This window comes from Podarcis filfolensis (assembly GCF_964270895.1).
Source record: "Podarcis filfolensis genome assembly, chromosome: 7".
Taxonomy (NCBI): domain Eukaryota; kingdom Metazoa; phylum Chordata; class Lepidosauria; order Squamata; family Lacertidae; genus Podarcis; species Podarcis filfolensis.
Genome location: NC_139603.1, coordinates 36,721,150 through 36,995,139, shown reverse-complemented (window position 1 = coordinate 36,995,139; position 273,990 = coordinate 36,721,150). Strand labels below are relative to the sequence as shown.

Here is a 273,990-nt window from a genome sequence, read left to right as displayed (position 1 = left end):
CTGACCTCCCACCACCTGCACCTCCCCTCTGACTCCTCAGTAGGCAACAGCAAACCTAGTAGCTCCACTTTTCTTCAGACACAGAGTGGCACTGGGGAAGGGAGAGTAGGAACTGACCCACTTTTCCCCTGAATACAATTGAATGGGGGGATGAACAGCTGAATAGGCCACAAATGGATCCCATAAGTGATGCTTTTCATCCACATGACCCCCCTTCCCACTCCTGCCGCCACTGCCAAATTATCTTGCCACAGTTCAACAGAATTCTACATTGGCATACCTGATGTGAAATGATTTTCATTATGAAATGAAAATTCAATAAAATCCAAACCTAGGACATCACAAAATTATCACATAGAGCGTTTAACCTAGTTACTATGGATTCTTGCTGAAGTATGACACTAGAACAATGTGAAAATATTCAACACCACTGTGAAGAAATCCTGTTTCTTTAAAATGCATTTTAATAGACATTATACACTGTATTATGTCATTTGTTGCATACCACCTGAATCTCCAAGTGATGTAAGATTCCAGGGGTTCCAGCCACTCACCCAAGGTTTGTGTTTCTTTTTGGCAATGAGGCACAGCAGAGACTGAGGTGTCTTTATAATACAGTGGTACCTCTAGTTACGAACTTAATTCATTCCGGAGGTCCGTTCTTAACCTGAAACTGTTTTTAACTAGAGGCATGCTTTCGCTAATGGGGCCTCTTGCTGCCGCTGCGCTGCCTGCACACGATTTCCGTTCTCATCCTGGGGCAAAATTCTCAACTCAAGGTAACTCTTCCAGGTTAGCGGAGTTTGTGACCTGCAGCGTTTGTAACCTGAGGCGTTTGTAACTCGAGGTACCACTGTATATGTTTTATTTACACACACGTATAACCTGAGCCTATGACAGAGGGGTTCACAGCTATATCTGACTGGGGATGTACCACATCATCCCACAGTTACCAAGGCTATTGGGTGCAAAGAATATAAGTGATATTAAACGGTGTCAGTGGTATGTGCTTAGAAAGCTCATTGAAGTGGAAGTTGGGTTTTATTAATAAAATAAGGAAATACCCCCCTTTCAAATACCCCCACCATCAAACAAGCTTTTTCACTTTGGAACACTCTTCTTATTGAAATCAGACGGGCACCTGCAATTTTGTCACCTGCTGAAAATGTTTCCATCTTGCCAAGCATTTTTAGTGTTTGGTCATTTCTTCTATATTTATGTTTTTTATAATGTTATGATGTTTTAAAGATTTGATTGTACATCACCATGACTTTTTAATGAGCTGGCAGTTTAGAAATACTCATAAAAAATAAAACTGTGCTAGTGCTGCTCACATGTCATTCTTCAACCTATGTACTTGCATAGTGATGATAAATAATTTTGTATCAGTATGAGATTGGTCCTTAGTCCTGGTCTTCAGGATCACCACCCCTATGTGTTCATTACTTCCTCCCTGCTATAGCTCCACTCCAAAAAGACAGACTGTCCAGTAGCCTACAAAGTCTACTTAGCGACCCTGGTGGGGAGCCATCGCGGCTGCCCCCCTGCCCACGCTGGGCACCACGCCACGCTCCCAGGACAAGTTGACAATGGCTACAATCTAAACAACTGAGTGTGAGCTGGGGCTAGAAATAAGGTTGCAACCATGTCATACACAGAGTGGACTCATTGAAATCAGTGGACTTAAGTTAGCAATGATCGACATCAGTCTATTGATTTCAGTGAGTCTACTCTGAGTGTGGCTTAGTTGGATCCAACCCTAAGTATCTGCCACTTCTCCATTTCCACCAGACACGGATTGGTAGAACTGCAGCTTATTTGACAAGGCAATTTATGTGCAGCCTTGATGATTGTATCATCACAACTGCATTATGGTCCCTACTTTTCTTGTTAAAAGACAAAAGTAAAAAAGTCATCTCTCAACATACAGAGCTTCCTGATATACAAAGTCAGACCATTGCTCCATCTAGCTCACTCTTGTCTGAACTCATAGAGGGTCTATGAAGTATCAGACCAGAATATTTTTCATCTCTGGCTAGAAATGCTAGAGATTGACTCTGGGGCCTGTTACATGCATAGTTTGTGCCCCACCACTAAGCTATGGATTGTTCCCCATCTATGGAATTAAAGCAATGTGTCTGTTGAGCTTTGCAAAAGTTTTAGTACTCACTTTGAAATACAGAAGAAATATTATACATTGTTGTATGACTTAAGCTTTAATCATACTACTTTATATCTATACTGTCCAATGACATAGGTGAAGGAGACACCTATGGTGAATGCATATCTTGTTGATGACAATTCCTGTCAAGCATAGGTTATATTTGGAAGATTTAATTTAGAAGAGTTTTCCATGCTGTTCTTGCCACATGTCCGGCGGTATACAAAAGCAGTGGCCCCTGGCTAATACTTTGGGGATCTGTTGTAATACGAGCAACACATCACTATAGCAAGTTCTCCTATATTGTGTATTGGCTTCCATTGAAAAACACAGTTATAAATGATGTTGAATAGGGGAAGCCTCCCAAACTAAGGCGATATAATTGAGATTATTTAAGCTAACTAACTTCCGTTCTGTTCGTGAGGGGTGTTGGAATGAGACTATTGTAGAAATCTACAAGAGGGCTAAAGTTTGACATTTGATTTGCCCTGTTCTAGGATTTTAAACTGTGATGTAAATTAGTTGGAAACAGGTCTTTCTTCCATTTTCTCCTTTCAAAATGTAATACAGTTAAATGACAGAGATTAATTACTGAAGTAATTACTGCTGGAAAGCAAGAGGACAGTTGGATGAGACATGATGATCTCTCTCATGATGACCAAGTCTTTCTTGACAATTGTGCTTTAATTCCCACAATGATTATTCTTTGTGGCAAAATCTATCTGAAGAAGGGCACCCTTGCATTGACACATTCTTGCTCAATAAGGAATATTAGAATGAGGTAATTATATTTGACTAAGACTTTCAAGCTTTCCTTCTGGGTCCATCACTAGGTTATTTTTGTAGGGATATAATGCCCCTTAAATCTGGCACTCTGGTTTGTATCCACTTTTGTTATAATTTCTGGCACTTCTTATCTTTCCCCCCTCTTCTTATGGTTTCTTCCTTTCCTTCTGTTATTCACCACCAGCATGCATGCGCTAAAGTTCACATTCATGTGACCACAGCCCAAACCGTGCTGATTGGTGGTGACAGCAAGCCTCCCTTGCCAATGAGCAATCAGAAGCTCGCCTTAAGATCCCTTGATTGCCCCTGCTTTACTTCCTCCACACATGAAATCACATATGATGTTAAGTGTGCAACAGTTGCACATGGTTTGGGGGAAATTGCCTTGCGGGTCAAATTGGGACCTGGGCCAGGCTTAATTAGTAGGGCTCTATCCAGCCCTCATCCGCCAATCGGTGGCCTCCTGGATCATGCCTATCAACTTTGTGCTACCCCAGGGACCAGCCATCCCACTGTGGACCCATGCCTGAAATAATTTTAAATGGTGTTTTGTACATCATTTGCAAAGGAGCAGCAATTGGCATTACATAGGATTGGATCTTCTCACTTACAACCTGGTAAGCACCTGCATGGTGCTGCTTCAGGGGGCATATAAGAATAAGGAGATGCCAGGCACCCCCACCTTCTTCTGCAAAGATGCAGTCACCTGATAGGTGTTTACTTTTCATGGTTTCTCTGCCTGCTTCTCCTTCTTCGATGACTTCCCAAGATCACTCAACCTGACCTGTAGCAATCCGGGGCTGTCTCAGCCCAACTCAGCCAAGGCCTGGATCCCTCTGAATATGCCTGATTTGGCTTGACCAATGTGGCCAGTGGCATGGAGGTTCCTCACCCCTTGTTTGTGTGTAGTGGTCTGGGTCAACCCAAAATGTTTTGGCACCTGAGGTGAACCCACAAAAGGGCACCCAACTCCCCACCAGGGAAGAAGGGGTGAGTGAAGATCTGCATCAGGAACGGACCCTGCCAATGTAGATAAAGATCTACATTGAAATCTGCTGCCCCTGGGGAACCTGCCACCTAAGGCAGTTGCCTCACCTTGCCTTATGGGTGTGTAGTGGTTCTCAAAGCTAGCTTTGGGCACAGGAGTTTTTGCTAAAAATATATATGAAGCCCTGCTTGTGAGAGGCTCCAATGATTCTGGTTAGCAGGGTTACAACAGGAATTTTAGTAGACCAGCTAGGTATGCTGGACAGTTTCATTTGGTCCGCATTTTTCAAGTGAATGAGAACACTGGAGTGCACTTATTCTTTGGATTATATACACTGTGGTTGTTGCCTGAAAAATACCAAAATACACATTTTAAGGGGAAATGGGTCAAAACTGGTACTTTAGGGGAAGACTATCACAAAATGCTTTTTAAGGGGAAATGCATACATTTTAAATACAAGTTGTGTGTGTTTTAAAGAAATTTGCAGAAAAATCAAGCTGCAATAGATATAGGATTGAACACATGCAAAACTGAAACAGAACAGAAACAGCCTGACCCATTCATCTCTATCAGTGACACTTTAAGCGTTTCAGGAAATCGGGTTTACTAAATGCACTTTCTGCTGAGAAGTTCTTTAAGACCTTAACATCTTCATGACACAGACACTGAAGAACCTGAAATGTTGGTTGTAGAACTCAGATCACACCTTACAATATTTGGCTTCTCATTGTGTGCTATTAATATTGTATTTAATTTTCAGGATATTCTTCCTTATTTACCTTACGCATGTATATGATTGGATGTGTTTCTTGAAAAATCTAGGCTTTCTTTTTCTTGTGGAAGACTCTGACTTTAGATGCATCGGTTAGGAAGTTCAAAAATCTAGGCTCAACCTGAGACCTGCCAGTTTCCTATTTGGTAATCTGGCACTGAGCACAAGCATGCAGAAAGACAGAAGTGAGCTTTTTTCATCTTCTCTCTCTTTCTCTCTCTGACTTGAAACTGCTTTTTAAAGCTGTTCTCTCTCTCTAAAAACAACACAATTTTAAAAGAGCAGTTAGCAAAGTGATAGGTGTGAGGAAAGAGTCACGTTAGTTCTCTTGCCATCCATCGCTGCCACGATAATGGCCACATAATTTTATGTAAACAGATCAACTGTTTATCTCCTTTCTTTACCACTTGGATTAGAAACTGAGCCAAAATTCCCAAAAAGATATCTTTTCTTTTTCTCACCACTCCCTGTGTCCCTTGAATATCCCATCATTTGTGTGCATGCATGGCAGACACCATTTTCCTCTCATGATACTCTGGAATAATGCACATTTGGAGGCTCTGTGGAAGAGTACTTATGGTGTCAACACAATTGCTGTTGCTATCACTTTAGTGACAACCCCCCCGCCCCCCCAAACCACCCTTGGTGGGTGGGAAGACACTGTGCTACTGGTACCACTGTTGAAGGTGAGGCCCACCTCCTGAAAAACTGCTGAGGAATTTCAGTGAAATGGTTCCCTCAGGTTTTGTGCCCAGAAACAAGGTGCAGAATTTTGAGAGCCCGTTTGCACATACCACTCACTCAGGTATTTCGGTATTCCTTTAGCGCTCCTATAAGAAAGCTAGTTGATGCCGTCTCCTAGTGACCTGAAAAAGCTAACAGCACCTGTGTGTGCTTACTAGTGTGCTCACACACAAGAGATTCTCTCTCTCTCCCCTTCTCACTCTGTCTTCAGGCTCTAGTGCTTCCTTCCAGGTGTCTTCGCCTGCATGATTTCATCTGTGAACCATAATCAACTTCCTTAATGAAATACGTAATTAACATATTATAATTGTGGTAAAGATGATTTTGACAGAAATCATTTTCCATATCTAATACTATGCTAATTTAATCTGTTCCTCGCTCCCCAACATGACCTTTAGTGATTAAGTTTCATGGCAGGTTTTTTTCCCCTTGCATGTGTGATGGATTGATTTATCCACAGTAGTGAGACCCTTTTCTAGACATGGCTGTCATCCCCCCCCCTCTCCTCTCTTTTATATGAAAGAAGAACAGAATGGCAAATAAGCATATGGCAAGAAGAAGGGGGCGGGCGGGCGGATTCAGGCCTACTGTATGTGCCTCTCTCTGTGTGAGATCCAGAATCGGTTGAAAATATAAGAAAAACAAATATTAAAGCTGATCTGAGACTGTATGCTGTTGACTTGATAATGACAGGCATGTGTCCTACTTGACAGAAGACAATCCTCTATTTTGAAGCACCGCCGGAAGAGAGTCCTCTATTTGAGGGCTAGCCATTCCAAGTATGATTTAAAGATAAGGAATCATAAAACGGGAGAGCAGCAGCCTTGAAGTGCCCCATCAACAGTCAGCAGACTGAGCAAGCACACAAGTCACCCGGTGTCTTCCCCGCTGTAGCGAGTTGCATTGTATTTCTCTTTAAATTATAGTAATTATTTTTAAATTTGTGTCTATGCATATGAATTATCACGTGCAAATCTGATGCAAATTGAGGGCCCTCTTTTGTCTTCTTTCTTGGTGATGCAAACCTCCTGTTTTTTAAAATATTTTTTATTTAATTTTAATGCATAACTGGCATCTTAGGTCCAATCCATAAGTAACCTGTAGATCAGCTTTTACAGGCTAATGGATACAGGTAGAGGACTGTGCAGTGATAGCTGGAGTTGCATGATAGGCAAGGCAGTTGGTACAGAGCCAAACAGTACAGAACTATTCCCTAGATGCCTTAAAAAAAAAGACTGTGACAATACCTTGCTGTGGGAGTTCTGCTGGTGCAGTATGGGAACATAATTGGGAGAATGAGTCTGCTCAGTGGCTGTAGGATGCTGTTCAAGATAGTTTTAATGTCTCATCTCCTTCTCAATAAAGCCTCTTAAGGGAGGTCAGATGCAGAAGGAGGAAACTGGGAGGAGGAGGCGTCAGCAGCAGGAGAGGTGACAGGGTTTAGTGAACAAGAAGAGTCTGCGGCAGAGTGCATTTCAGACTCTGAGACTGAAGCAGAGGCTGGAGAGGAGGGGGTGTCAACAGGCTGTTGAAGAATCCAGGGAGTCTCCCTCTCCTGCTGCAATAGGATCCCCTCCCCCCTGGTCTCTGAGACTATGCAGAGAAATGAAAAGAGCAGAATGGAGATGAGTTGTGCACAGACACAGCTTGAGACTAGAGCTTGTGGGCAGGACTCTTCCTCACCCAGGCACCTCATGCCTTTGCTCTGTTCCCAGTAAAGTGGCACATTTCCTTCCCTCCCTCAGCAGCGACAGCCCTAACTGCAAAACCACGAGCAAGGCCAAGGTGGGGACGAGCATTTGGAGTTTGCAAGGGGTCACGCCGGAGGGTGGAGCTTGTGGAATCTATTGTTTAATCCAGTCAGTTTTGAAAATCTCCCTAATTTCATTGGAGGAACGTTGGAGGGTATGCAGTGCCGTATTTATGTATAAGCTAAACAAGCTATAGCTTAGGCCCCTACTCTCTTGGGGCCCCCCCAAAAAAATTAAAGAAAAGAAACCCTGGGTGTACATTTCCAAAATATAAGATAAAAAAATAAAAATAAAACCTACATGCAGCAACAGTGTTTTGTGTTATGTGCAAATGGCTTTAGATACCTATTAGGTACATAAATTACCATATAGCCTATATTCAACACAAAAACAGTGACAATTTGTTGTTGACAAAGGACAGCTGGACATATAAAGGGCCCCATTACCTTCAGTAGCTTAGGGCCTCATCAAACCTAAATCTGGCCCTGAGGGTATGGAAAGGCTTTCTGGTCCAACAACTCTAACTTAAGCATGAAGCACCACAAGGAAGGAGAGGAGAGGCCTTGACTTTGCCTTTGAACAGTTGCTCTCTGCCAGGTGGTCTGCATGTTTTCTTGGTCACAGTCTTCACACTACAGTCAGATGTATTGTATTTCTGCTTACATTGTAATAATTATTTCTAAATTTTGGGCTATATGTATTAACAAGAATATACATGTTTTATGCAAAGCTGGGTCCTCTGTTGACCTTGATCCTTTGGGGCTACGCATAAGCAGCCACTCTGTACAGTAAGGTCTGAGTCATTTCTCCATCAAAGGGCTTCATTCCCTCATGGACAACTTTTTGGAGGCCGTGTGCCAGTGATAGGTGTAACCAGAGGCGAAAGTGCAAACACAAATCCACAGGTTTCTGCAGACACACCCACATTTCTCTCCATCCTCCATCTTGATAAGCAAAAGACTTCATCACAGCTCAAGGAAATATTCCAGCCAGGTCAAAAGCACTCGAGGAAGGTGTAGAGGAGGGCTGCAAAGATTGGGGCAGGCTGGGGAGCTGTCATGAGCCAGTCAGACTTCAAATGACCAGACAGAAAGAATCCTTGTTGTTGTTTAGTTGTTTAGTCGTGTCCGACTCTTCGTGACCCCATGGACCAGAGCACGCCAGCACTTCTGTCTTCCACTGCCTCCCGCAGTTTGGTCAAACTCATGCTGGTAGCTATCTGTCCAACCATCTCATCCTCTCTCGTCCCCTTCTCCTTGTGCCCTCCATCTTTCCCAACATCAGGGTCTTTTCCAGGGAGTCTTCTCTTCTCATGAGGTGGCCAAAGTATTGGAGCCTCAGCTTCACGATCTGTCCTTCCAGTCAGCACTCAGGGCTGATTTCCTTAAGAATGGATAGGTTTGATCTTCTTGCAGTCCATGGGACTCTCAAGAGTCTCCTCCTGCACCATTAGTAAGAATCCTAGATGGCTGCATTTCAGCCCCAGGACAGAGTTTCCTGCTACGCGGCACTAGTGCACTTCTGCTGCTGCTTACTTCCGATTTGTTCCCCCATAACAAAGGGAGAAAAGTTATTTTGCCCTAGCACTGGGAATCTAGGACCAATACATATGTTCTGATGTCTCTGTGGCACAACTTATTACTCAACTTAGCAGTATGTCATTTGCTTGATTGAAGTCAAAAGACTTAATCAAATATTTAATGTTCAAGTACTTAACTGGCTTGTACACTAACCATCACTTGAGCGCCGCTGCCCCCATCCCCCGCTTTTTAAAAACACACTCAATTACTAACTTTCCAAACACAGGGAAAGAAATTACTGCTGAATAGTCCCACTGACTTGTGGAACTTCAGTTCTCTGGTGTGAGTAAAACAGCCTGTGATTCTGAATGAATAGGAATGCACTTCTAAGTTTTCAACTACCTCAGCAAGCAAGACTAAAAAGTTTTAAATAGGTTTTCCTTTGCCAAATCGACAAAAAATGGTGGTCAGGTTCAGATCCTTATCAGTTTTGGCCACAGACCCCAAGAGTTAGATAATTCTTTCCTCTGTACTCTGTTTTAATATAAAACATCCCTGGAAGACTGTGAGTTCTAATGAGTGAAAAAAGTAAAGAGAGGAGAATGTCTCTTTAATTCTTTTCTTTTGGTTATCCCCCCCCCCAAAAAAGTCAGAATTGCTCTCTTTTCACTAGGATAGGGCAAAATAGAAGTTCCTGTAGCTTTCCTTGAATTTCTCCCTTCCTGATGAAAAAGTAGTTTGGGGAAAGGGATTTCAGCTGAAAAATGACCAGAAGGGACAGAGTTAGGGTGCTTCTAGATGAGAGGGTCATAAGAATGCAATTCGGCTGTCATTCAGGTCTCCACTCTCAAAGCCTTAATTTATTTTATACATTTATTTGCATTTTTAACCAGCAATTAACCATTTCAGTCTCAGAAACAAGGCACTTCATCATTTCAGTAAAACAAAGTCACTCACAAGCGAATCCTCTTGAACATCCTCGGTCACAAGATGCCTGCTTAAATAAAACAGATCTTAGATTGTAAGACTGGGGTGAATCATCCCTGAATTGCTGTTTCACCTAAATTGGGGGAGGCACTTCATGTGTCAGGTTGGGGCCAAGTTATGACTCATAATGGGAAATGGTTCACAGGAGGATGGGGGTTAGCATATGAGCATATACATCAAATTTGTTTCGATCTAAATTTTCTCCTGCTTACTGTTTAAATCAGTAGGACTTAGTCACAACTTAGATCCCCTTGATTTCAATGGGTCTACTCAAAGCATGAGTAAATCTGGGTGAGTAACCTTCAGTTCGTGGACCAGTTCATTGGGTCCCCTCAGTTTTCTGAAACTGTACCCAACTGCCCCACACTTGATATATATGATATCAGGTGTACAGCAGGTAGAGATGTGGCTGCAGAAAGCAAGACTGAACTTCATGAAACCAGCTCATTTGTGCAGAATTCCATCCTGCTTGGTTTGGATGCGTGAATTGAATCTGCATGATGGGGTGAGCTCCCATTGCTCTGCCCCAGCTTCTGCCAACCTAGCAGTTCGAAAGCATATAAGTGCAAGTAGATAAACAGGTACTGCTGTGGCGGGAAGGTAAATGGCGTTTCCGTGTGCTCTGGCGCGGTCCTCTGTGTGCCAGAAGCGGTTTAGTCATGCTGGCCACATGACCCAGAAAGCTGCCTATGGACAAACACCAGCTCCCTCAGCCCAAAGCGAGATGAGCGCCACACCTTTGACTGGATATAACTGTCCAGGGGCCCTTACCTTTTTTAAAAAAATAAATAATAATTTTATTTATATTCTACCCATCTGTCTGGTTTCCCCTGCCACTCTAGGTGGCTTACAGTAAATATAAAAAACATAGTAAAACATCAAACATTATAAACTTCCCAATAAATGGCTGCCTTCAGATGTCTTCTAAAAGTTGTGTAGTTTTTTTTATCTCTTTGACATCTGATGGGAGGGCATTCCACAGGGAGGACATCACTGTGGAGAAGGCCCTCTTCCTGGTTCCCTGTAACTTTACTTCTTGCAGTGAAGGAACCACCAGAAGACCCTTGGAGGAGGACCTCAGTGTTTGGGCTGAGCAATGTGGGTGGAGATGCTTCTTCAGGTATACTGGGTAGAAATATCTGGCTGGGTAGAAATATCTGGCTGCCTGGGCCAAAGTTTTTCCTAAGATATGACTGGGGCACTTAAGAGTCCCCATCCCAGTGCCTTAAATGTTGAAGGCAGAAACGTGAAAAGATACTTCATGTTGAAAAGTTGATCTTCCTTGTTGAGGAAGATGCGTTTAGAATTTTTGGCCAAGTTTTGTTGAGCTGACCTTCCTTACTGATTTTAATCCATGAAAATCTATTCATTTGCAGGCATCATGTCTCATCCATCCTATTTCTCCTGTCATTATTACTAAACAATGTAAGCCACTTTCATTTTATTTTGCTTTTCAGATCTATGTCCTTAAGATTTTTCTTCTCATTGCAGATCAAGCAGATGCAGAGGAACAAAGAAACAAAAAGAACTGCTCATCATGTGACATAGCAGGTCTAGTGAGCATGTTGCTGTCAATCTATGAGCCCTCCCATTTGTAACACTATAGCTGCAGTTTTCCTGCAGTTTTCTGCATGTTTCCTCCTGGTCGAAAGAAATTAAAAAATTGCCCAGTAGCACCTTAGAGACCAACTAAATTTGTTCTGGGTATAAGCTTTTGTGTGCATGCACACTTCTTAGATACCTAAAGAAGCGTGCACGAAAGCTTATACCAAGAACACGCTTAGTTGGTCTCTAAGGTGCTACTGGACAATTTTTATATTTTTTTATTTACTTCAACTGCGTCAGACCAACATGGCTACCTACCTGTTTCCTCCTGGTGTTATCATTCCATTGCTGTTCTGCAATATTGCAGTCATTAAACCACTTGTTCTTCTGTTGCAAAAAACCCAAACATTTGTGAATGATCTGGAATATTTCCATTGTGTGGAAGGTGTTATGTGCAGTTTCCCGGACTTTAAGTTGTGCTCAGTGTGTATGGCTTGAGCATTATGCATCTCTCCCCCCCTCCCCGATTTCTCTCCTTCCCCAGGAGATTGGTTATCCATAGCCTAGAACAGAGTAATGAAATCAATAAATTCTGTCACCTAGCATTCCTATTTTTCTCTCTTGAATGGAATTCTGGAATATCAGGTGTGAAGTATCCCTGCACCTCCAAAATGAACCCCCATCATAGCAGGGCTATTATTACCCTGCACAAAGCTCCAACATTTACTTGGTTGGAAGAACAAGAGAATTTGAATAGGTGTGACTACAGCCACAGAACTTTTCTCAATCCTATCATTGGTGTGGATAGAAAAAGCTCCCCCTCAAAAAAATAAAAACCAGTGACATGCAACCGGTGGCATGGATGGCTTGCTACAACTTTATTTCTCCCAACACAACCACCACAGCAGCTGTAACACTACAAACAGCACATATGGAAGAGCTTTGTCTAACCTGGTGCTCTCCAGATTTCTTAGACTACGGTACATCTCCCATCAGCCTCAGCCATCACAGTCATGTTGGCTGGGGGTGATGGGAGTTGTGGTAATCTGGAGGGCACCAGAATGATCTAACTGAAGAAAAAGCTTTATGAATATCTACAATTCATCTTTAAGAACCGCTACTTTTTTATTTTTAAAATCAAAATGCTTTCCTTGATTTCATCCCATGCATGCATATAAAATTTGGTGTGCAAATATTACTGATATATCAGGGTATCTTTGAGTATGTTTCAGCTGAACCCTAGCTACCTTTCCAGTGCTAAGACAAAATATGAAGCTGAAATATATTAATGTTTCAAGAGAAGGAGTTCACTAGAGCATTGAGGATTAAGCCTGCAAATACCTTTCTGCAAATGCCATTAAACCAGCTTTAGCTGTAATACTGTCCTGCTAGAAATATAATAGTGGGAATGTTTTGTAGATCAAAAAAGGAAGCCCCTTTGTAAAGTATTTTGGGGGAATTTTGGATGAGAGGTGATGGGTATGCATGATTCAATATTCAGCGTGCTTAGGCCTTTTATATTTATCAGCCTGAATGCCGTCATCATACCAAGTCATGGGTTTATGTCATCTAAACAAAATATAATACGAAGCTTTCCAGCATTAAAAAAAAACAGCAACACACAGACATACACACACAAGTAGAGATTTTACATGTGGTAATAAAAAAGATGTGCTAAAGACTGTAAACAATGTTAATTTGCACTTGATACTTGGAGTTTAAGAAACACACAAACATCATTAGAAGTGAAGACTCATATAGACCAATTAAAATAACAAAACAGTGGATATATAGGAGGATATGTACTTTGAAAAAAACCATACAAACATACACTGAACTGTGGTCTTTTCCTATATTTGTGCCACATAGAAGGGTAAGGGGACTTCTTACTTTTGCAGAATCTTGTTTAGGCATATAAAATAAGTGTTAAATTGTGTTTTTAAGAGATTGCTTATGTGACTTAATATTGTGAACCTGAAGGCTTCTGCCACCCTCCGCCAAATAGGTGACAGACTAGGGGAAAAGAGATTTATCACTTTTTAATTAAGTTTGTGTCAACTCATAAGGTTTATTTCAGTACAGATTTGTTGACCAAAGTATCTCTGAGAAACTTGCATTTAACTGAAGACTAAATTCTAAACACACTGGACTGAACATACAGAGATATACAACATGATCATAACCATGCCTACTCTGAGGTAAGTCCTATTGAATTCCATTAGGCTTACTCCCAGGTAAGCAAGGTTAGGCTTGCAACCATAATTCTGAGTGACTATACACAGGACTATACTCTTAGAGAGCAATGCTTGGGGAAGGTTGCTGAGAGGCCAAAAGGTGTGCTGACAGTTCATGGGCAGAGGCATCCCCAGTTCAGCGCTCTATGGATGACAGGGCCAGAAATGGGATGTGTTGGCAGCACATTGGGGGAAGCCTTGGATCCACAGGATACAAATGCTCTTCTTCCCACTAATACCCTGCCCCCTGAAAAAGTGCCAGTTGTGGGGACCATTCGTGTCAGTGGAAGGATTTAAAACAAAGGTATGGCTTTAACTATATACCTTTATTTGTACTTTGTTCCATTTCAGGCTCTTTTGAACCAATAGCCATATCTACCACAGTCATGGAAACTATCTATAACCTGACTCTTGCCAAAGCCTGACAGAAAGCCATTTTCCTCATTCAATGGAAACTCAAATTTGATACCTGATTTTCCCACAGCCAGAATATTCTGTGCCTCCCCTTACAACTGTGCTTTTGTATGTTGTTTTGGCAAATTATTATGCAACATACAAAACTGATGCTACAGCCACCCTGAGATGGGTGACAAACGTGAACCAGCTCTTGTTTAAAGGCAAATTTAACAAATTCGTACTTTCTGAAACAATACATGAACCAAAACACATCCATCCTTTAAAATTCACATGTCTCTGAATTTTGCAAAGCAGTTCTCCTGCCAAGTAATGTATGTGTGTATAAAGTGTGCATTAAAATACATATATTAGGGGTGGAAATATACACAAATTTATATAAAGGCAAATTGCTTTGCAAAAATAAGTATATAAGGGGAAAGTTTCCCTGGAATTCTGATTAATTTTCATGAGGACCATCCCCACATTTTAATTGTTTTAACTGAACATTAAAGGTAAAGGTAAAGGGACCCCTGACCATTAGGTCCAGTCGTGACAGACTCTGGGGTTGCGGCGCTCATCTTGCTTTATTGGCCGAGGTTGCTGGTGTACAGCTTCTGGGTCATGTGGCTTCTGGCGAACCAGAGCAGCACACGGAAACACCGTTTACCTTCCCGCTGGAGCAGTACCTATTTATCTACTTGCACTTTGACATGCTTTTGAACTGCTAGGTTGGCAGGAGCTGGGACTGAGCAATGGGAGCTCACCCCGTCGTGGGGATTCGAACCGCCAACCTTCCGATCAGCAAGTCCTAGGCTCTGTGGTTTAACCTACAGCGCCACCTGTGTCCCTAACTGAACAAGTAAAATAGGTAATGTAATATAATATAGTATAGTATAGTATTATATAATATAAAAAACTTTTTGAATGGAACAAATTAATTTCCTATATATTTAAAATGCCAATAACCTTTTTATATTTTGCATTCATGGCTATCCTTTTCTTGAACTAATTTTTTTCATAACATGAAGTAGTCTACACCAATGCCTGAAATATCCAGTTCTCTCTTTACATAAGCTGTTGGCTGACTACATTTATTTAATTCTTCTTGATAATTAGCTACATTCTTCAACGTTGCTGACAACTTAATCAAGCTCAGTTGTTCCCATATTTTTCTGATGATATCCTGCTTTGTTAGTTTATGTGCGCTTTCCCATGCTTTGGCATATAGCAACCTTTCAATGGTCAAAACATGCAGAATCTGTATATTATACGAATATGGGGACTGGCATTTCCCAAAATTTAATAAGCAGACTCAAGGCTTTAAAGGTAGCTCCACGGACAAGCTTTCTCCTATGATTTCAACCAGGCAGTTCCTTGGTTTACAAACTTAATCTGTTCCAGAAGTCCATTCTTAAACCAAAACCGTTCTTAAACTGAGGCACGCTTTCCCTAATGTGGCCTCCCTCCGCCAGTGCCCCTTCACTCTTTGGATTCCATTCTTAGACTGAGGTAAAGTTTGCAAACTGGGACACTACTTCCGTTTTGGGGGATTTCGTAAACTGAATCATTCGTAAACAGGACTGTTCTTGAACCGAGGTACCACTGTATTTGAAAATTTGTTTTCATGAGGACTTTTTTGGGATGGGGGGAAGGAATCACAAACTGATCTGGAAGTGTGGATAACTGAACTGAAGACTGGAAAATGAGAAACTGAGAGAAATCAAAATTGACAGATATGCCTGTCCCTACCCCTGAGTGAGCTTTATGCTCAAGGAACATCATGTATACCTCTACCTTACTTCATCATTTTTCAGCTTGTGTGTGGATAGTGTTAAGACACCTGAATGCACTAAAGAACATGTGGGTTCTTTATCAGGGTATAAATGAAATGTGTTGAAAAGTAATGCGTGGGTGCAAAATTTCCTCTTTGATTGCAGTTCACTGCCATAGCTTCTGGCTTCATTTTGCCCATGTGAAGCAAAGCGTCTAATGTGAGATGAAACATCATCTTGGAAGATGAAAATAAAGAATAAGCATCCTGTTCATTGGTTAGTAGGACACATAGTATGCAATCTAAATAACCTTCAGCTGGTGTGTTGGAATATTTAAAACTGGAATCCTCACCATTCAGGGCAGGGCTGGGGGTCCTCAGGACTAAGAGTCTCTCTCACTTTCTGGCCCTCAGACCTCTTTCCAGGCCACACCTCTCACTGGCCCTGCGGTGCAAAGTCCTTGGGTGTTTTGTGTGACTGGAATGTGTCCTTGAACTCTGACAATGCCTTTTGATTGTCTGGATCAGGGTTTCCCAAACTTAGGTCTCCAGCTGTTTTTGGACTACAAATCCCACCATCCCTGGCTACCAGGAGCAGTGATGAGGGGTGATGGGAATTGTAGTCCAAAAACAGCTGGAGACCTAAGTTTGGGAAACCCTGGTCTGGATGGAGGACAGAGACAGGCCGGTGTTGGTGTGTAGAAACTAGTATCTAGTATCCCAAGGTAAAGTTTACATCCATTTCTCCATCTAATGTTGTCTCTGGGCCCAATCCCTACTGGGTAGTGGTGTCATATGGCTTCTTATCTTCCTCCTGATGAACTTGTGAAACACAGGTCATACAAACAATACTCAGGATTTCAGAATATTAGTATATTTTAGCCCTATCACAGATTTTCTAGATTAGACTGTGACACACCTTTTCTTCTAGTTTATAACATAGTAGTGCTCAGTTTGAGTTTCCTTTGCATAAATTTCTGGTATAGCCAAACCTTAATGAGAGCCAGAGAGCAACAGTACTTATAGCCAAAACCTGTTTTCTATTGCTCTGAAATATATGAGGTAGTGTTAAAGCCAAGTGTGTTTTTAAATCTTCCCAAGAGCTCTTTTACCTCATCACCGCATATCCAAGAGCAGCTCTGCCATATATTTCATACCAGGGGCAGTGGAGCATGCTTCCAAGTCACTTGTGTGTCATTTCCAGGTAAAAGCATGTTAAGTGCTGGATATGGCAAAACCACAACCTAACTGCATTTAATGTTGAAGATCTCAGCATTCCTTATAGGTAGCGATGGGGGAGAAATTTACTTCACTTCACATTTAAAGGTGAACATACCCAATTCACACTTTCTAGAACAATGTGTGAAACTGAAACTCATCCCTTCATTGCAAATTTGCCCATCTCCACGTTTTGCAATACAGTTCTTCAGCCAAGTCGTTTGTACAAAAATGCACATAATAGGGGTAAGTGTGCATAGAAATGCATATATTAGTGAAAGCAACATATTTATATGGGGGGATGCTGTTTTTATGAGGTCTTTTAAAGTAATGTAAACAGATGAGAAAATATGGAGAACTGAATTTAAGATTGCAAAAATAATAATGAGAAACTGACAGAAACGAAAATGGACCAATTCCCCCATCCCTATTTATGGGACAATAATTTTATATTTCATGCACTGGGGCTTATATTATATACCCACTTAAATATAGTAATAATAAAGACAAGTGTGGTACACACTCATCTGTTCCTGCTAATAGAAACTAGCTAAAGAACCATGTAACATTAAGTTTGGAAGTCTACAAACTCTTTCCCTGACTTCCCTTTAACTGTGGTCTCATGGGAAGTGTCGTCGGCTCTCAGTTTGGAAGATGTCAGAATTTCTTGTACCTATTTTCCATCTGCGTCCAGTGTGTCCATGTGCAACAACTGGCCATTCCACTCTTATAATTTAAAGCAATAAACTGCATTTGGGGTCGGAAAATGTATCTTTTTAAAATGTTGTTTTATATGGTTTCTCGAGCACACATGACAACCAATAATTGCTGGTTTTGTAGCATCTATAATTTTTAGGAGCAGGGACAGAGGAGGAAATATTCTTTTTACACATACACACATTCTTAACAAAGCTGTAGGGATTTATATAAACACAGTGCCTTGAAGCACCCCAGCAGAACAATTCTAAGGTGACAGGAAGTTATATGCCTATGGGGTTTCCACACACCACATGAGCTGAAGCTTGCATTTGCAGTCCGGTTTGTAGTATTATGTACATAGATAGTGCTATGGCAAATACCATATTGGCCCGAATATAAGCCACACCTGAATACAGTGGTACCTCTGGTTGCGAACGGGATCCGCTCCAGAGGCCCATTTGCAACATGAAAAGCGTGCAACCCGCAGTGGCGCATCTGCGCACGCAAGGGTTGCAATTCGCCGCTTCTGCGCATGCGTGTGATGCCATTTTGCACTTCTGCCAATGCGCGAGCGGCAAAACCCGAAAGTAACTCTTTCTGGTACTTCCGGGTCACCGCGGGACATAACCTGAAAGAATGTAACATGAAGCAAACGTAACATGAGATATGACTTTATAAGCCGCACCTTAAAAATTGGAGGGGGAAAAAGAAAAAAATAAAAAAATACCCAAATATAAGCTGCTCCATTCCTCGCTGCTCCTGGCTGCATACTGGGCAGCAGCGGGGGGAGGGGGGAGCCATGCTGCGCTGCCGGCAGCCTTTCCCCTTCCTCGCTCTCTCCTTTCCCGGCCAGGATGGGGGGGGGGGAGAAACCTGTGGCCTTCAAGAGGCTATTGGACTGCAACTCCCATCTGCCTCAACCAGCATGGCCCATGGCCAGATGTCGGGAGTTGTAATTAAACAACGTATTGGTCAGCCACACAAGAGTCCTTCCTACTTGTACCAGGGATTGAACTTGGAAACTTTTAAATGCAAAGCACATGTTGTAGCATGTAGCTAAGGCTCTTCCCTTTTTCATTGGGTTTTCTTCTGGTGAAGTACACCTGTACACTCAGTCACCCAGGTACTGCAACATATCAGTTATTACAATAGGAGACCTGAATTCATGTTCAAGATGCCAACGTAGTCATTTCCCTCTGCTTCCTAAGACTGTGGTCCGTGTTGCACATGTCACACAGCAAAAGAAAGGGAGGAGGGTTCCATGCATCTTTATGCTGATCTTCTCTTATGCTCTTGGCTTTGCAAAAGACAGGAATAGAAGCACCCATTTTTGCTTCGATATTTTTACTTTTTAATGAAATGATTGAGATTTGTAGAGTGCCTCTGATGAGCATGGCCCCTACTGATTTTGTCATGTAAATCAAATGCTGTGTGACACATTTGACTATTATTTAATACTTGATGAGGATTTACGCAAAAGAAACACAGTGCCAAGCCTAAAGCTGTTTAAATCTTTTAACTAGCATGGTTTTCCTCCCCTGTTTTTTTTTTTTTAATCTGAGGAGGGTGGGGAAATAGTTTTTAATGTGCAATGTATTTTGAACTGGAATGATATGATGTCAATATTTCTAGAGCTGCAGGGGCTGTTAGGGTCGCTATGAGTCCTACTTTACAGAGGACAGTCCTCTGTTTTGAAAGGTTGTCACACAACAATCCTCTACAGTGGTACCTCAGGTTACATATACTTCAGGTTACATACGCTTCAGGTTACAGACTCCGCTAACCCGCTTCAGGTTAAGAATTTTGCTTCAGGATGAGAACAGAAATCGTGCTTTGGCGGCACGGCGGCAGCAGGAGGCCCCATTAGCTAAAGTGGTGCTTCAGGTTAAGAACAGTTTCAGGTTAAGTACGGACCTACAGAACGAATTAAGTACTTAACCCGAGGTACCACTGTATTTGAAGGTGCCCTATCCAAGTATGGTTTAAGAATAAGGAATCATAAAAGGAGCCCCCAAGCTGCCTATCAACATTGGCCAATACTGAAATACACAAGACAAATATTTAAATTGATCACAGCTTGAGTGATCAGTTGAACACATGACGAGAAGTGCTGTTGACCTAAGCTCATGCTGAGTTTGGCAAGCATGTAAGATGCAATGTCGTGCTTTTAAATAAGTTCAAGGTTTCGAGAACAAGGCCATGAAAAGGAAGTTGCACTTGTTGTGAATCATGTCGTCATGCTACTACATATCAAAGCAACCTGACTGATTGCCATTTCAGTGGAAGAAGAGACAAAAGTCCATCTCAAAGATTCGTTCAGTAGTATAGTTACTTCCCAATGCTGTCCAGCAGACCTCAGTGGGAAGTATCTTTAAGCATTCCCAGTGCTATGTGGATACCCTGGCTACGGGGAAGCATGCCACTGATGGAGTGCCAGAAATGAACCTAAGCACACTTGAAGTCTGACAAAAAAGTGATCCTGTAATGTGAAACATTATTTTCAACACACTAGTATATATCTTCAGTTTTGCCCCTCTAGTTTAGGAGACAATGTGCCGTCCTGAACAGCTTTAATTGTAATTCAAGAGTCTCTTTTATGCAAAGACACTATGTGGTGAATGCAACAGTCATTATGACAATGTCATTGGGAGATTCTCTTTCCCCCAAAGAGCAATTCAGATGTTAGCATATACTTACATGATTTCCTAAAGAGCTTTTATCAGGCACTTCCATTAGCGTCATATCAACTCCAAAGGACCCCTTTTAAAGAAGTCAATGACAATGTCTCATTGGAGCCCTTACAAATGGAAGCTAATGCAACTGTTGGATTCAGCAAAAGATGATGGTGGAAAGGCATTCCTTCACTTTTTATTTACCATATGATTTTACTCAACACACGGCCAGCTTTAAATGTTTTATCTAAGAAAGGTAGTACTGAAGACTGGCTTAAGATTGCTTCCGCTGGAGCCTAATCCAAACCCTATTCATATCTCCTGAAGAAGAATGTGATGTCTTTCCTAAGTGGAGTTGCTGCAGATCTTGGGTTTTTCTCCCTCCAAGAAAGTGCACATTTAGGAAATACAAACCTCCTGCTTTGTTACCCTGTCAAAGGCACCATGGTAGCAGTCCAATTTCAATTTCAGTATTGTTCTCCTTCCCCTAATTCTCTTGCACACTTTTTTTTGCTTAATTATCTGCCTTCCCCAATACTCCATTAGCCTTTTGCTTTAGCTGTACATAGGCCACAGGACTGTGATCTGTGAGCCATCTCCAACATGGTATTGCATTATGTTTACAGCCTTCCCCATGATGGTGAATCAGGAACCACTTTCCAGACTAACAGTTCCTTGTGGGCTTTCCTTCAGAATCTATGTCAAAGAAAAGTAGTGATCCCATATGTATGGTGGGGATAATGAGTCCAGCTTGTTCCAAGACCAGCTGCTGCTTCCTCATGTCTTTTAGTCATTCGCAACTGGTCATGCCACTCCAAAGTACTAATCCACCATCTGAGCCTCATGGAAAAACTTTGAAAGCAACATAAAGCTCTAAAAATGCAAAAAACAACAACACCGAAGATGACTTTGAGGAAGCCTTAAGTGCACTAGGCTTAGGGAAAGGCCATGCATTTATTTATTTAGCTCTTGCTATTGAGGTTAAAAACTGGCTTATATTTACAGCTGATTATAGTTATGGAGATCTTGCCCTTCTTATACCTTTTATATTTATGACTTAGCTGTTTGTTTGTGTTTCTTTATGCATGCGTTTTCTGGCAATAGTGTGGCTCACTTAGCATAGAAGCATAAGTCATTACCAATTCCACCTCCTCCCTCCCTCCCACTCCCATTCCCATGCTCTCATTGCTCTAGAATCATGTCAGGGGCAGCATTCCATTGTGACTAAGGCCTCTATAAAACTTTAGTCAATAAGTGTTTAATACAGCTATTGACAAAGGTTTATGGGGTCCTGATTCATAAAGGACTGGAGCTTATGGTATTGAGCACTGTTCATGATTTGCATTCTAAATCACCTTGCAAATTGATGGCACTTATCTGAAAAGAAAAGTTAAAAAGTTCAGTGTTAAGCAGTGCCTGATTAAGTATCAAACCAAATACAACCATAAAAGAGATTTATGTGATCCAGAACACCTTGTTCTAATTGGAAAAAGGGATATTTATGGCAAATAGCAAAGGGACGAGTTTACACTTTTAATTTATTTTTAAATGCCATGATTTTTGGCCTTGTGGTAGTATCTTTCTGAAAGAGGTTAGGGATTTAGGGGGCGTTGATGACACATATAAAAGCCCATCTATCAATGCATATTAATTTATGCTCATTCTTAGACAGCATCAGTCTGATGTTATGAGGATCAGAATGATGCTACATTTTAAAGAACAAATTTTATATTAATGGTGGGGGGTTTTTTTTGCCTCTCCATGTAACACTATAGGCAAGCACACTATCATTTGTTGACATTAAACATGCTATAAATAAGAGGTTCTGAAAAAGCATCTTTGTGTCCATAAACTACCCGGAGTTCTCTCATAGTTGATATACTAAGTGGATTTTTAAAAAAATTGCTATCCAAACTTTAATCCTGTCAGCAACTAAGTCCTGACCAGTACACAATCCGCACCCACCCACCCCACAATCAGGAGACAGATCAGATCACTGAATTAGGGAATTCATGGAACTAACTTTCCCTACTTGCAGACACATTAATGGATTGATTGGTAGTACTGTCACACTTTTTCATGCCAAATCCTCTATGCACAGAAACTATTTGATCAACAGCTGAACATGTGCTGGAAAGAAATGTATGCCATGCTGCTGCAGTTGGGACCAGGATAATGAATCTGTGATTGCTGTCTTTAGTTCTAATGTAATATTTCACCATACAATTCTTTACATAGAAGTTGGTAGGTCTGAATGCTAATTTGCAGATGCTTCCAGGCTCACATCAAATATACATCTCATGAAACCTGTAATTTTTGTTGTATGTTGAAGATGCACCTCTCTACCCTGGTCTTTGACACCTGAGATACAGATTTTGGAACCCATCCTATTCCCTTGATTGTAATTTGTTTTAATTGATATTAATATTAGCAATTGTTGTAACCCACTATGGGACCTCATGGGGAAAGGCAGGTAAGAAATCTAGTAAGTTGTTATCATCTTGCACGGGGTATGCTTTCCCATTGATCATGCTGTCTTGGCTTTACATGGTGCTACAAAGCAAGAAATTCTAATGGTACCAGCCTTATTCCAGTTTTTCTGGATCGACAATATTATCAATCAGTTCAGGACTGACACCATCACCAATATCTTCCTCTCCCTCCCTCTGCATACTGCATTACCAAGCAGTGTAGCTGTGCTACAGTACCAACGGGTAGAGGCACATTCAATTATACTAGTCACAACCATGTACTAACCTAGGAGGGCTAGCACTAACTTGGCAGTCCAGGCACTACAATACTTATCTACAGAGATGTCTGGGAGCTTTCGAAGGCAGCTAAACTGGCTTCTGAAAATGTAGCATCATAGCATCTGTTCCATGCAAAGTAGAGCTCAGTCAGAATTTCTCAAAATACATTTCCCTGAGAAAATGACTAAGATTGTTTTGTTTCCTTACTCCACCCCACCCAGAAAAAGAAGACTACTTTGTGTATTTTTCTCTGGATATTATCTACACACAGAGAGAGAGCCTGGAACATTGCTAGGCCCAGAGCACCATGGACAGAGGTGGATTTAGAGGAGTTTGACTGGGTGTAAAATCTTGGAGGTGCCACAACTGTGATGTAGAATGGAGAGGTGGTGCTGAATTTTGATGTTGCACAGGGGGCTGCTGAAATTTGAGGCCCCCAGGTCTGCCAGTGCTGTGGAGGGTGGAGAATGGAGGCCATGATGCCAGTGTATTTGCTGTCTTGACTTATAGAAGCAAAATAAATACCTGGTATGGAAAGGCGAAGATGTTGTGCTATTGTACAACGGTGAGCTCTGCTATTGTAATCAAGGTAGCCATCAAACTGGGAAAGGCTGGTTTGCAGAATGACTTCCCTCTCAACCTGAAGTATGTATTTTTGAGGGTGGGGTTTGGTTGCTGCTGCTTATTATTATTATTATTATTATTATTATTATTATTATTAGCAGCAGCAGCAGCAGCAGCAGCAGCAGCAGCAGCAGAAGTCTTTCCAAATCTCTAAATCCACAGGAATTGAATGAAAAAAATAGCAGAACAAAATGTTAGCCATTAGCTAGTCAGAACTTAAGCTTTTGTTTGTTTTGGGAAATGCCCTTGAGAATGTTAAAACTCACACAACTGCAGTTTGCTCTATAGCAGACTTTACCTAACTCGTTAAAATAAGCAAAAATGAATAGCTTGTGGAATTTGTCACAATTAACTGATTCGACACAACTTGAAACTTATACAATGAAATATCACTTTTTACCAGGTTTCAATCTTTTATAAGAATGTAGAGAGCAAGATTCTTTCATACCAGATGAATGTTGGCACCATTTCATAGTTTCTTGTCCTAAGGTAGCTTAATGTTTGGCGCAATGCAGGCCTGCACACTCTATCAATCACGTATATTCATGTCTGTTTAAAATACAATGGTGCCTCTGTTATGTGGTGAAGATCAACACCTGCACAAGAACAATGATCCCACAGCTTTTGAAGCAGCTCAACTTAAACAATCATGATTCACTCTAGATATGTTAATGCATTCTCTCTTTTATCCTCTTCACAATCCCATTCACTCACGGTTTATATATGAAGCTGGTTTGTCTATCATTCAGGAATGATACTTCTAGCTCTATCGGAATCCCTACCCCACCTCCCGGCCCAAAATAAATAACACCTGAAGGAAAGAAAATTATTTAGCTATTTGCTCTCTTGATCTTCTTCCTTCTTTGTATTGAAAGACAAGAGACAAACACAGGGATATTGTATATCACCCAAATAAGGCTGGTCATGTGCGTGAGCAGACTAAATTTAACACACTTTACTGCCTTGTAAATCAAAAGAATCATACCAATATTAGATTAATTGCTGCTTTTTCCTTATGGTCCTTCTTCCCAAATTACCTGATTTCTTAGAGTATCCCAGGTGCCACTGCATGGAGCTTTCCTTGTTTTACAAGTTTGTGTTGCAGCACACTTGGGGATGAAGAACCTAACTCTATTATAAATGATCCACTAGATTGGGTAAGAGACGGAAGCCAGCATAAAGTATGTAGGCTCCAAACTCCATTCAGGAGCAGGGCTATTATTGGCTAAGGCAGCCTAAGCCTGGCAAAGGGAAAACAAGCCTTTAAGACAGAGCTTGACTTAGAATACCCTTTTTGACAGAGTCAATTCTGCCGGATTGCCATGTGATGTGACCAAGCTGAACAGAGTTAGGATGCAGCATGAGTCCCCCTTGCCCCCTCCTGCCTCCACTCCTTTGGAATGCCCACTCCAGCTGAGTCAGGATGGCAGACTTACACTGTTGAACTTCTGGTTGAGCTGAGCATGGGGAATTATGCTAGAATAGCCCAGCTGATCTGGGAACCTGCTGACAGAGCCAGAAAGCCTCCCACTTCTGAACTCGCTCATTCTAGCAGATCTAGGGTTAGGATTGTACCCTAAATGAGGACCATTGCACAAGACCCTTCTGAAACAGGGTTGAGGTTTTGTTAGTCAACTCAGCCTCAATTGTAAGCTGGACTGCCTTGCTATGGAACAAGTTCACCCCCTGCTCACCCTCCTCGTATGCAACCATTCACCCTAGATAGCACCAAACCAGATTCCTAGCTAAAAGAAGAGTAGAACAAATGGGGATATTCATTGTAAAGGGAAAAGATAATTTTTTTGATATACTTCAAACCTATTATTTAAGATAAAATTGGAATATCCTTTTGTGGAACTCCTATGTCCTGAAGTTTAATGACATTAAGACATCTTCCTTCCTTCCTTCCTTCCTTCCTTCCTTCCTTCCTTCCTTCCTTCCTTCCTTCCTTCCATTTGTCCCCTCTTCTGAAAGTAGATTTCTAAGTGTACAAATTGGTTTGTCAATTTGGTTGATTCCCCCCTCCCATTACCATCTTCATCCACTATGAGGTGTCGTGGAATCTGTTCTCATTCTTAATTCCAGCTTACTTTTGCCTTATCAGCTCCTCTGGTGAGAGGAGCAAATTTTCACCCAAAAAATTGCCATTGCCATTCTCTTTCCTGATCTAGCTTTCCCCCCAATCTCTTCCAAGAAAGATATCTGAAGACACTGACAAAAGCTTTGTTAAGGTAATTTGGCAAGATCAAAGCAGAGGAAGTATCTGTTCTGAGTCTGTATTTTATATCTCCCCCAGGGTATGGGAACTGGCATTACCTAATCTCCAGTTATTTTACTGAGCTGCCAGAGTCAATTTTATGTCCTTCTGGACCATGAATAATGCTTGCAGTGTTTGACTTTCTTTAGAAGTTGCTGGCTGTTTGAAGGCTCCATTGCACTCTTCCCCCTTGTAGTCCTGCAACCTTAGCAAGATTCTTTCTTTTATCAGTAAATTTATCGGGCTCAGAAAACCAGTTGATACCATGCTGGTCATGGGAAACAAAGAATTTAAAAGGCCTCTCATGTTTTCTGTTGATATTAGTACAGCAACAATATGTCAGGAAAACATGAAAAGGGTGTTTTGCAATTCTAAAAACTTTACAACTCTTCAAACCCCTCAATGAATTTTTGCACAATGGGTATCATCATTGTTGCCAGTGAGGATCCCTCTTCAGAATTTATTATTAATTGTTGTTGTTGTTGTTGTTGTTGTTGTTGTTGTTGTTGTTGTTATTTATATGCTGCCCATGTTGTCAAAGCCACTCTGGATGGCCTCCAACAGAATATGAAAAACACAATAAACTTCCCTGAACAGGGCTGCCTTCAGATGTCTTCTAAAAGTCAGATAGCTGTTTATTTCCTTGACATCTGATGGGAAGGCATTCCACAGGGCAGGCACCACTACTGAGAAAGCCCTCTGCCTGGTTCCCTGTAACCTCACTTCTCGCCATGAGGGAACCGTCAGAACACTGTTGGAGCTGGATGTCAGTGTCTGGGCTCAATTGTACATACCCTTTCCTAATTTCTGCCTCATGCCTTTTGCACTTGATCTAAACCAACCCAATTGAGAATAAAAAAGTAAATGGCTGTGATTGTGTCATGGATAGAGTGAGGGAGAAAATGTTTGCCATGCTGGATGGAGTCAGGGTTTATCTACCTTACCTAGACAATGTGGTGTCAATGGTGATGAAAATGATGGGGCTGGGTGTGGGGCTGCTGCCTAAAAGGCCATGAGTAGAACTCAATGCAAGGCTGAGGTTGAAAACCTGTGACCCTTAAGGCACTATCAGACTCCAGCTCCCATCAGCCACAGCCAGCATGGCCAATGGCCATGGGTCATAGAATTGTAATCTTACAACATATGGAGATCCTCTGGTTGGTTACCGCTGGGAGAAAGGTTGGCTCCAGATTCAGGAAGCAATCCTATAGCAAGCTGGTACGAGTGGGTTAGGATCCAGAGGATTTCCAGTTGAATCTAGAGAATCCCATTGCAGCTGGGCTATACCACCTTAACTATGTTACTCTTGGCTCAGCCAGAGATACTCAGGTGTATCTCCCTCATCCTGGCTCAGTCAGGTCCCAGCTGGTTGAGCTGAGTCCAGCCCAGTGTAAGCCCCGAAAAAGGGGGTGTTCTCAGGACATGCAGGGGGTGGGACCAGAAAGTGGGGGATGTAGGCTGGATCCTAAACCCATTCAGTTTAGCCATGTGACCTGGCAACCCAGCATAAGTCAAGCCAGGGGAAAAGATGGTGTCAAACAAATATTATTTTTATGGCTTGCTCTTCCTCTGCCAGGTTTAGGTTGGCACGGCCAGCAGCCGCCCTGCAACTGAACAGAGTTTGGCTGTGGTGTAACTTTGGGGTGACTTAATTTACACCAGCTTGCTTTGCCCCAGCTTCTTGTGTACAGGACTGCTCCTATAGTTATGCTTAGAGAAGACCCACCCAAAAAGAATGGAACGTTAGGCGTGACTTATGTAAACTGTTGCTGTAGAACTACACTAAACGTGATTAAAGCTGATTACCAATGATTGTGGCCTGCTCACACAGGACTTTCCCTTTATCTTCTCCACTCTGAAGCTCCCTGCATACTTCCCCATATTCTCCAGAGGGTTAACGGATGCTGTAGAGCACATTGAAGGAGGCATGGAGGTCAACTGGGCAGAGAGCAAGGGGGATTCCTGTTGCATTTTCTGGTACAATGTTAGATGTCATCACCACTTGGTCTTAGGTCATGGTCTGAAGCCTCACGAGACTACCACCATGCTGAAGTAAAGAAGACCTGGGTATGGCCACTGGCTGGTGGAACCTCCTGGGGGGTGGGGTCTCCTGATTCCATCTTGAGCTTCATAAAGGAAGTGAGATTAAAAATGTAAGCAAACAAATAATGACATGTGTTCATTTATTTCATTTAGATCCCACTTTCCCCCCAAGAAGTCTACCACCACCATTTGTATAGCTGCAAAGCTCTGGAAGGAGCAGAAAGCTAGATCAAGACATTTGGATGTGGTCAGTGAGAGCAGCCTATAGTATTTTGCAAAGGGAACCTGCATTGAAGCTTGTTGTTCTTTCTTTATATATTTATAAAATTATGTTTTAAATCAGCTCTGTTATATGCGAGTACATATCTATTGGCAGACACTGCTTTCTTCCTGCCTGGATACATTTCTCCACTTTAGTTTGCAACAATCATTTTTATTTTTTATTTTTACTTGCTAGCATATGTCTTTTTAGCTTTCCCATTGTTGGCGTTTGCATGTTCTCAATACAATATCAGAGTTTAGATTTTTTATTTTTTTTTAGTATAACAGATGGGCAAGAGCATTATTTTTCTACATATTCCATTTTGCTGCTTTGTTTATATTTTGTGTTGACATAAAATAAGTAGATCAGGTTTTTTGGGTGTATGTGTGTCTTTTTTCTACCTGCAGGTACCAAAAGAAAAGAAAAGAAAAGAAAAGAAAAGAAAAGAAAAGAAAAGAAAAGAAAAGAAAGACACTAGCTTCTTAAATGCTTTGATATCAAAATGACAAAGATGACTGAAATATATCAAATGCTCATGATGAAAAAAGTGGGAAATATAAAATTGGCACTTAAAGTAGTGTAAGTTATATTTTTAGCTAACAGGATCCACCCCTTTTCATTATATTAATCTACAAAAAGTGAGAAACATTCAAACAAATGCGAATCATTTTTGAAATTTAGAAGAAATTATTAGCTGTGAGGATATTGGATTTGTTTGTTGTTCTACTTGAAAAAATCATTTAATCATTTTGTTGTTTGCCAACCTTGGGTTCCTTGAGAGGCAAGGCAGAATAATAATAATAATAATAATAATAATAATAATAATAATAATAATAATGTAGTTCAACTTGATACAGGGAAGTTCCTTATGTATTTCCACATGGCTGGTTCCATCTTTTAGGAGGAACTGTTTCAGTTGCCTGTCTGATGTGGTTCCTGCTAATATACATTATGGAAGACACTCTGGCAACTTACGGTTGAAGCTGAGCCTCTCTCTAAGTTTCCAAACTCTCCTTGCAAGCCATAGAGCTTGCTTTCACCAGCATGATTCTTCTTCCAACTGAGAAGTGACCCATGCTCTGGGAGTAACTACCACACCAACAGATCAGAAGCAATTAAGTTTTATTGTCAAGTGGTTAATTATGTGCTTGTTGCCTCCTAGAATTACTCACGCAGACTGGTATACTGAACGTGGATTGATCAATCATACTTAGAAGCAAAATCCTTCCTTAATAGTTTATCGGCTTACAACTAGGCGGCAACAGCTGAAATGTTTAAAAAGAAGTAGGCTCCTGCCTGCCAGTGCTTAATTTATCAAAAGACAGGTGTAGGGGAATAAGCCTTCCTAGAAGCTAGGCCTCCTCGTGTGAAAAGCTTGCCTCAGAATCCCAAAAGTACTGAGTGTGTTCTTACAAAATATGTGCCAGTTATCTCCAAGATGCATAAATCAAGTATACAAATCAGGTACGACACCTTTCCGTGAGAGACATGAAGTACTTAACATGGCCTATTATTCTTATATATCACTTTATCTGACAAAAGTTTTCTCTTTCTCGCTGTTTAATTGTGATGAGGAAGAAGATAGTGGTTCAGGCTCAAGGGTTTTAGGGCAAGTAGATAGGCTATATTGTGTCAAACATACTCCTTTTAAAACATGTATATTAAACGATTCCTTCATTAAATCTGTCAAGTTTTACATGCCATAATGCACTTGGACCTATTTGCTTTAGGCTGCAATCATAAGAACATAGGATGGTTGTAAAAGAGGGTTAGGCAAATTAATGAAGGCAAAAGGCTATCTATGGCTGCTAACCATGATGGCTACACCCTGTCTCCAATGTTGCTGGAAATGGCCTGAGGAGAGAGTGCTGCTGTGTTCAGGTCCTGCTTGCAGGCTTCCCACATGCACCTGACTGGCTACTGTGGGGTCAGGATTCTACTCTAGATGGGCTGCTTGCCTGATCCAGAAGGTTCTTACGTTCTTAACATAGGAAGCTGCCTTATACTGGAGTCAGACCTTTGGTCCATCTAGTGCAGGTAGAAGCTACACAGATTGGCAGTGATTCCCCAGGGTTTCAGACAGGGAATTGTTAAGTAGTGGGTGAACATATCAGACGACACAGCGATTCTTCAAACAGCTCTTGTTTATTCACAGGCCAGAACAGAACTGAACTGAAGGGTTCAGCCAGCTCCACTAGAACGCAACAGTAACCATTTTCTGTAACTATCCAATCACTGAACATCACTTTTGATCCCTTATTTGCATATGTGGACCTGAGTGAAAACTATCTACAGTATCCCCCTGTTGGCCCAGGGTGAGAACTTCAGTACATAACAGGAATTTTTCTCCGCCCTGCTGGGAGACATCAGGCATTGAATTTGGGAGCTTCTGCAGGCAAACCAGTTGCTGTACCACTGAATTTGACCCTTCCCCATCTTAAGATGGCAGGCCAGGGAGAACCATCAATCCAAAGCCCAAAGCTCTTTCTTCCAGAAAAAAAAGAAGTTTTATTTTGAAATTTAAACAATTTCGCTCCTATTGGAATAATGGGAGAAAGTAAATTGATAATAAACCTTGCCCCTTGGTTTGTGAGCATACAAGGGGACTTTGGGTTCCACGACTTTCCCTGCCCCCCCAGTATACACCTAAACCACCTCTGGTATACTCCCCTGTATACCCACTTCTTGATATTACCAATGTTAGATGCCCTTCCAGGGGGTATAGGATTGCCGGTGCCAGCACTTTTCATTGAGTAAAGGATATCACATTACTAGTATATGTAGTTGGGAGTGCCAAGAAAGTACTAGTTGCAATGCACCACAGATAATGCAGTAGTCTGGTAAGGGCAGTCATCTGTTAGTGTGGTTAGAAATTGGCAGGGGAAATGCAGTTCATAAAGTTGAAGCTTGGTTTATCCAGACTGCACTCATGAATAGATTAATAAATAGATTATCAGTGCTGAGAACTCTCTCTTTCTCTGTTTTTCTACTCCAGCCTGGTTTGGATGTACCACCTAACCATATTTTAGCATCATGAGAACAGGCCTGCTTGAATCCTAGCTCTTTCCCCTTTCCTCTCCCCCTCCAGCACAGCTGCAAAAAGGTGGCTGGAAACATCCACTTCCTGATTTAGACTAAGTAGAATTTCCTGTTTCTCCCAAACTGGGAATTCCAGTCTGTTTGAAGCATGGTTTGTTGCAACAAACCAGCACCAAACCATGGTTTGATCCCAGCTTCTTTCTATAAACCATCATTTCAATTACAGTAATCATGGTAGCACAGCTGTGTAGTGTAACAATAAACCACAGCTAGTGTTAGGCAGGAAACATATACTTCCAGTCTTCTTTTTGTGGATGAACTTGAGGAGGAGAGGGAACGGAGGATTGCACCAGTGCAGAACTCAAGAAGTCTCACTCATGTAATGCTAAACTATGTTTTAGTGCTATGTCTGAATAGTGCCACTGTTTCTGTTCTCCTGTCTTTGCAGACAGTGGATTGCTGTTGCAAATAACAAGATGCCAGTCCCAGAAACCCCATGAAGGAGGAATAAGATCAACAGGCATGATATTTTTCCTTTTGATACTACTGTCCCAGAATTCAACTATATACACAGCATAAGGTTTGAAAGATTTAGCAAACTTTTGCACATTGTTCTCCCAAACTAGCAATTACATTCAGGCCATTTTTCCCATTGGGGAAACATTTTATATTTATGATTCCTCCTCCCTCAACCAATTGCTTAAATTTGGGGGATGGAGGGGGAGTAGGGGCTTTGTGGTTATTCAGTGGAGCACAAATTGCTGTTCATACAGATGCACTGGCATGATTTTTGATTTGCAGGCTGCCACTGCCATTAATAACCTTCTAGGCTGTCAGGCTGTCATTCCTTGTTGCCGCAACAATTTGTTTCAAATATAGGGGCTGATTCATGAAGAATAAAAACAACACCACCACAGTTGTCTTATTTTACAGGAACCTCAAAATATTTATATTGCAAATGGGTGAAACATGCACAGACAACTTTTATCTTAAAGAATGTGATTGTTAAACACCAATCTCATTTTCACGTTAAAAGATGGGTAGAGTACAAACAGGAAATCTGAGTGGAAATGCATTGTGGAACCAGATTATTTCAACAAATATTTTACTCTACATTCTTTTTATGGCTGATGTGCCACTGAAATGATATAACTGATGTGCCTCATTACATGCACCATGTTACAAAAGGCATGGGGGACTACTCGAGAAATAAAAAAGATTAAAGCAGATTTTGGAGAAAGTTCATCTTGTTGACCTTAGAAGAGTTGTGTTTATTCCTGATATAGAATTTGACCATGTGATCAATCATTCAACATTTTCTACACTGTTTCCTTTGGCGTATAGATGTTCCAGTGTTTCTGACATGTGAAACCTGTCAGTGAATTTCAGAAGTGAAAGGAGTTGCAACACCGACTTACTTGGGAGTAAGCTCCAGTAAATTCAGAGGGACTCACTTCTGAGGAGACATGCACAGAATTACATCCTTAGCCTGCAATTCTAAGCTTCCTCATTAAGGAGGAGAAAGGCTAGCTTTGAATTTCTCAAGTTTTTGGTCAAAGAAAGACCCTGTTGGATCACCTCTGAAATTTTTATTCACATTTCTCTCTGAACTTTTTCTCCCGCATTAGGGCCTGTACACATTCAGTAGAATTCATTTGCCAGGTATTTTCTAACATCTCAATAGTTTCAGATAAGCAAGTGGTTTCAGATAATAACTAGGGGAAAAGAGTACTTAGGCTGTTGGACAAATTATATATAGCAATTTATACTAATGTTTTAAAGAGCTAAGTTCCTAATTGGCACTATCTTCTATGGAATGAATATTTAAAATTTGGAAAACTTTGCTACCCAATTGCTAGCAGCCAACCACCAAACCTGTCAATGCCATATATTTTCTTAATGTTTAATTAATAGAATACTATAGCAACAGGTTTTCCCCCTCTCTCTTTCTCTCTCCTTTTTTAATTTGATCTCCATGGCATTATAGGAACCTAAAACTTCCAGTAGGAATATATTCTCCCCCTTTTCTCTTGTCAGAAGAAATGTATATTCATTTTACACTCATGGAGGCAATTATGGGAACCACCAGTTGCTTATAGGAGTTAATCAAAATGATAACCTACAAGTTCTCAACTCCCAATGAGAGAGATACCATTTGCCTCTAGCTGATGAATGCCACCTGAGCAGCAATGGCCTAACGGTTCTGACAGTATGACGTTTTAACCAACCACTAGCGTTAGAAAGCCTCTACTCATATCTCATACAGAAAAGACTCAACATTCCACAGTGCTAAGGACATGCCAAAGTGGGATTTCCCCAAACTGCTGGTTTTGGTGCAGTACCGTTAAATAGGGAGCTGTGGAAATAGGCACCAGAAAAAAAATTAGCAAATACCAGTTTCTCTAAACTTGCTTCCATTTGAGTGCCATGACCCTTTTGTAACATATTTTTAAAATATGAAGGAACTCTCCATCTTATTAGTCCTACCTGCATTTTAAAGCCTTCACAGGTTATCACCTTAGTGAGAGCTAGGACTCTGTAGTCAACCGGCAAGACCTGGCTCCTCCAAGATAGAAGCGCTAGCATATCTTGAAAATTTCCATCCTCAAGTCTTTTGGGGCAACTTTGGTTGGTTGGATTTTTTGGTAATGAAAAGAAAATTATATGCATAGAGAATTCCTGGATGTCAAGATCCAGGTTTAGGACAAGTACTCTTTGGTGAGAGAAGCCCAGCAGAGATTTAAAATCACAAAATATGCAGCAAAGTAAAGCATGAAAAAATAGTCTGTTAGACCTTTAAAATATCTCCTTCTAAGTTGCTTCCCAAGTTTCCCTCTTCCCTTAGCATAGAAAGAGACCACACGTTTGGTAAATTAAAATGGTTTACTTTTAACTCTTCAGAGGCCAGATTCATGTGTTTTTCCATGCAGCATTCAGAAAACACAGGCAGAAATACTTAGGTTCCAAAGTGGTGCATGTTTCTAAGTTATTTGTATAGATACAGAAAGATGGCTTGTAGAAAAGCCATGTAGTCTGAGCTTGGAGCAATCAGCCCAGACCTCTTTACATGGTAGACTGAGGGAAACAATGTACTTTACTTCCTCCTAAGGTAAGGAGGAGTGACATAGCTAAGCCTGGCAGGACAGTTTACTCTATAGGATTAACCCCTCAGTGCATTAAATAGACTTAAATATGTTGGTTATATGAGGCTTATTATCCCACAGCAGCTACAATCCACAGCCCAATCTTGACAAACCTCTATGTCTCAGATTCTCACATCACACTTATACTTGATGTATAGACAAAAGAAATGGATAACCTAGGCTGGATCTGAACACATCAAAGAAGCGCTTCAGTTAAATGCATTGTAAATTTAAAAAGGGGAAACAGGTAGAGAAAAATGGAACTCCACAGCAACATCTGGTGGGACAGTGTTATGTCGCATATACAACGCATTTATATCACATATACATTGCTTTTTCTTTACCAATCTAGCTGAGTCCATAGTACTGGAAGAAGAAACTGTCCCCTCTCACCTTACCTAATTTGATTTTATTGCTTGGGGTCATAAGACTATCCAATGAGTTTACATTTTCCACTGCATTAGTGAGAAAGGCAATATAAAAGATAAACCTAAAATTGTCATTTTATCACATCATTATTTTCTAAAAGTTTAAAAGCAAGTCATGTGGAGAAGAAGGAAAAAAACAAAACCTGAAGGCCGATTCTAAGGCCTGCATTTGATTCAGTGCCATAAACTTTGTAACTAGCAAGAACAGCACAGCTCTGAGACTTTATTAGATTCCTTATAAAGGAGCATAAAAGCCACCCACGCGAAGAAATTCTCAGTGGCTGTGCTATTATCCCAATTTCTTTATTAAATCCGAGGGCTCTCTATAAGGCTTCTGGCCAGGTTTTGACGTTGACATTCAGGATGTTTTAATTAAATGAGGATCCCAAAGGAGGGTTTTCATTGGGTGTGACATAAATCCAGGAGGATTTCACTGCTGCATTCTTCTAGCTGTGAGGAGAACGAGGTCAGTTAGCACAATTTCCTGTCCATGTTGAGTTTATCACACAGGGAATACATCTATGTTCTGCCATTGCCGTGGCCTACAAAGAAGTTGGCCACAGTTTCATTTAGGCCATCTTGGCACCCTACAGATGGCTTTCTGCTCTGAAACAGAATTTACTAATTAGTTTCCAGTGATAAGTTTTCAATTACTCATTATTAATTGTTCCTCCAACACGGGAAAGATTGGCGCAAAGTCATGTTGTCCTTTTTATGAGACGAGTGATGTAATAGCACTTGAATCCCAGTCAGTAAATAGGTTATCTTCCACTGGGAATCAATGGAATTATATAAGGAAGGAGGTGGTAGTTATGAAGTTCTCAGCTTATTGCCTGTTAAGACCTGGCCTGCATTGGTGTTTTGTTCGTGTGTACAGAAGTGTTGCTCAAGCTAATATAATTGATCTAAGGGTGAACTGTAAAACCCAATTCTCACAGCAACTCTACCTCTCACAGGCATTTGGGGTGAATGTGTGTAACTTTAAAGAGGGACACAGGCCCCTCCCCCAGAAAGGGAAGTATGAATCTGCCAATCTTGGTTTCTCTCAGTTTCTTATTTTTCAGTTTTAAATTAATGCTCCAGTTTCTCAGAAAGTTTCATTGGAGGAAAAAATTCCTCATGAAAATTTGTCAGCATTTGAGTCTGAATTTTTCCGAATATGTGTACTGATATATGCAGTTTTGACAATATATGCATTTTGGCCAGCAATTTTCCTTCACATAATGCATTTTCGGTATGTCATTTTCACTAATATATGCATTTTTATGCACATTTCCCCCTAATATATGCATCTTGTATGCATTGTTTATTTGGATAATTGTGAATGTCAAAGGCCACACGGGTTTCAGTTTTTGTATTGGCTCAATAAGTGTGATGGAAACAAAATTGAATGTCTTTTCCGTCATTATTCCCAATGCCCCCTTATGCACACCAGCTTCACTTCAAACATTCTTGCCTTGAGAGAGAATGTCTGAATCACAGAATTGTAGATCTGGAAGGGACTCAGAGAGTCATCTAATCCAACCTCCTGCAATGCAGGATTCCTTTCCCTGGGTGGGCTCCAACCACCAATCTTCTGGTTAACAGTCAGATGCGCTGACCTATTGCACCACCTGAGGGAAGGCGGATTCTAAAATGCCTCTAGAGGAATATGCCTAGTACGTTTCCGAGCACAATTCCAAGGGTTGGTGCTGACCTTTAAAGCCCTAAAGGGCCTCGGTCCAGTATACCTGAAGGAGTGTCTCCACCCCCATCGTTCTGCCCGGACACTGAGGTCCAGCACTGAGGGCCTTCTGGCGGTTCCCTCACTGTGAGAAGCCAAGTTACAGGGAACCAGGCAGAGGGCCTTCTTGGTAGTGGCACCCGCCCTGTGGAACGCCCTCCCACCAGATGTCAAAGAGAACAACAACTACCAGACTTTTAGAAGGCATCTGAAGGCAGCCCTGTTCAGAGAAGCTTTTAATGTTTAATAGACTATTGTATTTTACTATTCTGTTGGAAGCAGCCCAGAGTGGCTGGGGAAACTCAGCCAGATGGGCAAGGTATAAATAAATCATCATCATCATCATCATCATCATCCTCAAGACCAGGAACCCCGATAAGGTACGGTTCTCACTCAATGGCGAATTTTTGCATTGAGAATTCCTCTTCATTTCTTCAGAGTGAAGGACGATCTGGTGCTAGCACACATGCGGAGATGTTCAGGTCAGGGCTTGTGTGTTGGATTCTTCTCCATCCCAATTTTTTGCCCACATTTCTTCAGGCAAACATCTGAATTGGAGTTTTTCCTCACAATATATGCAGAAAAAGATTTTGGAGCCAGTCCAGTTATACCTATGCCTAGGTATATATATACCTAAATATATAACAGATATTTATCTATCTTTAAGATATCTGAGAGCCTTTGTGCAGCCCATGTCAGGCCAGAGTTAGAAGTCATGCCCTTTAACTAGATGGCCCGAACCCTAAATAGAGGCTCCAGAAATTTACTTTGAATATGATTTGCCAGAATATTGTTTTTGAAATGTATTTCCTTTTCCTCACTGAAGATGAAGCCAGTTATAGCCCTTATGAAAATCATATCTCTAGAACTCAGATGATTATCTGTAATCAATAGCTATAGCATCATGATAATAAAATTGCAGTACTGACATCATTGCACTGTTGCTTAAACAATCCAGCCTTATTCAGAGCTAGTTATATCCATGTCTAATGGGTATAAATATTGATATTTTAATAAAGGTGGTCAAACCTTTTCACATGTAAAAGATAATCATTCAATGATAGCATATTTAATAGAAAACTGATGGAAGATTCCCAACCCATTTTTCTTCGCTCCTTTTTCATTTAAAATTATTGACAAAATGAGATGCTGGTTTTTTGTTTATTTGTTGTGATGCTAGATTTTTAAAAATAAACACCCTAAAATTTCTGATTGTGATTGTTAATCATTGTAACACTCAAAAAGCTTATTTCCATTAATAATTATCTTAGGCAACAAAATCTGGACTCTCTCAAGTCTTTGGTTTCCACTTCAAAGAAGGAAAGTAATAGGAGTTTAAGGAAGTAAAAAAAAAAAAGTCAACAGCCACTAGTAAAATAAAAGTTCTTTATTACACATCAGAACATCTAGGTTATTTTTTTATGAGCAGAACTCCACTTCCATCACTCTGGACAGCCAGTGAGTGAGTTTGAAAGAACCTGAAAAATCTCTTTCATATAATAGGCATTGAGAACAGGCTTGAGTTGATTTTTAAGTCCCAGTATGGCTTATTACTGAGCAAACATGCTTAGGATTGGGCTGCCTGACTACAATTATGAACACAGATCACTTCCTTAGATCCCACTGAATTCCAGTGCCTAATTTTTCTAAGAATAGGGGCCAATCACCTCAACCCCAATAGTTTCCTTGAAATATTATCCTCCATCAAAATAGATGCCCATTGTCTGCCACTTCTCACTTTTTTTACTGAACAAAGTGGTGTCCTAACTTTTCACCCGCCTCCAACAGGAAGCTGCAGTGATGGCATTGGCAGGGGCGGAGGAAGGGGGTGTGGTGGGGGCTGGTTGCCCTGGGTTTCACCACTGAGGGGGGTGACAAAATGCCAGGCGGCACTCACCGCAGGGTCTGCAGTGCGCCCGAGCCACACGTCTCTCCTGGGAGTGACGTGGTGGCTTGGGTGCCCGCAGGCTCCGCGCTGCCCCAAACGGCCTGCCCGCCTCCCCCCCCAGCTGTAGGGCGGCTGAGTGGGAGGAGGCAGGCAGACTCTGGAGGCCCTGCAGAGCATTCTGCCCCGGCTGGCCCCGCCCCTGGGCACAGGGCATGCGCACTGCCCCAGGTGCCCGATTGGCTTGCTCCATCGCTGGGCACTGGGCCACTTAGCACCAGCTACATGTCACTCCTGAGGCATTCCAGGAAGTGCAGCTTGTGGGAAGCTGCAGCAAGAGCTTTGCACTAGGGTGAGCTGCATGGGGCTCTTTTAAAAGCCGGTGTGAGGAAACTTTGGCTGTCCAGATGTTGCTGCCCCCCCGGCGGTGTTTGCTGAGGCTGATGGGAATTGTAGTTCAGCAAGATCTGGAGGGCCACAAGTTCCCCACATTTCTTTTAAAGCGAAGTGGTAAAATATTAATATATGTTTATTACAGGTATTTATAATGTGTGTGTATTTAGGTATTTGGTCCAATGAATGTTTGTTTATGGGATTTAATAAAGTTACAACAATGATTAAATAAGAACAAGAAAAAAGCAACCACAAATTGGGAAACCTTTAGCTCCCTCGTAAGGTTAAGTAAGGGAAGTGGTAACCTACACTTCCAAATGAAAAAATAATAATAATTCCCCCAACTTTTTGTGGGGTGGGGGAAGTTTTCATTTCCCCTATGTCCACCAAGGGTCATTAAAAAAAAAAAATAATTCAAATCTCCTCTAATGTTTTAACAATATACACAACCCCGAAGTTACATAGAGATCAAGCTGCTAAGGGCTTTGTAGGCTAAACTAACATTAAACTAACATGTTTTTGGATGTGTGGATGTATCCAAAGCAACCTATCTCTCTTTTTTTTATCAGATGAAGAAGCCGCATGCAGTCAGAGCAGCTGTCTTTCTTTGCAAATACCTTCTGTACGTGGGATTTTACTTTTTTTTCCTCTGCGATCTTCAGTTCAAAACAAGATAATCATACCCTAATTATAGCTTTGATCACTTCTCATTAAAGAAGACAAAAATGATTCTATGTAGGTCACTTGATGCATACGATGATCAAAACAGACACATATCATGATGATATCACTTTTAAAGGGACTGTGGTAGAAAATCTGCAGCTGCTTCAGGTATTGCCACTAATGGCTGATTATGTATATACTTGTAAATTATGTTTATTGCATTACAATTAGTCGGGCTAACAGTGCATAATAGCAATAAGGTCATTAAATATGTAAATAATAAATAATAGTAATATTACTGCCAACAAGTCAGGATGCTTGACAGCATCATGTACATTATTCAGTCAGCGACTATATTTCTTACGGTTTCAGTAGCTAGACATGGAACAGTGCCAGTCTGAAAAGGTAAATGTGAGGGGGGGGGTGTCACTTGATTTCTAAAATGAGAAGCTCGGTGTGCTTGGGAGTTGTCCCTTTTGAGCAAAAAGCCCCTGGGCTGCCCAAACACCTTTAGCTATCTGAAGCAAAGAACAAGATGGTGCACCCACTCCCTGGTCTCCCTACACAGGCCAGACAGGCAACCGAGGCCTACTTAAACACTGGCAATGTCATGGATTTTCAAGGGATAGTCCTGGATTTACGGAAGCTGTCCCAGTTTCTGATTTGATCCAAGAATATCCCACTTTCCCTTAAAGGTAAAGGTACCCCTGACCGTTAAGTCCAGTCACAGATGACTCTGGGGTTGCAGCACTCATCTCGCTTTACTGGCCGAGGGAGCCAGTGTTTGTCCGCAGACAGCTTCCGGGTCATGTGGCCAGCATGACTAAGCCACTTCTGGTGAAACAGAGGAGTGCACGAAAACGCTGTCCCACCGGAGCGGTACCTATTTATCTACTTGCACTTTTACGTGCTTTTGAATTGCTAGGTGGGCAGGAGATGGGACCGAGCAACTGGAGTTCACCCTGTTGCGGGGATTCAAACCACCGACCTTCCAATCGGCAAGCCCTAGGCTCTGTGGTTTAGACCACAGCGCCACCCATGTCCCTCCACTTTTCCTTAGGTCGTCCCTATTTTCATCGGAGAAATGATGGAGAGTATGGAGTTATGTGACCCCTGAGCCAAGGAGGTAACTATACAACCTTTAGAAGATATCTGGTAGCAGTTCTGTATAGGGAAGGTTTGTTTAACGTTTAATGTTTTGTTATGTTTTATATATGTTGGAAGCTACACAATACTGAGGAGATGAACCAATGGTTTCAGCATAAGGCAGCTTCCAAAGTTTCTATGAAGATCTCATGGATGAATTCTGGACATTACAGAAGAAATGGGAAAAGAAACCTCCCTCCCCCAGCATTCCTGGAGGTTCTTTACCTGCTTCTTTGTGATGATATGACTTGGCTTACAGATCACAGGGACAGTCCCACTATTGGGAAAAATGAGGCAGCAATGGTAGGAAGTCAAATCCGTATGGCCAACAGCAGCGGTGATGTGTTGGAGATGGGGAGCATCACCTCAGTTAAGATTTAAAGGTGAGACTTCCTCATTTGCACTTTTTGAAACAATACGTACATGAACTGAAACACATCCATCTTTTGAATTTCATACTTCTGTGAATTTTTTCAAAGCAGTTTTTCAGCCAAGTAATGTGTTCAAGAATGCACATACTAGGGTAAAGTGTGCATAAAAATGCATACATTCATGAAAATAATATACAAACATTACAATATATTGAGGAGCATTGCTTGCAAAAATGTGCGTATTTGGCAAAGTTGCATGTAAAGATGTGGTAGATTAAAAGAAACTCACACTTAATGCTGCTTTAAAAAAAAAGGGATGTGGAAATGTGGATAGCTAAGCTGGAAAAATGGGAAACTGAGGAAAACCAAAAATAACAAATCCACCCAACCATACGTACTAGTCCAGTTGGCTTTGGTATATCAAACAGTTGGTGGTGGTGGAGAGAGGAGCTTTTCTGTTGCCTCAAATAACAAAATTTCTTGGTTTGACCCTGCTTGGTACCTTCTTAAGGTTTGGCCTATGGTGCTGTAAACGATCTGTGAAAGTTTCCAGAATGACTGAGATTTGTGCATTTATACCAGGCCAAAACAGCAAAATTCTCTGACCCTGTTCCTTCGCTCCTGTGTGTCCTGAATGAATGATCTTTGTCATTTCAGACCTCAGTGATTGTGGTGCTACAAGTCTTTCACCTTTAAAGATCAGATCATCAATAATTGTTAGTTCCTCATGGAATGGCTAGAGCTCTATCACTGTGGCAGACACAAACATTTTTCTTTTGGCCAACCAGCAATTATAGTTTCCAGCCATGTGACCAATAGGGAGGCACGGTTTTAGCAGTGAGAAGAACTATCTGGAAAATGCCTTTAAGAAACTTTTAGAAGAACATGAAGCCCTCTAACTTTGCCGCTTGTGATTATTTCCCCCAGTACACTCTTGCTCTAATCCTCATTTATGCCATCGCACCTGGCATAGCAACCTAAGTTTGAATAAATTACCTGTAGTTCAATGATTATCTACACTTTCTAACTATGCCAGGCTTATTATTTCCTGGCCTATCATATTAGCTACAAATATTGTGACCACATGTCAGATTAGCAGAGCGGTAGCCAATGTGGTGCCCCCTCAAATGTTGGGGACAACAACTACCACCATCCCTGACCTTGGCTGTGCTACTTTGTTGGGTATCCCAGGACTACCATGTTTATTGTGTCATGTATTCTCATAAAGAACAAAGGGATGAGGAATATGAAATGGAGATGGCAAACCCACACAAACATTTGTCTCAGGCACACTGAAGGATATTGTGGTCAGGGAGCTGAAGGCAAAGTAAGCAGGCATAAAGGTACAGAGTTCCTGAGAGTGGATTGGTCTTCATTATAGCAACGTACTCAGACTGAAGTCCAGAGCTAAGATTCAAGAAACTATTGGCCACCGTTAGATACCCTGCAAGTGTCCCGGAAAAGCCAGGACATCCTGTTTTTCCTTGGAGAACACAGTGGCCATTTGGGACATTGTGATATCAGGTGATATCGCAACAAGATCTTTCCCCCCAAAAGCACTTTTTTTGGACTGTAATCTTGTGCAATGCCCCAAAACACGTATTTTTCAGCACCTTGAGAGCACAGTCCCCCCGAAAGTATATCTTTCAGGCTCCATGATCTTGCGCAGGTTGCTTGGGAGCATTGGAGTTTTGAGACTCAACATTTTGGAGGGTTTGCTGTTATCATTCGGCAAGTTCTGAACTAGAAGCTGTAGCACGATCTGCTGGACATTTGCAGAAACTCAGCAGATGGCAAACAAATGACACTGTTATTTTGTTCATTTCTTATGACATTCATACAGCACCTTTCCTACATGCTTCACCTTCTCTCCATTTTATCCTCACAGCAGCCCTGTGAGGTAGGTTAGGCTGACAGCTGGTGACTGGCCCAAAGTCACCCAGTGGGTTTCAAGAGACTGAATGGGAATTTGAGCCATGGCCTCCCAGGTCTACTCTCTAACCACTATACCACCCTGGCTCTCTGTAACTGGACTGAATAGCATTTTTCAGGTCATGGGCTACATTCCCTTCTGGAGGCCTTTTCTGCTCCCTAAGCCACTACTGATTAATATGGCACCAGTTCTTACCAAAACTCTTAAATGGCTAAACTGAACAGATCCTATGCAAGGGAATGATCAGATGCAAACTGGACATTGAGGTTGCGGTCTTATACACACTTACAAGTTAAGTCCCATTGAAATCAGTGGAGCTTCCTTCTTGGTGGACATGGATATGAATACACTGTAAGGCTACAGTGCCAAACCTACTTGCTAGAGCACAAGTCCCATTGAACTTAGTGGGGCTTGCATTGTTAACACTTTATCCTATGTACTCGGGAGTAACCACCATTGAACCCAGTGGTGCTGTGTAATTGTGGTTCATTAATATAGGTTTGATTTTAAGTTGTCCATTCTCTGTAGTGAACAGAAAAGTCCTCCCATGCACTATTTGCAATCCGTATCCCCCCCCCAAATTCCAGTTTTTGACCCTATAGTGGACCTTAGTCTATGTGCTTGTGCGCCGTCACCTTCTCCCCCCCAAAAAAAACCTAGTGAAAAATGAAGGTGTTACAGAATGCTTCTTTTCTGCCCTCTATGGACTAACGTGGCTACTCTTCTGGAAATTTTTTTAGCTACAGTACAGTATTTCATGGGAAGAAATCACTTCTTGTCTATTGAGATTGCAAAATGTACATGATTGCTTTCAAAGGTTTATGGTCACACTGCATAAACTTTAGTGGTTGGTTCAGTGTGACAGAAGGGATCACAGCCTTCTAACTGCAAATGAATCTTTCCATAAGAAGGATGCAGTGGTGATGCATGGTTCCTGAAGAGGATGATGATCTTGGGTATATGCATATATAGGGATCTATCCTTTCCTGCCCTGGGATATAAAGTTTATAGGAGGTTGCAGGCTGGATTAGAAGAATCAAAAATCTGTTGCTCTAAGAGCATTCAGATGGTTAGAAAAAGGACCTGTTATGCTGTAACACTTGCAGTTGTTTGACTGTTGTGCCAATGATTCATTATATTTGCATACAAATGTCTTATGTAATCAGCTAGCTAGCCACAATGGCTCCTATAAGCTGAAGTTCTGTTCTGTACATTTTGAGAAAGGTATTGCTGTTGGCATCCAAACTAACAGCAGGTCCACCTTTGTCTGCAGAAACAGATTGTTGGAGATTGGTACAAAGCAGACCATCATTTCAGCTTCCTTTTTCCATTTTCTCTTGCATTTCTTTGTGTATAATACAGCTACTCATGAACACACACACACACACACACACACACACACACACACCCCAAGCTGCATCCATAGTAGGCTGTTTTTAAATCTCCAAGCTCTGCGAATCAAATATCGGTTGAAACTGAAGCTTATGATGCAGACCAGCTGCAATTCTGGTCCTGTGTGTGATCAGGATATTAATAATACTCTGTAGTTTGACGTGCTTGGAGTGAGGGGCAGCTTGGACCATTGGAAGCTTGGAGACAACTTTCCAGGCAGCACCATTGTCAGGGCAGGCATTTGGTTAGTAAAACTTTGGCAGCTAGTGTCTTTTCACCTAACCTTGGGCTGCCCTTACATCCTTGAATGAAGACTTGAAGTACTGGTGCTAGTGTGGAAAATGTTGGTGGCTTGTTCTTCTTCTCTGAATAGCATATGCCCATGACACAGCAGAACAGGGGTTGGGAGTCTTGGACCTGTATATGGGCCTGTAGGATTCTCTCTCTCTCTCTCTCTCTCTCTCTCTCTCTCTCTCTCTCTCTCTCTCTGGCCCTCACAACTCTCCTCAGGCCATACACCTTGCTTGCCCTGCTTTGCCTCCCAAATGACTGGAACGTGTTTGGCCTGACTGGAAGGTGTCCTTGAATTCTGATAATGCCTCTTGCTAGCTTCTGTGGAGAGGTGGTGTGCAGAAACAAACCTACTTTACAAAGTTAAGCATGTGCATTTGTTCCTCAGCTCATGTTTGCCTTGCCCACCAGCAGCACAAGGTCTTCAGAACTTTGCCCACAAAAGAACGTGGCCCTCAGACTGACAAGGGATCCCTGCCTGTTTAGTATAAAAATGTTGAAAAAAACTCCTGAGTTCCAAAAGTCTGAATGCCATGCAGTATGGGCAGCTGCTGTTCAAGAGACATCTGCACACAAAGGCCCTGTGGGTGCATGGAGCATTTTTTTCCAGTTCCTGATTGGAGAAATTAAGCAAATGCAAATGTTGGTTCCTCTTCTATATAGTTCATATGTGAATATTTGCAGAATGCAGTTTATGAGGACCAAATTTTTCCTATTACCACATTCCAAAGGAAAACTCATTTCTGAGCAGGGCTGTTTGATCCGCAAAGTACGAAGAGGTTCAGATAATTACAGGTATTTGACCAATGTTGCTCAGATGCCTCTGTTCCTGGATGAATCTGTAACTAATGCTATGCGATAGAAATATTTCACATTATTCTTCTGTTTGCCAGCTTGCAATGTCATTCCAGATGGCAAATACAAAAATAGCATGGGGGAGGGGGGAAGTCTCTCAAAATGCAGACTCTAAATGGATTCTGTAGACTTTCCAAAAGTTCCAACAGACTTTCTAAAATGTTTCCAACTGTCCAATCGATAGCTTCATAATTCTAGTCATGTAAATGCTGTTGCAAAACAAAACAAAAAACAAAAGAGACCATTGACCATTACTAAGTTCAGACATAACTTGATCACAGTAAAGCACTTTTTATTCCTGTTGTTTTCATTAGCAGAGGTAAACATGTACCTCCAATTTCTCCCATTGAAATATAAAGCACTTAAAAGCGCTTTGCCTTGCCTTCATCATACCATTTATTATGATGTCCTCACTAATGGCCCAACACAGAGATTGGCTGTCCCAGAAAGAAAAGTTAGAATAGATAATACCTACTTCCTCCACTGTGCAGTGTAACAAACAATGATATTGCAGTGGTTGTGCCAGGAACATTGTTCTGGCATCACATTTATGCCAGTGCTAGGCATCCAGCTGCCAGTAAATTTATTTTCTTCACCAACTATTAGAGATCTACAACTGTTCCATAATTCCCCCTCCCAACTCATTACAGAAGCAGCATCTCCAGAGCCATGGAATTGTTAAGGTCTCCATCGTTAACATGAAAGTGGGACTGTTTAAATTTGATTACCGTGTTTAATGAAGTGTTGCATATACTTACAAGATGACATGATGAATCACATTACGTTTATTATAAGTCAACATATAAGAATGGACAAATGGTTCAATAAAGCGATGCATTTATAAATATAAGATTAATGCATTTGGGCTCGTTGTCATATTTCCCCCTTTAAAAAATGCCAATGTCCTGTTTACTTTAGCCCAGGAGCTAAATTGACAATTTGCTTTCTAAAAAATGGCCTATATTTTCCATCATCCAGCACTATACATTTTGTCGCAGTAGCCAAAAGCATTAGATCATTCGGATGAGTAAATCCAGTTCACCTAAACCTGTATGTACAGCCTTGTATATGCATGATTTCATACTCAAATACTTACACAAACATGCACATTCAAATCCTTCACCCCATACAATGTCATATTTCTTGCCCGTACCCTCTTGTGTGCTTTATCTGTTTAATGGTATACAGAACCTTAAAGCATTAAGGCTATTAGGACAGAAGAATCAGAAGAATGATCCAACATGTAATATATCTACTTGATGTTGTCAATCATCCTGTATTGACTGCACCTCAATCTACTCTTTATTTGACAATGGTACCTGAGATCCTTTCTGTCTTATGCAATCCATGAGCCAAACTGAAGACCCCCCTCCCTTCTCTCCCTGCAGCCTTCATTAAAAAGGTCTTAGTTCACTTCCCAATAAAGGGAATTGAATCAGTTCTGTGTTCTGCACTCTCTTTTCACTGTCTGTTGGACTTGCAAAAGAGTGTGTGTGTTTTCCTTGAAAAAGGATCTAGCTTTGTTTGTCTGTCCCTATGCATTTCTATTTATTTGTGTTTGCTGTGCAGAAATGCTAATGCATGCAGGTTCATTGTGTTAAATAGGCCAGATAGCATTTTGAGTACACTCACAAATGTGCAGCATGGAAAGCATTCACCCCCCCTCTCTCTGTCTCTCTCTGTGTGTGTTGTTAGGAGTGGGGGAAGGCCTGCCAAGTGTCTGAACTTAAGCTTCCCTCCCACATCTGCATTTAGCTCTGCTTGAGTGACAGGTGTACATGGATGCCACATCAGCTGCCAATATGTTATGAGACCATGGTAACAATTGCTCATCTCCAGGGAGCTGTGCAGCCTCATTCTTCACTATCAGACATGAAAGAAATAATTTCAGGTGCCAGTAAGGGAACTCTGATAAAAAGAAAACATTTCGGTTTTCATGGCACTGGAGTTTGCCCTGAGGCAACAGCTTTGATAAAGAAAACGTGTCTCTCTCTTTACATTCACAATTAATCCATGATTATCTACAAGCAATACTTTGCCCTATAGGATACTGACAGGAAAATGGGGGGAAAGGGGTAGGGGAAAAGTCTTTGTACATTTCATATGCCTTCCCCCTTCCACCCCGCCCTCAATGATACATGCACCTACTGTATATCAAAGTAATCTTATAAACTCCTCTGAAGCTAAAGATAGCTCTCTTATTCCACTTCGATGATGTTTCATAGCTATCGAAGGTACTGGCCTAGAACAACTGTTGCAAACAGAAATAGTATTTAATGTATAATGTTGTTTCGCTGGTTCCAGTTAAGAAAGATGATATGAGAGAGCCAGGACAGGAAAAACCAAACTCTTCTCCCTGTTCTGATTTGACATGTCAAAAAGAAAAACATCAGAAACACTTTAGCAAGGCAAAACAAAGAGCTTCTTTCAAAGAGGAGCTGCTGTTCTGCTCTGGCTTAATCCTCTTTCATGTGATATTTGCTGGTTTGATGTTTCTGGTGTTGACAGGATGTTGGGATGCCTCCATTTCATTCATGGGTTTTGGTGTGGACTTAAACTGCCCCCCACTGCAAAAAAATAGCACCCAGAAGATGAGAGTTTGGGCTGACACAATCTCTCTTGGGGTTACACAATCTGGCATAAGGCAATGACTTTTACTAGTGTGTATTTTGCTAGCTGGCAAAGAAGAGGAATCATTTAAGGATTTCATATCTTTTATGTGCTTTTTGGGAGAGGCTTCCCAAGGGGAAGCATATTCCTGGGGGTTGTGTTCAGGCAGCATTTTTCTCCTTGATAATCCCTATAATCATTACACAATGATTGCAATGGCCTAGGGTGATCTGAGAACACCATAGTCTTCCTGCTTTTTGCCTTCACAGTGATTTTCCGGGATTTTCTAGCCACTTGGAAATGGAACCAAGAGTTCACAGGATTAACCATGGAAACTTTGGGGCTATTTTTGAGTGGGATTAAATCACATGCCAGCAAATTCAAGTTGCACCATTACAGTTGCTGTTGCACATCAAACCCAAGTCCCTTGTAGATCAGACTTTAGTGATAAGGAAAGTGACAGGAAAATGTGCTGAAGTGTGTGGGATGATGCTTGACCCAATGTCATCTAACCTACTCCCCCCCCCCCAAAAAAAATTAAGAACGAGTGCTTACTGAATAGCCAATGCCATGAAACCTCCCTGGAAAATAATGCTCAATAAACAGTTCATCTGGAAGCACCCAAAGAGGAGGTAGAATGCTTTATTTAGAGAGTTGTATAGAGGATCATTACTGAGAAGAGTGTTTGGCTATGACCATTGAAACTCTCTAGGCAAAACCAATGTATTTGTCTTTCTAATTGTTTCCCATTCTGAGCCTTCAGTCACTGGATGGGAAACAACCCAAATTAAATGGTGTGTGTGTGTGTGTGTGTGTGTGTGTGTGTGTAAGTGTGTAAGTCAGACTCACCCCAACCATTAGGCAGGGTGAGGCCACTGCTTCAGGTGATAGAAGCCCACGAGGTGGTACCTCACTCCCTCTGTCAGTGGTGGAGAAGTGCCACCATGATCGGCACTGATTTCAGGTGACATTTTGGGTGAGATTTTGCCCCAAATCATGTGGGAACTTGCAGAGTGCAAGTCAAATATCCAAGTCAACCTATGAACATAAGCTGCCCTAATTTGGGCTGCTATGACAGAAACCTGCATGAAGAAAAGCTGCATCAGTTTTAAAAAGTATTATTTTCTGCTTGTGAACACATAGATGATTTTATTTATTCATTTTATTACAATCCATGGTCTAATTGATCTTTCATAGGTAACAACAACAACTGCAGCAGCAGCAGCAGCAGCAGCAATTTATTACTTGTACAGTTCCCATCTGACTGAGTTGCTTCCAACAAAGTATAAAAGAACACACAATATATAAGACATTAAAAGCTTCCCAATACAGCGCAGCCTTCAGATGTTTACGGAAGGTTGTATAATTGTTTATCTATTCCACAGGGCAGGAGCCACTACCAAGAACGCCCTCTGTCTGTAACTTCACTTCTTGCAGTTACAGATAGGTAGCCGTGTTGGTCTGCCATAGTCAAAACAAAACAAAAAAAAAATAGTCAAAACAAAAAAAAATTTTTTTCTTCCAGTAGCACCTTAAAGACCAACTAAGTTAGTTCTTGGTATGAGCTTTCGTGTGCATGCACATGTATCTGAAGAAGTGTGCATGCACACGAAAGCTCATACCAAGAACTAACTTAGTTGGTCTTTAAGGTGCTACTGGAAGAAATTTTTTTTTTTTGTTTTGACTATTTTTTTGTTTTTTTTGTTTTCACTTCTTGCAATGAGGGAACTGCCAGAAGGCCCTTGGAACTTCATTTCAGTGTCCAGGCTGAATGATGAGAGTGGAGATGCTCCTTCAGGTATACAGGGCCAAAGCCATTTAGGGCATTAAAGATCAACACCAACACTTTGAATTGTGCTCCGAAACGTACTGAGAGCCAATGTAAATCTTTTAGGATTGGTGTTATATGGTCCCATTGGCCACTCCCAGTCACCCATCTGGCAGCTGCATTCTGGATTCATTGTAGGTACAAAAACAAACAAACAAAAAACAAAACAAAACAAAAAACAAAAAAAGGAGAAACCTCTCCTTGCTCACAAAATAGCCCAATGAGGACTGAATGTTGTTTGGGAAAGAAGAATGGAAGGGGAACAGGAGGGGGAAATGTCTAAATGGAACCCTGAAAGCAAGAATTCATTTTAGGCAGAACATTTTGTTTCTGTTCCCACTTTTACATTGCTGGAAGTTGTGTATAATTTACAGCTGCTTCTAACATTAATTTAATATACATCTTAATTGCACGTATGGAAGTGGCCAGGAGAAGATCATCATTTTGACTTGGAAAGCTAAGGAGGCATCTCAGACCTATATTTTACAAAAGCCAGTCTACCAAATATGCAATTTTTAGCCAGCTCCAAATTGATGACTATCTCTCTTCCAACCAGTTGTGACTAGGGATCCTGCCCATTTAGTTTGGTAATTGGATGTGCTTTTCAGGACAAATGCTGCTTGAAACCGCCCAGTCAATGGACAAAGTGACTTCTGAGACTTGGTGGCACTTGCAAACACCCCCTGCCCTGGTTAAAAAAAACAAAATTACTAGTTTGCAGAAATGAAGACCCTAAAGTCTGTAAAAAGCTAAGGTTCAGCACTGGCAACAAGAACAACAGAAATTTTGTCATCTTTATAACTGAAATGAGCTACATTAAAGTGATACATTTGACATTATCACCCTTCTATGCTTATGTTGTTCCTTAAAGGGGGGGCGGTGTTGGTTGCATTCTCTTTTGTTACACTCGATCTTCCAACCATAAGAATGTGCCTTCTATCTGAGCTATATCCTTGCAATTTCAGAGGGGAGGGGAGGCAATAGCAAAACATGCTTTCTCCCAATTGAAAATGACTTTTGGCAGTGCTACCTACCTCCTGGGGTACAAATAATGGAGCAGTTTGTGGAAAGAGAGGAAAGGCAGCCAAAAAAAAAGGAGGGGGGAATCAAGAGACAACATCACGTTCAGACCTTTTAAGAGAAACATGTTGGGGAGATTTCAGCTCCTCTAATTGTGGAAACATGGGTCTATTTTTCTGCTTTCTTTTACTCCCCGTTCTTTGTCTATATACATCTCTCCATGTGAATGGATGTCTCTTTTGGTTTATGACTCTCCTTCTCTTCAGCCGCCCCCCTTTTCTACATCCTCTTCTGCATCAACATGCATTCCTGTCCGTTTTTATGCTCCTGCCTTCTGAGTAACCAACCAGCAATGCTTTTAAAAGATGGGTTGATTGATAGAGGAGAATAATAAAATAAATTGAGGAGGGGGGGTGGGGTAGCGGAATCCAGAGGATTATAACCAACCAATTGAAGGTAGGGGGATGAAGGAATTCTAAAGGAACAGCCCCATTTAACATGGCTATTGCTAAGTTACATACTGATAGCTCCCTTTCCTCTAATAAGCAGCTGCACAGACCTAGTAGGGAGATAGCTTCCTCCTCCTGCAACTCCCCCCCCCCAACCCGCCGCTTTTCCCTAAGACAAAGCGAGGCAAAACAACAAAGCAAAGCTCGAGTCGACATTGGTACGTGTTTCGAGGGGTGGGGGGAACCAGGACATTGTGAGCAAACTGGCTCTGGAATGGATCGGCAAGGGTTTATTATTCTGAGCAGCACTCAATCAAGTGTGGCCCCCGTGAACAGAGAGTAATGTTGGCGAATCATCCTGGGGGCTTTTTTTTCTGTGTGTGAGTGGTATCCATCTGTCAGCTGTCAGTGCCAGTGAGAGATATACAGAGCTGTCACTTCTCGTCAGCCAGCATTTGTGAGGCCTTGTTGCAGCTGCTACACAAACGCAATACTGTCCTTATTGAAGGCCGGCACAGAGTCTGGGAGTGGGATTATTCTGGGAAAAGAAGAGGGGGTGGGGAAAGGAAGGGAAGGGAGAGAAGAGAGATGTCAGGACCACTCTAGGAGAATAGTTTTGACCCACACAAAGACTTTTTTTTAAGCAAAAGCTCTCGGGTTGCTGTCCTTTTCTGATTATGACTGACACTAAAAGGAAGACTGGGAACTGGAGGTGGGGGGAATCTCGGTGTGTTTTGGGGGATGTGAGGTGGGGCTCCCTGATGGGGGCTGTTACAGCAAAATGTATTTGTAAAATCATTTTTAAAAATCAGGAACCAAGGAAAAGGGATTTTTGTGCTTGTTGTGGAATGAAATGCTTTGAAATGAGATGAGATATAATAATTTTGAAGGGGCTGAACCACACTTTTAATCTGTGATTTAATTCATCTTCATATAACCAGTCCAACCTACATTTCATCTGAATACCTTGAGAAATATATAAGGTGCATACTATTCAGATAACTGCATTCTTCTCATGACAGTAGTATGTTGTTCCTTTATGTGAAGCCACTTAACCTCCATATTCCTGCTTAGGGGTAGGGGAGAAATTTGATTCGTTCTCATTTAAAGCCAAATTGATTAAATTCGCACTTTCCATAACAATATGAGAACTGAAATGTAGCCATTCTTTCAGATTTGCACTTATCCAAAATTTGCTATAACCAAACAATGGTTACAAAAATGCATGTGTTATGAGAGAATATGCATAAAAATGAATGTATAAATGAAAAATAACACAAAACATGCATTATATTGGAATAAACTACTTGCAGAAATGTGTATATGAAGTCAAAACTGTATACCGAATCCTGTTGGTTAGGAGAAATTTGCACTCAGTAGCGGGATAATTTGATGAGAGTTTTTAAAAAGAAAATTCACAAATTGCCGCAGATACATGGAGAACTGAGTATAAGTGTTATGAGTTTGGGGGGCAGGGAGAGTAGGTTGTAAGCTGAGATTCTTCTAATGCCTGAGCCCTGCTTTGAATTCCTGGAACCAACACAGATTCAATTGGTGGAATAGCTAGGCCAGCTTGGTAATGGCCCACTAAGTATGAGTTGATAAGGGAACAAAGGGAAAATGGGTGGGTCTCCCTCCCTCAATACCTGTTAGTTTGAAAGACAAAAGGCCAGAGAAGGTGTGTGTGTGTTGATGTTTGATTTCTGTTTGAATCCAAGGCTGCAGCTATGGGGGGAAACAAGACCCTTTGCGGGTGTTAATGTGAGCCCCTTCATTGCATGCTCAGGTTGTATACCTGTAAATAAACCATGTATTCCGAAGACACTGCAGTCTCCACTGTGTCTCGTTTCCAAAGGAAGCACAAACCCTGGGTAAGTGCTTGGAACCCCTGGGATCTTGTGCACCATCTTGTAGATGGTGTGCAACAATAGGAAAAATGAGAAATTGAGAGAAGTGAAATGGACAAATCCTTCCATCCCTGTTCCTGACAGAGCCAGATGTGGAAGGAGGGAAGGAGACAGATGCAGAGAGTATGCAGACATTCATTAGCTGTGCTTCCTGCATTGAAAGGAAGTTGGACTCGATGACCCTTCTAACCCTACAATTCTGTGATTCTATCACATAGTGAGGAGGATCACAAAATGGAAAAATATCCTCTTTTGCAGAGTGTTCAAAGAAGAAGTGGGAATCACACCAGTGCTCTATGTATCCCTATCTGCATTCGCAAACGCACTTTTTCCTTGTGAACAATACATAAGTGAAGGAGTTGTAAATAAATACTCACCCAGAGAGGGTTTAACACTGTTTGCCTTTCTCCAAGGGTGCTTCCAGACAAGGGGCTGATGTCAATGGCACTGAGTAGACGCTGGAGAACATTTGCATGCATGAGGAGCCCCCATCCTATAATAAATTCCCTGACTGCAAGCATCCACTGTAAGTGTACACAATTGGAAATCACATGCTCAATTTCATGTGTATGCATGTATGCATGCATTTGTGATATATTTAACCTGCTGCTGGGTACTGGCTGGCTGGTGGTGGTTCCCTTTTTGTCTCCCTCATTAGTAACATTCAGGAGGAATTTAAGAACTTTCTTGTATACCCAAGCATTTGATGGCTGAGAAATACTGTTCCTGGAAACCTTGAAATTACTACCTGTGAGAGTATGTAATTGTTTTACATGCTTCCAAATGTTTTAATTTTATTTATTTATTTTGAATGGTATTGTTTAATCACTGAAGCGTTTGCTTCCCAGGGCTGCTTTTGGAGGAAGGATCAGATATAAACACACTTAATACTAACAGTATCTTATCGTATTTGTGGGGCACTTAAATTCACCTCTTTTCCATTGCTCAGTGTGACAGCTGAATAAGAAAGGATTGGTAGGAAACCCAGCAATGCACAAGCAGTTAAGACGCAAATGGTGTCTGACGCAAGAGGTGTTATCTTTTGACACAAGAGGTGATCTCATACAGGCATCACTCAGTCAGGTCAGAACCACCAAGTTCTATTCAAAATGGATGCACCTCCAACCCTAGCCTTCAGTGTGAGAAGACTGCATCAAACATGAAGAGAGAAGTGGCAAATTATAGGCGTACATTATATATACCACTTGACTGGTGGAGTAGGACCATAGCAATAGCCTCCTGGCACCAGCATCCCTGCCACTTACAGGAGAGGCGACAATGAGATTGGGGCCATGCTGGCGCATCAGTGAGAGTGCCTGCTTTGCTCTCCAACTTCTTCACCTCCTGTCCTCTCTTCCCAAAACACAAGTGGCAACAGTGGTGAGAGGCTTTGCCCCACTGGGCAAGCTGTTACTGCACGATGTGTGGTTTTTGTGAAGACATGTTTTTGTGAAGCCAGGGCAATCACAGGTCTTGTGGAAGGAGTACAGTGGTACCTCAGGTTAAGAACTTAATTCGTTCTGGAGGTCTGTTCTTAACCTGAAACTGTTCTTAAGCTGAGGTACCACTTTAGCTAATGGGGTCTCCCGCTGCTGCCGTGCGATTTCTGTTCTCATCCTGAAGCAAAGTTCTTAACCCGAAGTACTATTTCTGGGTTAGCGGAGTCTGTAACCTGAAGCGTCTGTAACCCGAGGTACCACTGTATAAAGAAGAGAAATTTGTCTCTGGAATTGGATATGTATCATGTTCTTTGCATGTATGCCCTCATGGAAATGAATCCAAAAGCATTTCTTAGGGAGAAAAAGTTGATGCTAGAAAAGAATTTCAGACACTTTGGCTCCCTTTTCACTGAAGCTGTGGGCTAGGAGATTAGGTTCTGAGTGATCTTGGGCAAATTGACTCTTCTTTAAACTATGGTCCACAACACAGGTTCTACTATGGTGATGCAGGTAATTTTAAAGCCTGGACTTAATGGCCTGGGGAGGTCATTAGCGGATGTCTTTAGATGGTAATGAATATTAAGTCATTTACTTACCGGTAATATATTAATATGTGTCTCCCTGTTGTGTTCTGGGAATCCACCTTCTCATTTTTGCTGAGTGGGAAAAGAATGATGAGACTTGTGAATCCGTTACTGTTAGCAGCTCCTTGCAGTTCACAGCCCCTCTTCCCCCTCGTGCCCACTCACTTCTACCCTAATGAATGATCCCTTCATGTATTTGAGGGAAAGACTGCACACAGTCTTCCAAAAACAAACGGACCTTGTTGCAATATCACATTACTAATCTTCTCTTGGGCAGGAGGTGAGAATGTTGTGATTTCCTTCCTTCCAGGGTTCTCTCACTGCTGCTTCTGTTGGGTAAGAAGTATAGCCTGAAACCAGGCTAGGCTAGGCTTGGGGAAGATTCCAGTTTTGGAGCAAACGTCATCTTGCCCCACTTAGATCCTTGCACCAACTGGAATGTAGATCCGGGGATTAAGCCTCACAACCAGTGAAATGAAGAACACTTGGATCTGCACTCTGCCAGAGTGCCTCTTCCTTCCTTAAACATTTTTAGTTGCTTAGATAAGTCATACGGCTGTGCGTTTTTGTTTTTGTTTAACTGTTTGAAAATGCTGGTAACCATACAGGGTACTGCATCTCTTATGATCAAGTGAGCAGTGCTCTCCTGGTCCCAGGACCTCTTCTTGTTGAGGAGATTGCTATGGCTGTCTCTCTTGGGAGGGAGGTTCCATGAAATTATATTCGTCTCTACAACCACTGACTTTATAGGAGAAGGATCTTATGGTATTCTATTCGCTGAATAATTTCTAGACTCGCAGAAACCTTTGAATTAAAGTACAACAAGAGCTTCAGTTCTATCACTTGTGGACCAAATTAGCCCCATGGATATTTTAGCATGCAACTTGTGTGAATTGACTACTAATGCCAGAATTTCTGTGTTATCAACCATTCTCTCTGAGTTATCAATTTTTCTCCCTCCCTCCCTCCCTCTGTCTCCTTCTCTTTCTCTTTCTCTCTTTGTGTGTGTGAATGACCACTTTTAATAGGTAATCATCATCAACATCATCAGTACTTTTCAGTGTTTCATATCTGTCTAACCTGTTTACAATGCCTCCCATCCCTAGTCCTGTATACCTGTACCTGTAACTCAGGATAACACTACATGCAGCTGAGGTAGTCCGTGAAAGTTTATGCCATAATAAATTTGTTAGTCTTTAAGGTGTCACAAGACTCTTTGTTGTTTTTATTTGCTGAATTGTATTTGTAAAATAGTGTGCTACCAAAATGGATTGTAAAGGAAGAAGATGTCATGATATTTCCAAAGTTAACGCTATACACCAAAACTTCAAGGCCTTAGGAATAAATCCTTCAGATTGACCCCTCTGGAGGTTGTACGGTACCATGGCCTCAGTCTACCAAAGGATAATTGACAGGATTACGACAGATTGCCTTATAAACACCATTCTTTCCTGGGGGAGGACAAGAAAAATGTGCTGCTTCAGAGATATGGGAGTCTGATAAGAGTTATCATGATTAAGAAGGCCAGGAGCCTGGGGATCTTTATAAACTTAGTTATTCTCAGGGATGGGAAGTGACAGGCCTGAAGTAAATTGGGAGGTGAAACTTGTTTACAGCTACTTGCTGCCTAACATGCTATTCAGTTGGAAATAAAGACACTGTAGATTTTTATAGGAAGGAAAGGCCAGGGAAAGGTGACAAACATCTCGAATGTTCTGAGGTGTTCGCCTTGCTATCCCCATACATCTCCCTTCTAAAAATATGTGGCAGATGAGCCATCAACTACCTGTCAACCCTCACAAAATAGTGTCTTAACAAAAGCACAGCATTTCCTGCTTTAGCTTTGATCGACTGACTTGAGCATATTGTCCTTATTTCCTCATCATGTCCCATTTAAAAAGTCTTATGGAGACTCTGTATTTCCATCCAGAGAGGACCCAGAATATTCTGAATCCTAAGTAAGGCTGCAATCTCAACCTGGCCGTGGACTGAGAGCCAGAAGGAAAAGTAGGGGGCAGGCAAATCACTCTGCCTGATAATAATAATAATAATATATTTGTACCCCACCCATCTGACTGGGTTGTCCTAGCCACTCTGGGCAGCTTCCAGTATATGTAAGAACACAGTAAAACCTTAAACTTTAAAAAGCTTCCCTATACAGGGCTGTCTTCAGATGTCTCCTAAAGTTATAATTATTCATCTGCTTGACATCTGGCATTCCACAGGGTGGGCACTACTACTGAGAAGGCCCTCTGCCTGGTTCCCTGTAGCTTCACTTCTCGCAGTGTGGGAACCGCCAGAAGGCCCTCGGCACTGGACCTCAGTGTCTGGGCTGAACAATGGGGGTGGAGATGCTCCTTCAGGTATACTGGGCCGAGGCTGTTTAGGGGCTTTAAAGGTCAACAGCAACACTTGGAATTGTGCTCAGAAATGTACTGGGAGCCAATGTAGGTCTTTCAGGACAGATGTTATATGGTCTCAGAGGCTGCTCCCAATCACCAGTCCAACTAGTGGGGTTTGGGGACTCAGTGGATCCTCAGTGGTTCTCCTCTGTCTTCTTCTTTGGATAATTCATTCCCTCTTTTTTTGGCAATCTGTAACTGGCCCTCTTGTTGGGTGTTGCTCCCACAGGCCAGAAGAGGTGGAGAGCTGATAGCATACCACTGGATCCTTCTCCTTCTCCTACAAAGCTCCTCTTCCTCTCTGTGGCCAGTTCTGCCCTCAAGTTTCAGGAAAGGCAAAAAGCAAGTTAGCAGCTCTTGGCTGAGCCAGTTCATTAACACATTGAAAGGGAAGTCTCTGTTGTTGCTGCTGAATGCTAGCCCCACTAGTGACAGCAAACAGGGCCTGATGAAGTGGGCCAGAAGCTATGCCACACACTGAACACATTAAAGATAATGATGATGCATCTCAAGACGATGTACAAACTCAGCTGAAAACAGTTTTTAAAACAGAGCAAACAATCACAAGAGAGGTGGGGGGGGCAATCTCACTAGACAGGCCTCTCCCTCACAGATGCTGCACCTGTTGGCCATGCCTTCAGTGGGACATGTGACCAGCAGCCATGTCAGTGGAGAAGAACATTGTTAGTGGGCAATGCATGAAGAAAACTCCTCACGTCTTTCCTTCCTGTGTAAGATTTTCTGCCTCTTAAAGTGATAGCCATACTTTCTACTGGAGCTTTCAACATGATGCCCTCAAAATGCTGTTGGACTGCAGTTCCCATCATCCACGACTATTTTCCATGGGAGCTAGAGCTGATGGGACTTGGAGCCCAAACCATCTGGAGGGCACCAGGTTGGAAGCAGCTGTTTAACATACCTGTGTATATAAGACACTATGACCATGTAGGGTTAAGACCAGGGGTCACCAACCTATGGCCCGGTGGCTGGATAAGGCCTGAGGGACTTGTTTATCCAGCCTGCGGCGACCCCTGCCACCGCCCGCTGCTGCCCGCTCTTACCGGTGCAGCGCAGTGCGGGGACCCACTTCTGGGTCGGAGGAGCACCGGAAATAGCTTGTGGCACATGCATGGGCCTCCTCCGACCCGGAAATGCTCCGGAAATAGTGTGTGTGTGCGCTTACGGGTGCGCGCTTCCCCGCCCTCCGGCTCGTCGTGCGATCATCACTCAAGACACCAGCCCGAGGCAAGGAAAGCTTGGAGAACCCTGGTTAAGACTCAAGGCAAACACTCTTGTGAGTCCTACATCACGGAGGACAAGTGTTGGGAAGCATCGCTTTTCCTGTGATAGCATTTTTATGTATTTAGATTCTTTTTATTACATTAGCATACCCCCATTTCTCCAAAGAACTCAAGGTGGTGTACATGGTTCTCCCCGCTCCCCATTTCATCCTTATGACAACCCTGGGAGGTAGGCTAGGCTGAGTGGTGGTGAGTAGACCGAAGTCACCCAGAGACCTGGTCTCTCAGGTCCTAGTCCAACACTTTAACCACCATGACTAAGAGAAGATCTATGAGGATTGCTCACTTCCTGTTTGACTGCAGCCAGAAGGGCTTCCACAATGGGTCCAAGACACTTCTTTATCTTAGTTTGTTCAGCGGGACTTTTCTTATGGCCAGTGCTTCTATAGACAAGCCATTGAATTGCTCTTGAGATGGAAATGCTTATAGGGGCACAATTTTGTCCTTTTCAAGTCAGGGATTCTACCCTTCTCCAAACCCTTGAAATGTCTGCAGCAGGTAATTAATTAGTTAAATAATTCTGCAAAAATGCTACGTCTTTCTCCTCCTCTGTATGTTTTGTTTGTTACTCCCTGTGGACATCATCAGGAGACAAGCACTAATATATCATGAAATAAAAATAGTAATGTGCACATCTCTCCGCTGCCCCAGAATTGCTGATTGCTTGGTAGTGGGTGATGTCACACCTTCCAGTGTTGGTCTCAGCATTGTTGATTTGTTCTTTTCTCTTTGTTTGCGTTAAGAGAAATGATTCCTGGGCAGTCCTTCTCTAGATGCTTCTTTAATCGTGTGACTCATTTTGGACTGTGGTCAACCAGAGACGATGAGTTGGAGAATTAGTCACAAGTTAAAAACAGGCATAAGAAATCATATGTGCTTGACTGTACAACAAAGCTACTCCAGGGATGAAACATTCATTATGAGTAAGTGCTGATCAGTCTGATCCCTGAAATGTTCCATGTTGTAAAGGATCTTGTACTTCACCTAATACAAGAGCAGGGATGGTCCTACCATGAGGTGGCATGTGACATCTGCCTCGGGCAGCAAAGGTGGAGGGTCAGGAAATAGACTGAGCTGTGAACATATGGAGATTCCTGCTACATCAGAGCGAAAACCCATCTAGTCTAGAATCCTGCCCTCAGAGTGGCACACCAAATGTATATGGGAAGTCCATTCACAGTTCAGTGAGACATGTCAACCACGTAAAATCACTAGTGGAAGGTGCAGGGCAGGGTCAGTGAAGGGGTGTGGCCTAGGAGGGTGCAGACATTACTGTCCCTGGATGTGATAAAAAAAAGGAGGACTAGAGCACATTTCAAATGCATTCTTGAGGTGAACTGCCCATAGAAACATTCATGTAGTGGGTAAGGTACTGAGATTTAATATCATTGAACTGTAGAGTCCGAAGGGACCGTGAGGATCATGTAGACCAACCCCCCCACAATACAGGAATATTTAGCCCAACGTGGAGCTCAAACTGACTGAGTTATGCCAGCTGGGATACTTCTGCACTATCAAAGACACCATCTAGGAGAGAAGACCAAAAACAGGACAGCTCTACCTCTGTTTTTCGGAACTCGGGGCATGATGCTTCATAATAGTGGTCAGTGCTCCTCAGCAGATAAATCTAGGACATGCCCCAAGTAAGTCGTTTTAGTAATTCACAGACCATAGGCAAAGGCACAGGTAGAATGCAACATTGGGTTGTGGGACTTCCCAGCCAGCCTTCATTTCAGCAATGGAAGCTTTACAATGGCTACCAGGTGGTGAACCTTTTAGGCTTGTCCAATTAATGTGTGGCTGCTGACATGTGGGCCCTTTTGGATCTGGGAGAAGGCAGAACAGGGGCAGAGTGGAAGGGGGGACAGGGCAGGGTGTAGCAGGGCAGGACACGCTGATACACACATTGTTGACACGCGCAGGGACTGGGAACGGAACTCCCCATTTGGAATAGTCACCACCTGTGTGTAAAATGAAGTGAACAAGCTACAATTGTGTGGGACTTTTCTCTTTTCACAGATTTTTTTAAAAACCCCAGGTTGCAGGAGAGGGGCTGAGAATTGCCAGCGGAAGGCAGTGATGTGTTCAGAATGAGTGTTGTTTAAGTATGTGTTTAAGTATGTGCATGCATGTACCAGTGTTGTGTTGTGGTTACAGTGTCAGACTAGAAGCTGGGAGACAAGGGTTCAAATCCCAGCTTGGCCCTAAAGTTCACCGGGTAACCTTGGGCCTCTCAATCTAAGCTTCCTCACATGGTCATTGTGGAGGTAAAATGAGGAGAGGAAGAACCGTCTATACCACCTTCAGCTCCTTGGTGGGATATAAATGCAATAAACAAATAAATAATGTGCATTGGCTTTATTTTATTCCCACCTCCCTTTTCTGGAAATGCTGGCGTTTGAGGTCATTCTGCCCTGGTGTCCAAATTTATCACATATCATTGCCTCCTGTGTTAACACAAACATGCTTTAGAATGGAACTTTCCTATTACCATTTCTATTACAGAATCATTTCATCTGTAATAATTTTCCATCAGAGGCTGAAGAGGACTTGGCTGCTGCTATACCTGCTACTCATACCAGGCGTGATCGAGAGAGATACCATTTTTCTTTTGTGTTTGAAACCAACAGGAGGAGGGAAAGGGTCCATAAATACAGCTGATCAGGAGTATTTTATATTTTATAGCTGCGTCGGGCAAGCCCACCTGTAACAGAATAAGAGAACGCACAGGGAGCAAAGATTTAGGAAAAATCTGGGCAGAATCCATCCTTCATGTTGAATGGTGCCTGTATCTAGTCTACAGCAGTACAGTGCTGCAGGCTTTCAAAGACATTATTCAAGGGTTAAATGTCACTCAAATCACCCTCATTATGAACTGACGGGAGTGGGGCAGGGAGGGGAAACACTGCTTCCTTATGCATTTCAAATTGAGCTGCTCTGGCCCGAAGATGACCTGCCACACAATTTTTAAATTATCTTCATGCGCGCTCTGCTTGTTTTGGAAATGCTCTAAATAAAAATAATGGACTGTCTTTTAATAAGTCTCATTGTGAAGATTCCACATATCAAACAATGCAGTGCAGCTCGGAGGCAGGCAACGGGCATGTGTGATCTAGCTGGAAGAGAGACAAATGGTGATGGGAGCAACTCCATCTAGGGACTGCTGACAAGAAAATGGCATTTGCAAACTGACACATCTGTCAGGGTGGAGAATATTGGCACCTGTCACGCAATTTCAGTCATGACTTTTAATAAAGCTGCTTTCCCTTAGGTAAAATTGGAACTTGACTGTAATATTAGCTGCAAGCACATCTTGTTTTCCCCTTCAGAGATCTTTTGTACGTGAGGTGTTTCAAATGAATCTTAAAGCTGAAGTAATAATGTTTACTACTTCTTTCCTCCTCCTCCCTTTCGAAGCCAGGCTTTGAAAGAGACATTATGTTTGACAGGGTGGTTCCCCGCTACTCCCCCCCCCCAACAAAATGTATTCCCTTCATCTACTAAGGCCAGATTTTGAAAGTGTGTGTTGCTTTGCCACCCATCACTCTTTCTCTTCTCTTTTCTCCCTCCCCAGTCTTACCCCTTCCTTTTCAGCTGGGCTGTTGTTTGAGTGGATTTAGCCTGGGGAAGTATGTATATCATAAAAACTGGGTTGGGATTTGTTGGCTGTCAGTCAATAAATCAGTCAGAGTTTAATTACCAGGCATGTGATGGGAAGCGGTGACAGGCAGCGGCTCAGTTGAACAGTATTTCTTATGGGACAGCCACTGCCCAAAACGAACTGTGTGTGTTTGTGTGTGTGTGTGTGTGTGTGTGTGTAAAGGAACTGAGTGGAGAAATCATCAAGGAGAAGGAAAGCTGGTATCACAATGGGGGAGGGCAGTGTGGGTCCTTAAAACAGACTTCAAATAGTTTGTTGTGATTGACAGAAAAATATATGTCAAGCCTTCCCTTTGTTTCACTTGAAATATCTCAGTAAGACGTACTTTTGCCCTAAACTGCACTCCTTTGCTTACCCCATACAAATAGTTCATCCAAGGTATATCTTTGCAAAGGATTTCTTGGTGTGTGTGGTAAAGACTGATGAAAAGATGACTGAAAAGATGCTGATAGTACCAGAAAATGACATCATACTTCACAAAGTTGGGGGAAACTTTTGAACAAAACCAGAAAATAAGACTAGCTTTTCTCCTTACTCCATTTTGCATATGTGCTGATTTTGTGTTTGTGTGGCTGGTATCCCCCCTCCCCATGCCAAAGTTATAGTTGACATGGCTGTGTTTTTGACTTATGATGAAACATGTCATCTCCTTCCTGTCATATGTCATGAAATATTATGCGGAGATACTACAGGATGTTTTGACTGAAAAGATGCTCTATTTTCCTTTAAACTATTATCCCGTGGTGTGTCTCTCTGTGTGTTTCAGATATCTTTTGTCCACTTTAAGGAATTGTGGGTAACAGATAAACGAAGCTCTGACTTGAGGTAGCACAGCTGCTTCTCAGCTGGCAGAGCATTTGTCTGGAAGTGATGGGAGCCTGAGACATTTAAGGCGGGAGAGGGAATTGCTGGGGATTGTGGGTAACAGAATGAGAAGAACCAGTTGCAAAAGGGATTCTCTTTCTGCATGATGGAAAGGCTAATAAGCGTAGCTCTCAGAAAATGCTAAATTCCTGAGTGAGGCTGTAAATATAACTCTTTCTATCATTAGTTTCCAGGAAAGTCATGTTGGTCATTTTTAAAAAGGGGGGAGATGGAATAGGAAATATTGAAATAAATATAAAGGTGTGAGAAATAATATTTTACAGGATTTTTTTTTCTTTTTTGAATATAATTGAAAAGCTTTTTTTGCCTGCTTGCTAGATTATTTTAAAAAAGGCTCACGGTGCCTTTCCCTCCATTCGACTGTACAATGTAGGTGGCCCTTTTCTGTGATTTCCTTGTTTTACAGTAGGGCTGAAGAACATAAGTCTTCTCTGGTATGTTGAGATGAAACTTAGCACATGTGTGGCTGGGGCCATTCCTTGGGTGGGGGCATTGTTTGAGCATGCCAGGAAAATACTTATTTCGTGTATGAAGAAATTTCCTTCCATTGCATTGCACCTTTGCGGGCAGTATCCATACACTGAGGCCAAGAGGAGAAAGAAGTTTGGAAAGTATATACTGGATCAAGTATTACCGGAGAAACTTCATAATGGCACAGTGAGCCATGGTAGCTTGGTTATCGTTTTCCCTTTTTATTTGTCTTATTTTCTGAGCCAAACTGACTCCAGAATTTCCTCTCAAGTCTCCCTGTTCTTGACTCTGATTCTAAGCCACCTTCCCTGCCAGGCTCCAAATTCTGCATTTATCTGGCCAGGGATGACAGGGAGGGGGAAATGCAGGGATGTGCTAACTTGTCCCCTCACCTTCCCTGTGCTCCTTGTGCTGCCATTCAAAGTGTAAGAACAAAATGTCTGGTGGCACTTTGGATGACTAAATGACATCCCAAGGATGTTCATGAACTACTCATTCTCCTGACTCTGGCCCAGTAAGTATTATTGGAAGGAAATAGAAGAGGTGAGTTGGAAATTAGACACTCAGTGAAGCTAGGATCCGCTCCCCCCCCGAGCCATAGAAGAACCCAGTGCAGGCGTAATCAATGTGTGACCTTCAGATATTATTGGATTCAAATTCCCATCCGCTCCGGCCAGCATGGCCAATGGTCAGGGATGACAATAGCTGCTTGATCTTGGACCTGTTAGTTGTGGTATTCAATGAAATTTCTGGCAAGAAGACTGCAAATTGTGACGAGAAGTTTCCCTTTTGCAGGGATGTCAATATCAGTTATAGATGAATATCAGCTGCTGATAATATATTCCAGAGATGAAACAAAATTTGAAGAATGCACAAATTTCAACAGGGCAACCACATAAAATGGCAGATTTAAAACTCTTTATTTAAACACATCCATATCGTATCTGAAAATAAACATGGAGTCATGTCTGTGGCATTTATTTATTTGAAATGTTGCTGGTCTACGTTTCCAACCTAAGGTGAACAAAATATTCCATTAACATTGTGGTGTGCAGGTGGAGAAGAAAAGGGGCCAAAACTACATTTTCAGGACTGGGGCATGGTTTTCGCACAAAAAAGTCATAGAGCTCTTCAGTTGCCAGAGAGGCAGTGGAAATGAGAGAGAGGTATAAAAAGTCTTCACTGCCGGAGCACATACCACAAAGTGGGTGAGGGGAGTTTAGGTGCTTATGGGTGAAGGGTGGCAATTATGAGAAAATTTACGTGTGTGAAAGAGGAGGGGAAGGAGGACCACATCTTCTGCCACTGCTGGATTTTTAAATGGTTTTTTTTTTTTTGCAAACTTATCTTACCTATCTTGGCTCAAACATATTGCCAACATCACTTGCAGGACAGCACTGATGGATGACTAACTGTTCAAGAATGAATAAGGTGTCACTGTAAATTAAACTGTGTAGGCATGGAAATGAATCAAATGCAACTGTAATTTGATCAATGTCCACCTATGTCTTCCATGATGCCCACCCCCAAACCCTTTTTCATTAACTGGCATCACACCCTATGAAGGCATAGACAATGTCAGGCAAGTTTTTCTTTCCTCAGACAAAAGGTTCCATGTTGACACACAGAGAAGACAGTCTTTCCAACCTGTGTGCCAATGAGGCTGACAAGGCATGGTTGCATAATAGAACAGGAGGACTTCTTATATATCCCAATAACAAAAGAGTAGTTTGTGAGAATGCAAGACTGGTAGCCCCCTGCTTTCAGAATACCCTGCCGCCGCCACAAAGCAAGTAAGACTCTGACTCTTAAGGTGGGCAGTGTAAACATTTTATTCTGTGTGGCTTCTCACTGTTTTTAATATGGGATTGAGATTTTTAACAATGTTAAACAAGTTTTAATTCTTGTTGTTTGATGGTGTTTGGTTTTATTCTCTTATGTAAACTCTTTGAAGGACCCTGTTTAAAGCAAAAGGTAGTATAAATATAATAATAATAGCATTTGTTTTATCTTTATTGAAAGTCACAAATTCACTGTGATAGGAGGTATTATGTCATTCTAGTGCATACTTCCAGTTGGCTTATAATTTTGCTTGCAAAAATGAAAATAAAAACAAGCTGTGATATTGTGAAAGCTGTTTGAGTGATAATGCCATCATTTTTATGCATGTTCCATAAAGAATCATATTTACAACAGCAAGCAGTGCTTGGGGTACAGATTTAATTTGACAACATTCTCCAATTGCCCATTAAAAGTGCTAGTATAATCAGTCTTTTCCTGTCTAATAATTTTTGCTTGAATCAGAGCTTTATAAACGGGATATGTTAGAACCATTCTTTAAATAATATCTTCCATGTTATTTATTAACATTGGAAAAAGCTACCTTTAGCATAGCTGAAGTATAGTGGTCTTACTGAACCCTTTTTTTGTCCAATTGCACCCTCTCAGAAATTCTTCTCTACATCAAACATTCTAATGAAAATAATGGATTATATGGTGAACCTGAACAAAAACTATGCATCTTTTTATTGTGTCTGGATTTGATGGACTCTTATGATTTTTTATTGTTGTCCATTAACTTTGACTCTGCCATGTTGTTGTTTTATTATTGGTTTCTGCATTGCACACTGCAAACCATTAGGACCCTCACTATGTCTCCCTGGAAAAGGGAGGTAATAATGCCAGGTAATAATGTTACACTCTGGTTCAGAAACATCTTCAACAATGCTGGTAAGTCTCCTGAAGAACTTGTTCCCACCCTGGGAATGGCATGATAGCAAAGGCAAGAACTGAAGAAATTTCAGGGGGAAAGACAAAAGTATCCAAAGATGTCATCAGAGAAAGTATCTTAGGGGGCAAATGATGAAGGAAGTAGAGTTTCTGGGGTTCTTCTCTCTCTCTTCATCCATAAAGATACCATCAGGAGAAGATTCTAGGATGGCTGCTGTCTTGAGATGTTTAAGGCAGAATGTCGCATCAATCTCAGTGTCTTTGGTGACTTCAGGACCCTTTTTGCAGCACATTGGTTTTCTAGTTTAGGTCTTTGACCATGATGCTATCAAGAAAAGGAGCAGAGTCTGGCAGAATGCAACAGGCTCTGTGTCCACTCTGGAAATATGTCTTCCTCAGTTGGAACCCTTGGTTCCACCCTAGAATCTGAAATGGGCAACTAACCATCCCTTCCGTAATAGGATCAATCCCTTTAGAGGTATATCTTGCCCAATCTTGTACTATCATCTATCAGGATCATGGTAAGGTCATCCTTAATTGTACCCTTAATGGTAAAGTTACCCTGAACCAAAAATGGAAGGCATCTATGCACATGAGGTATTCTGATTAAATTACACATTGGTGTTTTCCTTTTTGTTAGCAACTTGTGGTAGTCCTACAAAAACACCCCACCTCTGAAAATATGGATGTCACCAATCAATGTTCTGCTCTGTGGATAGCTTTGACTCCTCTCACCAACTCTATAGGCCTAGGAGACCAGATGTTTCCAGCCTTTCCCAGAAGCAATGTTCCCATTCATTCTCTATCAGGGTGTTGTAGACCTCAAGGAAACACACAAGCCACTGGAAGTGGCTACCAGTGCCACAATATGTGGCCACTGTTTCCCAAATTGGAGCGGGTTACATCTGATCCACAGTGAACTCTGAAGCAAGTGTTAGGACCCTGAGACATGCCCAGTAACAATATTTATCCAAACTCTATTGACTCTGGCAAACTTAAAGGGCTTCATATAGAAAGATACCCACATGTGATGCAATTTTACAATGCCTAATAGTGCATAGAGACTTAGAAGGGGGTCCATCGTTTGGGGTCCATTGAAAGATATGCTGAATTTGGGTAGGTAAGCAGAAATTTCACGTTGCTCTACAATGCTACGCAATACCAATTTTTCAACTTGAAATTAGAAAATAATTAATTTCTATTTCACCTCAGTTGACAAATTATGCATGTAAACTTGATATATCTAGGGCACAATGTAGACTTACACACTGGCTTTGATGTAGTCTCCTAAGTAGTATAAATGCGCTTTTTCACACTTCCTATGAGAATGCATTTCACATCACTGTGTCTTTCCCCACTTAATGGTTATTTGTAACCTTTTCCTGATTAAAAAAATGTGTTGTGCTGCACTGAACTGGAAGGAACTATTCATTCAACTCAACAATTTTATTCTGGCAATGTAAAGGACCATTCTTCTGCCGCTGATTTCTCCCTGAAATGAATGTATTAATGTGGCATTTATTTAGGTAAGTGTATGATGGCCTCTAGTGGTGCTTACTACATTGTGTGTGTATATATATATATAGATGTACACACACACACATGCACACACTAAAAACACTTCACACACATCCTCTTTGCTTTTCAGTGGTACCAGAGAGGAGAAGCATTCTGTATCTACTGTGACATCAGTATATTGTTACAGGATGAGTAACAAGACAGCCCACTGACAGATGGACCTGTTCCATTTATATCAGTCACATTCTTCTTTCTTCCATACTCAAAGGAGGAGGATGCACACCACATGCTGGGAACAAATGCAGAAACTGATATTTAACAATGACACATTATGCACTACAGATTTCCTATGAGCTCGCCTTCATGTTCTTGTGGCCAGCATCAGAGAGTGACTTCGTTACGATTATCTTTCGTTTTCACCTACAACTCACATTTCTCGTTCGGCTCACAAACTCAGTTTTTACAGGGATATAACAATGGCATCAAAAGGAAGGTGAACCATGAGCATCCCACATTTTTTCCTCGTCTTTCGTCCAAGAATTGATGACATCACACCTATTACAGGATGATTTGAGATCAGAAGAGCATTGTGCCAGAGAAATCCTATAAGGCTGGAAAGCAGATAGGTATATACATAGCAACTGACTATGTATATATTACCATTTCAGGATTATATACTAGATATGCTTTGAAAAAATAATAATGATACTGCTATTAGATTCATGAACTTTAAGGACAGGAACTCTGATGTTCGTTTCCTCGACCATTTCCTAAGCAGTAATATATAGATAAAAGAGGTAGAAATCAGGCATCCACATATAGCATATGCCCACCTATTTATGAAGATACTTAAGCAGGGATTTAGTAAGTCCAGACAAAGCTCTAGAGGCGCCTGTCTCTTTAAATCCTACCAACCGAAATTTGTGGCCCTGATGAATGGCAGAGTGGAGCCATCCATAAAAGGGCAGAGGAAAATCACATTCATTTGCATACAATAATTATTCTCTGAATCAGGCCACCTTTATTGCTGGCAGAAAATCTACTGTCAGCATCGCTCTATAGATCACGTTTGAAAATCTAACAGCTGAGAAATGTAATTGTTTGGAATCCATGTGGTCCGGCAGTCCTGCCGGAGACATGTCAATTATCATGTACCTCAGCAGATGGAAAAGTTTTTGGATGCCATTGAGCAAGCCTGATCTTTCTTTTTTTGTGTGAGAATGTCACACACACACACACACACACACACACACACACCAATAATCTGTATTCTCCTGGCTCATGTCATCATAGACACTTGCCCTGATGCAGCTAATATATAAATACTAACATGTGTTTAGTAACTGGAGGAGGATGTGAAGGGGTGTCCAATACAGTTGGAAGTGATCTGACCAGAATTAGTTTTCTAAATTAGATTAAAGCTAAGAGGTGTGATCTGGCAAACTTAGGTCATGTTCACACAAACAGTTACTTCAAACATACTTTACTGCTTCAGTGCCCTTTAACTCTTGTACTGTATGTTGAGGGGACTTGAAAGGGTCGTTCATACATTAACTGAACACAGGGGCAAGGTATTTCTCTACACACCTACAAGTGTTTCTGCAAAAGACTGTACACTTGTTCATTTGAACACCTCAGCTATTGTGTACTCAGGTACACAATAATTGAACATTACTTGTGAATTACCGCACTGTATTTGTGTACTTAAGTACACAGATGGTACATTTGCTTTGGATGTCATGTCTGAACACATAGGAAGTAATGGAGGGACAGGGAAGCCTTCCCTTTAGCTTCATCTTTTTTCTCTTTTTTTCTTTTCTTTTTTTAAATAAATATTTATTGAGATTTTACAAAAAACAGAGGTTTACAAAATAATAAAAAAGCATATAAAAAGAAAAGAATAAGAAAAAACATACCAAAAATACATAAAAAAGGAAAACGAAAAAAGAAAAAGAAAAATACAAAATGCAAAAAGCAAATAGGTAAGAAAGAATTTAAAAACAAATCCATTTTTTGATATCTGTAAGCTCATTTGCTTGTTTCCTTGACCTCCTCACACCTCCCCTTTTTGTATTCCCATTTACATAATCAAATCAGCAAATCCTTACCCCCTTTCATTTATCTTAACTCTATATCTTAACATATTATAACTATATATTTTCATCCAATATCAACCCATTTTTGCATATTCTTATTAACTTTGTTGCTAATGCCACTTATTTTCAATCCAGCATCATTTTAACATTCATTAATTTTACAATGTTTCTGCAGATAGTCTTTAAATTTCTTCCAATCTTCTTCCACCAACTCTTCTCGCTGGTCTCGGATTCTGCCAGTCATTTCCACCAATTCCATATAGTCCATCACCTTCATCTGCCACTCTTCCAGGGTGGGTATATCTTGTGTCTTCCAATACTTTGCAATAAGTATTCTTGCTGCTGTTGTTGCATACATCAATCCTTTTGCACTGATAGGTTTATAAGTTGATGGTACCTCTCTGTTCAAATTTATCCAATCAACTTCATTACTTAATATATTTTCCTCTCAAACTTGGATATGGTTTCTTTGTTTTCATCCAAATTCTCATTGCTATTGTATCCCACTGGAAAATCAATTAAAAGTTTGGGGGGTGGGTGGGTTATGAAGGAAGAGGAGATATTCTCCTGTTAACAAAGAGTATCTTAATTCCTGTCCTGTTTGATCACATTAATATTCCAGGAGTACAACCTGTCTTCTCTTTCCTGGGATGCTTCGGTCTCTAAAAGGAAATACAGATTTTAATACAATATTGAAGGAAGCCTAGTCAATAAGAAATCTGGAAGAGCCCTGTATTGTTTCACTGTATGTGCTTCACCAGGAGAGGGCAGGAAAGGAGATTACTATGTCTGCTTCTTCTTAAAGGTTGCAGTTATACCCAGTACACCATTTTTGTGTGCGTATGTATAGAATTACAATGGAAGTGTGTGAACAGTATAGAACTGAGGCCCATCCTCCTGACTAATCACTACCAAAGTGCCTAACCTAATCTGTGAAATGCAGCGTCGTATCCACACTCAGAATAAAGTGATGAGGGGAACACTGACCATTAAGTTAAATTAGGGCCAGAACTTTACTAAACATTAACACAATGGAGATTCAGCAGCTTCTGGGACATTGATAAGGAGGTGCCACTTTGTAGCCATTCCTGCCTTAAGTTAGGTGTACTGCCCATCCTGTACCCATCTGGCCACACCAGGTAAATGGATACAGGATTGCAGACTCAGCTTTCTTGTGAAGGGCTCATGGTGAAAGGATTAGGGAAAGTATTGACAGGATGCTCTGCCTTACTATTTTACCTGTAAAAGTAAAGTGTTTTTTGTTTTTTTTTTAGTTTTCAAAATGAAAGCAAATCACTCTGACTTTATTTTGGAAGCTGTCAGTATTCTCTTATCCGACAAGAAGCCTATATATCTCTGTTGACTGCTCAAAACATCCAACCAGGATCCAGGCTTCATTTACTTAAGCCAAGTTCCTCTCGGTTCTTAGAAACCATTCTTTTATTGTTCAAAAGTAGAAAAAGAGCTTCATTTTGGGTTAAAACTGGCTTCCTGCAAGCTCTTTACATGGGTAGGCAAACTAAGTTCTGGGGGCCGGATCTGGTCCAATTGCCTGCGGATGGTCCAGAGAATCAGCATGTTTTTACATGAGTAGAATGTGCCCTTTTATTTAAAATGCATCTCTGGGTTATTTGTGGGGCCTGCCTGGTTTTTTACATGAGTAGAATGTACCCTTTTATTTAAAATGCATCTCTGGGTTATTTGTGGGGCATAGGAATTTGTTCATTATTATTTTTTCAAAATATAGTCTGGCCCCCCACAAGGTCTGAGGGACAGTGGACCGGCCCTCTGCTGAAAAAATTTGCTGGCCCCTGTTCTTGACTAATGCAAAAGAGGAAAACAACAAATACAACTGATTGCCAGGGAGATAGGAAAAAGAGTCAAGGGAAGGGAAGCTTAGAAATTGGAAGAAGACCAGGTCCCACAATAATCCATGGTGCTGGATTAGGTTTAAGAAGAGAAAGGTGGAACAGTCGAACAAATGCAATGCCTAAGGGCATGAGTAGGCAAAATAAGGCCTGGGGGCCGAATCCAACCCAATCGCCTTCTAAATCTGGTCCTCAGATGGTCCGGGAATCAGCATGTTTTTACATGAGTAGAATGTGTCCTTTTATTTAAGAGGGTTATTCATCTCTGGGTTATTTGTGGGGCATAGGAATTTGTTCATTACCCCCCCCAAAAAAAAATACAGGCTCCCACAAGGTCTGAGGGACAGTGGACCGGCCCCCTGCTGAAAAGGTTTGCTGACTTTTCAGGGACTGAACAAATTTGGGACTGAGAGGAGTACCAGTTATAGGAAAGAGACTTACCTATGGTTGTGAGCTGTGACTCAGGCTTTCCTTGGCAGCAGCAATGGCAGCAGCAATGGCAGCAGTGGGAGGGAAGAAATCATTCTTTCTCCTCATGCTGCTCACTGCTGCTGCCACCACTGCCACAGCTGTGGGAAGTATGCTAGGGATGCGGGGAGAAGAGCGGGTGGGCATTGCAGACTTTTGTCCTCTCCAGCAACATTTGTAGATCCGGATTACTATACAGAATTAATTAATACAAAATAAGGGCATTGGCGTGTATTAAATATGGCTGAAGTTCCAGGGGCCAATTAGGCCCGCACTTACAGAATATTAATTATGATAGGGAAATTCCCCTGTACAGTAACTACTATGGGGAGGATGTTCGGCATTAACTACTCATTCTTCCCTTAAAACCTAGCTTGAATTTCATCAGTTCCCCCTGCTTCCTTTGCAAGAGTGCTGCACTCATTGGTCAGTGCAGTGCTAAGTGTACACATAGATTTGGGTCCCATGCAGTGATGTTCCAGTTGAACTGAGATTCTCAGCAACGCATGTGTGAATAGGCCCATCACAGAACATTTTCATATTGTCCCCAACACAATGTTTTGCAATAGAGTTGGCTTACTCATTCTGCAGATAGCTCTCAAGAGTTTGTTCATATTTTCATGTTTATCATTTGGATTATGGCAAAATCAACTGGGTTACAGCCCAAGTGACAAGTGCATATTTACTGTGCATCTGGCTTGGCCTAACAGGATTCTAGCATACAGAAATTAAGCGATGGCAAGCATGTGTGAACAAGAAGCAAGTGTATAATAAATAGTTGTAGAGAATTCAAGTGATAAATTTGATTCTACAAACCAGTTCTTAGCATATTTAAATGGTTGAAGACAGCATGTGTCTCTTAATCTGTCCTTCTCAGACTCTACACATCTAGATGTCTTCAACTTGTCCAACTTTGTCACTTTTCTGTGAAAATCCTTCAGTCTGAATCCTGCTTTCTTGAAATCTGGTACTTGAATATGTTGAACCATTTATGATTAGTATTATTGTTATCAGCTTCAAATGGCCCCTGAAGTGCCCAATGGTTTAAAAAACCCCATAAAACACATATCAAAATTAATAGAACAGAGTTATAAAATAAGAATAAACAATGCCAAATAAAAAAGACAGCATGATGTATGGAATGGCTGTTCCAGTACATCTGTCGGGTTCTAAAAGCTGCCCTATAAAGGAAGGTCTTGACTAACATTGTGATGTAGGGAAGAGGTTAATAAGAGAGGCCTCTCTCAACAAGATTTTTTTAAAGTATGACAGCCATTGACCAGTCTATCAACTCTGTCATCTTAGAAGCTGAGGGAACCTGCATCGTACCCTTCTTTAGCGAAATATTCCTGGTCTTCCCTCCTCTCTTGACCCTTCACACAATCAGTGCTCTTTGAAAGAAGGAAGGGTTGTAACCATATTCAGCTGAATATGGTAAGAATATTCTTGCAGACCTTTGTGGTCATCATGTGAAAGGTTGGGAGAGGAGGAAATGGTGGCCAGAGTACACAGAGATGTTGGGATAGGCCTGGTGCACACACCCCTACGTACTCCTTTTTGCCCAAGGACTGGTGTGCTATACTTAGCTATTATGTGTATTTAGAATCATGTCATATGATTGTGCTCACTTGTTGGCTTTCAATCACATCCTCCAAACGGTTTGCAATTCCCACCTCATGTGTGCCTTTGATCCTAGATTTCACATTTGAATATAGTTGCCCATTTGCCTTCATGCCTCTTTGTAATACGAATTGCAACATCTATTCTCAATTGTCTTTTAGTCTCTTGGCACTGAAAATGTTAACCTTTCATGAGTGCGATATTCCTTTGCATATAAAGGTTAGGTTTAACCATCTCAAATATGAAGAAACTAGCAACCCGCCTCTCTGCTAGCCCAAATCCATGTTGAATTACCTGACCTCTGATAAATCCCACCAAAGCCATGTAAATGATGTAAAAGATATATTTTTATTTTATTTTTTAACCATGTGGCACCAGCTCATGGCTCGGCTGTTTATTAGAGAGCAAATCTGCCAGTATTGGCTTGCTCCAATGAGCACTTATAAAACCACACCGATATATGTGTTTGCATTCCTCTTCAGCTCAAAATTTGTCAGAGAAGAAAGGCATTAAACCTGTCACCTCAGATAAAGATCAGATGTTTGATTTCAAACAGAAGAAAGCAAACACTCAGCAGCAGACTCCATTAACTCCTTGAGTGCTTTATTTAGACCACCGGACAGGGCTGGGAAACACGTTGCTTCTGAGGCGGGTGCCAATGAATTTTCCGCAACCACCTTGCTGATGAATTTTCCTGAGGGAAGGAGGCAGATACAACATAAAAAGAAGGACAAAAAAAATATATATCCACAGTTGTGTCAGTATGTTTTCTGTATTGATGGCATTGCCTTCAAAATTGGAAACTAGGTTGGATATTTGTTTATGACAAGGGTGTCAACTCTTGGCTCTGCATTTTTGTAACAGATTGACTCAGTGGCACCAGAGAAGGAGGCTGTTCCCTGATCTACTTCGCTGTAATGAAAGAACAAGGGGATTTGGGCAATGCCTCGGTCATTTCTCAGGCTACATGAAGCATAGATTTTGTACCTGTTCCCTGCTTTGTAATTCCCCTGTCAAGCACCCACGCTGCAGCTGTTGAAAATGCACAGTGAAATCCATGAATCGGAATTATAGTTGCCACCTTGTCTACTGGCTCAGAGGCTATACCTTTAATAGTAGCCTGACACAAGGGAACAGGAGCTTCTCCCTGGGTGCAGCTTTCCCAAGCCCTTGTCTCCATATTTGGAAAAAGCCTCGGCTGCGGACGTTCAGCTGGAAACTGTTGAATCAGTTAAATGGAACTATTTCTATTTGGTTTAATCATGTGAAATGGCTTCATTTTGTAGATTAAAGGAATCACTACTGAAACAATGGAGAGGGATAATCTAACCATGCTTTGATTCTTTCATATTAGGTCAATGTGAAGGAAGCTGCAGTACTTCCTTCAGGATTTTAGAGCATCATTTCTAAATGCTACAGCTGGCCTTGCTTTGTTTGCATCATGTAGAAGACAGCATGATCTCAGCCATATTAGAATCTGGGTCTGCAGCAGATATTCCTAGAAATGCTCTAGGAATTTCTTGGCATTTCCCAAAAACCCTATAAAACCTCTAGCTTAGGCAGACTTTGTGGGGACTAGCAATAATCTTATGGAAATCATCCTACTCTTAATATTTCGGGATGTTCTGGGATTTTCCTCCGGGTAGTGCTTGATCAGCACTGATTTTTTACTTTTGGGTTTTTCCCACTCAAATCTTCCTTCAGTATTTCAGGATAGAGATAATTAATAATCCAAATTAAACAATATTAGTATGCTGCCAAACAGCTGAGTTAGAAAGTTGTCTGGGTCAGGATAACCTGGGTTACAGTGCTGCTGTATGGAAGCCCCTTAAACAAGGGACCAAGAAAGAGAGGGGAATGTGTGTTCCATGCCACAAATATCTCTCAAAACAAACAAAAACCTCTCTCAAATCCACAAATGGTTATACCTCAGAAGCGCCAATATTTATGACCATCACTTTTAGATCACCCCTTCCACTGAATTTCAGGGGCAGTGTGTGTGTGTGTGTGTGTGTGTGTGTATGTATCGAATCCCTCATATGCACTTGTATCTCACATCTTTTTCGAAGCAGCTCAAAGTGGCATATATGGTTCTCCCTTTCCTCATTCAATTCCCACAACAACTTTGTGGGGTAGGTTAGGTTGAGAGGCAGTGACTGGCCTAGGGTCACTCAGTGAGCTTCTTGGTCAAGTGAGGATTTGAACCCTGGTCTCCCAGGTCCTTGTCCAGCACTCTAACATCTATCCCACACTGGCTCTGTGCGTGAATCATTCCCAGGTACAGGGTTTAATGGAAGGATATCTAGTTTGGGATGTTTATTGGACCATTTTTGTTACGGTCTTTTTCTGGCACATTTTAGATCAGATTTGTTTACAGCTGTTTGATTTAGATTCTCTTGATCTTTTGGTAACCCGCTAAAGGAGCAATCTTACATATGCCCAGCCAGCATAATTTATGCCAGATCCATGGTGGTTTTTATCTTTTACAAGTTTATATTTCAGCAAACTTGGGCTAAAATGATGTGCTAGATTAACTAAGGGAGAGATCCTAAGTATAGGAAGGCAATGCAAAGGGTTAGGGTTGTGCCCTTATAAACTGATAGTGAGCAGTATAAATCTATGAAATGCATATAAAATAATCATCCCTGATTGGTTGGGGCTGATGGGAGTTGTAGTCCAAAACATCTGGAGGATACTAGGTTGTGAGAGGTTGGTCTACTGGAATCCAGCTGTGTTTATGGCAGTTCAGTGTGACTTAAATACAGTCGCTTTGACAAAAGCAAGCCGGGAGACTTAATTACGCTGAGACTGTTGAACAGATCACAATTGAGTCAATAACATGATGAATACTCAAACATGAATGATCCACTGCTAGACCTCCCTAGCCACCCATTCTTTAATACTGAATAGATTAACGAGTAATTTGTATCATTAATTTATTTTTTGCCATCAAAGAAAGATCAAATTTGTGGGCTTGGTCATTTGTTTTACTAGCAAGCAAATTTCCCTCCCTGTATACCTTGGTCAATACTATGCAAATGGAAAGAATAAAAAATTAAACATATCTGTTGGTGCCTGGTTGTTTCTTGAGAGTCTTTCATTTATTAGCTTTCTAATCTATTTTGTGCTTCCTGTCTCAGTGGCAGCAGATGGCATTATCTTCCTAGCCTCTCTGTTGCCTTGTAAATACATTATTGCATAGGAACATTAAAGGGCAGAAGATGACCATATGGTCTGTCATCACAGGATGCCCTTTAAAGCCCAAATACCAAATTGCCATCTTAAAACCCTAGTTCCTGATAATAGATGTATATTGCAATTTCTGCTATACATTGGGGTGCATGGAAGAAGCTAGAGGAACAGATTTCCAGCTGGTATGTTGGTGCAATTCCAGACTCCACTGTACTTAGTGTAGTCACATTGATATGAAAGCTCTAGCCTTGATGCCTCTTACCAGTGGTGGCTTGCAAATGGAAGAAACCTTCTTGAACACTGTAGGTGTTGGCATAAATTTAGTGGAAGATTGTGGCTCTGCTAATACCGCTACACTTTTAGGATAATATATGTCTACCAACAAACAAAGAAACCCAAGTTCTCAGCATTAGAAGAACCAGCAACTGGAGGGAAAGTCCATGGGAGCAATCCTATGCACAAGAAGCTGGCGTAAGTTAAGCTGGTGTAAAGTTACATCAGATCCAAACCCCCATTCAGCGCTGAGGCTGCTTCACTGCCTAAGCCTGGAAAAGGGAAAACAAGCCATTAAAATACCCTTTTATGGTGGGTTTCCAGATCACATGATGGAGGTGAATGGGCTTAGGAGCCAACCTAAGTCTCTGATCTTTGATCCCACTCCTGCCTTGCCCCCATTATGTTTCCTTTGTGGGGCTTACACCAGTCTCAGCTCCACCAGCTTTGGCTCAGCAAGCTGTTGCCTGGCAGACCTGGGATGGACAAATTAGGCCAGCATATATTGAGCTGAGCCAGGGGACAATGTCAGTTGAGCCCCAAATGAAACAGGAATCAGCCAGCTGAGGTGGAGATCGGCTGCATACCAAGCAGCTCATCCCAGTGGGCTCCAGGCAATTCCCCCTGCCCCCCACAATCCAGCCCCATTCTCACCTTCCAATTCTTCACCTTCAGTCAGCTGAGCAGCTCAAAAGGGACTGCATGGACCACATTTCCGATGGACATCCCCAAAGAAAACCAATCACCAAAGAACTGCGGAAAGTGGGCACTATTCAATGCTGTTTGCTGTTCTTGTTTTTTTTTTCTTACTGCTGTGAAAGGAACCCCATATTTCAGCTCTAAAAAACCACAGACACTATCTCTTCTTAGGTGGAAACAATCACCCCATTTCCATTACTAGTAATTGACTAGGTAGGGAACATATCAGGCAATCAAAAATCTAGAGTATTGTTATGTAATAATCTCCATGTGTTCGATTTTAGAATTTTCAATTCGTATAGGTACATTTTCATTCCTCTTTGTTGCCCATCTCCACTTCTCCACTTTGCCCACCTATACACCTGACATTCAGGCTTACCATCGCCATGCCCTCCTGAGCCATGTGCTTGTAGTTTCGATTAATCTTTCTCAGATAGATAAAATGACAAGTTTCTATTATCTTCTCATTTATGATGGCTCTCACTCTCTGCAAAACTTTGATCTTTGGATCGATTATTTTAAGCTCCTGCTTGATCTTTCTATCAGGGCATCTTTTGTCAGTTCTAATTCTGTACTTTCAGCTGAATTTCTTTAAAGTGTTGATGGATTTCATTCTCTGCATGTCTGTATAAATGCAAGCGTAAACCTGTTGTGGTCTGCCACACATGCTTGGATGGTGCTCAAAACTCTACCTACCTCTACATTCAAGACTTCCAGTTGTGGTTTTTCCTCCTGTCTTAAATTCTTGATGGTAAGATTTTTCCATCTGACCATTTGCCACTCTTCCAATAGTGTCATCCCCAACAGCTTGTAATCTTTGCACCAAAAATTGTCACTTGCTTCATATCCATAATTGTCGCTGTCCAGAACTTTGGGGTTTGCCACAATATGCATATAGCTCATTGTTGTTTTTGTTATTTCCTGAAAGTAACTATTATACAAGAAGCACCTCAACGTGTCCTTTTCACATACTGTAGTTTCCAAATATAGTAGGGTTTAGATCAGAAGGCAGGATGGAAAACCTTATTTTCTCAGCTGAAAAGACTTGTTGCTAAGGAGCTCCCTTTCTAATGTGGGGGTAAGAACCCCAAAGTCAAAGGAACATTTTCTGAGATGGGCAATATAACTTTTCTTTTACGAAGACACAGACACAATCAGACCATAAAGCATTCCCTCCTCCTCTTCAGTGTTACCTCTGATTTGAGAAGGCTAACTAGTTTTCTTCGAGCATCCATTATTTATATTGATGAGGCTTGACTGGCTGCCCTTTCATATTGAGAAGCCAAAATGAGCCTTATGGATATGGCTCTGATCTATATTCCAGGAAAGATGGGTGAGTGAACAGGGGATGTAGCCTCATATATTTAAATGGCTCAAATCACAACAATTAGACACCCAGGAGCTATGGTTTTCCATTTATACCGCGATAGAAGAAACCACCTGAAAGTGCCACATTCCCACACCCTTTTATGTATCCAAGCCCATCTGGCAGAAACATTGCTAATCCAAAACCTAAACTATGACTGACTGCTGAGCTGACTCCCACAGCCACACTCCTTAATTTCGAGAAATTCAGAAAAATACAGCGATGACAACATCAGATGGCATTTCTGTTTATGTGTTAACGCTTTCAGTCATGTTTATATTAGGCAAGGTACAAACCATCAGCTGCTTCTTCCTCAGTAACAGTTTCAGCGGTTGTATTTGGGAGTATTTGATCAATGGATTTCAGCCACAAAAAGATGGCCTCTCAGTTTTACCCACAAAGCAGCTTGAACTTTCTGTTTATGACAGAACTAGATATGTCATTCAGAACAACTCACTGCATCTGCACAACCCATTCCAGTGATTCTGTACTGCATTGTAACTCAGTGACATGTCAGCTCTATGCCACATGATGTAACTAAGCTGGAAGCATCCTTTTAAGGGAGTCCTGTTACCTGGTGTGATCGTGCTATTGGCGGAATCTGTGCACCTTCAGGGGGTTCTTCTGGCTTTGGGTTGTGTCACATCATCCCTGGTTTTGAAGTTACAGAACCTCGTGCAATATTTATTTCTCCTTTTTGCTACCCTTGAATGACAGCAACAAGAGTTTATTCTTTACCAATTGTGTGAGTTGTACAATTCAGCTCATAGCTTTTTCTGCCCCCCCAACCCTACCCTTTAGAAGATACTAAAGTTTACTATGATGGTTACCAGCATATAAAATACTTCTATCATTTCTCTTAGCTGTGCTCTACATTTGCTGAGCTTTGAGCTTTGGAAAGTCAGGGCCAAAGCAGAAGACTGGAAAGCAAAGAGAATGAAAAGTACCCTAATCCAAATTCCTGATGGATGTAAATTAGTATCACTCCACTGGGCTGAGCACACTACTCTATTTAATAAACAGAGGGACACTTTTGTCTTTCTGCCAAATAGCATTTTAACAGGCTAATGAACCCAAATAGATAGATAACTAATCAATGTATATAATTTATTAACAAGGTAAGGGTTTTTCCATTCCTTGCTTGGAAAATATCCTACTTACATCTCAGGGGGAATGCAAGTCTCTTTTAGCAGAAGTGCTGATATTAGGGTAATACATCAGCACAGGAAGTCACTAAGAAGTCACGAAGCCATCATGTACCTGTGTTGGGCTAATTAGGGTCATTTGTGCCCTCCACCTTGGCAGGGATTTGCTACCGATTTCGAAGGGAGTTCTGTACATAAAAGATTTTGCATGGATAATTGATTCCCCTTTATTTGCTGATTTATTCATCTTTGAAGCAAAGACCCAAACAAAATGTATCTCCAGTGGTATGTGTTTGGAAGATGACTAGGAATTCCTTGCAGTGTCTGAGCCATAGATTCTAAGGAATTGTGTTAGCATACAATTCCAACTTTAAAATTCTCTGTATTTGTCTGTCAAGGTCAGCAGTGTAATCCCCCTTTTAGTGGTTTGATGACAGTCAATGAATGTTAGGGAACCACTATTGGAGAGGATGGACAAATGACTGACTTTCCAAATGTTCAGATGAAGTATTAGGACTGTCACAGAGAGTGAAAGAGAAAGCTGGAAAGCTCGCATCTTCTTTGTTATGACCAACTCACTGAATGTTGAATGTTCAAGCTCTTAGTGTTCATGAGAATCTTCAGGAAGAACTTCTTCACTGGCCTGTTGGGAATTATAATACTAAAAGAAGTTCAGCTATTGTGACATAACAGGAGCAGCTGCCCTCAATAAACTTGAGCTCTGTGCTTTTGAACAGGGATGTGCCACCTGTGCCCTCAACCTAATTTCACGTAGGTTGGGAGAGCACAGAAGGTGGATGCAAGGGGGAAATGGGGGACAGAGTCGAAATGGACATGAGGATGAGAGAGGGGAAGCTGTCTGCAAGCAATCAGTTCTAGTCTCTATAGCTTCCTCAGCAAGAGGAAAGAGAACGGGTGATAGAAATAGGAGGAGAGAGAGGGAAATGGAAGGGAGTAGCATAAAGAGAGGAAAGGGGTGGCCCCACTCATATTTTGGCTCCTCCAAACCACGGCCAGCATGCAGACCAACTATAGATCACCCCTCAATGAATGCAACTGACAAAGGGCCCCCACCCTAGCAGTTAGCAGTACATATTGAACTGTTTGGTTTCTGTTGTTGAGAAGCAATTTCAATTTTAGTATTATAATTCCAACATAGAAAAAGTGTGTGTGTGTGTGTGTGTGTGAGTGAGAGAGAGAGAGAGAGAGAGAGAGAGAGAGAGAGTTCTGAGTTGAGGGAGATGAACCTTTGATAGACAAAGAAAAATTCTTGGCAAGGGAAGCAAAACTAAAAATCTTTGGTGTTTTGCTGTTGTTTGAGGGATATTATCTGATCCAGATTTGTTCTTAGTGGTATGAGAGAGTGCATTATATTAATATAGATACTTTATACAAACTGTGCATTACTTAAGCAAATATGCATGGCAGGGAATCTGTAGATGTAACATGCACACCCCAATACTCTTTAAAAAGTAAAACAACTCTTATGCAACCCCAAATATCAGGCTGCATTGGGTTCTTGGTGTGTGTGTGTGTGTGTGTGTGTGTGTGTGTGTGTGTTTTAATTAACAGTCTGGCTGTTTATGTGGACTACTATTGTTATGTAGTCCTAAGAAGTATGTTTTATGTGCCACATAATGTAGATCCTGAACCTGTCGTTTCAGACACAATTCAATAAAATGAACACAGGGAGAGAAAGGGGGCAGGGTTGATTAAAGGTTAGATCGATAAGATCGCATGCTTTTCATTGGCAAAGTATGTCTTCAGAAGTGTAAATTCTAACTCTTATCAAGGTTTTAATGTTACCCCTTCACCCTTAATTTTACTCCAGTGCAATGTTAAATCAGGTCAACATGAAAATAGTGGAGGAAAGGTTTTAAGCAAAATGGAGTTTAAGTTATTGTTAAGCACACTGTGCAACCTCTTCTGCTCACGGAAATACCCATAACCACAACTCTTCCTCTAAAGATGACCAGAAATGGAAAGGGATTATAGGGCACCTTAGTCCTTTTCAGGCATTCATCTTCTAGGTAAAATCAGTATACAAGAGTAGGGATGAGGGCATTAGCTCTACCTGCCATTGCCTCCTGCAAATTGGAGGGATAAAATCTACAATGGGAAGCCTGCTGTACTCATGTACGTAAGCTTTCGTAGTGATGCATATAAGGAATGAAGTCAGACAAGAGGCATTTCTTACATACTTGAGCTCAAAGGTAGCAATGGTGACCTTTCAGCTTGAGATCCCATAATCTCCAACACTTAGCCCACAGGGTTGATGGTCCACATCCAGAAGAACTCATGCCCCCAAGCTTACATTCTTCTCCTTTTTATACAGTTCTTAAAACTTGGATTCCATATATGGTGTCCTACCTCAAATCCAGTATCCCATTGGCTCTTCAACAGTCCCCCTTATTTCACAGGTGATTTTGACCAACTCCCTAGAGGTCCGGTGCATAGACTCTTCCTGAGTAAAATGTTCTAGCACTACTTTCTGATTCTCTCTCGCACAGTGGTGGGCCCCACAATCTACTGAGCCCTTCCCCAAGATCATTCTGCCCCCATTCTACACTCCCCCTGGGCTCTACCAGCCTCTTTCATTATGATAACCGCAAACAACAGCTGGAGGTTGCACCTGCCTGTTATTTGTATGCACAAGGCCCAAATGGTCCTCAAAATTCTGATGCAAATGTAAAGTGATAAACTATAGAGTCCTCCTAAAACTCACAGCTCTTGCACATGGCATTTATTTAGACTTTGTAACTCAGATCCTCCAGTTTGAATCACATTATAATGTACCCCCATCTTTCCTTCTTCTATCTTAGGGCCCCGGGGAGGTTGGGTTGATATTAAGGGCAGTTAGTGATGAAACATAGGCTATGTCTTGAAGAGCAGAGTCATAATAAGGCAACTCTGATAATCCAATAAAGACAGCAGGGTGGGAGGCATTGTCAGCACCTTGGAGAGTTCACAGCAGTTATCAGTAGATTCAGTCATGGAAAGTTGTCACCTTGGTAGCAGGATGATGCTCTCTGGGGCCTTCTGGTTGGCCTGAACTTCCTATTAGCCCCACCCCTTCTGAGGAGCACTCTGCGTTTTTGTGTGTGTGTGTTTTTGGAAAGGCCATCACCCTATTCTGTAACTGCTGTCTCCTGTCATGGGGAGGTGGTTAGCAATGAACTGGACGTGTGTCATCTAAGCTGGAAGTGATGGATTCCCTCTCCCTCCACGTTTGCCTCTCAGTCCCATGGAGGAAAGTGGCTGGTCACCATTCCACTGAGGTATTTCCTCAAAAGTTCTTTAACTGACAAGGATCATAATAAGACAATATTTGTGTAGCCAGTAGCTTTTGTCTTTCTGACAAGTTCCTCAGTAGCTTCATTGATCGTCTACAGTAGCAGCTGGCTGGGTGGTTTTTCAAGGTGCTAAAAAATTGGTCTCACAGATATCTTAATGGGGGCAGGACTTTATTGGAGTTGCTAGTGATGTCACCCAGGGGACGCCATTGCTCCTTCACTTGCTGTTACACATTACCGATCTCTGCTTAGCAGCATTTTAGGAAATAAGACTGTATCAGTCCAAATAGAAAGATGGGTCTAAATATGACACAGCTAGGGAGAGTTGCTCACAAGGAAAAGTCTATGCAAAATAAATGCATTATATTGGGAAGAGTATTCCTAAATTAGCCTTATGCGTTGGTACTACAAGCATGGTGTAAGTCACACAGAAATAAAGGGAGTTCCCAGGCAGCACTTGGCTCCTCCCCAATACTTATATGAGCATCAGGAAAAATCTAGAGCAAGTCTACCCAATTGGCTGCTCTAGTGTCTGCACACAGAGCAAGATATTGGCTGTGAAATATTTTATTGGTTTTCTTTATAAATGTAAATATTACGCCTTCAATCATAAAAGCTTCCAGGGCAGTTTGCCTGGAATCAGCACTCAAAGGCAATATTCATTAAAATATAATGCACTTCGCCCAAAGATGCCATGAGTGGACTTCAGCTTGTGGAAAGAGTACCCTTAGCACCTGTGGTCCAAAGGGAAGGTCACCTTTTTTTGCAGCAGTCCTTCCTTCCTTCCTGCAAAGATCTTCTAGAGGGCAAGGGACACTGCTGAACAGTGTGAGAGGTAGCATGGAGGAGGGTGGCTGCAGAAAGGAGTGGGCTGGCAAAAACTGCTCCCTTCCACTAGCAAAAGCCTTCACTGCATCAAATGACATTCCATCCATGGAAGAACTCCTTTCATAAATCAGAATGTACTTTGGGATTCAATCCAATATCTAATAATTGTGAGTTAGTTCTCTAGGAGATGGTAGAGATTTCCAGCAATATAACAATAAAACATAAGAAGAGCCTGCTAGATTAATGCCCCATCTAGTCGAGCATCCTGTTCTCACGCTGGCCACACAGATGCCTTTGTGAAACTCTTAAGGAGGACCTAAGTACAAGAGCAAACCACTCCTCCTGTGGTTTCCAAAAACTGGTAGTCAGAAGCATTACTGCCTCCAACCTTGGAGGTAAAAAATAGCCATTGCGCCCAGTAGCCAAGTATGTTTTGTTCACATAAACTTTAGAGAATAAATCTTTTATTAGCCAGATATAAGGCATGGGGCAAAAGATTTGTTGATCTGGGCAAAATAAAGCAACACACAGCTTACTGTGTATGCACTGAGGTGACCATGAGAATTATTCTGCTTCTGATTTTTTTCTGTGGGTTTGAGGCTGCACCGTCCCCTTATAATGTTCCTGATGAGAGTTGTTAAGTGGCTTTTCAGATTGTGACTCTCTTTTGCTCTAGGAAGACCAGCTTTGCGAAACCCTTGACCTTAGTGATTTAAATCTTTATGCTCCTACTATGTCGGAAGACAGTAGGCACTCACCTCTGTAATGAATGTCAAAAAATGTTGGTTTCTTTCATTGAAAATCATCGGAAAATTGAACAGCCCCAAAATGATATAATTAATGAATAAAATATACAACTGGTCACATCTCAGATGGAAGGTGGAATAAAAAAAATATCCAATAGACGGGGGGGAAAATCCCCCCACATTTCAATCAGACAGTCAGTAATCACTTTCTCTAAACCTAAATGGCTCTTTGGCTGCACAGTCACTCTTAATTTTCAGAACAGTCCTTCTGCTATGGCCCGATGAGCCACTGAGGTGGATTTTCTCCTACAGCTGCACATGGTCTGTTTTCTATCTCAAGCCTTTTCTATTGATATCCTCTGTGACCTTGAAGAAATGATTCATTCCCTTTGTGTGAAAGAGGGTTTGACAGTAGGACCAGCCACCGAAGACAAAATCTATAGATGACAAGACCAGGAATGATCAGAGGGTACCATCATGCCCAGTTGTTACTCAGTCCTTTAAAGCCTGAAACTGGATGACTTCACTGACCCAGAAACATCTCCTAATTTCTCCTAATTGTCTGAAAGTACTGTACAGTGGTACCTCGGGTTAAGTATTTAATTCGTTCCAGAGGTCCGTACTTAACCTGAAACTGTTCTTAACCTGAAGCACCACTTTAGCTAATGGGGCCTCCTGTTGCTGCTGCGCCGCTGGAGCATGATTTCTGTTCTCATCCTGAAGCAAAGTTCTTAACCTGAAGCACTATTTCTGGGTTAGCGGAGTCTGTAACCTGAAGCGTATGTAACCTGAAGCATATCTAACCCGAGGTACCACTGTATCTCTTGCTAGACAGAATGCTTGGCTAAATAAAACAATTGAAGCTGTAATTCTACAGTTCATTTACCTGGGAATAGGTCCCCCTGCATTAAATGGGACTTACCTCTGAGCAGAGAAGGGACTATTGCACCCATGTCCTCTTTATGGCATTTCTGCAGGTATCTGGTTGACCACTGCAAGATGCTTGAGTAGAGGCACTTGGGCTCCTTTAACAGACTTCGTTTTTCCTCCCAGCTGACTCTGTGTAATACTACGTTATTTGGATAGATGTTCCATCAATAAAGTATCACAAAATTCCCTGCACTTTGCCAAAATCAAACAGGCATGTGGGGCCTATAGAATTATCCAGTTTGTCATAATCTGATGCTTCATTTATGGTCAATCCTTAGGCATCAGGTTCACCTTTTGCAGGCCTGGCTGAGCTCACTGTGGATCGTGAGGCTGTTGCACGAAGGACACTGAAATGGACCACTTCCTTGTCCATCTTTCAAGAACAGTCTGGGCATTTTGACAGCAGCTGTTTTCATCTGAGATTCTCAAAGCAATTTACACCCCGTGATTAAATCTCACAGACCATGTTACTAAAGTTCCTAAAGGCACTATGATATATCCTAAGGCAAAGAATGTGGAAAAAATAATTAAAAGGGAGGAAAAAAGTCGTGTCTTCCAATCTTCTCCCTTAACCAATAGGTTGAATTAAAAGCTCCATCAAGGCTTCAAGGACATCATAAGGGTAAAGAATGATAAAGTAATGCAAGAAAAAAATCGAGATGAATTTAGCTCTGTAGTATTCATAATATAGCTCTTGACTCCATAATGGAAACCATGGATCTAGCCTGATATTCTTTTCCCATATCTTCCCAGACCAGGAGCCTGGAATACCTAAGAAATAAAAGAATCCCCCATGTCCTGTAACAGTCTTAAAGGGGGCTTAAGCACACTCCATTTACTGTCATTTTCAATGTGGCCTAGTCATGACCTATGTTAGTTGGACTGGAGCCAATAGGTAGGTACTAAGTGTGTGTGCACTGATAATATCTGAACCTGTGTATCTTCTGGAATCATTTTGCCCCATTTCTGCTTGGCCAGCCTTTTAGCAACTGGGATGGAGCAGTTACCAAGGCAGTTTAGTTGATATTTTCATTTTGCCGCAACATTTTGGCGGCTGTGGTTGAGTTGCCTTAAATGTAGGCTTGCTAGCATTTATATATACCCTTACTTTAGAGCCTGCCTTTAGCCTTCAAGGCAGAGTAGACACACACACACACACTTACCTGATAGAGAGAAATAAATAAATAAATAAATAAATATAAACATCACCTTTGAGCCACTGATTGTATCTGAATGAGTGAGCATGCTCAGTTTTATTCTGAGATGCTTTGCGCCATCTGCTGACGTTCCGGTGTAATTGGGAGATGCTGGAGCCTGAATTACTGCCCAGCTTGATTGTGACTTGAGGCGTTTCCTCATACTTTATATTGCCACTCTAAGTATGGGTTCCCTACTGTGTCAAGCAATTCTGCTGCACTAGACCCATAATAAAGATTTTTTAAATGTGAAAATTAGTCTTTGGTGAATAGGAATTATTTTCCTAGCTGCTGGAGACACTCAGGTAAAAGGCAGTGACATTCACATGAGTGGGTCATTGTGTTATTGTTAACACTCAGCTATTATTGCTGCACACGCAGCAGTCGGCACAGATGTTACCCACTTTTTATCATTTAAGAACAAAGAGGTAATTATATTTAACCTTTTTCTCCCCAAGAAGTCTAAACAATAAAATGTCACAATAAAGTGCTCAACAGTTAGCGATATAAATATTTATTTAAGCAGCAGCCATAATTCACTGAATGCGAACAGGGGTGCTGCCGAATTCAAAAGCCGACTTGAGCCACTGTCAAACAACATCATTCGAGAGGCTGTTCACTCTCGCAGATTAGGGCTGAAGTGCGGCGAGTTTAACGGAAGGAGATTCCCAAAGGGCTACTTCTCGTGGCATTTGGTCAGACGTGGTTACATTCTCGGAAAGCACACCAAGTTGTGAAGATAAACAAAAACTTAATGCCAGAATTACATTACATATCCATTTGCCTTGGATATAAAGTGTCCATAAATTCTTATTTTGTGCCCATCATCAAGATGGAGACATATATGTTACCTATTCCAATACCTGTGTTTTGTAAAGACACAGATGCGTCTCCCAATATCATACCTGCGTATTCAAAATTAATGACAGTTTCCCTATCAAACCTTATGACAAATACACACATGGCAACTTTGTTCCTGGCTGTTGTTTTGGCACTCCAAGCCAGACAATGCCACACATCAAGAGTTCTTCCCTTGAATGTGTGTGTATCTCCCTATTATTCAAGTTGGGGTCAAATTCATAGAAGTATTACTGCATTTGACACCTCAGCTAGTTGGCACTTGCCACTATGGGTGGATGAATATGCCAATTTTGGTTTCTCTTGGTTTCTCAATTTTCCAGGCCTAAATTACGTTCTCCACATTAGTTTGTGATTTAAATTTTTTTTAAAAAAAACCCTGAAAATTCTTCAGCATTTTAGTGCAAATTTCTCCTAATATACACACCTGTGTCTACAATTTTACCTAATAGTTAAATTCTTTCAAAAGAATTTCTCTAATATAATGTGTTTTTGTATGTTATTTTCACTGGCATATGCATTTTATAAGTACAACTTACCCTAATATATGCAGTTTTGTGCACATTTATTGGCTGGGAAACTTCATTCCAAAATTCAGAGAAGTGCAAATTTTGAAGGGTGATTGCACTTTGATCCTCAGAGTGTTCTGGAAAGTGGAAATTATATAAGTTCGTGTTTTTAATGGGAACTGAATCCAATTTCTCCCCATCCCCACCTTGCGATCTAGGCAGAGTGCTTTGATATGTGCAGTTCAACATCTACCAAAGGGCCATAAAAGGCAGGGGCAGTGAATGGGAACCACATAGAAATGGAGGCATGAGCCAGTTGCTTTCTGTCCACTTGGCAACTCTATTGTGATTTTATTGACGGTCATAGATTGAACCTCACTTCAGGAAACAAAGAACAAACAAGTGGCAGGGGAGGTGAGGCAGTCCCAGGACTCTCTTTGAAGCACATTCTCTGATCGGCACAGAGGAAAATGGCTAAAGCCATGCTTTGATATGGCAATGAAACAGGTAAGAGAAAACACCAGCAGTGTAAACCTGGGGATTTGTGCAATTTAAAATTGTTTTTAGCTTTGTTTTATCTCCACAAGAAGAGGTCCTTACATTTGTCATGAATGAGACAGGAAAGGGGAAGTAGAAAAGCACTGGAGTCCTGTATTTCATTTTGCTTCTAACATATTTAACTTCTTCGTTCTGAATTTCCTCTTCAAACTTTTCAGTCTGATTTCCAGTGTCTTGTGAATGCCAACAGTCAACAAGGTGAAGGGGAACTTGTATCACATTCTGTCAGTACTGTCGATCTCAGATAGAATCCCTGAATTTGTGCAATGAAAAGCAGGCTTCAGGAAGAAGGCTTTACACCATATGAAACCATTTACAGGTAGGATTAAAACAAAATCAAGATGGAGCTGAGGAGGCAGAGAGTGCTTGCCTTGTTTCCAGAAACTAGTAAGAGATGAGAACTTGAAATATTGGCAGCAAATGCCCACTTTTGGTTAGATGTTTCAGTTAAGTGCAAACAAAGTAGATGGAAATCATTTCCATATTTTCAGAGGTCAAAGGATAACCTGTTAAATTAGGTTAAATGGGCACTCACTACAGTTCCCAGTCATTTGCAGGAACAGTGTGCAGGATCTGGTGTGTTTCACAGAGGAATTCCTGCCTGTATGCCTTCATACTGCTGCCACAAAATTGGCTTTGCCAACAACCTTCTGATGTCTTTAAAACTACAGTGGGCATAGCCTTTCCTCTTTTCTAAGTATGGTAGACTTGAAACTCAATCTGACAAGTATGTACCCAGAATTACGGGTGAGCAAATCAGTCTATTTCCATTCTATGTCATCTTTGCAGGTGTTGACCCAGACATACATCCAATTTTGGTATGAATCTGTGACTTTACCTCAAGTCTGCGTGAAAAATTGCATTTCTTTATTTAGTTGCTTATAATAGTTTATATTCTGTCCCTCAGCACAAGTGATCCAAGGGCAGAGCCTAACAATGTAAAAGACAGTGTAACTATAAATGTGTGTGTGTGTGTGTGTGTGTGTGTGTGTGTGTTTTATTAAAGATTTCTTGGTTTACAAAAGTATGTGCAATGTCTCTTTTTTCAAGTTACATTTTCTACAGGTCAGTTTCATTTGTTGAGACATTAGTGTTACATTAGGAAGAAAGGGGGGAAAGAGGTGGAGGGGGGAATGGTGAGTGGGGTTGGGGTTGGGTGGCGATGTTTCTATTTTACTTAATGTATGTGTGGGTTTTGTGTCAGTGTCGCTTATGAGGGTTCTCTTCTCTGTTTGTGTTCCTTGGATGGTGAGAGATGTTGGGGTTGGCATAGGGTGTGGTTGTTCATTTGTGATTGGCTGTGGTGGACTTTGCTTTCATGTGTGAGTGGGGTAGGTGGGTGTTTTTGAATCAGGTTAGCCATATTGATTCGTATGCTGTTGGTGGATTCTTGTCATTGTCTTGTTGGGCTATGTATGTGATAAAAGGGAGCCATACCGGGGTGAAGGCATCTTCTTCCATTTGTCCCGTGTCAGTTTCAGCTTATTGGTTAGTTTTTCTAGTAAGGCTGCTTCCCATACTATTTGGTACCATTGGTCCATGTTTACTCCTGACAGGTCTCTCCAGTGTCTGGCTATGATGTTTCTGGCTGCTGAGAGTAGGTGGGTTATGAGCTCTTTGTGATGTGAGTGGGCATGATTGTCTTGGAAGATGTTTAATAGGGCCAGTTCTGGGGTAACTTCTAATACTTGTTTAGTTTGGATTTGATATCCCGCTTTATCACTACCCGAAGGACTCTCAAAGCAGCTAACATTCTCCTTTCCCTTCCTCCCCCACAACAAACACTCTGTGAGGTGAGTGGGTCTGAGAGACTTCAGAGAAGCGTGACTAGCCCAAGGTCACCCAGCAGCTGCATGTGGAGGAGCAGAGACGCGAACCTGGTTCCCCAGATTACAAATCTACCACTCTTAAGCACTACACTACACTGGCTCTTATTTTGCGTATTTCTCGCATGGTTGTTACCCAAAATAGTTGGATTTGGGGGCATTCCCACCACAACTCCATCTGTCGTATTTTTCCCAGATATTGAAAAACCTATCCAGAGGTCCAAAGAAAGAGAACTACTTTCAGCCAATGCTATAAAACCCGCCACACTTCACTAGAGCCAAGGCAGACCAGATGCAAGTGACTTTGCCCTTGAAGGGCATTGCAAACTTCACCACCTGAATGTGCTCTGCTGGGTGGCTAATCCAGTGATGACATGGAAGTAATCCTTACTCATCACCATTCCTACCACACAATAGGTATGATTTTGTGCTCTAACCTGTGCTCAGTCCCCTTCTCTGTGATCCTTGCACCACTTGCTCTAGCCATCACCTGGCTGGGTCATTCAACTGGAATGGTCTACAGTGCTGGAGAGGTCATGCAAGAACAACCATGTCAATGCACCTTTTCACGCCATTAGAGCCTCAATAGGGGTGCCAGTCATGCCAGTGAGAAAATAATTTAAAATGTATTTTCTCACAAAAAATGGATTCCTCCCTCCTCAAAATAAGAACATATAAATGTATTTTGTCTTAAAATACACATTTTCAAATGCATTTTGAGATCCTTTCTTTCCAGCTGAGAACTGTCTCAGAACATTTGGAAAGTGTGAAAGCTGGCGGATAACTAAGTTCTGATCCATATGGGTAGTGCAGCTGAGGTCAGTTCTTTTTGTAATTCATTATCACTGGATTCCTCAGACAGTCCAACCCAACAGTATGCCCCATTTATTTCAATGAAATGTATGCCCAAATATGAAAGCTTAGGGAAGAAATCCTATGAACATAAGGTAAGTCCCACTGAAAAGTACACACTGATTTACATATTTAGGCTGCAACTTCCATTCTCTGCTGGCAGGACTTTGCAAAATGGTGGCGCTGCCATCACGTCAGACTGTATGGTGGGACAGCAGAAGGTCATGGGCAGGACAATGAGGCGCATCACCACCACCTGATGAAAATGGGACTAGCTTGGGTCCAGTGTGCAGTGCTGTGGTGGAGAGGTACCACAGGGGAGCACAGTTTCAACACTATTTTCAGAAGAGGTATGATGATGTCACCTGCCAGATAGTTTTTCCTCGCTCTGGCAAGTAAGTGGAGTGAAAATGAAATATTCAAGTTTGAATCAGATTAAATTAGAGTGGGAAACCTCTGCCCCACAGGCCAAATCTGGCTCAGCAGTGGTCCCAGTTGGGCCTGTGAGGCCATGTCCAGCTGGCCTACATGACCTGTCCCCCACAGTTTCAATGAAAACGTTGGCAGGTGGTGGTGGGATGGAACAATACACATGTTAATCATCAGATACCATAATGATCCCAGGTGACTGACAGGTAGGTTGTTTCACCTACCTGTCAAAATTGACCCATAAAGATGTAGCCCCTTAGACCAAGAAGGATCTGAAAAAATGAGGAACATTTTTTTCCCTTTTTTGCAGGCGTGGCTTTGGGAGCCGTCATGATAAACTCCCACACCTCAGAATTCATCACTGGTTCATGGCAAGAAGGGTAAAGGCCTTTCAGAATTAAAATTATCCTTTCAAATAAGATTGTTCACATTGCGTTCAATGACATACTCACATTCCCTGATCCCAATCTCTGAAAGGAATTGGGTTTTCTTTTCTAAAGTTTAGGGGCTTTTGTAATCTCTTGGGTACCTGGCGCTCAAGTGCATTTTACAAATGAAAGGAGAGCTTGCGTCACTTCACATATCTGATGGAGTCACTCACAATTTAATGCAAAACTGGCCTTGCCAATCAGACTCCCCAGGGTTTCCCAAAGTGCTTCTGAAGAGCAGTATGTTTTTGTCTTTTGCTGGAAACAGACGGGGCACTAAAGAGTAGTTATTTTTAAAAGATTCAGGTAAAAAGCTTGGCCATATAATACCCCTAATCTTTCACACTCATCCCAACTCCTCTTTCCTCCTACATTTTACTATGCTGTCAATAAGCATAGTGTACTGTTCTCGCGTGACATAAAAAGATTATCTGAAAATTCCCCCCTTGTTGTAGACAACTTGCTTGCCTAGCAATATAAATTTGAGAGAATAACTCTATTTAAATGAAATGCCAAAAGACAAGATTCCACAGTATATCTTTCTTCTCTCAAAAAATGCATTTTCTTTGTAGTTCAAGAGGCTGTGTGTGTGTGTGTTGTTTCCTAGTGAAATATGGGGAGACTGTTACTTCTTATCTAGACGCATTTAGGTACTTACTTGTTACATACTAAAGCCTGAAAGACATTAACACTCCTATAAGCCCCACTCCCTGCCACCACCTTCATTTACTTCACTATAATTGAGAGGACATCTCTCATTAGTCCCCATTATTAAAGCTCAAGTGTGCAAGTAGCTTGAGCTTCCGTGCCTCTTTTATTTGTTCAATTACATGTTCTTCCCTCGCATTGCTTAGTGTTAGAATACCAGATCTGATGATCCACCAAAGACTATTGGGTATACATGTGATCATGACCCCTATTCTGGCTTCTGTTCCTCTGACATTCACACTCTCCAGAAATTTCCTCTGCCTAGTTAAGCAAATCTGGATAATCAATTATCCCTTAACAATTTTTTATATATATAAAAAAATGGTCTATGACCTCGTTCTTGTATATGTGATGCTTGCCATTAGCTTAATGTCATCCGATTAATTTCTTCTCGGTATATCCCTCTAAGGCTCAACAAGATGTCCTAGTTGTGGCCAACCCATCTTTCCAATGAAAACCTTCGCACTGTAACACGGGAATGATATCACTACAGATCTATTATTTCTCGGAACAAGATATTTCAATTTGCATAAAATATTCCACATTGACAGGGTGCCAAGATGGAACACCTAATGACCATTCTTCACAGTGATCTTGCAACAGCATTAAGAATATTAGGAACTTCGGTGCTAGACTTAAGGAGATGCCTCCCACCATCCCTTCCCATATACCTCCCACCAGCTAATTTACAGCCTTGTGACTTTTTCTAAGCCCTGACATTGCACTGACCAGGATAACGGGCCAAAGGAAATTTCTTACATGATGTAATTTTGCTCACATTAAGCACCGTGGTTCATCGGTTGCCATATAAGGTCAACTGCAGATATTAAAACCCCTAAACTGAGAAAAGAGAAAATGACAATTTGAGTCCAAATTTAAATAGATTTCTGTAAGTCAACGCCAGGGACTTAGGAAAGAGCAACCCCTGTATCAACATGATACACTTTTATATGCATGGGCGAAAACATCTTCTTGTCCATTATCATGTTACTAGCTGTTTAACGTGAGGTTTATTTGACAGTACAATGAGCAAACAGGACTTCTATATATATTTAAAAAGAACAACTCCATTCCTTTTTTCTTTTGTAAAACAAAAGGAACTTTAAGGTTCTTCATCCCATGGGGAAAATGGGTAAATGTACATTTTGGACACAGATCAACACATTACAGAATGACACTAAGAAGAAATTAATTAAGTGAATGGTTTCACAAGCCTGTCATTTGTGTTTAATAAAGGTTATGGAAGGAAATGTTGGCAGGGCATGCTCATTCCCCTGATGTAGGATAACGAACACTTGCAAAGTACAATAACCAAGGTCCTCCTTTTGCCCTGGATGAAGTTGTGCATTTTTTTAAAAAAGCAAAATCTTCTGATGCAGTTTTAATCTGAAGAAAAGTTGAGTAGCAAAACTGAAAATAAAACCCTTTTCAACAATTTAAAAAAATGGATTTATCACCACAAATTTCACCTAAATCAAACACTTGAGGCAAATTTTGTTTTACTAAATTTGCTTTGGTCAGAGAGCATGACTGGCTACCTCCATCAATTCATGCAACTTGTAGCCTGGGTTCATTTCTTCTTCTTCTCTTTATGCTTGAGTAGCTGGTTCCTTCTATGCTGGTCCTATGATTGCTGTGTGTGTGTGTGTGTGTGTGTGTGTGTGTGTGTGTGTTATGGATTGTATATTTGTGGGAGATTTTCTGTGCTCTACCTGTTTTGCCCTTATATTTCCTGTAACCAATTGTATAGATGTATATGCTCAGACTTTTTATTCTTTTCTCATCTTCCTTTCATATGGAAGGTTTTAATAAAATGTTCTTAAAAACCAAACATAATAATAAATGATTGGTTTAGTTGTATGAGAAATCTTGTTGGGATTTAAAGAGTTGAAATAGGTCTAGCAAAATTTCTCAGAAATCTCTGTTATTCAAGTCACTGCTAGTCAACTTGTTCTGTCCAAGAGATGATTTTTTTTTATATTTAGCAGATCTTTTTCAGCCCAGGGGTCATCTTCCTTTGTGGACAAACCTCCAGGGGATGCATGCTACTGGTGGATGGTGTTTGAGAGGCAAAAAGTGGGTGGGGCCAGAGGCAAAAGTAAGCAGAGCAACTGATGTGATGCAGCAGGCTGTGTTCCAGCCAGAGGTTTCCCATACACCTTTTCCCACCCAGGCAAGGAAGAGATATTATGATGGCAAAGGACACATTATTATGGTAAAGGCAAAGCCACTCATGGAGAGTGTGGAGAAGGGCTGCTTATGGACATAGCCGGGGGAGAAGGGGGTATGGACTGGGAGAATCTAGAAGACCAGATACAACAGGAGTTAGAAAAGCTTCCACTCTCCCTTCATCTTCCCTGTAGGCCTCTTTCCTATAGGAATCATAAAGGTGCTGTTTTAGTTGGGTTCTCAACAAACTCATGGGCATGATATCTACAGTTACTAGACAACTTGCTATTTTTGCCTTTGCATGCATGTTGGTTTTTCTCAGTTCCACCATCCATGAACGACAAGCAGAATAATGAATGTAAGCATGGGAAGTGGCGCCCACAAAAATCAGGTGCATCATATCGCACCATTTCTCATGACACCATGTAATCTTACTTTGTGCAGGTTACACCATGTATCAGGGGTCACCAACCTTTTTGGCCCATTGCCACATTTGCAAACTAAATTGTCATGGGCACCTCCCCCCACCCACACCACAACCAAGCCCACTCTACCAATTATCTTGGTAACAATCAAATGCTTTTATTCCATGCCTAATTTCAGCAGTGTGCAACAGGGAATACCTTTGTCGATATATGTCAACCCATGGGAGCCACATTGGTAACCCTTGCCAAATACAATGACCTCATTCTCCAGTTTTCTTTCTGGAGGGAGTCAGGGTAATGGGTGAGAAGAGGGTAGATAACTATATGGTTTGTGATGCTGGAGCATCAGAGATGGAACAAATACCATGTCTGAAAATTCCCTGAGTATATCTTGCTTTGCATTCACAAGTATATGCCAAGAGAATATGAAATTGGTGGCCACACATGGAGCAACCCAAATTAACTCCCCATCACACAGTGAGAAATATACTGACACATACACCATTGCCATATTGAAATTACAAATCAATAAAATTAGACACTGATGATAACCAAGCTGTGATTTCCCAAATTGCTATTTGATGCCACGGAAACAAAGCAGATCATAGAAACAAAACACAGAAAATATTTTATTTCTAAAGACATTTATTTAAGTATGAAGATAGCCCTAATTTCCTCTTATATCAAGCTATAAGCGTGGTGTGCTTGTTGAACCTTTAGTTCTGCTTTAAATAAAATTAACATTCTAAATCACTCACTTTGCCTTCACTTTTGCAAACCTCAGAGGTAAATAAAGCCAGGTTTTAGAGATGCTTTCTCATTTCTGCACTCCAGAGAGAACTGGGAAGAACAGCTTCCTGAATTATACAAATATATATGTGCGAGTATGTTATGTTTTATTTTTATTGATCAGAATGCCTTGTGGCTGCAAAAATTGGGTTGATAAGTCTCTCCCCCTCCCCCAAGTTTGCATGCAAAACTGTCTGAGTGTTAACTGCTACTTTCTGAAAAACCTCTATATTATTATTGTATTTATAGCATCTCACTTGTATTCCTTTTCATTAGATGCAAGCTAAGGAAAGAACCTTAGCATCCTCCTTGGCCCAGCTATACCTTGCATTTATGATTTCCTTTTTAAACTTGAATCCTGATTGCTATTCAGCATTGGCAAAAGAAGAGGAGAGGAGATATTTCAACCAAGGGGACAGACAGGAACAAGCAAGGAACACAGATGAAATAAGAACTTCCAACAGAAGGGAGGGAGGGTCATTGCCTCTGAAAAATCTGGACTGTTTGGTCATAATTGCCAGGCAATACATAGATATCATCCAACAGCCAGAAACATTTCCAATATTACATCACATCCACTGCTGCTGCCTGCCAGTGTGTTAGCAGTAAATCTGAAGGGCCAGGAATGTAAGTGGAGCTTGTCTATTGACAATGAGGTTCTGGCCTCTGTTCTGCAGCAGTAAATGCCCTTCTCACCAGAATTAAATGATCTGCTAAATATCAAAAATACTCTAGTGAGAGCAAAGGCTTTCCCCTTAATTTTCTAGGGGTAGACGGTTGGAGAATACTTAGACATGTTGAGAGGATATAAATAAAACAGCAGAGAACTCTTGGAAGAGAAATGCATGGCTGGCAACACTCCAAGCCCTCAGCAGCCAGCCTCAGTTTGGAGGTAACACATGCTCCACACTCTTTTTAACCTTTATTTTGGACAGAGAAAACTTGATACAAGCCATAACAGTCATTCTGCCTGTGCTCCCCTTTACAGGCTCTTCGTTCCATTCCACAAATGTGGCATCAGGTTATGTTTCTGGTCACAAAGGATCTTTTTTGAGGCAGATGCTAATGAGAGCGGCTGGGTTTTTTTGTTTGTTTTATTAAAGGAAAACAGTGGGAAAAGTCCAGTGGAACCAGATCACAGAATTCACGATGTTCAGAGGGCACAACATGGTAATCTTCAGCACTCATGTCAGATTCAAACAACTGCTTATGGGAGAGAGTGCAGAAAAGGAAGTTGCATTTAAAAATAACATAAAATATATTTGCTTTGCAAGGTCCTCCCATCTTTGCAACAGCATGCAGGATAATCCTAAATATGTCTACTCAGAAGTAAGCCAAACTGAGTTCAAATCAATTGGATGGACTGCCAGCTAAGCATTTATATTATTGTAGCAGCCACATGTCCTGGGAATAACTCTCAGTGAACTTGATGGAACTTTACTTTTCAGTCAGATTATGGTGTAATTTAAAAACAAACACCTAGACAGCACAAGGGACTTAATCATCTGTAGAATACTATTGGTTGGCATTGGGGGTGGGTGTTTGCAGGGCATACCTCACAGGTATATGTTGATGTGCTGTAATAATTTAAAATTATTGCTAGGTAGTCCTGCTAATTAGTATTCTGGGATATCTATCATCTATCATCTATCTATCATCTATCTATCTATATCTATCTATCATCTATTTATCCATACATGCATGCATGCAAAGTCTCTAAAATATGGCTAATCTTCAAAGTGATCTAGCTGTAATTTGCACTGCTTGCTGATCACTCCAAGAACTTTGTGACCTGGAAAGTGTTTATACCCACTCTGAACAATGCCAAAATTAGTCTTGGCTCCCAATCAACACACACTTGGAAGTAAGAAAGAGATACAGGCAAGAAATGGTGCAGGCTCAGCAACAGACACAGTGCTCAGGAGTCAAGATCCAGGAGTTCAGAAACAAAGTAAGCCAACCAGAACTGGACAGATGCAATGAAGATGTCCCAACAAGTTTTCCTGCCCCTCCTGCCAATTTTTTTAAAGACAAGGTGTGGCATGCTCCATGCTCACTCATGAGACCCTCTTGCCATGTGGAAGTATCAGGATTGCAAGTACATGCACTGTCAGGGAAAGGTGGGTCTGCTTACATCTGAAAGACATTGAATGTTGCTGCTTGGAAAGGCAACAAGGAGGGCAGTGGAAGGAAGAGGGTAGCAGAAGTGGACAGCAAGGTGGGAAGGTGGAAGGTAGGAGAGAGAGAGAGACAGAGACAGACAGAGAGAGAGAGAGAGAGAGAGAGAGAGAGAGAGAGAGAACAGAAGTAGAAGCAGAAGCAACAGTCAGAGGGTGACTTGACCAGCCACTTGCTCACAAGCACTGATCAGGCTGATATTCCAGCAGTGGAAAGTTATCTTCAGGAAGACTAACTGCTCCACCAACTCAGCATCCAAGCTGGTGTAGTGGCATGTAACTATGTTGCCCACCACAAGGTGGGAAACCCTCTTGCTTGAAATGGTGGCGAGTGGCAAGAAACATGTTCTTGGGCAACCCAATCTAGATCTTCCCAAACCTGGAGATGGGCTGCCCAGTAGTTCACAGGGTCTGTGGCAGTGCCTCCCATGGGCTCTGCCAGGTAATGTGCCATCACCACTGCCTCATTATTCCAGTGGGTGGGTTTGCTGGCTCTCAATGCCACCATTCCCTCCAAACTTTTGGCCCAGTTCAAGTTGTGTGGCCCTAGTGTACAAGACACACGTAGAAGAGATTATGCACACAAAATGATAGGGGCAAGTCTGAATATGGGAACTGCCACATCTGATATGTAACATGAAAAGAGAGCCAGAATCAGATTGAGGGGCTCGTCCCCTTTTTCACAGAAACTCAAGAGAAAGGTCAACATTAGCATGGTGGCTGAGAACACATCCCTTCCCTCCTTACATAACAAAGTATATGAAAGTTGACTTTGCACGTAAGATGAACTTGATGGAACTTCATCATCATAAGTGCTGGAACTCATACCAATTTAATGAATTTTGAGGTTGACCGGTTTGCAGTTAGCAAAAGAGCTTCCCTCACCACCTGACATATACTAGTCACTGTGTCTAATGCCTTTTCCTGACGCCTGGGGGTTTAAGAGCATATACTAGCCATATGCCAAATCAGATTTCTGTGCTACTTAGGTAAATATGCTATAGTTCTTACATCAAGTTTCATTAAAGAAAAAAACACACCCATGAATTGTATCAAAGGTTTAAGATGTGCAAATAATAATCCAGGTCACAATTAGCATTTAGAGGAAGGCTCAGCAAATTTCAAGGGAAGGATCAACCAACAGTGATTTAAGTAGTCTTTAAAATGCATTTGCTTCCTTTCCTTCTGCTTTCAGAATTCATATTAGTTGCTTTTTTAAAAAAATAAATAAAATAAATATAAAGGGAACTTTTCAGCACAAGTGGAAGAGGAACAGTTTTTTAAGCCAAGTAAACACTAAGCGAGGATTGTATTCTCTGCCTCCACCAATTTTATAGCCACAAAAATATGAACGTAAAATGTGTGAGTTATCTAGTACAGTTATTCAAATATTGTATTATGACAATAGGAAAAAAATGCAACAACCCCAAAACTGATTATTTATGCTAAGGATAAAATTTTCCAAATTAGGCATGTAGTTTAGGACATTTTTCTATTTGGCAATCACTAGGCTTGTGTTACGCACAGCAAATATGTGAAGAATAGATGACTGCTATGTGTCAGTACATTCCAGTGGGCATATTCCCACTGGGGGGTGGGGTCCTCAGTTGGATCACAAGGCCAAGATCTGTGAGTATGAATGCTTAAGGATATGCACATGTCATTCATACTTTTTTTGCTGTAGAAAACAGCCAGGTACCACATGCTAAGTGTGGATCAACACTTAGCAACTACGTGAAAGAAACATGGTCTGCAATGCAGCTATGTCATCTGTGCAAGCTCATGGAAGATCTTGTTTCCAACAAACCTAGAATACTGAAGCCAGGACTGGGCCCCTCAGGCAGCAGGTGCTTGGGGTGGGGGCAGGGGTAGCCCATCCTATTTCGATGCCGAAGCCTCACTCACCAGGATTGGGGAGGGGGGGTGGCAGCAGCAGCTTATGCCACGATCTTGTCAGAAACCACTGCCACGCAATGGTGATGGGACCTCGTCATGTGATTCCTCCACCTGAGGTGGCTGCTTCAGTCCACCTCATGGGCAGCCTGGGCCTGGGTGGAAGTGCTGAGATGTTGGACATTATATGTGCCAAACAGCTAACCCTGTGCCACTTAAGTTAGCTTGCTCTGCTCCTGCCTAGCAAAGGATAATTTCCCCCAGCTCCAGGATTGAAGACTTGAGTTTGGTTCTGTATGTGGCATGGCAGGATGGCCTTTTGCTCCCTCACCAAAAGGAGCAAAATATCTTGGGCTCTGCTTACAGCAATGCAGTAGGATTTATTTGTGCATCCATGCAAGAGACAATAGTCATTGCTTTGTGTAATGCTTTCTTTGCAGGGTAGGCATAGAGAAGAATGGAGATAGTATATGCAGTTCACCAATGCCTTTCAATTTCCATGAATTTGTGCAAATCTTTGCTCAGGGCTTTTTGTTTTGTATGGACTCCAACACACACACACATAGAAAATTGTGCACCCGTAAAATCCAAATATGGTATCAGTTATGCCCTCTCCTCCACCTAATTTGCCCTGTCACTCTGTATTGGGTGCTAGTTTCCAGATATGGTCAAGTGGGCATTTTATTAGACTGTTATCTTGTGGTAAAATTTGGAAAACTTACATTGGTGCACCACCCAGTTACACAATCTGAGGTTTTTCCAAGCTGTACAATAAGCCACCTTGTCAGGGGTCCAGCAGCAAAACAAAAACCTGCAGTAAATTATTGATTGCCTGCCCACACAAAAATGAGAACCCATCCTTTATCAGGATGCTTCTTTTATAAGCAGCCTGGAACCAGTTGATATTTTGTAGCTTCATTGGTTGGTTTTTTTTTTTAGAATGCCATTGTGAGAATTACATGCACACACACCAGGTCTATTCATAGATGATGAATACATGGCAGTTAAGCGGTAACTAACCAACTACTTTCAATAATATTTTGAAGGCCTCAAAATGGGAGCAGCCCATATTTCTCAGATTTTTGAATGTTGGCTATAACCCAACCAATGCAGAATGCACTTCAGGTCAAGGTGATAGGCAACTTAAGGCTGCCATGTGACAAATATATATTTGGAAGGAAGTTTCATTGAGCTCACTGTGACTTACCGTATTTCAGGAAAAGCATGCCTAGGAATGAACTGTAAGTCGCATCAATTTCAGTAACAGAGGCCATGCTGGATTCCAAACAAAACAAAACATTGCAAACATGTACCTTTGTTAGGCGAACCCAAATGTTACAAAATAGCAAACAAGGTTCTGAGTTCTCCAGGTTCGATGTTAAGTGATTGTTGGGGGGAGCAGTTCTCAGCCTTGAGCAGGAATCTAAGAACAGATAGCTCTCTTAAGTGATATGTAGGTTTCAGGTCACAGCTAGAAATGCTGGAATACACCCCCCCCCCCAAACACACAATGGCTGATTCCCTCTTTTTAAAAATAAATAAATAAATCCAGTACTTGTCTGGGATCTGTGGTAAGGTAACATAGCAATTTTTATCAGTGCTGTGCTGAATTTTTCTCCTGCATTTTTGAAACCATTCTCCCATCAATTAATGAAAAAAAGAAATTGAACTTTAAAATTATCAGTGGAGGGGGAAAAAATCAGAGAACTCATGGGTGAGGTTTGGGGGCTTGTTGCACTTAACTTACTTTAGAGCTGGCCAAGGGGTATTTGCAAGTGTCCTTTCTTCCATTTTACAAATAATTTCTGCAGCGTTCCCAGGTACTTGCTCTCTAATTAATGGGTGGTGGGTGTTCCCCAAGTCCTGTACAATACAAGTTGCTTTGGAGGCTTACCTATCCCACCTGTCCAGAGTTCTGGGCTTTCAGTGGGTGATGGTGCAGGATGGCCTCCTTATTAGGGTTGTCGCTCCCCTTCAACTAGGTTGGCTCAACCAAAAATACTGCAGGCCAGACCCGCAAAGTTGAAAGCTTGAATTCCCTCACTGTTTTGGTTTTCCCTGAAGGCATGCTACTAATTTAATAGTGACTTAGTTCATCCATAACTTGCTTTCTCAACTCCTCATTTCCTCCTTGGGTTGCAACTACAGTTCACCATGCTGTAACCCAGGCATCCCCAACCTGCAGCCCTCCAGATGTTTTGGCCTACAACTCCCATGATCCCTAGCTAACAGGACCAGCGGTCAGGGATGATGGGAATTGTAGTCCAAAACATCTGGAGGGCCGAAGGTTGGGTATGCCTGCTGTAACCGCAATGCCTAAGCTGACTTCAAGTTTTTGCAGTGGTCTGCACAGTCACTAGGCTGATGGGATTCTTTAAGAATGGAACAAACTTCTAAATTTGTATTGAGTTGTTTAAGATGATACACCAGTCACTAGTATATTCTCTTCTACTTTTATGATAGCATTGCTTCTCCCATGCTGTGCAGAAGAGAAACAAGGCTTATTCAACAAGAAATGACTATTGGATACTGGGATCCTCACAGGAATAAACATTTTCCTTTTTTAAAAAATGCCCTGCTTTCTTGTGCAGATAACGAGATCAGGAATTGTGAACAACAAAGCATTATTCTCTTAATATTATCAGCGTCTTTGATGACAATAGAAATGGCGCAGGTAACTCTTCCTTGCCAAATTGCTGAGATAAATAATAAGTGTGATCATCTTTGGACTTCACAGACCTTGAAGGGAATAACAGTTTTATATGGAGGCTGGCTAGCTCAGGGAATTGGTTAGGGAAAACAGAGAAATGCACATTTATATATCATCAGCATTGACGCCTTTAGGTTTTGATGCCAGCTGAAAACTCTCCCCACCACCACCACCTGGCTTTCCTTTGTCTGAATTTAGGTTTGCTGCTTTCTGCACTTTGCTGGTTGATTTCTGCCTTTGCATTTGTGATGTCTGTATATCTTGCGAGCAATCCTATGCACAAGAAGCAATCCTATGCACAAGAATCTGGCACAATGCAGGCCAGTGCAAGTTAAGGCAGCATAAAGTTACATCAGATCCAAACCCCATTCAGTAGCAGGGCTACTGCCTTAGCATGGCAAAAGAAAAACAAGCCTTTAAAATACTGTTCTATGCCATCTTTCCAGGCCATGTGACTAAGCTGAATGGGCTTAGGATCTAGTATAAGTCTCCCCTCTTCATTCTAACCCCCACCAGACCTCCCAGAATGCCCCATTTTAGGATTTACACTGGCATCTCCTCAGTCAGCTGCAGCTCAGCCATTTGAACCCCATCTGAGCCAGAATGAACAAGATACAGAGATGTCTCTTTGGTTGACCTGGTATTGGGGACTGAATGTTGGCTGAGCCAGGAAGCAGCCTGTTGAGCTCATTCAGAGTTGCTCATTCTGGTGGATTTTAAAGGAGGCTTCTCCTGCCTCTTACCCAAAGCTGAAGGAGCAAGCCTCTTTGAATCATTTATACAATCTACAATTTTCATAATCCTTAGTATAGTTTAAAGTTTATTTAAATGATAAAAATTGAAACCAAGGTAAGTAGCTCTGTTTAGTTACATTGACCTCAGGGAGGGCTACTGTATTAGAAACTAATAACCGGGAGGTTATTTACATAGTCAGTTTACTGGAGACTGACTGAGCAATTTGCAGTAAAATATAAACTTTGTTTTTCTTGATGCCTAACAGAGTTTGGTGTTCTATTTTCTTGTGAAACCCCAGTGGAAAACATGCTTTTACTGTGAAACTAATCCAACTAGATATCTTCACAATCTTAATAGGCAAAGTGGATTGACCTCAGTTCATCTTCATGGAGCTTAGAACAAATTGATCAATTTACTTTCTAAATAATTACCATTTGAATGTTGATTTTCCTTTCCCTCAGATTAGCACTTTAAAAAGCTTGTATCTAGTCATTTTAATTCAGGGTAGCTTCACTGCAGAGAGAGACTGCACAGTAGATACAGGAGACAAGAATCTACTGATTCTGGGTAATGAAGATTTATTTATTTACCCTTTTGTTAAAGTATGGGAAAAGAAATAAAAACCCAGAAATAGATTTGCCTATAACTGTGGGGGTCAAAGAGCTTCATACCCGCTTTCTTAAATTCAACATTCAATAGCCAAATATTGGGTTTCTGTAGATGGAACAAAATGAACCCTATTTTAAACTCAATCTACTCAGAAGCAAGGTTATGAAATTTAAGGATAAAGTGAATCAGATGGGAGAAGAGATAAGAAATATTAAGACATAGATAATAATCAACACTGGGAGCTTGCTTTTTGATTGACATATATCAGCATTCAACATGGTGTCATTTTTTTTTAAGAACTGCAAATATTACATCTCTGAGGAGCTTGAACCAACCATAAGTCCTCTTACTCCTACTATTCCTTGATATTGAGCATGGTTGGTAAAACTCTGGTTCAGGGATGGTCCAAGAAATTGTTCTGTCTGACATGTGACTCCATTATTTCTAGAGTCAACACTTCTTCAAAAAAGTATTGCTGTATCATTCCCATACTAATTCCTACCTTCCTCTTGCTTCCATCATGCTTGCATGCTTCAGGAGTCAGGACTCCCTATTATCTCTGTTCTATATGCTTGTTCCATGCACTATGAATGTTGAGCACTGGTTGTTATGTAAAGTGAGTGATCATTATTTGTTTCCCTTTCAAGACAATAAAAAACTGAGGCACTCTGTCTAATAGTAGGACTGACCCTAGAAAATATATGGAATCTGCATGGTGGTTGTGAACTTTTTACCTTATTATTATTATTTATTAAATTTGTATACCACCCTCTACCCACATCTCAGGGCAGTTCACAGGCTAATCTACACCTTTAGAGCTGATTCACATAATGTGCAAATCCTTATATTTTTTTTCCAGTGGATAATCAGAATCAAATGTGGCATGTATGTTTTTTTATCTTTCTCTACTCTAAAGTTGGATGTTTTAAATCCATATTTCCCAAGATGTTATTTTAAAAAGAAGGGTCGTGACACTTTTTACCTTTTCCTGTCTACTGCTATCCTGTGTGGTCTATTTCTTTCTGGAAAGAATCTCAACCTTTATGTAAGAAATGCATGTCAGGAGACATAAATCAAAATATATCATCTGAAATGTATATCCAGTAGAAATGAAGATGACTTGGCCTGAGTATTTTATTTTTTGACGTGCTGCTCCTAGTTGATAATGTCAGTGCTATATATTGCCTTCAGCTATACTAAGAATCCTTGCTTATGGATTAAAATAAAGATTCACCCATGATATACTGCTGCAATCCCATGCCTGTTATGTGCATCTTTGGGTTACACACATATATACCCATGTGCCATCCCATTCTGGACTCCATTTCTACACAGAAAATCCTTTCTGTGTAATCTTGTCAATTCATTTAAATGAAAAGGCTACCTTTGAACACTCAGTTTTCTGGGTGCATCACCATCAAAACTGATGGAGTACCCTCACACCTACAAGGGACTGCTAGACCAACACAATTCCAAGCACATATTTGCTTTACTGAAGTAGTAGACCAAATCATATGCTTTTAGAAAGCACCATTTTAGGAATCCTCTTAGCTCCTGAAATTAAGCCATCTGTATAGACCCCTTTTAAAAAATAGAGGGCAGTATGGAATGATTTGGCATAAAGCAGTATATAAATTCAATAAACAACAGCAGCAGCAGCAACAACGGTAGAGTATTTCATTTACATGACCCCTAAATTTTGGGGGACAGTATTAAATCTGAAATGGCAAATAGGTGCATTTTGAGAAAAGGTGGAGTGGAGGGAGCAGAAAAAAATGCATAAAACCAGTGAATAAGCAACAAGGGACAGAAATGTTCCTGTTACGTTAAAGGGGTCAAGGCTCAAAGGTGAAAAGAATTCATAGAGTCGTTATGATTAAGGGTAGGTTTTTAAATGGTTTTGATAAAGGCTTGTAAAACAGCCAAGAGAGATCCTGCAATTTTAATGTTAAGTGGCTTCTGTATTGGAAAAATGCCCAAGGGCCATGTCTAGCACGGTCACTTACAAATGACTGATGGGAGATCAATACAGACAGAGTGGGAATGCAGCTTTGTCACTAGGATATGTAGTTAGTATGTGATTAGCTTTAAGTATCACTGACTTAGATGTAGATGGGCAGTAAAGTGCTTAGCAGCCAGTCAGCATGATGGCTGCACGTACACAGCAGTTAATGGAGCAAAAGCAGTGTATTATCATTAGGCATCCAGGAGGGCACACTGAACCCATTTTGGAGTTTTAAGAGCAGGTCAGCAGAGCTTGTGCTCTTAACTAAATACATCTGTTGAAGGCATTTGTTTAGCTTTTCTCTGTAGGAAGTCCACTTCTAGGATTCGGAAAGATCAAGCAACTCTTCAAATTGCACATGAAACATTATCACAGAAGGAGCAAAACTGGACCATAGTGAAAAAGTAAAACAAAACAAAACACACCACCTAAGCCTTATGACTGGATAAACATAAAAGAATATATCTTTTTGAGGTTTGAATGGCCAAAAGAATTAAAAAGAATAAAGTTTTTCACTTTTGGTAGTCATCTACCTTAGTTGTTCTATTTTTCGGGAATGTTTCCAACTTTCATTAGATATTTATTTACCCTGGCATTTCTCAATTCTCAACGTGTGTGTTTTTAATTAGGAAAGTTGAAGCATTAAAATCGTGAGTTAGATATTTAGTAAATTAAAAATACAGCTGCTAGCTGCTAGAAGGCCAACTTATTTCCATCTTTTGTTTCTTTTGCAAACAAGTCCATGTGGAGGAGAAGAGTGGGCGTTCCAGCCTGAATTAAGTCTACCGAAGTGAGAGACAGGAATAAACTTATCAGTTCCTTTATAATTGTTAAGCCATTGTCATCACCTGCTAAATTTTTTTGTTTGGTAACTTCTGTTACTTTCTGATAATGCAATATGAAATGTCGTCAAATAAGCCATATAAATAGAAATGCTGATATTTGATGCTATGGTGAACGTGAAGGAAATACTTGTTATTAAAGAGTCTTGGCTTTTTTGTCTAAATCACCTAAAGTTATCTTCACTACTGACATTGACATGGCTTTGCTACTGTGATTGTAACACACTGTGGTGGTTTTTCTGGGGGTTATTCAGAGGATGCTGCCTTGAGATCCTTGGTTGGACATAAGGGCCTTTAGATTCTTCTTGTCCTTGTCATTCCAAACATCTACAAAATTTCATCCATCCATGAGTTTTAGTTGGTTAAAGTGGTGGTTTAAAAAAATCAAAAATAAAAAATCTGTTGAATAAAGCTATCAAGTCTTCCATCCTTTTCACTATGACCTTCCGTTTGTCTTTTCTCTCACTAGCAAAGAGTGTTCTCACATTTCAGTCTTGTGGCGTACATACTGAAATTATTTTTCTGGTGTCCTAATCTTTCCAAGGCCATGAATATGCCAGTAATCTGCAGCCTAGGGCTATCACTTGCCATCTTAATGGACCCTTAGAATACAGTTAATTACAGAGAGAAATTTGGGTATCCAACTGTCAAGGGAAGCTGATGCACTTACATGCCACAGCGTTTGGAGTGTTCCTGCTGCAATGATCTCCATTCCAATGAACTTTAACATTCTTACACACTTTCCCACTTAAAATGGAGGTGACCCAGAAAAGCCCAAGGCTTAATGTAGACTATCATAAGCATAATATTTGAGGGGGACTTTCAGCAGTATCCATATAATCACCATTACCCTCCCCGCCATTAAACTACTATAATGCACATATCATCACCTAATTAAAACTGGACCAAAGCCACTAATGAAACTGTGATGTGGGTCACTGAATCTTAAAGCATTTGTACAAAAGTGAAGGGTGCTGCCTGGGAGGTGCAGTGCTGTCTCCCATGCACTCGGTTCAGTTATATATTTATTATCATGAGTAGCAGCACTCTCCTCCTGCTATTATTCTTAAAAATGTTTATAAGCTACCTTCATGACTCACTCAAGGCGGCTTACACCAGAAAATATGAAAATAAAGCTTCTAATAGAGACAAGGAAAAAAATTCTACTACTTCTTCTACATTCACAGCATTAATAAACCAATAGTAATAAAACCTCATTCAACCAGAGACTAAAATACAATTTAACAGCTTCAGCAGCCTCAAAGAGCAGAAAGGTATCTCTCAAGAGTAAGCTACCAAGGGAGGAAAAGGGTCTTCAGGGCCTTTCAGAAGATCTGCAATGTAATAATTTCATGGAGGTCTGCTGGAAATGAATGCCAGAGCCATGGGGCCACCATGGAGGTCCACTCCCTTGTGCCTATAAACTTCACTAAACATGTATGTGATGAGAGTTCAGTGTTAGGCATCTGCTTAGCATTCTGCTTGTGTCTGCATGGCTCCTTGTAAATAATTCTCTCTCTTAAAAATACAGTGGTACCTCTGGTTACGAACTTAATTTGTTCCAGAGGTCCGTTCTTAACCTGAAACCATTCTTAACCTGAGGCACGCTTTCACTAATGGGGCCTCCTGCTGCCGCCGCGCCACCGCCATGCGATTTCTGTTCTCATCCTGAGGTAAAGTTTTTAACCTGAGGTACTACTTCCGGGTTAGCGGAGTCTGTAACCCAAAGTGTTTGTAACCTGAAGTGTTTGTAAACCGAGGTACCACTGTATTAATTTTCAATGCTGATGAAAACGTACAGCTTTTCTAAACAAATGTCCTGGTTTAAGAGGTTTTGTGCCAGGCGTAAAGACTTGAAAAAAGCTTTGTTTTTAAAAGAAAAATTCATAGTAAAACTGAATGAATTTTTCAGGTATAGTAGCCCTTTCTGAGCTGATGGACCCTGAACATTTCCAGAAGTATAGATGTAGAGCAATTGGTGCAAGAATCATAGAGTTGGAAGCAACCATGAGGGTCATTTAGTTCAACCAGCTGCAATGCAGGAATCTTTTGCCCACCATAGAGCTTGAACCCACAACCCTGACATTAAGAGTTTACCAACTGAGCTTTCCCTTCCTCCTGCCAGGTGTTTTCTTACATTGCCTCAAGTTTTAAAAAGAGCCAAATATATATGAGGGAAAAAATTAATCTAAATCCAGTGATTCATCCCAGTCGCTGCATCCAGAACTCTTCTACGGCTGCAATAAACTGCTTCTTGTGATTGTGGATATAGATATGATTGACTTTCCTTCCTAAAGCTCCCCAGTGACCCTGTGGTTTCACCATTTTGGCAGTGCAAAGCAAAATAATTAATTTAGTCGGAATCCAAACATATTTATAACTTCATTATTGAACTTGTTTGTGGTGGGAGGTTTTTGTTTTGTTTCGTTTTTGGTCTTGTCAATAGTTACTTTGCAAAAATACAGCTGGAGCTGCCAAGGAGATGATTCTTATGAAGAGAGAAGCTAAGCAAAGCTTATTATTGATCAGTAGACTCAGACATTAATGGAAATAGCTAAATTGGAAAAGATCCTCTTTACACACTATGGCAAATTGTATTTATTTGATCAGGTAGGGCAACCTTTTATTGAACGGTGTACAGCCTTTGCTGTTAAACAGGCTTATTTTCATTTTTGCACAGCTTCAAATAGTTCTGGAGATGGCAACATTTCCTTTTTTATTTTCTCTCCGTAGCTCTCTTTTCCTACCAAGGTTTGAACCAAATCTTGATTCTTTCTATATATTACATGAAATGTATTGCTGCAGCTTATCTCTGTGGGTTTTCTATACAGCCCTTTTGCCTTTACTGGACTTGGGATGTCATTTATTCCTCCTAAAATTGGGAAATATTCCTCAGTTATTTTCCCAAGGGCACAGCCCAGAGTATAGATCTGAAGCAGGGCTGGCTAACCCTTTTTGGTCTGAAGGATGCATGCACATCACCAAAGCAAAAGTCTGCTGCACCACATCTTCTCTCTTTTACACACAACACCTAGCACACACACAAATGTAAACCAGTGTGGTGTACTAGTTGGAGCATTGGACTAAGACCTGAAAAACTGGGTTCAAATTCCCAATCGGCCATGATGAAACACACTGGGTGATCTTGGCCTAGTTTCTCACTCACAGAGCAACCTACCCCACAGACTTGTTGTGAGGATAAAATGGAGGAGAACTCTGTAGGCCAGCTTGAGTTCCTTGGAGAAAAAAGGTGAGAGATAATATGACATGTTTTTAAACTGCCTGGGTAGATAGGCCCATCGTGATCATGTGTACGGTTTATTTACTGGAGCAGTTCTGAGCTGCTATTACTCTACTTTTTTGGTGAGAACTTCACTACATAACAGTATACACACCCTCTCTACATAACAACACACACACACACACACACACACACACACACAGAGATCACCTAGGCCAGCCTTTCTCAACCTGTGGGTCCCCAGATGTTGTTGGACTACAATTCCCATCACCCCCAGCTAGCAAGGTCAGGGATGATGGGAGTTGTAGTCCAACAACATATGGGGACCCAAAGGTTGAGAACCGCTGACTAGGCTTTGCTCCTTAAACCCCATCACTGCCTCCCCCAATTTTCCTCCTCATCACCCTATAGGCTCTTCTTATTTTCTTGTAGCAGGAGCACGGTGGTGGAATACGGCATTTCTGATGTTATATTTCAATAAATAAATACAAATCTAATGAGGGCCAAAAACATGCCTTTATTTCCACCCTGCACTTCCTGAAAAGCTCTGCATGTTAAACTTTCTTCTTCCAAATGTCCAAAATAAGAACAAGTTTTGACAAGACAGAGTTTGATTGAAACAGCATGACACTGGCAAATTGCACACTCCACTGGAATTTGGACTTTGCCCATCTACAAGGTACTGATTATATTGTGCATGCCTTGGCCTGTGCCACATATGAGGAAAGATTCCTTTTTGGACTTTTGCACATAGAAAAGAGGGAGGATTTTACACACTGGGGATGAATGTTAGAAAGAAAAGAATGGGCATTGCGGAAATCAATCTCTCCTTTATACACTTCCAAATTATTCTCCTAAAAGAGAGGCCTCCAGCCGCTCTGTCAGTCATGATAAAGCTATCACTCTGAGATATATTACAGGTTTTCTTTTCATGTTTTCAATGGAAAACATCCCACAGGTGTGTTTACATTACCGGAAAATATATGAAGATTAATTATATATCTGAGGCCTGAAATTTATCAACATATATTTTTTGAAGATTTCAGCTGGCTTAAAATGAATGGCTTTTAAAACATGCTAGCTAGAAAGTTTTGAGGAAAATAAAGCACTTTCAGGAACACGCACACACAACACCCAGAAATAACCGATCTATTTTAATGAGTTTGTGGCAGAAGTCTATTCTTTCTATTGTTTGGATAAAATGTAGGTGAGGAACAACAGTGAAGAACCAAACTTTTTTATTATTTAAAAAAAACACCCAGTCGATTGTTCTCTGAAATAAGATAAGTCTGACCACCAGAAGCCAAATAGCACAACTTCTTTAATAGCACAATCTAGCCTATCAGCAGCACTAACTAGATCATTGCTATTAAACTGTACCACCAAGCACAACCGCTTTAGAAAGGATTGCAAGCAAGGCTGGAGCTGTGATTTGTCATACCCAAATCTAGACTGGGACAGTGTATTCTCCAGCTCAACATCTCTGAGTCTAGGCCCTGAGATGTAGAAGAGGCTGGATGGTGGAGAGACTACTGTTATGTAGACAAGACAAAGATCGTAGAACTAGTATTTATACCAATACATTTCATGTTGCCTGCCAGTTATAAGGGCTGCTACACTCATATGCCCTTGTGCACCAAAAGGGAACTTTGATATCGAAATACAGACATCCCCAGGTATTGACTTAAGCTAAGACTTGGCTTCAGACCCAGAGATGGGTGAATCTGTCAATCTCAGCTATTCTCAGTTTCTCATTTTCCCAATCTTAAATTTAATTCTCTGCATTTCCACAGTGATTTATGGTTTGTTTGTTTTTTAAAAAAATCCTTGTGAAAATTCACCATAATTTTATGTGGATTTTCCCCAATAGACACATTCTTCATGAAATTTTGACTAACTCGCCCCCATTTGTTTGCCAGCAGTTTTCCCTAACATAATGCATTTTGTATGTTATTTTCATGAATGCATGTATTTTTATGCTCACCTTCCCCTAATATACCCATTCTATGCAAATTTTGTGGTTGGAGAACTGTGCTGCAAAGTGTTAAAGTGCATATTTGAAAGGATAATTGTGCTTCGATTCACATATTGGTTCAAAAAAATGAAAACAATTTCTCCGCCATCCCTCCTCAGACCCCAAGACCCCATTGTTCAGGCCTCTTAGCCCTTGATAAAGGTAGTGACACTCTCAACCTCCGCGAGTTGCACATGAAATCTGCTGAATAAATGGTGCACCACGAACTGAAGAAAATTGAACAGAGGTTCAAAAGTCTGTTGACTTATAAAACATACTTGGTCCAATGACTATTCAAGTATATGTAAAGCATTAACTTGTTAGACATGTAACAAAGAAAGAAGCCCTCTTCAGGCAGTCAGACTGAAGATGTATTCAAATATAGTCAGCTAGTGAAATAACTATCCACATCAGAAAAATCTTCGAACCTAAACTGAATTGAAAGCTAGCCATTCTTGCTCTTACTTAACCCAAAGTAATAAAGATGTGTATAGTTTAAGAGCAGAAGGGTGTTTTAATATTGATCTAGTGATGCTGGCAGATTTCTCCTTCTCAACCAAGGACTGCCTATTTTGAATGCATCCACTGAAGTCTTGAACTTGCAGTACTCACTTCCCCACAGCTGCTCATAACTGGTTTTAGAAATGTATAGCAGTAATTTAAACTGCAGGAGGCTGCTGCGGGGGTGGGGGTGGGGAAGAAGGAATTGGTGCCTGATTTAAATAACCATTTTGACAAGCAACATCCAAATAATCTACAGTAGTTCAAATGTATTGGTCTCATTCTGGGAATTGAAGTTAGCCCAAGAAAGGTTTCTGATTTACTGCTGTTCAAGACCTAGACAAACAAATATATAACCATACATATTATTTATATACTTCCAATTGATGCTGGAGTAGCACTTAGGCAATGAAGTATGAGCTGCAATCTAAACAAGGAGAAGAAATCTCTATGCATTATACATCTTCGTTAATATACAAAAACTGAACACCTAGTCAATAGCACTCAAAATGGCCTAGACTCTTATCAGCAAAGTTCATACTTCAAACATTCTAGGTAACTGGCATGCTTACAACTCGAATTAAGAGGAGAAAAGACATTACTGTTTATTACTCTGTTTGAAATAGTCATATCTTGTCTTCCTGCAGGAGGTATCCATTACTGAAGTGCAAAACATTCCGAATTCATAGAGGGGGAGAAGAAAGATTCTAACTCATTGGCAACAAGCCAGATCTTTAAAAGCCATCAAATAACCTTAATAACCACAGGCCAACACTTGAACAATGCCATATAGACTGTCTACTATGAATTTTTTCTACACATCTTAAATTTGCCCTCTTAGGTGTCAAGGTGTCAAGGTACGAATGGTCTTTGTTGCTCCTGGGGCAAGTAAAGATTATTAACTGTAGCAAAGTTATTATGGAAGTGGTCAGTCTAAGTAGTGACTCCACAGTTTGCTACAGAATCATGAAACAGGTTGAGGAATTGAGAAATCAAGCAATGCCAAGGGCTCATACTCAAGGCTAACCAAGGATTTATTATGCTAGCAGTATGAGAAACTGCTTTCCCATGGATTACTATTGTGGTAACCATATGTATACTGGAACCAAGTAGGTGGGGCAAAAGATGTTTTTCATCCCTAATAAGGTAAAGGTAAAGGACCCCTGGACAATTAAGTCCAGTCAAAGGCGACTATGGGATGCAGCACTCATCTCGCTTTTCAGGCCAAGGGAGCCGGCGTTTGTCCACAGACAGCTTTCCTGGTCATGTGGCCACTACTAAACCACTACTAGCTCATGGAGGACTGTGACAAATGCCATAGTTCATGGAAACACCATTTATCTTCTCGCTGCAGTGGTACCTATTTATCTACTTGCACTAGTGTACTTTTGAGTTGCTAGGTTGGCAGAAGCTGGGACAGAGCAATGGGAGCTCACCCCATCACATGGATTCAAACTTCTGACCTTCCAATCCACAAACCGAAGAGGCTCAGTGGTTTAGACCACAGCGCCACCCGCATGCCCACTCATCCCTAGTGGAAAGGATTGCAATGAATGGTTAGGAAGGAACCATTTGATTTGCCCCACCACTAAGGATCAGGCACACACATGGCTATCCCAGCATCATGGGTAGTGGCTTCCATGCTAGTACAATACGGTGAGAAGTTGGTTCAAATGTCTAGCCAAAGTCATAGGCTAGGAGATAATGTACATTCTAATAGTATTGCTTCTTTTGAAATGGGCAACATGTAAGCCTGTGGTTGAATAATTACTGAATAAAAATGAGGAAAAAACAAAACAAGTCAGATATTGGAGGTGAGGAAATGAAGAGCCAGGCAGAAGGCAAGAGAATAAAGAGACAATGAACATCTGCTTGTTGCAGGGCTTCATTCCTTGATTTGTGTCTGTGTTCAGAGTAAGTAAACTTTTCATTTCAAAACAAATTAAATACTGAAACTACATACAATGCCCGCAGCATCCAACTCTTCTGATTCCAGAGACTGCCTCTAATAACATATATATCACAAAATGTTTAAAACAAACAAAAAAAGTACATTCTAGGCATTGCTGGGGAAAGTTTTTCAAGGCCAACTGATACCTGTTCTTGGCCTAATTCTTTAAGGCAGTTATTCTGGATTAATTTTAAGTTTCCTAATTACCTATGTAATCCTATTAAAGTCAACAAAGCTCCTCTAGCACAGGCAAGTTATGGACTGAAGCCTTCGTCACTTGCATCCTGATCCTGACAAATATGTTTTGCTGATCTGAAAGGAAGACTTGCATCCATCGTGGGCTAAGAGAGATCCAGCTGCTCAGCTCCACTCTCTCACCTCAAAACACCTCCTTGTGAGCAGAGGCTGAAGGGCAACATGAAGGAAGATCAAAGATGAGGATGGGAAATGCCACCTGAATATTCACCTCACCACGGAAACACTTCCATTGCTGATGCTAGACTTGAAAGCTGTTTTTATTGTGAGAACCGTTCATAATTCGCTCTCAAAACCCTTTAGGACTATGAAGCAGGATATAAGTATAATATAAACATAATACATTTCTGCTTCAAATCTTGGTTATTTTTTGATACCAACTGAAGACTCTCCTCCTCTGCCGGGCTTCCTGAATGGCCACTTACGTTCCTGAAAGTTATTTGTGCACTGAATGACATGGTTATTCTGACTGGTGTAATTGATGGATAGAAGATGGTTTTGCTTTAAAGTGTATGTTATTTTGTTTTAATTGTGTATTGTGCTTTAAGTGTCATGACCTACTCCCAAATTAAAAGGTGGGGTATAAATCAAACAGAGAAAGGATCTGCAACTGGTGAGAAGAGACACCAAAATCACTGGGTGTTCCCCACTTCGCTGGCAACATTATCTCTACCTGGGCAGGTGATGGTGAAGACACTTTCCCCCGTTATCCTCTTCTTTTTACACCTGGCAATCAGCAGGGTGCAAGGAGACAGTGAAAGTATTTTCCAGTGTGCTTTTCTTCTGTCATAGTTCTGGCAATGGGAAGAAAAAATGTAGGAAAACAGGTCTCATGACAGAAAAAGAGGGAAATGTAAAGAGAATGCTAGACTATTAGCTTGCAGGAGTGCACAGTCAGGCTATGGAGACAGGAATTCTCCTTCCTTTCTGTCCTGCATAAGCACGTGCTGTTTAAATGGAACAAACCACAGATACTGTGCATGCAGTCCTGGCTGTTGCATGACCAGGTGTGAAAGCCCCAGCCCCCCAGAGATCATAAGAAAGGAATAAAGACTCTGACAACGTTATGGAATTAAAAATTAGGCCACAACTTTATTAAACTTCTGAATGTAGAAAGATCTTGGCTTAGGCCTTGGACGTGTATCCTTCCCAGTCCCCCAGCTGGGGGAACTGGGGCACATCAGGGCAAATGGGATATGGGGGGTGCTCTGTGAGATGTATGTGTAGCAGGCAGCCCAGCCCATATCACTGCACGCAGGGTAGTCACTGACAACCTTTCAGTGTATGGCCAGTGACACCCATTATATAACCCCTCTATGAGGGGACCCTGGAATCACTGCCGCAGTGGGGTGAATCACCACTTCATGCCCCCCCAGCCCATTAAAGGGAAGAAAAGACTAAAGGATTCCACCCAAGGCCATAACTGCCAAAGTTGTGATGAATTGCTACAGGGAAGACAAAACCTGCCAATGCAGGAAAATTTCTTCCCGGTCCTTCAACACCAACCAGTCAAAGACCATAGCAGCGCCCGCTAAACAGAAAGAAAGAGTTAACCTGCAGACAAGAAAACATTAAACAAAGGGAGGATGGGGAGGGTGAATCTCCAGAGCTGACAGTCTGGCTATCGTTGGCTCCACCCCCTATTTATAAATGGGCTGGTCCCGCCTCCCAGCAAGAAACTTGATTACTGAGGCTGGGTGTGAACCTCCAAATAATAACACTGAGAGGCAAGCCAGCCCCCCGTCTACTAGTAAGTTCCCTGGGAACTGTAGCACTGTGCGCGATCCCACAAAGGGCACCCACACTATAAAGCATGAGTGCTCATTGCTATGAGCTGTGTGCATGTACAGGGGAGATTAGCACAGGTTGACAGACTTTGCAAGCCTGGACTGTAGAGCCTGGAAGCACCGATTCCCAAATTAGAGTGGATGTACTTCAGGTTGAGTACCTTTATTCCCTGTGGTGGGAGGTGGATAATTCCCAACATGAGGCATCAAGGAGTGGGCGATTTAAGGGAGCCCTCAAGTTGCTTAGACTGTGGGAGTGAGGCTGTACTGTTCTTACTCAAGTCATTCAAAAAAACTCAAATGGAAACATTGTGGGATAATCAAGCGTTACAGGCTTAATTTCTCTTATTTTGTTTTTCCTTCCTACACTATAAAACGTAATGTGTCTGTATGCAGTTTATAAGGGCCCATCAAGTTTTTTTTTTAAAAAAGCCTTCTGTTTGAAGTTTGCCTACTGTTGCTGCAAATAGAAACTTAGCATATGGTATAGTTGTAATTTGTCAAAGGAAAAAAGAAATACCTTCCATCTATTTACCTTGTGCATATGAAACACCTTCTCTTTGCATTTTCAAGTTCTTTGCTGGGGTTTGTGTAGATTGGGCTTTCAAAAGAAACTGTAGAAACCCAGAAAAGACAGCGGCAGGAGGACATCACCAAACAATGGCACTCAGAGATGGACAAACTTTTCTCAGCTCCATCGGGGTGGAGTGTGGTGAATTTTGCAAGTTCTAAACTGGTTCACATTTCTTGGTGCGTATATGCTTCTTTTACAGGCCACACAGTATCTCTTGGGAACACCAGGCAAAAGTTTTACAGCAAGGAAACGCTTAGAAGATATCTTCTGAAAAGATATCTTCAGAAGATATCTTCTGAAAAGTTCCAGGTATTACGAGCAGGGAAAATTCCTATATGAAGCCTGTCATTCCAATCAATCAGTCAGTTGGTTCAAACTGACCATTATTTATGAACTACAGCAGCATCACTAGAACACTATAGTGTTTATACTTGATTTTCCCTTTACAATCCCAATTCACTTCATTGGGGACAACTGAAGTTTGATTGTGACTTCGTGACACTCCAGGAGCAGCTAAACGGAGAAACGAGACCTTTATGAAAGCTTTAAAATGGTTAAGAAAATGTAGAAAATTTGCTAATAGGAGGGGAATAGTACTTCCAGATATGATTAAAAATAAATTAGATTAATCACGTATTTCAGAATGTATTGGCAACCTTTTATGCATATTAAATGTCAGAAGAGAGAAATTTGTTAGTAGCAGGATTCCTGAGTCAGCAACTCAAGCTGCTGATGCAGTCTCCCGGGGAGGCAGGTGTGGAATCATTTCTTTACATGACCTGATTATGAAGGGAGTAGAACTTGTGTTATATATTTTTTGGGAGGGAGGGGGTGTATATTTTGGTGGTAGGCACATCTTTGCATGCCGGAGATCTATACCTCAATTCCTGCCAACTCTGGAAAATGGCAGCAGAGGATGTGAAAGACCTCTGCCAAAGAGGAGACTGTGCTACTCAAATACTGCCATTCAAATTAGACAAGGCTTGGCTTCATGGGCAAATCATCTGACCAGGTAGAAGGCAGGTTCATCACTTCCCATATCTTTTTTCCAAGGACTGGTGTTTAAAAACCTAAATTGCCTGTGAACCCTGAGCTGGACTCGGCATGAGATCTGGATGCCAAGGGGGCGGAGATGGGCTGATTTTGCTTGCCAGGCTCGTTTTTTCCTGGCAAGAGATTGGCAAATGAAGCGGGTAGGACTGGGGTCAAATCCAGAATCTTTTCTTTCCCCTTCAAAGCAAGTAAATAATTTTGAAGCAAGATTTAGTAAACAAAGCCTAGCTTTGGGTTCTTGTAATAAAAAGAAACAAGGGCTGAAATTGCCTTAGGCCTTGAAACACAAGATATTTTCATTATCTTTCCTCACTGAGCTGTGTTGCCATTCATTGCACACCCTTAAAAACCACCAGTAGTTCTCTTGATAGATGAGTGGCATCTTCTCCAAGTCTCTTTTTTTCTGTCTCTCTCCTTTGGTTGCCAAATTGCCTATGCTATGTTATAATTTCCATAAATGAGCAAACAGGAGGCCTCCTTCCTTCAAAAACACATCAGAGCCCCACAAGCGGCCCAATCAAACATTGAAATCCCTTGAAAGGGGTCAAACTGTTTGAATGAAGCACTCAAGGATGCCTAATTCCCCACCCCAACCAAAAGGCTGCCTGCCTCCTTTGCTTATGTTCTTTTTTCAAGCTTAATGTGAGTCGATACTCACATTAATGTGATGAAGTGGCCAAAAAACCCCCCCATAATGCTATTCTGTAGCACCCTGCTTGTGGTTAACGCTTAGCTGGAATGAAATATTCAACGCAGCAATAGAGAAATTAAAATAATAATTTATTTGTCAGACAAATAAATGTGAGGCACAGTGGTATAAGGTTACCAAGCTCTGGCCTGGCCTCCTGCCATTATGGCCAGCACTTATATTCCCTCAGCCCAGCCCCCTTGCTCCTCCTTTGGCTGCCTCTGTCCAATCAGCCTGGTTAAAATTCCTATTGGCTGTTTGCTAGAACCAATCATAAAAGATACACCCATTTCCTATTACCTTTTATGGGAGACAAAGAGCTATATTTCCTTCTATTTATAATTGGCAAACAGCCATTAACCTCTACAAGGCACCTTAATTACCAGATAACCTTTTGCCCTAGACTAGGCGCCTTAACTAACATTTCATCTTTTGCCCTATTGCCCTATTCACTCCAAAACAGATGGTGGCTAATTTTATCTGAACAGATCTTTTTGTTCACCTTCCCACACATTATCAATGAAAGATCTCCTTCTTTGGAGGTCATTAAGCAGAGGTTTGACAACCATATGTCAGGAGTGCTCCGATGGCGTCTCTCTGTCTGGCAGGGGTCCGGACCCAATGGCCCTCGTGGTCTATTCCAACTTCTTCTATGATTCTATAATTTCTTACTTTCTAAATTCTTTGCATAATTACATTTAAGCCAATATTTCATACATAACATATATAGATTTTTAGAAGCAAAGATCTTGTCTAAGTAAAAAAAGAACTTAGTAAAAGCTAAGTTCCCTAAGTTCCCTAAATTCTCTGAAGCTTCAAAGCAGCTTCAGAGAGAGAGAGACCTCTTCCCTAGCCAGCTGCTGTTTGTATTAGCTCTTGCCCTTTTAACCTTAGGAAGATGTGGCTCAAGTTTAATGGGAGGCACAATAATTAATTGTGTTTTTGCAACCTTGATTGTATTCTATAATTTGTATGGTCAGTGTGACCTTTTGCTCCCAGCCTGTTTTATGACCGCAATAAACCAAAGGGGCCTCTGACAAAGACCTTGCCTGCTGGTGTCCTGTCTCGAAAGGAAACATTTGTGAATTTAAGCTCATTTTTGGAATACAGGAATCTGATCAAAATATAAGCCTTGATAAAAATGCAGGCTATGATCAGATGCCTCAATTCTAGGCTGCATCAACAGAAGTATAGTGTCCAGATCAAGGAAAGAAATATTAACACTCTATTCTGGTCAGGTGTGATCAGACCACACCTGGAATACTTTGTCCAGTTCTGGGTGCCACAATTTCAGAAGGATATTGTCAAGCTGGACCGTGTGCAGAGGAGGGGACCAAAATGATCAATGCTCTGGAAACCAAACCTTATGAGGGAACGGTTGAAGTTGTTGGATATGTTTAGCATGGAAAAGAGAAGGCCAGAGGCCTGCAGCACTTCTGTTTGTCCTGTGAATTGGAACAAATGTCACTCAGGTTTTCTGTGGGGATTCAGCAGCAAAAAGTGAGTTTTCCATGGGAAAGCAGGGAAAGCAATAGGACAAAAAATAAACCTCTCGGACAAAATCACAGGGCAAACAGGAATGTGGATAAGCCCCGAGAAGTGAGATGAGAGCCATCTTGAAATATCTGAATGGCTGTTATATGGAAGATGGAGCAAGCTTGTTTTCTACTGCTCTAGAGGGTAGGACCCAAACCAATGGATCCAAGTTACAAGAAAGGAGATTCTAGCTAAACATTGGGAAGAATTTTCTGGCAGTAAGAGCTCTTTGATGGGGGAACAGACTGTGTAGGAAGGCGGTGAACTCTTCTTCATTGGATGCTTTAAAACAAAGGTTGGGTGGCCATCTGCCATGGATTCTTTAGTTGTGATTACTGTGTTACAACGGATTGGACTAGAAGTCCCTCAATTAGTTTTAACAATGCACCTTTAATTTCTGGATATTGTGCATATTAATATATGTATTTAAATACTCATTGTCCTGCACAATTCATGGATTTGCATGCCTCAGATTTCAGTCAATGATATAATTGTACTAAAATGTTCCAAAAGAAGCTTGGGGTCCCTTCCAACAGTTTAAAGAAATCCAGGCATTTGAAAAGCCAAAAGTACTTGCTCTGATTTATTGAGAAATCATCCTGTGCATCTAGTATCTGGTAAAACTATGACTGTTCAGGAGTCACAATTTAGAGAGATCCGTTGCCCATAAAATTAAGTTTTAATTCCCAATGGAGCAGAAGCTGTTAAATTAAAGAAGCAGAGAGTTTAGTTTCTTTGATCTAGGGAACGAAGGGAATTGGAGCAAATGTGCTCATCAACCTATTTGTCTCAGGTGGGGTTGGGTCTAGGTGGAAGGAAGCAGAAACAGATAAAGCAGTAGACCTATTCTGACCTAACAAAAACATTTCCCTCCCATAATGAAATGAAATTTCTGCCTGTGATGTGCAACAGAGCTGGTAGCATAGTTTAATGGTTACTAGCCTTGATGGCTCTGCTCTGCTTCCACAGTCGGACTCTGTATGGTTCTGAATACCAGTTGCTGAAAGCCAGAAGGAGTGGGGAGAGTTGTGCTTCGGCCTCGCTTACGGTTTCCCCACAGGCATCTGGTTGACCACTGAGAAAATAGGATTCTGGACTAGAGGTGTCACTGGACTGATCTAGCAGGCTCTTCTTATGTTCTTATTCTGAGTTGATGCAGACCAAGAAGGAAACCCAGCATCACAGCCTGTTGCGCAGTCCCTCTGCATTGTACACAGATGTACCAACTTCACTAGGGAAGAGAATACATTGGTCACACATTTCAGCCAGAAGGCAGAAGAAGGGCATTTTAGGGAAGAGTTTCATAGCTCTAAAAAATAATCGATGCTAGAATCCATGCCAAGAAGATTAAGAAAGGCAAGGAGACAATACCCCAAATAATGCAACCACAAGTGATTGATGGTAATCTGATACTGAAGTGGGATGCTCTGTGTGTGTGTGTGTGTGTGTGTGTGTGTGTGTGTGTGTGATGGTTTCATTGGTGTCAAGAGTTACCTTTGAAACATGTCATGATGCTGTTACAATGCGGAAAAATCATGTATATATGTTTTACATCTAATTAATATTACAACATGATTTTCATGGATGCTGTGGTTGCCAAGCCACAGCTGGCAAGCCTGGCACACAGAACCACTAAAATATGGGCAGTAATCATTCCTTCCTGAGAATCCCCGCTTTCACTTAAAAATTTTGTGGATCTCATGTTGTGAATATAAACTTGGAACAAGCTGAAACGGAAATGCAGCGGCATAAATGTTCAGAATTTTAAAAAAATCAATATTTCATAGAATGACAATAAAGCATCATGGAGAGATTCCCTCCAAATTTTGAGAGAGAAGCAGATGTTGATCTTAATCAATGGTTTGAACACAGTAAATCAAAGAACAATGTGTGCAAGCTGGTTTGACATAAAGGGAGGAAATGGTTTGACCAGCTCAATGTCAAGCTGTTTTTGATGCCCTCCATCAGATGATTTCGGTACCTAAGCACTATAGCAGCATGAAGTTAATATGATCACCCAGGGGAGGTACAAGAAAGAGCCAACCCAGCATACAAGAGTGATGTAGTCATGCACTGCCACACCTGGTATTAGCACTAAACTGGGAAATAAACAAACATATTTGTCCTGTTCAGAGTGTTCCTTTCTTTCTCTTTCTTTCTTTCTTTCTTAAGCCCTGTCAGTAGTAGTAATTACAAACCCACCTCTAGTAGAAATGTGGCCTCCATGAAACTGAAGATGTGTAATGCATGCCCTCTATCTGTTCAACCAGTGATCTCAATCCTGACCCAAAGTCACTAGCCTGTAATTAGCAAGCTTCTAATTGATTTTTAATTTAAAGCAATTACAAAAGGGGGCATTACCATGCATCATTTATACTTATGGTATTGCAAGGCAAGTACAATTAGGGCAAAAGGAGGTTGGGAGGTGTGGTTTTTGTTTTGTTTTTGTTATATGTAGTTTTGTGATGCATAAAGGATGCTAGAAAATTCCTAAAAAGTCAGAAGCAGAAAAAAGAGCTCTTGTGATGGGTCCCAGCATTAACTTAAAGCTACTCCTCAATTCATTTCTAAAGGATATTATAGCACCATGAGTACCTTGCAATGATTCAGAAGAGTCAAGGGCCAAGCTTGAAGAAATATAGAATGTCTTTTTTAAAATAAAAGAAATAATTTAATCGTGGTGATACTGAAGAGGAACGTATAATGAGGGTACAACAGAAACATCAGGAATGTGCTCACTAAAAATCATATTTTCAATTTGTCTTTGAGAGATGGCAAGCAATGATGAACATGAGAATATCATAACAGTAGATTGTATCAGTACTTGGGGAATAATGTGGAAGATGTCAAGGGTCTCAAACAAGGGTCTTTTGCAACAAGCCCAAGCAGGGGGTATGGCTGTCCTCATCTTGGCTTCAGCACAGCATTATGACTGTAGATGGCATCTGAGCAACAGTCAGTGAGAGGGATGAAGCACTATGATGGTCATGGACATTAGGGTTGGATCCCACAAAGGTATTGTGCAGGTAGAATGACTTCTGCACATGCAGCAGAACTTCCCCTCCCCTCCCTCTCCTGCTCACATGCTGCTGCATGCCACCCCATATGGGTTGGAGGTAGGGGGACTTTGAGCAGATTTGTGGAGGTGCATGGGGCATGAGGGAGAAGGAGATGTTCCACTGCATGAGTGGAAGTCAGTCCACTTGCACAAGGTTGTATCAGCAGATACAACCTCACTGATTCCAGAGATTAGAGGGAAGGGGTTCTGCTGGTAGGATCTACGAATCCAGAAAGTATAGGCAAGTAAATATCTGCTCCACATGCTTACACAGAAAGAAACACACCATTCTGGCATGTCTGCCTAGAAATACAAACTAGGCAGCCAGAAACCTGGGAAGGTTAAACAAAGAGAAGTAGAAGGAAATAAAGGACATGCTGGAAAATGCCTAGAATGGTCCACAGTGTATTTTCAGAAATGAGCTTTTCATTCATGAGATTTGATATATGGGATGGGATTGTGGGAAGGGATCTCCAAAATGATGCCTAAGCCTTACGCGCACCTGTTTGTCTTTAGTCCGCCAGTGCTGTCATAATGGTGAAAACTTGCTGCTCACTAGTGATCCATAGTCTAGTTCAGTTGTTTTTAATTTTCTGCTGAAGGCAATCTTTATGATGTCAGAGTTGCCCAGTTTGGGAAGTAACATACAATCCAGTCATTCAGAGAACCAAGGGAGCAGAGTATCAAGGGATTAATTGAGACAACACTATAAACAAGACCAATATGCAGGTAAACCCTAAGCAGGTCTGCTAAGTGGCAGTTCAATGGGGCTTACTCCCAGGTAAGTGTGTAGAAGATTACAGCCACAACAACATAATTTTAAGTGTTCAGCACAGTGTTGGAAATCAAGTTGTTCATGTCTAAATAATTGTATAAATCAATATAAGCCTACAGATGAATTCCATTTTTAAAAAGTAGTTGTGACAAATAAAACAATGCAACATCTTGCATTTCTCCAAAGCATATAATTTGTTTTGGGTTTGTTTTTTTAAAAGCTTTTGCTCTTTGCTGCTTCCAGGAGCTACACACAAACACACACCACACCAACGTTTAAAATGAAAACAAAAATCTGGAGGAACGATTGTTTGAAGTGTGTTCTGGTGCGCCATTCTGCCTCTGCACAAATATGGAGAAACTTAGATAAAGAAAAATGAGCAATTCATTAAAAATGTGAATGAGTGGCAAGACTACTTGCAGGAACACCACCCAGATTGTTTTAGAAGTCCCATATAACCCTACACATCTACTGTAGGTAGAAAGCTGTTCCTCCATCGGTGAGCGATGAATATGATATCCCCATAGCTTTATCTGAACTGACATCTACACATTGCTACTTGAAGCCCACATGTTACATCAAGTGACAGCTCTATAGTGATTCCCAAAGCTCATGTTAATTTTAGAATGGTCTGGGGGAAAGGAACGTTGACAAAAGACACACTGCACTGAAGTTCTTCAAAGGAGCACACGTCGAATTGGGAAGTCCTAAGTCCATGATTCAGGAGCAAGAGAAGATGGGATTCATTTCACATTTCAAAATGTTATTGTTTCTTGAGATACTCCATAGTTTTTTGTTTGCTTTGAATATAATTTTGTTTGAAAGGAATAGGGTTCTCAAGTAAAAGGAATTGGCGCAACAAAATGAATGTGTCCTTGTTGGTATCCCATTTGTATGAAAGGGCCAGAAAAAAGATAGAAGATCTTCCAGATTCTAGGAATCTCAAACACTTCATGACATACAAAATACTTGTGTTTGGTTCTCATTTATTTATTTGTTGCTTTATTTCACAACTTTTTTATCATCAAAATATAAAAGCAATAAGCTATGAGCACAATAAAACAGAAAAAAACACAACAAAAATGACAGCAGAGAACAGCAATAAAAGAAAAAGACAGCAAAGCAACAGTAAAATTGAAAAATAGGATTGTTATTATCCATCGCCTAAAAGCTAGCAACAATTATAAGTGTCCCTGAAAAGGGTATTCCACAAATAGGAAGCTACCACCATGAAGGTTGTAACCTGAACCTAATCTTAGAAGGAATAAATACCCGAGACTCAACTACACTCAGACAGTTATATTGTTGTAACTGTTGTTACACCAGATGGCACTGTAGAGCACAAAATTTGTCTTTGCGATTTTACATAGGCTTTTTTCTTTCTTTTGTTATAACGATCTAATTTATCACTTATTTATAGGGTTTTTTCCCCCTGTGTATAGATCCAGCCCTGAACAGGGCATCTGGTTAAGATATTAGAGAATCTAGAAAGCCGCCCTTCATATAGTCTAGCCCTAAGCTGCATAAAGTTTATAAATCAAGAGAAGCATTTTATTGCTTGGCTAATATTTCAACACAATTCACACTAGTACTATGCTAAACCTGTTCTCCAGGTTCTCTTTTTTTCTCTGCCTTGTTCTCGGGGTATTTTAAGATTTCTTTAGAATTTCAGTAGGTGTAGGCTGGAGATTATATTCATTGTGAGGTGGCCATGAGTGTTTTGTGGGTGCTTTTTCTTTCTGCACAACATTTTCCCAGCAGCCTCCTTGGCTAACCATCCTTCTGGATCTGAAAACAACCTCTAAGGAGTTACCTCATAACATCTTCCCCAGAAAATGAAGCATAAGAAGGAATGGAAGCTTCCTACGATGCCCTGAGATTTTGTAGTTAAGTCCTCCCTTTTATTGATTTTTTAGAAGTACAAGGACTTTATTTTATTTTCTTTAAAAAAGAATAGCTGTGAGACACTTAGTAGGCAGTATCTCTCCAACTGAGAATGTTATGGGTTTTCAGAAAGTGTGCCCTTTTGCAACAGCCACAGACCACCAAAAAGATTATTTGTACAATGAAAGAAAGGACACTTACAAACACTCCTTAGCCATCTTCAAAATAAACTTAGCAGAAAACCATTGATCCTACCCATGAGAATTTCACGGATATTATCTGTCCCCTTTGATAATTTTTGAATGCAATTTCTTTTCTTATTAATTAATGCAGAATGGTAATACAGACACATACACAGGAGAAAAAGTCTGTACAGTGCAAATTGACATACCCATGTAATATACTTCTTTAGGTATAAAATAAATGGATTCTTCCCTTACACCTCAATGATGCTATTCAGTTAGACAAGTATTTCTATCTTCATATCATGGAATTCATCCTCCCACTTTGATGATACTAGCCTGGCTGTTTTAAGTTGCACCCCAGTCTTGCTTTTTTGTATTAGCTATAATGGTGAAGAAAGTAATCCAGTGTGTCGAATTGAACTTTCGTCACTCTTCTCACCTGGTTCAAAATACAGTGGTACCTCTACTTACGAGCACCTCTGGTTATGTATCCTTTGGGTTATGCACACGGCAATCCCGGAAGTATTTTTCTGGGTTTCGTCACACGTGCATGCGCAGAACAGGCACCTCCAGTTGCGAAAACCTCTGGATCCAACCGGAGCTCCAGAACGGATCCCGTCCGCAACTGGAGGTGCCACTGTACAAAAGTGCCTCTCAGGCAGCAACACAACCACTGACTTCAAATAAACAATGTTACCAGCTATGTTTTTCTACTTCTGTTTTTCAAGGGCATCCATTTCATATTTTATTCACCCTGGGTTGTTTATTAATTTGCACTAATCAGTTCAGGCTAGAGGACCAAGGTGATGATTTAGTGCTTGGACAATGTGATGTAACTGGAAGGTTCTGGAAGGTTCTTTCATCCAATTTCTACCCTCCGAGGTAGTGACCAAAGGGGTGGAAGGGTGTTGGTTGTTGTGGCTCAAACAGCAGCCCCCCCCCCCCAAATGCTTGATGTGCTGGAAAGAATTTTTTCCCCATGCATATATTTTTAAAAAGTCTGTCAGTGGCAAAGTGGTAGCTTTCAAATGAAGCCTGCACATTTAATCTGAAACCTCTTACAATAAGAGATCAAAACGGCAGGGCATATTGAGGCCTATATCACCTAGCAACTGTCTTTTGAATAATGAGGAAAGGCAAGGGTCGTGTACCCTGGTATTATAACACTTCTGACTGTTCTCTTTGGCTCTCTGCATAATGCTTACTTTATCAATGTACGTTTTATTTTTTAATTATATTTTTATTACTAACATTTTAATATTATGTACTGCATTTACTGTTCCAAGATTAAACAATATTTGTTCCAATAATAAGAAAATCCATTAAGTTTTTCTTTTTTAAAAAAAAGATTGAATGTATTAAGTATCAGTATTCTGCATTTGTTCCTAAATGTGAACGTTACAAAATATTTCAGATTTCTTTTGCTCATGCCTCAAAAGTTAACAGTGTACACATTTCACTCAATTCTGGCTGAGCAAACCTTTGTGATTTGTTCCCTTACAGTTGGGTCACATCAATTCTTCATTATAGCAAATTCATATTCAGAAACAAGAAAGAGCATTCTGTCATGTTAAAAAACATCCATGATGCTAGAAGTTAGAGGCAGAGACAGAATTTTGGTTGCACTTAATACAATATTAGTTAAAGTCGAGTGTGTTTTCTATATTGCCCTAAGAAACCAAAAAAAAATTACCTTGGGATTTAAGGACAAAATAAGCAGTAATAATTTCAATCTTCTTTTTAAAGCTAATACATCTGTATTAATGGCTTTATCTACCACATACCTAGCTCCTGGTAACTATCATCTCCAACAATTTACTAATAAATCTTATTTAACTGTTGTAGTATCAAATATATTTGGGTTTCAATTGCAGATATCATATATGCATTTACAAATACCTAGAGTAGATGTGTTTGCTTCTGTTTGCATAAATAAACAAAAATGGGCCAGATTCCTGGTTTATCTTATAATTTGCTATATTTTAACAAATGTAGTTAATGTTTGAAAATCTAAGAACATAAAATGATTTAAAAATTCATTTACCCACAAATATCTGTGCAACTCCTAATATCATAAATTACTATTTATGGGACATTTCTGCAATCATGAAAATGCTGTATTTTAATAGTTTCAAACCTATATTGTTATATTTGCTTATGTAGTTGTTCTTGTGAGCCACATTTGATCTTGGAAAAGTAGAGTAGAAATTCTTGCAATAAATTATAAACAGCCTGTCCATAACCTACGACAGCGCATTGTAGCCAGTGGCACAGAAGCTGTCCACAGCTTTGCTATGAAAGTCATCATCAAATAAACCCAATTAGGCTGCAGTTCTATGGAGTGTTGTAGTCTGAGGTTCTCTGTTCTCAGCAAACTTGCATAGCACTGGATGGTTACAGCAGTAGCCAACTAACTTGTTCCATTGCACAATGATTTCTGCTTACGCAATAAGTGTTCCCCGCTTATTGTCCCTCTGCACCCCCTCTAAACCTGTTCTGGTCCCCCCCCCACAACTCTGCAGTGCAGATTTGGGAAGGGCATGGGGAGAGGCGGGTGGGATTCAGTTCTGCAAGTGAAAACCCCTGTACAGTGGTACCTTGCTTGTACAACCATAATCTGTTCCAGAGGTCCGGTTGTAAACCAAAACAGGTTGTAACCCAAGGCGCGTGTTCGCCAATGGGGCCTCCCCCCAAAATTGGTTGTAATCCAAAAAGAAGAAGAAAAGGGTTGTAATCCAAAAAAAAAAAAAAAAAGGGGGGGACACACACTTCCGGGTTTGACATGGTTGTAATCCAAAATGGTTGTAATCCAAAGCGGTTGCAAACCAAGGTACCACTGTACTGACAAATGACTTAGTTACATACCTCTAATTATGCCAGATTCTTTTGGCCTTTATGGAGACTGAATGATATTTAACTTGATATTTCAGAGGGTGTGTGAATGACATAGAAATTGAACCAATCGAAACTCACACTTATGAGTAGGGGATATTCCTTCTGTGGAAGGGCTTTTATGAAAGACACATGGAAAACTACACACATCTCATCATTTTTAACCTCTGTAGGACACAGGATCATTTGGTACTCAAGTTTTAAAACATACAGAAGTCATCCATATTGTGAAAAAAAGAGCTTTTAAAAAACACCTACACAGGGCCAACCCTTGTTTAGCAAATTTCATTCCACATGACACATCCTGTTTTAGCTTTGTGCTCTTTTCACTTTACTAAGCCACAACCAAAGACATCAAGCCAGAGCTAGACAAAAACAATAATATAAGCCACTGTAATGTCTTCCCTCCCAAAGATTTACAGGATTCAACTTCATTTTAATAGCTGGCCATGAGGAAATTACAATTGTTTCCATTCACACACATGACTGTAATGGGAAAAGCTTGACAAAGACTGTAGTTACAAGGGAACGTAACTTTTTCAGGAAAGGCACCAGTGCTTATTCAAATGGGTAATTATATCCAAAAGTTTGAAGGTTTCCAAAAAATTAACTGGACTAACAGAGAAACAAAAACCAAAGTGAAGCTGGCTACATGGAAGAAACAGTAACAATTGTGGTGGAAAATAAAGGATTACATCATGTATTTCCATAGCAACCAAACTTGTAAAAATAACAATTATGTTAGCAGAAGTTCTTCAAAATAGCTTCCATGATAGTTGAAATACAATTCCAGTGAAAGTCAAAGACAGATAAATAGAAAGATTTGTTCCTTCTATGCGTTTTGATCCACTGTTTGTCTCTCCTCGTGATATTTCTCCACTATATTTTAAACTTCTTTGGAATAAAGGTACAACCTTTTGTCTCTCTTGACAGTATAAAAGGAATACTTAAACTCCTCTCCCCCCCACTACTTTGAAATAGCACTGCCATTATTTCTTTTATTCAGGATAACATATGGACTGAGAACAGGGGAACTGAAAAGAATAAAAAACACAAAATATAGAACATCTTCATTGAGAAACCAACAACAGCAATTAAATCTTTCAGATGTGTTACAAGATCTTTCTACTTAGGCTGAATTTTGATGGCCAAGGTTAAGGTTTAATGGAATAGAGGTTTCAGTGTACATTCTTGTTTTGCCTAATAGTTAAGTAGAGTTGTTTTGTTATTTTTAAATTACAACCTGCCTTGAGTTTTCAGAATAAGTAGGGCTAGAAATCCAAATGAAGTATTACTTAAAACAATCACAATTGGCTTCTGGTTGGCCACTGTGAAAACATGATGTGGACTAGATGGTCCTTTCAGTTTCCAGATGCTGCAACAACCTTCTGTGATAATTAGCTCTGACTTTGATTCCAATCATGATTAAGTTCTTAGATGCTGCTATAAGAACTCGGGTGAAACTGTGCAAGCCTTGGTCACCCTGACAGACATTCTTTATCAGGAGAGGGACAGAAAGAGTGTGATCCTGTGGGGTTGATCTCTCTACAGCTTTTGATGCCACCAGGCATGGTATCCTTCTGGAGCAGCTCTATTGGTGGGGAGTTGACAGCAAGCTATTGCAGTGGTTCTGCTCATACCTACAGGGCTGACACCTGGCAGTGGGTTTGGGTAACGCCTTACTGATTCCTTGGTTTGGGGGCTGTGAGGTGACACAGTGCCCTGTTATGTCCCCAATGCTGTGTAACATCTATATATGAAACTGTTAGAAGTGGTGTTTAGGGGACTTGAAACAAGTAGCATCCTCTTGGTATGTTAGAATTGGGGATCAGGGAACTAAAAAGGAAGCCTGATATCTTTCAAAGTTCCAAAGCAGTAGAGAAGATGTTGCTATGGCTTCTGCCACCTCGTTCCTCTCCAGCCCTTTCACCATATTTCCCCTTTGACCTGTTGCAGTAAGTCTCTACCCCCATTGTTCAACCCGGAAACTGAGGTCCAGCTCCGAGGGTCTTTTGGTGGTTCCCTTACTGCAAGAAGTGAGGTTGCAGGGAACCAAGCAGAGGGCCTTCTCAGTAATGGCGCCTGCCCTGTGGAATGCCCTCCCATCAGATATCAAGGAAATAAACAACTATCTGACTTTTAGAAGACATCTGAAGAGAAGTTTTTAATGACTGATGTTTTAAAGTATTTTTAATCTTTTGTTGGAAGCCGCCCAGAGTGGCTGGGGAAACCCAGCCAGATGGGCGGGGTATAAATAATAAATTATTTATTATTATTATTATTATTACTATTATTATTCCACAGAATGAGCAGACAGCAGGTAAGTACAGCTCAAGCCATGTTGCAGGAAGTGCTGTATCCTCTCCCACTACCTCAGAGATGTACACGATGGCAACCCTCAGCCCAACCATTTCTAGCCTAGCTATTTATGAAGAAAAGTGCTTCATGGCAGGAGCAAGAAGTATTTAGAGAACACTTCTCTTCAGAGAACTTTCAGAATTAAATAGCATCAGCTTTGCTTTACAGCCACTTTTTAACCTCACCCTTTTCCCTCCCCCACTCCCCACCCCCAAGAAATGTGGAAAACATTAGCTAAAATTGTGTTGGTCTGTACAATTTTATTCACTTACAGACAGGTTTTATGATACATTTAGCCTTTTAAATGACACTAATAGTCTCAGGAGACACATGGGTTTTTCTCCAGCTCAACAATTAAGTCTATTTCAATGCTATTTGGGTAAGTTGAAACAATTCAGTTACTGTATGTCTGCTCAGTGGCATGTACTGTAAAACCAATAGAAAAGCACCTTGGAGTAACCTAAATAATAGCTTTTAAGCAAAATTTAGACATAAACCAGCTCTCTCCACCACCCTCATATTTTTACCTCTTATTTTTTCTATGAGAAAAATAAATACTTTCAAATTTGGGTAGGTCAGAAGTCTGACTAGGTAATGAACACTATTAATCTCAATTGTGTTCTCTTCTCCCCCTTTCTCAAGCCACAGTTTTGAAATGTGTTTCTCACTAGAGTGTAGTAGCAAGGTTTATATAGTTATAAAGACAGAGAAGAATGTGTACTTGTGAATGACCCGAATGTCAGTAAGTGTCTTCATGTAATATGCACATTGTATTAATCAATGTATCATGTGGTTTATTCCACCTATATGCTTCTAATTGACTGTTTATAGAATGGCATGCAGGTTTCATATTGGACTTATTCCATATAATCACAATCAAGTTCTTACCTCATGATAAAAAAAGAGAAGTGAGAGGAAGCAATTAAGTGTGCTGCCGTTCTCAAATCTTAGCTCCACTCAAACTCCAGAAGTGAATTATAAGTCAATACAGCCGTGAAGCTATGCTATAGCAGCTGGAAAATATCCATTGAAATGCCTGTGAGCTGGCAATGCAGCTACCATCTAGTGGATGCCAGAACAACTGCTTGCACTGGTGTGCTTGCTGGTTAAGAAATGCAAAGGATGCTCAATGGAAAGCAGTAGAAGTCAGTGTCATGAAGGTAACCATAGCTTCGAAGCTATATGGTCCTTGATTGTCCTCACTTAAGGGCATATCATGACAGCCTCTGCTATATCTACTGGAAGAAGTTCTCAAGTTTTCAGAAGTTGGGATGGTTGCATTTCAACCCCCCCGCCATTGACCCACTTCCAACTGCCTCCCCTTCCAAAAACACCTGAGCATAATAAGAGCCCTGCTAGATCAGACCAAAGGTCCATCTAGTCTAGCACTACTAGTAGTAGTCTAGAACCTTTTAACAAGGGTGAAAGAGAAGAGCGCAAAATATGGCCTGAAGCTCAACATCAAAAAAACTAAGATCATGACCACTGGTCCCATCACCTCCTGGCAAATAGAAGGGTGAGAAATGAAGGCAGTGAGAGATTTTACTTTCTTGGGCTCCATGAGCACTGCAGATGGTGACAGTAGTCACGAAATTAAAAGACGCCTGCTTCTTGGGAGAAAGGCAATGACAAACCTAGACAGCATCTTAAAAAGCAGAGACATCACTTTGCCGACAAAGGTCCGTATAGTTAAAGCCATGGTTTTCCCAGTAGTGATGTATGGAAGTGGGAGCTGAACCATAAAGAAGGCTGATCGCTGAACAATTGATGCTTTTGAATTATGGTGCTGGAGGAGACTCTTGAGAGTCCCATGGACTGCAAGAAGATCAAACCTATCCATTCTTAAGGAAATCAGCCCTGAGTGCTGACTGGAAGGACAGATCGTGAAGCTGAGGCTCCAATATTTTGGCTACCTCATGAGAAGAGAAGACTCCCTGGAAAAGACCCTGATGTTGGGAAAGATGGAGGGCACAAGGAGAAGGGGACGACAGAGGACGAGATGGTTGGACAATGTTCTCGAAGCTACCAGCATGAGGTTGACCAAACTGCGGGAGGCAGTGGAAGACAGGAGTGCCTGGTGTGCTCTGGTCCATGGGGTCACAAAGTTGGACATGACTAAACAGCAGCAACAACAAAAGTCTAGCACTGTATTCTTACTGAGATCAACCTATGGGAAGCCCACAAGTAGAACATGTGCAAAAGCAACCTTCACACTTCTGATCCTCAACAATTCATATTCTAGAAGAATCCTGATTTCTGTTTCTCTAAACAAATACAAGTTGCTTCATTTCCTAGTATCTTGACCCTCACATTAAGACTGAGCAGACTGTTGACATGACCTGTTTCCTTGGTTGTAAAGTGGCCAAATGGAAACAACGGTCGAGTTCTTTCACCTTTGGTAGTTGTGTAGAAGATGGAATTTCAGCAGGTGTTGCTGGACCTGCAGGTTATACCTCCTGAAATTTTCTTTTCTACACAACTGTTAATGGCGCAGGAGACCTGTTCTCTTTTTCATCTGCTCTCCTACTTGACAGCCTATAAATTAGTGTCCATTGCTAGTGACCAAAATATACCACAGTTAACAGTAGTTTTTAGGCATCAGGCAGGCAGGATTGCATTGCCCACACCAGCCTTGTTTCCTGGGGAAAAGTGAAGTGAAGTGAAGGGGGTTTAGATTCTATCAGGAAATGGGAAAAGCAGTGGGGCACTTTGCCCTTTAAAATTGTGAGATTTCTAAATTTCCTCTGTCAATTCAGCATCTGTTAGATCATTTAAATCCAGCATGCACAAATAATTCAGGCTGCAATCCAAATATGTTTTCCTAAGACTGAGTCCCATTGAATTCGATAGAGCTAACATCTGAGGAGATATGCATAGGATTGCACTTCCGGATTCTAATACAACAATAAAATAAAATAAAATAAAAAATCACACCAACCACCCTAGTTATAGCTTGACCAATGTTGTCTGGCAAGTTAGTCACCTGGAAGAAATTATTTGTCCTGCTTGGGTAGGCAAGTGGTAGACAGCAAGGCTGAGTTAATTCTAGGGAATGTCGCTGTCAGAAATGGTTGGGTTGGATGGCTGTGATTTCCCTCCCCACATTTTGTGTCCCATGAATTACAAAACCCACGTTGAAACTCTATACCAGTGTTTTTCGCTCGGTGGTACTCATACCGCCTGACACACTGTGAAGTGCTGCAGGTTGAAAAGCACTACCCTAGACACTGAGATTTCAGTGAACATCACCTCAGGAAAATTACTGAAGGCCTGTTATTTGGTCTGAAATACACAGTCTACTGATCTGCAGGCTGCAAAGGTACATTTTAATTACCACTGTGAAAGTGGATGTAAAATCAATAACCTGTTTTATTTCTCTCATTGATATGTATAAATACATAATTTAAACCAAGGTTAAACTGAGTTTGCTATCATTAAGTAGCAGGATTAATTCAGGGCATTCTAACTGGGTTAAAGCATCAGGTTATGGTGTGACCCTCCAGAGTTAAAACTTGCCCCAAAGCTCCTGAAATGAACATTTGGCACCCTGCAATCAAAGCTTCCATTTTATTGTGCAATCTGTGTCAAGCCCCAGATACAGAGTCATGCTACAAGCAAATGACAGATCCACTTTGGTGCGCATATATATATATATATATATATATATATATATATATATATATGCATAGGCACCTTTAATTCCCCCCCCCCCATTTAACATGAGAGCAGACAGAATTCAAAGACCGCTTTATCCCTTACATACCCATTAGGTCACTGTGGTTTGCTGCAGAGCTTCTCCTACAAGTTCCAAAGGTCTCAGTAGCCCCGATCAGGGCTTTCAGTGTGGCTGCACTTGTTCTGGGGAACAGCAGTCCTATTGAGATGTAACAGATGCCCACTGTCTGCTCTTTCTGGAAGCAACTGAAGACATTTTTGTTCTGTGTGAGGGTGATGGGAAGCACTCACCAGAACAAAAATGTCTTCAGTTGCTTCCAGAAAGAGCAGACAGGACCCCAAAATGTAGGTCCACCACTGCTCATATTATCACCCTCCGAACCTCTTGTGGAGGGCACCAGGTTGAGAAATATATATGTAATTGGACTACAACTCCCAACATCCCAGGCTCTGCTACCATCATCTGAGGCCCTTCTTCGTGTGCCTCCTCCACAAGAGGTTTGGAGGGTGAAAATATGAGCAGTGGTGGCAGTGGCGTAGCGTGGGGGATGCAGGGGGGGCCGGCCGCACCGGGCGCAACATCTGGGGTTAGGGCAAATCCATGGGTTAGGGGGCGCAAATCCATGGGTTAGGGGGCGCAAATCCACGGGTTAGGGGGCGCAAATTACTTGCCTTGCCCCGGGTGCTGACAACCCACGCTACGCCACTGAGTGGTGGACCTACATTTTGGGGGCCCTGAAGCTTGAAATTCCATGGAGCCTGCTCAGAACAGCAATGAGGCCTGGGTCACCACTGTTATCTTCAATGGAGTTGTTTCAAAGCAGATCACCACACCTTTGCAGCATCTGCGCTACTGACTCTCAAACTAGATCCCAAAATTGTAAGCAATGTGGACCAAACTTCCTCCAGGATTAGGGCCCCTGAAGCTTAAGCTTCATTAGTTTCATAGTAGATCTGCCCCTTAACACGAGAATGGGCCTTTTTCGTGGTGGCTCCCCGTTTGTGGAATGCTCTCCCTGGGGAGGTTCATCTGCGCCCTCCTTATACACTTTTAAGTTCAAGGCAAAAATGTTCCTCTTCAACCAGGTCTTTGGCTGGTGACAGTCTATGTCCTTTTAAAGGTGTTTGTAGGGGGCGCTATTGTTTTGTTTTGTTCTGGTTTCTATTACGTGCTTTGTGGTTTTATTCTGTATTTTTATGCTGTGCACCACCCTGATACCTTTGGATGAAGGGCGGTATACAAAATGAATAAATAAGTAAATGTCTGAAAAACATGTGAAGGGCAACATGCTGGGGGAAACAGAACTTCAACTGAAACATTGTTAAAATAGGCCAAGATGGAAAAGGCATAGCCTGACCAATAATTCTACCAGGTTGATCTGATACTTGAGGTACACAGAATAGGTAGAATTATGGCTGTTACTGGGCCACTGAAATGAACTCAAATTGTTTTGCCCTGAATAAATGCTCAAAGCAAAAATTAAATGGAGTTTGCATGATGAATAAAAATATTTGTGTTGATTACTTGGTTTCATAAGCTGTGTAGTTTTACCTATTGTGCGTTTTGAAAACAAGTCTAGTGAAAAACCAGGTGAAACTTTTGGAGTTTATCTTTTTGGATCACACTTTCACACACTAATTGGATCCAATTATAGTATATATATTTTAATACCAGTGTTACACTGTTATCCTTTGGTAGATTTATGTAGAATATATATCCTTTTTCAAGCAAACAACAATAGTGTTATTGTCAGATTGCTCTTTTGACTGTGCGATTTCATCGTTCTTTATTGGAAGTTACTGAAAGTCATTATCCTTACCAAGCTGTGCCTATACATTTGTTAAGTGAACACTATTTTAGACCTGAAATGATTACCATTCTTCACATTTGCCATATTCGTTTTTCAAAATGGCCCTAAATTATCTTTAAACCTTTTAAATGGTTGGCCACAGACCACTCTGGATCATGACAGTATTCATAAGAATATCAGCTGCTAGACTGAAAAAAAAGTACGAGTGTCATGTGCATGCACACCCAGAAGAGTTTTAGCAATTGCATTTTCTCCAGTCATTCCAGTTTGGTGACAGTAGATATTGGGCTGTATCTAAGAGTAGACCCACTGAAATTAATGGATTGGACTAACTTAGGAGCAATAATTTCAGTGGGGATGGTTACCCAACCCATTGTGTCTGTTCTACTTCTCCCTGCCATTAAAGAGTCAATATACTCCAAAATGATTTCAACAGCAGAAATGTTCAGATTTAGATTGTTCAGTAACTCATCATCTCTGTTACTACTTTTTGTGGATTTAAAGTTAAATAAACATTAACATCTGTAGAGAAAAATCCACACAATAGTTATTATTTATTTGCGAGTTCAGTCTGCTTAAATTTTACTTGAAACTGGTTTATTGCTTACATTTAACAATGATGGCTCTTTTAGCCTGGTAATTTCTCTGTGGTGGTCTGTAGAGGGACACAAACAACAAAACATCTGGCAAGTCTCTTATAAACAGGGGAGGTGAGCATAAGAAGAGTTTGGCAGTAGCAAAATGCCAGCAGTGGATAAATTAGATGGAAGAGACTCCTCTTCAGCATCGATTTTACAGATATAAACAAGTGACTGACATTTTGCATACAGAGGGGGCAAGAGTTACATAGGTCCATAGCATCAACTATCTGCAATCACACATTGATGCTTTTTGCTAGGCAACAGAAATAATTCCCTGAATTATTACACACCAACAAGTTAATCAGGGGACAGGGAGTGAAATAAATTCTTGGACCAGCATGTGAAAATTTGGTGGGTTTACTGCTGGAAATCACTCCACTTGTTTCCTAGTTTTGCTCTCATTTGGAATAAATATGGATTGAAAACTGGTAGTGTGAGGAAAATTCGACTTTGATGAAACTGGACTTTCAATCCAAGACCCAAAATGTAGAACTGCAGAGAATAAATACACTTTGGTGACAACACATACTTCAGAAAGCAAAACCTCTACTATTAAAACAAGTATTGGCAATACAGCACTGTTCGCACAAATTGCCCACTAAATGTCACAGGGGCATCTTTTCCACTGTTTTTAAAAAATGAAAATAAAAAACTTCAAAATGGCTAATAGTGAATCAACCTAGTTTGTGTAATTATGAAATCATAGTAATTCATGGGACTGGTATATTTGCAGTTTATGCTCATTTCATGTATACATTCATCAGTCAATTTCCTCCTGTTTCTTCATTAGATTTTTAACTATTCTACATGACAACTTTTATTTAAATACATATTTTTTTTTCATATTTCTTCTCTGTGCATGATCTTCTAAAATGCACACCAACACACTTTGGTGCATATTTTTCAGCTGAGGACTGTACTGAAATTTTTGGAGAAGTATGTTATATTAGTCCGGAAGGTGATGATCTGGTCAATTCACATCAGAATTCACAGAAGTCTAATTCTTCAAGCATCTCAATTTAACTGAGCTTCTCTCAGATTTTCTCCTTTGAACATCCCACTCAAGATTCTTCCGACCTTGACCCTTACACTTCATCAAACTCCTGAAAATTCTGTGTTAAATTCAGTGAAGTTGCTTTAAAGGCTCCATAGAAGTTGGTTGGCAAATCAATCAATTCACCTTGCCAACAAGGAAAAAAAAATGCTAAGGTGGGAAAGACCCATAGAATCAGCTGTTTATTTTATTAATTTATATCCTGCCCTTCCTTGCAAGGGAGTTCAGATACATTATCTGCAGCTTAATAATTTATGAGAAGCACACCTTGAATTAACTTGAAAGTTACCTGTGACCTTTTTCTGAAAATCAGAAAGAACATATTCAGTAATTTTTCTGAGCCAAGTTGAGGCAACTCAAGAAAATTACTCGGATGTGAGCAATTGAGCTAAAGAGTGGAGGAAGCTTATATTAAAAGAGGATACCTGTTATGACCTAATTCATGGGTGGGTAATGGAGGTCTACCACCACTGGTTTTCAACTGGAGTTGTTCACTTTGGGCTCCTGCAACCTCTCACATTTCCACTATATAATCATTACATAGAGGAAAAGGAAGTTGCTGGAGAAGCAGTGATATTTTTCTGCTGCTTCAAAGGATAGGACAAGAATGGATCCAATGGATCCAAATGGATCCAAATTCCATGAAAGGAGTTTCTGACTAAACATTGAGAAGAACATTCTGACTAAGAGCTGTTCAACAGTGAAACAGACTACCTTGGAAGGTGATGGACTGTCCTTCATTGGAACGTTTTCAACAGAGGTTGGATGGTCATCTGCCAATAATTTTTTTAGCTGTGATTCCTGAACTAGATGACCAACTCTCCGATTCTGTTACTCCCGGACCATCATATTGCATAGAGCAAGTCAGAAATTATTCTCCAAATCCAGTTGCAATCAAGCTTGATTTTTTTCCCCAGGAACTTGAAATAAGAAATATTAACTTTCTTTTGAGGTAGGCTTTAATGAATCCCACCCAAAAAAAGTGCTCCCCCCCAAGTGTGGCTTGGGAGAACTAAATCTGCTTCTCTAAATAAAGTTCTCTGTCTGGTAAGAACATTACCAGTGACTCTAACGCATAGATTTTCATGATAGGAGATCATAACCCACCCAGCAGTAGATGTGGCTCTGAAGGAAGTATTAACTCAGACTTCTCAAGCAGGGAATAGAAAATGAAGCTATTGCCTTCCCAGGAGCATTTGTCAATTTGCCTAAAATTCTTTTGACACACTCCCCAGTTTCTTTGAAGCAGAGAAGGCACAAGGAGTTGGATATAGGGATTGGGAATGGGGGACTTATTATCTTGGCTGTTTGCTTTGCTGCTTCCTGTTCAAATTTGTGGCCTGGCTTTTGAAAGAGAGGGTTTCCCAGTTCTGCAAACAAAGGGAAAGCTCTCGTTTTGTTCAGCATTCATGTTCAGCCCCTCATTCAAAGCTCAGCCCCTTATTCTGTTTTAGTAAATGATCTGGGTAGCATGTCATCTGTGAAAGTTACAGCTGCAGCTTGGAATCAAACCAGCAAGACACAATTTCCTCAGATGTGTCATGAGAGGCATTGCTGCATCCACAGAGATCTGCCAGGTCTCACAGTTTTCTGACATATGACACACAGTTTCAGCAGGGCCAGTCACACTGCAAAATGTTTCATTTTCCCCCACGCCTCTATGGCTTCTTTTACCCTTTTGCCAGCTGCCAAGCTAGCCTGCATCTGACATCCAGCACAGACGAAGTGGGACAGGATTTCAGCTGTCAGCTCAGTGGTGCAAAAATGCCCAAGTGAAAGTGGAAGAACTTTTTTAAAAAGGAAAGAAAAGTGAAGTTTAAACTCACTATCTTCCAGTGAAAAAAAACCTTCCAGGCTTTTTGTTTTGTTTTTTAAAGATACCACCAACCAATAGGAATTTGCATCCCAGGCCTCAATTCTATCAACTCTTCCCTGGCATCAAGTCCCAGTAAACGCAATAGGATTTGCTTCTTATTAAACATGCATAGATTATGCTGTTTAACACTAGAATGCTCATACATATGTCTATTAAACAGCATTTTAAGAAAATTTATAATGTTACTCAGCATACTCCAGGTATGAGGAGTTGTTGGCCCTCCAGATGTTGCTGAACTATAACTCCCATCATTCCTGGCCATTGACCATGCTTGCTGCGGGTGGTGGGATTTGTAGTTTGGAACATCTGGAGAGCCATCGTTTTTATAAAATCATAAAAAATTAGTCACTTTGCTTGCTTTCACCTCATGTTAACCAGGGAAATGTCACAGCTGCTTCTTGTTACTTTTTCTTACTTTTTAAAAATAATAATAATAAAGACTGAGATAGGGAGTACTCGGGAATAGTGGCGTTTCAGACACATGTTCTGTGGGCTACTGCCAAACATATACCACATTTTTTCATCTATAAGACGCCCCCATGTATAAGACGCCCCCTATTTTGGGGGACTCAGATTTAAGAAAATGGCCTCGGCACTATCCGTGTATAAGACACCCCCTAATTTTTGACATAATTTATTAGGGGAAAAACCTAGTCTCATACATGGAAAAATACGGTACTTTCAAGGTGTGCCAGGATATGTGTAGCACAATGGGAATGATTTCTTTATACCACAGTTGTTGTCACTCATCCTGATCTAATACTGGTAGCTTAGGCTACAATCTTACATATTTACCTGAGGAAAAAGTTGAACTGAATTCAGTAGGGCTTTCTCCTGAGTAAACATGTATAGCCTTGCATAGCTGTGCCCTACGACTGAAGAACTTAAGTGAAACGCACTTTGCAGTTGGCCAGGAGACTGGGGCCACTAAAACATTGTAAGGGAAAGACCAATATGAGCCCACTGAAAGACCAGAGAAGGACCAGCTATTTGCTTTCCTCTTCCCTCCTCAGTGCCTTTTCCTTTTACATCATGGTGGCTTTTTTTTTTTTAAGCAAGCTGATGTGGAAATGTGGAGGGCTAAACTTCAGATTAGAAAAAATGAGAAACTGAGAAAACTCAAAAGTGACAGATTTGCCCTTCCTTCTCTGCCTACCCTACCTTAGCCCACTACCCTGTCTCCAAAAGCGGTCAACCAGTCAACACTACACCATGGCAAACAACTTGTGTGGAAAACACACACACAGTTAAATTACTCTTTTGACCAATATAAATAGGATCAGCCCTCCCTCTAAACAGTAAAGAAAAAAACCCCTGCCTCTTTCAATAAAGGTGGTTGGTAAATTAAAGAGGCAAGGAAGTGCAATTTATTTCTGCAGTATAGAAAAACAAAACAAAAAACTTTCAGGGGAGTCAAAAAGTAAAAGTAAAATGAAAGATAGACAATGAAAGAATGAAAGAAAAGAAAACTATTGAAACCTGTGCAGACAAGTATGAATCAATTATTCTAAAAGAGAGAGAGAGAGGTAAAAGGAAGCTTAAACATATAAGGCACTTCTACATTGTATTAAAATAATGCTGAAATTATAGAGCTGTCATTTGCAGACCTGTCGAGGGTGCCTTTCTTATCACATTGCGATTTAGCATTTCTCTTGGAAGGTTTAGCAATTTTGACATTCCAGTCATTTTGGACAGAAAAGCCATATTATTCACCTGGGGCATCACCTTTCTTTTTACATTTGTGGTCTTATAAAATTATTCAAGAGCCCTCAGGAAAGGGGGGGACGACTAATCCAGTAGCAAGCAACAGATATGCCAAAAATGTGTGAACACTACTCCCAAGAGATAAAGTTAGATAACATATGCATCTGAGGCACAAATGTTGCTATAAAGATTTCAGTAATTTGGCAACACTTGGCTTCAACTGACAAGGCAGTAGGCTAATATACCCTAACGACAGATAGCGAGATCTTTTCTGGGAGGGAACATTCAAGGTAGATTCTGATGTCACATATAATATCTTCTATTTTTACCTTCTCCTCCATCACATACTGATGAAACCCAGAGCCTGATCCATCTGAACTGGCCTCTACCTTGCTATCCTCAGGGCCAACCGTCATCAAATGCCCTTTAGGAAGGAACAGGATAATGAGAACGCTCCACAAGGAAGATCCGAGAGTCTTCTTCAGTCAGACTGCCAGGTTAATCAATGTATTTAGTAACCATAAAATAAAAATGGGAGGTTAGAATCTCAGGGATAGAAGGATAAGTCTCAGGGAAGGATATGAGACTCTTAATCTGAGGGTTGCGAGTTCAGGCCCTGCATTGGGCAAATGATTCCTGCTTTCTAGAGGGTTGCACTAGATGATCCTCAGGGTCCCTTCCAAGTCTACGATTCTACGTAACTGAAGAAGTTTATATATAGGAAAGAATACTGAGTGGCAGGCAACTAAGTCTTACTCAGAGTAGACCCACTGAAATGCATGAACATGACTAAGTTAGGCGAAATAATTACAGTAGGTTTCCTCTGCGTAAAGCTTTGTTGAATACACTTTGCATGGAGCTTTTTTGGTTCATTATTCTCCCTGCAATAGTTCCCAATGCTGAAGAGACAAGTCCCTTTTCATTTTAAAAAGGAGCATGTCTTTTCAGCAGTGGAAAGGGAAAACATCAAATGAAGCCCTGTCTGCTAGGACAGCTCTCCATCATGCAGGCTGTTCACTTCCTTGAATTTGAGGAATTATGCAAGATAAAATGAATCAAATCAAGCCAAAAGAATGTTAATCACAATTAATTCCACCAAATTAATTCCACTTAATTCTGCTGCATATGGGTTGTGAGTTTTAGCTGCCTCTCTCTATACTAGAAATCCTAAACTGTGAATCCTTTGTCTGTGATAGTCTGGCAAAACTGTGCATATTTCTAAAAAAGTAGAAAATGTATTCATGTTATTTATTCATGAAGGTAAGGTAAGTTGTAATCATTCATTGGCTGGGGAGGGCGGGGTATAAATAAAAAGTATTATATTATATTATTATTATTATTATTATTATTATTATTATTATTATTATGAAAAATACTTATGTACCACAGTTTCATTTTTTTAAAAAACCCAAAGTGGATACGCACAAGCCTAAATCACATAAAGCTTGCAGTCTGCCCAAATCTATGCATTCCTGGCAATTTCATCCAGACTGGAGACTAAGGTTACTTCCACACTATACAATTAAAGCACTCTTATACCACTTTAACTATAGTCCCTCCAATATATATATATATAGAGAGAGAGAGAGAATTGAAGTTTGTTAAGACTGCTGGGAACTGTAGTTCTGTGTTGGTTTTCCTAACAATTATCAGAATGCTTAGCAAACTAAGTTCCCAGGAGCCATGACAGTTAAAGTAGTACAAGACACATGCAGATAGAGCCGCATTAGCACCGTCTGCTGAATGGCCAGAAGTCACAGCCAGACTCAGTGGAGAGTGCAGAGTTTATCAGACCCCCATGGCTGGGTACAGAAGGCACAATTCTGCTCTTCATGTAATGAGTGAACACAGAGACATAAAGGTGAGAGTAGGACTCGTGTGAAAAGGTAAAAGAATTCTGACAGTTAAGTTTCCTGTCCCATCTGTGCCTTGTCTTGCTCTGTGCTGAACTGCTGGATATTGATATGAGGCAGATTTCATTTCCTGGATTTTGAGGGAGTTGGGCGAAAAATGTAAACAGGATGTCTTGGACAAGGTACATAACAAAATGCATGTGCTTAGAAAGTACCTTGAGAATTTTAATCCCCCTTGGCGGATCAGATGCAAAGGAGGAGAGGTTTCTTTTCCTTTCATGCTTGTGTGCAAGAGGGGATTTCAGGGTGCGTCGCTTTTCATAAACTTGTACAACAAGCCACACCTTCCCAAATTCTACCTTTTGCACAGCTGTTACAGGCGCAAGGGTGTGGTGCAAGTGCCTCTTGACATCCTACTTGAAGGCTAAAGGGCATTGAAATACACTGATACTGTCGAATGAAATCAAAAGGCACCAGTGAGTGAAGAACCAATTAACTGCCCTCATATCAAAGTAAGATTGTTGTGTTTTTTTCCTCTGCAATTGGTGTCTTACAAATTGCAGTGATGAAAAGAAAATCAAGGGTGCTGCAGTTACAAGGTGAAGGAATTTGGGGAAATGTTTGGTAGTGGCGACTTGTGTGAGTATGAGTGTGCTTGTTCTATGCCATAAAGGTGACAATATCTTATTCCGCATACAGATTGATAGTGATCCAATTCCATGCATGGCAACCTTTCCCTGGGAAGCCTGACTCGCTTTTGCATAGCGCTAGGTGAACTCTCATATTATCTAAGGCACCGTTGTATGAAGAAGTGGTGGTTTATAGATAAAGGTGGCACTGTCAAAAGTTCTGTATAGCTCAGAGCTAATTGCTGACCCTAACAGGCCCAATTAACTGTTACAAGCACACTGCAAGGCAGCCCATGGGACCAATCCGTTCTTATACACACAGATTGGAAGTCTCATTGCACCGGTACCTTGGTTACAAGCTCTGTAGTTGCCTCTCAACAAATCAAAAGGGTTCATTAGGAAGAATGACTGCTGCACTCGCTCCAGACATGAACAGAGAGATACCCATACATGTTAATCACCAAAAAGAACGAAAGGAGGTGATGGAAGATTTCATCTATAACATGCACCTTGGTTCCCCACAATAGTAGAGTCTGAGGTAAAGTTTATGGCAAAGTCATTTCCTGAGCATTTTAATTTGATTCACTCATCCTAACCATTTAATGTACTGGTGGCCACTCCTACTTTTGCTTGTAACAGAAGTGAATGCTGCGCCTGGCTTTTGAAAATGGGAATAGAGTGTCTTGTGGCCTTTGTGGCTTGCTTGTTTTTCATTTGCTCAGTCTCTCATTCAACCTCAGCTGGCATGGAAATGCAGCAATCCTGACACCTGCACAAAGAATAAGACACTGATAAGATGGAATGGGCCAGAGTTTTGTCTGGAGTGTGGAAGGTTGTTTAAAAGCTTATAAACTACAGTATGTGCCTTTACATGGCTCGTGTGAAATATGGATCCGGAAACTTTTCACTAAGCTTGGGAAATCAGATGGCTGCTTTATGAAGTGCATAATAAACATACAAGCAAACTTCCATGGCACCGTAGGAAGAATGCCAACAAGTTTTCCCAACATATTTTTAATCATTGTTCCTCACACCACATCATATTCACATCTACTTAATATGACTTAATATTAATTATTAAAATTTAATATTTAGCATTTTAAAATGCTTCCCAAACCATGAAGTGATAATGAAAACCAGTTCACTAAGTGTCAGCAGGACACCCTGAGGATGGCTTGGTTGATAAATGCCTAACCCCTTATTCTTGCATCATCAGCAATGGACATTAGATAGAAGGAAGTGCTCTTCTATACCAAGGAAGCAAAAGTAGTAATGTAGACATGAAGGTCTTGGTTATCTCTCTTCTTGGGTGTTTTTAAACAGTCTGGCACTCAACAGCAACTCCTGATGTGGTATCATTCCTTGCTAGTCTGGATGGGCCTGAACAAATAAGATAGACAGCTTTGTATCTAGCCAAAGAAGGAGAAAAAAACCTGGCAAAAAGTAGGCTTTTGTTGGGTTGATGCTGCTTCAGCCTTAGGACTTGAGCACTCATATTTGTATCTCCTCACAATATGTGACACTGAGACGGTGTTATAATCAGAGCCAAAATGTGACAACAGCATTATCTGGACTGGAAAGATCTACCAATATAATATAAATCACCGAGACATTAGGGCAGCATTGTTGTTGTTTAGTCGTTTAGTCGTGTCCGACTATTCGTGACCCCATGGACCAGAGCACGCCAGGCACTTCTGTCTTCCACTGCCTCCCGCAGTTTGGTCAGACTCATGTTTGTAGCTTCGAGAACGCTGTCCAACCATCTCGTCCTCTGTTGTCCCCTTCTCCTTGTGCCCTCCATCTTTCCCAACATCAGGGTCTTTTCCAGGGAGTCTTCTCTTCTCATGAGGTGGCCAAAGTATTGGAGCCTCAGCTTCACGATCTGTCCTTCCAGTGAGCACTCAGGGCTGATTTCCTTAAGAATGGAGAGGTTTGATCTTCTTGCAGTCCATGGGACTCTTAAGAGTCTCCTCCAGCACCATAATTCAAAAGCATCAATTCTTCGACGATCAGCCTTCTTGATGGTCCAGCTCTCACTTCCATACATCACTACTGGGAAAACCATAGCTTTTACTATACGGACCTTTGTTGGCAAGGTGATGTCTCTACTTTTTAAGATGCTGTCTAGGTTGGTCATTGCTTTCCTCCCAAGAAGCAGGCGTCTCTTAATTTCGTGGCTGCTGTCACCATCTGCAGTGATCATGGAGCCCAAGAAAGTAAAATCTCTCACTGCCTCCATTTCTTCTCCTTCTATTTGCCAGGAGGTGATGGGACCAGTGGCCATGATCTTCGTTTTTTTGATGTTGAGCTTCAGACCATATTTTGCGCTCTCCTCTTTTACCCTCAATAAAAGGTTCTTTAATTCCTCCTCACTTTCTGCCATCAAGGTTGTGTCATCTGCATATCTGAGGTTGTTGATATTTCTTCCAGCAATCTTAATTCCGGCTAGGGATTCATCCAGCCCAGCCTTTCGCATGATGAATTCTGCATATAAGTTAAATAACCAGGGAGACAATATACAGCCTTGTCGTACTCCTTTCCCAATTTTGAACCAATCAGTTGTTCCATATCCAGTTCTAACTGTAGCTTCTTGTCCCACATAGAGATTTCTCAGGAGACAGATGAGGTGATCAGGCACTCCCATTTCTTTAAGAACTTGCCATAGTTTGCTGTGGTCGACACAGTCAAAGGCTTTTGCATAGTCAATGAAGCAGAAGTAGATGTCTTTCTGGAACTCTCTGGCTTTCTCCATAATCCAGCGCATGTTTGCAATTTGGTCTCTGGTTCCTCTGCCTCTTCTAAATCCAGCTTGCACTTCTGGGAGTTCTCGGTCCACATACTGCTTGAGCCTTCCTTGTAGAATTTACATTACATGTAAAGGGCAGCATTACATACCAGCAAAACAGAAGTTGTAACTGCAGTTTGTCTGGAAACAATGGTGCTGCAAAGCAATGCCCTTGTTATGTAAGTGAAATGTTGGAATGAGACTTTTAGAAGACATCTAAAGGCAGCCCTGTTTAGGGAAGCTTTTAATGTTTAATAGGTTATTGTATTTTAGTGTTTTGTTGGAAGCCACCCAGAGCGGCTGGGGGGACCAAGCCAGATGGGCGGGGTATAAATAATAAATTATTATTATAAAATTATTATAGTAGATAGCTTTGTGCCTCCGCATTATCACATTTTCCTAACACAGAATTCAGGTGGAACTATCTCAGCTCCAGTGGTCTTGTGTGTTATTGCAGCTATGTTTATTGTGGGGACTGGGATGTAAAGGAGTACACACAGAATGCCTTCGATATTTAACTACATTAAAATAATGAAATAATAGAAAAATGTTCAACGCAATAAAACTGAAAATCAGAGAAGGCAATGTTATTATTTTTAATAGGGCTTTAACAAATAATTACATGGTTTTGTTTTAAACCATCACTATTCCTCAAAGCGTCTTACACCTGTCATAATGCACACTTAGACAGTGGCCAAATGCTAAAAGATGCTTTTAAGGAAAATACTGCACTATATATAAAGTGCACGGACAAGCAGAATAGGTTTACACTGTGTTAGTATAGATAAATGACATGTACAACATATCTAGCAGCCATTTAATTAGATTAATTAGATCAATATAATTAGCAGTGCTATGTTATGCTATCTAGACTTAGTCCTGCAAAGCACATTGCTTAAAATGGTTTACAGCCCTAAAATACCATAACTGTGCATGCCGTATCAATGCTATCACGCATCAGTATAACCACTAACACACCATTAATAACGGAAGTTTATAGGACACTCAAGGGATGCATAAAACACTATCCTTGCAAGAGAAAATTTTGATAACATAGCCTGCAAAATCATTTCACCTGTCAAAAAGAGCTTACTTGTAATTTATACCAAACTGAAGGCTGGTTATGATTATATAGCAAATTAATTTAACAAACAGTTGAAGCAACAGACATAATGAGCAAAACAGAGTAAGTTAGCATGGTTGGTCAATGAATGAGTCTTCCGTTAAAGTTCTACACATGCCTCAGTCCCAGAGTAAATCACAGTGGGGTCCTTTGCATGCTTCTTGTGCCTGAACATAGATTAGATCCACGATCCATGCAAAAAAATCCAGGTTTAGAAACCTGCATGCTCATTGGTTGAAAACAGAAGTTGGAGACTGCAGCTGGAACAGTAGTAAAACAAATAATAAAAACAAAAACATACCAAAGTCATTTATTACCAGCCAGAAGGTTGTATCAAATAATGCATCACCCTCACACCTGGCACCAGGGATGCTCCTAGGGCACACTTATATTGTGGCCCATGAGATGCTCAGTGATCCCACCATTTTTGCAGTTCTAGACAAGGAGTGGGGTGGGGAATTGAGCCTCTGTTGGGGACCAAATACAGATGGTCACACAAGCTGTATGCCAGGTGCCAGAGACCTTTTTGCCTCCACGGACAAGATCCTTATCAGATCCTAGCCTTCCAGGCCAAATTTGACACTTGCGTGGGGCTGTCCACCTGTCAATCACCTGACATCACAATGACATTAGGCAATTGGCACTTTGAAACCCCAAGTAGGGACTTCATACAGAGCTTGCAGACAGCCTTGCATGTTGTTGTTCTTTAAATAAAACCTAATGCTTTGGCTTTACCACCCAAATTTTTATTTGCATTTTTTAAAGTATAATAAGCATAAAATGGCCAGGCCCCATGATGTCCAATATTTCTGTGGCATAATTTTGTAAGTATATTAAGACACATATATTTTTATACAATGATGTGCATTGTTGTATGTATTTGTTTATGCACTGGTTACTTTAGGAAATCTGGAGTATATACCGTATTTTTCGCTCCATAAGACACACTTTTTTCCTCCTAAAAAGTAAGGGGAAATGCCTGTGCGTCTTATGAAGCAAATGTGTGGTCCCTGGATTCAAATTGCCCAGGGGCAAAAAGTAGATCACCTTTTTTTTTTTTTTTTTTTTTTTAGAAAGAGGGAAGGGGGTGTTGAAACAAAGCCACTGAGCAGCTGATCAGTAAGCGATTGGGAGGGGAGATAAGGGACCCTAGCGATAAAGGAGGCTGTCTGGGAGGGGGGAGGTAAAGACAGCGAACTTGCAAGGAGAGGACACAGGAAGATTAAAGCAATGAGGAGAGAAATTAGAAGAAAAGGAGGAGCAAAAAAACTGCTCCAGCTAAGGAAAAGACACTAAGGCAAACGAGAGGGAAGGGGTGTTGAAACAAAGCCGCTGAGCAGCTGATTGGCAAGGGATTGGAAGGGAGATAAAGGACTCTAGAGATAAAGGAGGCTGCCTGGGAGGTGGGAGGTAAAAGCACATGGATCCTCAGGATTTTTGCATTGGGTCACCCCAAATTCTCCATCAGATCGCATAGCATGTCCTTGGCTACAGCCTGCACCAAAAAACACACGTATCCACTGATTCGTGGGGCTGCAATGGCACAAAAACTTGGTTACAAAACACAGATCCACATGGATCCTCAGGATTTTTGCACTGGGTCACCCCAAATTCACCATCAGATCACATAGCATGTCCATGGCTACAGCCTGCACCAAAAACACACACACATCCACTGTTTCGTGGCGCAAAAACGTGGTTACAAAGCACAGGTCCTCAGGATTTTTGCATTGGGGTACCCCAAAATCACCGCCAAATCACATATCATGTCCATGGTCACAGCACGAACCACAAAAATCATACATCCACTGTTTCATTTAGAATATTTTTTTTCTTGATTTCCTTTTCTAAAAACTAGGTGGGTCTTATGCTCAGGTGCGTCGTATGGAGCGAAAAATACGGTGTATATATATGCATAATAATGCGTATAATGTGTCATAATTGTTCTGTTAGTAGAACCTGGGGGGGGGGGCTTGCTTCTTGTCAAGATCAAGGAGGCAGAAATTAGAGAAAATCCATTCAGAGACACTTGGCATTAGGACTTTTGAAAAATCCCCTTAGCTCCAAGGGAAGTAGAACCACAGAAAAGGCTTGATGAATGAGGCATTGGATGGTTCCCTCTTTGCTGCAGGACCTTTGCATTTGTTTCCCTCCTAAATAGACTTCTATAAGTAGTATCTTCCTTTAACTACATAGAGCACCAGGAACTCATCCCTTTGGTCTGTCACTGGAGCATTCATTTCCCACCGCTCAAGAGTTCAGTTCCAATTTCCCAAACGTTGTATGAGATTGGCCTTGCCTCCCCCAGAAGCAGTTTTTTCTCTTTTTGTTAGCATGACCTTCCATGAGAACATCATTCAAGTGGAAAACTTTAACTATTAACCATTACTTAAGGTTTGTGAATCAGTGACACAGAACTTTAGCACAGTATACTGAATATGGAATTCAGCTGCACAGAAAACATAGTGACCACATTGCCAGAGCCACCTGCCCTCGCCATTTCTGGTGTGGGATTTGGTTATTCCTCAAAGAAATCTGAAACTCTGCTTGTACAAAATAAATCTTAAAATTATATCTGTGAAAATAATATTTTAAATGATAAAGGCACAGTCCAGTGAATAGTTCTTCAGGGTCCTCATTGCAATGGGATCTCCAGCTCACTCATATGAAATGCTGCACTGATTCACTGTGCAAATTGATACAAACAAATTCTCTTCAGGCATTATGAAGAGGCCAACGTCAACACACAAGAAGGCAGCAGGTACGACTGCACTAGCTCCACCCCCCTCCATCATCATTTCCACCACCTTCCACTTAATGATTTACCAAATTTCTGAAATATGCAGGGAGTTTCCACAAATACAAAAAGCTCCCTGCAGAACGACATCTTCCATGTGCCAGAAATGAAGAAGGCTAGAGCTACACACATACTATATCCAAATCAACTTCTGCATTCAGTCACCAATCAGTTTTGATAAGTAGAAGGGTGAATTTTGTGTTGTTTACCTATTAACTGACAAAATTCCTGGAGGTTCCTTGGTGGTGGGGAAATTCCTGTTGGAAGTAGAAAAGACCAAGAAACACATGCTGAAATGATGTTGATCATGGCTCAGTTTCTTCCATCCTGAAAACTGCCCCGTGGGGGTTATTATGGGTTGCTTTGGTAATTTTGATTTGCCATGTTTCTATACTCTGTTCTTTTGTAACTGAATTTCTACTGTTTCAATTTGTGTCCATTGGCCACAATACCAAACAAGCTAGCTGACTGATTACACGAAGGAAACTGAGGTCTTTATTTGTCTATCTCACTTATACCCACGGTGTGTGTGTGTGGTGTGTGTGTGTGTGTTTGGTGGTCACTAGTCTGAAAGCTTGTTCAAATTATAATCCATATATGGATTTTGACCCTTATTAACTTGAGCATGATTCACCACAGTTCTCACAGCCAATTTGGTATGTACTGTATATTGAAACCAGTCTCATCCCCAGGGCTGTGTGTATTTTTGACCTAGCTCATAGATAGAATCATAGAATCATAGAGTTGGAAGAGACCACAAGGGCCATCGAGTCCAACCCCCTGCCAAGCAGGAAACACCATCAGAGCACTCCTGACATATGGTTGTCAAGCCTCTGCTTAAAGACCCCCAAAGAAGGAGACTCCACCACACTCCTTGGCAGCAAATTCCACTGTCGAACAGCTCTTACTGTCAGGAAGTTCTTCCTAATGTTTAGGTGGAATCTTCTTTCTTGTAGTTTGGATCCATTGCTCCGTGTCCGCTTCTCTGGAGCAGCAGAAAACAACCTTTCTCCCTCCTCTATGTGACATCCTTTTATATATTTGAACATGGCTATCATATCACCCCTTAACCTCCTCTTCTCCAGGCTAAACATGCCCAGCTCCCTTAGCGGTTCCTCATAAGGCATCGTTTCCAGGCCTTTGACCATTTTGGTTGCCCTCCTCTGGACACGTTCCAGTTTGTCAGTGTCCTTCTTGAACTGTGGTGCCCAGAACTGAACACAGTACTCCAGGTGAGGTCTGACCAGAGCAGAATACAGTGGCACTATTACTTCCCTTGATCTAGATGCTATACTCCTATTGATGCAGCCCAGAATTGCATTGGCTTTTTTAGCTGCCGCGTCACACTGTTGGCTCATGTCAAGTTTGTGGTCAACCAAGACTCCTAGATCCTTTTCACATGTACTGCTCTCAAGCCAGGTGTCACCCATCTTGTATTTGTGCCTCTCATTTTTTTTGCCCAAGTGCAATACTTTACATTTCTCCCTGTTAAAATTCATCTTGTTTGTTTTGGCCCAGTTCTCTAATCTGTCAAGGTCATTTTGAAGTGTGATCCTGTCCTCTGGGGTGTTAGCTACCCCTCCCAGTTTGGTGTCATCTGCAAATTTGATCAGGATGCCCTTGAGTCCATCATCCAAGTCGTTGATAAAGATGTTGAACAAGACCGGGCCCAAGACAGAACCCTGTGGCACCCCACTAGTCACTCTTCTCCAGGATGAAGAGGAACCATTGATGAGCACCCTTTGGGTTCGGTCAGTCAGCCAGTTACAAATCGACTGTTAGTTCCTATGTATTATTTTTGTTTCAACAAAGCAATCATTTGTAAATTAACAGCAAGGAAATCTGGATATCAGTTTGAAATCGAAGGCTTTTGGTTTTGTGTCATGTACTGACTACAAATAATTCCTTGAAGTCTTCACATACCATAGAATAAAATTGGCTTAGTTTTCTTATATATAGTATCAGAAACTACGTGAAAGTTTTGTCTAAAAACATATAATTGATATGTAGGGAGTTTGCTCATATAGCAATACGGAAAAATGCACTGCACTACAACATTAAAGCATTATAAAAGAGCAGAACGTATTTTTATTAGAAAAGTAGAAAGCCATATTATATATCAAGTCACACCATTATCCACCTCGCCCTCTGCAGTCTGACTTACAGTGGTTCATGCAGGATTTGATCCCTGTACTACCTGGAGATGTGGGGACTCAACCTGAAACATTTTGTACATAATGTGTCTTCTCCCACTGACCTACAGCTCTTGCCTAAAATTTTGAGGGCAATTGAACCAAGCAGGTGTCTCCTTTGCACCCACCTCCATTTCTGCCCATTGCATTTGTGTTCATGAGGAAGAGGACTGCTTGTACAGTCTGTGGTGTATTCACCTCCTTCTTGAGAAGCTGCCTACACTGAAAAGGGCCTGTAGCAAGGGCATGTTTTAAACTATTTCACTCAGTTCTTGCATCCAACCTTATGCTCCACAACAACTCCTCTGTGGAGGAAAGCACTGGGCTATTCATCTAACTTTTATCAGTGTTTATATTGCTGGGAAAATATTTGCTATTTCAGTGGGCAGAATATTAATGGAACAGAAAACAAATAAACTAGAGGTTTAAGGTTGGGATTTGATCAAAGTGTTGAACTAAAGAAAAACCTCATTGGTAGGCAGTTGAGGACAAAGGGGAAGGTTTTGCCCTGGCATGAAAAAAGGGTATATTATTTCTTTATTTAGACAAGGCTGAAGTCTTAGAATTTCAGTGCCCTCATCTGGTTACAGAAAAAGAAGAATGTTGACTTCTCCTAAATGGTTCCTGTTTTAATAAAGAAATCTACATTTTTGAAAATAAAACCTTGGGCTAGATCCAGACAAAGAGTGGCTAACCCCACTTACCTGGAAATAAGCCCCATTGCATTCAATAGGATTTACTTCTTAAAAGCCATTGTTAGACTTGGACTGTTAGCTGTATTTAGTTCCCATTGAAATCAGTAGAACTTTTCCAATTGATTTCATTGGGACCCGAGTGCAACAAATTCAGCTCCATTTTGCTTCATTTGTTGCATTGCTTTACACATTAATAGTCTCTGCAACTTTGTAGCATTCACATGCAATAGCATCTCTCCTTGGTTCTCACCCATTAAATGCACTAGGTGTGGGATCATACTGAACTTCATTTAATATGCTTTGTGAAGTAGGAGACATGAATGCCAGTATGATTTATAACACAAAAATAAATGTAAATTTAGCACTCTGTCATTTTGTAAGTTAGACTTGAGCCTTTTCTGAAGGCGCCACTCATGATTTGATCAGAGTTGTGATTATAGTAAGAGAAGTCTCATAGCATTGGACAGAAGCTCAGCAGCGAGATGAGCAGCTTATGAGAATATCAATGTGTTCCTGTCTGACTGAAAGTGTTAAAATCTATCATCACGTTAACAAATTAAGGTAAGAGTATGCTATAATAATGTAGTGTGATTATATTGTGAGGAGAGCATTCAGGAAATATTTGAGCCCCCACTTTAATTCTTGAAATACTGTGGAATTGGATTCACTAAATATGAGGACCAGGGTGGACTGCTGAACCAGGGGTGGGGAAGCTGCAACTCTTTATATGTTGTTGGATTCCCATCAGCCCCAGTCAGCATGGCCAGTGACCAGGAGTGATGGGTCTTCTTGTCCAACAATCTCTGAAGGCACCCAAGTTCCCCATCCCTTGGTTAGAGCATTGGCGTTGGGCTGACAAGACACAAATGCATCCTGAGACATGGAGCTCCCTGGGTGAACTTGAGCATTTCCTTTCTACCCTACCCTACAGATTGTTGTGAGAATAAAATAAGAGGGTAGAGGGAGGTGATGCTTGAGACATTGGACTACAGCAGAATAAATATCTAAGGTATATTTTTAAAAAGGCTTTCTGTATACCTAGAATGCTAAGCTATAGAACAAGCAAGGTGAGGGGGTGTTTGAAAGTCAACACTCTCTGCTCATCTGAGGTTGTGAGTAACTGGATGGATATAAATAAAGACTGTGTGGAAAGTGAAGATTAGAACAAACAAATTGGCCATCCTACTGCTACAGATGTCAGAATTCTGTTTAAATGACTTTCAAATATAACTTTTCCAACTTTTGAAGGTACTTTTTCCCTTTGAAAAAAATCAATGCAGATATTTTGACCAAGGTAGAATTTATCTGAAGTCAACTCGGTGAAGCTTTCCTGGAGACAGAACATGCAGCAGAACTGTAACATTTCAGTTCAGCCATATTTGTTGTCTTCTCAAATTATCACATAGTCTTACGCTATGGCTGTGAATGGACAGACTTTTAAGTGACATAGTATATGTATCGACCTGCAAATCCATTACCTAGCAATATTGCCCCTTTTATTTCACTTTGCAGATTTTTGAACAGCTGCACTAGAGTATGGAAAGAGTTGGTTTTTACTTCATTGTTTGTCTAATCTAGAAAAGATTCGCTTAAAAGCATACTGCAATTTTAAGAAATGATGGTATACAGGTCATGACCCAAGTGTTCATCAGTGGCTGGGACACTGAGTCAGATGCTACAATGTCACCAGACAAGGATCCACAGCAAGTTCCTGGCTTGGATCCTGAGGTAAGTGAGCAGGGGACTGGAAGCAGGAACCCACTGAACCAGAGCCTCCAGATCCAATACGCTCACAGGCATTTTCCGTGAGCCCAGGAACCAAGTGCCTCCAATAAGACCTCATCAGTCCAATGCTGTAGGAAGCATGCCATACAAAAGACCTTCGAAGTCCCCATCTTCCAGCCAGAGCAGGGTTGGCTACCGGAGAGACACTAGTTCTCCAAAATAGGTGGAGCGGAAGCAGATGCTCACAAGGCCTCAGTTCACTTTCAGCCTATGTTGTAGCATGTTGCTCAACAGGATCCCTTTTACGGTGTTGCACTGCAAAACAACTTGCCTGGCTGACTTCTTCTGTGGGCTCCTCCTCAGGAGAAGAAGATGGCAATACAATAATTTATATTGGAAGTAATACATATTTCTGTGTTAACATTTTTTTTAACCTGCAGCAATTTGGCTAAAGCAATGGCTTGACCTATACCATAAGCTATGCTTACTACTTTATGTATCACATCATGTTTGGTGGTATCATCAGTCACTGCGGAAGAATATATACCCACCCAACTTTTCTAAGTGAAGGTCTTGTGGGCTTATAGCCGAATAAAGTATTATCTATCTATCTAAGTGAAGGAGAATGCTGTCAAACACTGGAAGATCTAAATTAGATCCAACAGAATCCTGATGTAGCAGTCTGCATGGTAGCTAAAGGGAATCTGAATTGGCCAAAGCTGAGTTGTCTCCAGTCCACATGGAGTTAATGCCTCAGCATTGAGATAAAAAAGGTAAAAGTAAAGGACCCTGGGCGGTTAAGTACAGTCAAAGGTGACTATGGGGTGCGGAACTCAACTCACTTTTCAGGCTGAGGGAGCCGGTGTTTGTCCACAGACAGCTTTCCGGGTGATGTGGTCAGCATGACAAAACCGCTACTGGTGCAACAGTACACCATGATGGAAACCAAAGCGCACAGAAACGGCGTTTACCTTCCTGTCGCAGCAATACCCATTTATCTACTTACACTGGTGTGCTTTTGAACTGCTAGGCTGGCAGAAGCTGGGACAGAGCAACGGGAGCTCTCCCAGTTGCACGGATTCGAATCGTCAACCTTCTGATCAGCAAGCCGAAGAGGCTCAGTGGTTTAGACCACAGTGCCACCCACACCCTATATCAGCAATAACACAACAGTTGCCTCTCATTGACACAGTGGTTGTTATGCCTGATCCTTCATTCCTATTTGCCCTTTTAGGAGCTTCACCAGTCTGCAACATATTTCAGATTTGCAGCTCTTTAAAGTGGCAAAAGCAACAGTCTTCTTTCAAGTTATGTGATATTTAAATTCTGCACTATAGATTATTTTGATTTAGTTTTCAAGGATAGTGCATTAAATCACTCTAATCAGCCATTTCTATTCTTACATCAATATGAGGTCATTAGGTGTAAGACTACATCTTTCTTTGCTTGTGCTATTATTTCACATTGCAGGTGTCAGAAGTGACTTTGATGGCTTTTCATTGTCAAAAATGTGAAACAGTAGCAACAAAGGAATAAATATGGACTCAGCTGAGAAATCTAAGAGTGATCATCCTGCTTGTGACACAGATATCCTATATGCCCAGAGGAAAAATCCATATAATCTGATAGAAATGTTGGCTGCATTGATTTCAAGGAAACTTAATTTTTATGCGACATCTGAATGCCCCATCTGCTAAAAGACTAAAAGAAATCCACACAGTTAAGAGAGATATAAACTCTGGCCAAAACTCCAAGCTCTCTAGACATTTAATAGACCAGTGATTTTATTATTCATGGTGGCTATATGGAATCCCACTTTCAGAGGCAATATGCTACTGAATACTAGTCCTCAGAAAGAAACATCAGAGGAAAGCTGTTGCCTCCACACCCTCCTTCCAGGAGGCAACTGATTGGCCACTCTAGGAAGCAGGTACTGGACTTTGTAGTGGGGGGAAGGGCAGGATAAAATTTTAATTAATAAATAATAGATGGACCTTTGGTAGGGTGACCACTTATGTATTATCAAAAAAAGCAAAAGCAAATATTATCAAGAACAGAAGGGAAAGGACATAGATCTGCACATCATTTGAATGTGCTGATTTATGTGCATAGATACAAAAACCGAAATACAGTGGTACCTTGGGTTAAGTACTTAATTCGTTCCGGAGGTCTGTTCTTAACCTGAAACTGTTCTTAACATGAAGCACCACTTTAGCTAATGGGGCCTCCTGCTGCCGCTGCACCGCCAGAGCACAATTTCTGTTCTCATCCTGAAGCAAAGTTCTTAACCCGAGGTACTATTTCTGGGTTAGAGGAGTCTGCAACCTGAAGTGTATGTAACCCGAGGTACCACTGTACATCTCGCCATAATTGGGAAGAGTATGGTAAAGTGACCTGTGAACCTGCTCAGTCTGCTGTCCATGGTCCAGTTCTTAAAAGTGCCCTAGTTAGCCTCCCTAAGTCAAGGAGAAATCCCCCTAAGGTTAACTGAACGCAACATAGATGGTATCCCTTAGGTGTTGGAAGGTCAAAGTCAATGCTGAATGCCTAAATCATTGGTGGGTTAATATCTCTGTGACCCATGCTTGCCCAGTTGCAAGATGTTAACCCCTATTGTGCTTCAATAGGCATTTCAGATCTCTCTTACCTCAATTCGTCTCTGATTATTGCACATTTGATTGTCAGCCATACAGAGACAACTCTGAAATCCTGTTTGACTCCGAAGCCCATGAGTACCAAATGTGCAAAGGGGCCAGTGGGAAGTTGCAGGGAGTGCCCACTTCTTAATGGTGGTCACATACTGTTTGGCCAAGGTTCTCATCCCCATCTTGTTAACCCAGTGTATGCGGGACTGGCCCCTTCAAACTGATGCTATTCACATGTCAACTGCGAATGCGACAAGCCCGTGTGGTGGCACTGGGGTCAGTGACAAGCCCTGTATGCTGAATAGGCCTTAAATGATGGTCTGTTTGTGTGGAGCACCTCCCCATGGAGTTCCAGCATGCATGTTTTTCTTTTCAGCAGGAACGATTTATGGATCCGTGTGAAGAGTCTCATACAAAGAGTCGGCCACATGGAGTGACGTCTTCCCAATGGTTTAGTTTTCATGTCACTACTGCCATGCATTTATAGAGGTGCATATGTCATGTGTGAGTGGCCCTATGAAGAGTGTAGAATTGGTACTTCTATAAATACGCTTATATCTCCTGGGAATTCCACCATTCAAGAATAGTGCCTGCACTGCTTGGCCCCAAAATGTCATTAATAGCATATGAGTGTGATTGGGAACAACAAAAATCATTCTCAAGTACAATTTATTTACGCATGCATCTATATACCTGTGTGGGCAATTGTTATTGTTTCTAGCAAACAATTATAAATGATTTTACAGAGGAAATTGGTGTTTTTTATGTAACAATGATGGACTATTCTGTGTTGTCTATTTATATAAATTAGGTTAGTGTTCACTTTTGCTTGGGAGTTGTTTGGCATTTGGGGGTGACTTTTGTGCCATTTCCAAGAAGGAGATGTGAAATGTGAAACGTGAGTGAGATTTTCAAAGTAGCAATTTCTTTCTTGCACCCTCAAAAAAGAGGGGGTGAGAGAAAAGAAAGCTTAATTATCTATATTCAAATAACAAGGAACAAAGTATAACGTTAGGAGTGACTTTTGCACAGATTTTTGGCTACATCAGGGAACTTTTTTCTAATCTATTGTCTCTCTATTGTGGGTGCTTTATAACACTTGACACCTTTTCAGTTCTTTAAAAGCACCTGTAAATGTTTAGTGAATTGCTTCATTTTGTTAGGAAATTGCAGTAGATCATCCTGACTTTTAAAGTGGGTTTTGGTTTTTTTTTGTCTTGCATGCCTTGTGTGCCCTTATGACTGGCTTCATGCAGCCAGGGGTTTCTGTGGGTTAATAAATGGCCTAACTGCTGTGCATTCTTTAGAATCCATAGAAAGCTGCCTATTTTGGGATTGCTGTTAAGGATCTTGGTGGTGATATAGTTGCTCTAGTGAGCCTCCTTGGGCTCAGCTACTCTGGGGATGTGCATGTGGTGCTTTATTTATACTTCTATTCTGCACCTCCTACTTTCAGCCCCAGGAATGGTTGCATATCCACCAGTATTTCCTCACACAGCGTGTGAGCTCCTGTTTGTCTATCAGAGCTCTTCTCTGGGTTAACTGACCAGTCCGTCATCCAGTGTAGAATAGCACACAGGCCATTGAAGTTCTCCCATCACTGGCTATGGAAAAAGAAAGACCAGTGTGTAATTTGAGGGCTTTGCCATACCACAGCCCACAAAGGGAGCCCCACGGGGTCTCCTGGATTGTGATCATGAGGCTCAATATTACTTCACTCATGTTGTGTGAGCAAGTCCTCTTGGACAAACAAACACATGGCTAAAATTAGAAATGTGCTGTAGCACAACTCACTGGAAAAGACTTCTTAAGATTCAACCACCTTGTCTGAACAACATGGAACTGCCTTCTAACCAAATCTGTGGTCTGCTCCTTGGAATATATACTGAAAATAAGAAACATCCATGCCTTTTGTGACATGGCAAAGATTCCTAGCCTCAGTTATCTATAATGTGGAAAGCAGTTCAGTGATTAATCAAGGAAGACAACTGAAATTACCGTTATTACCCCTATGTGGCAACTTCCTAAACAGGGCTTTGCAAGGCTGCAGCTCTTCTCATCTATATGTATCTCATAGACGTAACCTGGAGTACTGCAGTGAATTTACAATATGAGCTCTTATCTGAATATTTTATCCTGGAAATCATTGTTTTTCGGTTCATTCAAACACTTGTAATAGCTTCCATTTTAAGGATACTTATTCATATACCTTTCAGTGCTTGCCAACATAAGAATCTAATGGGCATGCATTGCAGCTGGGCAATCATTCGATTGCTTCAGCACTTGCACAAATCTCCATTCAATGCATTAATGAAATGAGTGGAAAAAAATGTACTCATTCACCACATGCTGAATGGCCAACTCGGCAAACAGCAAAGCAATCAAGAACAGCATTGTCACATGACCAGCTGCACTGTGTGTCCATTGGGTCCTCTCATGTTGGCTGAATTTACCTTTATGAGAATTCCTTAGCTTTGTTTTTGTGGGGAAATAGCAATGCAGAATTCTAATGACAGCTGTTGTGTGTGGCAAAACAGGCTTGCCAAGGCAGCTGTTACATGAGCGCTTTCCTAAAAAAAATCACAATATCACATAGAGTAAGCAACAATCATTCATGAAATGCTTTAAAGCTGGGATGGCAGTGAGGGAAGAGAGAGATACAGATGTATTTGAAGTAGTCGAGTGAAAAAAAATTGGTGACCACACAGGATTTTTAAAAATCCAAAATTTAAAGCAGCTCAGAAAACAAATCCCCCTGGCCGGGATAATCAGCTAGAACATTGTTGGGTATATTTTTTCTAGAGAAGTGATACTGAAAATAAAAGAGTGCACTATAAATAAGGGATAATGTTCAGGTGGAAGTCTTGGTTCCTGGTTTATTCCCTAAAGGGCAATATTCTGGATATTATACTGAGAGGTTTCAGCAAATGTTTTCATCACTCAGGATTGCTACCCTTTAAACCAGAACATGTAAATGAAATATTTTTACATGGCAAAACTAACTTTCAGGAGGGTGTAATGTAACTCTCTGATTGACTGCACTCTCTAGTACTATTGAAGGTGATAGTCTTTTAACTTAAGTTAATGAAAAATATCAACCCTGGCTTTACTAAAGGTACCTTGTATAATAATCAGCACAAAGATGGAGGAGGAGAAGGAGGAGGAGGAGGAGGATTAACCAACCACCAGACCCAAAGCAGCAGAAAAAGAAAGAATGTACCAAACATCTGTTTATGAATAGCTCTGGGTTTTTGTGTTTTTTTTTGCTCTGATTGCATGTTTGAAGTCCACTTTCCATAAATTATCTAATAATTGCATGTATAATATTTGTTTTGCATGCTAAGAGGGGAAAATAAAAGTAAACAAGCTATTTTGTCTAGAGCTAAAGCTAGTAGTCATGGTAATGCATAAAGCGTTCAAGTGGCTTTAAATAACAGCGAGGATACCAAAGGGCATTATTCCTTTAAGCAGTACAAATGGACCCAATTCGCCTACACAGACATATAGTTGTCAAGAAGTTACCCTGGGAAATCTTGGAGATGCTCTCAGGATCTCTCCGTCATTTTGAAGAGAGTCCTGCTTGACACACTCTCCCTGTAATTATCAAAGATGAGAGTTTTTCAGAGAATGAAAAACTACTCTGTGTCTAACATGGAGGAGCATCTTTTACATGCAAAAGACAGTTAGTATATGCTGTCATGAGACGTAGTGAGTTTATAGCAAAATCTAATTGTTTAATTAGCATGAATAATGCGGAAATGTGATGTTTTCTCTAAGTGCATTGGTGTTTTTATTATTATTTTTTTAAAAAAGTTCTGTATTTGCTACTTATTTTCTCACCAATACCCAAAGGGGGGTGGGAATCAATCCAACTCATATTGCATCTGAAATCATACAGCAACTCTAGGTCAATCAGATAGTCTGATTCTTGTCTGACCTTCCATGAATACTTGCATGTGGCCAAAATAATCTGACAGATGATTCAGCAAATAGCTCTTCCCACTTTTGTTGTTTGGTGAATCAATGAAAAGCAGTGCTGGTTAGCGAGATTCTAGAAGCCACCTTTGAGAAAGTCCAGCCCAAATCTTGGGTAAATAGGTGTCCATTAAATGAGTGATTGGTACTTTTGCCTCACTGAAACATGCCATTGAACTGTGATAATGTCTCTTGTTTTTCTGGATGGGCAATAGATGGAGAGGTGTGTGTGTGTGTAGAAACCTGTGACTCATGTGTGACTAGAATATTTTGTGACAAGAATATAGTCTCTGGCACAAAGGTAAATCATATCCATTACTCTGCCCACTTGCAACTAAGTCACAATATACCTTACATTATTATTGTCAGACTGAAACAGGACCTAACTATAACATTTAAAGCACAAAGGGACAATTAAAAGCAATACATAATATACAACACATGGAAACAAAATTACAGAGCCAAAAGTGCTTATATATGAGAGTTGGTCTGAAGAAGCAAATCAGTGAAGTTCACTCTAGTTGACAAGCCTTGATTAACCATCCATATTAATCCACATGTCAAAACTAAATTCTGCAATTTCAGATTACTTATTACTACCTGTGGAGAGCACAAACTATTATAAGTATGCTCTTCAAATGAACAATGTGAATCAGGATTGCTATTCCTTTGAGCAGACCTCCTGGAAGAGTTCAGTGATTCAGAAGTAAGCTCCACAGAGTCAGACATTAGCTAGCCCTGGAATGTGAAGCACAGTCCTTGCGAACAGATGGCTTAGTATATATGACAATAAATCTCCTATCAGAGCTGCAACATATTTAAAGTTACAAGCTGCAAACAACATTGTGTCCTCTACTGCATACAAGCAAAGAACTTCCAGTTTCTGAGAAATCTTTGTCAGTAGCACTCACAGACATTGCTCTCTTTTATTTTATTTTTCTAAAATGGATTAAGTGTAGAATATTATTCTCAAAAAAGAGAGCTTGAAATCATAATTCAAGAAACATAATGCACACCTTAACTCGCTAACAATAAAATGTTCCACTTTACCAACAATAAAGACTAGCAATCTCTCCTAACAATTTGAGCAGGATATGTCTCTATGGGCTAAAAAAGGGCTGGGGAACCTCTGGCTCTCCAAATGTTGCTGAATACAGTACACATCACCCCCAGCCAGCCTGGGCAAGGAATGGTGGGGACCTGTAGGCCACAAGTTAGCCAGCCTTGCACTAAAATAACAGGTAAGAATGAGGAAAGATGGAACTATAATCTGGGCTACCAAGATCTCAACAGAGCTATCTATCCAAAATATTAAAGCATGAATAGAATATGACCACCAATGAAAAATGTGATGGCTAATGTAATTAATTATGAAAGTATGCTTTTCAGAAACATTTTAGATGTATTAAAATGCACTATATTTCATCGCATAAGCTGAATATGATTTCCACAGTGACCGTGCAAGCTGAGAAATTTGTTTTATATCCAATGTTAGCAAATTCAGCTACAGTTTTTTCAATGCATTCCCAAACATATTTCATTCAGGAACAACAGGGGGCTTCTCCCCGGAAGCAACATTAGCTATGGTTGTTTATGGAACACCTACCAAGGCAAACCATTTTCCGCAAAACAATTAGACATAGGAGCTGATAGATCAAGGATCGTTTTGGACATGCGCCTTGTGAGGAGTTGCTGAGTTTTGTATGCATTGAGCATAAGCCAACTCCTGTTTTTCTTCCTCACTCAACATGTTCAATATCCGAGTGTTAACCTTGTAACTGGTAGATAAAATAATGGTATTGTTTGACCCCTGACCATTAGCTCGACTCTGGGGTTGCGGCGCTCATCTCGCTTTATTGGCCAAGGGAGCCGGCGTACAGCTTCCGGGTCATGTGGCCAGCATGACTAAGCCACTTCTGGCGAACCAGAGCAGCGCATGGAAACACCATTTACCTTCCCGCCAGAGCGGTACCTATTTATCTACTTGCACTTTGACGTGCTTTCAAACTGCTAGGTTGGCAGGAGCAGGGACCAAGCAACAGGAGCTCACCCTGTTGTGGGGATTTGAACCGCCGACCTTCTAATCGGCAAGTCCTAGGCTCTGTGGTTTAACCCACAGCACCACCCGCGTCCCTCAGTTAACATAACAAGCTATATAAAAAGAATGAGAAGTTAAGGCTAATTTAGGGCCACACTGCTTACCCTGCATCAATCTCTTGCTCTGTAATGAAGACCAAAAACCAGTAAGAATAACAATAACAATAATAAACTTTTATTTATATCCCACCCTCTCCAGCCCAAGCCAGGCTCATAGCGGCTAACAACAGTAAAAATAACACAGTTTACATAAAATCACAATCCATTAATTGAAATACATTCTAAAATCAATGCATTCTAAAATCAATTCAGAGTCAAATTAATGGCAACTATTGGGCTACAGTTCTATGAGAATTACAGAAGGAGGGGGTCAGGCTGTGCCTTGGCCAAAGGCCTGGTGGAAAAGCTCTGTCTTGCAGGCCCTGCGTAAAGATGTTAAGTCCCGCAGGGTCCTAGTCTCTTGTGACAGAGTGTTCCACCAGATTGGGGCCATGGCCGAAAAAGCCCTGGTTCTGGTTGAGGCCAGCCTAACCTCCCTGTGGCCTGGGATCTCCAAGATGTTTTTATTTGAAGACCGTAAGGTCCTCAGTGGGACATACCAGGAGAGGCGGTATACTACTTACTACACATATATAAAGTAATAGAATCCTATATTAAAGTAAAACCAATGTCTTCTTTGTAATTTTCTATTCATATAGCACAAGGTTGAGCAAAGCAAATCGCCAACTCAGTATGAACATCCAGTTCTGCAATGTTTTGCAACAGAATGGAAAAATATTTTAAAATGTGTATGCCTTTGACATTCAAACAGTAGCAAAATAAACGTGATCCAAACCTGAATTCTGTTTATTTGTTCATTTACTTTCATACAACATGAGTCGATGAGGGCTGAATGATAAGCAAGCAGACCTAAAGAAACCATTTTCATGCTGCTTCTCTGGCTATTGTGCTGCGTGCTGTTGTGGCGCGAAGGAAACCACCTGGCTCACCAAACATACTCCAGTCCAGAAGGAATAAATCTTGATAAATAATAAGTAGATGTCTCAGGGAGGCTTGTTATGTAAACTGTGGATTTAGAGTGGGATTCAAAATTGCTTTCCCATGACTTGGTAAATCATTATGAGTGGGAAACGGCTATGAGAAAATAAACTCTGAATTCTAAAACATGTTAAATACAGTAGAAATTCATATTATCGGCTTCCATCAGCTAAGGGCATGCGTAGGCTCACCATCTTATGTAGCCTAGTTGTGGCTTCGGTGCCTAAAATGCATACCTGCCTCATCTGCATTGTAACACACATCTGCTCTGCATCGTCTTCGCTGACAAGATACTCAAGTCAACATAAAGGTAAAGGTAAAGGGACCCCTGACCATTAGGTCCAGTCGTGACCGACTCTGGGGCTGTGGCGCTCACCTCGCTCTATAGGCCGAGGGAGCCGGCGTTTGTCCGCAGACAGCTTCCGGGTCATGTGGCCAGCATGACTAAGCCGCTTCTGGCGAACCAGAGCAGCACACGGAAACACCATTTACCTTCCCGCTGGAGCGGTACCTACGTATCTACTTGCACTTTGACGTGCTTTCGAACTGCTAGGTTGGCAGGAGCAGGGGCCGAGCAACGGGAGCTCACCCCGTCGCGGGGATTCGAACCACCGACCTTCTGGTTGGCAAGTCCTAGGCTCTGTGGTTTCAGGGTTATGGGTTCCCATGCTTGGCAAAAGATTCCTGCATTGCAGGGGGTTGGACTAGATGATCCTTGTTGTTCCTTCCAGCTCTATCACTCTATAAAAGTGATGTACATGGAAATCCTACCAACTTTTGCTTCCACTGCCAGATTTCCCCACTTGCTAAGATTTATCTTTTCTTCAGAAACAACCTGTAAAGGAAGTCTGCTTATGTGAATGGATCTTGGTTCGTGTTTGTCTTTAGTTAACTATGTAGGTAAGGAATTGTACAATTTTTGCATTTTAATTTATTTATACCAAGGCTGTGGCTGTATGAAAAAAAATTCTTGTCTTCTGTCTGTCAGGTTAAAAGCACAAGAACAGAGCCATTATAAAAAATAAGGGGATAACTCAGGAGAAATTCTAGGACTTGAGTTCTCCTGTCTGGTCAGTTTCAGAAGCATCCTCAATAGTATAAATGTTCTCCACAAGATTAACAGCCATAGAGATGTGTGTGAACAATAAAATCCTCGTCTATTATTGCATTATAACATACTGTCGTCTTGCCAGCATCCCTCTCAAAATCAATCGCTACCCACTATGGAATACGTGCTCTCCTTAAAAAAAGAAAAAGGGGGGGAAAGCAATTATTTGCCCTCTGTTGACAGCCCTTGGGGTTTAAGCATTCTCATGGAGGAGAGCTGCACCCATTAACAAAAAACAGTGTGTGGAAGGCCAGAAAACATCCCAGGTATTCCAAGGGCATAGATGAAATGAGCATAGGGTTAAGATGGATTATGCCACTTTTGACCCATGCAAGTTTGCTAGACTGTGTACACAGTCCCTGAGCACACACAAACGTCAACATCAGTAAAGTCTTCAAGGAAATGAAATGAAATGGTAGTGTTTTCAATCATCAACAACAAATCAATTAACATTTAAACCTGCTGCCAAAAAGACATCAGAGTCAGCACCACTACCAGGTAGGACTTGCAGGAAAGAGCATTCTACAACCAGGGCACCACAATAGGAAAAGGACCTTCGCTGCATTGCCACCAAACTCACTTCAGAAGAATGAGAGTATGTCAGAAAAGGAAAGGAAACCTGAGTGACCTGTGCTTTTCCCTGTTCCTGACACCTATTGACTTTCTCTGAAGAAATAAGAAAATCGATATCTCTCATGGGTAGGAGCGCTTTTTTCATACTATGAGATGGAAAACAATGTATCAAATAACTTTCACCAGGAACAACATTAGAGTTCCAATTTAACAGAGCTTTGCAAAGATTTACATTTCTTGGCTTTCTATCACATTGGCCAGTTCCGTTTATTACACACACACACACACACACACACACACACAGAGAGAGAGAGAGAGAGAGAGAGAGAGAACAATTAACAAAAAAGAGAAGGTCCTAAACACAGTATTTCAATCCGTTACCCTACATCAAATTGTCAAGATATACATAAGTGATAATTCCACAGAACTACGGGTCATATCTATTCCAAAATTGCACAAATGGAAACCAGTTTGTCTGAAAAATCACCACAGAACTGTTTCTTACTTCTGAAATATACATATAGGCAATATGCTTAATCATAAACATCCTACATCTTCCTTCTCCATTGATCAATAGGGGCTTAAAGATCCATTTTCCATGCTCAAGCCAATAAAATGCATGCTGAGGTCAACATTTTACCCATGCATCAGAAAAAAACACCCTGCTGCTCTCCATAGGAGTTATATGCTTCTTCCATTTTGGACAAGGCCTCCTTTGAAAAATACAACACTTCTCAGATTTCAAATAAACCTGTTGTTCCCTGTTCTCACCCCCAGAAGTAAATAAACTGTTTCCATTACATATAGAGTCTATTTCTGGTGGGACTTCAACATTCCAGAGAACATATTATAGCAATTAAATATTATCATGTAAGCTGACAGCTTCATGCTGGGTTTCAGTTTGGTGTAGCCCAATGAAGTTGATTCCATGCCATCTAGTTCTACGTCCACTTTCCTTTAAACATCCATATGCTTGTACACATGTGTGCACATACATAGTAGCAAACCCCAATGCAATATGTAAAACCCAGATACCTTTTGGCTGTTTATCGAACAGTTGTAAATCTCTGTCCTGGCAGCACTCAGAAAGCATTGTCCAAGCTACTGTGCATATGCCAAATTTGCAGGTCCTTACGGCATTACTTAGTGTTGCACATGTTCATAGTACAAAAGCAGAGTCGATCGGTCATGAAGCACGAAACAGGAAACAGATCGATCACCTTCACAATTTTGCCTACCTTCTTCTTCTTCTTGGAACTCAGGCCACCATTTGGAAAGGCAGTGAATGGTGGTGAAAATATACAGGCAGGTGCTGTTATTTACCAAGCATCAGGCTACACCTATTGCTTGAATAAATCTGAACGGCATCTTAAAGCAAAGGAGACACTGCTGCAGTAACATTGACAGAAGACCTAGCTATTAAGCTGTCTACAGAGTCTAGTATCAGTGAAATGTTTGACAGCCGCAGGGACAAATATGTATTAGCAACATTGCTTAATCCATGTTTCAAGGGCAGAATTGAAACCAGGCTTTCACCCTATGCAAGCACCGATTGCTGGAAGGATACTGTCATAAATAATAGTGCTGGAGGCCATACCATTATGCACTTCCTTTTCTCCCTCATCCTTCCACTTTGGTCCCCTAGGCCAAGTATATCTCATAAAGCAGGAGATGCACAAGTTTCTGAAACACCACAGTGTGCAAAAGTAGTAATCACAGCAATGCCCATAGTTCTGGAGTCTTATGTTATCAGCTCAGAGTGGGGTAGTACCATCTAGGAAAACTCATTTTGTCTGTATCATTGAAAGAATCTATCCATTATGAAAGGTCTATAGGTGTCATGGGAGATCCTTTCATATAGTAGGAATGGAAAAGTTGACTTCTGAAGGCCAGCAATGGCAAAAGGGGGTGGGAGAAAAAGAAAGGAAAGAATAAATACTGTTCTGAAAAAGTCACCATCCATTATGGGACTCAGATTTCATTTGCAGCTCTCCTGGAGGCAATTTGTCTAACTAGAAAAGTGGGCTTTAAAAAAAATAAAATAAAGGTGGCCTTACTTTGTTAAAAAGAGCTATCAGGAAAGTTCTGTGAGTTATAAATGCGGGAGGCTCTTGAGTTAAGAGTGAGACTAAAGGCTGCTTCTCACAAGAAATCTGATGTGCCTCTTGAAAGTAGCCAAGCCATGCTGTCAGCCACTGGTGTGTGCTAGCTCATCACACGCATCCCAGAAACATCCCTGTGCAAGCTCTAGCCAAAACTGTTTGCTGACTACATGGAGACAAACCAAATGGTGGAAGGACAACCCACACAAAATGGTAGCAGGACCCAAAACAGGACACACATTTCCACCAGAAGCATTCAGATCAGTCACATTTTTAAGGCTTGCCAGCTGAATTTGGAAAAAGCCGGTTTGGGCATTATGTGCCATGTTAAGAATATTCACTGTTTGTTTTTAAAATGTGTTGTGAGAGAAAACAGCACAAGTAGCATAGGTATCTTATGTCCCAGCCTCTCATTCTCTCTCAGTAACTATGGTGCTCCCCTCTCCTTGCCCTGTGCTAATCTATACTGTAGATAATGTATACAGTCGTATCTTGGTTGGAGAACACCTTGATACTCGCATGTTTTGGCTTCCGAACACCGCAAACCCGGAAGTGAGTGTTCCTGTTTGTGAACGTTTTTTGGAAGCCAAACGTCCGACGCGACTTCCAGTTTAGTGCAGGAAGCTCCTGCAGACAACCAGAAGCCACACCTTGGTTTTCAAACCATTTCAGGATTTGAACGGACTTCCAGGACAGATTAAGTTCAACAACCAAGGTACAACTTTACTCAGGCTACTATCCTATACATACTGACGTTTCATTATGACTCAATAGTACTTCTGAGTAGACGTTCATAGGAATGTGCTGTCAGTAGCAGAAATGGTCGTCTCAAGTATAAGAATGGGAAACAGCACAGACTCCCTATGTTTTGTCTTCCTCTTCCTTTGTAACATAAAGTGAGGGGAGGAGACAGAGACAGAACATGGCACCATATTTCTCCCTGTATAAGGATGCCTTTATTTCATATTCAGACACTGGGCAAGGTGGTACACTCGTCTTTCTAGAGTTCATTCATTGTTCCTCTAAGGTTATCCCATGAGCAAATGAATGCCCATCCAATTTCATAAGGGACATCCGTCTTTGGGAGGCTCTTCTATTGTACTGCAGTCTCTGGGGAGGGATAAGCTGGCAAACTCTTTCAGAGCTTCACCAACTGCCACTGGCAACTGGGCCTGGCACAATTCTGGCAAAACCCCTCCAATGCAAGGGCCCAGAGCATCATAGGAAGTCTTTGCCCAGCAGTGGGCTGGAAGAGGCTGATAATGAATGACTGATGATGATTATATGAAAGTTCTCAAAACATTTATGCAAAGGGATGAATAGGAGCAAAGTCAGCACCACATAGGGAGAGCTTTGGACAGCCATGTGGAAGGCAGATCTGACAGCAGACCTACAGTTGTTCGTTCCCCATCTCTAGGCAAGCAGAGAGATGTAGCACCTGGAAATGCGAGCGCCCAGCTAACAATGGCACTTTGTAGTAAACAATTTGTGGTGCCAGTTAAGTCGCTAGTGGCATATGCCTCCGTGATAACAGTGACAATATTACATAGCAAATGATATACAGGGGGGAAATATGGTAAAAATATAGTTTGATCATTAATTCTTCATCCGTTAGAAGGTAGTGGGTGGTGTAACAGGTGAAACGAGAGTGTGGAGCTTTATAGATGGTTCCTATAAAACTCGTACTATGGAAAGCACAGGGTAGTTTAGATTGAAGAAACCAGTGGCAATTAGTATTTATATAACACTTATCTAATTGCTCAGAACAGTTCACACCTGCTATCATAGTAACTAGGCTAGGCTAACAATGAGGCATGTCTAAAGAGGTACAGATTTGACAAGCCACCCATACAATTCCTAACAAATACCATACAAGTAACTGTGTGCCCATTGCTCCTCCAGTGCAGCTAAAAAGACAAGTTCAGAAGCCTCTGTTTTTGACCAACTGCAACTCACTGTGACATTCTAATCTAGATACAATATGATTAGACTTAACTATTGCTAGTGAGGAAAAACCTATTTGAATCCACAGTTTATGAGACTGATTTGTTTTCACTAACCACAGTGAATACTAGCCATAGTTTATGGTTGAAATATAATGCTAAAGTAAATACTAAATGCTAATCTAAGATGGATGTTGATGCTTCCAGTCTCCTCTCTGTGACTGTGCTGTGGGAGGGAGACCATGGGCCCAAGACTGACTACAACTCATCCATGTAATGCTAAACCATGGTTTGGTGTTGAATGTGTATTGATCCCAGGTTTCGTGCCTGAGATAAAGAAGTTCTTTTTTCCAGTTGCAAATTTCTCTTCACATTAAGCCCTCTCTCTTGTGGCCTGCCTTTTGTTTATAATTAACTCATCCCTCTTAGACTTCCAGTCAATTCCAGTTTCACCCTTAAGGACAAGAGAGCACACTATATGAATAAAATCCTTCATCCACCCATTTCAGCTGCTACTACTGCTAGTCAGGCTGCACCATCAAGGAGTATCAGCCTGCCAGTCAAACAAATGCCACCCTCTTGAGTCCCCCAAAGAGCCATATAATCCTTTCCTAACTGTTGTTTAGGGCTGTCCTATTAATGGCTCCAGGCCCCATGCAGGTAGTGGGAATATACATTTCCTACGTTTCCCCCCTTCATATTTTTATTGGTGATGTTTTATTAGTCGCATTGCTCCTCAGCTTCTCGGCAGCATCGGCAGGCAGCGATACCATTAGCTTTAGATGAAGGTGTGCATCCTCTCCCTTCATAGCTGAGGCGAAGTACCACAATAAAAGCAATATCGATAAACAGTGCAGCGGAGGAACAAATTAATAAGCAGTTTCATGGTGAATTACTGACCACCAGTGGTGGCTGCTGAATAGGGAAGCTTGAGAAAGCCATTTCTTGTTCTCTGTGCTAAGTAGAGTCATGGAAGCAGTGAACAGGATGGGACTAAAGGGTTTTGGGATGGTGAGCTGTTGTGCCTCAAAAGGGGATTCGGCCATTCATCAGCTTCATGAAGCAAATGCAACACAACCCACAGCAGCTAAAGAAGCAGGCAGGGAGTACACAGCAGTGTTTTTTGGCGACTGGGCTAAAAGGCATCAAGCAATATCACACATGCAAAGCAAATAAATGCTGGGCATATTTAAATGGCAAATGAGAATGAAGGGCCATGGCTGTGGTAAAGCACATGGTTTGCATACAGAAGGTCACAGGTTCAATCCCCCTTCAGGTCTGAAAGAGGAGATTTGCTGTCAGTCAGACTAGTCAGTATGGAGCTAGATGGACAAATGGTCTAATAAGGCAGCTTCCTATGTTTCTAAGTAGCTGATGATTTTCTATCAACAGCGCAATGTCCAAAATACCTTGTAGTACCATTATGCCATGTTTCATCTAGGGATGGAGGTAAGAATCCAGTGAGTTTTGATTCTGAAGCAGACACACATGGTCTGATCTGCCTGTACCAAAGTGGGGAGTCTGGTCAGGGTAGAATCAAAGAACTGTAGAATTGGAAGGGACCACAGGGATCATCTAGTCCAAATCACTGCAATGCAGGAATATTTTACCCAGCATGGGCTCAAACCCATAGCTCTGAGGATAAGAGTCTCATGCGCTACTGACTGGGCTATCCCACTATAGTTAACTACCATGATGCTCCAGAACCTGTGTGTTGCCGATTCCTATTCTCTCATAGGAATACATGGTGAATGCAAGGTGGTCTGTGGGCTGCCTGTTTTCTTTTATAATGGTATTTCAGCTGCTTAAGAGCAGCTAGCTGGTGTGCAGGGCTCCTGCCCCTGCATGTACAGAAGTCAAGGAAGCAAGCCCCACTGGGAGCAACGGACTTTGGTGATGCACCATCACTCTCAGGGACAATTTCATTTACATGTCATGTACAAGCACACTTTAAGGGCAAAATTGTCTGCAAAGTACATCAAATATAAAAATACATTAAATTTCCCCTGAGTGCAACAGCATGCAATCAAGACCCATCAAGACCTGCTGTGTTAACATCAACATGCAGGGTGGCAACAGCTTTTAGGCAGCAGAAATTTATTTTTTCCAGACAACAAAAGGAGACAGGCAGGTAGCCCTCAGACTACCTCATAAGCACTTACAACTAATTGCTTACAACTAAGAGCTTTGTGGGTTTCCCCTCCTATGCAGATTTTTAAGGATACAGAAAGATTTGCTCTTAAAAGCCCACATGGATTTTATCCTTGAACCCATGCCCAGTTCTATCCCAGATACTCACAGATCTTCAGAATATCCAGCAATATTATAAAACAGAAAGCTACTATTTTGCTACATTTGCCGGTTAGGTCATTTTAAATAAATGTATTGGGTACACAATGAAGTTTCTAATTATTTTATTACAGTATCCATGTATTTGGAGGAGGTAGTAATGGTGGGAATCATATTTCTGTCTAGTCATAAAGAAAGCACTTGATTCCCACCAGAACTTTACCAAAGGAAATATTAGAGACAAAACATCTCCTTTGAAACATCCCAACCAGATGGCAGTTCCAATGTTTTATGGCCAGTCTGTTTATTAATGAACATCTGTTTTTGCTACAGAACACAGAGTGGACATTTTATCAAAAGGCTTCCTTTCCAGTTTTCAGACAAAAAACACACCACCCTAGGCAATTTATTATTATTCAGAAATCTACTAAATTTGTGCTTGATTTCAGCAAATGCACATCAATTGTCTTCTCTACCCTGTTGCTTGTTTACTCAGAAGTTCTTCTTTGTTCAAAGTGTGCAAGCCTTGCTAATATAGGAAGTGTGTAGCAGGAGTTTGAGATCCACTTTTTAATCCAGTGCATAAAAATGGTGAAGGTTTCTGCACAACTCATAGGTTACAGTGCTCAAATCGTGTACTCTCAAAACCTTCCACAGCAAATCAACATAAATGTGTTGAAGTAAATAATTTAAAATTTCTTATCATATGTTTACTCATTAAACAGTCTAAAAATTAATTGCTGAGATTTTTTTCACTCAGATGCAGATTAAAAGAAATGTGCCAATGACACATGTATTGACAATGCACAGTCTATGCTTGAGGAACAAAATGCAGCACAATGCAATGTTTGTTCAAAGCTGCTATAGCAGGATCACACATAGTTTTCTGGAACATAAAACTCATACACACACTTAGTTCATTTTAAGAACCGTCAAAAATTGGTAGTTGTTCACTTCTGACAAAGCATGAACTAGGCTTTGTTTTGCTCAGAGGGTAATGCATTAAAAAGGGCACCTTGCAAATATTTTTGTTTCCAGGACAAGGAAAAATGGGTGAGGGAAGATAGATGTTCCATTGTACAAGGATTTTATTATCATTATTATTTTTGCATTGATAGAACCTTGATGGATACATTGAATACAGCCCTATATAAATACTTATTGATGATAATGATATTAGTAAAATTTGTCTACTTTTAGTTTCCTATGGAAAAACAATCAATTAAATGAATAGGAAGTTTGAGGAGATGTCTTCATTATACAATGCTTTTTTTAAAGAATATCTTGCCTATCAATAAAGTCTGAGTGCTAAAACCCCTTTTATTCACCCCAAATTCGGTCAGCGGAGAATCATTCAAATCTTAAACCACTAACAATCCTTTTTTTCAGACAATATCTGTGGCTGCTATAGCTGGGCAAGCTGTGAGTTTCAGGCTTCTTCTTCAGCATCTAATAGCCTCCAGGATTAGAACATCATATAAATAATACATTTAATTGCCCTGGAAAGGCAAGAGCCCCACCCCTCCCCCCAAATGTAAGCCAGGTGGAATAACTTTAATATCCATGGCTCCATTCTTGGGAGCGTATATTTTCTGCACAGAAAATGAAGCAAGGCCAAGTAGTTTAGAGCTCAAATGTAAGCGAGCGGCCTTCATCAAGTCGCCTTGGCTCAGGTTCATCAACATGATTACTTGCTTAGTCCTGCTCATTTTCCTACAAACATTAGCAGGTTTGCAGTTTTAAAATTGAACTAAGCTGTTTGCCAGCTGACCAATTTGGAAAATGCTCTACATGTTCAGTAACGCTTGTTTGTTAAACATAACTTTACTGGCACCTGCAGAATTGCTCCTAAAATGATTTGCAGCCGGTTTACACCAGGTCAGTGGCTGCAGCCTAACAGGTAGATGTGAAAAGCTGAGGAATGATTGCTCAACTTACTGAATCAAGTCATGGCCTTAGTCACTGATAAATCTCTGGACCCGTTTAGAGTTTTAAGAAATCACAAACCCTAGCAATCCATTTCTAGAGGGTAGGCTGCCTAGTTGTGTTGACTTTGGCAGCTTAAAGGTGGGTTTTTAAAAAGTATTTAAGTACACCAACATAAAAACAGTCACTGTGATGTTCACCATATTTGTGGTAAATTTATGAGTGCTGTGCCAAGAATTTCTCCCATTTTTCCTCAACCCTTTCCCCATTAATAAATGAGAAAAGAAACTGTATTTAGATTTTATTTTATGGAGATTTTTCTCTCTCCCCAGGAAAATCTCATGGCTGAGGCTTTAGTTGCACTTTTGGAGTGTCCGAGAGGTGTTTGTGAACGTCCTTGTTTTCGTTCCACAAATCATCTCTCCAGAGTTCTGTACTCTGCAGCCTTCTGAAAAATCCTGTGACATCCTTGGCTGGGCTTCCCTCTAAGCACAGGAAGGTGGGCAGCCAGCCTGGTGTGTGTCTGACAGCTGTTCCTTGCCATTTTTATTTTTTTTAAGTGAAGTCTTTTTAGTTTTAAAGAAATGAGTGGGGAAAGGAGGTTTTTGTTTTGTTGTTTTAAGGTCAAAGAACTTGCCATTAAAAACAAAAGTGAATGCACCCATTTCAGCCACATTTTGCAGTCTTTCCAAGTATTCCTATTTTCCAGGGACCGCCCCAGATTTACAGAAGCTGTCCCGGTTTCCGATCTGATCCTGGAATTTCCCACTTCTCCTAAGGATGTCTCTATTTTCATCAGACAAATGTTAGAGGGTGTGGAGTTATGCAACCTTTCAAGGACACCTGAAGGCTGCCCTATATAGGGAAGTTTTTAAATGTTTAATGTTTTATTATGTTTTTATGTATGTTGGAAGCCACCCAAAGTGGCTGCAACAACCCAGTCAGATGGGTGTGGTTATAAATAAAATAATAATAATAATAATTGAATAAGATGTCCCTTTTTTCATCAGACCAATATTAGAGGGTATGTTGTAGCTAGCTCCCCATCAGATATATGTATGTACAGTCGTACCTTAGTTCTCGAACGGAATCCATTCCAGAAGTCCGTTCGACTTCCGAAAACATTCGAAAACCAAGGTGCGGCTTCCGATTGGCTGCAGGAGCTTCCTGCACTCAATCGGAAGCTGCAGAAGCTGCGTCAGACGTTCCAAAAAATGTTCGTAAACCAGAACACTCACTTCCGGGTTTACAGCATCTGGGAGCCAAAATGTTTGAGTTGCAAGGCGTTCCAGAACCAAGGTACGACTGTACTGAAATTCTAAAATATCCTGAGAATGTGGCAGAAGTATGGCAGTCTCTTTCACAGGGGAATGAAACTTTGGAGAAACAGAAGGACCAGTTTCAGCACAGCACCAGAATACTCTGGCCTTCCGCTGTTTCATTTCCCACATACCCTATGGTTACGCCCCTCCCCAAGAAAAGTGAGTGGGGACCAAGTATGGTGAAATCACAGGGTGAAATGCACCTTTACATAAAGGAGAGAGAGAGAGAGAGAGAGAGAGAGAATACCGTATTTTTCTGTGTATTAGACGATATATTTTCCTTAGAAATAATAGGCAAAAATTGTGGGTCGTCTTATACACGGATAGCAGAGGAGACGGGCAATTGGTGGCAGCAGGCAGCAGGAGATTGGCAGTGGCAATTGGGCATGTGATTGGTTGCTGCGGCAAGCCCTGCTGACTATTGGCTGCAGCTGAGGCAACTGGGGGCTATTCACTGCAGCGGCAAGGCATGCGTGCAATCGGCTGTGGTTGTGCCGAGTGTGCAGGTGGTCTTTTGGCGGCAAGCGTGCAGACAACTCTGGGCAATCTCCCCCCCCCCCAGCTGAACAACCCCACCCATTATGTTGCAGTCCAAAAAATAGGGGTCGTCTTATACATGGGGGCGTGTTATACATGGGGAAATACGGTATATAAACCACAAAGGGGGAGGCCTGGAAGAACAAAGAGACGTGTCTTTTACAGTAGGAAAATGAATTGTTACTAATTTGTTATAAAGCACCTAATGCTGTGAGAGGCACTGAAATAAAAATTAAGGCTGTACACACCATACAATTAAAGCACATGGCATACCTGCAATAAACTTGGGAACTGTAGCCTACCAGAAATACAATTCTCAGCGCCTTGAGAAATTACAGTTCCCAAGATTCTTTTGGGCAGTCTTGAGCTTTAAATGCATGGTACATACACAGCCGAAGAAAACAACATAGTCCCAGGTTCCTGGCATAATAGACAGAACACAAGAAAAGACAAAGGGATGAGCTGGAAACAGGAACATATTTTCCAAGCTCTGGAACTAATCAATTAAAATTAATAAAGTACTACTACCACAAGTGAGCCTTCTGAGATCAGCTGTGGTTCAGCGTATGCCTTCCTTACAGAAAACATCAGCTCCTATTTTTGAATTTTCTGTTCAGTTTTTATTATTTTTGTCTTCTTGTACTTCACTGTGCTTGTGTATTGCTTTTTAAAATACAATTTTAAATTCCATTTACATGTTGTGAAAAATGAATTAAAATCACACTTTTACACACTACCCTGAAATATTTGATGAAGAGCAGTTTAGAAACATTTTAAATAATAAACATGGAAATGAGTTTTACTCCTTTTCTCTCTTTTGGAGGGAGGGCATTAATTTTAAAGGTTAATTTTAAAGGTTACATATATTCAATATATAGTAAGAAAAAAGTTTGGAAAGAAAGCTGCATATTTATTAAGTGGTTAAGAAAGGATGCACATTTCAGATTCTTGTGTGTGCAAAGTTAGTTCTTGGCAGATGATTTGTAAGCGCTTCTTTTTTTGTTTCATAATTATAAGTGGAATGTTCTTTAATGTGCAATAATAAGGTTCAAGCTGTGCTATTTTGCAGCTAATAATTATACACAACAGCATGAGGCATGATAGCTAACAGAAAGTTTTCCAGCTTAATAGATTACTCCTATCTACCTGTTTGATTTGCTATGCCTTTGCTTTCTAATCCATCCTTTATTGTGTTAATACAAGACTGAGCAAAGCCAGAGTTACTTAACTTTCTAAGGAAAAAGTGGAAGGCAAAATTGCTGACTCGCCCAGATCATTCCTATAAAGAGAAGCTTCTAAAAGATTTGTTTTTATTTTTGCATATATGGTCAAACTTCTTGCTTCTTTAGAAGTTCATTCTCAGATGGATGCTTCTTCAAACCAGACTGAAAGCTGTTCTCAAACAGCAGAGGTCAGCAAGTACTAGTTTTGTGTACCAATCTGGTTCACAAATGAATTCATCATTTCACAGCTGGCCAGGTTGCTGTAGACATGCACCACTTCCAAGATTTCTCATGGGGCAAGAATGCTGTGCATCTGAGCCAGCTTATCCATTATGTATTCAGCCACAACATTCCCTGGTTTTACCAATGAGGAGTTTCATCTCAGATTGGGGTGGGCAGTGGGGGGGGGTATGTGTGTGTGAATGGTGAAGCAGTACTGTCATGAATGCAACTTGGGGTGGAGAGACCAAGGCAGTGCTACCAGTTTTCAAAAGTTTATTCATTCCACTTCCTCAAAAGATCTCAGTCATAGAACACATGCACACCTGTCCTGCAGGAATACCGTAGTTACCCAAGATTTTTGCTCTGCTTAAGTGGTCCCCTTAGTAACACAATATGGTGAAGCAAGACAATGATGAAGCTTCACTCTGTTCCTTGGGGTGCTGCAAATGTTTCTCCCAAAGATGGCTGGTCTCTACAGTTCTTATACTTTCAACTCAGTCTTTTGATTATATGTCACAGTCTTCATTGTAAATAGTCTCTGGACTGCAATACCTATTTGGAAAGTTTTCAAGACTGCAGGATCCTTGCATCATTTTGGACACCCATCTGAATGCCCACCAACACCTTTCTGGCTATGTGAAAAGTCATAATCTCTGTCCTTCTCACAGTTCTTTTAGGATCTAGGCAAATGGGCACAGCTGTCCTGGAACATGCAGTTTCATTTCCCAATGAATGTTGTTTTCCTTTACTCTGATATTTTGCTAAAACCAGCAGCCACTATAACTTGCTTTTCCTGACTCTGACTAGCTTGCAGAGCCACCTTTCCAAACATAAGGAGAGCCTACTGTATCAGACCAGTGGCCCATCTTAGTGCAACTTCCTGTTCTAACACTGGCTATGTGTGAGATCTATGGGATCTCACAAACAGGATATGAGTACAAGTGCAGGTGGGCCTGGGGGAACCTTGGTTTTTAATAAGTAAAAAACTATTCAGAAAGAAACCAAAGTCGGGGGGAGGACAAAAAAGACAAACAGCGGAATGAGCTTTTGAGTACTGACTGTTGGGAGGAGAAAACAGGAGGGAGAGGGAATAAAATGGAATATCTTAGAGTAAGAGAGGACTGGCTGGCTGAGACACTGAACAGGACATTCAGCAATATCCACATTTTGTTGCAGATCCCACTTGCTAAACTGAAACCTGTGAAAAGTGACAGTGCGAAAAAGCTGCTACCTAAATTGCATATCTAAAAATGGTAGACATTAATTATGTGATTCACAGCTAAAGAGTGAGTAATAACTGGAATTAAATTCTGATACATCTATTGGCTCAGCAAAAACAAGCATTTTTAAACTCTCTGAAGAAATAATGCCGGCGTAGACTGTTGTCTGACCCTTTCAAGCTAACATCTGTGGTTGACACACATATGCCACACAGATGAGTCAAGGGAACCAGATCACACAGATCAATAATCCCTTCCTTTCTTTTGGTAGCCCTGTTCAGAAGGAGTGAGAAGCAGGACTAAGTAGGCTGAAGCCTAGGGCCTCTAAATCTAGGGGGCCTTGCCAGCTTGCCCTCTCCCCAGTGCCACAGTCTCCCCTCTCCCAAAATTGCAAACCCAAGATTTCATGTGAGGGCAGGACAACCTGGGCCTCTAAATCTAGGGGGCCTCGCCAGCCTGCCCTCTCCCCAGTGCCGCAGTCTCCCCTCTCCCAAAATTGTAAACCCAAGACTTCATGCAAGGGCAGGGCAACTCAGGCCCAGCATCTATGAGACTCAGGGCTAGCCAGTGGATTCCATGTGATCTGGAACCCTGATCTAAATCACTGATCTAAAAAGAAGCAGACTCAATGACACTGGGAAGATTTCAATGCAAAGTTCCTGGTTCCTCTATTTCACTTCTTCCTTTTGATTCCCTGAGATGCAGAATATCAGTGCTGGCACCAACCAGACAGTTGAGGTAAATTGGGGCATTAAGTGGTTTGTGCAGCACAGTTCTTTTTTAGCATGCTGACCTAGCAAAATATCTGTATTAATCATCACTGTAATACAGTACAAACCCATTTATCCAATTGGCCTGGAGGGCATCCAAAACATTCAGATAATCAGATGTTCCAATAAATGGAAGCACACAGGGGTTGCATGTACATGGGATTACCCAACCGACATATGGTGGATTTGATTCTGCAGTATTGCCTTGTTCCTTTCTCTAAGGCAAAATAAATCAGTAAAAATGTCCTGTGAACAAAAAACGTACTCCATCAGATTAGCAGAGGATAAAAAATAAATAATTTTCTTCTGTGTATATTAAGGGGGGGAAGTCATATGTACAAAAATGCATTTTTGTTTTATACTTCTTTCAGATCCATATGTGTTACAATGTTATAATTACACTCTCAGACATATATTGATTAAACCGTTTTCGCCTACGTTCCTATGCACATGCATATTGCCAATGAGAGAGCCTCATTGCACTCAGTAACACTTTAGTTAAACATGCATCGAATTGTTCTCTTTTGGCTGAATCAAAAGCCCTCCTTCCTTCCTATCTAACTATCTCAAGGTCCTTCTCTTGAGTCATTATTTTCTTTCCTAAAACAGTATTTCAGCATGTCACAAATAATAGTTTAGGCTCATTCATTATGGAAGCAGGCAAGCTAAAATGGTGTGAACATACCCCTTTATCCTTTTGCATATCTTTCAGAACTGGTTGCTTATGAAACCTTAATCGAAAACTATGGGTTAGTTAGGTAGCTGCTAAAATCCACCCCCCCTTCTGCATAACTGTTAAAACATATAAACTCCCTGTTCTTCTTTGGCTCTAGGCACTCTGACCTAATCTTAATAGTAAAGTGAGTTTAAACAATCAGTGTATGTTGCTGCCTTGCAGCGGTTCAGCACCCAGGTTAGGGTGCAGAACTAGCGGAGCAAACAAGTGGAGACACTGCTACATCTGCAGCCTGGCCACTCATGGCAGCAGCAGTGGAAAGTGGCAGTGGGGAGACAGGCAGATTGGGCTGATTACTGCATGAGCTCCAGGCTGGCACAGGGATTGGTCCCGATACCAGTGCGCCCTGGTTGTGAGGGCCACTGAGGATACAGCAGATTGCAGACTTACTCTTCACAGCGACACGCCCCCCCCTCCTTGGAATGCCTTATTTTGGCTCTTTATCTCTTTCTTAGCAAATCAAAAAGAAAAAGGAAAGGACCAAAAAAAGAAGGTAGAAAGAAAAGGAGGAAAAAGAGAGAAAGAAAAAACAAAATAAAATAAACACATTTGACTTCCAATTAGACTCATTGTATTATTATTTCTATTATTTTTTCCACACACAGTTCCAGATTACTATATTACTTTCTTTGTTTTAATCAGATACCAAAAACATTATATTTCTTATTTTACAAGAATCATTCTAGTTTTGCCAGGCAATGTTTATTATTACAATAGAGATAAAAGTTAAATATGAAAATTTGAGTAAGTTAAAGTGATGTTCTGTAATTTTTCAACTATTGTTAAAGATGGTTAATTGATGTAGTCGTTATTGTGGATTTTTTGTTATTGTTGAATCTTAAATAAAGTATTTTTTAAAGAAAGGAATGCCTTATTTTGGTTCTTGGTTGGCAGGTATTGTGTGTGTGTGTGTGTGTGTGTGTGTGTGTGTGTGTGTGGATTGCAGCCTCAGTGTTGCATCTGCTGATACTGGTGCTCTCTCCATGGGTCCTTTTTTTGTTACAGTGGTACCTCAGTTTTCAAATGTGTCCGTTGACAAACATTTTGGTTTACGAGCACTGTGAACCCGGAAGTAAATGCTTCTGTTTTCAAACACGCCTCAGAAGTCGAAAGTGCCACGTGGCTTCTAATGAGTGCAAGATCCTGAGGCCTGGCTGTCGGCTGTTGAGTTTCCAGTTTTCAAATGTTTCAGAACTCGAACGGTCTTCCAGAATGGATTACGTTTGAAAACTGAGGTACCACTGTATTTGAAATATGCAATAAAAGCCAAGAACACCACAGGCTTAAAATTAGTTAGAGAGCCCTAGAAGGAATCTGAAGAGAAGCCTAACCAATTATTTCCATCAGGGTGGAAGATGTCAGATATACCTGTACCACAGACTGCAATATAATGTCCCATTACCTGATTCTGATGGTGCTTATGTCTGAGTGGACAGGTATAGCAATAATTGTTTTCATATAGCAAAACTGAATATGTCAGCTATGACATACAATAAAGGCTTGTGCCCAATGCAGTGCTAAGGAGCTGCCCTGTCGGTGCAAGGATTTCTGCAATGGGAATTTTCTCCCTCTTTCCCTCTCACATGGCCCTCTCCAAATCTGCTCCGGAGGGTTGCACAGGGTAGAAGAAGGGAAAATCCTACACCCAAATATAATCCTTGCCCTGGTGGTTATGTGGCATTGTATTGGATACAAGCCATGGTCAGTCATGCTCCGTTCTGCTCTCATTCTTTGTCAAGTAGTAGCTTTGCCTCCATTGCGATTTCTGCGGCTGCAGCAGGGGCTTCCACAGCAGCAGCAGCAGACATTGGTCCAGGGTTTTGCAATGGAGTCTCTTCCATCCCTTCCTGACCATGCCAGGGACTGAACTTGGAACTTTCTGCATGCAAAGCAGGTGCTCTACCACTGAGCCATAACCTTGAGGCAGAGGGCTGTAATCAAATAGCACAGGAGAGCAAAGAAGCTCATGGAAGGTGTAGTTACCAACTGGCTCAGAGAGTTGGTGCCACTTCTGCACCACAGTTGATATGCCACCTCTGGCAGTCCTGCTAATCCACTGGCACTGGCAAGGATCAGGGTGAGGGAAGATCAGCACAGCCCTCCTGCACGGATTGCAAGTGTGAGGCAAGCAAGTTCCATGCTACTGATACATACAAACACACACACCCCCTCATCTCCATCTGGCAGCTCCTAGTTTAGAACCAAGTGAGAGACTGCTAATATTTAAGGTTTCTCATTGCATGCTGCCTTTCAGTTTTGAATGTCAATTCTTTAAAAACGGTTTGAGGTGGAAATTAAGTCATGTGCATCCTGGATAAATACTGGCTAAACATGAATTGTTTGAAATATGGGGTATTAAGAATTGAATGTATGTCTCAGGGACATATATTTAAACTTCTTAACCCTCAAATGTCCACGGCCCCTCTTGCATTACCTTGTTCTTAGCTCCTACTTCAAACCCTTGTGATCCACCTGCATGTGCACAAACATACACACCATTGCTGATTTTCCAAGGGATATGGAACAGAACAGTAACAGAAAGGATAACAGGAATTGTTTAAAAACACTGCACTTTAATTACTGACAAAATCAGAAGGTACTTAGACAGCCTTGTTGTCACAGATGTCCCTTGTTGTGATGAACACACAGGACTACAGGACTGAGAGGAAAATGGCAGTACTGTCTTCCTAGACTCCAGCATGATTCGAGCCCCAGTGGAGACTTTTGTTCTTATTAATTTGGTCTGGCTGTAAATGTTCCAAGCTGGACCAGGTGTCTGCTTGGGTGATAGCCAGAATAGGGTCTCGACTATGTGGCCTCTCAGGCTTGTGTTCCTGTGGTTCGGTCTCTCCACCTGCCCATTTCTCTCTCCCTCTGATACCTTCCTTGACCACCTGCTTACTTCTCTGCTTCTTTTTGTTTTGCAAACCTTTTCCAGGCTCCCTGAAGTAAGACTGAATTTTGACCCACTCTGCAACCCCAACCATGTTTACTTGAAGTCCTGCTGAATTCAGTGGGGCTTTCTCCTCACAGCAACTCTGTGAGGTAAGATAGGCTAAGAGAGACAGAACAAATGATCCAAAATCTGCCAATGAGCTTCATAGCTAGGTGGGGCATTGAACCTGGTTCTCTCTACTCCTAGACCAACACTCTAACCTCTACACAGATTCCCAGGATGTTCTCAGTAGGCCTCCCTCTGTGCACTTTGCTCCACTGCACATACCATTTATGAGTGTTCCCATTCCTCTCTCAGTGTGCTGTTGTCTAATGCACTGAACTTTTCAATGGAGGTGGCATTTAAGAAAAACCTCCCCTCGCAGTCACAACTAGAACTTTGCTTTCTGCTACCACGTAATTCTACCACCTCACTTGCCTGCATTGTTAGATTTCAGCTCCAAACCTGCTGAGACACATTCTCAACTGCCTATGGCCCAACACTGTCAATTACGGAAAGGAAGCTCTGCCAAAATGCTTCAGCAATTGGGATTTATCCTGCATGTGCCTAAATAAAATCCAGAGGAAGCGAGAAAAAAGTGAGAAATCACCCCTGACAACGCATTTTACCTGGCAGTCCAACACTGTTTATCAGCATAATAAAAAGTGCCAATACTTACCACCTGTCTAAAATATGCAGTAATAATAAACACTGTTAGAGGGCATATTATGGTCAGGGTTGAGGTATTAATTTATAACTCTGGGAAGAAGTGAAAGAAGGGAAGAACTACAATACCTCACACAGGGCAAAGCTTGCGGAAGATGAGGCCAAGGCCTTTTTGTCTTTGATGAGCATCATTGGAAAATTGCATTGATTTTTTTTTTAGTAATAAAATAATATTCGCTGTTTTATATGATCAGGTTACTGAAACAAATGGCCATGATATTACCTTTCAGCTCTGGTGCTGACAGCATATTTGGTGTGCCTCACACTTGCCTGGAAATTGAACATTATGGAAAGTTCTCCATAAAGGAAGAATGCCAGTTACTTCAAGAGCATTTACTCAAGACTTTTCAGCAATGGAGAACTTACTCAATATTTTTTGTCCAAAAGAGCAATTTGGACAGAATAGACACTGGCCAGAAAGAGTATGGGACTAGGGGGACAAGGTTTCAATCCTCACTTAACTATGAAGCTCAGTGACTGACCTTTGGCCCATCACTATCTCTCAGCCTAATCTACCTCAAGGATATCATGAGGGTGAAACAGGGGCATTCCAACATGTGGGCAGCCCACAAGCATCCCCTCTAATGACAGTGGCCAGCTACACCTTGCTTAAAGAAAGATGTACATGAATAATAACAAGGATAAAAGAGGATCCTATTTTGCATAAAATTTGTATATGGTACTTTGTATGCATAGGCACATATTAGAAATACATCTCACCATAGTACAGTGATACCTCGGGTTAAGCACTTAATTTGTTCCGGAGGTCCGTTCTTAACCTGAAACTGTTCATAACCTGAAGTACCACTTTAGTTAATGGGGCCTCCTGCTGGCGCCGTGCCGCCGGAGCATGATTTCTGTTCTCATCCTGAAGCAAAGTTCTTAACCCGAGGTACTATTTCTGGGTTAGCAGAGTCTGTAACCTGAAGCGTATGTAACCTGAAGCGTATGTAACCCGAGGTACCACTGTATAAGTAAGATGTTGGTAGGCAGTTCCAAGGCTCCTGCTCCCCGTTCTTATGGTTCCTTATCTGTCAAGCTTCAAGGAATCCTGTCCTTCCCCCAGTGGCAGCCAAAAAAGCAGGTAAACAAGAAGAGTCCTTATCACATAATTTATTCAGTATTCACAGAGACAAAGGAATGTAGTCCTTATTAAATAATGACGCTGCTCCGAGTAAAACCCAATCCCCTCCTTCTCTCTTATCCTACATCATCCCTGCACCAGCTGATCTGGGCTTTCTGTCTCTGAGCTCTCTGTTTTACTACTCTCAATGCACGCCTAGTCCTGTGAGAGGAGGACTCAGGAATGCTCTCCAAAGACACTGAGTCCGTCAGTTGTCTCTCCCCTGGTGTTTCTTCTTCCTGCTCTTCCTCTCCCGATATTTCCCAGCTTTTCTCCTCTGCAGTCTCTGAACTATGTCCTTCTGCAAACTACTGTTCTAAATCTATACTGTCCTCCTGTTCTCGGGACGGTTCATGAGAAAGGGGGGCGGCCCCCACCATTCCTCCTCAGTCCAGCCCCAGACATCATCTTTAAACCAGACTTAGACTGGGCAGCCCTCAAACAGAGGAGGCCATCGAATGGAAGACTGTCCTCTGTCACTCCTTCAAAATAGAGGAGACCCTCTGTACAGTAGGACACATAGTCACCCTAATTCTGACTAGCGCTGGATCAGTCAGTTTCAACCTGTTTGCCCTCATTCCACCTGAGCACTTCCTCAGAGGTATCAGGTCCCAGGTGACACAAAACCAAGGAACTGGTTGTCATCAGCATATTGATAACAACTCTAGACACATCTGGATGTCACTGTCCTCTGCAGCCCCCATCTTCCAGAGTAAATCTAAATGTACACAAATCAGCACCCACTGTCCACTGCTTATGCTATTATATCTGTTTAAAGAATATACAGGGAGGGAGAGCAGGGTAATCCCTAGGGCTAGCAAAAGGGTTTAAAAAAAAAAAGATTAGGAAATAATAACTAAAGCTGCTTGCTTTATTACTTCAGGTAAAATATCTTATGAATAATATAATCATTGTGTGTGGTTATTGGGTGTAAAAAAAGATGTGTAATCAGTGTACTGTGATACAGGAACATTAACACTTTTCACACTGACTAGATACAGACTCAAAAATGAGTTTTAAAATCCCTGGGTCACCTAAGCGGGCAGAATATTCTACACAGAGACCCTGAGGCCAATATGCGGTATTTAATTTATCTCAGGCACTGAAGGGGTTTATGCATCCCATTGCCTGCTCTTTTTTTTAAAAAAAAACCTTACCTTCCTGTTAGCCTAAGTTGAATGCTTGGAGATCAGGAGTGACAGACTGAGGCAGGGAAGGGCACAGAAATCCTTGAACTATTGCAGATATTGCAGGTTTAAGAGGGAATAGCTGAGGGAAATGACTTAAATTATAGCAAGGACATGTTTATGGTAGCACAGCATTCATAAATCTTGTGTGTGTGTGTCCCCCCTCGTTCCCAAGAGTATACAAAAAACTCCTTAGTGCTCATTCATTTGTTATACAAATTAAAAGAAAAGAGGGTGTGTAGCAATTAATATATTATCATAGCCTGTGTGTGTTTGTTTAGCAGGCCTCATTCAGCCCCCTTATGCTCTTTTCCCACACCCTTGTCGGTTTTCAACAGCCCCTATGTCCAGTGGGGCAAAGACATATTGGGCCATGATTGTGCTTCATGTCTCTATTATTTCATTTAATTAATACATTATTTATAGCCCACATTTCTAACAAGTACAAGGGCTTCAGAGTGCCTCCCATTCAGGCCCTGAACTGTTCAGCTTCAAAAAGATGGCTGCCTTATGTGCCCTCAGGCTTTGATGGAATCCACACACATATTTTTTTTAAAAAAACACTGTGAAAATGCTTTAAAAAGTTTTGAAAAATACATTGAATTTGGCATAGCTCACTGTCGCCATCTAGTGTCACATTTGTATATTGCATTTTACAACACATTTAGAACATTTTATTTGCAGCTGTGTAGCTGGGTCCTTTGCCTTAGGACCATGTTTAGTATGCTTGTTAAGATGCTTATTAAGTATGCTTGTTAAGATGCTTATTAAGTAATACTATTTCTTTCTGCAGTGGTGCAGCTATTGCTGTTTTAATAACTAAGTGGTAACCCTGTGAAAAGAGTGGATAGTTGGACCAACTGACAGCCATATCTTCTGGGCAGTTACATGGACTAGTGCACTTCAGATGGAAGGCGGCAGGTGAAATGAGATGAGATGAGATGAGTGCTGCTCCTAACCGAGGGTGTGGGGAATTCTTCCACATAAAATAAAATGAATCAAGATAGAAAAGTTCTGCCACATCCCTGATGTGCTGCTTTTCTATGTGCAGGGACTACTTTTGTTTGGCGGGGCATTCAGTCATGCTCGCCCTGCTGTGAAGCCAAGAACAGAGACACAGGTTAACGATGGCAGTGAGAACTAGACCACAGAAACATCTATTATGCGTGTTATTTTCACTATGTGTTCCACTCCCCTCCGCTTTGTATTTTGAATAAACGGAGAGCTGCCGCATTTTCTTTCCCGGAAAATATATCCCGATACCCACCTTCCCAGAAAGGCTTTGGAGTTTCTCCTCTTTGGCTCCTAAATAAATGTAGGGAACTGAAGTTTATAAACACACTGGAGCTTGTAACATTAGAAACACTCGGTGTGTTTGCAAGTCCCCAAACGCACAGCCTCATTTGCTGCCCAATCAAACTCAGTAGTTGTAATAGTTACCTTGGCAGGTCTTGCTCTGGAGTTTAAAATTCCCAACCTACAATATATATAGTTAGTCTTAATAAATAAATGACTTGGACCATGCATTATATATATCACTCAAATCCACGAGGACACAAATTATGTATAATACATCGGCTGTGTAATTTATTTATTAAGCAAAATGTGAATTTTCCATGCTTGTGTTTTGAGGCACAGTTTGTCACACACAGCTAAATGATGTATTCTTATTAGTCCCACTCAATTACCAAGTCATCCCTCTGTGCACTGCGTATTGGTTAATGATAGTGCCACAACGCTTGCGTCTACAATACCTGTGATTTTAGTGATTCATAACCACTCACTAAAACTGTGAAAATGATAAATTGACTGCTGTTGATTAAATGCCGCCAACAGTATGTTTCGTATGTGTTTGTGGTTGGTGGGAAGTTAAAGAAATAGCATTGCTCCAATCATTTAAATATCTAATTAAGCGGAGCTCTTGCTAGATATGGGGAGGGTGGGGGAGGGAACATTCAGTGGAAGAAAAGAGCATCAAATACAATGGAGGAGGAGGAGGGGGAGGGAGACTTCTGTGTGTGTGTGTGTGGACATCTGCTCCGGTGTAACATTGCAGGCCGTACACAAACAACGGGGAGGGGAGAGAGTGTAAAAAATGAAAGTGGGGGAAGTAAAAAAAGTACAACATCTTTCTACGCTCACTGCACAGCTGCACATGGTTAATTTGATGGCTTCAGCTGACTGCCAAGATTAGCATAGCTAGGACAACTGTGTCTATGCCACTAAAAGTCCAAGTGACAGCTCATGGAATTGGGGCAAGTAGAGAAATGGGTTGCCTACCTTCCTAGGCAAAGCAAGCCAGCTAGCCTCTCTCAGAGCTCTGCGGCATGGGCCTAAGACAGGGCAGAGAGACGGAAACATCAACTTTGAACAAAGATTAATTATCTCTGTTGCTTTGGTTAATGTCTTTTCTCCGCCTTTTGCTAATTCTGCTCCAAAAGCCTTGCAACTAATAGAAAGCAGAACAGCACAAGGACAAGAGCAGTAAACATCCCCTAATCCGAAATATGGCTTGCAGTGTTGGAAGAGTCCAGGTCACCTTAATAAAGAATTTGACTTATCCCCAGTTCCAAATTGAACCAGTTTGATCTTTTAAGTGTAAAACAGGGTGGACTCAGATATTGCTTAATGCGGGTTGAAAGAAAGTGGATTGTCATTTGCGATGCATGTGGCAATGACCAATATTGCTGCTCATCTTGGCTACAATATGTAATGATGTTGTTGGGTTCATGGCAACCTATATACTACAAAGAAACATATTGTGTGCAGTTCATATTTAAACACAGTGATTGCAAGCTAAATTTAAGAGCAGCTTTCATTCATTTAGGGAGTTTTTTATATGTTGTGGTTAACGGAAGTTGAACACTAATGTAAGTTGGATGAGCATAACCACCGGCAAAAATACACATTTTCCTGATGGCACAGGAAATGTGCAAAATGGCAAAGATCACAAGCAGGAAGTGTTATCCATTGTCTGTTTTCTGTTTTGCTTTTAAAACTTTTATTAGTTTTAAAACATACAAGGGAAAAAGAAGGAGGGGGAAGAATTGCCACCTCATAAGAAAAAACACTTATCACATACAATATTTCACCTACAATCTGAATTACAACAAATACTTAAAAAGAATCCATGTACAAAGATAATAGAAAACGGTGCATTGAAATTATATACAAAAACTAACTACTAGTAGTACTAATACTACTAAGTAAAAATAAGGCTATGTTTTCAAAAATAATACCTTGGAAAATATTAGACCAAGCAGGTGCATATTGACCAGGCAATATTCAAAATACCTCAGATACGTTGACATTCTCCAACATTGTCTGCACACTATACCTATTGTATGGGCAACACTTCTGTCTGCGTGAGAATGCACAAGATAACCGATGCGCATCCACATCTTTCATTCAACCCAATTAATCCTAACACACACATAGTTGGCAATAACTGAGTTCTTGACATGCAGCAGACCAGTCAAACCAACAATTGGGTTGAGTGACATTTGCTACATTTACTGTATGTTTCCATAATACACACAGTCACTTCCAATTGTAAGTGTGTATGTGCGTTGGAATGGGGGCGGGGAGTGACCTGATGTGGAGCCAACTCTTCTGGCTCACTCTGGCCAGGAGCTGGGCTACCGACTTTTACTCCCAAACCTCCAGTGACTCTCTCTTTCTCTCAGTTTGCCCTCCCATTGACACTGATGGGATGGGAAACAGCTGACACAGGTTGTGGTAACATCACCAGTGGTAGATATATGTCTGTAGGCCTTTCCATGTGAGTACCCTAGACCTCTGGTTCTTTTCCAAAAGGCATGGGACATTCAAAAAGTGGGACTGGAGGGGTGGAAGGCAGGGAGACTAGCAATAGGTGGTTCTAGAGCCAATGACAGGTGGAGCCACCTGTTAACAGGTTGTAAGTAAAAAGGCCAGGAAGTAGGGGCAGGCTGAGGGTAGAGTGAGGTTGGTTGCGTTGTGCCCCATTCACTCTAACAGACCAGATTTCCACTGGGGCACTTCTCTCCCATCCTAACCCTTGCCCCCTGCAGCCTTTGATGGGGGTTAGGATTTCCCTGTAACACAACTCTCTTTACTTCAATGAATGGAGAATTAGAGCCAACCTTTCCAAGATCTGACTAAGGGTCTCTAAGGAGAGTAGATGTTTCATTTTTGACATTCAGCCCACCAAGCTGGCTTCACCCAGAGGCTGAATGCTATTCTTCTTCACAGCTCTCTCGTTCTTCAGACAGTCACTGTAAAAAGGAAACAAACTCCTTCTACAAAAAGTTATTATATAGAAAATAAAGAAAATAATTACCTTTTAAAAGAGCTTCCCATATAGCTATGGGAAGCTCTTTTAAAAGGTACCATTATGACCAGCTACAGCTGCAGACTTTTTTTCAACCTGGTGAACCTGGTTGATCACACAGGTAATATTTTCTGCCATGTATGTAGTATGGGTCCAATATGATTGCACAAAGGAAAATAGGTGTAGAACTGGAAAAATACTAGCCAAAACAGCTTGGAAAAAAATACCGTCTTTATGAATTAATAAGAATTATAACTCATAATTTAAAGAAATTAAAGCTACTATGGAAATTACATGGAAGAGAAGATGCATTTATTGTTGCAGCCTACCAGTCACTGTAAGAAAGATGGGTGGGGAGGGCTTGGAATGAACTAATTCAAATTAACTAATTCAGTGATTTTATATATATATAGCTGCATCACACCCAAAAGTAATTCCCTTAATTTCTGAGTGAACTGAATGTGAATTAAGTTCCTTTTGCAGTAGCTTTTGGGGATCTCAGTATAATTAGGAGAGACATATTTTTTGCAATATATCCATGTGAAAATGTGCTGTTTAGAAAATATGCCCAGCCTCATGCCATTTTTGTGCTAAAGCATTTCTCCAATTATTTTTAATTATGCTTTTTTTAATATAAGTTAACAATTGAGCTAAAATATAATTATGCAATTATTGGGGTGGGGGACTTAATTCACATTTTTGTTATGCACTTACAAAAATAAGACATGATTATGCATATGTTATGTCTTGCTTCAGAATATTCCATCAGATACCAAAAGGATGTTATCCCTTTATGAATGATTTGTTTTAGGGAGCAAGCCTAAACTGGGATGAGATTAGGATCCAGCAGATCTCTGGGTGCTGGGAGGTTCCTGGTGTGGCTGGGCTACACTGCGTTAACTTCCTCATCCTTGGCTCAGTCAGAGATACAACCTAATGTGTCAATTATATTCATGTATATGAATTAACCAACTACCGTATTTTTTGCTCTATAAGACTCACTTTTTCCCTCCTAAAAAGTAAGGGGAAGTGTGTGTGCGTCTTATGGAGCGAATGCAGGCTGCACAGCTATCCCAGAAGCCAGAACAGCAAGAGGGATTGCTGCTTTCACTGCACAGCGATCCCTCTTGCTGTTCTGGCTTCTGATATTCAGAATATTTTTTTTCTTCTCCAAAAACCTCCTCCAAAAACTAGGTCCGTCTTGTGGTCTAGTGCGTCTTATAGAGCAAAAAATACAGTACTTATCCTAGACAGGCTGCATGGGGTATTGCTGTACCAGTTGCAAACCAGGTGGTCTTTAGCTCTTCTAGAACAAGATACACAAAGCAAACCATTCTAACTTACTGGCATGTGAGAAATGAGCCTGCTCCCACATTTTGGTGTTTTCCTTGAGGAAACAGCTGTGATTGACAAGTACTACAGATAAATACAAGAGTCACACACATCGGGGAACAAGAAGAACAGTCTTGAAAATGAACCGGACAATTCAGAAGGATCTTCCTCGTTAATTCTGAAGCTGTTATTTGCACTTTCCTAGTGTGTGAGTGCATGTGATTTCATTTTGTCCTCGAGATTCAGCCATTGGAAATGGGTCAACACTTGTCTCACTTTGAAGGGATTTCCTGGTTCACTTTGAAGTATTCATTCTCACTGTGTTAAAAAATTCGTTGTCACCCAAACCAAAGTTAGCATCGAAGAGAGGGCTTCATGTTCTTCCAAAGTTAGGTTTAATTCTTCCCCCACTGGGGAAATATGTGTGCTCTGTGATACTGCTGAATGCCCACTTTACATCTTGAGGGTCAAATAGCAGCAGCATTTGTTTATTTCCACACTTCCAGCTTGTGCTGTGTATTGCAACTTTTAAAGATTTTGTTTTTATATTCTTTCTTTTCGTGGTTTTTCAAAGTGAGATACTACAACCATTCATGGCCTTTGCCAAAAGTTCCTTTTGAACGTAATAGATATTGCAAACTTTCAAGTACGAACGAGTAGGATAAAACAACATTTGTCAAAATAAAGACCCGAAGTATAAGGTGTCATAAAAATGCACCTGTCATTTTCCATAAATAAAGTTAAGCAGATTTAGTGTGAAACAATTTACACAGAAGTATGTAAAATGGGGAAAATTCATAAAAGATTATCTAGTTGTAAAATGCAAATCTGTGAAAAAAATATCCATTTATATCATCAGCCACATTTTAACAGATGTCTATTTTAATGGCAAATATATAAATAAATAAATAATGCCAAGTGCACATAATACATTGCCTTTCGTGATTTTTTTAAAATAAAACACTCACACACACCAGTTACTTTTAATATGCCTCTTGCTATCTCCATAGTTTTGAAAGAAAATTGGCCTTAAATCATATACACGTTCAGAATGAAATATGGATTTTAAAAGAAAGTTATGGCTAATACTTTAGGTGTTTGCATTACTGTCGGCAACAGGATAAGCCATCAACAGCTAGTTACACACAGAGAGAGAAAATGGAATCAAGTATATAACATAACCTGAGAGAAAGAAGGTAAAAAGAAAACAGAAAATGGAAGCTTGGAACAAAATAGATATTTTATTCTTACAAACTAATCAGTAAAAAAATATTAGCCATGATCTAGGTCCATACATACAGATTATGATTTTCTAGATAGCCTGTTTTTCAGCTGTACTCTACACTGTTGAAATCTTAAACTTTCTTTAGGCTGCAATCCTGTTCATCAAAGAATGTCCCACTGAGCTCAAAAGGGGTGACTTTTAAATAGACAGTAACAGGGAGTTAAAAGTAAGATTCAGGAATGGGGGGCTCTTTCTGATCTGCATCACTTTTACATTTGCTCAGCCATAAATTTATTCTGTCCTGCCTATGCAATAACTTGCAATTCTATTTCATTTTAAATCTAGGCGAAAATTCACACCAAACCACCTGAAATTTCCTGTTCAGTGTGATTTTTAAAGAAACTGGAGGTCTATCCATCTTTGCATCTTGTCATCCTATAGTGCATTTTACTTCAAAAGATTACATTGCTATTGTATGCAAGCTTTTGAACTACACATCCTCATTCGAGCACAAAAAATTCAAAGCAAAGGTAAAACAACATTAGACATCATTGTATGTCCTGACTGGTGATCATCATCGAAGTGAACTGAAATGTCTCTTTACCTTTTTAAACATCGAATTTTACCTAGAAACTGAAAACCAAATGACATGCATGCTGTACATAAAAGTTACAGCAGGAATGAAAACACATCCGTTGTGATCAACACAACCATGTAAAAAGAATGGATCAAACAAAACAAAGAAAAAGAGTGAAGTTAAATAACAAAGTTTGTAAGGTTGTTATAGCAGCTGCTTAAACCTCCTAAACTTGAGTCTCATCAATCAAACAAGAAAGGAAGAGATTAGAACACTGGAGAAAGAAAATCTAAATTAATACAAAGAAATATACTTATTGTTCAAAGGAGGCACTTGCTTTTTGTATCTTCAAACCAAGGAACAAAAAAACAAATAGCATGAAAGGAATGAGAGGCATCCAAGCCGCCGTCTGTACAAAGTTGATAGGTTAATTTCTGCATAAGTGCATACCACAATTTCTTCACCCTTTGTTACAGCAATGGGAAAGGAGATGGCTTCTACTTACTAGCCAAGGCCATGCTATCTGCTGATAGGAATCTGAACAAAAGTTCTGTATGCAAATACAAAGGAGAATCAAGGAGCAGAGTGTTTAATAGCACTACTCTTGAATTATTTTGTTTTGTCCAACTGAAACAAAAAATAGAATTGTAGTGGTGGGAGAGACCTTGGAAGTCATCTAGTCTAACTCCCTGGATCTGAAAAATGGGGTGCAGCATTTTAATATTGCAGATATTAATACTGTGCAGCATGAAGCAATCGGATGCATAAAAATGGACTCCTTTTGGAATAAAAATTGTCCAGACCCATAAATGAGATTCAAAACTTTACTAACCAGAACTTCTTAAAAACAGGTACAGAAACATCAATGATACATCCAGAAAGTTATATAAAGCATATGCATATTAAAGCATAGTCTCATCATTTTCTTTAGAAATATAACATAACTCTAAGAGACACCATTAGCACATCTTTCCCTCACTGTTCCTAGGAACAAAATACCAAGGCAAAATACCATGGAAATTTGCGACTGATACCGTAATCACATGGTCTAAGGTTACTCACGTGAATGCTAGCAGAGGATATCAACAATTAGTTATTAACTAACTGAAGCTCAGAGAACTCTTTCTAGCTTTAGTATTCCAGTGGAATTTTCCAGTGTTAAACCCTTAGCAATATACATACAGGCATTTCTCCATTTCACTTTGGGCAGTTAAACAATTAAACTTAACAGCAACCAGGTCACGCCTGTTGGATAGATAGCTCTCCAACCTCTGCTTAAATCCCAAGGATTGTTTCCAGTGCAGTGTTGGTCCCATCGCGGCAAGGTTGTCCACTTGCGCAATGGAACATTCTCCCTCACCCCCCTCCTGATTGCCCCCTCCAAATCTATTCTGAGAATTCTCCCAAGCCTCCAGAGCAGACCTGGGGTGGGTGTGCAGTGTGCCCAGGGGAAGGAGAACTGGGGAAATCTCCTTGTAGCAATGGAAATCCCTGACAAGATGGTTTACTTTGGATATGAGGCTACACTGACATATATTTCCGCTCACCCCCTCCAAGAGGTGGGCAGGGTTTGCGACACTGAGCAGGCTTACCTGGCCAGGTGCCACCCATCTTGCTACAGGGTGGCCATTGCCCTGCCCCCATCTCAGCAGGCCAACGGGCTGCCAGCTGGGTATGGGGTAAGGGCCAGAAAAGGCCCTCTTTGGCCAATGCTCTTTGGCCCAGGCTCACTTGGTTTTCTTTCCAGGTTCACCCACCCAACCCTCCCTAAAATATAACATGGTCTTCTTTTGCAGGTTAACCTCTTGCTTCCTAGGTCAGCGGATGCTCCTATTGTCGTAAGATGGTTGCTGTATTCAGAACCAGGAAGGAATTTCCCTGCATTGACAGATTTCGTCTTCCCTATAGCAATTCATCACAATTTTGGCAGTTTTAGGCCTTGGTCGGTATTCTGTAGTCTATCTGTGGCTCAGGGGCGGCATATTGATGCACCCCATGTGGTGGCGTTTGCAGGGCCCATTAAAGGGTTGATTGCGGGAGTCACTGTTCCTAGAGCGGCGGCATATAGGTCAAACTCCCGGCTTTGGTGAAGTGGGAGGGCACGCTGTGTAAGTTCACACTTTACAGTCCCCTCCCACAACACCTGACTGCCCTGCGCATCCTCAGCCCCTGTTGGGTATGACAGGGATACCTTCCAAGGCTCCTACACCTGAATTCAATAAAGTTATGGCCTAATTTTAAACCCATGTCTCATTTCTACGTGGTGGGCACCGGGGTCAGGGTTTAGCGTGTGGGCTCACAAACCTGGCTGTCCAAAGCTTGCACTGCAGCAGGCATGGGGAAGTCTTTTCAGCCACATTCCCCCATGGACCACCTTCCAGGGCTGCATGCCGTTGGTAGGCAGGGCCGGGGGTAAAAGTGGACAGGGCAACAGTGGCAACTCATACCTTTGTATAGCAGGCTACATTCCAGTCAGATGCATTTCTCTCCATGTAGGAAAGCAACATTGCTGCAAGGTAAGGTCACAATCGAGCCACACAAAGCACCTGAGAAGGGCACAGAGCAAGGCTGGTGATAGAGGTGGGTGGAATGCAGAGATTCCCATGCATCAGACAAAGAGACCCGGATGGCCACATTTACTTCCAGTTTCCCCAGTTCTGCGCTACAGAATAATCCTGTCACAAGGGATGCAAGCATCTTGTTTTCTTCCTGGGCTGAATAAAGCTATTCAGCACAGAGTTTTGTTTGCATTCCCCTTTTACTTTTCCCGATTTCCCATTTATCTCTAGTTTTGCTGAAAATATGCAGTCATATCACAGATATTTTATCACATGCACGCACCCCACTTGGTTCATTGGGTCTAAACCTATAGGCCAGTTCCCCCTCAGGTGTAAATCAAAATTTAAAGTCTGTAAATCAAAATTTACAGACATTAAGAATCTTGCAGTATTCTGTGGAGCACTAAACTTCAAAATAGAAAACTAATGCTTAAACTGTAAGGCAGTAGTAAGCAATGGCTTAGAGGGAATGAGATATAGAAGTTAAAGTTTAGTAAATAATTTGAAATCCCATAGGTATAAGAAATATTTCTTATGTTCCCTCTGCTGGTGGGGAGCTTGTTTTGGCTTTTTAAAAAACCAATTAGGCTGTAGTTTGAGGAAATGTCCTTTTAATTATAATTACCATATGTTGGATTTATAAGCACATTGGCTATAGATTATTTTTTACAGTTTATTTGGAGTTTATTGAATATATCCTTTGCATCCCAAAGTCTCCATGTAATCTGTAAAAAAAAATCATTTATTCATTCTACCCTCAAACCCCAGGAAAAACTCTAGAGAGAAATATATATATTTCAACTGACACATTTAAGCCTGGACACTATAAATACCTCATAAAAAGGAAGAACTCTCGGATTTTAACTTTTTAAAAAAATTAAAAGAAAGTGCATGGGCCTCAAGAGAAGGGAAAATTCCACCACAGATTGGAGCAAAATCATAAGGCAACAAAAACACTGAAGTAATGAAAAGATTACAATTCTAAAACTGGCATTCTGCATGAGCAGGAACACTAAATAACGAGAGAGCTACTAATAAAATGGGAATTTATAGAATAAGGGTTACTTCCTGCCAGAATTGGAAAACAGGCACCTGGAGGATATTTTTCCCTAAGCATTAAGTCAAACTAGGTTTAGTCATTCTCTCCATTTGGTCACACATTTTGACATGAAATGTATTCTTAAAGCCCCGGTTGGAAATACAATGGAAAAATAATCTTGCATTTGAAAAGAAAGGGTGAAATCCTGCTTTCTGCATGCAGAGACCAGGTGTTATGGTAGCATAAGGAGCAGATTGCAAGCAAGGGAATGAGTCAAGCCACTCCTGCCCACTCCTTGGCCTCGCTTGCTGCACCATAACAATAGCCCATTTGTGGAGGGAGACCTTGGAGTCAGGCTGCAGTTTCTGAGAAGCAAGCAGAGATAGGGGAAGGGAAGAATCGACTGAACTGCCCTTCTCCCTTTTTCCTTCATGGTTTCTGCTACCCTCAAAAGGAAGTGAAAAGCCCACGCTCTTATCCATGGGTAGGCAAACTAAGGCCTGGGGGCCGGATGCGGCACAATCGCCTTTCAATCCAGCCCGTGGACGGTCTGGGAATCAGCGTTGTTTTTACATGAGTAGAATGTGTGCTTTTATTTAAAATGCATCTCTGGGTTATTTGTGAGGCATAGGAATTCGTTCATTTATTTTTTTCAAAATATAGTCTGGCCCCCCACAAGGTCTGAGGGACAGTGGACCGGCCCCCTGCTGAAAAAGTTTGCTGACCCCTGCGGTTATCTATGGCATAAGACTAAGCATTTTGTATATGCTGGGCTCAGGATGCCGGATGACTCAAACAAATGGAGGGTTAGAAAAGCCTGACTTGTCATGTCCTGGCCTGTTGCACTTGCTGTAGGCTCAGCACAGCAGGAGGATACACATCTCCTTCTGCGTTTGGTGAGCAGGATTCAGTCCACAAAGTTTCCAAGCCTGCTGACCGTAAGCAAGGGCAAATTACTGCCAACTGCTATAATTATTCTAAACTCAAGGATTCAAGATTTTGTTGAGACATGGTTGTTATAAGTCACTTATAGGAAGCGGGCATCTCACTTGTGTTTCTGTGTTTGGTGGTGAGATTTCTGCCTCAGTGGCACTAAGAGAGAGGCTAAAGGATCGGGATGTTAAACTGCCGTGAATAGAGTTTCACTCCCCAAAGGAGCAGATGCGTAGCTTGCAAGTAGCAGTGGAGGAGAAATTTGATTTTGTTTTCGTTTTAATGAAAAACTAACCCATACTTCATGAACCAACAAGCAAACCAAAACACAGCTGTCTTTTGAAATTTGTACTTTACTGAATTTAGTGATGCTGTTCTCCAACCAAACAGTATGCAGCAAGTGCATATACTAGAGGGAAATGTACATTAAAAAGCATTTATATTTATGAAAACAAAATAAGAAACTCCATTAAATTAGGGGGAAGTGCTTGCAGATATTTGTTAAAACTGGATCAGAAAACTTGCTTATTGGGACAAGCTTGGATTAAAATGCTCACGAATTTTCATGAATTATTTTTTTAAAAAAGGGAATTGCCACAGACATGTGGAGAACCAAATTTAGGATTGGGAAAATGACAAACCTAGAAAACCAGAATGGACAGATTTGCCCACCCCTACTTGGGGGACACTCCTTAAATTCTATACTGTAACTGGAGACCCAGCTAGCTTAATGGCAAAGGATACCTCTTTCCAGCTTCAGCTGGTTCATCAGCTGTGGCCTTTATTGGGCTAAGAAAGAGAGGCACAACAGTTAACTGTCTAGTATCCTCTTATTTAGATTACTGCACTATGTAGAGCTCCTTGTCAAGATGACCCAGAAGCCTGTGCAAAATGTGGCCATGCGTGGGGAGAGGGACAGTCAAATGGGGTTCATATTAAGGTAACGGGACCCCTGAGTCATGGCCCACTCTGGGGTTGCGGCACTCATCTCGCTTTATTGGCCTAGGGAGCCGGCGTACAGCTTCCGGGTCATGTGGCCAGCATGACTAAGCCGCTTCTGGTGAACCAGAGCAGCACACGGAAACGCCATTTACCTTCCCGCCGGAGCAGTACCTATTTATCTACTTGCACTTTGATGTGCTTTCGAACTGCTAGGTTGGCAGGAGCAGGGACCAAGCAACGGGAGCTCACCCTGTCACGGGGATTCGAACCACTGAGCTTCTGATCGGCAAGCCCTAGGCTCTGTGGTTTAAGCCACAGCACCACCCGTGTCCCTATGGGGTTCATATTACACCAGTCCTAAAAGATCTGCAGTGGCTGCTTATTTGCTACCAGACCATGGAAGAGAGAGTCTTCCTGTGGCCGGTGTAGCACCATGGTTGCCCAAGTATTTGGTTGCCCTAGTGTTTGAGTATTGCATGAACATTTAATCAGAGGATCATAGCACATGGAGAACACATGTTTTGCATTAAGAAAGCTCTTGGTTCAATCCCTGACTGGGAAAGGCTCCTCTCCAAAACCTTTCAGAGCCACTGCTAATCAGAGTAGATGCTGAGCTAGATTGGCCAATGGTCTGACTTGGTGAAAAGCAGCCTCATATCCCCCCGATTGTTCATGTCAACGGCACAACACTTTATCAGTTGTAGCATCGCACCGTGACAATATCTTGCAGCTGAAGATTCGTCACATGATCCTCAGCCCAGCAACTCATGAGATCGGGCTGTACGGTAGTTAAAATTCAGAATCTGGTTCAAGAGCTTGATGGCTTTTTGCCATGGCTGCCCTTCGTGTTTGCACCACCCTGACTGCAAGAAAGTTGGGTGTGTATATGACACCGTGAATGCAGACTCCATTTTATTCAGCACTCTGGATTTAATTGCATCTGTTGTTTTGCATTCATTTCAGTAAATAACCTTAGCATCTTCCATTTCCCTCTCCCAGACATTTTCTTTGCCTCTTAGAGAAAGCGTTTTTTAAAAATAAAAAAAAGTGAGGAAGCAAGCTTTCTTCATGAGTCTCCGGCCTTACGTAGTGGCCTGTCCTCCCGGTGTCCTTCCCCAGGCCCCGAGTCATGCATCACTCATCTTGTCACATTGAACTCCAGATGCTCCTACCCTAGAGAATGCTTTGACTCTGGCAATTTTTCTTCATTCTCACTAACAATTTGGTAATGAAATATTGATTTTTAGTTAGATTCATATTGATGCTATTAGGTTTGCATTGATAAATCATGCTGGCCTCCTGTCTGAGAGGCTAGAAAGTGCTACACTGAACCCTGGAGATTACAATCAACTCATTGATGTGTTAATTTGATGGATTTTTTTTTGTTCTCTTAGAAGGAGTGGGAGGGGTAGAGGAAGATTTTTCAGTGTGACCCGTTGCAAAGTTTTCACAGTGAAATCAGGGACAGTAATTGCAGGTCTTTGCATGTAAGCCTGCTTGTCTTTCTGCTTATGCACCAATAAAGGTTTTTTTGGGGGGGTTGGTTTTTTAAACAACCCCAAATAAATAACAGGGAAGAAAGGGTGCCTATGTAGGCAATGGTGAGGGAATAGAGATGATATGATGTGCACCCAGATTTTCACAATGGCATGAGGTGGGTAGGGGAGGGAGGGAGGAATCCACAAGGTATTTAAATCCTAATTAAACTGGTTAGGGGCTGAAGTCTGTAAGCATTTTCTTTTTTAAAAAGTATTCATAAAAATATCCTTCAGTGAAGCTCAGTGAGTACTGAAATGGGACATTCTCTGCTAGGTCTAGTCTATTTGGAGACTATGGGCCAGGATATTTTCTCTCTCTCTCTCTCCCACTGCCCTTTCTTTCTCTCTCTCTCTCTCTCTCTCTCTCTCTCTCTCTCTCTCTCTCTCTCTCTCTCTAAGTATCACTTAAGAAAGCTGTGGTGCCTGCATGTATCTGTGTCCTATTTAAAACCAGCCTTTAGTTGTGATTTATGGCATTGTGCAAACGTAATGCCTGCCATTAAGGGACAATACGTGCTGAACTCACGGATTGTGCCGAGGTGCCTTTCAAAGTGGTGAGGGGAAGAAGGGCTTTTAAGAGGATGCTTAAGTTAGGGTTTGGTGTTTTGCTTTGCTTTAAACTGAGGCAGTTTAACATCCAAGTTTTGCCCTGTTATTTACCACTCTAAATCCTCATTTGCTTTGGCAGACAAATGTTCATGCCAGTGTCATACCAAAGAGATCAGAAACCCCAACTATGGTATTTCTATTTGGTTGTCCTTGCAAGAGACATTGCCACCTCTGCTCAAGGCTGGCTTCAGAAATCCTCTTGGGACAGCCTTGAACCCTCCAGTTATTTAATAGGCTCCAGAACTGTTTGTACTAGTTAGTGGTGCAAACTAATTTATATCTAATTGTGGGATTCCTTCTAAACTGGCCTGTTTTAAATACCAGCTTTTTTTGCTTTGCTTTTAGATTTTAACAACTTTGTGACTTACACAGTCATTTTTGAATTCCTAAAATGAAATGTTGGAAACTAGGTTTCTACAACAGTGTTACCTAGTGGTTAGAGTGTTACACCGATCCTGGCTCAACTGCACTGGCTGCATAGTAGTTTCTGGGCCCAATTCAAAGTGCTGGTTTTGATCTATATAAAGCCTTAAACAGCTCAGGACCACAATACCTGAAGGACTGCCTCTTCCATATAAACTGTCCCAGACAATGCGTCCATCATTTGAGGCCCTTCTTTGTGTGCCTCCTCCACGTGAGGTCCAGAGGGCTGGACAGAGCCTTCTCTGTTGTGGCTCCCCATTTGTGTAATGCTCTCCCCAGGGAGGCTTGCCTGGTGCCTTCATTATATAATTTTAGGCACAAGACAAGACAATACAGCGGTACCTCTAGTTACAAACTTAATTCATTCTGCAGGTCCATTCTTAACCTGAAACTGTTCTTAACTAGAGGCATGCTTTCGCTAATGGGGCCTCTTGCTCCCACTGCACCACCGACACACGATTTCCGTTCTCATCCTGGGGCAAAGTTCTCAACTTGAGGTAACTCTTCCAGGTTAGCGGAGTTTGTAACCTGAAGCATTTGTAACCTGAGGCGTTTGTAACTCGAGGTACCGCTGTATTCTATAACCTTTTTAATGTATATGTGGGAAGGGGAGGTTATTGTTTTGCTGTTTTGTTTTACTTATTTACATGTTTTTATCCTTTATTTTATTCTTTGAACTGCCCTGAGATCTTATGATGAAAGGTAGTATATAAATCTAATAAAAACAAACAAACTGCAGCCAAGAAGAGCCAGGTTCTACTCTCCACACAGTCATTAAGTGCCCTGGATGGGTCACTATCTTTTAGCCTACAATATTGTTGTGATAGAATCAGGGGGAGGGGCAGGGAGAAGAAAACAATGTATGCCTCCTTGAGTTCCTAGACCAAGAAGGGAGATATAAATCTATTAAATAACTGCCATGTCATAAAAATACTGATTTATTGCCTGCAGATAATATACACTTTCAGGTAGTAATGTTATACAATTAGCTATATGTATAGATAAAGATTAAGGGATGCGGGTGGCGCTGTGGGTTAAACCACAGAGCCTAGGACTTGCCGATCAGAAGGTCGGCGGTTCGAATCCCTGCGACGGGGTGAGCTCCCATTGCTCGGTCCCAGCTCCTGCCAACCTAGCAGTTCGAAAGCACATCAAAGTGCAAGTAGATGGCGTAAATAGGTAGCGCTCCAGCGGGAAGGTAAACAGCGTTTTCGTGCACTACTCTGGTTCGCCAGAAGCGGCTTAGTCATGCTGGCCACATGACCCAGAAGCTGTACGTCGGCTCCTTCGGCCAATAAAGCGAGATGAGCGCCGCAACCCCAGAGTCTGTCATGACTGGACCTAATAGTCAGGGGTCCCTTTACCTTTACCTTTACCTTTACCCTTATAAAGTTTCCCTTCTTGCAAGGATGGTGAGTCTGTGACACTTCCTATGTTGTTGGACTGCCATTCCCACCATCCCAGGCCATGGGATATGCTAGCTGGTGCTGATGGGAGTTGGGGTACAACAACTTCTGGAGGCCACAGATTCCCTAGTACTTGGTCTAAACATACAGGCAAGCAGCTCCCTAATATTTCAGAGAGGGAGCTGTCCCTGCCCCTTCAAAAGATGTCAGGGATTGAACAGCAACTTTCGGTGTGTCAGTCATGTGCTCTGCCACCCAATTACATCCCTTCCAAAGGAATCTGGCATTTGTTGGTGGTGGAGAAATTCAGTCCTGTAATACTGCCTGTCTGCCCTGTCCCAGGTGGCACACAGCAGAACACCTGAGAGTGAATGGGGGCAGTCCCAGAATCATAGTCTTCCAGAAACCCAAATACAGGGGCAGAACCAGAAGCAGTTGCAGAACAAGAAGTTGAGTCCAGGGACTAGCTAGTTAAAAGGGAACACAGGCCACAGAGCTCCTGTAAAGGCATTGTTCTAGTACTCTGTACCAGGAACCAAAGACTTTTAAGCCTGAGTTATCAGAGCTCTGCCTTGAGAACAGCTGCAAACCCGAGATGCCTTTGTCGACTTGCTCATGAATATCCCTTTACCCCGGAGGAGTCCTTGTTACTCAAGTGGGCACTCTGGTGTCTGGCAGGCTCTGGTGTCTGGTGGCTTCTCAACTTCCACCTAATTCTGTGGAGCTATTTGTGCCTTGAGAAGAGGAGGAGGAGTTTGGATTTGATATCCTGCTGCATGTGGAGCAGCAGGGAAGCGAAGCCGGTTCACCAGATTACAAGTCCACCGTTCTTAACCACTACACCACGCTGGAGGAGGAGCAGGTTGGATAGCCATGACCCCTGAAGACCCCAGATCCTCTTGCTCTGACTCACAGTCCCTTGACATGGGCTGCACCTCTTCAATCTTAGCTTTGGGGAGCTCCAGATCCTCCTTGGAAGATCTGTGGGCATGACACTGTCACTGCAAAAATCACGTCTGGAAACTCTAAAATGAAAATTCAGAGCTAGATTTCTACAGCTGTTAGATATAGTTCATTTACACATTAGTAAATGAAAACTGGGTTCAAATCTCCAGCCAGCCTCTGTCTCCCAATGACAAAATCACACAAGGAGCTAAGCATTTGTTTCCTGCAGTTTGTGTAGTGTTGCATTGAATGTTTGGATGCAGACCTGTTCTGCTGAATTGGTTTCCCAACTCTTCCTGGACCATGACACCCACAAGACCGCAAGGAAAATATTGGCATGAGTTCTTTGTTTCCTGAATAAAATTTATCTATTTTAATTTGACAAATATTGCCATTTATGATGTCATGGAGAAATTGTTCTGATGGAACCTCAAATGCTAATGACAGGATAATTTTTTGTTCCCCTTTCCTGTACATCTCCTTCCAGGCACACATTGGATGAATGCAGAGTCTGTTGTTATTTATCAAATATTGTTAAGCCTTCCACAGAAAGTAGATAAATATACATAAACTACGGGCCTGAATATTCATGTTATAGATTGAATTTAAATATGTTTTGTGGACAATGAAAGAGAATTTACTTCAGAAATTTCAGAGGAAGCAATTCACAACTGGAATTAAATAAATGAGTAAATTATCTAGTTTGCTGGTTTTCAGACTGATGTATACCTGCCTCGTGCCTTGAAGAGAATACTTACGCTCTTGTTGAATGGTGCAAATTTTAGATAATAGTTAGATAATAAATAATAGTAAGATAATAATGTATGGGAAGGCGGATGGGACGGGACTCAGAACTGAAATTAAAATCCAAAGTAGAAATATATCTATATAACCATAATTTTTTAATACACACACACTATCTGATTCATTTAAAGTTCAAACCACTCTTTCTACATCCTATGACCATTTACAATAAAGAAATACATCTTGATGTGTCAAGAGAAGCAATTGCCCATACCTTCAAAGGATGATGTCAATGGTGAAACTGTTAGATAAATTCTGTTGTGCTATTGACATCTTAATGTCACACATTCAGCTGGTATGAGATCAGTAAGGCAAACAGCTGAGTTCAGGTTAATCTCTTTGAACCTCATGGCTCAGCCAAGCCCCTCAGTCTGACATTCTAAACTGCCAGCTTAAAACAACCCCCCTTTCTAGTTTTACAGTAAGCAAACCACCAAGAACCAAAATAAGGTAATGCAAAAATAAAAATAAAAACAACCATCATAATGACAAGTTGAGCACAGCTTGTACAATTCTACCTGCTCTGTAAATATAAGTTATGGTAACTATAAATGTGCCTCACCAAGGTGTTTTGTATAACAAAACATTTAACAGAGAATCCTACTTTATTTAGATGTTTATGGCTGCTCGCTTCACACATTATTATTCTCTTAGGAACATAGGAAGCTGCTGAGTCAGACCAGTGGTCCAGCTAGCTCCATATAACCACATTGCCTGGCAACAACTCTTCAGGGTTTCAGATTGGCTAGACCATCTTGGAGACGCCAGGGATTGAACCTGAGGCCTTCTGCATGCAATTCAATGTGCTTTGCCCCTCAGTTCTGGTCCCTTCCCAAGCTCACGTATTGCAGTTATTCTGTGAACTGCCCTGAAGCCTCCGGGTAAAGAGCGATATGTAAATTCAATAAATAAAATATTGGTATTTATTGAATTTGTTAGTGGCTTGTTAAAACAAAAAAGTCTCCAAGCAGTTTGCAGCATACAGTGGTACCTTGGGTTACAGAGGCTTCAGGTTACAGATGCTTCAGGTTACAGACTACGCTAACCCAGAAATAGTACCTCGGGTTAAGAACTTTGCTTCAGGATGAGAACAGAAATTGAACGGCGGCGACACACCGCCAGTGGGAGGCCCCATTAGCTAAAGTGGTATCTCAGGTTAAGAACAGTTTCAGGTTAAGAACAGACCTCCAGAACAAATTAAGTTCTTAACCCGAGGTACCACTGTATTTAAAAGCATAAGTAAAAATACACTGGGTATTATTCAACACACCAGTAAGGAAAATGTTCTGCCGGTGCGGCGATTTTTTTCAGAGCAACAGAACATTCTTCTCCTTTTCCCTCCTACAAACTCTCTCCTCTCAATCTGTTCCCTCCAGATCAGATTTAGGGGTGGTGTTGGATGTTAGTCTGCAGTGGGAAAGTGATAGGCAAGAACAGCAGGGGGCTGGTCCACTATCCCTCAGACCTTGTGGGGGACTAGACTAAATTTTGAAAAATAATAATGAAGGAATACCTATGCCCCACAAATAACCCAAAGATGATTTTTTAATAAAAGCACACATTCTACTCATGTAAAAACACCAGGCAGGCCCCACAAATAACCCAGCAATGCATTTTAAATAAAAGGGCACATTCTACTCATGTAAAAACACGTTGATTCCGGGACCGTCCGCGGGCTGGATTTAGAAGGCGATTGGGCCAGATCTGGCCCCTGGGCCTTAGTTTGCCTACCCACGGGCAAGAAGAACCAGCTTCCACCATCATCTCTGATTCTTCATTGATGGAAATTATCCCTTCCTAATGCTGCTTTTTAGCAGTGAAAAAGGCACTGGGCTTTTCTTACACACTATAGTGCATAAAATGTACATTGGTTCTCAGTACCTACTGTGGTACTCCAGATATTGTTAGATTACAACTCCCATAATCTCCTATCACTGGGACATGTTGGCCCTGGCTGATGGGACTTAGAGTCCAACAATATCTGGCGAAATTCTGGTAAAATATCCAATCATAAGAATGGAGTTTGACATTCTCCATGGTCACAAAAGGAACATGTACCCCAGAACTTCAGAGGTGTCTTGTCACATGGTGGGGTGGGGTGGGCGTACGATCTCCCTCACATTGTCAGGTTTGACTATACATTTTAACATCACCCATTCAGAACATCAATTCTACCAATATGAAAGGCTTAATGCAAAGGTTTATGACCTACAAGTTCTTTCGGCAAGCAAGTATATAGATAGAGAAAACAATATTATCTAAATGTCAAACCACCCTAAAATACTTTAAAATCTAATAAATCATTTTCTTATTAGTTTGAGCTGAAAATATAAAATTACTTTCATCTTTATTTCAGTGTTGTAAAAAAAGCTAGGATGACTCAAATTAAATTATGTGGCATAAGTTATTTTCATTACTGGGTTTTTTTATTTCATTTCCAATGAGATGCTTCAAATCAAATATAATTCTACTATAGCCACAACTACATTCCCACGACTTGATCCAAGATATAACCTGTGGCAGCAAACAATATTATTATTTATTTTATTAACAATGTTTTCTAGGAGAATATTATTATTCACTGGGCTCTGGGATATATGTATCCCATAGCAGAGATCATGTCAGATCATTACCTATATTGGTGGGAGACATAATACATTTTAGGAAAGGATTGGTCTGGCTTAGAAGAAAAAGATCACATAAGGTCAACTCAGCCACCAAATACTCCACAACTCTTTTAGTGTCGCTGTTCCCCAAGAGCTCTGAAAACATGCGACAACTTTTGATATGTCATTACAATAGCCCTCCCCAAAGGGCTGTGGTTGAAGAAACCTTGTAAAGCCAAGTTGGAAGGTAGAGCTGTCAGTCACAAAACTGTAACACCATCCTCTCCTTCCCCTTTCCCCCAGCTGTTTAGGGTTTATTTTTCAAATGAAGAGCTTTAGAGGAAATGTATCACTGTGGCCATCACCCTGAAAACCTATCCAGATCAATCTGGATTCAAGTTTTCGGTGCACTCATTCCACATCCTTTTACATTGCTTTGAATCTGCATTAACCCAGAATACCTTTGTGTATAGGAATAACCACATGCTAGAGTCATAAAGAGCTGATTTTCACTAACTGGCCCTGATCCATTGGCTTATAGAGTAGGGATTTTGGAAATTTACATGTCAAACATTTTATTTTATCTGTACTCAAGGGCTTTGCTTTAAAAGTGACATTTTAAAAAAGATATATTACTTTGGTAAATGAGCAAGTGCATAAGATACAAACAGAGGAAATATTTGTCTTCCTGTTTAGTGTACCATTACATGTTGTTATTTTTTTTAATCTAGCCACCTGCAAAAGATTATCAGAAAACTCCACGGATTCATCGGAATGCATGTAGTTTGTGGTCCAAATGAAAGAAAGCTTTCCCTTGACACTTAAAATTCAGTTTCTGCAAGCTACTGAGGAAATGTCTACATGAAATTTTTTCCAGCTCTCCTCTTTAGTACTTTAGCAACAGGAATTCTCCAAAACGTAAGATATGATGTGGCAAAAAACACACACACCCAAACCCCATACTCTCATCTTACCATATATCCTGAACCACAGGGTACCTGGCAGTAAATCCCACTGGAAGGAACAATCCCATAGCAGATGCTAGTGTGCAGTCTGGCACATCAACAGGCCCAAAGTCCAGTCAGACCAGGTTCCCACCTCTGCAGCTGATCCAGGGGGCAGGGCACCTGGGGGTCAGTCCTGCACAAGCACAGTGCCAAACAGCTCCCTGGAACATCCAAGCCAGAGTCCAACCAACATTCCCATGTTTGTTGATGAGACACTCTGAATGATGGGCAAAGAGACTGTGTCTGTCATGACATCCGAAACATACCGGACATTTGTGGGTTGTGGAATTTGTTGATGTGAAGTCACAAACTGCAAATGCCACAACTACCCTCAAATATTCAGAAAAAAGAGGAGAACCAAGCTCAGTTTCTCCCATTCTTAAGCACAAGCTCTTAGCAGGTTATCAAAAAGCTGTTATCAATACAGCATATTATCAATACAGTGGTACCTTGGTTTGCATATGTCTTGGTTTGCATACGTTTTGGATTACAAACACATCAAATCCAGAAGTGCGTGTCCTGGTTTGCAACCTTTTTTTGGATTACAACCCTTTTTTTTTATTACGAACAATTTCTGGGGGGGAGGCCGCATTGGCGAAAGCACACCTTGGCTTACAACCTGTTTTGGTTTACAAACAGACGTCCGGAACAGATTATGGTTGTAAACCAAGGTACCACTGTACAGAATGCAGTATTCTTTGCAAATTTAACTGACAGAAATTGCTCTTTGTCAGGAACTCCAACCTTATACACTTATTTGCAGCTCTAGTCCACATGCCACAAAATGTGATACCATTTTTTTATTTTATTTTTTTTGCATAGCTCTATGTTCTAGTATTGACTCATTATCCGTTTTCTCATTCTACAATTCAATGCTAGCAAAAAGGCTAGCTTTGCTTCTTTACTTCAGGGTTTCCCATAGGCATCTGGTGGGCACTGTGAAAATACAATGCTGGAGTGGTGGGTTATTGGCTAGATCCAGCATGCTCTTCATATGCCACTCCTAGAACAAATATCTGTCTACTTCTCTGATGCAGCGGTATGTGGACCTCAAATGTGATTGCCAGATTTGTCAAAAATATGACCACTAATGATATTCTGTGATACAAATCATCCTGAATTTAACAGTTCAAATCCCAGTTTCAAACAGTCCAGCCCCAATCACAGAAAAATAGTAGGTGAGCTAGTATTTTATAGATCTCATCTGCTGCCATTTTCATGATCTCCAGAGTCTGAGGCTTGGAGATGATGAATGTTACTGCCCCTGGGATTTTTGAAACTCATGTGGAGTGTAGCTCATAAAATGGATGCTTCTTATGATTACTTAAAACAGACAAAGAGTCAGTTATCTGGTGTAGAGGGGTAGAAGAAAGACTATGTGGCACAGTCCTCTCAAGACAGTGTGGCACCTCAGAACACATGGGAGAAATTACTTATTATTATAAAATTTATTATATTTTATTAATATAATAAAATGATTGTTTTCTAAAGACATATGCAGGCTGTTCAGGAAAGTTTTTAATGGTTGGTGTTTTATTGTGTTTTATTTTTTGGGGGGGGGAGCCACCCATAGTGGCTGGGGCAACTCAGTCCGAAGGGCAGCACACAGTGCTATTTATCTAGAAAAAGAAGTCCCAGAACTCAACATGAATGCCTCCTTTGTTGTCTTAGAATGGCATTGGTGCCCACCTGAGAGTCCTCCCTGAAAAAAGCGTTCTTCTTCTTCTTCTTCTTCTTCTTCTTCTTCTTCTTCTTCTTCTTCTTCTTCTTCCTCCTCCTCCTCCTCCTCCTCCTCTTCTATATACAATTAAATTTGTATACAATTTCTTATTGGAAAAAGCACAAATATCAAGGCCTGCCAGCATGTCAAAGGCAAATGCTTCCTCCCCTTTTCTAATGTGTGAATCAGCTATTAAGTTATCAAGCAAATCATTTTAAAAATTATTTGTAATTGTCATTGAACAATTGTTCATATCCTTAAGAGGGGGGAAAACAAATAAAAGAACACTCAGCTATAATTTTGGTTGGTGAATATTTTTGTATAAAGTATTTTTATATATATATATAAAATAGCAAAATGAAAAGAACCACTTTGGTTTCTAAGGCAGTTTCTGGCTCATGTGAATCTAACTTGTCAAGCCTAGAAACTTATGTCGTATCAAGTATATCCATAATGGAATTGTGGAGTTTCAAATGCATATATATGTGTGGTTGTTTGCTATGGAGATAGTTTATTCCCCATAAAATAAAGAAACAATATTAAACGTGCTAAATCAATGTTCCTATTAAGCTAGCAACAAATAAGAGCGTGGTTAGCTGTAAAAGAATCCAACTTTCCCTCTAAAACATGTTGCTTGGATCCATAACTCCTCATTGCATCATTTCAAGCCAGAACCCATTGTCTCTTTATGAATGCCATAGCACTTTGTTAAATAAAATTACTGGCACACCATGAATGTCTACATCTGGAGAAGCTTTTCTTTTCCCATCACAAAACAAGCCATTTTAATGAGCCACATCTTAACAAACTGAACTAAAACACAGCAGGACCTGAAACTCAGGAAAAAAGGATGCTGAGGTTTTCATTTGTATGCCACAACCCTCCAGCCTGCAAAATATCATCAAACACCAAACAGTAATACTGCATGAATTAAGGCATCTGTATCTGAAAGCTGTCCATTAAACAATACAGAAGGCAGGCACACTAATAATAAGCCCATCAATCATGCATATATCATCAAGTACAAACTGGTTTTGTCAATATAGTAATTCAGCAGTGAATGGGATTGAAGTCCTGAGTGAACCACTCTAAAACTTACACCCCTTTTTATTACATTTCTCTAGTTCAGTGATTCCTAATATCACTTTGGGGAGGTTTAGCCCACTTGTTTGTTGCAGAACCCTTGTTAATTCTTCTAACACAGGCATAGGGAGTCTGTGGCCCTCCAGTTGTTGCGGGACAACCACTCCCATCCGCCCCAGCCAGCACGGCCAATGTTCAAGGATGCTGGGACTTATAGTCCCACGGTGACTGAAGGGCCACAAACTCCTCATCTCTGTTCTACTGACACCCCACAGAACAGCCTCAAACCCCCAGGAAAGTCACAAGTCTTTGGCCTCTTTGGCCTAGTTGGCTCGCAGGCCATTGAAGTATAAATGCCCCCCTTGGTTAGCCTGCAATACCCGGAGAAGCCAGCAGCTGCTGGAATCCAGATAAGGAGACAACCTTCTCTTCAGACCTGGGGAAGATCATGCTTTGTAAACCTATAAATGCTTTCTTTCTGGAGTGCCTTTTGGCATGGTCTTTTTGGAAGGATCCAACTGGGCCACTATTGCTACAGCAATAAAGACCTGAACCTTTCCACGCATCATACACTCTTATTGGCTTTGGGAAACGGTGAAAATGGACATTGTCTGGTAACACTATCACCTTCATCTCCTTTTATGGTTGCATAGCTTCCTTGTTTTGAAAGAGCCATTACATCTCGCAAAAGTACATTTGACAGCATCGCTGTCCCACACCTCTCTGATGATTTCACAGTTCTCTGTTGCCTTTTCTGTTCAGGAATGGGGTGTGCTGCTGATGGACATGAAGATTCAGCTTGTACCAACCAAAGCCGTATTTAATTTTTATGGGAAAGGAGCAGGCCAGTACACTATGGCCTGCATGACTGAAGGAAAATCAGTACGTGTTCTTTCGAGTTAAAACAGGCTGTTACTACTTTTGATAAATGCAATATTCTCTTAAGGCACAGCCCTTTAGGCAGTCAAATTGGGCAAGAAAGAACACAGTAAGGGTTGGCCTATATATTAGGGCTGTGCAAGGCTTCAGATGAGGCATGGCTCTGAAGTGAATGTCCCTCCTTTGAAGATATTCAGACCACCAGGGAATCTGAGGCAACTCAGTCAAAAGCAGACCAGGCAAAATGAGCTTCAGAACCTCAGGGTGGTGTCTTTTAACTTCTTCTGGCCAGTTTGATACACTTTGGAACCTCTAGTAAGAGAAGAGAACTGAGAACATATGTTTCTGTAGCTGACAGCTTTAGCTTTTAATTGTGGATTGATTAAACCAGGAATCTGCTTATTTTTTTTAATTTTGCTTCCAATAACAATGCTTTTGAAAGGGATGTGGGAGGGAAAATATCAGATAGCGCCTGACTTGCAGTGGCAGCAACAACAGGCCCCTGTGGCTCCAGAACCATGCCTGTCCACATGGGTTGGTGGGGAAGACAGGTGTTTCCAGGAAACCTTGGCCAGCTCCTGCTGTACCTAGCTGCAAACTGCCAAGTACACCAGCGGGTTTCCCACCTCCACCTGCTCTTACCAGGTAATATGCCACTGAGCTGTCTGTAGTATCGTGATGGCCAGGTTGGATGCCCCAAGGCCCATCAAGCAGGTAGGAGCAGGAACTGGGGTAGCAGGGGAAGGGCACACATTCATAGGTGGCTCTTGCCATCGTACCAGGAAGGAAAGAGTATATTATAGATCAAAGGCGGCTACATCCACAGTGAAGAGTTGGGCTTCTTGGCTTTGAAATGAAGAGCAAAGGATTCAGACTGCCTATCAGGGCTATAGCTCTGAGAGCTTTAAAAACTGTTGTTGCTTTTTTTAACGGTAGTGCTTCGTGCACGTTATAACACTAAGTTTACATTTTGGTTGAAACCTTTCTGGGGGTTTTTATGTGTGTTGTTCATATTATCTAGCACCACTGAGAAGCATTTTTCATCGAAGGAGTTTTTCTTTGTGGAGCACACAGGCCAAGTGTCCCCCCAAGTGGCGCTGTTGTTTGCCTGTCAGCAGAAGTATCTCTGGAGCCCAGCTCTTCACAGTATTATACAATTAGTCTACAAGATGGATCATACTGCCATATTGTTGCAACCTGGGATTGTGCTTGCTCAAGCGCTGTACACCAAGTTTATAATTCAGTTTGAATCTTTACTTTCCTCTAATATCTGCCTAAGAATAATTTCAGACTATTAGAACAACCCTTCCAAATTTCATGTACTACTCCCATTCAACCAAGAGGTAACATTCTTATTGGCTAAGCCTTGGGGCATAGTTCCTTTCTCTGCACCAACACTGCGAAGCAGACAGTCTCTAAATGCTCTTCAGAAATACCTGAGAATTTGACTGAAGTTCTTGTTTCCAGGTGAAGCTAAACTTCTACATGGCGCACTTTATACTGTACGCCTTGAACCCCAGAGCTCATCATTTTCATAAAACTATTGCTGCAAAAAAAGAGCACCTAATAAAATATACTGTTGGCAAAGCAAAAGTGGTACAGAGGGCATGATGAGCGCATGTAGAAGCTTTAACTATTGGTGCCATATTTTGAGGTCCATGATCGGGATGGATAAAACTATTGGTTTCTCATTTTTCCACTATTAAATTTAGTTTTCCCCATTTCCACATAAGTCTGTAATTTTAGTGCAAGTTTCTCCTAGTATACACATTTTTGTATGCCATTTGCTTAACACACACACACACACACACACAGAGTACCCTGATATATGCATTTTTGTACACATTATTTGGCCAGGGTGCTTCACTGCACATTTTGAACAATGGTTCTGTTTCTGTTCACACATTGTTTCAGAAAGTACGAGTTAGGTAGGCTGGCCTTTAAATGCAGAATGAATCAGATTCCTCTGCAATCCCTAGTACATGCTATAGGAAAAAGTAATGGTTTACATCATTTCAGAAATATCTTAAGAAAAATTGCTATTAATCTGGACATACTTGATTATGATTACGCATATCTGGCAGCATTTCTCATTTTACAATCACTCAAGGTATGTGTCATATATGTAGTGTGTGTGTGTGTGTGTGTGTGTGTGTGTGTGTATTCTCGTCCATTTCAATCTCATTTTTATAGTGGAAGAACAACATCCATCTTGAACTCAGATCCCCAAAGTTACAAAAGCAGCCTTCATTCCACTAAGGTATAAGTTAGAGAAAAGCATCTAGGTTTTGAGAGTTGTCAAAAATAAATTTGCACTCACTGGCTTGAGTTTTCCACTATAAAACAAGTGCTATTACTATGTTGCTTTTATTTCTTTGTGTTTTCCAAAGCAGATGTATGCATTCACAGCCTGCCACACCTTGCAGATGGTCAGGCAAAACTCCTGCTACCCATTTAAAGAAAAATTTAAATTTAGAAAGGTGAGAATATTCACAAATCATAAAAGAAAAAATATGTTGGGGGAAAAGTTCTCCCCCCACCCAATAGTTTTCTATAAAATATAATAACATAGTTTTCCTTTATTTTACCTGTCAAAGTCAAAACAGGCTGTTTATAATCATCTGTTGTAAAAGCAAATCTAGTGAACATTTGGTGTCCTAAGGGCAGTGTTGCCAAACTTTTATCACCAAGCCTTCCTTCAGAGCACAAAGGAAGAACCTGTCAGCCTACAAGTAGGGTTGGGTTACAACTCCCAAAATCCTTGACCATTGGTTACGAGGTGTAGGAATTTGGAGATCTGAAGGGCCACAGGTTACCCATTGCTGCTGCAAAGGTACAACACTTAACCTTGGTCCCTTCCTTACTATCTCCTTCCACCAGTCTCTGGCTACGAAACGTCACCACTACGTGTGTGCTCTGTCTACCTGGAAATGAACCAATCAAGTCTTCCATCTTACTGGTTCATCTAGGTGAAAATGCAATTCTAAAAGTTTATTCTTGAGGCTATATTTCCCTTCTGTAGTCATCACTTCATGTAAATTTTCTTACTTTTCCCTCACAAATAGTAGCTTTCTTCAGGGTTCATGAGACAGGAAGAATGGGGGAACACAGTGGTCCTTCCCTCGAGGTCATGCGCATCACTGGAGCAGCCTGTCAACATTCACAGTCTGGTGAATGTGTTCAGTGTGGTGTAGTGGTTAAGAGCGGTACTTAAGAGAGAATATTATGAAAATGATATACAGGTGGTACATGACACCAGTCAAGCTTGCAAAAATCTATCATTTGCCCGATAATAAATGTTGGAAATGTAAAGAAAATAAAGGTACATTTTTTCACCTTTGGTGGACGTGCCCAAGGATTAAGGCTTTCTGGGAGATGATATATAATGAAATGAAAAAGGTATTTAAATATACCTTCCTGAAGAAACCAGAGGCCTTTCTCCTGGGCATGGTTGGCCAATTGGTGTCAAAGAAGGATAGAACTTTCTTTATGTACGCTACAACAGCAGCAAGAATACTCATCGCAAAGTATTGGAAGACACAAGATTTACCCACCCTGGAAGAATGGCAGATGAAAGTGATAGACTATATGGAACTGGCGGAAATGACGGGCAGAATCCGAGACCAGGGAGAAGAGTCGGTGGAAGAAGATTGGAAGAAATTTAAAGACTATTTGCAGAAACATTGTAAAATTAATGAATGTTAAAATGATGTTGGATTGAAATCAAGCGGCCTTAGCAACAAGGTTAACAAGAATATGTAAAAATGGATTGATAACGGATGAAAATATAAAGTTATAAAGTTATAATATGTTGAGATATAGAATTAAGATAAAAAGAAAGAGGGTAAGGATTTGCTGAATTAACCATGTGAACGGGAATACAAAAAAGGGAGTTGTGAGGAGGTCGGGGAAACAAGTAAACGAAATTTAAGATATGAAAAGATTGATTTGTTTTTAACTATTTTCTATTTTTTTGTATTTTGTATCCTTTTTTCTATGTATTTTTGTACTTTTTGTATTTTTCCTCCCCCCCTTTTTTCTTTTTTATTCTGTAACTTTCTTCTTTTTGTAAAACCTTAATAAAATTTTTAAAAAATAAATAAATAAAAAAGAGTGGTAGACTCATAATCTGGTGAACCAGGTTCACGTCTCCACTCCTCCACATGCAGACCTTGAGCCAGTCACACTTCTTTGAAGTCTCTTAGCCCCACTCACCTCACAGAGTGTTTGTTGTGGGGAAGGGAAAGGAGAATGTTAGCTGCTTTGAGACTCCTTCGGGTAGTGAGAAAGCGGGATATCAAGTCCAAACTCTTCTTCACACATCCAGCATGATGTCTGCGAAAGGACATCTACATGTGTTCAGCTGAACATCTTATAAACACCCCTATATGATCAGGACCCCTGATTGCACAAGGAAACATAGCATATATTCAACATAGCATCCCCCTCAGGGTTGGCCTACCCATAAGGCAGGCTGAGGTAACCGTCTCAGGCAGCAGAACCCCAAGTGGGGCCCTCCTGTGAATGCTCTGTATGCCCCATTGCTGCTGGAGAAGCAGCAGTGGTAGCTTCTGGCAAGATCTTGCAAAATCCCATCAAAATCTCAAGATCTCATTTACTCCACGAGATCTACTGCCACTGCTTTGTAGGTGTTGCCACATAATCCAGGTTAGGGGGGCTTAGGCGGGGCAGCCGCAGAAGCGGTGGGGGGGTGGCAGGGGGCCCACGGGTACCCACAGCTCGGCGGCCACGGCTGCTGCAGGTGGCGCACAGAGGAGACAGCCACTGCAGGCAGCGCGTGGAGGCAGCTGTGGATGGGGGGGGCTGGGCACCTATGGGCACACAGAGCAATTTTTTGTGGGCGCCTGGGCCCCTGAGTCCCCTGGAGATGGTGTGCCTGGTTGCAGTGATGTGGGCTAGAAACAAAGCAGCAAGCAGAGAGACAGAGCGGGCTATGCCAGACCTTTCCTAGAATTCAAAGCTGCAGCTTTGGGAGAAACAAGACCTTTTTGGGGTGTTAATGCTGTGAACCCCTCCATCATAGACTCAGGCTGTATATATGTGTAAATAAGTCATATACCATAAAGATACCACAGTCTCTGCTGTGCATCATTCCAAAAGGAAACAGAAACCCTGGGTAAGTGCCTTGAACTCCTGGAATCTCGCACCAATCAGAGATTGGGGTGGCGTACAGAAATATGTTTAGCGTAATGTGCATTGGTTGTCACCAATAAAATCAGACTGACTGGATGATACTATGTTTAGGGGAGGGGATTGTGCTAGCAACTGATGCTTTTCTATCCTTCAAAATGGCCATCAGGAGTTTGGGTGTATTCCAAATAATGCCTGGCTGCATATCTACAGCTATAGCTATATGCTGCCAATAATGTTCCAAATAATGCCTGGCTGCATATCTACAGCTATAGCTATATGCTGCCAATGGTCAGATTTCATGGGGGCCTCTGTGGGTGAGAAAGCTTCTTGATTGCTCTTTTCCTTAAGCAACCAAGGATGGAAACTGATGTGTCTCTCAGTATTTAGCCCAAAATCATGCCACTAGTAATCTGTCAGAAGTATTCACATGAAGGAAAATATTAAGAGGGTTCTGCTAGATTACCTTCAGGAACATTTGAACTGTATAGCACATAACCCTTTATGTAAACTAAGAGATTCGAGTCTGTTTTTCTCATATCAGACATCATTGCCAGTCCTTACAAAACAAAAAACCACACACATACACATAGAGTGAATTTCAAGGCTGGGATTCTGATTATGATGATGATTTAATAAACCAATTATTTTGCTTTGAATCATCTCTGTTGTTCTAGGCTGGACATGAAACATTAGGTTGAGCTCCACCTCCTCTAGGTCATCTCCAGGTCAACAGATTAGAGAAGTCAGTAGAAGAATGAAGACAGTATACTCCAACTGCAGGGCAATATGACCCAGTTATTAATCTGTCTGATGGCAGCATTTGAACAATGACAGTCATCTGTCAGAAAGCAGAAGGGGGCGCCTCATTAACACGCCACTCACCTGCCCTAAGGTACAACTCTCTTATAATAATATCTATCATTCACCTCCAAGGTGTTGCTTCTTTTTCTTGCTACATGAAATAACAGACACTCCATTTCCTGTCTCCCACTTCCTTATGTTGTGGCTCACTCAACCTACATTGCCTACCCGAGACATATTTTTTTTGCAGAATGGAAAGAAGGAAAACAATACAAAGGAATCAACCTTTTCTCTTTTTTTAACATAGCACAGAAACTTTGATGTGGACAGTGGGCTAGACAAAGGGATCTGTTGGTCATCACATCCAGCCCTCGCCATTAAGAGTTCAGCCAGGCAGTATCAGCCAAATTACGGTGCACCCAAAACATAGAAAATATAAGTCAATAAGGTGTTCACCAGTCTTCCCCAATCTGGCGTGCTCAAGATGTTTTGAACTACAACTCCCATCTGCCCCAGTCAGCAACATCTGGAAGCCACCAAGTTGGCTCTCTCCCTGGCATAATCAAGGCTAAATGATGGGGATCAGTGGTCCACTTTGGTATACAGCAACTTTCTATGTGCATTAATTGATGGGTCCCTTATCCCACAGCTCAGGAAGACTGATGTTGCTGCTTTTACTCTTGAGGCAAGAACATGTTACTTCCAAGCACTGAGTCCTCTTTCTTTCAACATGTAGCTTTTCAGTGGGAAGGGTTCGCAGGGTTATGGGCAAAACACAGAGCACTGTAAAAGGCCCTAAAGAGCATAAGGCCTTGATTTTTAAATTCGGTGGAAGAAATGTAATCAGAAGTACGCAGACACACAAAGTAAAGGCACGATTGACAAAAGGAATCCATGCCAGGGCAAAGATTGACATGCACCAGATTGGTGGTTTATACTTGTGTTCAGTCGGTGCTTTATCCTAAAGGCTGCTCTTCTCTGCACATGCAGCCTATTTAAGATCCATGGGTATTTTAAAAGCATCCCTGCCAATTCCACATTGTAATTAACTGGCTATTGTTCCTGTGTCACAATGACTCTACTATTTGAAATTTTCTTTGGGGGGGGGGAAACAACAAGTCAGTTATGATTCATGGGTCTGATGCCACCAGCCAAGAAGTAAAATCTTCTTTAGCTAGAACAGGAAGGGGAGGCTATGCTCTTAGTTTCGAAGGCTGTTTGCTCTCCATCCATCGTCTGTATGAAATTTAGATAGACCTGGTTGTCAAAGCACAGCAGTGACATTTTATTATCATTACCATTTAGTAGATAAAGGGAGCTGTCTTAAACTGAGTCAGAACATTGCTACATTTAGAGCCAGAGTCAGAGCTTTGTACTACATTCATTTGTTGGCATAACTTCCTTTGGATTTGTTTTCTATGTTGAAAAATGTTTCTTAATAATACCCCCACCCATTAAAAAATATTATTGCTTCCCCTTATTTCAAAGAAAAAAAGAATGGGGTTCACCATCCTTCCCCAAAGCAGCACACTACAGATTGTTTGGGCTACAGCAAAGGTCTCCGTTGCAGTGTTGTGTGTCCAGAGTTGATGGGGACAAAGGTTGCATGTGTCGTCCTAATGCTGTTACCATTTGAGGATATTGCACCTAAACTAAAAAGAGATATTTTTCAGTCTCAAATGCCCATAGTACGATAAAGCTAGGTGGTTTATGGCCTCTGTGTAGCACCCCCGCCTTTGAAGACCCAGGTGATGCACAAGGATTAAGACCCTGAACCTAGATATCAAAGGATGCCCAATCAAAGTTTCCCCTCCCAATTCTGTCTGTGTTATAAAGACAGGATTCTTTGATATACTGTCCTTAATTAAGCAAAGGCCAACTTATAACTTGCTCCCTTCTTTTCATTTTCTACAAAATAACTTTCATTCTTTTGTTCTCTATTAACTCACCTCCAGCACATAATAGACCAATTTTGCCCTTTTTCTTTAACTTTCAATATACTGCTTAAACATTGTCCTCTCTGGAGTCCCAACCCATCCCATTGTCTGACTTGAAAGAAGCATATTGTGAAAAGATGCTTTCGGTCTTTTCCTGCTACCACTTCACCTTTACAAGGTGGGCATGGAATCCTAAAATGGTGGCAATGTGGTATTAACTATCTTTTTTCTTAAATAACTTGTTTGACAAGATGTTGGAGGAAATGTGGGCTTCATTCCACAAACAGTGGTTTTGAAAGTCCCAGTAGAAGATCTGAAATGATTTCCCTTAAGCAAGGGTGAGAAACCATCTAATGAAACAAAATGTTGGGAGATTCAGGACAGACAAAAGGAAGTACCTCTCAGTGCACAGGTAAACTATGGCCTTCATGTAACAAGATGTTATGACAGCCACCAACTTACGTGGCTTTAAAAAGGGATTAGACAAATTCATTGAGAAGAAAGCCATCAGTACCTACTAGCAGAGATGGAGGACAAATTCAATTCAGCAAGTAAAATCTACCAAACACGCACTTTCAGAAACAATATGCAAACTGAAACACGTCTATCATTTGAAATTTGCACTTATCTGAAGTCTACGATATGAACAATGTTTATAAAAAAATAGTGTGCATAAAACTAAAGAAAGTTATGAAAATAAGATTAAAATGGATAGTATTTGGGGAAATTGCTTGGAAAAATGTACATGTTAGTCAAAACCACATATAAACATGTGTTTATTTTGATAAATTCATACTAAAATGTCGGTGGTGTTTCATGAGGATTTTTTCTAAAATCACCAATTGCTGTACAATGTGGACAACTGAATTTAAGACAGAAACTGAAAGAACTGAGATTGACATCCTTCCACCCCTACCTACTAGTCAACATAGTTGTATAACATCTCCAAGATCAGATGCAGCATGCCTCTGAATACCGCTAGTAATAAAGGGCTATTGCCCTCATTTTGTGCTTTCAGAATCCCCATAGACACCTGACTGGTCACTTTGGAAAACAGGCTGGTTGAGATAATCTAGCCAAGAGTTTGAGCTAGTATGGCTCTTCTTCTGATCTCTTGTTCTTATTCTCTCCCTTTCCCCAAAAGATTGTTCTTTATAAAGTGTAAAATGGACGGGAATGTATGCTTTCAAACAAGTTATCAGACGGTTTCTTCTTTAAAATGATATTGTGCAGTACCAGCAAGATCTAGTAGCTGTGAGTCACCCTGTGATCATCAGATGAAGGGCTCTCTCTCTGTGTGTGTTTGGATTTGATATCCTGCTTTATCACTACCCGAAGGAGTCTCAAAGTGGCTAACATTCTCCTTTCCCTTCCTCCCCCACAACAAACACTCTGTGAGGTGAGTGGGGCTGAGAGACTTCAAAGAAGTGTGACTAGCCCAAGGTCACCCAGCAGGTGCATGTGGAGGAGCGGAGACGCGAACCCGGTTCACCAGATTACGAGTCTACCGCTGTTAACCACCACACCACACTGGCTCTCGTGTGTGTGTGTGTGTGTGTGTGTGTGTGTGTAATAAATAAATAAATAAATAAATAAATAAATAAATAGTAAAACCAACTTTCCAGTTTTATGCCCAGTTTAGGTTTTGGGTTGGTCTGAAATGACCTAAGAACATAATACGGACTTTTCCAATATCCATTGTAAGATGTACTCTTCACATGAAGAACGATGATCAAACTACTTTATTTAGAACAAACCGCAATACAACCTTCAGCCACGGGAAGAAACCTACTCTTTCACTGCCTCAGGGCCTACTTCTTGGGCAACTGGCTTTGTTGTGGTTTAGTCGTTTAGTCGTGTCCGACTCTTTGTGACCCCATGGACCAGAGCCCGCCAGGCACTCCTGTCTTCCACTGCCTCCCGCAGTTTGGTCAGACTCATGTTTGTAGCTTCGAGAACACTGTCCAGCCATCTCGTCCTCTGTCGTCCCCTTCTCCTTGTGCCCTCCGTCTTTCCCAACATCAGGGTCTTTTCCAGGGAGTCTTCTCTTCTCATGAGGTGGCCAAAATATTGGAGCCTGAGCTTCACGATCTGTCCTTCCAGTGAGCACTCAGGGCTGATTTCCTTAAGAATGGATATGTTTGATCTTATTGCAGTCCATGGGACTCTCAAGAGTCTCCTCCAGCACCATAATTCAACAGCATCAATTCTTCGGCGATCAGCCTTCTTTATGGTCCAGCTCTCACTTCCATACATCACTACTGGGAAAACCATGGCTTTAACTATACGGACCTTTGTTGGCAAGGTGATGTCTCTGCTTTTTTAAGATGCTGTCTAGGTTTGCCATCGCCTTTCTCCCAAGGAGCAGGTGTCTTTTAATTTCGTGACTGCTGTCACCATCAGCAGTGATCATGGAGCCCAAGAAAGTAAAACTGGCTTTACCACTGGCTTTTAAAGGAGGCCACTGTTACAACTGCTCACAATTGTTCACATTTAAAGGTGAGCATACCCATTACATATCTTCCAAAGCATTACATGAGCTGAAACAGAGCCATCCTTCCATATTTACACTTCTCTGAATTTTGCAATGCAGTAATGTGTACAAAAATGCACATACTAGGGCAGAATGTGCATGTAACGTTTAGATTTGTGAGGATGACACACAAAAACACATTATAATAGGGGAAATTGCTTTGTAAAAATGTGTACATTAGAAAAAAATGCATCCATGTGTATGTAGAAGAAATCTGCATGAAATTCAGATGGTTTTTGATTAGGACTTTTTTTAAAAAATGCAAACTGATGTGAGAACCAAATCTGAAGACTTGAAAAATTAGAAACTGAGGGAAACCAAATTTGCCTGATTCTCCCATTTCCTAATACCACACCATGGCATTAGAAAACAATAGGTCATTGTTCCCTTACCACTTCTACTACCACAGTTGCAGAAAATTCTACCCATAAATACAATGTTAATGATGCAACACACATTAGTTCTTTCATTTGGAGAGCAAATCAGATATTTATTTCAGCTGAGATTGCCCCAATCCCCACTTTATTTGTTTGGTATTTTATTTATTATCCTGTCTTGTAAATTTTCTTTGATTATTTGTAGTTTTTGTCTTTTGTGAACAGATGCCCTCTCTCTCTCTCTCTCTCTCTCTCTCTCACACACACACACACACACACACACACACGGCATGTGCAAATGCACACATACCCAGTCTATATAATTGCTGAGGCTTTCCAAATGGATGCAGGCAAGTGAATACCCGCCTATTGCTCTGTCAAATGTGACTTGGTAGGAAAGCTATTGGGTTTATAGAAGAGACAAACATTTCAGGCACGCCATTCTGGGGTAATGAAGCATGGCAACAAAATATACCTGTGCAACATTTGATAAAGATGAGCTGACATGCCAGTCCAAATAGGTTCTTTTGTGTGTCTGCACGTGTCTACCATCATTGCTTTCATCTTAAAACAGGAAGGGAGCAATAGAAGCAGCAGCTGGCAGGAACCACCAGAGAAAAAGAGCAGCTCAGTCACACAATTAAATGATTTTTACCTCTGGCCTTTATTTCAATCCCTCTCCCCCCCCCCCCCCGCATCTTGTTTTTAATTGTTATGTGTTTCTTCCTCTCCAATGCAAAGAAACCTGCGACTTCCATTTTTCTTTCTTCTTGTGTTCTAATTCTGTCTGGAAAGCTACAGAATGAGACAATAGAGAAAATCCCGGGGGGTTGGTGATGGGGAGGAGAGAGGTTAAGCTTTGGATCTTTAACTTAAAATGCCTCTGGGCAGGGCCTAGGTAGGGAAGAGGACTAAATAGCAGGGGAAGGTAATAGTCCTTGCTGCTACATGTTAGGCACAATTAAAATAACAACAACTACAGATACTACACCAGGCAGTAAGAAGGCAAATAAATTCCCTGCATGCTTTTATTTGCAGAGGTATAAGTCCTTGCTTTCTATCCTTCAGGAGAATGGAAGTATATAATCAGGACTCTAAGTGACAAATTGGGGGTGCAGGATGTGACCCCCTTTGTGCTGATTCCTGAGAATGCAAAGTTGAAGATTCAGAACAACATTATGTTTGGTGTGTATGTGTAAAACAGGTGATGTTTTCACCCCTCAAACCAAAAAAGGAGAGATTTCTTAGCCTGAGGAATCTAATATTTTATATATAGGTAATATCAAATCTCTAGGTATTTGGTTCCCAGCTAGCAAAAAATAAAGGTAAAACTACAATAAGCTCAAGACAATGTACATGAATATTGTACACTGAATACATCTGGATGTATCTGGGACATGGGACTAGGGCTTGCCGATCAGAAGGTCGGCGGTTCGAATTCCCGCGATGGGGTGGGCTCCCGTTGCTCGGTACCAGCTTCTGCCCACCTAGCAATTCAAAAGCACATCAAAATGCAAGTAGATAAATAGGTACCGCTCCAGCGGGAAGGTAAATGGTGTTTCCGTGTGCTGCTCTGGTTCGCCAGAAGTGGCTTAGTCATGTTGGCCACATGACAACGGAAGCTGTCTGCGGACAAATGCCGGCTCCCTCGGCCTATAGAGCAAGATGAGTGCCGCAACCCCAGAGTCATCCGCAACTGGACCTAACAGTCAGGGTACCTTTACCTTTATATTTGGTGCATTGAACCAAAGCAAGTGGAACTGCTACTCTAAGGTTGAACTACTGGGGTGGCTCAGGGCTTTATGGCTGCCATGATGACCATGGTGCTGTCCTAACATGTCATCGGCCCAACAGATGTGGCAGGTCACACTGCGGACCTTGTTTTCTTGGCCCGGCAGGCAGAAAGAAATCTGAAAGTGGGAGGTCTTGACATCATTCCCTTGTCATGGTCAGATCATTCCCACTTGGCTCCCTGGTATACTCAAGGGCTTAAGGCAGGCATAGGCAAACTCAGCCCTCCAGATGTTTTGGAACTACAACTCCCATCACCCCTAGCTAACAGGACCAGTGGTCAAGGATGATGGGAATTGTAGTCTCAAAACATCTGGAGGGCCAAGTTTGCTTATGCCTGGCTTAAGGCAAGGAAACAAGCTAGGAGATGGCTTGAATGTGAGTGGAGGAAAACTCCTGCCAGATGCAATTGAACACAGGTGAGGGCTCCTCATTGCTCCTCATTGTGCCATCCAGCAGAGCTTCTCTGGGTAGTGCATGGCCTCTTACACTTGCTCTGGGCCTCAGAAGACTAAGCCAGCTTTTTTGCTTGTGTTTATAACTTCATTCCAACAAGACTCCCAGTATCTCAACCTTACACTTGTAAGTTTCAAACCAAAGTGGATTGCATAGACTTTATATTCGACAAAGTCCAGTTAACCCAAACTGATGCACAGAGACTGTGTGGGGAAAAACAGCAGGGTCTACTCGTGCCTTGCAAGGCTTTTATTGCCTCATCTGACAAATGTTGCACTTCGGATATTAATCGTTTTATGCATCTGAGGAATTGCATTATTAGTTTTTGATAAATCATGCATAAGATAACCTTAAGTATTGGAGTTTTAAATGTTAAAATGAAGATTTAGAATAGGGAAAAGACACAGCAGGGAGGTTACTGTCCAGAATACTCCTTAAACATCTTTTTAATGCCCATAATAGCAGCAAGATTTGAGGAGGGTGGATCTGTGTCTTTTATTTTTAGTTTGAATCTTTAAATTAGCTCTAAAGAATCATTTCAAATGTGCTGAACAACATGGCATTTCAGCAAACTGCTAGTAATGGAAAATAACTAGATAGGTCAGAGTTTAGCTATATTTATGCAAATTTATGCAAAATTTTAAGTTTGTCCAACTAGCATTAGGATATAGACCTGTTTTGCTCATGGTTTGGTTGCATGAAAGAAACCATGAGCCCAGGTTCCGACCTAATGCTAAGCAAAACCATGGCTTAGATTCTATGAGCAGGAGCAGGATAGGAGCAAAGCAACTGTGATTTTTGCCCTATGCACCAGCATGCTGCAGATTTGCCTTTAAACCACAGCTTAAGCATTTAATATTCATCTTTAAACATAGCTTAACTATGGTTTGAAGTGATGTGCGGATGCTGCTGCCGTGAAGACAATGCTTATCAAGATGGACTAATGGCCTGACTCAGTAAAAGGCAGCTTCCTATGTTCCCAGCATAGCTGACCACAAAGTAAAGCAGTTGGCTGATTGCTGCATGTCATGGCCAGATCAATTTCCAGCATGTGATGAGGATCATAAATCTCACCGAGATCAATGGAATTTAATTCTAAGCAAATGTAGAAAGGATTTCCAGCGGTGGCTACAATTTAACAAATTGATGTATGGACATGCACCAGACTTTTTCTGACAACTTTTTAGTCAGCAGCTCCCTCGCTAAACAATACTGTTTTAACACTGGAACCATTTCAGAGGCGAGCATTGAGAGGGGGCATTTTGGTGAGAAGAAGAGGGCTGAACAGAAGCTGCATTTGAAAGTTGAGTGCATGATCAAATTCAGCATGCATGTGCCTTAGATTGCAAGTAGGAATGGAGGTGGGGATTGATTCAGTTCACAAATAAAGGAGAACTGACTTAATTCACACTTTCTGAAACAATAGCAGAACTGAAACACAACAATCCTTTGAAAATTGCAATGTTCTAATGTTGTACTGCAGTTCTCCAGCTGACTAATGTGTACTAAAATGCATATACTGGGGAAGCGTGTGCACAAAAACACATACATCAGTTTAAAAGACCTATTAAAATGTATTATATTAGGGAAAATCACTTTGCAAAAATGTGTATATTAGGGGAAACTGCATAAGAACGTGTGTGTACTGGTAGAAATGCTGGTGAATTTTCACAAGTCCTTTAAAAACACAAAAACAAATCGCAAACTGATGTGGAAGTATGAAGAACTGAAGCCTGGAAAAAAGAAACTGCCAGAACCTGAAATGGACAAATTCGCCCATCCCTAATTGCAGCCAATATGACAATGCATTTTAAAGTGCAGAAGCAGATTCCAAGCCTTCTCTGGTATGAAATTAAATGCTCTGTTCCAAAATGGAGTCATTTCTAGCCTTCGTATATGTTTGGAGAGGGAAAAACAAGCTGCATGTGTGTTATACTTTTCCACCACTTCTCATCCCCAAATTTCCACATCTAGTTAGCTAAAGATTTCTAAAAGTCTGCTCGTGGTGGTTCAATCTTTGCAGACCAGAAACAGGGTTAACATGATCAAGGTATGGCATCATTTGAAGGCACTTAGGTGTACCTTTTGTGCAATAATTCAGAGGCAAGTATTTCCCTGACTCCTGACACTGTTAGCCCCATACATAATGGGTTGCAACACACTGCTGCTTGAGCAGCAAAATGTCTCGCTCCTTTCCTCCCCCTTGAGGTCCCCAACACACACACCAACAAAATCTGCTCCAAAGGGTTGGGGGCATTCTGGAACAGATTGCGGTGCAGAAAGAAGAAGGAAGTGCGTGATAAATAGGTTGTTTGACCCAGTGGAGGATTTTATCAGCAAAACAGGATTGAAGGCAATTTTCACAAATTCCCCATCACCATGAAGCCCCCATTCTGCACTCATTCCCGACCTGCAGTGAACCAAAAGAATGCAGTGAATGCAGAACGGAGACCAAATACCATATGGTATTTCCATATAACAGAGATTATTGAGTTTGTACGACGTTGCTTAGAAAGTGGCTTGTATGGGAGGGAAAAAAAGATTTCAAATTTAAGAGAGATTATTCCTATTTTTGTTAGCCTTCTTTTTTAGATTTCTGTCACCGTGACATTCTTTATGGACATGTTGCTTCAGACCACAGAGAACCAAATAAAAAGCACCGTACACTTCTTATCCAAACTTTATAGAAATCATTTTCCCCCCTGTGGTATACGTCTGTGTGCTTCTCTGTTTGTGTGTTAATCATCAGACGTATAGCCTATCAATAGAAGGACAAACAGGGACAAGGTCAGAGGAAAATATTCTTTAGAATAGCTTCTAAGCAGGCAGTGGAATTAGGACTGATTTATGAATGTATTTTCACAATTTACTTGGAAATTTGTAATGTCTCTGCAGCTTGGCAAGAAAAAAAGAGGTGAGGGTAATGTGAAGGAATGCTTCTATTCCACTTTATTGTAAAATTATCCCATGTTACCTGCTCTAATCCCCTGAAAACAAATTAAATCCTCACTAAGCTGACTTTAAATCAATAGTTTCATTTAAGAATAGTGTGACTTAATAAAAATAAAAAACTAACTGGTCCAGCCAATTTAAGAGGGAAATAAATCATTGCCCACGGAAAGAAACAGATTTGACTTGTATATGGGCCATAGTTTTGTTGAGGGGGATGAGCCGGCTGTCTGAATTTGCTAAGCGTATATTACAAATCTCCACAGCCATATTCCAAAATTTGTTCGTTTGTATAAGCAGGGTGGTGGTGAGGGACAAAAGGAAGAATGCTATGAACTGGGAAGCGTAATGAGCAAATATTTGATAATGCATGATATCCAATAGAAGGATGGATGGGTGGATACACAGATGCACACATGCACCTGGGACTCAATGAAATAGTTCTCTAGCTCACACATGCCAAGTATATTGTGCAAAATAGGGCATGCCCTACATGTGGTTTGTCTTGGACGCTTCCTTCTCTAGGGCTTCCCTTGAAGTTTGGAAATTAGGGGTCATGTTCCCTTAAAGGTAGGACCTCAGTCATCTTGGGGCACTTTGTCAGCTTCCACTGAGGTCCAGGAGGCCATTCTCATCACTCGCTTGGGGTGGGTGGAGTGGAACAAACTGATCATAGGCCCTGACAGCCACAAATCAGCAGACATCTGCAGAGCAACCAGAAAGACAGCCCAACCCTCTGCTGCAGCTGGGAGCAACGAGGAAAGTATGTGGGCATGACTGCTCCCAAGCCAGGAGGCATTAACACCGGCTTCCTCAACCTCGGCCCTCCAGATGTTTTTGGCCTACAACTCCCATGATCCCTAGCTAGCAGGACCAGTGGTCAGGGATGATGGGAACTGTAGTCTCAAAACATCTGGAAGGTCGAGGTTGAGGAAGCCTGCGTTAACAGTTAGGAAAGGAGGGAGGGAGGGAGGGAGGGAGGGAGGGAGAAGTAAGGATAGGTGTGGGAGACAACATCGTGGAAAGAGAAAGGAAACACTAGAGGGAGGAAGTCAGGAAACCATGGGAGAAGCAGACAGGATAGAAAGCAGAATGGGAGACACGTGGAAAGAAGCGACAGGAAACTGAAAGAAAAGCCAAGAATAGAGATACCTGGGAAACTGGACCTCGCTAGACAAAGCCAGAGAAAACCAGAGGACTCTGAGAGAGACCAGTCATTCCAGGAGGAAGACAGAGCCAGCTGCAATGATCCTGCCCTAAGCCCTTCAGAGTACTTTCCAGTATCTCAACCATCAGACTTCACTGCAACCACCACCTGCCAGGCACCACCTGCAAGTATCCTTGCTGCCAGAGGTACTTTAGTCAAGCCTTTGTTGCACGTCAGACAGTATTATTTGAGATTCAGTAGCCAGGCCAGGTTGATATAGGGTCTTTTCCTTTAACCAGTGATTGCATATACTGACCCTGACATCTTCTGCTGGGGGAAAAAAAGCATTGGATCTACCTTGGACAGCCCTCTTCCTCCAGCAGGAAGTAGAAATGCCTGGCTGGTGTTACTGCAGTGAAAGCATCGTCCACTTTCTGTCTATGTTTTGTTTGTCTACAGATCTCCACATCTGGCCAATCAGAAGAAAGTTGTTATTGTATGAGGAGGCTGAAATAAACAGGCAAGATGCAAGGAGCACTTAATTATTACAACTTAGGAACTTATGATCTGCAGAGGCAATATTCCAAAACAGCTGTCAGGCTCCTGAATCTGTTGTAACTGGGCCAGCCTACCCTGCAGGAAGAAAGAGTGGTTTTAATTCCACCTCTCCCCTTCAGGAGAGGAGAGAGGCCTTACTGACTCACACCCGGTCAGTGACCCACAACTCCAAGTGAGTGACACTGGTTATCCTCAAGAGTAAGCCATACCTGGCCCCACAGGTCCCCCAGTCCTCTCCGAAATCACTATTCACCTGGAAAGTACCTCAGGATATTCACCGTCTGTGACAACCTGTTCCCTTCTTCCACATCCATACCTGCCAAGTGACCAGTCCAAGCAACCTATTTAACTAGGCTCCCACCTCTAACTGCTGCCACCCTGATTTACAGCATAGAGTAGACAAAAAAGAAAGTCCCCTCTACCAGAGGTATCTTACTTCCCTCCTTCTGGCCCCACCACAAACTTGCTTCTGCCTGGACCTCTTTTGAAGCAGACACTTGAGCGATATTATTACGCCTGCTCCTCAGCCTGTGGATCAGGAGTGCTGAGGATGTTATCTAGACTCCAGAGCTTGGCTTGCTATCATGGGATCCATTTTAATGAGCTCTCCCAAGTCGCTCCAGCTCAGATTACAGCATGGACACAAGCAATCTGACACCTTGCTTACTGGAAGTCTGCCCAGTCACCTCTGTGGCTGCTCCTCCCTTAATAATGGCTCATCCCATCTTGGAAAATCAGTGTACGTGTGGTGAGAAAAATTGCTTTACGAGGGCATGGGGATCTAAATAGCACTGAACCTTCAAGACAGCATTATTCTAGATGGTGCTGAGTACATGGCCTGAAAAGCATGTCCTCTCATTTGTATTCCCCCCTAAACACTTCCAGACTGTCAGATCCACTCTGATGTTAAGATACAAAATCTTTAGGGAACTGCATCAAGCAGGGTCTCAGAAGATCATCAACAACAGTTTTTGTTCTTTTCGATGTTTGCTTATCATTTTTCTTATCCTTTCTTGATTCTGTGCCTGCCTATTTGTTTTATGGATAACCATCTAGGTTAGAGTTGGGATGAAGGAATGTCGTGCATTTTACATTCGTATTTGATGGAGCCTCTGCAACTAGACAAATGGTGAGTGGACCAAGCATCCTTTATACAGCTGGTACAACCCCATGCTATAGATCCATGCAGCTGGGAACAGGCCTGTGAAGTACGGGCGGGGGGAGCCGGGAACACTTGCTCTGGGCTTCAGAAGGCCGAGCCTGTTGTGGGGCCCCACCACAGACTGGCTGCTTTTTTGTTTGAGTTTATGACTTTCTTCTAACAAGACTTCCACCCTGGATCTCAGACAAGCTCTGCACAGGCCTGACTGGGATGGCACAAACCAGGGTTTGCAAGGTTGTGGCTAAAGCAATATCCTGTGCTCTGAAAATGGGAAAGGAGCAGGTCCATCTGGAGTCCCTCAACATTCAAAGAATGAAATAGGGAGCAACAAAGAACTGTTAAATGAGATCACCCACCCAGACTACTACCATGCTTTGACTTCTGTTTTAGGGAGAAACAGTTGGCCAAAGGAGTCAAGGCCACTTCCTACATTATGTTTGGGTATGCTTTGCTGACACAGGAGTCAGCAACATCACACAATGTTGTCAGGAAGCAGTTCCTCAGGCTTACTCGTTGACAGACCCACACTGCCCAGTAGTTCTATTCAGGTATTTGGTACCTATTGGTACTGAATGTGTTAAGCGACTGGAGAGCCAGTGTGGTGTATTGGTTAAGAGCGGTAGACTCGTAATCTGGGGAACTGGGTTCACGTCTCTGCTCCTCCACATGCAGCTGCTGGGTGACCTTGGGCTAGTCACACTTCTCTGAAGTCTCTCAGCCCCACTCACCTCACAGAGTGTTTGTTGTGGGGGAGGAAGGGAAAGGAGAATGTTAGCCGCTTTGAGACTCCTTCGGGTAGTGATAAAGCGGGATATCAAATCCAAACTCTTCCTCTTCTTCTTCCTCTTGAATGTATGAACATTATATATGTGCGTACATAGGACTCCTTAGACAAGGGTGGGAGCCCTGAGATTTATGTGCAGTTAGGCCCATTTCAGACTGATGTAGGCAGTCCCCCATTTACGCGCATTCAATATGTGTGCAACAGTTTATATGCGCGTCACATCAAACCAGGAAGTGACCCTGAAATGTCATAAAGATGTCACTGAAACATCACTAAAAGGGCAAAATGGGGGCAGAGCAGGGGTGGAGTGGAGCAGGGTGTCTGTGGGCTTTTTTGATGCGTTTCAATTATACATTCAATTATACATACATGAGTGCACTGCCTCAGAATGCAACCCCCGCGCAATCAAGGGCTGCCTGTACCTGCCATGGGCCAACCCATTGAAACGCATTGACTAGGGGTTGTTTTATAGAGAGTACCTTGATGCAGTTGGTATTCATAAGGACCAAACACCTGAATAGGGCGAATGTTAATTCCATTTCTGTATGTGATTCATGTACTTACAAGAACAAATGAAAACACTTGTGAATAGGGCTAAAGGATTGTGGTAAAAGGAGGTAGCTTTTTCATCTTTAGTATTCCATGGTCACTTCCATGGACTGCAGCATGAAAATCCCCTTAAAAGTTGCAGCCGTACCGATGCAGATGGCTAAACGATCTGCAATAGTTTTTGCAAAGGACAGATTTCTTTCTCTAGCTCAAGCCAACTGAGACAATTTTAGATTTTTACCCACAATTCCTTATATTACAGTATTGCTCTTTATAGTTTAACAAGTTTCCACTCTGTTGTGACACATGACAGGCAGCGCCTGTGTTGGTGGCTGAACCAAGAGATGAACAATGCAATTGTTGACTGTAACGAATACCTGTCAATTTCAAAGTGACAATTTCTACTTATGTTAAACTTACAAAAGAAAAGGTAAAACACTCTTTCCCAGGGTATTTTGAAAAGAAACGAGGAAACATTTGATATGTGTTTTTACAGCTCAAACAAAACGTAAAGCTCTAACTTATCATGATAAAAGGAAATAATAGAATTTCGGGTGGGTGGGGTGGAATTAACATATGACCTGATTGACAGTTACTATATGAAAAGCTATACACGTGTATATGCAACTTCACAGTAAAGTCAGCTCACATTCTGAATGTTCCTGACTGCCGCTAGAAACCCTCCCTTTCCTAATTCAAATGAATGAAGGGGTACTCTCACTTTCTGCTCCATGCATATTTTTGCTTCCTCGGTGCTGCAGTGTTGTCCTGTATTATAAGATAACCATGTCCCGAGGTTTAACCGTTAACTATTAAAATATCCTAACTCCCTACCTGAGATGTGTAGTTGAAAGCAGCCCTGCATACGTCCCCCCAGGGCAACAGCATACAATCCCCCAGAATGATCAGGTCGGATCAATGGAAAACAACAATAAGCAATCCAGAAAATAGCATTGCAGTTTCCCAAGCCAGAAAATACCAGCAACCTTTAAAATTAAGCCAATTCACAAAGGCACTGTTAGCCTTTGACCTATGATTGCTATTAGATTCACAGAACTCCTGGTTGAAATGCAAAATATAGGTCAAGAACACTTGGGACAGAATCCAGCCTTGATCCATCACAGATCTCCACTTGTATGGAAGGGGCTAATGGCAATCGGGAATGTTTGTATGAAGTAATTTATTTATTTATTTATTTATTTATTTATTTATTTATTTATTCGATTTATATACCACCGTCCACCAAGGTGGTTCACAAGATAAAAACACGAGATCAAAGCACAAACAAATAGTTGAAACACAAACAACAAAATAAAAACCCACTCCCACAAACTCATTTAAAGGGCTGCAGAATATTAATCTGGTTGAAGAGGAATGTTTTTGCCTGGCACCTAAAGATATATAAGGAAAGTGCCAGAAGAATCTCCCTGGGGAGAGCACTCCACAAAGAGGAAGCCACTGTAGAAAAGGCCCGTTCTCATGTTGCCACCCTTTGGATCTCTTGTGGAGGTGGCACACAAAGAAGGCCCTAAGTTGGACTCAGAGTCCAGGTCCGTTTATATGGGGAGAGGTGGTCCTAAAGGTATTGTTGTCTTTAGCCAGAATCCCACAATCAGAACAGCATGCATCAGAGGAGAAGGAATCAGTGGCTAACTTGTTCCCTAAGCTTTCCAAAATGCACTTGTGAAGTTTCAGTCTAGCTAAAATTTCATATTCAAGTATTTCCATTTGTATTGTAGATATAAAGCCATAAATATACAATTTTACAATTTTACAATTTTAAACTTTCAGGGTAGTATTAACTATTGGGCCAAACGTTGGTCACTCTTTCATATTTCCGAAGATTAACGGGTGAACCGATGAAGCAGATTGTAATCATACCTCAGTGATGCATTTTCTTATAAGACATCACTTTCCCATTTAATACGCTCTACAAGTGAGAAAACGGACCTCATTAACAGTGCCGTAGAAAAATTGCGGCAGAAAAATTGTACCTTCCTTTTAAAAGCCTATGTCTTTAAACTGAAAGAGATCAATTACAAAAGCTATAAACATTTAAATCATTTTTTTCTGGACACATATACTATGAATCTTATCAATAGGATATTCTCCAATAATAGCACATTTCCTTAACAGCTTTACATTTCTCCACTTATTTCAAAGGATTGCTTTCTTATATTACTCTAAGTAGGTTGTATGTGTGTGTTTTACTTTGTCTTAAAGTATTAAAATGTTTGAAAGACTTACCTAGGAAACTCATTCAGGAGTAAGTCCCATCAAATTTAATGGGGCTGACTTCTAAGTAGACATGCATGTTACTTTTGTACTTTCTTTGGATCCCCGGGAAATGCACACTGAAAATGTGACAAAAGATTCTTTTAAAAGAACTGAAAAGTAGCAGCTGATGAGGCAAAGCAGGGGGTGGGCAGTGTTACTTACCCAGCTTCCCAAAGTGGAGATCATTGCCAGTAAACTATAGGGAGGGGTGAGATAGCTTTAAAACAACAACAATAAACAGCTGTTAGGACCTAATAATTAAGTACACAGCTGGGGATGCCATGATGTTTTCAGGAAACATGGGGACCCAGGAAGCCTGCAAAGCACAGATAGCTGGAGACATGATTTATAGAATGAAAAATAGAATGTACCACAAGCACACCATGGCTGCCTTGAAAGTAAGGTGTTGTTGTTTAGTCGTGTCCAACTCTTCGTGACCCCATGGACCAGAGCACGCCAGGCACTTCTGTCTTCCACTGCCTCCCACAGTTTGGTCAAACTCATGCTGGTAGCTTCGAGAACACTATCCAACCATCTCGTCCTCTTTCGTGCCCTCTTCTGTCGTGCCCTCTGTCGTGCCCTCAATCTTTCCCAACATCAGGGTCTTTTCCAGGGAGTCATCTCTTCTCATGAGGTGGCCAAAGAATTGGAGCCTCAGCTTCACAATATGTCCTTCCAGTGAGCACTCAGGGCTGACTTCCTTCAGAATGGATAGGTTTGATCTTCTTGCAGTCCATGAGACTCTCAAGAGTCTCCTCCAGCACCATAGTTCAAAAGCATCAATTCTTCAGCGATCAGCCTTCTTTATGGTCCAGCTCTCACTTCCTTCCATACATCACTACTGGGAAAACCATAGCTTTAACTATACAGACCTTTGTTGGCAAGGTGATGTCTCTGCTTTTTAAGATGCTGTCTAGGTTTGTCTTTGCTTTTCTCCCAAGAAAGTAAGGTAAGGACAAACAAACAATCAAACAAACCCCTTGAATCCCACCCATGAGAATTTCACCACATACTTTTCTCCTCATTCATAATTTTCAGATTCAGTTTCCTGTTCAGGGTTCCAACCAACCAGTCTTGCCCTCTCCTGGGTTACTCCATTTGAGCAAGTCCCACCCCCACCCCCCGCATGCAGATTTTCAGTTGTCTGAGGCTATACATAAAGTAGGGATGGGCAGTGCTATTTTTCTAGGGGGGAAAGGTGTCGGAACTCGCCATGAAAGCCTCCCTCTTTCTTTTAGAATGGCAATGGCACCCACCTGAGAGGTGCTAGAACTGAGTTCTGGAGAGTTCCCCGAAAAAAAGCCCTGGGGATGGGAAGCCGGTGTGTTTTCAGATGTTGTTGCAGTCCAACCCATCAGCCCCAGCCAGCATGGCCAAGGATTGGGGTGGTGAAAGTTGTAGTCCAACAACATCTGGGTCAAAAGCAGTTCCCCTGTCTGTGAAATAGATAGATAGATGATAGATAGATAGATATAGATAGATAGATAGATAGCAACAGCTGGTGGGAAATAGGTCTAATTGCTCTTTCTGATGCAGAATGGAGGTCACGCCCAGTCTCCTGGAAAAAAGGGAGACAATTACCTCACCTCCATGACAAAGAGCTCAGCTGTGGAACAAAGTTTTTATCCCATGCCTACAGGTAAAGGAGCAAATGCCAGTGAAAGAGAGTTAAGAGGTATTTTATTTATTCAATCAACTTTCATGTTTCCAGCTTGGTAAGGATGAAGATGGGCCAGCCCCTGAACACTTGTCTGATTTGAAAAAGGTCTGTCAATTGACAAGCTCTTTCTTTCCGGCCTGCCTCATGGAGTGATGATTTTCACACATTCCTTTCACACACCAGCGCTCGCCATTACAGTGCCAGCATGACAAACATTGCCTAAAGGTTTAGAACAGTTTATGTAATTATGTGATTCATGCATACCCAGAAATATTTGGGATTGCCTTGCTGATTGGAGAGAAGCTGATGAATTCACCAAGTCGGCCCCAAAGGAGTTCATGCAAGTAATGAAGTTGTTCTCTATGTGTGTGGGGAAGAGCAATCATGGCAGTCAAATGCATATATCACGCCTACCAAATAAAGCGAGTTTTGAAATGGATACGTGATGGATATTTTCATGATGAGGCTTGGAGCTGATTTTCCCCCACTTTCTTTTTTTTTTGACATTGTGAGCATGTTTAAGAACCCCCACATTCTTGTTGTTGTTAATAATATCATCAACAACAAAAACACAGCAATAGAATCATCGAACTGCAGAGTTGGAAGGGACCATGAAGACCATCTAGTGTCCAACCCCTTGCAACGCAAGAAGCTTTTGCCCAACATGGAGCTTGAACCCACAACTCTGCGATTAAGAGTCTCATGCTCTACCAACATAAAAGAGTAATCCAGCAGCTATAAACCAAGGATTGTATCCAGTGCTGGTCCTACTAAGAGCAGACCTACTGAAACTAATGGACATGACACACTTAAGCCAATTAATTTCAATAGGTCCACTCTACAGCTGAATTCAGACAGCACTTTATTCCACTTTCCTGATGTTTCCTTACCTGATAATTTATGTGTTTTATGTGATCTTTCGGATGACAGAAAAGCTACTTCTGGAAATCCACCAGAAGTCCAATACCATGGCTTATATACAACTAACTTATACTCCGAGTAGTCCCATTATGTGTAGTCTTCTGCTTGTTCCATCTGTGAAAGGATTTCATCTTACCAGATGGAATGACTGGCCATCTCCTCCCCCTGGAGAGGTTCTCCTGACATCTCTCCAGTCAATTTTTTTTTGGGGGGGGCAGTGGGAGGAGAGTGGGAAAGCCCTGTTGCACAAGTGGAATCTCCAGAGAGGCAAATCCTATCCATTGAAATCAATGGACCTAGGTTAGTGATGCCCATTATCTTCAGTGGGTCTACTCTGAGTAGGACTAATATTGGCCACAACCCCACATGAGAAAATTTCATAAAGAAATGCAAGGACAACGGCTCTTAACTCCACAGATGTTGTCAGTCAGATTAACTGATTCCTGATATCCTTCCCATATCTCTTACGGCTTTCTTCCTATCCATATCCTCCAACATTTCTCCAATGAAAATAGGACGTCCTATTCCATAATAATAATTTTACTGTTTATACCCCGTCCATCTGACTGGATTGCCTCAGGTACTCTGGGTGGCTTTCAAGATATATAAAAACATAATAAAACATTAAACATTATTTTTAAAAAAACATTCCGTATAAAGGACTGCCTTTGAATGGATCAGGGGTTGGATTACTCCAGACCCTCCAACATTTAACCAATTAAAATAAGGAAAAGCAGGACATTCTGGGATCAAATCAGAAACTGGGACAGCTTCTGTAAATCTGGGACTGACCCTGAAAAATAGGGACACTTGAAGGGTCTGCCTATGCATACTCCACAAAAATTTACTAGAAACCCAATTTACTGAATTACTGAAACTGAATTTACAGTGTTGCTCAGCTTGAGCTCAGATGTCCCATCTAATGACTAAAGCCCGGGAACTTCATGAAACCTCACAAAGTTTTATAGTCAAAGAAGTAAGTGAACATTTTGCAAATGAAGCATGCAGTGTAAACAGTGGTCTACCCACAGAACTCAAGTTACAGATTGCCATGGAGTTTACCAGCATCCTTCCTTGCTTAATGCAACTACAGCACAAGAATACCCAGGCCTGAGACTCCAAAGAAATTACTTTCCCTCTCCAAATGTTTTGCTTAAGATTTGTAATGTGAAAGTGGCCCAGATTGCAGAGCCAGTGCCAATTCTCAGGGTAGCTGAGGTGAGGGGTTGTGTTTCAGTTTGGCTCCACACCACCATTTCCACAGACCAATTAAGCATTGTTGCATGGCGTTCTGACACCATAATTCCTTTTCCATAAAGTTGCATGGGCGTTGCTGTCAAATCATCGAGGCCTAATGAGTGGATAACTAGCAGCATATCAGTCCACTCCCCCCTTAAATCGCTGTAAAATCTATGTGAGTTTTCAAAGTTTCATTGCTTGACCATCATTTATATCTGATCATGTTGCTTTAAAAATGATGTGTCCCCCCCCACTTTTCTGATGAATTTCTTTCAAACATGGAGGTGTTTACTTTTCAGTACACTTAATATGCTACAACTTCCTAAAGAATCCATTGCAACTTCAAAAATGTGTGCACACAGCTGACATCCCTATAGTCAGGCTGATTCATGAGCCGAATCACAGCTGTGATAACTGCGTTCAAAAGATTATTAATGAGGAAGGTGTTTAGAACAATGCTGTCTATAGGTGCACAGTGTTTTCGTTTTCAAAATGAACAACATAAGGTTGCTGTACTGGGATAAGTCTTCTGAAAACTGACACATGTCTGATAGTCAGGTCTTTGTTGCAGTCATTCCCCCCACTCCTCTAAATCTTTATTTGGCTGGGAGCAGGGCCAGATTTAGATGAAGAGAGGGCCTAGGCAGGCCGGAGGCTTAGGTGTTTCAGGGCTTAATCAGATTTCCCCTGGGGCAGATTTCGAATCGATCTTCCAGGAATTTCCATCAGTCTTCGATGGAACCCTGGGCCTGTATAATGGATCCCCGATTTCCCTATGGCTCAACCCCACAGTGCAACCCATTCGGGTTAAGGCCCATAGAGTCCCGTTTGCGCTTAAACCCAAGATCGATGAGGAGCTTGATCGCTTAGTCGCCCAAGGGGTATTAGAGCCGGTAGCTTCGGGGACCTGGGAAACCCCAATCGTCACACCGGTTAAGCCGGACGGCTCAGTCCATATCTGTGGAGATTACAAATGCACCCTGAAGCGGGCCTTACAAGACCACGTGTACCCGGTTCCGGTGGTGAGCCACGTGTTAGCAACCCTGGCTGGAGCCAAGATCTTTGGGAAGCTGGATTTAGCGCAAGCTTATCAGCAGCTAACCGTTGACGAGGCCACCGCGGACGCCCAGACAATCGTGACTCATAGGGGTCCTCTCAGGGTCAAGCGCCTACAGTTTGGAGTTAGCATGGCCCCAGGGTTATTTCAGAGCCTAATGGACCATCTACTTAAAGGCATCCCCAGAGTCACGTTGTTTTCGATGATGTGCTGATCGCCGCATCGTCGAGAGAAGACTTTGCTGTCAGATTACGGATAGTGCTCTAACGCTTCCAAGTGTCTGTTGGGAGTGAGCAGGAGGCCTGGGCAGGCCATGTCGTCCTCTTATATACCTGCTGGGATTGACAAGGCATCTGACCCTCAGCTAGAAGGATTACTATTAATAGCACAAGTTTTCCTATAACTTGATATTGCTGGATAGTTTTGATGAACTGCAAAAGCATTTTTAGTTTGCTTTCTGTTGCCACCCTGGAACTTTTCTTTATTAGTTCCACTTTGTTCTGTACGATTCCTTGCAAATGAAGGAAAACAACTTTTCTGCTTGTGTATGTTGATAATATAATTTTCAGGTGTCCTGACTGTGACAAAGGTGAGCTGTGTGCTTGCTTGTTTGATTAACAGCTGTTGGGAGCTTCTAGGTCCCTGGTCCCTGCTCTCCCTTCTTATGGTCTTTGTTCTGGACCTGGAGACGCCAGTAGAGAGCATTCCATGTCAAAAAGGAGGGCAAGCGGGCACTCTATCAATAGACAGGGCAGGAGTTACACGGAGCAGGGTCTTTTCACTGGTGGTGCCCATTGTATGCCTCGCTTTTTCCAGACCAGCTCTCTTTTGGCCTGCATTTTGGAGATTTATAATTTAGGAAGACTTTGGAAGAACTGATTGACAAGTCTTATCAATTGCTGACGAATGAGCGGATTCTATATGCTGCTATTCTGTGCTTCTGGTGCACCAGGGTTTACACCAGCGTAATAGAGTTGGCCAGGATGCCAGAAGGGATACAATTTACGAGCTTTCTCCATTATCTGCACAGCAGGGGGTGTTCAATCAACAGTCTGGGGTTGTTCAGTCAACTTATTTCCAATCAGTGCCCCCCTCCTTATTTCCATAACAAGTCCTTGAGACTGTACTCTGAGTAGTGACACCAGGGACCTAGAAGGTGCAGGGCTTGTCAGTCCAACCCCTGCACAGTCTCACCGGGGCTGACCTTAATGCAATTGGAGCAACTGGGCCAAATTGGGCCCCGTAGGCCACTCCTAAGGGGGCCCCTGCACTAGGGCAATCTAGATGGATTTTATTTATATCTATAAGATTTTGCAGACTTTGGCTGTGAACTGGGGCCCAGAAAAAAATTCAAGTTGCACCCCACTGCTTCAAATTGGGCCCCACTGGCTAGCCCTGACTCTAATAGTTGCTGGGCCTGAGTTGCCCTGCTCTTGCATGAAGTCTTGGGTTTACAATTTTGGGAGAGGGGAGACTGCGGCACTGGGGAGAGGGCAGGCTGGTGGGGCCCCCTAGATTTAGAGGCCTGAGTGAATTCACATGAATTCTTGGGTTTGCAATTTCGGGAGAGGGGAGACTTCCTGCTGGGGATCAGGAGGGCTGGTGAGGCCCCCTAGATTTAGAGGCCCTAGGTTTCAGCCTACTTAGCCTATACATAAATCCGGCACTGGCTGGGAGCCTGGCTGTGGAGAGACAAGGCAACTGAAAGGAGGCTGGGTGGGAAGGCCTTGGAAATCATTCCAAGGCCTAAATGCAGCAGGTAGCGATATCTTGGAACTGTACAAGGTAAATATGGCCTAAATCACCTGCTTTAGCAAGATAAGTCCTCAGAGTTCTCTAAGCTAAATGTACACCGTTGAAATTTGATTGAAAACTTTGCGATGTGAAGACTGGAAATCACAAGGAGGAGGCAGACGTGTTTAATCTTCAGTTGGATAACAATTCAAGATAGACTGATAGAGATACCTGCTGCCTGATAAACCAGTCAATACTGTAGATGGAAGATACTCACTAAAAACAGACACGGCAAAGGCAGGTGATTTGGCAGCCGGAGTGGGGGGGGGATAGTGGGTGATCCTGGTGTTTCTTTCTTGTCATCTGTTCTCTGCTCTCTGCTGAGCAAGTCAAGGTCTGTATTTTACTAGGTTACTATCCTTGAAGGATGCAATCCAGCAAGCTCCATTACCCACACGCAACAGATTGATGTATGTGCAAGTGGGATTTGAGTTTTCTTTTCCTGAACGTAACCCCTGCACCACCAAAATGCAAAGCGCTACTTAAACTTGCTGAAAAACGCAGGTTGCAACGTGCATGCTGCTTGAAAACAACTCTGTGATAACGGAGGCTGAAAAGTAACAAGCATCAAAAATATGCAGAAGATCCAGGGCTTTTTTTCAGCTGGAACTCAGTTCCAACACCTCTTAGGTGGGCGCCATTGCCACGATAAGAGAACAAGGGAGGCATTCATGGTGAGTTCCAGCACCTATTTCCATCCCTGAAAAATAGCACTAAGGAGATCAGATCCTTTAGCAGCTTGCAGGAATAAAGCCCTTCACACACAAAAATTGAAATAGCCAATGCTAAGTGGGCAACCATCTCCCCTGCCCCACCCCCTGCTCAAATTGCCACTGGGAATGACACCAAACTATGGTGCAGCTTAGATACTTTTAAAGTGCTGGATGAGGGACTCTGGCCACCTTGCAGAAGTATTTACCTCTGTCTATGTGTCTGTCTGTCTATCTACACACACACACACACACACACACACACACACACACACATCTTCTTTCCATATTCCAGGTAAGGGTTTTTGCACCCCTCACTTATGCTTAAAAAAAATAACAGAATTTCAATGGAATGCAAACTTTAACCTTGATGAACCTAATAAGTGAAATTTCAGCTTGGTGGGCCAATGTCACCTTGAAAGTGGGCGTTATGAACTTACCTATAGTTTCACCAATAACATGGAAAAACATTTCAGCGAACTCAGTTGGAATTGTTTTCCATTTACGATGAAAGTGCTAATGATGAAGATTGATCTACCTTCAGCTACTTGCACTGTGTTAGTGTCATGGTTAATAATACTAGGATTGAGTGACAAATTTTCATAAAGAATTATTTTGTTTGCAAGCCTTTGAAATACAATGTGGCCATGATCCAGCAAAAGTTCACTGGGTGCCAATGAGTTGCCGACCCAATTTTAAGTGCTGGTGATAATCTATAGAACTGTAAACATCTTGGAACCAGGTTGTCTGAAGAACTGATTCCACTTCTGTGAGGTTGCCTGGGCTCATGCGCCTGCTGGTAAGATCTATCAGACTGGTGAACAGACTCTTTTCTGTGTTGGCCCCATTCTTATGGAAAGCCCTGCCATGGGAGATTCGCCTATTTCCTTGACTCTTGACTATTTTAAACAGACCTTAAACACCTGAATGTTTCAGTCTGCTTTTAGTTAATGCTGGTTTTATAGTCTACAGTTTTAACTGTTCCTGATACCTTTCTTTTTATTTGGTGTGTTATTATAATGCTGTTGTTGTAGTGAATTATATTTTTTACGTATTCCGTTGCTTCCTGCTTTTGTTTTGTAAACCGCCTTGAGAAAGTTTTGAACCATTTAAAGAAAGTATAAGTATACTTTAAAGAAACAAATATAGATCTCAGTGGGTGGGGGAAGAGAGAAGTACATGCTTAACTATGAAATTAATGTGACTTTAAAAACAGTCACTGCATCATGCCAGGTGTTATTTTGTAACGTGCATCATTTTTGGCGGTGCACCTATGCTCAAATCACTAGGTGAGCACAGCAGTGTGGGCACTAATGTTGATAATTCATATCATTTATCCGCTAGATCAGAAGACAGTGTGGCCTGCTGCGTAAATTCATATTTTGGCACTCTTTAAAAAGTGGATTATTATTGACCCAATAGACCGTAACAGCTCCAAAGAAGCCATTACTGTCTATTGTGTAAATCCTTCATGGCACATGTTTTATTGACCCTTTGGAGCCATCATGGTCTGTCTTGTCAATCCAGCTGCCATACATGCGTAAAAGACCTGTGCGCCTAGGATCCTTACGAAACTGTAATCGTATGATTAATGCATGTTCCAAGCACCTATACGCATTCCTAAGCAACGTTAAAGAGCTACTTCTAACTCGTTTCTTTTCTGTTTTGAAAATACCCCCATTACCCACTGCAGGGAGCTGAAAATAATAACAACAGAAAAATGACGAAAATACCACATTCCAGGGAATAAACAGATGGAACAGCACATATGAGGCAGTAAAGTATTTTTATTTTTTATATATATTTTAATGGTCAAGGTATTTTATTTACTTAGCACAACATATTTACCCACTTTGGCATGCTCTAGGTGACCGACAACAAAAGCAAATGAATGGTTTTTTTAGCAGGAACACAGTAGCAAATCAGAAAGGTGAAAAGAAACCCCTAATCCAAAAGAAGCAAAAACTAAACTACATTAAGCCCTTTTCAGACATTCTACAAGCTGGTGCAGACTTCATCCCTGACCTACATGCATCCATTGTAATGTCTGTGGAGAGCCTTCCGGGTGTGCAATATGGGAGCGCTTTGCAGATGTTATAATGGATGTGCATAGGTCTGGGCCCAACCTGCTCATGCAGCCCTGCAGATCAGCCCTGCAGACCAGTGCTCTTCAAATCTTGGACTACAACTACCATCATTGAATCATTTTTTGGGATACAATATAAATATTATCTTTGAGGTTGACCCAAGCTACCATGAATTTGACCTTCCATATACCCATTCACAGAACACTTGTGTTCCTCTTGTAAGTATAGACATGCTCTCCCCTGTAGCAGCTGAAGGACAGAAATCCTTGCAAATACTCTTAATTGTATAGGAAAATTCCTGACGTCCTGGTTTTCGGGTGTAAAAATGGCATGGGGGGGAAACCCGGATGTATGGCAATGTGATGGAAGAAACAGCGGAATCAGCTCCAAAGGCTTTTTAAAAAGCACAACAATTCCAAAGAAAATCTCAAAAATTTCGGTGGGTTTCTAAATCTCAACAACTTTGTGGGTGTTGATAATTTTGCTTTTTGAAATATGGCAACCCTAAATTTTATGACAAGAACTCTTTGTGTGATCTAGTTATTATCCTTGCCAAGTTCTGGTATCTCCTTTCCACAAGTTATAACATTATCAGACATTTAAACATCTGTTATTTCAGTTCCTAACTTTCCAACTGGTGCCTTTTGCGCATTACTAAAACAAAAAACAAACACCCCCCCTTGCATTTCTTGCTCTCTGACTTTTCCTTCTCTTTGGTAGATGTACTATAGATGCAATAGTGCATTCATCTTGAATAGACCCCGCCCACCTGCTGAGAGTAATTGTCAGGAAGAGAATAGCAGAATCGAAAAGCTTTTGTGAAAGGGAATACAGACAACATAGGATTCTGAATCTGAAACCCAGCATATATTTTCCTCTCTCCCCCCCCTTCCTCTTTGTTGGGTCTTGCAGCTGTTTCCCATCACAACTGTGAGAGACACAGCAAAATTGAGTGTATCTGTATCACACTTAGTTTCGCAGGCGGCTAATAACTTACTTGCCAGCTATGCCTGATTTAATCAGGACAGACCTGATTTATGGTTGTTTGTCCCAAAGTCCGATTCCTTCAGCCTGCATCACCAACCGGGGATGTATATATCCATGTTCTCTCCATCAGGGCTACAGTTTCCCCTTGGTAGACCAGTTGAAGGAGGAGGGCTGGCTGAAGGAGGATGCCTGGGAATGCTCAACAAGGGTTGAGCAACTGTTTTGCTTTTCCCATTGCCCATGACCTGTTTGCCAGTCACAGTCTATAAATCCTTTCACTTTCTTTGTAATGTTATGTCCCAGTGCTTGAAGCTACAGAGATGGCGTTTAACCACTGCAGTGGCCAGGACGTAATGTTACTATGGTTTGGCCAGGTACTTCAGTAGCCTTACTGTACACGTTCGCTTTGCAATTGGGTGGGAAATCTGTCATTTTTGTTTTATCCCGGTTTGTTTTTACAACCTTAAATTCACTTCTCCACATTTCTACCTCAATTTGCCTGTTTACTTATATATAAAAAAGTTATTCTGAAAATTCGTTAGTGTTTTAACGCAAATTTCTTGCAAGATGCACATGTTTGTGTACAACTTTTGCAAGGCAATTCTCTAAAACAATGGGATTTTCTGTGTTGTTTTCACTAATAGGAACATTTGTAAGGACACTTCGCCGCAGCATATTAATTTTCTGCACATCATTTGGCTAGAGGAAAAACATTGCAAACGTCAGAGAAGTGTGAACTTTGAAGGATGACTGTTTTAGTTCTCACATTGTTTGGGGCAAATTAGGTAGGTTCGCCTTTAAATGCAAGCCAAATTGGATTCCTCCCCAACTTTCTGCTATATAGATGCTGATAGCCTGTGCCAGGAGGAGGGCTCACCAGTGGCTCCACAACCAACTCCTGATGTGCCTATACCCATCCAGGACACTTACACGTAAGTTTTTAAAAGAAGTCTTCACCTCATAAATTATCTTAGGGAGGGCATTGCAGTGGGTGGATGCTATCACTGAGAAGACACACCCCTATGACACCACCAAGCGACAATCCACTGGCTGTAGAACAGCCAACGGAGTCCCTCAGGAAGATCTGCTTCATCTGTACTATGGTGGGTGGTCTGTTGGACGACAACTGGTCTATAACTGTTTGCATGAGCTGGAGTCCAACAGCATTGGGAACGCCACAAGTTCCACAGCCCTGAAATAGAGAGGACCTAACGAGCCATTTTGTGCCCACTTAGCAGTAAGAGAAGTCAACAGTTCTGCAATGACACTGTTATCTCAGTCGCCCCAAACTGTCCATCCTTGTAATGCAGAAACACTCAGCATGGATGAAGTCAAAAGGTGTTTTTTAGCTGCACACTATCTCAGATGTGTAAGCCCTGAGCTTCTTGCCACAAAGGTTTCCATCAACGGTGCCAAATTATGTGTGGGTAGGTTTTTTTTGCAAAGTGATCTACTGCTACTGCTCATTGGGGACTAAACTGAGATGATCCAGCTCATTTATTTTTCTCAAGGCTGCAAACTGGTTGGGAAAAGTCCTCATAGTGAGAAGCCAGTTCATGCTTTGCTCACTCAGCAGTTATGTTCTTTGGCACTGGGGAGGGGAAATATTCTTACGGAACTTAGCAAAAAGTCTGTCATTAGAGCAGACACCCCAATGAAGAAGTATATTAGTTATGCTTGTAAGCAAAGTTGGGTTGTGGAAACAGGGAAACTGGATAAAAATAAACCTCCTAAAAGAGGAGTTTCTTCTATTTTAAAAATGTAATATATCTCTTTCCCTAGATATGCATTGGTGAAATAGGCCAGAATATTACTGCAAAATTTCAAAAAATAAAGAAAAGAAAAGAAAACAAGATTATGATACTATATGCTATACATAATTTTATGTGATAAGCATACTGTGATTATTTAAATATACTTAACAACTATCTCAAAACTTTTGAGGTTGTTAATATTTTGGAGGAACATCTTTGCAAATCAGCATTTGCATTTATCTGTGTTCAGATTTTTGCTAAGACAACAGTTGGTGTAAAACCTGCACATTGGAGTCCAATCATATTTGACAGGCTGTGCCATACTCTACAATAGCTGTCAATGAAAATAGGTATATATGTTTTATTGCAAGAGAGGGGCAGTATTTCATCATGCAGATTACTGAGTGCAAATGTTTTAGCTGCTTAGACAGGGTCCAGTTTCTAGCACTCCTTATTAAACCATTACGGAATGGGAATTGTGATATATTTTAGTGTGGTGTTTTGATTTGTTAGCCACCTTGAGTTTCTTGTGAAATTTAAGTGGCATGTAAGTTTTTACATAAATCAGTGTATTGAATCAAGTCCTGCATTTGATAACACAAATAACTCTGAACATTTTAAAGTGCTAAGTATTATTAGTTGGAATATATATATATATTAAATAAATAGTGCTAAATGGCATAAGATGTCAAAGCGATAAATAACTACCTGACATTCAGAAGACATCTTAAGGCAGCCCTGTTCAGGGAATTTTTTAATCTGTGATATTTTAGTGTATTTCTGGTTTCTATGGAAGCCGCCCAGAGTGGCTGGGGAAACCCAGCCAGATGGGCGGGGTACAAATAATAAATTATTATTATTATTATTATTATTATTATTATTATTATTATTATTAGATACATGGGATTTGGAAGAACTCCATTTATATCCAGCCTGTACCACGAAAAGTATGCTATAGCAATAGGGTTGGGGAACATTTGGGCTTCCATAAGTTCTTAGACTACAACTCCCAACATCCCTGAGCATCGGCCATGCTGGCTGGGGATGATGGGAGATGGAGTCCATCAACATGTGGAGGACTGTCACATCTCTCTTGACTTTATTGATTCCGCAGCATGCCTCTCTCTAACAGGAAAATTATTTGGTGAATGATGACAGAATTGGAGTTAGAACAGGGCCAGTGAATATCATTGTGTTGGGATGAGGTGGAGATCCACTTGCTTGGTGAAATGCCCAGGTTTACAGAAGTATGATAACTCTTTAAAAACAAAAACAAAAAAACACCCCTAAGGGACCAAACCCTCCAAAATCCAGTGCAATGAGTACTGAGTGTACATTGTACCCATGGAGTGTTGAGGGAAGGTCAAAAGGCGAAGGTTTAATGAATTGGGGCATCATGGAGTAAGGCCTGTCTGTCTGTCTGTCTGTCTGGGAGAAGCACTCCTATTAGGAGATAAAGAAACACTGCAAAATTTTGTTGCAGGTCCCCTGTGTACATTCATATACCAGTGATTAATGTCCACTCTGAAAACCTACGTTTGGCTGCTTCTAAAGAATGGCTTCTGTTGTTTAAAGGAAGAACCTAAAAAAGTCCATCTGCATCAAGTTTTTTATTAGTACACAGCACTGCTAGTTCAGACTCTCCTTTTCCAAGGGACAAGACAGCCCTTTCCCTTCAAAGGCCTTTTTTTAAAAAAAAGAGAGAGATCAAAGTTTGAAACAATGTTCCTGAAACACAAGTCGTGCTTGGCATTATTTCATATGCCCTTCATTTTTTATTTGACTGTTTATACAAAAGACAGGCCTGAGTTCATTTATATCAGTACAGCCCAACCATGATATTCACTGAGCAGTTAACTCACATACAAAGCAAGAAAGAAAAAGGAAAAAAGTGACAGTCTATCTATCTCACTTGGCATGTTTATATGTTCTTTTTAACCAAAAAAAAGGGGGGAGGGGGAAAGGAAGAGGGGAAAAAAACTGTTTACAAAGTGGAGTGTCAGTAACATTGTGTAAAGGAATACTTATCTGAAAAACTTTGATCTTTTCCTGAAGCACCATTACTCTGAGCCTGAAAGGCTAATGGCTCTTTGGGTGGGAGAGAGAAAAAGTTTTCCCTTTCTCTCCCCCCCCCACTTCTTTCTCCCAACTGGAGACAAAGAAAGTTTATTGTGCTATCTAGTGGACACATTTAGAAAACCCGACTCCTCAGAAATAAACTGTGGCAGGCTAATCCCCTATCCCAGAGGTTGCTACGTATATGGGAATGAAATAACAAAATGACCAGGCCTAGCCTAATGGGATACAAGTTGGAATGTTGTGCCTTGAGGACAGGCCTGCTATCTCACTCACTTAAGTAATGGACAGACTAATGCAGCTGAGAGCGAAACCAGACACACTTGCCTGTCTGTAGAATCCAAAGTTATTCATTTGCTTATATTTCCTGTATCACTTTCTCTCTCTCTCTCTCTCTCTCTCTCTTTTGCATTTCAGTTACACTTAATTCAAATTAGTTGTCCCACAGGCTTTACTTTATGACTACATGCATACTAAGTGATTTGCATGTGGATAGATCAGTTGGTTGGAGCGTGGTGTTGATAATACCAAGGTTGCAGGTTTGATCCCTGTATGGGGCAGTTCCATATTCCTGCATTGCAGGGGGTTGGACTAGATGATCCTCAGGGTCCCTTCCAACTCTCTGAGTCTAGGGTTTCTGGGTTTGCACCACTGCCGGATTTATGTCTAAGCTAAACAAGCTATAAGGTAAAGGTAAAGGTACCCCTGCCCGTACGGGCCAGTCTTGACAGACTCTAGGGTTGTGTGCTCATCTCACTCTAGAGGCCGGGAGCCAGCGCTGTCCGCAGACACTTCTGGGTCACGTGGCCAGCGTGACAAGCTGCATCTGGCGAGCCAGCACAGCACACAGAACGCCGTTTACCTTCCCGCTAGTAAGCGGTCCCTATTTATCTACTTGCACCCGGGGGTGCTTTCGAACTGCTAGGTTGGCAGGCGCTGGGACCGAGTGACGGGAGCGCACCCCGCCGCGGGGATTCGAACCGCCGACCTTTCGATCGGCAAGTCCTAGGCGCTGAGGCTTTTACCCACAGCACCACCCGCGTCCCAAACAAGCTATAGCTTACCCCAAAAATATACTTCTTCTTAATTGTATTTCACTGTTAATATACTTCTTAATTGTATTTCAGTTCAACAACTACTTTGATAAAAAACATATTTTGTTATATGCAAATGGCTTTAGATACCTATTAAAGGTAAAGGGACCCGTGACCATTAGGTCCAGTCGTGACCAACTCTGGGGTATCTAATAGATACCTATTAGGTCCATAAATTACCATATAGCATATATTCAACAACAAAAAACAGCGGCAATTTGTTGTTGACAAAGGACAGCTGGACACATAAAGGGTCCCATTACCTTCAGTAGCTTAGGGCCTCATCAAACCTAAATCTGGCCCTGGTCTGGACTTAAAGCAGTGGAATGAAGATGTTAAAGGACACAAGCTACCCCAATTAAACACTATTAAGGTCCCAGGTTCAAGGTTCTTGTACAAAGCCCTGAATAACTGCAGCCCAGGATACCTTAAGGACCACCTTACATTGTTCCCACCAAGTTGATCACTAAGATAATCAGGGCAAGCACTACTAGTGGTTTCATAGAAGGCCAGAGACTCAACTCATGTCAAGGAGGAGTCATGCCTTCAGTGTTGTGGACTCAGCTCTATGGAACACCCTTCCACAAGAAGTTGCACAGGAACTGTCCCTTTTCAATTTTAGGCACCTGGTCAAAACTGGTTTATTTCAGGAGGGCTTTTCACTCTGAATGCTTCTCAGATGTTTTACTTTTTAGAGATTTTAATTTCAATATTAAAATTTGGAGGTTCCATTTATCTTTTAAATATTGTATATTGCATGTTTTCTTGCTGTAAGCCACTTAGAGACCTACATGGTAAAAAGCAGGATATTATTTTTTTAAAAAATAAATACATTTAAAGCACATGGTTTCCCCAACAAATCTTGGGAGCCATAGCTTATACCACACGGTGCTACTATTCCCAAAAGCCTTAACAAACTACAATTCCCTGGGTTCTTTTGGGGGGATGCCAAGCACTTTAAAAGTGCATTAAATGTGTTTTCAGGGTATGGTGTGGCTATGAGCTAAGTCTCAATGATTTCAGAGGGAAAGTTAAGCACAGAAAGTGAAATAAATTACCAACTTTTGAAGTGTTTTCCTTTGGCTAAAATATATTTACTGGGGGGAGGTTTCTGATGAAATTGCTAAAGTTCTCTAGTCCGGGATCTGAATTGTTAGAACTGAGGCAGAAAATCCAAAAGTGAATGGCTCTACCCTGGTGCCATAAGTCGGTGCATTCTAATGACAGGCATCTGTTTTGATCATATTTCTATTTTTGCCTTAGCAGTTAAGAAAGAGTTTCTTAAGAAGAAGATATACCTTGAAATATAATCAGAAATCCAAAGGCAAAATAATAACGTATGGACTTTATTTACAAAACTTGTCACAGCTAATTCACATGATCCAAAACCAGCCTTCAGCAAGTGCGAAATTCAAAGTGTATTGGTCAAGTAGTCCTTTGAACCAAATTGCTGTCCAGCATATGATGAGTGAAAACAAAATCTTTGCCTCATCATGTGCTGAACAGCAATTTGGAGGGTGTGCTGAATTACTCATATGATTGCTTCAGTGTCCAGCCAGCTGTTACATGTATTGGATCTGCCACATGCTGTGGGCCAATTGTAAGTTGGCCCTCACTGGAAGCCCATTCATTACCGGTTTTACTGCCATCCCTTCAACAGTGCGCCATTGTTTCCTCTTACACTGCGGGGCTTGGCATGCTATTGTCTCACATCTGTCCTAAGAGGATGTAATCTTGGAAGGAAGCTTCAGTGTGTGGGAGCCTGCAAATGCCAGAATTGCAAACAACCACACTGGGTGCAATCCACCCAGCTCAGAACTTTCTCCAACTGCACCAAGCTAAATGGAGGAATTGTGGTCATCAAATCACTTGGAGTGCTGCTTTCGTGACTGCCAGTTCTGCTGCGTGTAAAAGGAAGATGGGCAGAGGCAAAGGGAAAGCATAGTATAGGAAGACACCTTATACAGGGGTACCTTGGGTTACATACACTTCAGGTTACATACGCTTCCAGTTACAGACTCACCAACTCAGAAATAGTACCTCGAGTTAAGAACATTGCTTCAGGATGAGAATAGAAATCATGCTCCGGCGGCACGGCGGCAGCAGGAGGCCCCATAAGCTAAAGTGGTGCTTCAGGTTAAGTACAGTTTCAGGTTAAGAACGGACCTCCGGAACGAATTAAGTACTTAACCTGAGGTACCACTGTACTGAATTAGACTATTGGTCTATCTAGGTCAGTATTGTCTACAAGGATTGGTAGTGGCTCCCTAAGGTTTCAGACTGGGTTCTTTCCCACTCCAACTAGATATGCTGGGAATTGGACGTGGGATCTTCTGAATGCAAAGAAGAAGCTGTACCCCTAAACTACATCACTTCCGCAGCCCTGACATATAATCATAGAATTGTAAAAGTGTAGAGTTGGCAGAGATCGCGAGGGTGATCTAGTCCAACCCTCTGCAATGCAGGAATCTCAGCTGAATCATGCATGACAGATGGCCATCCAACCTCTGCTTAAAAACCTCCAAGGAAGGAGAGTCTACAACCTCCCAAGGGAGACCAACTGATAAAGACTCCTGAATTTCAGCAAATGCAGTGCTGGAAATTTCCATCATCAGAAATGTTGTAGGAGCAAGAGTTAGATTTATTTGTTGATATGGTGATGGCAATTATGTATATAGCACACTCAATCTGCATGGCATTTTATTGGGTTGCAGACAAATAACAAGTCAAATCCCTGACCTCAGGAACTTTCAATCAATAATTCTTGAACTAACACTTTCCACATAGTACTTAGAATGTGGCATCTGCAGCAGAGCTCATGTGTACGAACTCACAGGGAATGGCTGGATGATGAGGAGAGGTGGAAGGTGCCAGCTAGGGAACCCCCAGGGGAGATCCAGCGGAGGGATGCTCAGAGGAATTGGTGTGGGACAATGAGGAGAGGTCAAAGGGGGCTTGGGAAGAGATACTGGATACTGATGGAACAACAGGGTTTAGTGAGCAGGAGGAACCAGTGGCAGGGAGCAGTTCAGGCTCTGAGGCTGAAGCAGAGGAGGGCGGGTCAAGAGATTGAGGAAGCATCTCACGACTTTCCATCTCCAGCTGTGACAAGCTCCCTGGTCTCCAACAACACGCAGGATAATGAGGAGGGCAGAACAGAGACCAGAGGTGGTCAGACACAGTTTGAGACTGCTTCTGAAACATCTGGGATAGGAGGAGCCTTAGGAGGGGTGGAAGGCAGGGACCTTCAGTCCTGGCAACTACTCTATAGGGGCAAGACCTGTGGGGAAGTGTTGCTGAGCTGTGTGCCATTTCCTTGAATAAGGGGTTAACTTCACTGACAACTGACTCTGTCTCCTTGCTCTGACCTTCATTGACTCTAGCCTTGACACATAGGCACTACCATTTCTGCAAAGAGAGACGGGGAGGAAGCAGGGAGGAGGCAAGCCAGAAATATATGGAAGAGTAACTCATATTCAACCACCCCCAGAAGCTTGGCATGTCATTGAAATATGTGCAGTGTAGGTGCCAGGAGCACAGGAATAAGTTTCTGAAAGTAAGAGCTGTTCAACAGCGGAATGGTCTCCCTTGGGAGGTGGTTGGCTCTCCTTGCTTGGCATTTTTTAAGCAGAGGTTGGGTGGCCACCTGCCATGCATGATCTAGCTGAGATTCCTGCATTGCAGAGGGTTGGACTAGATCACCCTCCGGATTTCTGCCAACTCTACAGTTCTTTGATTCTCCACTGTTAGAGGCAAGATACCTCTGAATTGAAATTGCTGGGAAACAGAAGTGGGGAGAGTGCTGTTGCACACATTTTCCACTTGCAGAATTCCTGTAGGAACGTTGGACTAGAGGGGACTTTCATCTGATCCAGCAGGGCTTCTCTTATGTTCGGAGCACAGGAGCCACTACTGAGAAGACTCTTCTACATATCACCAACCCTCAAACCTCCCCAGCTGCACATAGTGCCCAGACTCTTTTATGGGAAGAGTCAACCTTTCAGGTATGTGAGACGCAACTCACTTAGGGCTTTATACATTAAAGACAAGACCTGGAATTGGCCTCAGGTGTGACTAGGCAGCACCCTCCAAAGAGCTGGGACATGAGCCCTCCCCGTCACACGTAGAAGCACACTGGCAGCCACATTCTGCACTCATTGCAGCTTCCAAACTATCTTCAAGGGAAGCTTGTTTTTGTGTGTTCATGCTATACATTGCCTTGAACCTGCTGTGGTGACAAGTGGTATAAAAACATTACAAATAAAGCAAAAGGGGAAACAGGGACACTCTCCTCAAAGAAGCCTGCACTGGGTGAGAAATGTGGGAAAGGCATGCACAGGGTGAGGAAAACAAATGTACAGGGTTGCATTTTGGAATTACAAAAGAATGTCCGCTACACATGTGTGTCTAATCTTGTGCTCATTTAAAAAGAAGAATCAAAACTGGACCCTTTGAATGCTGAAGAACTTTTGTGGATTTTTGGAAGGCTCAAAAGAATGGTCAGATTTTTTCTTTATGCCCACAGTCCCATTTCCAAGTGGGATGGTGAACCTCATATTGAGGACCAGGACAGGGTAGCAGACTGCAGAGGTGAAGCTGAGACAGTCTCTCCTACCTCTTCAAATTATTTGTAAAGTGGAGATGCTGCCAGCTTATTGACACTGTTAATGTCATTTTCCACTGGGAAACATGGTCCCCGGTGAGGGATTGGAGAGAGATACTGACAGCATTTCTACACTAACAGTGTCTTCACAAAATAAGAGAATGAGGGATCCCTCTGCCATCTGCTACTCCATCCTAGCCCTCCGGGTGAGATCTTTGCTCCTGGGAGAATGGAGCAACAGCTCGTGAAGGGTGTGCATACACATAGAGTCAAGGGACATGTGTCTCTCTGGCCCCCTTCCCAGACTGAGCAGAACATCTATAAATATCCACTGTGCATAATGTCTGCATAGGTATTTCTTAGGAGGCAGGCAGATGTATGAAAGGTGGGGCTGGCAGGACACATAATGTCAGGCACAGTGCCAGCAGATGTGATTCTACTCTCCACTGGAGTAATGCAGCAAAGGCAATGACATATCTGCCAATATCGGTACATACTGGTTGAAAGGAAGGATGGAAGAAAGTTTGATCTACCATTTGGGGGTTAATATGACTGCTAACAACTTAAACTTATTTAACGATAACTATGAGAAATGTTGGACAGAAGTGAAAAAAGACTTAGAAATATGGTCAAATTTGAAGCTTTCCTTGCTGGGTCGAATTGCAGCTATAAAGATGAATGTATTGCCAAAAATGTTGTTTTTATTTCAATCATTGGAAATTTTGGACAAGATGGACTGTTTCAAGAAGTGGCAGAGAGATATTTCTAGATTTGTCTGGCAGGGCAAGAAGCCCAGAATAAAATTTAAAATATTAACTGATGCAAAGGAAAGAGGCGGATTTGCCCTGCCAGACCTTAAACTTTACTATGAATCAGCAGCATTCTGCTGGTTGAAAGACTGGCTGCTTCTTGAGAACACAGACATTTTGGACCTTGAAGGTTTTAACAATGTTTTTGGGTGGCATGCATATTTGTGGTACGACAAGGTTAAAGCACATAAAGCATTTAAAAACCATATTGTCAGGAAAGCATTGTTCAATGTCTGGATAAGATACAAAGACTTACTGGAAAGTAAAACCCCAAGGTGGTTGTCACCGATGGAAGCGAAGGCTCAGAAAAAGCTCAATATGGAGGCTAAATGGCCGAAATATTGGGAAATATTGGAACAAGAAGGAGATAAATTGAAATTGCAGAGTTTTGAGAAATTAAAAGATAAAGTGCGAGACTGGCTTCATTATTATGAAATAAGAGAAGCCTATAATTTGGACAAAAAAATTGGCTTCCAGGTGGAAAAATCAAAATTGGAAACAGAATTGTTAGATCCCAAAACTAAGATACTTTCAAGAATGTATAACTTGCTGTTGAAATGGAATACGCAGGATGAAACGGTTAAATCTGCTATGATTAAATGGGCACAAGATATTGGTCATAACATTATGTTTGCTGACTGGGAACAGTTGTGGACCACCGGTATGAAATTTACGGCATGTAATGCCTTAAGAGAGAATATTATGAAAATGATATACAGATGGTACATGACCCCAGTCAAGCTTGCAAAAATATATCATTTGCCCGATAACAAATGTTGGAAATGTAAAGAAAATGAAGGTACATTCTTTCACCTTTGGTGGACGTGCCCAAAGATTAAGGCTTTCTGGGAGATGATCTATAATGAAATGAAAAAGGTATTTAAATATACCTTCCTGAAGAAACCAGAGGCCTTTCTCCTGGGCATAGTCGGCCAATTGGTGCCAAAGAAGGATAGAACTTTCTTCACGTATGCAACAACAGCAGCAAGAATACTCATTGCAAAGTATTGGAAGACACAAGATTTACCCACCCTGGAAGAGTGGCAGATGAAGGTGATGGACTATATGGAACTAGTGGAAATGACTGGCAGAATCCAAGACCTGGGAGAATAGTTGGTGGAAGAAGATTGGAAGAAATTTAAAGACTATTTGCAGAAACACTGTAAAATTAATGAGTGTTAAAAATGATGCTAGATTGAAAATAAGTGGCATTAGCAACAAAGTTAATGAGAATATGCAAAAATGAATTGATAATGGATGAAAATACAGAGTTATAATATGTAGATATAGAGTTAAGATAAACGAAAGAGGGTAAGGATTTGCTGATTTGATTATTTAAATGGGAATACAAAAAGGGGAGGTGTGAGGAGGTCAAGGAAACAAGCTAATGAGTTTAAAGTTATAAAAAATGGACTTCCGGTTAGCGCCGGCGCTTAATGGCGGATCTCAACCGGAGCTCCGGGAGAGATCTGCTTCGTGGGTTTGGGTCCTGTCAGCTACGGCGAAGCGGGGACCCCTAAAAATCACAGGCGCGTTGCCTGTGAACTGGAGACTCGGCGGGCACCTTTGCGCCCCCCCGACGCTGCGAAATAGCCTTTTTAAAGGCTCCGGAGCAGCGGAGGGGTTTTGGAGCGGTGCTGAGAGTCGTCTTCACCCAGCCTGCGAAGCGAAGCCGCGTCGCCATTAGCGGAGAGCGCTGACTTCTTCCCGTGAAATCGGATTAAAAGAACAACTACCCGTGAGTAGGATTGACTGCTAAAGTATAAATTGGACTCTAAAATAAAGAAATTGGGCACCGAGACGGATAAGCACTAAAAAGGAAGTCTGCTTTCCGTTCTGTAGCAAGATCAAAGCGAAAGGCACTCTAGCTGTAACTGCTTGAGAGGAAACTTGCGGGATTTAAGAAATCCACCACCAAAGCAAAGAACTCCCCCCCCCCCCGAAGGCAGGAGGGGGGGGAAGAAGATTTTAAAAGTGTTTCCCTGCCAATTTAAAAGAATTGGATTAAGTATCGCTGCTCTTTAACCTGGGATCGGACTGCCGGAGAAAAGGAACCGGCTAAGGACTGTTGCTATAAGAAGCTAAAAAGTATCTTAAATTGACTTTGGTTACTTCCAATTTGAAACACTGTTTCTGTGGTATTACAAAGTTACTTACAGGACACTATTGACTGGGATCCCCTTGAAAAAGGAAAGAAAAATTGAAAGGGACTAGGAAACTTTTATTCCTTCTTTTTTGAAGAGTGTGGGATTATTTTGAGAAGCATAGAACTGACTCTACGCCCTCTAGAGGACCTACAAATTGTTTCAGCAACAAGTGGAGTTTAAAACTTGAGAACTTTGTTTGTGAGTTTCAAAGTCTGGGAATGACCTTGACTAAAAGACTTTGTTATGGCAGATGGTAAAGAGAAAGGGGAGCTACAAGAAACAACCTTGAGATCTGGCAGACAATACAAAATTGACACTTTCACGCAAAGAAGGGCTTCTGTAACAGGAGCCTCTGGAACTATAGTGGCTGCAAGGCCAAAAGTGAAAGCAATGTCTACAGAAGAATCATTTGCTAAGGTATTGGAGAAAATAAATGACTCTTTGGAGGAACTAAAAAAGCAAGGTGCAGAGACTAAATTGCAAGTTGCTGAAACTAAAGTACAAGTTGCTGAAACAAATAAAAAAATTGAAGAAATCTCTGGGAAAATTGACCTAAATACTAAAAGTATAACTGACCTAGGGAATAAAGTGAACTCAAATGCAGAAGCAATTGGGAAATTATTGGAAGATTCATCTATAACACGAAAGATAGCTGAGGAAGCTAAGGAAATTGCAACTGCTGCGGAGGAAAAATTTCCACCAGTTTACAAGAAATTGGATGAATATGAACTGGCACTCTCTATGCAGGATATGCAACGCAAGGAGAGGAACCTGAGGATCAGACTTGTGCCGGAAAAGGAAGGAGAGAACTTGGTGGATTATTTGACAAAAGAATTTTCTGATTTTTGGAAGCAGGAGCTGAAGAAAGAGGACTTCAAGATAGAAAGTGCATTTAGACTGGGAATAAGACAGAAGAGAAATCGACCCAGAGATTGTCTTATTACTTTAAGATCAAAGGAGGAGCGAGATAAAATATTGAACCTGCACTACCAAACAGCCCTTCGAATTGAAGACTTTTTTATTGAGATTTTTAAAGACATCCCTAAGAGTATCTTGGACGCAAGAGGACATTATAAGGACCTGGTGACACTGCTGAAGAAGAACTACATACCATTCAGGTGGGAATTTCCCCAAGGCTTGTCTTTTAAATATAAGGGAAAGAAGAGAAGAATAAAGACTGTAAGTGATAAAGACAAGTTCTTGGGAGAACACGAAGAAGACCTACAGAAAGAGACATTTCCAGGACAAGGGCATCCATCACTGGACACGAACACGGTACCACCGACAGACGAGGAACAAAAACAGGGAGCTGTAGGAGGAAGGAGTGAATAATCCCATCATGGCTCTGCAACTTCTAACCTGGAATTGTAACGGCTTAAATATTCCCAGGAAGAGAAAAAGTATATTTCATGTCTTAAAGAAAGACCAATTGGACTTGATTTGCCTACAAGAGACCCACGTGACAAGAGCACACAGAAAATTATTAATAAATAAAAGACTGGGACAGGAATTTATATCTTCAGACAGAGTAAAAAAGAGAGGAGTGGTGATCTATGCAAAAGAAAAATTGCAACCGAAACAAATCTTTAAAGATGATCAAGGAAGATATTTGGCAATTGAAATTCAATCTCAAGGAGAGAAGTATTTGATAGTGGGAATCTATGCACCAAACGAAGGGAAAGCTGAATTTTTTAAGAAGTTGCATGAAATTTTGATGGACCATATGGATTACAACTTAATTTTGATGGGAGATATGAATGGAGTGGTTTCAACAAATATGGACAAGGCACAAAGACAGGTAATAACAAAAGATGGAAGACTACCAAAGACTTTTTTTGAAATGACTGACAATATGGACTTGATTGATATTTGGAGAACAAAACACCCATTAGAAAGAGAGGGAACCTTCTTTTCTGAAGCCAAAATGACATGGACAAGGATTGACCAAATCTGGGTGACTAGCAGTATGGCTCCGAACATAAAAAAAGTAGAAATCTGCCCAAAAACTTTCTCCGACCATAATGCTGTAAAGATGGTGATGAGGCAAACAACAACTGGTTCCTTCAGATGGAGAATGAATGACACCCTATTTAGAGATGAGGAGATCTGCAAGAAGGCCCAAAAAACCTTGAAAGACTATTTTGAAATCAACTTAAGGTCTGAAGTAGAAAAAAGAATAGTATGGGACGCAAGTAAAGCCGTGATGAGAGGGTTTTTGATTCAGCAAAATACTTTAAAGAAGAGAAAGCAAAATGAGAAAAAGGAGAGAATTTTGGAAAAGATAAAAGAAGGGGAAAAACAATTAAGATCGAAGCCAAAATCCCAAGAGATTCTAAGAGAAATTAAATTTTATCAAACACAATATATGGAACTGATGAATCAAGAATTAGAGTGGAAAATTAAACAAATGAGACAAAAGACCTTTGAATCTGCTGACAAATGTGGCAAGTTACTGGCTTGGCAAATAAAGAAGAGACAAAAACTCAACACGGTAACAAATATAGAAGTGGAAGGAAAAAACATAAGCAACCCAGCGGAAATTAGGAATTGTTTTCAGAACTACTTTAGACAACTTTACACACAAGGGCCGCAAAAAGAAATGGACATACAACAGTTCCTCGAGGAAAATGGGCTGAAAAAGGTTTCGCAAGAAAGTAAGATAATATTGAACCAGGAGATATCAGCACAAGAAATAGAAGATGCCATTCAAGGCATGACGCTGGGCAAATCCCCTGGACCGGATGGACTGACTTCCAAATACTACAAAGTTTTGAAGGAAGGGTTGATACAACCTTTGAAGGAAGTCTGCAATGAGATTATGGAGGGGAAAAGGGCACCCGATACGTGGAGAGAGGCCTACATTACACTTATACCAAAGACAGAGACTGAAAAGACCCAACTTAAAAACTACCGACCCATCTCGTTATTGAATGTGGATTACAAAATCTTTGCTGATATTTTAGCAAAAAGACTGAAAAGAGTTTTGATGGAGGAGATTCATGGGGACCAAGCGGGCTTTCTCCCAAAAAGGCATTTGTCGAACAATGTAAGGAATATAATTGACATTTTGGAAAAGCTGGAAGTGAACATAAACACCAAAGCTGTTTTGATATTTGTGGATGCCGAGAAAGCCTTTGACAACATTTCTTGGAGTTTTATGTTGAAGAACCTCCGGGGGATGGGGGTAGGCCAAGGGTTTGAGAATGGTATAGGTGTAATATATTCTGAACAGAAAGCCAAACTAATTGTAAATAATGTGGTTACAGAAGAGTTCAAGATTGAAAAAGGGACACGTCAGGGGTGCCCTATCTCCCCATTACTTTTTATATCGGTCCTGGAGGTTTTGCTTAATATGATTAGGAGGGACCAGTTGGTTAAAGGGATTCAGGTCGGAGCTAAACAATATAAACTGAGAGCATTTGCAGATGACTTAGTACTTACATTGCAAGAGCCAGAAGCTAGCACGAAAAGAGTTTTGGAAATAATTCAAGAGTTTGGTCAAATGGCAGGATTTAAACTGAATAAGTCTAAGACAAAGGTTTTGGAGAAAAATTTGACACAGATAGAAAAGGAAAGGTTCCAGAATGAGACAGGGTTAACTGTGGTTAAAAAAGTGAAATATTTGGGTATAAATATGACAGCTAAAAATGTGAATTTGTTTAAAGATAATTATGAAAAAACTTGGAGAGAAGTGAAAAAAGATTTGGAGATTTGGTCCAACTTAAAGCTTTCCTTGTTAGGCCGTATTGCAGCTATAAAGATGAATGTATTGCCAAGAATGTTGTTTTTGTTCCAAGCATTGCAAATAATTGATAAAATGGATTGTTTCAAGAGGTGGCAAAAAGACATATCTAAATTTGTCTGGCAGGGCAAAAAGCCCAGAATTAAATTTAAGATATTAACGGATTCAAAGGAAAGAGGGGGGTTTGCCCTGCCAGACTTTAAACTTTACTATGAAGCGGCAGCTTTCTGCTGGCTGAAAGAATGGCTACTTCTTGAAAACACAGACATTTTGGATTTGGAAGGTTTTAATAACATTTTTGGGTGGCATGCATATTTGTGGTATGACAAGGTTAAAGCACATAAAAGTTTTAAAAATCATATTGTCAGAAAAGCACTATTAAATGTCTGGGACAGATATAAAGACTTGCTGGAAAATAAGACTCCAAGGTGGCTGTCGCCAATGGAAGCTAAGGCAGTTAAAAAGTTAAATATGGAGTCCAAGTGGCCAAGATACTGGGAAATTTTGGAAAAGGAAGGGGACAAATTGAGATTGCAGAGTTTTGAGAAATTAAAAGGGAAGGTGAGAGACTGGTTCCACTACCATCAAATAAATGAAGCGTTTAAACTGAACAGTAAAATTGGCTTCCAGGTGGAAAAATCAAAACTGGAGACAGAACTGTTAGAACCCAGTACTAAGAATTTGTCCAAAATGTACAATCTGCTGCTGAAATGGAATACACAAGATGAAACGGTTAAATCGGTTATGATTAAATGGGCTCAGGACATTGGTCATAATATCTTGTTTGCTGATTGGGAAAAGTTGTGGACCACCGGGATAAAATTTACGGCATGTAATGCCTTAAGAGAAAACATTATGAAAATGATATATAGGTGGTACATAACCCCAGTCAAGCTTGCAAAGATTTACCATGTGCCTGACAACAAATGTTGGAAATGTAAAGAAACTGAAGGTACATTTTTTCATCTTTGGTGGACTTGCCCGAAGATTAAGGCATTCTGGGAAATGATCTATAATGAACTTAAAAAGGTATTTAAATATACTTTCCCCAAGAAACCAGAGGCCTTTCTCTTGGGTATTGTCGGCCAAGGGGTGTTAAAGACGGATATAACTTTCTTTATGTATGCTACAACAGCAGCTAGAATACTCATTGCGAAGTACTGGAAGACGCAAGAACTACCCACACTGGAAGAATGGCAGATGAAGGTGATAGACTATATGGGCTTGGCAGAAGTGACGAGCAGAATCCGAAACCAGGGAAGAGAAGCAGCGCAAGAAGAATGGAAAAAACTCAAGGACTATTTAAAGAAATATTACAAAGTTAATGAAAGTTAGAATGATGTTGGACTGGAAAGTAAATGGTTACTATTAGTAATGGTTAAGACAAGGAGAATAAGGAAATAGTCTAAATTTAAATTAAAATAAGGGAAGATTTGCTGAACAATCGATAAGAATTTGGAATACAGAAAGGGGAGGCATGAGGAAGTCGGGGAAGATAGGATATGAAATTAGGATATGAAATGATACATGTTTTTTGTTTTGTTTTTGTTTTTGTATGTTTATGTTTGTTGTATTGTGTTTATATGGAAAAATAAAAATATTATTAAAAAAAAAAATAAAGTTATAAAAAATGGATTTGTTTTTAACTCTTTTTTATCTAACCGTTTTTTGTATTTTGTATTCTTCTTTTTCTTTTTTTTCTTTTTTATGTATTTTTGTATGTTTTCTTTTTTTACCTTTTTCTATGTTTTTTTTGTATTCTGTAAACTTATGTTTTTCTAAAATTTCAATAACTATTTTATAAAAAAAGAAAGAAAGAAAAAAAGAAAGTTTGATCTACCTATGTATCCATATTGTGGGGAGGGGAGATAAATCTATGAGTTCAAGTCAGCACCTTGAACAATTAAGAAAAGCAGGATGGTGATTGTTTTAAGAATGGATGGATAGCACCATTCTCAGCATCTAGGATAAAATGGCATTCTTTGCAGCTTATGCATGTAGTGGAGAGTTTAATAGTGATATGTAATACTAACTCATATGTTTGTTGTTTTTGTCCAGTGAGAGCTGGACCATAAAGAAGGCTGATCGCCGAAGAATTGATGCTTTTGAATTATGATGCTGGAGGAGACTCTTGAGAGTCCCATGGACTGCAAGAAGATCAAACCGATCCATTCTTAAGGAAATCAGCCCTGAGTGCTGACTGGAAGGACAGATCCTGAAGCTGAGGCTCCAATACTTTGGCCATCTCATGAGAAGAGAAGACTCCCTGGAAAAGACCCTGATGTTGGGAAAGATGGAGGGCACAAGAGGAAGGGGACGACAGGATGAGATGGTTGGGCAGTGTTCTCAAAGCTATTAACATGAGTTTGACTAAACTGCAGGAGGCAGTGGAAGACAGGAGTGCCTGGCGTGCTTTGGTCCATGGGGTCACAAACAGTTGGACATGACTAAACGATTAAACAACAACAACAACTCATAGGGTTCAAAGCTTTGCACACTTATAGGAGGTCAGTCCCATTCAAATCAGTAGGATAGGCTTCCTTGTGATCATACTGACAAGCATAGGGTTATGTCGTATATAATATCTGCTGGAATCTGGGGTGCGGTGGGGGGTGGCCAATGCACACTGACCTCTTTGCAATTGCAAGCTAATACAGTGGTACCTTGGGTTACATACGCTTCAGGTTACACACTACGCTAACCCAGATATAGTGCTTCAGGTTAAGAACTTTGCTTCAGGATAAGAACAGAAATTGGGCTCCGGTGGCGCGGCAGCAGCAGGAGGCCCCATTAGCTAAAGTGGTGCTTCAGGTTAAGAACAGTTTCAGTTTAAGAACGGACCTCCGGAACGAATTAAGTACTTAACCCGAGGTACCACTGTACCTAAACATAATAAACTGCATTTAAAACCATGAAAAGATATGCAGAACTGTGACACCAATGCCTTTTCTCCTTCTAATCATTGGCACATCGGCACAGACCGCAGCTAAGTTTGCATGTCTCTTCCTCACTCCCTTTCCAACCTAAAACTCAAGGAACATTTAAAAACACTTGGGGAAACTTCTTTCGAAAGAACAAACAGAGAGAGAGAGAGATTAATTTTTCCACGGCAGCAACACTATTAATAAAAAAGAAAAGCTGCAATGCCATCTACAAAACAGAGGGAAGTGGGGGGGGGGGAGAGAATGAGAAGCACCCAGCTAATAATATGAGCAGCGACATGTTGTCAATACAAATTCAGCACCCAAGCAGTACTACTGACATCTTGTGGTAGAAGAGAGTGACAGCTCCTCTTTACACCTTCTCCATGAGAACACAAGCTGTCCATAAACATCAAGCCATGTCATTACTCATACATCAGCAAAGAGACATCTGGGATTTTGATAACTGCTGCCAGAATGTACTAATGCAGACTGCTGTAACTTCTCTTCCTCTCTCCCCCCCCACCCCACTGTTCTTGGCTGTGACACACAATCATTCAGCGCCAGCTTTCCCTTTCTTTCCAAAAACCTCTTGAACTGGAAACTGCCCCCCCCCCAACAACAATCGCCACCACCACCAATGAATCACAGTTGTTGCTTGTTACATTGACAAGATAAGACTGTTCCTAGGCACAGTTTTTAAGCTGGCAATTATCTTTTTCCTCTCAGGTAAATACGTAAGAAGTTCTAAGGCAGGAAATTTTCAGGGCTAGGGGTGTGCTCATCCTTTCCTCATGATTGTCAGTTGCTTAGTTTAGAGCAACCCCACTGGGTTTAGCTAGGCTACTCCATAATACATAGATGGAATGACTGTGTTCAAATATAATACAAAACATAGTTTGGCATTGTGTGGAAATGCCTGGTGCAGCTTGCAGGCTTCTCCTTCTCCCTTTCTCCTTGCACTTAGACTTCACTACAAGAGTTTAGTTTACTTTTAAAGAGTCTCTGCTTTCCCTTACAGTCAAGCCAGGGACCCTGGCTTAAAGCAAACTTGAGTCAGTTTCATAATAAGCCAAATTCAATCCATGGGGCAGGGAGCTTACTTATTAAGCTACTATCAAACATTTGCACAGAGTTTTCTGGGAAAGGGGAAATTATTTCTGGATTAGGAGGGTTTAGTATGAACCAGGACAATCACTTGGGTGTGATTTAGATTAAAGGGGCTGAAAAAGAAAACCATTTTGTTTTATTCTTTCATTTATTCTTGGAAAGATATTTTATTTGGTCAAATTAGGCAATTAGGTAATTGGTGTATATGGCCTGGTGAATCAGCACTGACTTAATATTATTATTTATTAAATTTGTTAGTCGCTTTATCTTGCCCAGGGCAACCCAAGGTGACTTACAAACAGACAATAAACCCCACATAGGTACATTAAAACCAAGAGGAAAGAGAAATACACCAAAAACATCTCACTCACTTCTAAAAGACCACAGATAGTTAAAGATCAAGGGTTATAGAGGAAAGCTTTTGCCTGGTGCCTAAATATATGTTGCAAAGGCACCAGGCGATTCTCCCTGTGGAGAGCATTCCACAAATGGGGAGATACTGCAGAAAAGAGCCATTCTTGTGTTGCCACTCTCTGGATTTCTCATAAGGGAGCACATAAGGAAGGACTTAAGGTGATGATTTCAGGGTCTGGCTCAGTTCATATGGAGAGGAGCAGTCCTTGAGGTATTGAGATCCTGAGCCATTTTCCAAAGCAACACTTTGAATTGGGCCGAAAACTAATTGGCAACCAATGCAGTTGGGCCAGGTTTGGTGTTTTATGCTCAAACCATCTTGTTCCGGTGAGCAACCTGGCCTCTGAATTTTGCACCGGCTTAAGTTTCCAAACCATTTTCAGAGGTAGCTGCACATATAGCACTTTGCAATTATCTAATATAGAAGTTCCCAGAGCGTAGATGAAGTTATGCTATCCCTGTCCAGTAAAGTGTGCCGCTGGGCCACCAGCCAAAGCTGATGGAAGGAATCCCATGCCACTGAGGCCACCTGAGCCTCAAGCGACAGCAATGAATCTAGATGTTGTCCCAATATATGTACCCACTCCTTCAAAGGGAGTGTAGCCCCATCAAGAACAGGCAACCTCACATCCATCCTGTCTAGCGAACCACCCACTAACAGTGCCTCAGTCTTATCTGGATTGAGCTTCAGTAGATTGGTTCCAATCCAGTCCATTTCCAAGGCAAGACACTGATCCAGCACTTCCACTGCCACTTTTGCCAATATAAAGGAGAAGTAGAGATGTGTGTCATCAGCATATTACTGACAACATACTCCAAAACTCCAGATGGCCCTAGTCAGCGGTAAGAGCTAATTTTGTAGTTAGGAGTAGTGAGGTTCCTAAGTTTGGGATAAAGGGGTGTGTGTGGCTTGAAAATAAATCCAGAAATTTAATTTAACAGCCTAGACAGCTAACTAATGATACTTTACTTTTTTCTCTGTCCTCTACACTTCCATTTCCTAAATCTCACTTTCTTTCTACCCTTACATTGTCCAAACACCAGTTGTTTCTATTTGAGCATTCTGCATCCTGGCTTCCACTGCAGCCTTGCCAATTCTTTAGAGCCTGCCCGTATGCAGAAAACTCTGCACCCTCCATCTATTGCTATGATAGAAACCACAGTTTAAGCTATCGGTTCAGGCAATGTGGCTTTGAGTAGCCCATGTATTAGCTTGTAACTGCTCTGGAGAGAGTTCCACACCCACAGGAGTTTCCAATTATTAATGCCAATAACACTCTTGCTTACTTGGGATAATTAGTAAGAACCAATATATGTCATGATAAATGCAGATAAAATATTGAGTTACACAAAATGGGGGACAGTGATAAAATGACTTTGTGTCTTGAATCGTAAGGGTGCAGAACCAGCGAAATGGTTAGTTGTTACAAGTTAATACACACAGGCATCCCAAACTTCTATTGCCTGGAATAACAGCTTAAAACTATTTCTATGCTAGCAGTAGGAATACTGAGTGTTCTGAAAACTGCTTCTGTGAATACATAGGTAACCCATGTGTTTGTATAAATGTGTAAATAAAAAGACAGAAAACAGCACTTTCAATGTGGAATGAAAGCCTGCCAGCCGAGCCAACTCTGGCACTAAGCACACTGAGGCAGCTGCCTCAGGCAACAGAAGCCCCACAGGCAGTAGTCCTGCAAGTGCCCCGCCAGCAGCAGCGCAGAATCAGTGCCAGTCCAGTATCGGTGGTATCTTTCCCAGCTGTTTTGACAATCATTTATTTGTTATTTATTTAAGGCATTTCTATACTGCTTAATCATTAGCATTAGTGTGTGGCGTAGGGAAGCAGCTGCCTAGTTACTGTCCTGTTAGGCTTCTGTGTTTGACAAAACAAGCAGCCAGCCAGCATGTGTGAACCGGCCCTCAATGACTTATTGATCAATGGTTCCTGAACAAGGAACATGCATGACATCTGAACTCACTCTTGCCACCGGACAGGAAGAAGCACTTTCTCCCATTGCCCTGGCTGCTCCCAAGTTTGTGCTATCCAAGCTCTGACAGATCCTTAACCATTGTTCATTGTAGACTGCTGCCATCACATCATTTATCAACTGATGAGAATATTATTATTATTATTATTATTATTATTATTATTATTATTATTATTATATCCCCCCTTTCTCCCATGTTGGGATTCAAGGAAGCTTGACACACAACCTATAGAGATCAAAAAACATTTTCTGAACAGGACAGAAAAAAGTGTTCATTAGAAAAACAAATGCTGCTTTCAAAAAGCGTGGCTTTTATGCGTGAGCTTCCTTTTTTTCTTTAAAAAAAACCTGCAACAATCTCCAGTTCTTGTAGACTTCTGCTGAAATACAGTTGGAAAAAGGGGGTTGGGGCGGGGGGAGAAGCTCTGTTCTGACTTGAAACTCTACTGTACACCATACTCCATTTCTCCTCTGTTTAGGTGTAAATAATACTTGATGTGCAAGAAGCTCTCCCTTTCATATTCATTACTGTCATAGATTTGAAAAGAAAAAAGCAGAGGTCATTTATTAGAGGCTGATTTTCATGCAAAACACCCTGTGGTTGCTGTCACTCAGAGCTACTTAGTCTACGCCCTCAGCCATCTATTAGCAGGGCTTCAGGTCATAACCTTTTGTGGCATTTGGAATTCTAGAACCTCTGATTAGTGCAATATTTACATATCCTTCAGGGAAAAAAATGTAGCTCTATAGAAATGCACGAAGTCTTGTAAATTTGTTTGGCCTTTTGTCTGGAATACATATGGACTCTGAATTCAAAGTAGGGTGCATTAAACTATATTTGTTCATAGTGTTAGAGCTGCTCTGTTAATGTGGCACCAGTTAACCCTTTGGAGACAGGCTGCCCTTTCAAAATGGACTCCTAATGGAGTCGAAATAGCAGTGGCCAACACAATTAGCAGGCAGCGGCTTACATGGCTCCAACTGGAGTGCAGTTATCCCTCCAACATGTCTCCCCCCCCCCCAGCAAAGAAATATTCACATCTGTACCAAGCTTGATTTAAAGGCCTCAGCAGGGAATCCACAGGGCGAAAATTTACTGGAAGTTGTTGGAAAATCACTGAATTATTGTACCAGCAACACTAGGAAGAGATCAGGAATCATGCATTATCTTCTCCTATAACATGGAAGAAGGAATCATTTGCTTTGCTGAATCAATACTGTGTGTGTGTGTGTGTGTGTGTGTGTAATTCAGAAATTAAGCCAATTAATACCCTCTCACACTTTAAGCAGAGACAACTACATTGACTCTCAATGGAACTGACTGGTTGGTATAACTCAGTTAAAAAGCATAGGGTGGCGTGACGATATTTTCCACACTGTTTGTATATTTCCCCTGAATTTCAGTCTGAATGTATTCTATCTCCGGGAAAGAAAAATAATATTTGAAAAATGTCTGATATACCCCAAAAAGTGTCCAAATAAATGGGTGTATGAAAAAGCATCTATCTATTTCTTTCTTTCTTTCTTTCTTTCTTTCTTTCTTTCTTTCTTTCTTTCTTTCTTTAAAAAACAACAACTTTTATTCAATGAACTTTTAGAAGCGGTCACTTTAAGGTTGAAGAACGGTGACAAAAGGTTTTTGGGATGTTTTAGCTCAGTGATTCCCATCTGCTCACCAAAAAGCACCACTATGATTATGCTGTGCTGTGGGATGAGGTTCCTGAGACTGAAGGGAAGAACACTGGGGGCGGGGGAGAGACAGACCTGGCCAGGAAGCAGTCAATAGAGGGATGGATGGGGTGGGATCAGCTGCCTGCCTGCTTGACTACCATCAAATCTGGTTCAGTCCAGACCCTCAGCAGAAAGGCTCTCTCTCCACCCTGCCTAACAGAAAAACCTCATCACACACACTCCCATTCACCACAGCTGGGAAGCTGTGCCTCCCAGCTCATCCTTACCAGCCAGCCAAGTTTGGGTTCAATTTCCCCAGTAGGACTTGAGCACCAGGCATCTCCGAGATCAGGCACCTCATAACCCTCTGCAGATGCTCAGGAGCACAACTTGTGCATTCTCTGGGTTCATCGCTGAAGAGGCTGAGAGGGGGTGTTTTAAGTTAGATCTGATCAGCTGTTGGGCTAGTTTTTTGGAGGATGTTTTTAATTTTAATTTTACCTTCCTTGGGGTGTTACTTCTCCCAGGTAGGATTGTTGTATTAGATATTCAGTGTGGCTACTGGCTAATTGATTTTTTAAAAAATATCTTTTGTCACAGCTAGCAGAAGTGAGCGGGAAGTTACCCCTTTGCCTTAACTATTCTTTCCAACACCAGACTTAGCAATGTGGTTTACCTTTGGGCCGTTCTGTTTTGCTTAAATAAATCAGGGAGGTTTTGGAGTGTTGCCTCTGGCCGTCTTTTCTCGATCCTTCTGAGAAGCTTCTCCAAGCGGGAGAGACTGTGGCTCAGTGGCCTCCAAAAGTCTCCCTGTTCAGTATCCTGTGGGAGGTCAGAAGGTCACCCACTCTCCTGCTGCCGCCATCATTCTCCCCCCGTGAACGCAGCACATCTGTTGCTCCTTTTTACCACTAATAGTGCTAAAGACACGACAATCAATTCTGCGAGCCTGTACTTTGATTTATACGTGCAGTTGTAATTTGTAGGTACCTAACTAAATGGAAGATTTTAAACTAAATGACTAAAATATTATAGTCCCACTTTCAAACTGCTAATGTAATTGATAAAAAAACAAGAAGAAGGAGGAAAGCCATAGCTCTATTGCATTTTTATTACTAATGATGTTCCCTGGAACTGACACAGCCAAGACATTCCATGAGAGACGTAATGCTTCCATTTTTATTCATTTGTCTGATTCTCAGCACTTCGGAAAAGGGTGCGTTGTGTTTCTGCCTGCAATAATAAATCTGATACCATCATTCCTGAAGTTTATAGCTCTCTTCTTTTTAAAT

At 41.3% G+C, this 273,990-nt stretch overlaps 2 long non-coding RNA genes across 5 annotated transcripts; one reads left to right on the top strand and one right to left on the bottom strand.

Moving 5' to 3' along the window:
* Positions 1 to 36,067: 36,067 nt before the first annotated feature.
* On the bottom strand, positions 36,068 to 208,494 carry LOC310767258. 2 transcript variants are annotated; one of them, XR_014550806.1, is made up of 5 exons: positions 208,356 to 208,494; positions 191,779 to 191,831; positions 117,125 to 117,245; positions 89,389 to 89,471; positions 36,068 to 36,082 (listed from the first exon to the last, which is right to left on the bottom strand). It is a non-coding gene; the product is annotated as an uncharacterized lncRNA (long non-coding RNA). The 2 variants fall into 2 exon arrangements; XR_014550807.1 differs by lacking the exon at positions 36,068 to 36,082 and adding an exon at positions 81,486 to 81,617 and having other exon boundaries at positions 89,365 to 89,471.
* Positions 208,495 to 244,385: 35,891 nt separating this feature from the next.
* Positions 244,386 to 250,689, top strand: LOC310766883. Of its 3 annotated transcripts, none has more exons than XR_014550497.1 (4): positions 244,386 to 244,573; positions 246,986 to 247,068; positions 247,670 to 247,818; positions 249,211 to 250,689. It is a non-coding gene; the product is annotated as an uncharacterized lncRNA (long non-coding RNA). The 3 variants fall into 3 exon arrangements; XR_014550498.1 differs by lacking the exon at positions 249,211 to 250,689 and adding an exon at positions 248,100 to 248,271; XR_014550499.1 differs by lacking the exon at positions 249,211 to 250,689 and having other exon boundaries at positions 247,670 to 248,076.
* The last annotated feature ends 23,301 nt before the right edge of the window (positions 250,690 to 273,990 follow it).